Raw genomic sequence first — 224,201 nt, 5'->3', positions numbered from 1 at the left:
AACTCTACACTCAGCTACCAGAGGTACAACAATATTCCTGATCACTTAGATCATTAAGCATTTCAGGGTGTTTGTAAGGGGTATATACATAGATTCCACTAAACAATTTTATTCATTCTTCTATTCTCCTTATCAAAAAAGTCTGGTAATTACCAAGTCATTCTAGTACCAAGAGAGATGCTTATTAATAGCATCCTAAGGAATCTGGGTCCCTATCGTAACAGTATGATTGTTTACACGTTTCTAGTTGAGCAGTTACTCAAAAAGCTCTTCCTTGTGGGAAGCTGATACACCTTGCTGACTCATTTCATAGTCAAGTGACAAGAGGATGTAATAAAACACAAGATATTGCCTTGAACTGTAAAAGCTTTGTTAAGTGTAAGTGCTGCCCTAACAATTAATGGACCATGAAGAAAGATCCAAAGCTGAGCCCAGCTTTCTTCTCAGGTGGAAGACAGAGATCACTAAGTCTTTATCTGCTTTCACCTAAGAAACAGAATTAAAAATAAACTAGTTTAGTGGGATTTTGACATCTTCTCTGTGTTACTCTAGGTAGGGTTTTATGATCCTCTGGCAAGGAGGTATGCTCAATCTCATGGAGCTGCAGGATGATGGGATCAAACCAAATAACGGAATTAGTAAAACCTTGATGTGAAAGTTAGGTGGTCTCCTGGTTTCTTTATAGGAAAAAAAAAAGGAAAAAAAAAACCCAAACAAACACCAAACAAAGCACACCAACAAAACCAACCAAATTTAATAAAACATTTCTGAGAAATCTGAAGTTTTAGCTTTTCAATTACTTTCCCTCAAAAATGACACTTTAGCAGAAGTGCTTTTTGCTTTCCTAACACTCAACGACTCGGTATTTTAAACAAGCCTCATCTTTGGTGAAAACACCAAAACAAACCCCAAAACCTATGGATAAAGGAAATCAACAAATTTTATGCAGGTGAATAATGAAAGACCACCGAACACCACAAGTGCTTCAATGGGCGAATAAGGCACAAGGAAAACTACCTATCAATGGGAGCTAGTATCAGCTTATCTCAAAACTATATTACACATCTCCAGCCATCAGATTTCTAAGCATGGGAAAATATTTTTTTTTCTTTCCTATTCTTTCCCCCGCCCCCCCCCCAGCAATGTCTTAAGACACTTCCATAAAACATTTAAAGATCCCAGAGATACATTCCAATTACCAAGTTTTTAACACACAAGAACATTAGGACAGAATCAAAAGTATTGTCTAAACTCAATTATGAGGAAGGATTAGTTTACTGAACAAGAATCAGTAATATTGCTACTACTTGATATATATTCTGTTTCACTGTGACTCAAAGTGTTTTGCCCCTAGTTTGTGTAATTAAATGTATCATGGTAAACAATCACACATTCACAAAGAATCTCCTTTTTGTACTTGATCATAAAATCTTAGGGACTCTGTTAAGTACACCAGATCTTATCTCTAAGTCTCATTATATGGGTCATGAATAATATTAGAAAGGATTGCTGTGTCTCAAAATTGGACAACAACAAACAAGGGAGCAACAGATGAGGGATAACAAACACAATAGACCAAAAGAGAAAAACATACATCCAAGGCACTATGTCACTGCCCTACTTCATTTATAAAGGAGTTGGCAAGTAATGAGCATTAATTTAGTTTACATTTTTTAATGGTATGACATTATTCTAGACATACATCTTCAGTCAAAACAGAGTAGTGACACATTAGCTTACTTTTGTGAGCTTTACATGCACTGTAATTCCGAAATTAGCTAAAAAGCAAAAGCTGTTTAGGAAAGATAGGAAATTCAAATGGGAAAATCTGTTTTTATCACATGACTTACCCAAAGAGAAGTGTAAAATCACCATAAACAGGTCCATTCTCATCCTGACTCCCTGCAAGTGTTTAATGTGAAAAACTGTGATAATTAACGTTTCTATACTCTTATGGTTAAGAAGTCATTACAATCAGTCTTTGTTTGCTACAGAGTTGGCAGCACAGACCTGCTGCATTTGAGAAGGGAATGTTTTAGGGTCATTTAACATTATATCACTCTTGGTGATCCAAGAGCTGCTATAATTCTGCCAAAGAGTATAGAAGGTTTCCCAGTCAAGTTTCATCCTGATTTTGATTATTGTTTATCTCTAGTCCATGTCTGAATAGTTGTAGTAAAATAGAGGATGTTTTACTCCTGAATTTGAGGTCAGCTTGTAATGAACCATGGTTTCAATCGCATGAACAGCTGCTTCTTTTATAAGCAAAAAGGGTTCACTTACAGTTCAGGGTAGCACAGTAATAATTTAAGGAACAAGGAAGCTTCTATTCATTTCTTTATTTTTTTATATGGTTTTGAAACATTTTTGACATCTGAGTGCCTATAGTGGACTTATCTGAATAGAATGTAATATTGACACTATTCTACATTACAGAAAATTTGAACAAAGTCAATTTCAAACCCAGTAATTTTAAGACAGTAGACATATCAATCATCATATAAAAACCTGTTTCAAGGAGACCCTCATTTTTCATAGCAAGAAAAATTATTATTGAACTTCTAAAACTTTGAAACTCAAGTTAAAAGGGACATAGTAAATCAGGTATGCTCTCTGAAAATGGGACAAAAAAAAATACCTGGAGATGACAACAAACCAAAAGGGAAAAATATCCAACATCCCCTCCCCCCCAAACATTACTAACGTCAGTGGGATATAAAACTTCTTACAATTAACCAATACCTCTAGAGAAATAAAAAAGGGTGGGTGGCTTTTTTTCTCCCCCTCCCCCCATCTAATTTGCAGAAGATCTTCTGGATAAGCAGGAATCATTTCTGTGAATTACAAAATTAACTAAATAAAAGATTAATGAGGATTTTCACATTGTTCTCTTCTGCTCCCTTGTCCAACTAAGGTTTGTTAAAGTAACTGTAAGTTGAATGGTTTCAAGAGGTGAATTTAACAGCCTTTTGGCATTTGTCATCTCATACATACAGCCTCCTGTTTTTTTCAAAGATCCATATTGATGCTTTTTCATTAATCACTCCATTCGCGTTTGGCAGAGCAAAAGTCTGGAAGCCAAGAAACTTAGGCTGTATTCCTGGCACATAACTTGTCATATGGTCCTAAGTAAATTTTTGTGGACCAGATTTACTCATAGTAGAATAGAACAAACCAGGTTGGAAGAGATCCTCAAGACAATGATTCTTAATCATCCAAGTAATTCCCACAGTAGCTCACTGAGGCTCATTTTCAAATAATTTCACATTCTAGCATTGACTTTCCTGTATTAAGGGCTCTGCAGTCAGTCCAAGAACCTATTAAAACAAAACAAAACCCCACCAAAAATAACCCTTAGATCACGAGCATGATGTAATTCAGGAATAAACATGAATCCAGAAGTATCACAAGAGCAAAGAGAAGTTTGCTATGAGATTCCCCCATAAGTTTACGGAGATCAGTTCCACTCACTGGATCAAAGCAATCTGTGCTGGGACTGCTGCAGAGTCAGCACAGATTGGACATGGAAACGTATCCACTGGCATTGCTGTAAGAATATGAACACCTGCCTGTTTCTTTCACACTTTAAGGCAGGATTCTTCTGCTCCCTGGGTTCTGCCTACTCTGTGGCTAAGTCACCCCCCACTCTCATACTGTCAGCACTGTCTTCTTGACTTCAGCCTACTTTCTTCAAATGCATAGGGCTTCTGCATCCCAGTAGTGTTTGTGTTCTTATGATAAAGTCCCAAGGGCAGATGCAGCACTGATTATAGAAAACACTGATTATCAGATGGCAATTAACAAAGGACAAGTAATACAAGCATAATTAACAACAGGCATCTATCTGGCTTTCAGATCCACTCCAGGTCACTAATGATTAGGATAAGGCTGCTGGCCATCAGCCAGTACTACCTGATGCTTCAGAAGTGCAACACTGGGAACACAATTGAAATGAGAATTACTGTTTAATATTGAAGATCACCCAGAGCACACCAGAGACATTCTTACTAGCAACATAGAAAACACAGTATAGGGCAGACATACTCAACAGCTATCCTGAAGAGAACATTACCAGCTCTTCCTAACCTTTACAGAAGATTTTGTCCTCTCTTTTCCTACAACTGTGACTTCAAATCAGCTTGGACTTCATTAAGCTATTCCATAGCTATGCAACTCTGTTCAGGGGATCTGCTCCTTATTTACATTGCCCAGGGCTGTTTTACTGATACAGCAAATGTCTTGATTTTCACCAGTTCTTTTCACAAGATTTTATTTGCTAGCACCAGCACACCCACTGACACCAGGCTCAATGTCCAATGTTGTTATCACTTTTTACTAAAATTTAGTGGTATTGGAGTTGGCTTCCTGGTAATGTATTTCTGCATGGTGATAGCAAGGTAAATCCAAGTGTTTAAGACTTTTTTTTTTACCTAAGACACAAAGCTATGTCAACTTCCAACTTACCTTAAGACAGCCACAAGGAATTCTAAAACCTGAATCCAGTTCTAAATGGGTCAATGTCCTTAAATCATAGGTAAATGTTTGGTTGTTTGGTTTTTTTACCTCTCTGAAAGCACACAGTTGTTCACATAACTAGATGAGAGAGAGAGGATCCCAGGAGGAAAGGAATGAGAACGTTAATCATACTAAAGAGTATATAACTATCAGGTTGTGCCTTTAATCCTCTCCCATGTTGAGCTGTTACTTGTCTGATAACTCAAACAGGCTCTTGGCTCCTCTCTGAAGTGGCTGAGGTAGGGTTGAGATAATTCAGCATTTTATGTGACCTAATTCAGAAAATATGCAAGTATTTCACTACAGCATATGCTGTTCTGCAATGTTACTCTATTCATGTCTGTATATCTCTAAGGCTTTGGAATACAGTAAAACTTGCATTTCTGGAACCTGCTGTTCTCCACATGTCCTCCCTTCCTCCTTAACACTTACTGTAACTCCCATCTTTACCAGATGAACAAGTAACAGGGTCACAGTGCACTAACCTCACAATCCCTTGTTGGACTGGCCATTTTTAAAATGTCACAGAGCAGTGGGACACACTTCCTACAATACATTCAATGGCACAACACACTACAAAGAATAAAAAGCATGATAAAAGATATCTCTCCAAGTCTCCTATTCTTGCATGAATTCTTGCTGATTTTTGGAGCATACACTTATGGCCCCTGGATTAATTCAAGCTCAATATTTGAAACCTTTTTTACTCTCTCATTTTCAAAGGAGAAAAATCCTTATGGAATCTTGACATTTCTAATTTGTGACATTGCTTCTTTTAAAACCCAGTTTCCATTATTAATCCTCCTATCCTCTCAGTTTTCTACTTTTGATGCTTCCTAAAGTAAGGATGACTTCCCAAAGTGAAAGCATGACCAGCAAAGCAATGCTGCTCATAATGCCCCTTCATGTTTATACTATGCATTACAAATTTTCTTTCCATTCTTGCTATACCAAACTGTGATATCTTGGCAAGGCAGACTGTTCATCCCATAGGTCTGTATGTATTCTTTTATTTTAAACTCACCTTTGAGATTCTTGTTTTGAGCTTAAGCAATATTTGTTTGCATACACTTTCCCTCCTCACACTAATATAGTTCCTCTGACATAGAAAAACACCTCAGCAAGTAGTCACTAATCAAGGTTCACTACTTAGCAGAGCTAACTTTGGAGTTATAAAAAAAGAGTGAATCTACCACTTTACCAGGTGGCATCACTTTGTCTCGTTGAGATGTTTGTAATAGCAAGTGATTAGCTAAAACTATATACATTACATTAACCTGAAACAGTATTAAGACTCATTGCTCATTCTTCTTTCTTCTTTTAGCTACTAAACTTACTACTGTCTTTAGTTGTTCTATTTCCATTAACGTTTGCAGTACTGCATTAGTACTGCAGTTTAGCATTCCTCTGAAGGTCTGGTTTTGCTAAGTTAGTATTGAGGTAGATATTTTGAGGAAGCACTTCACAGTCAGGTATAAGGAATCATGCAAGGGGACAAAGCAAGCAAGCCTGGAGAAAATAGAATGGCAGCTGACCAATAAAAGGGAAATACTGTTGGTGGGTGAATAATATGAAGTGACAGAAGGCTATTACAACTACATTGAATAAAACACACAAGTTCCAAAACAGTGCAAAGGGACACTATACTGTGAACTCTAATGCTGGAATTCAGAGAGATTCACTGTATTCTGCTTGCAGAACACAAAGCACATGATGAGATATCAAGCAAGGGATGCATGTATCTGACAGAGCAGGGATAAACTAACCGTAGCACATCAAACAATATTTAGACACCAAATATAATCACAAAGGAAAAACAGCAACGCTAAAATGTTCTATGTACATAATATGAAAGTGTCAAGCATGACACATATCATGCCAAATGCAGATTAGTCATGGCTTTAAGGAAATGAACAGCAAACAAAACATAGGCCCATGTACAAATATGATAACATTTTAAACACTTATAAAAGTAAACACTTCAAGAATGTGCTGAAGTCTCAAACTAAATGCAGGGAGTGAAAAAAAAAACCACCTTTCAGACACAGGGCTTGCTTTCTTTGCTTTTGAACACTGAATATTTCCATCCTTGTTACAACAAGGAAATCCAACTACCATTTGTGTTAAACTAAGGAAATGGTAGCTTACTGAACTTCCAAGTGAAAAAACACAGGAGTGCCTGGATTCTTCAGTCACAGTGCCTAGTATTATTAAAAACTAATATTAAAATAAGGAAACAAACAAGACATAGGCAGAAAAACTTCCAAATATTATAGAGGTTATCTTTCTTACTGGATCAATGTGAACATGCAGCCCAGTCTTGGCCCACTATAAACATTTTGGCTGGATGAGGCTCTGGCCAGCCTGATCTAGTGTGGGGTGTCCCTGCCCATGGCAGGGGGGTTGGAACTAGATGATCATTGTGGTCCCTTCCAACCCTGACTAATACTATGATACTATGATTTTCAGTCACATGATGTTTCATATGCCTTGACTGAAGAAGAGTTTCCTTTACAAAGGTAAGGCTGTAGCATGCATATGGAGGTATGCATGTATATGCACAATGGAATTTGTCTCAACCATGGAAATCCCATCAAACTGTGAATGTTTATGAATGAAATCTAGAGGCCTCACAGAATATCACCAATGATGAGCAATTTTATAGACTGGGAAATAAAAACAAGACTTAAACCAAACAGACAAAAAAAAACAAACCCCACAAACCCAACCAACCAACCCCAAACCTGAAATCTCTAGCCAGAGACACACTAACGGAAAACAGACCACTTCTTGAATTCCACATTTGATAGAACTGTTCTGACACCCTCTCCTGATAGAACCATTCTCCACAAACTATGCTCAAGGATCCCTACCACTGTTTATAAAATCGAATAATCAAATCAGCTCTAGATACAGCAACATCTGCCAGTATGCCATTAAGTAGCTATTGCAGTTTAAAGAAAAAAGTCTATCAGAAGTACTAGTATTGCCATAGTGATGGTATTTGCCCTCCCAATCTGCCTGATCACATAAAACAGTAAACTATGAGCAAAAAGATGACAGTTTTACTTCTATGGATACACTCAGGTTATCCAGACACAACTTTCTGCCAACATATTTCAGTAACTATTGTGTAAATTCAAGTATTGTCCCATTGCTCTGATCTGTTTTAGAAATACAAAATTACTAAACCAGAACTCAGCTACAATTTTCTTTAGGGTTGTCAGGTTACATAAGGAGGAATAGAGACATTTGGTGTAACTAAATACTAGCTGAAATAAATGGCAAGCTTCTTTGTTTAAACAGGTCAAATCCCATGGTCAGCACTCAGAAAAAAAAAATCAGAGTGAGGTTAATGGGATTCCTCCCCAGACAATTACAGCAAATTGGCCCTTGTGAAAATGAAAATAAGTTAATTCTGTAATTTCAAAGTTTTGAAGCAGATAAGAACAACCAGGATACATTTTCATATTTCCATGTTAAATACATGTCTGACTGCATTACACTTCAGAGGATGGCTGCTTCCTCAAAGCGCTTTCTCAAAGTTACAGCAAAACATGGCAACGTTCACCCCTGTTTCAGTCACTAGTCATGCTGCTTTAGTCTACATTATTTACTGGATCACAATGATCATATCCTCCTTTTGACCCCAAACCCTGAAAAAATACCACAGACTGTTAAAATACTTACAGTAAAAGCATCCATCTAATCTTTCTACTCAAGTGAAATAGTACGCTCTATCAGGAATGAAAAACTGGTTTCACTGAGGCTCACTTGACATAGGAATGAACCCACTGAGTATGGAAGGTAAAGACAAAGGGTGTTAAAATGGGAGTGAAAAGTTGCAAGGAGCGTTTCCCCTTAATGAATTACTGGGAGATTTGTAGCAGGCCAGGCAGGGTAAGTCTTTCAGCATGTGTATCCAGAAGTGTCATGGACTTGCTGCACTATATCCTTGCTGCCCTTTCCATGAACTGGGCAGTTTCCTTTCACCAGTTTATTTTCACTTCTATTCTGGCAGCTGTCTACAGCAGTAGGCATTTATCTTAAATAATTTGCTACTTGTTGAAGAATTCATTGAGGGTAGAAGGAAGAGGGAAATAGCCATTCTTGGTGCACCATGTCATAACTGATTAAAAAGAAAATTCAAGAAAGACGAAACAAATTTTCTACAAGTTTTCCCTACTTCAGATGAGATACATATATGTATCTTTCCCCTCCCCCCAAGCAAAACACCACCAGAACATGCTAAACGAAGCCTTCCAATTATTGAAAGTAGCAAGATTTTTTTGAAGCTGTTTGCTTTTAGTTAAATCCTCCAAAGGATTTTTCCTTACAGAAAAAAGCTCAGTGATGACTACAGTAAAAAACAAAACCAACCAACCAAACCTAAACAAACCAACCAAACAAAAAAACCCCACCAAAACCAAACCAGCCTATTAATAAAAAAGTGAGGCTGTTTTCTTTCTTTTTCATACTGCTAATATCTTGCAATAGCAAGGCAGAGCTAAGCAAGGCAGAGCTAAGCTACCTATTCCTATGTTCAGCAACTAACCATAAGAGCAGAGCTGCAGGGAACATAAAGGTAGGGCAGCAGACATTCAAAAGATAAGAGAAGTATTTAATGAGGACTTTTTTTTCTGAAATGTACATTATCTTAATTTCTGTGTCATGAGCAAAGTTATAAATTGTTCAGTTTGTAGAGTACTGTGGAAGAAAGAATAAATGTCAATGTGTCAACTGCTATTGACAATATAAAGGATTGGTCCAAGGCGGCGGGGGGAGGTAGGAGGAGTGGTGATGGTAGTAAAAAACAAACATTTCCATTCTCCTTACTGGCTGCAGTTATAGGAGGCTGGCAAAGTACATTGCAAAGTAGGCCTTACAAGGTGTTTGGTAATTATTAAATAAGAGTGAAAGCAAAATGGAAAACAGAGAAAGTAAAATTACATTCTTGTGTTGCACATATGAAACCCAAGGGAACAAGTGGTATTCCTAGCACTGGTTGTTAGAAATGATTTGATGAAAGACGTGTAGCTGTTAAACTGTAATGCTTTTCTAGGCTTTATAGAAATTCTGTGAAGCCAGAAGTTCATTGCAGCAGGTGAAAAACCAGGCAAGCTTCTCTAGCCCTCATTTTCTCTCGTTTGAATGCAACACTTCACACAGCAAGTTTACAAAATGTAGCCCCCCAACAGAGTAAGCAGAACTGTAATTCGCTAGAGTAGCTTGTCTTTCCGGACTGAGCTTGCACTAAAACTAACCTGTCTGCATCTGCAGAGCTAAATAAATAAATAAAATTATTTGCTTACATAACACATTCACTATATTTAAAAAATACATAGTGTTCCTGTTCCACTGGCTCAGAAAAGTTTCAAAAGCAGAGAGCAACAGACAATGTTGCAAAACAAAGTATTTTCTTTTCACCATAAAGCCTGAGTAATAACTAACTGGCATTCTCCAAATGGAGATTAACAATGATAAACCAGATGTTCTCCATTTCACAAGAGTTTATGTCTCAAAAATACCCAAGATGGATATCCTTTGGAAAGTCCTACCTCCAAAGTTCAAATTCAAGCTGACATGAAACAAACCTGAGCTGAACCAACACCCTCTCTCCCCCACAACCTCCACAGCATGCAACACTTCTCACTGTCTCTCAGTATAGCAATACAAACTGATAAAGTAAGTTTTGAAAGTTATATGTGGAAAATTAGGTGAGGCTTATAATCAAAATCTCCAACATAACGCCCCAACTCATTTAACATTTCAGGAAAATAGTAACTTCTGCTATGCAAATCACTCTCCCTGAAATTGTCCAATACTGAATCAGCTCCAGCTAAAATCAAAACCAGACAGATCTGCTCCAGTTCTAGTCTATTAGGAATTGGTTGAAATTTCCATGAGAATATGAATTTCCATGAGGATTGAATTTCACAGACCAGACAACTTATAAGAATTGCTAACCCTGAAATATTTCCCTTGGAATCTCATGGCATGTGGATGTCATTTATCTGTGCCCATTTTTTCAATGCAATCTTAAATCGTACCGGACCTAAGCCTCTTTACTCAGTATTTTTGGGGAAGAGCCACAGACAGAGCCATTTGTATTTCACCCTGCTCACCCTGCAGAGATGCTTCCAAAACTATTCAAATTTTAAATTCAAATTTAAATTCAAACCTAGCAAGCCAGTTAATTTGCACAAGTGGCGGAATGGGCTCAGATTTCATAGGATCATAAAATCATTTTGGTTGGAAAAGACCTCTGAGATCAAGTCCAACTGTCAACCTAACTCCACCATGACTATTAAACCATGTCCCAAAGTGCCATGCCTACATGATTTTTGAATGCCTCCAGGTGTGGCGACTCCATTACCTCCCTGGGCAGCCTGTTCCAATGCCTAACCACTCTTTCAGTATATATACAATCTAAACAAACCCTGGAGCAACTTGAGGCTATTTCCTCTCATTCTATCACATGATACTAGGGAGAAGACACCAACATGCATGTCACAACAACTGCCTTTCAGGTAGCTGTAGAGATCAGTGAGGTCTCCCCTCAGCCTCCACTTCTCCAGACTAAACAATCCCAGTTCCCTCAGCCGCTCGTCATAAGACTTGTGCTCTAAGTACTCACCAGCTTTGTTGCTCTTCTCTGGACAAGCTCTAGCAAGTCAGTGTTGAGGGAGGGGCCCAAAACTGAACACAGTATTTGAAGTGCAGCCTCATGAGTGCCAAGTACAAAGGGACAACCTCTTCCCTAGTCCTGCTGGCCACACTATTCCTGATACAGGCCAGGATGCCATTGGCCTTGGCCACCTGAGCACACTGCTGGCTCATGTTCAGCCAGCTGTCAAACAGCACCCCCTGGTGCTTTTCTGCCAGGCAGCTTTCCCGCCGCTTCCCCCAAGCCTGTAGTGTTTCATGGGGTTGTTTTGACCCAAGTGCAGGACCTAGCACTTGGCCTTGTTAAACCTCATACAACCGACCTCAGCCCATTGACCCAGCCTGTCCAGATCCCTCTGCAGAGCCTTCCTACCTTTGAACAGTTCAACTCTCCCACCCAATTTGATGTCATCTGCATTTGCTACAGCTATGTTTACGTAGGAGAGAGAATTTAAATGCAAATGAACATCAGTACTGTGTTATAAATTCAAAATATCATAAAAAACATTTCACATAGGAACCAGTCATCTCTGGTAATCTACTTAGCTGCTCAAAAGCAGTGTAACATCATCACATTAAGGTACTTTCAAAACTACACAAACATATGTCTTTTAATTAGGACTACATAATGTATTGTCAGGAGTGCTATTATCATCGATTTATAGCAACACACTATTTTGCACTGGTATAAGATCAGGCTGGAAAGTAGGATGAGGAGCCAGTGTATTGTGAAAGAAAACAGGAAAAGGTTTGATCAGACCTCAGCTGCAAACTGATTCTTCACTGAGTAGACCACAAGTTACAGGTGCTGCCAATCCAAAATCTGTGACAGAAGTCTCCACGGAATCAACTAAGCAATTACATCTTGTGGAAGGCTGAGGGACTTGGGGCTTGTAGCCCAGAGAAGAGGAGACTGAGAGGGGGATTTATCAATGCTTATAAATACTTAAAGGAGTAGGTGATAGAAGGATGGGACCAGTCTTTTTTTCAGTAGTGTCCAGTGGCGGGACAAGAAATAACAAGCACAATCCTGAACACAGGAAGTTCCACCTACATGTGAGAAGGAACTTCTTTACTTTGAAGGTGGTAAAGCACTGGAACTGGCTGCCCAGAATGGTGGTGGAGTCTCCATCTCTGAAGTCATTTAAAACCCACCTGGATGCCACACTATGCAACCTGCTCTAGGTGAATGTGTTCTAACAGGGAAGTTGAACTAGGTGATCTCCAGAGGTCTCTTCCAACCCCTATCATTCTGTGAAATACACTGGTGTTTACAAACAAGCCATTTTTTGTATTCAGTTTTCTTTAACACAGAACCAGACAATAATATACAAAATCCTTTAAAAGCATAAGCGACTTTTTTGAGGTCTAAACACTGCAGGTTGGAGTTACCAAACTTAGCAGAAACTCTTCCACCACTTTCTGTACACTTTCATTATAAAATGAGGGACTGTCCCCATCACCTTGTGCAGCTGCTTTGAAGCCTAAGTGTTTCGGAGGGCATCCTTGAGAAAACTCAGTGTATATCACAGATAGAGAGGAGGGTTTGAACCTCAATTATAAACAGCAGTATGCACCCAATTGCAATTCCACGCAGCTACAAAGGGAGCCAGCCTGTCCAAAAAAAAAAAAGTGTTAAACACAGTCACAGGCTAAACATTTATAGATTTCTTCCCCTTCATATTTTCCTTCCAGTATTAGTTGCTGATAAAAACATGTTGCCACTTACTTAGCTGAGCAGTGCAAGACAAAAAGCCATTCCCCCCGCCCCCCCCCCCCCCAAAAAAAAAAAGCTGTTACATGGTTTATCTACTTAAAAAAAACATATTTTCATTGTAATCTGAACAAGGCTCAGTAACTACATTCTGGGAATTACAGATTCAAACTCAGTGCTCTTAATTTGTATTTTTTCACAGTGCCAAGCCTTTCAGAGGTGCTGCACGGTCTAGTGATGCTCAGAGGAGAAGATAGAGAGCCTTAGGATACTGGATCCTAGTCCAACACTGACTCATAGTCTGGGACAAGTCACTTGACAAGTCACAGTCCAGCTGGAAAATACAGAAAGAAAAGCAGCAATTCTGAATGAGAAACGGTTATTATGACTGAGATCAGCCCCTGGATAAATCAAACATCAAATAAAATGTGTTTTCCATATGGAAGCTGCTTTCCTAAAGTGGAATAAAATGTAAATGTCTGTCAATTATAATGACCTGAGAGAAAAGTGGTGAGAAAGGCAGCTCTGTGACAGACCAACAGGAAAGACAGCTAAGAATGAAGGACAGTTTTTGAGGTGCAGAGAAATGGGAGACGGAAGATAGTCTGGCATCTGGCCGCAACAAAGGTGAAACCATGATTTGAGGCGGTCAGAGACAACAATATGTCTGAGTCAGAAAAGGTCACTGATTCAATATTCCAGCTGTAAGGTGAAAGAATGCAAGAGGTGATTTTTCAGAGCAGAGATCACAGATGCAAGAACATCTCAAAGGTGGACTGTTATTTGAAAGTGCCACTGACAGGCATGATGAATCCATCCTCTCAGGCCAAACAATTTTTCATCAGCTCTTAGTTTTACCTTTTCCTTCTCCTCTCTTGCACTTTTTTAAGCAGTCATCCTTAATTCCCTGTGTTTCCATCCTGCCCAAGAATCTAATCTTTTACTAAATTTCATTAGGCCAATCCTGCTCTAAATATCAGACTGTCTGAAGAATCGCGGCCTTCTGCCTTTCTGCTAAATCCTCAAATCACTTAAGTACCAGTACGAGGAGATGAAATAGTGCAGTCAGATCTTAGATTTGCATGTTTTCCAGCAGATCTAAATGTTCTTCATCCAAAAACCAGATCATGGACATCCTTCTTCTACTCTGCTGCCATAAAGGCATCAATATGGAAGTCTCAGATAGAAAGCTCTATGCTTTCTTTCCATATAGAAGATGAGTCTTGAGCTCATGTACCTCATCTATCCTGGACCACACACTAGACCACCAGCATTCAAGCAAGATTAGCCCAAGCACATCTAAGAGAAGGTAACTAGCTTTCAAAGTGAAGGTAGAATAAAGATGACATTTCCTCTGTTCTGCCTCTGCTGCACTCTGCTTTCTACATGTTTTGTGGCAGAAAGCCATTCCATTAAAATACAGTGATTTGGAAACCAAACCAAACCATAGTCTCTATACTAAGAGAACAGCTGAAGTAGCAGTGTCATTCCTTATAGGTATTTACCTCTTATTTATGAGGCTCACTTGAAGGTGATTAGATGAAACTGATAGCAAAACAGAGGAGTTCTAAGGAATTAATACCTTCTAGAAGCACACAGAGTCCAAAATGCAAAAGTAGTACAGGATCATTCAAACTTGGAACATATATTGATTTCCAGCATGTCCACAAACTTTCAGATTCAACAACTGAAACCTTACGATTTTTAAAGAAAACAAAACCTAGAAAAAGGTCAAATGTCCTTGAAGTAAAACCTGGGCTGAACAGTCAGTGACAGTATGGAACTGTAACTAAAGTGAAAGAGCTACAGTTTGAGATTGCACAATGAACTGTTTTTAAAAAAGAATCTAACTCCTTGGACTGACTTTACAGAGACAGAACTAATTATGAAAGTGTTGTAAGAACAGTACTACTCGGTTCAAGTTGGAAACACGCGATGAGGAAGTCCATTAACATAACCATAGAAACAGATCCTGTAGACCTTAGTAAAGCTTGTTGAAAACATTTGAAAGCAAACTCATGCAGAACTTTGGTTTAGAGAACTGACCATATCAGAAGCCTGAAGCAGTGGATGCACCAGTATTGTCATTATAGTGAATTAGTTACTCATCTAGAGGTTTTATTGGGACAGGATAACCTCCAAGGGCACAGGACAAGAGAGCAGCAGTTATGGCATACCAAGATGGAGACATACAAATCACTGAGAACACTTCACCACTAGTCCTTGGGCAGATCCATGGGGTACAGATATACACCCTGGCAGCTTCCTACAGCAGTACAACTTACAAACTATGTGGTGAAAGCTATCAATAGCATCAAGTCTTTTATGGGCTGTGAAGCCAGTACTGTTTTTCACTCTCATCTAGACAAGTAAAAATTGAGGTAAAAAACTCTACCTTTAACAGTTACACTAAGAGCAATTTAAAGAATAATGAAAGACAAGGCAGCACCTGGCTGAGGGCTGAAGGAGACAGCACTGAAGGGTAGGCAACCCACAGTCTTGCAGTCAGCAAACGATACAAAGAATCAGACTAACCACAGCTTGGCCTGGTACCTGATCTTATGAGGAGGATATGAGACATGGAATGATGTTAACTTATGGTTAGCCTGTTGTCAGTGACTGTTTTGACAGGAATACAGAAAGTGTTCTGTAAGCACAAAGCAAAGCACTTTCTTGACAGTGTCTTTCACAGGATGTCAAAGAAAACACTTTAGAATCCCAAACCAGACAAAACCCAAGACAGACTTCTTGTTGGAAATATGACTAAACATTCTCATTTATTCTCTTCCTATTCTTTTTATCTCCTGTTTCTTTGCCATTTATAAGTAAGCCACTATGTATTTAAACATTCCTGTTAAGGCAGATGAAGGCATGAACACATAGGCAGGTCACTAGAATAAACATCTCACTGCTCCTGTGGGCCAAAGGCAAACCTGAAGCTATTGTAGCTACCATCTTTTCTGCCCAACTAGTGCAAGGCTTGACTGCATTAACTTAAGAGTTGGGATCACAATTTACTACTTCCCTATTCCCTTCTGGGGACACACAAATACTACTAAATTATTCTATTGTCAGACTTCTGAGCAGTCAGAGGTGCTTGCACCTTTTAGTGTGCTTTTTGTTAATACAGTAAAGACGTGCACTAGTGCACAAGCCCTTTCCCTGTGATCTCAGTGCCAGCCTCAGTTTTTCTGTTGTTCAGCCCTTACTGTAAGTGACTTCAGTTTAAACTCCAAGTGAGATCCAAGAAGACTGATGAATCAAGCAACTAACCAATGAATGACACATTTATGAAGTAAATATGTAACACTGTGGTATTTAATCTTAAAGGACATCATTTAAAAAACAAGTTCAAAGCCTCTACTACATTTTATGGATAAGCTAAGGAAACACTGAATTAGTAATGGCTCAACCACTTTGGAAAAAATGTGCAAATTTTCCACTACTGTCATCCAAAAATATTTTAAATGTTTTTAAGTCAAGTCTAAACAGAATATTTCTGAAATCACCTTAATGACTTTTCAATCTTACTTACCTTGCAAGCAGACCCAAAAGGCCAAAACAACACTAGTTATTTTCATTTACTAAATAATCTGACCACTCCAATTAACGACAGCCTGAATGAAAAAAAATTATTGTATTTAATGAAATAGCCAGAAGAATAGAATAGAATAGAATAGGCCAGGCCAGACCATGTTGGATGAGACCATTGAGATCCTCGAGTCCAACATATCATCCAACACTATCTAATCAACTAAACCATGGCACCAAGTGTCCCATCCAGCCTCTTCCTAAACAGCTAACGGCATGAGATTTAACACATCCAAATGCCGGGTTCTGCACATTGGCCACAACAACCCCATGCAGTGCTACAGGCTGGGGTCAGAGTGGCTAGAGAGCAGCCAGGCAGAGAGGGACCTGGGGCTGCTGGTTGATGGTAGGCTGAACATGAGCCTGCAGTGTGCCCAGGCAGCCAAGAGGGCCAATGGCATCCTGGCCTCCATCAAGAACAGTGTGGCCAGCAGGAGCAGGGAGGTCATTCTGCCCCTGTACACTGCACTGGTTAGGCCACACCTCGAGTACTCTGTCCAGTTCTGGGCCCCTCAGTTTAGGAAGGATGTTGACTTGCTGGAACGAGTCCAGAGAAGAGCAACAAAGTTGGTGAGGGGTTTGGAACACAAGCCCTATGAGGAGAGGCTGAGGGAGCTGGGGCTGCTTAGCCTGGAGAAGAGGAGACTCAGGGGTGACCTTATCACTCTCTACAACTACCTGAAGGGAGATTGTAGACAGGCTGATGATGGTCTCTTCTCCCAGGCACCCAGTACCAGAACAAGAGGACACAGTCTCAGGCTGCGCCAGGGGAGGTTCAGGTTGGATGTTAGGAAGAAGTTCTATACAGAAAGAGTGATTGCGCTATGGAATGGGTTGCCCGGGGAGGTGGTGGAGTCGCCGTCATTGAAGGTGTTCAGAAGGAGACTTGATGGGGTGCTTGGTGCCATGGGTTAGCTGTTTGGGTGGGTTGGATTGGTTGATGGGTTGGACACGATGATCTTGAAGGTCTCTTCCAACCTGGTTTGGTTTATTCTAATAAAGGTTTATTTATTCTAATAAAGCTCCAGTGATGGTGACTCCACCACCACCCTGGGCAGCCCATTCCAATGGCCAACCACTCTTTCTATGAAAAACTTGTTCGTAACATCCAGCCTAAACCTCCCCTGGTGCAGCTTGAGATTGTGTCCTCTTGTTCTGTTGCTGGTTACCTGGGAGAAGGGACCAGCCCCCACCTGGCTACCACCTCCCTTCAGGTAGTTGTAGACAGCAAAACCATTTATCAACCATATTACTCTATTTCAGTCAAAGCAGTGTGAGAGAAGAATACATTCTAATTCATGAATTTGTACTAGATAAGTTTGACCTTTTTTTACATAGCTTCAGTAATAAATCTCAGTGTCTATCATTTTTTGCTGTTAGTACCTACACAGAACTGAGATGACCTGTATGAAAAAACATCTAATTAAAAGAAGAGAGTTGTACTTGGGTTTTTTTATTAACATTTCAATTTTTCTCATTATAACTCTAAAATACATTAAATGCACTGTATAGGAACTATTATATGTTTAGAAGAACTGGTGATAAAACTAGGAGACCAGTTTAGAAGTTTTCATCTGTTAGGATCTGCCACAGTGAATTAGACCAGAAACATCTATTTATGCAAAGATATCCATACAAAGATAAATGCTACTCTTAGGTCACTAAAGTTAAGTAAAACAGACAAGAAAATGGAAAGTACTGTAACACATTAACATTATTAGTGCTGCAGCCTGATTTCAGTAAAATATTCTTCAGTAAAACTCTTATTCCCATATAGAAGACAACAATTATGTTTACAACCACTGGCCGTATTCAGAGCAGGACTAAAAATAACTGTCCTTCCTAGCTCTTAACCTGCTATAGCAGTCTCAACAACTGGAAGCAGCGAAGGGCCACCTCAACATTATTTAATTCTACCTTCAGTACACAGAACTCTGGTGTAAACCATACCTTGCAAACCCAAACTAACTGAAAAACAATGACCACCCCTGAAATTCTCTTCAACTTACACATGGTGCTGCACTCTAGGAAGATTCTACATATGTTCTACATCTACATGGATTTTCTGAGAGCTTTCAGAGAAGGGGCAGAATGTTCAGTTAGCTTAAAGATATCTCTGTGCCTTTACTGAGGCTAGGTTGCATCCCACTGTCCAAGGTGACTTGCTGACAACAATACAGAAGGCTGCCCAGAGTCCAAGTGATGATACAGACTATGGCTTTCATCTCCAGTGACTCTCCTACCACCAACACATCTCCAGAAGTGCTGAAACAGGGCTGGAATGGTATCAGAAGACAGCCTTTCTCACCTAGACCTAGCATTCTGAAAAGCTTGTTGTACTGCTCAGTGATTTTTACCCAGCATAAAGGGAGTAAGGAAGAGGGGCAGGCAACTCAAGAGGACTACAGGGATCTAGTTTGGTTATACAGAGAGAGCATCAATAAGGCAAAATCCCACCTAGAACTCCACCTGGCTGCTGCCATGAGCATTAACAAAAATGTTTTTTACAAATACATTAACATCAAAAAGAAAGCAAATAAAAATGTCCCGTCATGGTTAACAAGGGAGGTACCAGATGGTTGGAGGCTTTCCAACATGACACACACCTACAAAAGGGCTGAAAGGAGGATCTGGGGAACTACAGGACTGTCAGCCTGATCTCAATACCAGGGAAAATTATGGAGCAGTTCATCTTGGGTTTGCTCACATGGCAAGGGCAGGGTGACAGTGGGATTAGGTCCAGGCAGCGTGGGTTCGCGAAAGGCAGGTCCTGCTTGACCAACCTCATCTTCTTCTACAACTAGAAGAATCACCTAGTGGATGAGCAAAAGGCTGTGGATGTTGCCTACCTGGACTTTAGTAAAGCCTTTGACACTGTCTCCCACAGGATTCTCCTCAAGAAACTTGCAGCATATGGCATAGGCAGACATACTCTTTTCTGGATTAAAAACTGGCTGGATGGCCAGGCCCAAAGAGTTCTGATAAACGAAGATAAATCCAGGTGGTGGTCGATCACAAGTGGTGTCCCCAAGGGCCCTGCCAGCAAGTTTGCAGATGATACTACATTAAGCAGGAGTGTTGATCTGCCGGAGGGTAGGCAGGCTCTGCAGAGAGATCTGGGCAGGTTAAATCCATGGGCTGAGGTCAACTGAATAAAGTTTAACAAGACCAAATGCCAGGTCCTGCACTTTGGTCACAACAACCCCAAGCAATGCTACAGGCTTGGGGAAAAGTATCTGGAAAGCAGCCTGGTGGAAAATATCAGCTAAACATGAGTCAGCAGTGTGCCCAGCTGGCCAGGATGGCCAATGGCATGCTGGCCTGTATCAAAACCAGTGTGTTCAGCAGGAATAGGGAAGTGATTGTGCCCCTGCACTTGGCCCTGGTGAGGCCACAGCTTGAGTACTGGGTGCCACCATGTAACAAATACATGGAGGTCTTGGAGTGTGTCCAGAGAAGAGCAATGAGGCCCGTGAGGGGTTTGGAGGGCATGGCATATGAGGAGTGGATGAGGGAGCTGAGGCTGTTTAGTCTGGACAAGAGAAGGCTGAAAGAAGATCTTACTGCTCTCTATAACCCCCTGAAAGGAGGTTGTAGTGAAGCTGGTGGTGGTCTCTTCTCCCAAGTAACTAGCAACAGAATGAGAGAAAATGGGTTTAAGTTGTGCCAAGGAAGGTTTAGATTGGATATCAGGAAAAAATTCCTAGTGAGAGAGTGGTGAAGCGTTGGAACAGGCTGCCCGGAGAGGTGGTGGAGTCTCCATCCCTGGAGGTATTCAGGAAGCGTGCAGATGTAGCACATCAGGATACTAATAAGTGATTGTAGTAGTGGGGCTACGGTTGGACTTGGTCTTAAAGGTCTTTTCCGACCTAAACAATTCTATGATAATGAATATTTGCAACTATCAGACAAGACATGCAACATACTCTTAAAAAAAAAAGATAGAGCAGTGATCCTAATAACAATCACAACTCACACCACAGGCTCAGTCACAATCTCAACTACAACTATGAGCTTAGCAGCACACATTTTGAACTGCTGGAGATGGCCAAAAAAATTGTCATTTCCTCATTCACAAAGAACATGATTGCTAATTTCTTCCCTATGTACGTATCTGTTCTTGGCTAAGTAATGCAGGAATAGCAATTGATTATTTCAAACAACTAAATGGCTCCTGCAAAGAGCACATGATTCACACAGAGACCAAATACAGCAATTTTAACAAAAGACTAATATTATTTTGTATTTTCCTTAAAGTAGAAGTTCCAAAAGCATTGTAACTATATGATAAAACTCAAAAAACAAGGTCCAAAATCTTACATTATGTTAAAAAATCAAACTCATTCTAATGTAAACATCAGAAAATATATATGATACTAAAAAGTACATTTCAGGTAATTTCATGTTTGGGTTCGTTGGTACTTCAAACAGCTGTAGCAGTTCTGGGAAGCCCTGAATTACAATTTAGGGTCAGGAGCAACATCCTTAAATCAGTTGTTTCTGATTCTGAATTTAAGTCTGAAAAAGAAATGCTGCTTCCTCCTGATAGACAAAGTCTCCAGACCTACTAGGAGGAAGTAAAGAGTAGATAAAAGGAATTCCTTTTCACAGAAAAGGAGCTGAATTTCTTACAAGTTCTTCCATGTTTTAAAAATAGTTCTGCACAAACTAGTTTTGCCCACACAGTTTTAGTATCAAGTAAGTAGAGAAAATTGCACTGACTGATTTTTCATTCCTAACAGTCTTATACTTCACATATGCTTGTAAAACCTGCTCAACTCAAGACTGTATCATGAGATGACATAGATTCAAACATTAAACAAATACATGAAGCCATGACCCATTTGTTTTGATATTCTGCAATGTTCCAGACAGGGAGAAAAGCCATCACTGAAACCATGAGACATACAAGACTTCACAATTTATTAAGAAGATTAGCTGGATTTAGTTTGTGCAGTAATGATTAGTCACTGAATATGTGTTGGTTTGAAAGCCTGAAAGGTCAGGGATCAAGGAATTATTTGGCTTAATTGTGTTTAGCTTTTTTTTCCCCATCTTCTGAATAGTTTAAAGTTTCTTTAAGTCAAGCAGAACTTGGAAAATGCAGAACTACAACTATATTCCACACAGAACAACAAATGCACCTTAAATATCACATGTTTTTTCCCTTTTCAATTATATTTGTAGAACTGCCTGCTGTGAAATGACAAAGTTCATGGTTCATCTGAACTTTTGAACTCAAGTGAGTATTTGACACAGCAAAACAATCTAAATGAACCTAACACAAAGTTTTCATAGTTTAAACCTAGCTTTCAGGCCTTTGTCTGGGGCAATTGGGTAGGAAAGTTCTTTATTGATGTTGTAAAAACTACCAGTTTAATAACAGGCAGAGAGAGTGGAGAGATCAGTGGAAAGAGCACCTTAGCATTTCTGAAATAGTGCTGGTTTGGTGGTTCACTGAACTTTACCTGACCCCATTACGAAGGCTTCCCCAGGACAAGTTGTAGCTGCATTTGTGACAAGACTGAAGCTTCCTATCTTACTTCAAATAGGCTCCAGGGCTGGGAGTTCACAGATAAAGTTAGTTAAAAAAAAAAAAATACTCTGCACACATGAATTCACTTGGCTCCCTGCATCACTATTTAATTTTTATGTTCAGGCTGCATTCTTTTTATTATGGAGGCACTGAAATATATTTTTCCAAAAGGAAAAAGTTTGTCACCTGTATTCCTGATATATATCAGAAAAAGTTCTTAAAAAAAAAAAAAGGGGGGGTGGGGGGGTGGGGAGAATAGTGCATTTAAGATTCCTGTACTGATGCTCCTCACAGACTCTAAATGTCATCCTGCTTGCATATGACTGCTATGATCATTAATGTCACTGAAAATTCTACAGCAGTCTCAATTCATGCTTTATGAATTTTAGACCTGCCAACTAAAAAAAACAACAACAACCAAACAAAAACCCCCAGATTTTATTATTATTGCTTTTAAGACCCTGCAGGATGTCCTATATTTCAAGTTCACAATCAGTTTCATAACTGCCTAGCACATATGAATGACAAAGATTTCTGACGATATTAGAAGCTGACTGCATGCTACATGGGGTTCAAGGGAGCCTTGTGATATCAACAGATGAGTGATAAACCCCCTACAACCGTTCGCTCCCTATAAATTCCCCATGAGGACAATCATACTGCACAAGAACCTGTATTTCACAGCCTGTAAAACCGGAGTCACTAACTACTTTCTTCCATCCAAAAAGAGTCCAAAAATACTCAAACCAAACCCAACCCAGAGACATTACAGCTAATACCGCCTCTGTGATGCAGTTTACTAATAAAATTATGTTTCTATTCAGCTCAACTATGACAGGAAGAATAATTCAAGAATCAGACAATTCCTAAAACAATTTAAAGACGTTTGGTATTACTTTCTAGTCCAACTAAATCACCCAAATTTGCCATTTAACACCAAAGCCTGTGCACACAGCTCTCTTTATAGCCGCTCCACTTCGTTTGCCGGCAGGTTTTACATGGAAGATACCCGCTCCTTTTTTTCTGTTCACCCAAGAGGATAGCGTTCTACAAGAAAGAGAAAAGGAAATACCTTGCCGCATTAAATAAATAAATAAATAGCCAAAAAGCGGCACAATAGAGCAGAATGAATCCCAGCCCCCAGGGGCTGGCTCTGCAGGCGCGGCCCTGTGCTGCAAGCTGCCCAGCGGCAGAGGCAGGCGGGAGGGTGGCGCGAGCGGCTGCCAGGCTGAGCCAGGCGCTCCTGCACCGGTTGCCGTTTGAGCGGCGATTCTAAGGCGCTCCTTGCTGCTCACTCGGATGTGCGCAAACCCAGACATCAACATGTAACCTACCGGCGGCTGCTTCACATCAAATTAAGCGAGCTCTACCCTCTGGGGCCGCGCCCTGGGACTTTTACTCCCCTCTTAATCACGCAATTAGCAGGTCATACAGATGCAGGTAACGATAAGGAAGAAGTTTAACTGGCACACAAAGCCAACTGCAGACCCATCAGTCTTGCACTTGCAATTCTCCTTACCGGGATCTTCTTACTTCCCTTGCAAAAGGCACTGAACCAGGGAGGGTTTTTGCAAAGAAGGGAAGCCACCGCAAGGAAAAGCTGCTGCGCTCCGGGGAAGGCCGAGCAGAAATGGTGCGTCGGCGGGGAGAGACGCTAGGGCCCCGGGACCCGCCACGGAAGCCTCCCGGGCGAGGCTCCGGAGTTCCGCTGACACCACCGACTCTGCGCGCGCCCAACGGCCGCGCTCAGCCTGCCTCAGACAGGCTGCTCGAGAACATCCTTCCTTCCACACGGCAGCCGGCCGGCTCCTTCGGGGCGGGCGACGGGCTAGCAGCATTGACTGGAAGGGGATGTGGCACCCGCAATTTGAATCCAGGCCCCCCTGGTTAAAACCCGGGGAGTCCCGTCAGTGACCACTGCGGATTTTAAAAAATTTCCTTAGTTTCAGGACCCACCTGTACTCTACAGTGTCCTAACGTCGTGAAGTAGCTGGCAATGAGTCCCTGGTTTACCATCTGAAGGGCAACACCCTGCTGAAATTTCATGTAGGGACTTGATCTAAAGCAATCAAATAACGCATTTCATACCCTCCAACACTTGTATTGGTATCAAAGGTCTCAAAAAAAAAAAAAAAAAAAATCGTCTGACTAGTTGCTCGATTAGTTAAACAATTCTTCATGAAGTATCTAAATTCACACCCTAGATTCATGAATTAACCTTTTGCACTTTACAAAGGATAGAGTTTAATTTCTCCATCCCATCCCCCACAACGCTAAACACTCCAGCAAGCATTCCCTGTGAAGAATCACAGATCCAATTAAGGCTGGTCCCAAGGTGCAATTTGCACCCTGCAACTATGCCACCACATTTTTACCCTTCAGCTTATGAGCAGCCACTTACTTTCCAGTGAAGTCTTGTGCAACACAAGGAGAATTTCTTTTCCCAATAACGTGGGAGTGATTTTGCTGCTGTGAAAAGGCTGGAAGCTGCAATTCGTCGAAAATCAAAGAGTGGATGTTGGCACCCATTTTGTCATCCAGGGAAAAAGTTACCTCTGGCATCTGGATGATAACCTATAGGAAAGATTTTGTTGCCAGCCCCCCTGGGTCTGTTACCCCCACTATGTGGATCACCAATATGTGTTTTATTCTTCAGGTCTCACTTCTGGGAAGCTCAGAATAGTATGTCAAACCCATTCTCCAACTGAAACACTGAGTCCACTGTGAGACATAGGAAGTTGACCCTTGATCTGTAGACTATGTACATGCCCCTGATCTCCCATTTCTTTCTAATTTGTTGTAGGGCTTGTACTGGCAACCTATTAGAGAAGCATCAATCAAATCAGTTCTAAAAATGGCTTGTTGGACTGCAGCACCGATGCATGTATTTTTAAGAGATTTGGAGGAAGAGAGTTTACAAGCAAGCAGTGCTGCTGAAATTGTCTGGGGCTGTTTTGAGTAATTGTCAAGTAAGAAGCAACAAAGTAGCAAATGCAAACCAACATGCAGCTATTTCGTAAGATACAGGTGGAAGACATAATTTTATAGACAGTTTCAGTAAGTGTTCTTCTGTTGGCATCACTGCAGGTCCTAACAACGTTGCATAAATGCAAAGCAGAAAATGTCCCTAAGTCCTTGCCCAAAAGAGCACTTCTGTTCAATAAAAGAGAACAAATTACAACAGAGCTTTACAACAGAACACCAGAACAATACTTGTCAGCTTGAGGAGCAGGCGTCTCAGGACCCCAGCAGTCTGTTGTTGGCAATTTTTTTAGGCATTGTATCTAAAGGCATTGAAGATAAATAGGTTGCACTTCCTTAGAAATTCTTAATGGAGCTTCTGCCAAATATATGGATGAAAGCTCTCTGATGCTCTTTTGAAAATGTAACAAGTGGAAAATAGACACTGGCGTCATTAACAGATTAAAAATAGGAGTCGACCTTTAGGTGCCAAATAAGAAGCCCATATAAGCTACAAAGCTCTTTAAAGGAGAAGACAAATCACTTTTGCTAGCTTAGAGTATGGCGAGAACAATTGTTAGAGAGAGGCAAGTCAAATAACAGTTTAGGAGAAGACATTTTTAGCCATCTTTCTGAACAGAAATAAATGGAGAAGAACTGAATTTGTGAAAAACAGGCAAAAAGATGTGTCAGAAACACATCTTTTTGCAGATATGAGTGAGTGAGAGACTTGTAAAAAGGGGTTTAGCTGTTTATATTCCTGGAGGTTGTGAAGCAGGAGAATCTGTAAGATAACTGTAGTGCCATGGTCAACACTGGTACTAAGTATATGGTGTCATGCAGAAAAATGAGTGAGGCTTTATCACATGGGACTCAGCTGGCCCACATGATCTGTGGACTAGTTCTCTGAACCAAATTCCAGCTGTGATCATCTCCTCTTTGGGAGCTAATTGCAATGATTAGTTCTTCAGATTGGACATTGCCCTGGGCATTTGTTTTTCCTCTATCAGTTTTGGACAATTTCAGATAGTTTTAGAGGTTAAAGTGTTAACACAGGGAGAAATACAGAGATGGCATTCTAGGCTATAAACTCCAGGGCAAAGACCTGTTGTGTTTCATAGCCATAACAATGTTGTTTATGGCTAGGATTTGAAAGAATGTATGTTAAGTGTGTACTCAGATTAATTTGAAAAATAAAACTCTGAAAAACATCACATGGGAGCTAATTATCTGGTTTCTCTCATTGATCTCATGACACTTTTCTAATCACCAATTATACCTTTTATTTAGCTAGGTTTTGATGTATCATTTTAAGCCCATTACTCTAAAGCACCAGACAGTACATTAAGAGAGATGTAAAGACATGCACAAAGACCTTCCACATTTGTCACTATAACTGCAAAGAAACATTTTTCATACATTTAAACAAAAGAGCATTTTTTAAAATCTTTTCTTTCTGGTATTTCCTTTACTGCTTTTATGTAATCAGTACCAGGTGTATTATTAATACAGCTCCCAGCAATGTAGATTTCCAGCTTGAATAATTGACAGCTTTCTCCACTGACCTCACCCTCTATTGAGGCATCATCACTAAAAATCTTTCCTAAGACACACTATTACTGCTTGCATACTCTTCAGTTACTGCCTTCAGTTACTGTGCTGTCAGATTACAGCTGAGTCTCTGGCCATCTATTATTCTGAAATTTCTGGAAATAAAGGTGGCAACGTTGTTAGAGTATTATCAACTGTTTTCTTGGTCATTCTGTCATCTGTCTTAACACCGCAAATTTTGCAAAGCATCCTTTTCCTTTAATGTCCTTGCATATTTTATCACCAACTATCTTTCCTCTATCAGTACTTAGTTCTCTTAATACTGCTATTGCTATCTTTATAAAAACCCTACTATTAAAATCTTTTAAAAAAATAAGGATCTATACAGGCTACTACTTTTTTTTTTTTTTTTAATGAGATGTTCATTGAACTCAATCAATTTGTAGTCTTCTCAATTGATTATGTTCTATTTCTCACTCTCTTAATTCTCTTGGGAGTATGGCTACTCAAGGACATACCCTGCTGACCAAAGTCTGCCCTCCCAATGAGTTTTCAATGGAAAAAGAAACATTACTGTCCTTTCAAACTCCCTATTTGTGGGTGGTGTCAGCACTGTCCTTGCTGTGACCGTACTGCCCTGACATGCTCTCAGATAAAACTCTTAATAGATGAGGTAGCCCAAATCATTCCTCTCTCTGATCGTTCAGCAAAGATTTCCTACAAGATGGTCTTACACCTTTTATCTGTACTGATGCAACTGCCTTCACTAACTTCTTTATGAAGTACCTTTTCCTTTAAGGCCTCTGACTTACACATTTTATCTGTTTCACATCTCTCCATTTAGTCATATTTGTTTTCAAATCTGAGTGCAGTCTTTAGAAGTTGTGTGTCACTAAAGCCAGCTAGTACCAATCACTGTTAACTGCTGCCTCCTTTTGCAATGAGGCATGCTGTGCTGCTTCTGGATCTATTGCCCCAATAAATATCACATCTGTGACCTCAGTTTGTTCTCTGCTATGGATCTGTGTTTCTCCCTTTGGAAGCATGTTCTTTGCAGAGGGGTTTTCTTTACCTTTTGAACAGTTTACCATAGTTTACCATGCAATGGCAGTTTTGTTTTTAATGGGATGATTTGTGTTCCATTACTTGCACTCCTTTCCAGTTCTCTTCCCTCTTGGCTCACTGTGGTTTGTAGTCTACTAAACCTTGCACTTCCTTCTCTTTTCTAAAACAACATCTCCTCTGAACAAATTAATTTAGAGGCTACTGTTTAGCATAATAATACACCTGGCGTTTCCACCAGGTATCATCCAAACTCCACTTCAATTGATTAAAAGACCCTTCTGATGTAAGTGAACTCTGGACCTTTAAGTATTATACCTGATCAGGTTAGAGTGTACTTTGCAGAGCAGTTATGACAGAGGTTTTCTAAACATTTTTTCTATATAGAGGAAAAATTAAGTTCTGTTTCAAAAGAGATCTATTTCAAATAGTACAGTCACAAGACCAAACATTATACTACATCTCACAAAAAGGCGAAACAAACCAGAAAAACTTCAGATCCTTTTGTAACCTGACCTATGAGAGCTATAGCATGCATATGTATCATTGTTTTTCATGTAACAGAATGTGCTTTGATCCATGGGCTCTAAGCTGTCTTGGCAGGACCTTGCTGTAAAATTTATGTCTGTGATGACCTATACAGTGTTGCTTAAAGATAGCAGGAGTATATTGTCTGTATGTTATGGACTACTACTTTCACTCTTGAGAACTTCCAGTGAAGTAAGTGAGATTACTCACTTGAGTAACATTAGCAGAATTCATTGTCAAATTAATGTTTCCAACAGATCTGTATATGGACTTCATGAAAGATCAACTAGCATAACAATCTTTCAATAAACATCTAGCACTGACTTTACACATTTTGCTGCTGGATTTTCTGCTTAATTTTAAAATTTCCTCTGTAGTATTTTAACATTTTTAGTCTACTCAAAAAGTAAACAAAGGAAGAGGTGAAGGTGTTTCACAGACACAACTGCTTCAGGCAACTGTCAAAAGTAAAATTCAGTGGAAAGCTTCAGCATGTCTCTAGTTTAACTCAGCTGAGGAATGCTGCAAAAACAGGTGTTGTCTGACACAAGCAATAATTATCTTTCACCTTGATGGATGTTAGTTTAATCTGTTTTTTACATGGTAGCTAGGTCTCAGCTGGGTTAATGCCAGAAAGCAGATGAGATGTTTTGCGTACTTTGTGTATGACAATACCCCAGACGGTTTTTACTCCCCTTTTTATTTATTATAGGGAACAGTTAATAGTCTCAGTGGTTCAACCATTAAATTTTAACTTGATTCATATTATGTTAGAAAAGACACTAATGAACAAAATATCCGTCTAAGATATGCATGGTTACCCATGAAATATTCACAAGGCAAAATGACTTAAAGTACAAGCTTAGAAGAAGAAACTTTAACAAGCAAAGAAACACAAAAAACCCCACCAAAACAACAACCAATCAAAACCCCAAACCAACTTGTCATTCCTTTATCTATGTTCAAACTAGAGGAACAAACCCTGTAAATTCAGTCTTTAAGCCAAAATGCTTTATTACTTTCTATTTTCCAGTGATTATGTTACATCCTCCACCACATGAAGCCATTCCAAACAAGACTACACCTTTCCTATGCCCTTGGGCAGACTTTCTAGCACTGTGGGCATGGGAATGGTCTATAAACCATGTTAACATTGAACTTTGTGTCATTTCAAAGATTCTCTTTGTGTAAACAGTAGATTTAATTTCTACAAGGTATTAGGCAATAAATAGAACAAGTTAAAAGGCATGGAGGGCCTCATGCTTTGACAATGTTTTCTACAGATCTTAAATTAAGAGGTGTGTGGTACATCACCTCTAATGTAAGATTCTTGGTGGTATTTCTTGTTCATACCCATGATGTTATATGTTGGATTGATCTCACACTAGTACTCATACTAGTCACAACTGGCTGGTAACTGATACCAAAATGTATACAAGTATGTGCTAATTTTCAATAGATTGTGTTGCCAAATCAATTGTCCTCTGTTGCTTAGGAGCTCATGTGAATCAGCAACTTTCAGAAATAAGAAGAGATCAGCATCCAGTGGTGCTGAACTGCTTCTCTAATTTTCATTCCACATCTGAATAGTTCTCACATGTCACAGAATTCAGCATGTAAGTAGCCCTATGCACTGAAAATGTAGGGTAATGTTAGCACTGGTTGCCTCTGAACACACAGCCCCTTCCACTCTACAGAACATTCTGTTCCTTGTAATGTGGACTGATTTTATTGCATATGAAGGCTATGAAGCTTGTTTAGGTGGCATTAAAAGTTTACTTGCAGCTTTTGCTTCCTAATTCTTTCTCTTAAGGAGTCTTGAAAGTTTTAAAAGTTTTGGTGTACATACAGTTCTCTCCATAGTCTCCATACCCTAAGACTATTTCACTTATTTCACCTTTTCACCTTCTCAAGACAACTACCATTACTCTGTTGTAATGCTAAAACAATATGAAAACACTGTTCCAAAGGACAGCATATAGCAGGAACACAAGACATGACTACCTGAAAGCCTGTGTTGCCAGCAGACTGTGGTCTGCAGAGCTCACAGATACACAGGAGAAAATTGTCCCAAAATTGTGCTTCAGAAAGACTATTAAAAGGTTTTCCTAGCGCTGCTGAAAGCAAAATACTGAAGGAACTCTCTATTAAAGAGCTAGCAGTAAGTTGGAATGCACTAGGCTGGTGATGAATTTTGTAACTGCAGTTTGCCTCAGAGAAAACAAAATTCAGGTAATAAAGATGAAAAGATTACAAAATGCAAAAAGAAATTACAAGAAAGACCTACACAGTAAGGCAGAAGCCTATCCATTCATCATAGAACAGGAAAGCAGAAAAATTAGAGATCAACCTTCAAAGCTGAAGAACTTGATTTCAGCTGGGTACCTTTATGCAAAAGTTTGGAAGTATTATTGAGTTATTAAAACCTTATTCCTTGTATGTTTTCATGCCTTACTATTAAAACACGTGTAATACATTCTCTCTAATATATTCATGCTTCTCTAGCAGGAACTGATACCGGGATTATATTTTCATTTCTAGAAGACAGCTCAAAACAAAACAAAAGAGAAGTGCCTGCATTTGAGGGCAGCGTTTTATATGTTGGATATATACATATACATTTTTTTCATCTTTCAGGTTCCCCATTTCGACATGGCCCTCAAATCACAAACCTTGCACAGATTACAATGCTTGGCACATGATTTTACACTCTACAGAAAATAAATATAAGATTCAAAAAAAGAGATGGCCACATGTGCTTAGGCATTTAATAAAAATACTTATGGATGTCTTTTAATTAAGAATGAAGAGTAAGTCTTATAACAGGTGTCCAAGAATTTCTGTGAAAGACATTCCTATGAAAGATTGGCCAGCTTTCAATATGGAATCTGGTTCTATTTTGTCAATGTTTTTAAGATGGCATTATGATTTATTTAGCAGCAGCTGGAGAGATCATTACTAGCATGTGTGCCCCTCCCAGGGTAAGTGTTGGAAACACTCAGCAGGCACCTCAGTTACAATATTAATGGTTTTGGATGTTGCTACAATAGACAGAGAAAGTCCATACACATAAAGCAAGAAGAGGAAAAAACCCTACATCAGTGTAGATAGCAAAGAAGAAGAACTCAAATGTGTACTCAAATTTGTACAACAATTCATAAGCATTTTTCATCTAAGCCCTCAGGAATTTCAGACTATGTAAGATTCTATGTCTTTAACTTTCCTTCCAAAGGTTGGGATGGAAGCAATACTTAAAGTAATCATACTAAACTCAGGAAGAGCACCATGTGAGATGTATTTTAAAATTCCCCTGTCCTCTGTGTGGTCACTATGGATGCAGCACCTCAGTACTGCAGTCCCAAGGAGTTTTCTTTACATTTTTCTTACTCCTATTTCCTATGTGTTAGTGTGCTTTAAATTGTATCTGCCGGAGTCCCCTGGTGAATGACATATTCAACTCAGAATTTCAACTCCTCAATGCATGTCCTCACTATTTAGTGAAAACTGCAAAATAATTGTTTAGCTCTGCATAGTCATGGCACAGAAGCAGAGTCATGCTCACTGAATTAGTACATCCCTCCTAGGTACAGATGGCAAAAGTAAAGGAGTTGCAAAACATTTGAGTCTAATAAGGTTTAACGTGAGAAAGTTAACAAAAAGCTTATTCAATCCCTGGAAAAATACCATGCTTTGTGCCAGTGTTATAACATGAATAAAAGAGCTAACAATCACTGAACTCTGGGTAAAAATCTTCTAAAGAATAACGAGTACCTCAAATATTTTTTCAATAAAAGTTAAAGACCCAAGGAAGAGGGAAAGCCAAATAGCACTCAGATTTGCTTTAGGGAGCTCACTGAATATATGCTGGAAATACACAACCATCAAAGTTGATGAAGAGTCGAAGAAAAGACTAACATGAAATAGATCATCTTTCATATGTATAAAACCACAAAGAACTAGATCATATTGTCAAGTTAATGCTACTCTGCACATCATTTAAAGAACAACTCAATAAATCCTTTTTTCAAAATCAGCAAAGTTAAATCTGGGGGAAAGAAGGAAAGAGAAAGAAAGCATTCTTCTAGATAACACAAGGATGGTCAAAAATAGAGAAGAACTAACATTTGTCGAGAAAGTCAAATGTTGAATTGCAGAAGGAAATTCTTATTTTCCCTCTCCCATTCCCTCAATAAGGCGAACAGATGTTGGAGACCTGAAGACATCTATAGAGAAACAGGGATAAGAAACACACTCTCAGTGTAGACACAACACCAGGAGAAATGAATACAGCCAATCCTGACTGCTACTGTGTGTTGGGATGCATGTCCCAAGTCACACCTTAACAAAACTTGACTGTTGAATTGCAGCTGCTGAGTGAGTACACTCAAAACTGTAGAGGGAAGTACTGCTAAACTTTGAGAAATTCCAGATAAGGAGTAGATTTCCTCCTCCAGCACATCTAGACTGAGGTGAGTGCATCACTAGAGTACTTTTGGCATATATGGGATAATGAAGGTCTCCATAGATATTATATGAGATGGACCAGCTCAGATTTTTTTCTGGGTGGGAAGATGATGACCATGAATTGTTGGGGTTTTTTGTTTGTTTGTTCGTTTTCCCTTTCTCTTGGTTTTCTGATTAGCAGCAATCTTTCTCCTTTTGTCCTATGAATGAACTGTTCATTGTTGGAAATGGATGAGAAGCAAATTTTTCTGTCGTGCTGCTCAGAAGACCACATTAAACACACTACTGCCTTTCTGTAGTCTTTAATAAGCATTGTGTCACTACCATGGCTAAAATTGAGAGTGCAGAACAATAAAAGATGCTTAGATTTGGTAATCTCCAAAGTATATAACATAACTTTCCTACTTGTTCCCACCCCACCTTTTTTTCCCCCTTACCCTATCCTTCCAAAGCCATGTCCCAGAATACTAAAATAATAGCTGGGAAAAATTTTTCCACAAGCAGATGAAGCAGTTGCATCTATGACCTTGGAATAGTATCTATGCTTTAGGAAGACAGTCTTACCCTTCCTTTGTAGTCAGTCTACAATTCGGATTTGATTTACACATTTTTGATGCCATATAGCTGATGAGGCCTTATTTTGTTTCCCACCATTTAGAGAGATATATAGTAGTGAAGAAAACATTTTTAATGATGTAACTTTGTCTTACGGTTTCAAAGGAGCAACCTTTAAAATACAACAGGACTTAGAATTATTTCTAGCAATTGTTTCTTATTACAGATCTCATTCTAGATTATAGGTCACTCTGTAAGCTGAAGAATATGTCATGTAGGTATGAAATGGACATATAATATTCATTTTTAATAAATGCATTTTAATAGTTCATATTTCTTCTGCATAAAGAGTGCACTCTTGCCAGAAACAAATACTTTGCTCAGGTAGTAACAGTATTTATAGATCACCTAGTTAATGTCACTGGCAATGTGTGACTGAACAAAGCACAAAATACAAAAGGAGAAAGATTTTTTCACTTAAACACAAACCCACAAGTGGAAATATGCTTTCTGTCATTTTAAAGAAGGAGCTGCAGCATTACAAAAGGGACACAAATGTGTGAACTTTTTTCTTCCCTTGTCTTGCAGCTGATCTACTTAGATGGGCCATTTTGACATCCCTATGAAAGGTATGAAACTCCTGCATGGAGGAAATTGCCTATGATTAAGGGATAATGTGAAAGGACGTTTAATCTCTTTTAATAGCCTACCTAACACATGTTAATGACCATCAAGATTTTTTACCCTTTCTTGCTAACCAGACTTACTGTTGTCTTCCAAAAAATATAAATTGTTCCTTATGAATTTGACATGAAACACAAATGCATACACAAAAACTGGAAGAAAACATATAGTCAGTCTGTGCTACTAACCATTCAGAAATTGCAGAGCTAGCAGTGATCTGTATTTTATTGAAGGAACAATATATGTACAAAACCAAATTATACAACTACTAAACATATGAACTACATACACAGTAGAGACAAAAACTACTCCAGCTTTCTATCTGGTTTAAGAAATAATTGGGCATTTAATTATTTTTTCATTTCTGATTTTTACACAAAATACTAATACAAATTTAATGGAAGTGCTAGTTTACTAGGTGGGACTACCAAAAAAGGCATGCTCCATTTTTTTTTCCATGTTTTGCACACATCCTCACTGTTGCTGACAGCTCCACTACTTTTGAGTTCACTCTATTGAATTCACCCTATTATGCAACAAGTTTATATAGGTTCACTTATTGTGTGATTGCTGAACGTCATATGTATCTATAAAGAGTTTAAATTATCCTACGCCTATGCCTGTATTTTAATTTCAAGTACCTGCCACAAATCCAATTGTTTTACATTTTTAAATGATTTACAGGCAAAATAACCTTGTAAGATTTGCAGAGATGAGCTAAGAGGGCAATAACTGAGACTGAACTTCTAGGAATCACTGTAAAACTGTTTCCCTAACAAATTTTGATATTAAATGCTTCCCTTATAAAACATGGTAATGACTGGTTTTGGATGATGACTTATGAGGCACATTCAACAACAGGAAAAGATCTGCTTTCTTTTATCAAATGCCAAAGATGAAAGCTGAAGCTTTAGTCACTCTGGAAATGGATTGTGTAGTTAATGCATTAAAAGGTTATGGAAAAGGAGAACTATTCCTGCACCACAGGACTACAAATTAGTAGTAAACAATATACTGTTATACAAAATGTTACTTTCTCAACTCACTCAGCTGTTTAGCAATGTCATTACAGCACTGACATATTTCATGATTTCTTCTCCTTTCTTTTTCAAAAGAACATCCAGATTAAATAAAACATCCCCAAAAGTCTTCAGTTGCCTTTTTTTTTAATAGTTTACATTCAGATTGGCTCTGTTATTAATTGTACTGCCTTCTGGAGTAAGTGAAGCTGAGTAGGGCAGGTATAAAACCTAATGATTGCTGTTTCATATGCTTGGATTCAAATGCCCCTGAGTTTTAAAAGTAGGACGTTTTAAAGAGAATCACTTATTCAACTCCATACCGAAAGCGTAAGACTAATATTTTGAAAACCTCTAATTCAAAGACCTGTTATCTTTACTTGACCTTATTTCCTGTCATTGGCAAGAAGTGAGTTGCTTCTATTCACTCTAATAGCCATATAGTATAACCCTTGCTGTGAACAACTGCTATTTATGCATCCCTTTGTAGAATGCTCCAATCTTGGGAAGTCATATGTCTGCCTCAGAAGGGTCATTTACAAACAGCCTCTTGTTTGACCTAAGGGATACATCACGCTGCCTCACCCTGTACTTTTTACCTTGTATACTGTACTTCCTTCCTCTCATGTTTAACACAGCACAGGTGGTTCTGTGGTTCAAAACCAGGTGTCTAAAGTAATCTGTAGAAAACGTTACCTTTTTATAATTTTTAGCTGGAATTCAGAAGTTATTAAAAAAAGCAGTCATTTTTCTCTTCTCTGGGGAGGAAAAACCTATTTATCATAGCTTCTGTCCATTTTCTAAAGAAAAGGGTTTTCTGTCTAGCAAGTTGTAGTTGCCATCTGACCAAATGAGTCAAAACCACACACTCGCTCCTTTTCCCAGGAAATTATGAATGACAAGGTATTTACCAAAAAATATATAGGAAGAAACAAGTGCTGAGAGTCTGCAGCTGAAGAATTATAAACCTTTTCCACTATTACAATAGCTAATATGCAAATTACAGAAGGTGTTTTACAATGCTGTCCAAGTTTTAAAACTTTTCCAAGCTTCTCTACATTTCAATTCCATTTTTTCAATAGTATACAGACAGCTTTGCGTAGGTAATTATCTCTGCTTGAGGCTGTCCATAGCAAGAAAGGAAAAAATCAATTCTGTTGTGCTTCACTAATATCTAGACCTCAGAGGAGCATAAAATCATAAAACAGACAAGAAATGAAGGCATTAGAGTACACATGAAGGCACTGATTCTGAGGGAAGAAACCAATAGACAGAAAAAGCAGGTCAGACAAGCATTTATATAAAATTACTCTGCTACTGTATTCTGTCACCCACTGTTAAGAGGGGGAGTTAGCTATTGAATATTGTGTTGATGCATCACAAAGCCGCATCTGTTAATGATATCATCACCTATATTTTAAATGCATGCATTTTTAATTTCTCCTGACAGTTCTGGTTGTTTCATGGGAAACTGTACAGACCTACAAGTAAGAATTTACAGTAAATGTATCAGAGTGTGTGAGACATTTTATGATGGTTTGTTTTGAGAAAATAGAAGAGTTTCTGGGCACAGAAAAAGTCAGCATCAGAGTGCTCGATGTTATGCTTCATAAATAGATGTTTGTTAAGGTAGGAAAGGTACAAGCTGAGAGAATTGTGAGGTTGATGGAAATTTTGCTAGGAGGGAGATGCTGAAAAGAGATCAGAGGTAGTCAGAAAAGTTTCTCAATTTTCAGTTTTGTGGCCATTTTGTTTCATAAGATGACACAAAGCCATAGAGGATGGTGGTGTCCACAAGAGAATAACCGGAATAGCACACAAGAGAAACAGAGGCTCATGAAGGCCATAGTAGTAAAATGGGATGAAAAGTAATATAGAAAGTACAAGTATATATTTAGCAACTCATAATAAGAATTTAAATTAGACTAAGAGTCTCATCATCTCAAAACAACAGAAGGAACAAGATATTACTTGACCATGAAAAGACTGAGATGCTAACATGATACAGCTGTGAAATGCCAAAAGTGATACCAGAATATATGAGGTTAGACAATTCCAGTGGAAACAGTCAAATATTCATAATGCTGAAAAAGTGTTGCTTGAACCTCACCTGGAATACTGTTTCACAATAGTCCATATTTTAAATTCATCTTTGTTCAAAACTGAATGACTGAGAAAACTTGCTGTACTGACAGGATCCTGGAGATGAGAATGAAAAGTATCATGTGGTGCAACGGAGAGAAGTCTGCTAGGATGGCTCTTCACACATAAAGGAAAACACAAGTACTCAAAATAGGAAAAATAGCTTACTTAATTTTCAAACTAAACTAACACAAGAATAAATAAACATAATCTAGCTCTGAACAGTTGTGGGTATTTTTCTGGGTTTTGAGGAAGGTTTAACTATTAGAAAGGCTCAACAAGAGCTTTCCATTAAAAATAGTGGAAGGAAAAAATCATATCTGCTTTTAAGGTTGAATATGAGAGTGGGGTTTGTAATCAGATATTTGTTACCTGCAATAGCAACATCAAAGAATATCTCTTCTAATCCAGCACTATGAGGGATTATATTGCTACATTCTAGCTCTGATATAAAAGAATTACTGCATTTTTACTGGAATAAAGTTATCCGTAAAATACTACCTGCAAGGTGTTGACATATTGATATAATTTATCACAGAATTAAAATCTAGAAACAACAGTTCTTTCTCTCCCTAATTCCTCCTACCACTTGCATCAGCAGATGCTAAACTTGGCAAGAACTACTTCACCAAGCAATAATAATGGCAGGAATATGTTACCCTGGAATGGGTTGTCCAAGGAGGTGGTCGAGGCCCCGTCCCTGGGGGTGTTTAAGAGCAGGCTGGATGAGGCTCTGGGCAGCCTGATCTAGTGTAGGTTGTCCCTGCCCATGGCAGGGGGGTTGGAACTAGATGATCCTTGTGGTCCCTTCCAACCCTGAATGAAACTATGAAAATGTTGACTTGATTATATTGAAAGTTCAGTATATCATTATTCCCAAAAAGAAAACGTACCTTAGGATATGGTGAAGGGTAGAAAGATCTTTTTACAGTCAGTGTGAATATTTTTGTCTCTAGTTTTTGTGGTATACAATATTATGCTAAGGAGTAATTAGTGTGTAGTGTATGAGCTACTGCCCAGTCCTGCTGGTTTGACTCAGACCTATCACAACTCCTTTTCAGACAAGATGATTCTTTGACATTAACTGTGCATTTGAGTAAGGAATGCAAAACTGGATCTCCTTTTCCTATGTTGATATGACATGAACAAACTAAACAGGGTATGAGAGAATAAGGATTTTACATTGATTCAGTCCATAACACAGCTGTTTTCCAGATTTAACCCTCATATTCCAAATTCTCCAACTACTTGATAAATCACTCAGAAAGGTTCAGATTTATAACTATCTTTTATTCAATTCCTCTTTCCTGGTAGAGATAATAAAGTAGACAATGTTCACTTTCAGGCAGTGAAATATTGATAGCCCATTAGGAAATCTGAGGATTTCTGCAGTAAGACACTGTTACTGCTTCTTGCTTTGCTCTTGTCAGTTTTAACTACTACCCCCAGGACCACAAGGAGCAAATACACTTCTGAGTGCATTAGTCTATACTGTCACCGTAGGAAACAATTGAACTAAATTACAGAGGGTAAGATCTGAGCCTTTGGAATTAGGGTCCCTAGGAACTTAGCTTCTGTGCTTTGAAGTAGTCTCTCAAAAATCAAACTCATCATTAGAAAGGTTAGGTGTTTGTTATACAGTGCCAAGGTCATAGACAGAAATGTAAAAAGCTGACAGAACTGAACACACCAACTCCACAGTCTTCTAGCCATCTCACCAACTTGGGAGCCAAAATGATAACATCAACCTCATCCTAGCCTCATGAAGCTTCTTTCAAAAGATGTACAGCTTTGCAAAAGGGACTTCTCACTTTCAGACAAGCACCCCGATTTCCATGTTATAATCCTGCTCCCTGAGCAGACCAGTGAATACATATAATCTTTCTTTGGCATGATTGTTCCGGCCAAATTTCTCCTCAAGAGATGAGCACTCCACCAATGCTGCCAGAGGCTCTGTGGTTAGGAATGCTTTCCTAGCAAGGAAAGCATGTCACCCAGCCAAGGAATGACTTCCAAAGACTTGGATGGCAACTTTCATTAGAAGGCAATTAGATAAAAAGGAGACACCGTTGCTATTTTCCCTCTTTCAGGTGACACCCTGAGCATATCTAGTAGGACAAATAATCACAGTATCACCAAGGTTGGAAGAGACCTTAAAGATCATTGAGTCCAACCTGTCACCACAGACCTCATGACTAGACCATGGCACCAAGAGCCACATCCAATCCCCTCTTGAACACATCCAGGGATGGTGACTCTACCACCTCCCTGGGCAGCCCTTTCCAATGACAAATGACTCTCTTGGTGAAGAACTTTCTCCTCACCTCGAGCCTAAACTTCCCCTGGCACAGCTTGAGACTGTGTCCCCTTGTTCTGGTGCTGGTGGCTAGAGAAAAGAGACCAACCCCTTCCTGGCTACAACCACCTTTCAGGTAGTTGTAGAGAGCAATGAGGTCACCCCTGAGCCTCCTCTTCTCCAGGCTAAACAATCCCAGCTCCCTCAGCCTCTCCTCATAGAGAGGTTCTCAAAACCTGTAGATAATTTAACACAGATGGGGTAGAAAATACTCCTAGTCCATGCTTCAGATTAATAGACACTATAACAAAATAAACAAAGATAGTATCTCTATAGGACTCCTGGTCCTGCAGCCTGCCATTTCAGATTCAAGTGGAGTTCTGCTATCAGCTCAGGTGAGGTTTCTCCCATGTTATACCTTACTGTAATGTTACATAGTCCCTGTGTTAGACAATGCCATCTTGCCATCATATCAATTATGTATTAACTTGACTTGATTGTTTTAGCAATTTATGATAATATCATTGATTTAAAATAAAATACCTAACAGAGACTGTTTGGTTTTGTTATTCTGAAAGAGTTGGGCATGAATCAGCAAAAAGGTAAACATAATGCACTGCCCTACAAATACTGACAAGAGCCCAGTTAGGATTCACTGCTTAATGTCCACTTAAAATTGCAACCCATAAGAGATCGAAATTTTCTTCCATAGTCTTCTGTATATCAACATACATCTTTTATCTCTTTGGTAATTCAGTCTGTGAACACAGCAGTTGCTACTGCCTTCATATAATGTTATCTGCTCCTGATGGATTCAGAAATTAAACAACTGGATGCCAGTTTTTCTGAGTAGAACTAAACAAGTTTTTTTATCTCATCCTGATCTCCAGGAGCTGATCCTGAAAGTACACTGGATGTGAAAGTCCTCTAGAAGTTCTAGAAGTGACATAGTTGCCTTCTTAACTTCAACTTGTTTTGGAAAGGTCTTCTGCATGGTGGAGACACCAGGCAAGGACTGATGTGCAGAAGCCAATCAGAAGAAAGATGCAGTACCATCTGTGTTCCTCAGCTTGCAATTTTGACACGGCTAATGTGTTAGGATAAATGACCTTGGCTTCCTGTAGAGACTGTCATCTTGGAGAACAGAAGCCATCAGAAGTCTGATGATGAAAAATGCTCCCTATGAATGTAGCACTTATCAGGATGCTAAACAGGTATCATAGTCATATGAACTAGAGGAGGTGGTTTGTACCTAATATGCCCCAAAGAAAAAGCCTGTCCTAATGAAAAGTAATCCTTAACAATCTCTCACATACCTACAGGTGCAGGTAGAACACACCATTTGTTTAATATCAACATTAAATTCTTCTGTTGAGTGCTCAGTCACCCATAATTCTGAACAAATCAATCTATGTCATAACTGGTACATACCAATCAGAATGTTCATCTGGAAAAAACACATGTCAAAAATTACCCGTGACATATTCATGTTTTTCCCTACCTCATTTGCAATTTTAATTGAAAACAATTAGCCAGCTAAATTATCATTGATAATGTTGCCCATCTACTATATTACTGGTTACACAGAAGCTGTGTGAAAACCTGACACACTATTACTGTCTGCTATCATAAAATGCTTCTGTTCTAGAATTACCAGGCAAACTGGATCCTGTGCTTCCACAGAGTAGAGCAGGGCCTCCCTCCATGGAGTGGAGAGAAAGTACATGTAATACACCTTACACAGCTCCCCTTACAACAAGATGGTAGTTTGTGTAAGCCTAAGCACCTTCCCTTCAATTAATCCCATCTCTTACTCTTCTCACAATTTGATGTACAGTCAATACTGATAGCACAGTTTTACATTCCAATTAAAATAAACTGTGTGTAAACAGAGTTCTGTTTTGTTCTTTAATTTTTTGGTGAAGATGTATCTAAAAGACTAGCAAACAAAGTTTTACCTTTCCCTATATGAGTCAATGATTCCATTTCTCTGCTTGGTGAGATGAAAAGCTACATGAGTGCAAAATAGGTGCTAGTGTCATCGTTGAACAATGAAGATGCACTACTTGCTGTGCTCTCCACTTTGAGCATCTTCAAGAGAGCCTACATAGAATGTAACAGAATAAAATCTATCACAGAAAGTAATCAGAGCTCTGGACACACACAGTTAACATGAAAGAGGTATCAGTACTGGTTTGTCTACAGCAGCACTTTGGGCACTGGCCTGGTCTGTATGCACCAGCAACAGGACATTTTGATAACAACTTTGAACAGAGAAAGGTTAATGGTCAGAGACAACTGAACAATGTTTAAAGCATCATTTTAGACACATTACTGCCTTGTACACCTAATTATAATAATGTTCAGCATACGGTCTTCATTGCTCTTATGCTTTCAAATCAAAAAGAAACACACAAACTCACTCTGCAAGGGTGGGATGAGATGAGGACACATACTGAAAGTGACAAGTAAGGAATCAGCAATCCCAGGAAGAGCTTTCAAGCCCCAGCTGAGCAGTCTGGTACCTACTCAGAATGTGTGGAAAACTCTCTCCTCTGCAGTAAAGAATGGTGAAAAGGGCACACACATTTGTCAATAGTTTGTGCTGCACTCCATGTCAAAGTGACGCTATAATTGGCATCCAGCAGCCTCTGCATAAGGCCACATGGTTAGAAGAAATTGCTAAATTATTTGACTTGTAAACTCAGTTTGAAATGCTAACTGCAGAGTATTTGTCTGAGTGATAAACTCTTTAAGGAACAACCTTTGATCTCCAGGCAAGTAAAGACCCTTAAAAGTCCTGAAGTCTGGAGTTGCCAGCCCTAAAGACCTTTGTTTGCAGCCATCACTGGAAGAGGGGGAGGGAAAAAAAGCATTTTGCACAGTGATTGCCCAGAGGTTTGGCTTTGCTTGTAAAGCTGGAAGGTGAAAGGCCATGCAGCTCCCTCCCTCCAACAAAAGAAGGTTATCCAGCTTTATGGTATAAGGCAGTCCTTAAGTTTAAACTAATGACTTGAGCTTAGCAAAGGAGGCTGTAAGCTAAAAAAAAAATTAAAAATCTATATATATAAACCAACAATAACAACAAAAAATTAAGATCAAATTTGAAGTGGCCCATGGTATCCCTCAAATGCAGTATGTTGTAATATATTTTTGGTTTCTAGCACTGAGATGAGAAAGGTCATTTTGCTTGCTAGTTCCAGTAGAAACAGTTAGTCACTTTATCACCAGGTTCAGATCACAGGGCCAAAGCTCACATGTGTGCTGTCATTCTTCAGCATCACTCAAACTAAAAGCAGCAGCATTGGACTGTCACTACAGCCCTCTCAGCAGAGTAAGAGGACAGTTGAACCACATGTGAACTCTCTTCTGTCACTGCACAGGCTACCTCTAGGGGAGGCAGGCAGGCTTAGTAGCCTTTTCTGCCTTCTTAGTTTGTTCATGAATAGTATTCTTCATTTCCAAAGTTCCTTGTGAGAGAAGGAGTGAGAGTTTAAAAAAAAAAAAGTACCAGAACTTGTAAGGTGCAAGTGTCACTCTTCCTACTTCCTCCTGTGTCCTTTCACCACCGCCACTCCCTGGACAAAAGTTCACAGCTGACTAGCAGTGTCTGAGCTCCCAAATGGGATGGTGTTGCTTGATGGGGTCATCTGTTTACTGAAAACAGGATTGGGATCAAAAGCTCATTTTCATAGACCATTAAAGGACAGTGATATATTAACAGCCACTGTTGAGCTGGATGTGACTTGTAGGTGAATGACATCATATGCCAGCCACCCTGATTCTTACAAGATTCATCTCATGTACCTTCCCTGTACCTCTCAGGGAATATGGAAACAGCCATTTCCAATACCAGTCTAGAAGGTGTACCTGTAAGCAATCTCTGACACATTATCTTCCCCTTAGAGGTCACTCACAATTCATTACAGGATGTTTACAGACATCCCAACAGCTACTTGGATTTGTTTCAATGAATCTGTAACACTCAATTTCTGACCAGCAAATCTTACTCATCTTCCATTTTTTTGGCCACAAGAAAATTCTGACTTACTGCTTATTGAGCATTAAACACTGAAATCAGCACCTGTGATCCAGACAGAGTGAGGTAGAGAGGTAAAAAGATCATGTGAAAGGAGAAAAAAATTAAGTAATATCCCATGACTTAAGGGCAGCAGAACTGAAAAATGAGCAACAATTCACATTACTTCCAGCAGGCAGCCCTCCTGACAAATGGAAGAAATATGACAGTGAATCATTTTTGGTGCAAAAGCCTGCGTTATTTGGGCTTTTTAAATTATCTGACATTGGTTTTGCTGATTAACCATAAAAGCTCCAGTCCAACGGAGAGGTAAGGCAAATCTCTACAGAAACACCAAGGAAGATTCCCTTAATCAAACAAGGGCACTCAAAACACGCAGTGGACTGACACCTGCTGAAGGCCCAGCCTCTGCTGGAAAAGCATGATTTCTATGTTGCGGTTTATTTCTTGGTTTCGGGGGCTTCTGTTTGTTTGGTGTGGATTTTTGTTTGTTTCATTTGCTTTTATTTGGTTTTGTAGTTTTGTTAGTTTATTCTGGCTTTTGATCATGGCATGTTTATACGCCAAATTCCACCCTGCTCCACACAGCCACACAGTGCACAGATAAGTCCAAGACGACATGGATCCCTGTCTGCAGCTTCAGATGTCAGTCCTTCCCACCCAGCTCTCCAAATCCCTCTCCAAAGCCTTAGGTCTTTAATTACTTGTCACGAGTCCTTTTCCTTTTTTTCCAACTCGACAGTTTTTCTCTCTCTGTAGTATGGTGTGCTTCGACTACTCCATCAAATCCATCAGAAAATGTCAAGGAATGATGTAGGTCAGTGCCAGACCCTTCTTCAACTGGAGAAAAGCCGGGAAACTGGGAAGGGACAGGTGGGAAACCTTTGTGTGCCCTGGGCAGCACCAGCAGAGCTTAAGGGACTTCTGCTACAGTCTGGAGATCACGCAAGTGTCTGGTGGCACCCATTAACTGCTTTCAGCATAACAATGGCTCTTTCTCATCTCTGCCCATCCTCCCTGTCCCAGTTAAATGAACTGTTTCCCAGACAAATAAAGACTGGAGAGACTGCCTTCACTAGGGTAGGAGAATGAGGAAGGGAATTTAGATGGGAATGATGAGACCCTACTGAAAAAGGTGGAGCTATGGGGTCACCCTGAGTATTCCTATGGGAGATGAGGGGAAAGAGAAAGCCTGCTACTAGGAAAGTCTGGTACAAGGAGCATGGGAAGACAGGAATCTGCAGGAGGAAAGGGAAGCCACAGTGTATCAGGGATGTGCAAGAGTTCAAAGGAAGATGGAAAAGGAGGAAGCTGACAGGGAAGTAGCCCAGCAGGCAAGGGGCTAAGTCTCTGCTCTCCTCACTGTTTCCTTAGCATACCTTCGTCCTCGCTGTCCAAGGAAGTTAACAGGAAGGCAGGCAGCTGTACTGACCTTGACCCAAGCTGGTAGCTTGACCCTACTCCTGCCCCTTTTCTGCTTGGGCCGCAAGGACAGTGCATCTGATCCAGAAGCTTCTTCTGAAATCCTTGTACTTCCTCCAGCCTTTGGGGAAAACAAGCAAACAAGGAACAGTAGCCATGTGGGGCACACAGTGTGCTTTGGCAGTGACAGGACAAACCTCAATTCCTGCTTTCTGAGGGTAAGAATCAAACCCCTCTGTACAGTGTGAGATTGCATCTTTCTTGAAACAAGGCTGCTGGCCCTATGAAATTCTGAGTGGCAGGACACGAGGAGAGAAAACCCTCCAGTACCACACAGCTGCTTGCTTGGCTGGCTGAGCTGTGTTAAGCATGAGTCCTGCAAAGGAGATATCTTAGGACTTTCTTTTAATACACAGGGTTGGATGGAAAACATCTTTTGGTGACTAGACTACAGCAATGGCACTTCTTTTGCCACCCAGAGGGCAAAGCTAGGACACTTGGCAGTCTGGTATGTTCAGTGGTTTCTGGCTTAGTCAGGCCAATTGTGACACCTGCTGAGTTTTGTGGAAGATGAGATGAAATGTTGCATTCTGCCCAAAATACAGAGTAGGGTGTTTTGATGTGAAAGACAGCCTGGTGGTAAAAGTGTGGCATCATGGACCACTGTCTACATACATGGATTGGAAGGTCAATGCACTGCTCTATTATCATAACCCAGAGAGGGCAGAGAGCCTTGGGGGAGACAGTGAAAGCATATTTGAGAATATTTTGATTGCAGACCTCCTTAAACATAATTCTCTACTGAAAAGATTAAGCCGATCAGTGCTTCAATCAAACCATTAGTGGCTCAGCCTTTCTCAGACATCTCCTTCCTAATGCAGTCACTGCTTAGTTCCCTATTACACATGTTTTGATGTCTCTGTCTGCAGAACACGCATCTCTGCTCACTCTGGAGGCTGCAGTAGCAAGGACATTAGCTGAGGGTGTACTCAGAGAAGAATATTTGCAAGACAGAGTTTGCAGCAGTTTCCTCCTTTTCTCTTCCAAGCGCACTCTCTTCAATATGCCCTTTCTTAACATTGCTGTGACTGTCTTTTTTGCTCCATGCTGTAATACTGGTGCTGCATTCTGATGAGACAAAACCAGGTGCAGGCCATGGCATTTGTTTATTTAGAGGTAATGCAACATTTTGGTGAGTTTTTAGAGTTATGGAGAAGAAAGTTAGGTCAGCTGCTTCTCTTAATACAGAATGAGTTCTTATATTTTTATGTGGCCATTTAAAGGAAATACTTGCCTTGAATCCACAACTGTATTTTTTCTTTTAGGTATGCCAGACACTTTTGGTCTTACATTAAAGATAATGTTAGCTCTTTATATAATTCATACAGTAGCCATAGGCACCAAAAAAAGGTTAATTTCTTAACTATAGCTTTCCTCTTTTTATGTTAGCAATTTCAATTAACTGTTCTAAATAACTGACAACATGGAGTATAAAACATTCCTGCAACAATGTAGGTCTAGCAGCAATTACATTGATTTACTCTGGACCATGTTAAGTTCAGGGAGTAGGATAAAGAGACAAGAGTTTAAAATGTCTTTCACACTGATGTAATAAATTCAGTACATTGCTTTAAAGTTAGGGCAAAATAGCTGGTAACTGAAAGTCAAAAAAAACCTTGTTTTGTTTTCCACTGTGATAGAAAACAATAGATTATGGGAAAGTTCTTCAGAAGGTGATCAGAGGAAAAGTTCACCAGCATCTATCATGGCCTGTGTCTCTGTGGCCTGCTGGGATAGGAGGGAGGGACATAAAGGTGTCAGCAGTTGAACTAATACGGTAAATCACAGTAAGGCTAGTAAAGAGCAATGGCAGCCTAGTGTAAATGCCTTCAGACTTCTATTCCTTCTCCGAGGTTGTGGTCGGGACACGTCCCCTTTTTGTGACCTTATCTCTGGGGCAGTAGGTTGTGCACTGGTCTCTCCTCTTTAGTTTAAGAGGGCTAATCCCTTTGCAGGTTAATAAAAGGTGAAACGAACAATCACCAAGGAGCCACCAAAGTAAACAAGTAGTACCTTTGACTGCTAAAGATTCTTAGTTTTCCTCATCAGCATACTTGGCCCACCTCCTTTCTCTCCTTCTGCATACACTGATAAGAAGTACATCTGCAAATTGTTGATTAAAAAAAGTAGTAACTGTGTGCAAAACAGGCAAAGACAATTTCTTAAAAAGATGATGGTTCCACTTTGCAGGCATCTAACTTCTCTCTGTAAAATGCACTTTTCAGTGCATGTCCCTGTGGTTGAAATTTGCAATTTTTTCTAGAAATGCAGACTGACAATTAGTGTGTTTCAGCGACCAGCATGCTCTCAGTCCCACTTACAGGGAAGGCTCCCTCAGAACCTCACAAAAATCTGAGCCATTTAATTTCCTACAATGAGCAAAAAGGTCACAACATGCCATTACTTCAAGCAATCTGTTGCTAAGATTAATGAACTTTTCTCTTTAACTACTAGATATATAATGCATGTGCTAGCTTGCTGCAGTGCTGTAGGCAGCATCATTAACATTAATAATGTATATTTAATATAATGACACCAAAGAGCAAGAGAATTCAGGGCAAGAAGGATGACATGCAGGTGAAAATCACCTGTGTTACGCAGTCAGGGCTATGAGGTGGTGCTAGAGCAGCAGGGCTGTTTGCCTTGGTGGTGGTTCCCCTTTGATCTTACTCTATCTCCTTCCATTCTTGTCAAAGTTAAGGACAATTCACAAAAGAGGAGGCTATTGCCAGGTCAGAGAGCAGATTTAGATTCCTCCCTGGTCCCCAGGCTTCCAAGGGAAGCTTTGGAGAGAAGCAGGGTTGGTTTTTTGAGATGGTGTGTGATGTATCCTCTTAAGTAAGAGAAAAAAACTCCATGATTCTATTAACACAGACTAGCATCACTACAGCTAGCAGGGCTATATCCAGTCTCCTCCTTCCTTTCCCATAGGGTAGAGACACCTTGTTAATTCAGAAGGGTCTAGATATAAAATAAAGGCTATTAAGTAAAGTATACCACAGTCCCTTGCTTCTTTCAGTCAGTTAAGTTGGCAAGCCAGGATAACCAAGATCTACCATCAATTCACTGTAAATTCAGATCTAATCCTGATGTGTCCTCCACTGACATTTTACATAGAAAAGTAGTGTAGTTCTGAGATACAGGTGTATTAAATTAAGTTTAACCCTATATATCTAAAGCAGAAAAAAAAGTCCCCAAAACTAAGGTGGTGCTCAATCCTCAGTAATTGCTGAAGGAAGCTATTTCATTGAAAGCAGCATTAACAAAGATGACTTAGCACAGTCTTGGTAAATTTGTGACTGTGCACATCTCCTTAAACTCTGAACTGTACCTGACCACTGCTCAGGACCTAGGTCTCCATATTGGCACTGATCTTTTCAGCTTCCAACCACCTCAGGAAGTCATTGACCTACATTCTACACAAAAGAGTGCAAATGGGACAGCCTTTTGGTTACCTTTATCTCTGGGGAAATCTTGTGAGGGGCCCTCAGCTCTGGAATTTATTCCCCCTTTTCTTGAAAGTCTTTGACCTTCTGGGTAAGCTATGATGTCCAAACCCAAGGATTTGTTTTGGAAGAGATGTAAGAAAGGTTGGCATTTATCAATGTGATAGGAAAGAACGCTGTCAATAGGTGATTTATTCCTATTTTTCTAATTTTCTCTTATTGTGGCAGTTATCCTGTATAGCAGTATAACCTTAGCCTAAATCTCCCCAACATGTTTTCTTGAATGGTCATAATCTGGAGCTGGGGGAAGCATTAAAATCAGCAAGTGTATAAATGGTTGTGAACAAAATGACCTGGCAAACAAGTTCATCATAAGTCACTTTTGCTAAAATGATCCTTCTAGCCTTGCAAATCACACAAGCTCTGCATGTGTCTCTGGAACAGTGACACAAGTGAAACAGCACTGTTTGGTTTGCTGACAAACGAACAAACAACACTTTAAATAACCAAGAATACTTCATATGTTGTCCTGCCTATGTTGCAACTGAAAGGCAATGTTTGAACACCTATTAAAACAGCACTATTACGTCCTACTACCAATGTTCTCTTGTCTGTCACCTTTTAAATATTTTATTCTGAGATTCTTTAAAAGCTATCTCCACTGCTCTTACTCTTTGGATGTAAACAGATTTGTTAAACATTTTATTTCTAACCCACCCATGAAGTTATCTTCATTTACATAGCTTATTGAAAGCTGCATTATTCATTGAACTTCTCATATAACATTTATTGTAAGACATTATTAAACAAGTGAAGCAAGCCAGTTTATTAATGAGACTTCTCTAAACTTGCTGCCAGTTTTATTTCCTTTTTCCTAATTTATCATTTTAATGGTTGCAACTAATAAACTTTTCAAATCTTTGCTGCTACTCTGTGTATGTTTGGCGTTGCATGCTGGATGTATAACTTGACAGAGAATTTACAATAAAAACCACCTGGCAAACAAAAATATCTGGATTAACAAATAATGTCCAAACCTACCCACTCTTTTTCATTGCAATAGAGAAGACAACTAGATGTGATGTAGAATCTTTGAGCCATAAATAAATAAAGTAACTAATTTGGAGCTGGAGCATACCTTACTGAACAGTAGGTCTCAAACACAAGATTCCTGACTGCCTTTTAAAATGTCAAAACTATTACCACAAGTCACCAGATTGAAGTCTGGTTTACATGAATGCTCAGCAAAGACACAGCATTGTATAGAATCCCATAATCTTGCACAGGATCCTGTTAAGACTGTTCTAGGAAAGATGGTATGCAACAATTTGAAGGTAAAGAAATTCTGCAATGAGTTGCTTAGACTTGGGATGCTTAACCTGTATTTAGGTCTAAGTAAAAAAAAATAGTATTTGCAGGGAGCCTAAGTAATGCAGCACCCTCTGAGAATTTATACCTCATAAAAAGAAATCATAATGCTTAAAGAAAAAAAAAAAAGGAGAGAGAGGGAGAAATGGGTCTAGGTGTCTAATTGTACAAGTATTAGTTTTTAAATGTCTGGGCCATATTCTTTTGTCAGCATCCACACTGAACACCTCTGCTGATGTGTAGGTTTAACAAAACACAGCAGTGTTCTGTTCTCAAAGCTGACTAGACACACATTTTTAAAAAATAGTTTTTAAAACTTCCTGTAGCACTTATAGTACTTAGGAAAGTACCGCTTCAAAGTCAAGGATGGAATATTTTACATATTTTTAAGTATTTTTCTTGGTGCTTCTCCAAAGGTAAGTCAACTGGCCAGAATAAAATAAGAAAACATAGACTAGATTGAATGGGGTAGAAAGAGCATTATCTTGCAAAGTCTTCTAATAGACTCTTGTAGTAAAAGTTAAAAATAGAATAAAAAGTCAGAAATGTAAGTTCAAAACTTTAAGCTTCAAGTTATACAGTCCTTTCAGTAGGCGCTTTTATGAAGAAAAAGAAAAAAATCCATTCCCAGATCAACTGCTGATGACAGTAACATGCAAGTAACAGGTCCTCATTTGCCTAGGATAAAATTCAATAAACCATATGAAATGATTTTTAATCTTTCTTTTTTTCATTCCCAATTAATCTTCAGCAAAGCATTCCCCGCCCCCCCCCCCCCCCCCCCCCCCCTTTTTTTCTTACTTATATAACCATTACCAAAATTCAGTATTACCTGTTCTGATCTATCTGGAAATACTATTTACACCAATGTCATTTATATTCAAGAGTGGATATACCCATGTGCTGTTAAAACCCACATATTTAGCATGGCTTAGCTGCTTCAGAAATACTAAGCACCAGAGATGCTGCTGGCTGGCAGGAGCTATTATTCACATGGGTTTAGAGGCGTGGGTTGCAGTAACTCAGCTTACCTGCAGAGAAGAACCATCTTTTAACTCCAGGACCAAAGCATAGCACCTACTGAACTGTATGCAATTTTTGTAAAAAGAGAGACCTAGTCAAGGATTTTTCATTTAAATGACAGGTTAACTGAGAGGAGGAATATGAAATACCCCAGAAAGACCCAATTACAAGAAGGAAATGAGTGCTCCACATCAAATCTGACCCTTTAAAGTGTTTCACCATGTGAGCCCTGGAGTACCAGTCACTTTAAGTGATACGTGGCACCACTTGCAAAAGGAAAGAGAGCCAGGCTCTAGGAACTACCTGTCAGCAGCAGAGCACGTTGAAGTGCTGCTTCTTCTTCCTGCCTCCTTCATCTCTGCTGCAGCACCCCAGCACAAGCAACATTCACAGAGGGAGCTGGAGTGAAGACCTAATCTACCAGAAAAGCAATTAAGTTTTTGGTAGATCATTTTTCATCAAGATCCAGCATAACAAGAAGGGTAGGACCTGGGGGTGCAGGAGCTGGTAAGCAGCCGCAACCTCAACTTGTGCCCACACCGACTGCTGCTGAGCTGGCAAATCAACATAATCATAGTAGAGCTCACCTGAAACTGGTCTGCAGCCAGCATCTAAGCTGTCAAGATACAGCTGCATAGAGGAGATTAGCTGGGGTTGTAAAACCTGCTCAAGAAGTTGGGCAAATATTTTAGCAATTAACCCACACTGAGCTCCATATTACTGCAGCTATGTTGCTACCACTTCTTGGAATAGCTTGCTTAAAGCTAGCTCCAAGCTGCCTAAATTACACGGCAGTGACAGACCATTTAACTACAGAAATAAATTATACAGGGGCAGCGCTTAACATAGGCTATATTGTCATGATTTACAACAGCTGAGGATGTGCCCCCAGATGTCCAGACAAAATCAAATTAAGTATATGATTTATATTTTTTTTCTCCAAACATTAAAGCCTTGCAAACTTGACTCAAAAATTTAGAAAAAGAAACAGAAACACACATACTCCCTTAGTCTTAACACCATGAGTGTTCATATTCTCAACACAGTACTTAGATTCCTTTTCTTTATACAAAAACAAAGCAGAAATTGAAATAATATGAAGACCATGCAAAAAGTTCCAACGTACAAAAGACATCGATTGAAAGTAACAAAATACTTAAAGAATCTGCTTGGATTTACAGAATGTTATAATGCTAAAGGAGAAAATGTTAATGAGGGATACCAAAACAAGAGTCCTGTTGCTTCCCAGACTTCAGATTACCACCAAATCAGGGTAAAGGCTTGCAATTTTCTGCTACCATACTTATAATAAAGGGGTCTTAAATTGGGATTATTCATCAAATCTCTGAAAAAACATAACGATGCAAGATGTTTGCATGTCAAAAATTATTTAAGATTTTAAGCACTGACAAGAAGAGTCAGGCAAAGTCTAAAAAATACTATCTTTTGTATTTTAAGACTACAAAACTTTGAATGTCTTAATAGTTTTGCTTACATGTAGGTTGTATCCAAGATCTTACATTGGAAGTTTATGTATGTAAAGTACTAGCTGGAAACACATCAAATGTATTATAGAAAAAGATCCTTTAAAAAATAATTCTGAAACATCACAGATGCTATTAAACACCTGCAGCAATTTTGAGCAATGTAACTCCATCTTTAATTTCGACCTTGAGAGAGCATAATGAAAATGTGACTGCTTTCTGGAAGCAAGCAAAAAATTAAATTAGCCTGTATGGTGCTATAAGCATTCATGACACTGAATTACGTTGGTTTACTTTATAGATGTTTATAGAGCCAGTCTGTGTTGTTTGACTTTTGAGGGAAGACTAATAAGTGCAGTAATGGGGCAAGAGGAAGAGCACAAAAAAATGGTTAAGTCAAAACAGGGGTCATGCCTAGGGCATTTTATCTGCCCTGCTTACACACCCCCAGGGAACTGCATCTCAACAGTTGATTCCCTGTTAATCAATTCACATTAGTGCTTGCCTTTTAGTTTTCACTTTGCTGAATTCCAGGAAAGATGTTCTTAAACCAAATGCATACTCTATCTCTGACCTAGCCAGCGCTGTTGCATTTCAAGAAGGAATCAGCAGATTTTATTTGCTCTACCAGCTGATAAGAGACACCTTTGTAAGTAAAGATTCACAGCCAGCAGACTCAACACAGAGCAAGATGTGGTGGTCTGTTTACACAGGTCAGCAGTAATACGGGAGGGAAGGACATGTATGAATTTTTCTTAACCTATTCTCTGTGGCTACAGAGAAAGACTCATGTTACATGTCCCACTCCCCTTTACTTATTTACTACAGCTCCTGATTATGATCTTGATAAGGAGGCCTGTAGCACTTGCCAGCACTCCATATTGCTTTCAGTGAACATGTATATTTTTGCATTTTTCTTGCCACTGACAGACTAAAACTTAAATCAGTTTACTGTTCACCACCTTCAGAGGCAGGGGAGAGTTGTGAGCTTAGAAATAATAAGTAGCTCACCTACAAAAGCAGATCCGACTTTATAGCCAAACCCTTTGGACCATTTGGTTCGTTAAGCTACTCTCTAGCATACACACAGACCTTCAAACACAGAATCATCAAAAATAAACTTTTATTATCAAACTTAAAATTCACACATTAAACATAAGATCTAGACACAAATAATACTGAAAACACTCTCAAACAGTACCAATTTTAGGTAATATGAATGAGTAGCTAGTTACAGTTGTTTCAAATGCCTTTAAAAATGTTTCTTAATACACACACCAACATAAAATGTCTTCAAATACTTAGCTGGCCAGCTTTCAATAAGATTTTTAAATAGGGGGAAACTTATTTCTATAGAAATAACAATGTCTAATTATGAATCAGAGACCCATAATTGTAGTGCTTGGGGAAAAAATATCACAGCCTTTTGAAATATTTAGAAGACATAAATAACTATTGTACAACTTTAAATATTTAAAGGCGTTTGTTACTACAAAAAGTTACTATGTACATATCAGAAACTATAGAGAAATCCAACTGGAGGCAGGTGCTGAGCTCTCAGATTTGGCCACTGAAACCTATGAATTTGGTAGGCAGATTGTCCACAGGGTACACTATAGGGCCTGTTTTCATTGTAGGAGGTCCATTCAGCAGCTGCCAGTCACAGCTCCGAGCCAGCTCCACTGTAAATATTTTCAGAAGGACTTTTGCAAACTCTTTGCCCACGCAGCTCCTCAAGCCTCCACCAAAAGGAATGAAACTGAATCTGGAAGAATCCTCTGGAGATGGAGACATGAAGCGATCTGGGTTAAATTCATCCTTGTTTGTAAAGAGATCAGCCACATCATGGGTGTCACAGATACTGTAAATAACATTCCAGCCTTTGGGGATCTGGTAACCCTACCAAAGCAAAAGAAAGGAAATATGAAGCAAGCACCTTGATGTGTTAAAATGTCAGCACAGGACATATCAATGCACCCCACCTCCCCTCCTAGCTTCCTGCAGGTAGGCTGTATCAATGCACTAGTACTTTGCAGCTGCTCTGAGGAGTTGAGCCCAAGCACTGCTTACATTTAGCTCAAGGGTCTTGAGTGCAATTCGAAATCCTCCAGGAACAGGCGGGCTCAGCCTGAGGGTCTCTTTGATAACACAGCCTGTATACTTCAGCTGCTCCAAGACCTCCATGTCCAGTTGCTTCTCTTGGTTGGGACTGCATAGTAACCCCTAGAAAGGAAAATGCTGTCATGATAGTTACAGAGCAAGTGCTAGGGCTATTGACACTGCAAAGCAGCCTTTCGCCTAGGCAGTGGTGTTTTCCTGCCACCCCCTTAATGCAGGACACTACCTGGGTTGAGGGGAGCCCTGCCTGGGACACTGGAGATACTTTCTCATTGCCCCTCTTGTCAAATGGTTCTGGGGAAGATACACACCTTCACCTGCAGCTCTTTCCTCACTTTCTGCAGGACATCATGGTGGAGCCCTAGGAAAGCAATTAGCGATGTGGCAGCACTAGCAGTGGTTTCATGGCCCCCAAACAGCAGCTCTGTAGCAGACTCCTTCAGTTCCTTACACAGAGGACACAGGAAAGGTAAAACAGGACTTGAACATAATATCTTCACCAGGCTTATTCCACTACCACAATGCTGTGCATCACTCCTAGATTGGAGCAGATACCCAGGGGCCAGGATAGGGATGATGCTTATGCTCCCTGTGGACATGGCTCCCTTCCAACAGCCTGGACACAGCCTCTGTGCCCCAGTGCACTACACAAGCTGGTTTATTTCATGTGGAGAGGGAGTACTTCCCACTCTTCTCTTTTTGTCCCTGAAACATAAGTGTGTGGTTAACAAGAGGGGCTGGGGAAAGGGGACAAATCTGGCTCTGGGGAACCTCACCTGCATGTTGAGCTGTTCACCATTGCCCTGTGTGTATTCCATCAGCAGCTGCAGTGCATCCTTATAGCCACCCTCAGGCTCCTTGCGGGCCATCTTAGCACGGATGTTCTCCTCGATCTTGGCATGGATGATGTTGCGTGCCCGCAAGCCCTGGCCAAGCAGCAGGGAGAGAGCTGTGTGGGACTGAGGCCATACTGCCATCCCTCTCACCCATTCCCCACTGCCCTGGCTGCAGGGGCATCCCTCTTCTCCCAGCCTGCTGGCAGCCTTACCCGGTAGAGCCCACTGAAAGGCACATCAATAGGGAGGGAGAAGAGGTTGCGGATCATTTCCTCGAAGGCTTCCACCAGTTGCTGCTCACCGTCCGGGCTGGCCTGGCGGGGCTGAAATCCCAGCAGGATCCTCATGGCTATGCGAAACATGAGGCGCTTCACCTCGGGATACACCAGCAGGCAGGGCCCAGCGGTGCCCAGCCACTGCGCCAGGCAGGCGCTCACCTCCTCCTGGATGACGGGCACGTAGTGCTGTAGGGCATCCCGGGAGAAGGCCTGCATGATCACCTGCCCGGTAGGACGAGGACAAAAGGGAACACAGGCTCAGCCACGGCGCCCAGGGCAGCCGCACCCGCTCCCAGCCCGCCGTCGGGGCCGTACCTTTTTGCGGTGTTTGTGCTGCCCGTTGTGGAGGTTGGAGAGGCAGCCCGAGCCCAAGATGGTGCGCACCGAGGCGGGCCACTGCACGGAGACGAGCCGGTGTTCGCCCAGCAGGATATGCCGCACGTTCTCGGCGCCCATCACCCGCACCGTGGGCCGCCCGAAAAGGTGAGTCTTGTAGATAAAGCCGTATTTCCTGCGCTTCATCTCTAGAAATTTCCGTCTCTGGACAATGAAGTGAAATAATAAAACTTTAAGTATTTTGTAATTTTAAAATACTAAGATTTACATATTTTTAATTACTATCTTTTAAAGGGGTGGAGAGCAGTTCTTTCCCACCTGGGCGCGGAAGCCCGGCGAAGCTGTGGCTCACTGCCCTCCCCTGCAGCCAGAGGATTCGGGGCTCTTCCCCGCTCTCCGCGACATGGCCTCGCCTTACCTGCAGCACCATCTGTAGCGTTTCCCCGAAGAAGGGGAGCCCCATGGTGCCCGGAGGCAGCGGGAGTCGGCAATTGGGGTCCCGGCTGCTCACACAGTACAGGTCCCACAGCTTGACGGCGGCCAAAAAGAGCAGCAGGGGCAGCAGGAAGGTGCACAGGGCGCTGGCGACCAGGGCAGAGAAACCCATGGCTAGGAAGTGAGTCCAGCCCAGCCCCCCGGGAGCTCCGAGTGCAAGGGCCAGGCTCACTGCGGGCCGCCTTTTATACCCTTCCCAGGTTGCTGCCCACCCTACCTTGGTCCGATAAATTAGTTCACCCAAAGTTCATCTTTAATTGCGGATTGCGGCCTGGCTCCTCCCCCCAAAATCTTTAACTATTTGCTTTGCGCGGCGCATCCTATCCACCGCAGACAGCCGCCGGGTAAGGAAAGGTGCTGCCGGGTGCGGCGGCAACGGATCCAGGCTCGTTCCCCGCTGCATCGCGCCCGGCGAGCAGGCTGTGGGACGTCGCCGACAGCTGACAGCCGGGGACCGGCCGCCTCACTGGATTTATCATGAAAGCTCGTTAAAAGACCAGTGGGTTTCGCCGAGAAATGTCCCACTGCAGCACGCGGGGGCCCATCTGTTCGGAGACACCAACAGCCGCGGGCGTTCCCCGGCCGGTGCCGTTGCGCTTCGCAAGCGGCGGAGATCCGTCGCCCTCCCGCTGCTGTCGCTGGTCAGGAACGCCAAGCGAGCAACCGGAGCCGGCAGAAGCTAGGATGATGCTGGGATCTGGACGGGGCGGGTGGCCAGCCGGACAGAGCCGCAATTGTACCACTGCATCGGCAGAGGAGCCTCCGCTGTCCTTTGATTCACCTCGAAAGTCCCGGCTTGTATTTCTGCCCGCCGCGGACGAAGGAGCCACGGGCAGCAGGCCGCCTGAGCCTCTCGATGCAGGTTCAAGCGCGGGTCACCAAGGGAAAGGGAGGTGAGCGCAGAAAGGAAACATCCAGCCCGTGGCGCCCGGCTTCCCTCCCCGGGGTCCGCTGCCCGGCCTGCGATGGGCGGCATTCCGGGGCCGTCGGGTCTGCCGCGGCAAGGAAGAGGCGCTCGGCACTGGCCGGGCATCCCGCCTGCAACCGCGGCTCAGAAGGGCTCCCACCCAGGGAGAAGCAGGCGGAAAGGCTGCGCACGCTGCCGTTGCCTCTATGTCCTAGCACAGGAGGAGACGTCCGGGGGACGTGGCCGCTGGGGAAAGGGCGACCAGTACGGATCGCGGCTGCGGGGACGCGGACGGAGGGACGGGGCTGCAGAGAGCTCTGTTGGGCAGGACAGCTACCAATAAACCATCGTACTCGCTTTTCTTTCTTTCTTTCTTTTTTTCCTTTCCCTTTTAAAAATCTTTCTTCCCTGTTATGTTTGGTTTTTTGCTCCCGACAAGCTCAATAAAAGCTGAGAATTGTGTGTGTGTTTGTGTAGAGGAGGAGGACACGTCACTTTTAATTATTGTTTTTCAGACGGGACCCTCCCTTCTCCTACGATGCCCTGCGGCGCAGGGCTCTCAGCCTCCGCAGCCCCTTGCTCAAGAGGGACATCACCTCCACCACCCTACCTCGGAGGGTACTTCCTCGTCCCCGGGGAGTGCAGCCCCTCGGGGTACGGCGCGGCTCCGCGGGGCCCGGCCGGCGTTGGGCGGGAGCGGCGGCCGCGCCCTGACCCGGCGCTCTCCCCTTGCCGGGCTCTGACCTGCTTGTGACCTACAACACGGACCGTGACATCTGCGTGAACCCGGCCGGCAACCGCGCCAAGTTCACTGTCTATCAAAATAACGAGATACGGTGGCCTGAGCACCGATAATTGCCACAGGAAGGCTTTATTATCTCTCCAGCTTTGTATTCCCCAGCCATCAGCTCCAAAAGAATCAAATGGTAAAGAGTGAAAGGGATAATTAAAAACATCTTGGAAGGGAGTCAAGAAATTAACAGCCTAATATGAACAAACTTTGATTACAAGTAACAATTATTACACTTAATTTGTAAATGCTCTTGTTTATCTGCAAACAAAATCAGTTTCAACTCTTCCTGTTTTTTTTTTCCCCAATAATAGATTCATGTTACATTTTTCAGCGGGTGGCTTCTGGGGCTCGTCAGCGTGCAGGGTAATTTTTAAGTGCTACTGGAGGAGCTCTGGCTCTCCCATACCTGGTGCTGGGCTGCTCGCTGTGGGAGCCTGCATCACCCATGGGTCACAGCCACACCAGCAGCTTCTGCTAATTAAAGTTAGTCATTGCCACTTGCAGCCACCACCTACTGATTTCACTTCTGATAGCCACAAAGATTCACCTTTCTGGACAAGGTCAAGAGGGGCAGAGGCTCTGGTTCACTAAGGGGTCAACCTGCCACTAGCACTTAACTCATCCCTGTAGTTTAACTTCTTCCAGATTTGACCTGTCACATTTGGGAGCTGCATTTCTGCTCCAGGTAGTGTTGTGCTCGCTCACACATTTGGGAGCTGCATTTCTGCTCCAGGTAGTGTTGTGCTTGCTCTCACATTTGGGAGCTGCATTTCTGCTCCAGGTAGTGTTGTGCTCGCTGCACAGGCAGTGGCAGCACACACCCTGCTGTAGCACTCCTGTGCATATGTGCAAGGAGGACTGGCAAAGGCAAGATCATTTGAAGCAGAATATTGACAGAGATTCAGGGGAGAGGGGAGCTCCCCAGAACCTTTCCAAATGGACTGTGTTCTACTTGCCACATTTATGCCCTTGCAGGTCAATCTGCTGTTGGTTCTTCAGACAGAACACACTGTGCCACCAGGCCTTGGAGGGACAAGGCAGATTGTTTCCCCCACTCCCTACACACAGGATACAAGACAGTGAGGAATAGAGATGAAGGTGAAAGGAGCTTACTAACTCTGCAGTGGAGCAAGGACCTGGACCCAGCTCTGTCCTGCAGGCACAATCAAAAGGACTCACTTTATTTTACATGGGAGAGAAATACCCCAGTCTCAGTGAAGCAGGTGGTACTCAAAAGCAACTTAAAAGGTGCCCTCAGCACCTACACTTAGCCTCAGGACCACTTGCTGGATGGACCCACAGAGCTGCTATCCTGGTACTTTTCCTGTCAGATCTAGGCTGCAGGAGGTGATTCAGTCTGTCCAGCCACTAGCATGGGGTCTGTGTCACTTTTCAAGTGTCCACTCTGTAATGTGGGGCATGATCAGGAGCAGGGGACATTGTACTACAAATCAGACATACTCAGAAATGTCCATTTTCTGAATGTTTATTTCTCAAAGGCCCTTCCTCTGCTTCAGTCTGATCCCTCTGTCTGGCTGCAGCTAGGGAGCACATCCTGCAGGGATTTCAGCAGTGTGGTTCATGGCAGACCCTGAGCAGCAGCAGCACAGTGCTCAGGCATATAACCTACACAGCTACTACTGGGTGAATAAGACGTCCTCTTTGTGCCAACTCTAAAGGGAAGCACAGGAATGTTTACAATAAAAAACACTTTACACCCTATTATTCTAGCTACTGTTTATGCCATGGATTGGGGCAGCACTGTTTTCTGTTTTCCTGCAGAGCCTCCCCATCTTCCCTCTTTTTACATCTAAAAAGCTGCAGGGTACAGGATGTGCATCTTGCCTTTCCTGTAACACACTGATGGGAGATAAGGCTGGGACAGAAAAGCTCTGGTAGCCTTAGCTTTGGAGATGGGAGTTTTTCTCCCAGTCTCCAGTGGCTAGAGACCTGCACAGGGGTTGGGCTGTCTGAGCCCCTCGTGGAGGATGCTCCTTGACAGCAGCTTCAGCAGATTTTTCCCCCAGGCTAGGGCTGAGGCTCACCCTGGTGCTCAGGAGCCAGATTTTGCAGGACCTTCCCTACCAGCTTGTACACCAGGAAGGTAGAAGTAAAAAGACTTCTGGGGTTTTGCTCTACAGTGGACTCAGTGTCATATCCAACTCGGAGCAGCAGAGACCTGCCCCCAGCCACCATGGAGAGGCATCAATGCCAGGGCTGAGTGGGACAGTGTACCCCTGGCTCAGGCCTTGCTGCTGTGACCAGGCTGCAAGGGGTGGAAGTAGAGCTGCAGCCCATCATCAACAGGATGTACAATGGGGACGGTCTGCATAGCAGGGTAGCCAGGGGTGGCCAGCTCCCAGTGAGCTGTGCTGACCAGCTCAATGGCCAGCAGCTTGAGCATGGCCTGTGCCAATTCCTTCCCAATACAGCTCCGTGCCCCACCACCAAAAGGGATGTAGTGGAAGCGGCCCACAGACTCCATTTGGGTGGCTCCAAAACGGTCTGGGTCAAAGGCACTGATGGGGCTCTGGTAGATGGCAGCTGTCTCATGTGTGTCACGGATGCTGTACATGACGCTCCAGCCTTTGGGAATCTGGTAGCCCTACAGACAGGAGAGAACAGAGGAGTGTTACATATCTGTGCAGCCAGTTGGGCTAGTGGAAGGTGAATAGAGGGTATATAGAAACAGCCCCACCACATTACCCATCTGCTCCACAGCTCCTTTTCTCCCCAGCCCTGCTAGTACCCCACAGGCGTTGCTGGATGCCGTCTTCCCCTGAGCCACACTGCCAAGCACCACTGCTGTGTTGGACACAGGATGCTTGCAGGCAGTGACAGGCAGCAGCTCCCTAGCAGCCTTTTAGTGTGTGAGGCACTTACATCCAGCTCAAAAGTCTGCAGTGCTGTCCTGTAGCCTCCGGAGACAGGGGGCAGCACTCGCAGCACCTCCTTGATCACACAGTCCAGGTAGCGCAGGCGGCTCAACTTCTCCAGGCTGATGTCAGACGGGCAACAGCTCTGTCTCAATGGCACCTGGAGCTGGGGGCCAGTGTGCAGGGTAGGACCCGGTGGGGCATGAGGCTGGGAGGGACTTTGCTCCGTTGGACTCAAGAACTGGGTCTGGTCCTTGCTAACACCTTGGGCTACAGGGAGAAGTGGCTTCTTGCTGCTCTGGGTGGTCGGGGTGTCTGGGCAGGATCCTGCAGAGCACTGATCACACTGCTGGTACAGCTCTTGGGAAACCAGCTCCTGCCTTATTTTTTCAATGACTGAAGGATGCTTCAATAGCAGGAGGATCAGAGAGGTGCTAGCACTAGCCGTAGTGAAAAAGGCAGCAAATATGAGCTCAATTGCTGACTCCTGGGAGAGGAAGGAAGGTGACAAGTTTGTATGCCATTTTAAACTGGTAGTGATGGAGTTTTAATTGTTCTCGCCTTCTGCAGGTTTGTCCCTCTGCAGAGGACCCTGCCCACCCCGTGCTCTCCACAAACCTGTGTCTACCCTGATTTGGCAGGAACCAAAACAAGAGACCCTTGTCATTCTATTTCTGTATCAACTGGCTATCCACCCCCCATGCAGAAAAAGAACTGAGTACATATCACCTCCAATCCAGCTTTTCTGAGCTTCCTCCTACCAATGCTTTACAAATGTTAAAGAAGCATTTTAACATGCATTTTAGCATACTGAGTGAACTTAATTTCAAGCATTACACTTCTTACCTTCATCTGCCATTTCACTTTTGCACTCAGCTTTTACCTTTCTGCCCAGCCAGGGGTTCCAAAACTGTGCATGTTTATGTATAAATCCTAGATGCACTGGCAACTCAGATGGGTTGCATTTGATGAATCTCCAGCTGTAATCGACCATTTGTTTGTCTGGGAGAGGGTCTCAAACCAAAAACTGAAAGCAGAAAGACCTCCTTGCTACAGCAGGTCAGCCTGCTTGGTGTTGCAGCCAGCAGGGAGCTATCTGCCCTGCAGGGATGCACACACCAGGCAAAGGACTTGCTTACTTTCCAAGCTTTGCAGCCTGAAACATAGCAGTGTTCCTAATAGCTCTATAGCAGATGTATTTATAACAAGTTAGGAGGTTAACCAGCTCAGATGGACCTCGTCACAGTCAGATCTGTCATCCATGCCTTGTACTGCCTCAGGGAACTCTATTCAGCCTCATAGTCTTTTCCGGACTGTCCACTGTGTCTATGTAGCACAGCACATGCCAGGCTGCTGCAGGCTGTTGCCCAGAGCTGGATCATAGAATGTCACATCTCTGACAGCAAACATAATGCCCAAGCTTACAGCACCATCTGAAGGTGCCAGCAGCAGTGGACTGGGAGCACAGAGGCTGGAGCCCAACCTGAAAAGCCACACAAAAAAAACAAAGTGAGGAGAATACAGAGCTGACACCCTGGATGGGGCTGGGACCTGGCTGGCACCACCAAGGACTAATTGCTCCATGCCAGGGGCGAAGCAGAGCAAAACTCCCAGAGAAACACAACGGTGTGCTTTCACACAGCTATGTGTCTGAATTTTAAACTGCTCTTACACAACCTCTTTCTGGAGAGGTGAAGCCAGAAACACAGGGAAGGACATCTGAAGCCTGAAGGTACCTGGAGATAGGTCTGATAAGGTCAAGGGTAATGTGATAAGGATTACTCTTTGCTACCATTCCCAGTGACACATACTGGCTGGACCAGAGGCTTTTGCCAAAGTGCAGCTTTCAAGGAAATCTTTCAGCTGAAAGAAACCTGCTGAAAGAACAGACCCCTGTTGACCTCTAATCAAAGCTTCTGGAGGCATTAGTAGGAATTTTCATGTCCACAAGGTAGCAGACCCAGATGAAAAGAAATCTCTCAGTTCCACCACTTGCAATTAGAACCCAAGATATTTCACTAACGTGCAAGGAATTTAGGACAGGCTCTGTGACTTGAAAAAACATCCCTTACGTCTCCCTGCATCAACTTCTAACAGTGCTGATAGTATATAAGCACCTGATAGAACGTAAGACACCAAGCTGCTGACTCTCCCTCCCTGCTTTTACAGGGCCACCATAATGGTTGACTGGGAGGTAGCATTTTCCCACAGCAACATCAGTGTTGTCCATGTGCTACAGCCCAATGCCCTGTCCTGGAAGCCAGGACCAGTGGTGTTACTGCTCCAGCCAGTGACAGCACTATTATAGAGGATAAGGATTTTTTTTTCCCCCTTTCAAGGTTTTAAATGTTTTAGAAGAGTACTTTTGGTGAAATGGTATCTTTTTATGACCTTTGCACTTCAAAGGGCCTGCTGAGTTCAGGCCAAGAATGCAAATCACAGTGTATTTCAGACAGTTTCTGTGAAAACGGTACTTCAAAATCGCTTGAACAAAAGGCAAATTAGTAACTAGTGTGTGCAAGTGTTTGGAGTGTCTCTCAAAGTTGGATATAGCCACAGCTCTGAGACAGCTTTGGACTTTTTACCCAGTTACACCACTTCACTGAGTGAGAACTCTACTATTGTTTTATTAGAGCGGAGAATATTGCCTTAATTGCAAGTGTAGGCAGTTTGGTTTGTAAATAATTTTGTGAACTATAGAAAAGGTAGAAATAGTCTAGCTGTAAAGGTACAGGGCAGCATATGAACATCCTATTATTTCAATCAGCTAGCCCAAGGTCACTGCCATGTCACTCTACGTTACATTTAGTATCCTCTTACTCCTATTGTTATGGTCCATTTGTGGTCAGAGCCAGGGACATGGTGAGAGACCATGCAATTGTTCATGTGTAATATCCATATGAATACTAACAGAGATCAATCACTCTTAATCAATCACATTTTGAATGTCAATTATTAAAAAAATAAAATATTCTGTTAGATTAAGCAATAAATAATGCAAATAAAATTACTTTAAGGATATATGCTGGTTCTAATTGTATCCAGTAGTTGCTGTGGTCTTTCAAATATTTTAGATTTAGAGATTACACTTTTATAAAATATTTATAAACCCATTAATCTTTAGATAGTTTTCCTTAAATACCTACATAAATGGTAAAACTTTGTACGTTCAGTACTTTCAAAATACACTCAGCTGCTGCATCCATGCAGAACTGCTTTAAAACTTGTAATATAAATGAAGTGCCATCTGTCATCCACTGACACCAAGTGACCTGTAGCTATGAATGATGCTGTACTAATGGCAACTATCCCCCAAAAAATTTTGACAAAACACCCTTCGCATTCAGTTGGTAGCTTTGGCTCAGTAAGGACTACTGGGTTTACCTCTAAGTTACAGTAACACATCCTGTTGCATCACTGCAATTCATAAGCTTAGATGATCTAATTAATGATGAGGTGCTAGGGAATGACCTGAAGAACATTATTCCATCCCTGGACCCATTTTGGTACATTGTCTCAGAGACTTCTGGGCTCGCAGCCCTGAGGACATGATCCACACACCACCTTATGCTAGATGCCAGGAGAGGTTTGAGGAGCACACAACTAGCTCAAAATACTGCCTAGTAACCCTTGGAAGTTACTAAGTGCACACTGACATGCGGAGCCTTAGTACAGCCACATAACTCTAACAGCTTCCTAAGTCAGGCTGAAGTGCAGCGGTCACTAAGAGGAAAGGTGGAAGAGACATTTGCTCACATTTTAAATATCATCTCTCTTCTAATCCAGAGATACACAATCCTACTAGAGCATATGTGCACACTGAGTACAGGCTTTCTTGCTTCCGCTAGACCTGGTGTCCTCAAAGTTGGTAAGAGGAGAGCAGGAGCCAATGGCTGGTGGTGGGTGCCCATACAACCCTCCTTATGCCCCCAGACCAGGTCTCTCAAACAGCCATCGAGTTTGAAGGGACACTGCAAGGGGAGCTCTCCTTACCTTTAGCTCCTGCATGGTGAATTCTTTGCCGTGCTCCTTGGCACTATTTATTATGAAATCCAGAGCATCACTGTGATCTTCTGGGTTGTTTCTCTGTAGCTTTTCCTGTATAGCCTTCTCCATAAACTCATGTAGCATGTCCCGTGCTTTGATTCCCTGCAGGAGGCAGACACAGTTAAGGAGAGCCTTAAGACCACCGGAGGGCCCCACGTATGGCAATCCTTAATCCTAGGATCTGTAACAGTTTAATCTGTAACCCAGCCCCAGAGCTTTGCAAGAGGTAGCAGTTTAGGGAGAACTCCTGCAAATTCTGTTGCTTTGCTGTTGTAATTCAAATACAACAAGCCCCAAGGAACACTGTGAGGAAAAGACAGCACCAAATCCACAGCACTGAGTCCAGAGGAACCTGCATCAAGCAAACCCAGCTTCTTGTCAGGTCAAAAAGAAGTGTCTCTAAAGAAATGAGAAGAGGTAACTTAGTAAATTAGAGTCCAAGAAGCAAGGAACAAGTGAGTGGTTTTACCAGAGTGCATTAGATAAAGACATGTTAATCATACCAGATGTGCAGCAAAATATTTAGGATGATCTTAGGGAATTAAGTGATCAGCAATTTGATTGCAAAGTTAGGATGGAGTTACAGAATGTATGGCTCTGTGTCAAAAGCCAGAAGAGCCATACTGGTGACAGCCTTGAGCTGGTGGAGAAGAGCAATGGGGACTGGATAGGTAAGGTGATGGTTTGGGCAGAGCTAACAGTGGAAATAAAAGACTGAGTAAGACCTGACTAAAAGGGGTGGGAGGCTTGAGCTGTCGTAAGGGTGGAAAATCCAAAACCAGAGGAAGAAACACACAGATTGAAATGGGAGAGGAAGACAGAGACACAGAAGTGATACCTAGAGCTGGAGTGTGGGGAGGCAGGCAAGACAGAAGCAGGACAGCAGGGTTGAAAGAGGCAGACTGCCCCTCTGCCGTGTTTCTCTCCAGGACCCCTTGCTATCTCTCTGCCACTGACAGACAAGGGATCATGGACTGCAAGAAAGCATCAAGGACTGTAACAAGGTCTCAAGTCCTCAGCCTGTTCTCAGGTGCACAGGGAGTGCTGACTAGAGATGTGCTATGCCCACTTCTCCTTGTGTTCATGCCCACAGACCTGCTATGGATTCACATGAGTCCAGATGGCACGAGACAGGACCAGATGTGGTGGACTAACCAGAGCCAACACAGGCAACATACAGGGTGAGGGAGCAGTGTAGCCCTGTACTGTACAGTGAGCAGGAACCAGCACAGGGAGGTGATGAAAGCCAACCAGGAGAAGATGAAAAGTGCAGAGACAGCTGGGCTGGGTAAAATACCAGACCCTCAGATCTGGCAGGCCTGGAGACAGGGGACCCATGTCACCAGGGCCCAGATCCCTGCCCCCAGGCAGAGAGAGCAGGGCAGGCAGCAATACCTTGCGCAGCCCACTGAAGGGTATGTTGAGGGGCAGGGAGAAGAGGTTCTCCACCAGCTGTTCAAAAGTTTTGGCCAGATCCTTGAACTGCTTTTCCTCCAGGCGGAGCCCCAGCAGAATCTGAGCTACAATGCGGAAAGTCAAGGTTTTAGCTGAGGAATAAACTGCGATGGAGCCCGGCTCCATGCACCAGCCCCGCAGCTCCCAGCTCACAACCTTCTGGATCCGTGGAAGGTAGCTCTCCAGGGCAGCACGGCTGAACACTCTGGCCAGGATCTAGGAGGAGAAAAGGGGGAACAGAGGCAGGTGGTTAAAGCAGGAGTCCCACATGCCACCCTGGCCCGGGCCCAAACAGGAGGTGCTGTGGGGTCTGCGTTTCCTGCCAGGGCAGCCGCGAGGCTCACCTTGCGGCGCTGGCGGTGCAGGTCACCGATGGAGCCTAGAAGGGTGTGGGAGCCCAGGATGATCTGGGTGCTCTGGGGCCACTGCGTGCTGACTAGTGTGTGCTCACCCAGCAGGATCTTGCGGATGTTCTCAGCGCCCGTCACCCGCACCACCGGCCGGCCCAGGAGGTGGGTCTTGAAGACGTTTCCATACCTCTCCCGCCGGGAGCTGTGGAAGCGGGAGCCCTGGGGACGAGCTTGCAGGTCAGCCAGTGGCTTCGGTCAGCCCCTTCCCACCCCGTCTCTATCCCCCTGCGCCTTACCTGGACCAGCCAGTGCAGGGTCTCCCCGAAGAAGGGCCAGCCCATGGAGCCCTTGGGCAGGGGCAGGGCGCTGGCACGGTCCCGGCTGAGGCTCCAGCGCAGCGCCCACAGGTGCCGGCACAGGGTGACCAGCAGAGCCAAGGTCAGCAGCGCCAGTGCTGCCGCCTCGGGCCAGGAGAGCTTCGCCGGCATCGTCCTCCCGGGCGGCAGGAGACGGGGCGGACGCGGGGCGGAGGCAGGTCCCCGCCCCGGGGGCGCGGGTAGCTCCTGGGGGCGGCCCCGGCCGCTGTCAAATGCTGGGAGCCGAGCGCCCCGCGACTCCGCTGCCGGCTGCGGGCGGTCTACGGCCCGGCTGCTGCCTGCCCGGCCCCGCTCGCCTCCTGCTGCCAGTTCGCCCCTCAGCCACATTTATATAGATATTGGCCACTTACGCCCGGTCCACCTTCGGAGATGACGTATCCGCTGCATACTTAAGCAGCGCGGCCAAGTGCAGTGATTGGAGAGGGAAAATGGGGAATAGGGATTGAGTGGGGCCGGGATGCGGCTGGGGCAGTCCCCATCTCCTCGGGGCTGGGGACCCGGCGCCCCTCTCCCGGCCCCTGAGGGTGGCCCCTCCTCAACAGTACGGCACCGTCGGCAACGGTATCCCCCGCCCCATTCACGCCGGATCCACGGCTTCTCGGTGCGGGCTGCCCCCTCCGTCCCGCTTTGACCCCCCAGGCGCCCCTTTGGGCCGGCCCGGCCGTTCTTGCCGTCCGGTGAACGCAGTGGGTCCCGTCCCAGGCTCCCCTGAGCGGGGAGCGTCCCTGCCCCGCTCCCCAGGCTCCGCCGCTCCCAGCCATCCCGGACTGCAGCGACACTGGGGCGGGTCCCGCAGCACCTCGGGATGCACCCTGCCGTTAGGGCCTCCCGGGTACCCGCCCGCCCGGGGGGTAAATCACCAAAGTCGGGACCGGTACAGGTCCCTACAAAACCAGCTCTGAGGTGCAGTCCAGTGCGTGAAATTAAACGGGAAGACGGATGAGGTTTATATTACTGTATTTAGACCGTCAATAACTTAAAAATACAACAAATATGTACATTAATTTTACATGTTCCATTTGGTTTGTAGTTCTTAGACATTCTCTTTGTGTCTAATATAGCCAGGAGGGAACAGTGCAAAGAGATCGGCGTTGGGACGAATTGCTAACCACTGGGATGGGTCTGGCAGTAGAAAGCGCATATTGACAAACAGATGCAGCACAAAACCAACAGTGGCAAATCTACTCCTTACTGCAACCTGGGGAAAAGAACCCGCGATCTTACAAAAGTACAAGTAGAAACAATAACCCTGAGGAACAAAACCAAACCAAAAGAAAATGTCACATTATAAAGAACTGAAATAGTTATTTACATTCACAACCTCAAGATAAACCCTTTTGGAGAACAATGCTTATAAGCCCTACTGCTAAGTAAATATCAAGTCTAGATCTCAGGTAGTTTTCAAAGGTACTAAAATTCAAATTCAGAAGGTTGTTGGTTTTTTAATACCTCCAGATTATAAAATCTGGCATACAAAATTATGTCCAATCACTATAAGGCTAATATACATTTGATGCGGGAAAACAATAGGTGGCATCTGAAACGCAAATATCTCAATGATTTAAAAATATTAAGCTAGGATTCACCCAGAAAACAGCAACTAAGGGATCTTTTCTCAAATAATTCCTACCATGTCGGCCGATATTTAAATAACATATTTACAGTTCAGCTGTTCCATGTACAATATGACTGAGCTGTTTTTTATTGCACAGTCTCATTTTTCACCATTTGTTTACAATATACAAAATAGTATCCAATCCATTAAAAACACGTACAAAGAATTGCTTGCTGAAGACTCCCCCTGTACAAGCCATCTATTGCATTTTTCCTGTACTGAGGCAAACGAATGTTCTAGCTTAATATCACTGTTTGCTTCGTAGAAATAGCGGCTAAGAAATACCTCTTGGTGTGATGAGATACCATCAATATAATCGGCCTATGTGTGCTGAGACATACCATTCACTAAACTCCTAAGTTGCTTTACTACAGTCTCTATTAGCTTCTGTTTGTCACGATCATTCTTCCTGAAGGGAGCAAAAATATTGTTCTTTTTGCTAGAGTCTCTCATTCTGGAGAAATAAAAAAAGCAAATGACACAGACATGTTAGAAACACAGTTTGAAAAAGAAAAATCCAACTATTTTAAAGAGGTTTACTTTTTGTTTCTGTTATCTATGTGTTCTTCTATTAAATTTTTGTAATGTGGAACTCCTTTCAACTAAAATTACTTCACAAATTACTCGCAAGTATTAAGCAAATATCACTTCGTCAGGAAACTGTGTGAGGAGAGAAGCAAACCAGAAAACCCTCAGTGTCATCTGCTTCCATGGTAAATTCAGACTTGGAGAAAGGTATGTTTTGTTACACCATCAGATCACCCAATCGTTACTGCACATCTCCTGTATCAGTAGATTTAAAACGAAATTTGGGAAACGAAATAAATGGAAGCAACGACATTTTGTCGGCAATACGTACCCTCTGTGAACTCTGCAAAAATGGTATTCATCGCAGGCAGGAGAGGAGAGAAAACAATTTTAGAAAATATCTTTAAATCACAGTATATTTTGATGCAGTTTTTACAAGCAGGGTGATACTCAGCTGGGTGGCATCGCGCCCTCCCTTACTCCGTCCTCCCCAAACCCGCTCGTCGGCCCAGACAGAAGGCTCGCACTGGTTTTATCGCGGCCAAACCCCCGCATTTCCCTTCCCGAAAGCGGCAACTCGGGCAGCCGCCCGCTGCTACCGGTGCTCCGGCACCGCCCGCTGCTCTCGGCACCAGGACAGCGACGCGCTGCCGCGGGGCTCTAACCGCCACAGCGGCTCCCGTGGGGACGGCCCCGGCCCTGCAGCCGCCCCGGCGATGCCGAGCTGAGAGTGCCGGTCCCGCCGACGCCCGCACGCCCATGTAGGCAGCCCCGGCCCCCGCACTTACTTCTCCAGGAGCGTAAGGGCTGTGCTTGGGTTGACCCGCAGGTATTTGGAGGTGGCCTGCCCGTAGTCAGCCAGGTAGGTGGACCAGTCCCACACCATGAAGAGGTCCAGGAGCTGGAGGGGCAGAGACGGGTGTGAGGGAGCGCGGAGCGGCTCCGAGGGGAGGAGGCGCCCGCCCAGCTCGGGCCCTGCGCAGCTCCTAGCCGGGGTCCCCTTCACCTGCCCATTGCCTTCTTTAATGCTTTTCTGCCTCCCTCCAAGTGCTGGGAGGCAGCTATTCGGGCTCACCCAGGGGATGCTAAAGGCTTCACGCTTTGGTGTTTTGGGAGCTTGCTTTACCGTGAGGACAGAGAATGGGATAATCGTGTCTCCTCACAGTAATTTAAACCAGATGTTCAGGTAGCCTCAGTTGAGTGATTTTAACAACCCTCCCTGCACCCTCCACTGTGACTGATCCCTGTGACTGAGCCCTGAACCCTGAGCACACTTCTGGTCCAAACAAACGCCGAACACTTAACCAGGGGAACAAAGAGCCTTCAAGGACAGTCCTGCATCTAGCTACAGGTTCGAATGGGGCCTTTAACTCATTCTCAGAGCTGCTGTTCAATACAGCTGGCTTTTACAATCAGACATAATGCCTAACATCCAGCAGCCATCATCCTCGCATCCCTTAAGCCTAATTCCCCCTTCACTGTTGCAGGGTGCAGGCCAGACACCACTGGGCACCCTGCCCAGGCTGCCCGAGGCCAGGGCACAGGCGGCCCCACTCACTCAGTGAAGCCTTTGCCACCTGTGGGCCCCATTCCCATTGACGTCAATGGTGGGGCACCCTTAGCTTTCCCCTGCATCTGATGCCTGGCCTTGTGCTGCTGCTGAGGGCTAAATGCTGGCTTGTTCTCAGGCTGTCCAGTGTTAGCAAACCTACTGTTAAAGCAAGTGTGGGTATCCATTTGCAACACTTTGCCCCTGCTCACAGCGCCCATGGCTGTTCTGCTGAGATGGGTCCTCAGTGTGATCTAGAGGCCCTGCTACATCCATAATGCCAGTTAAGAAACATACCAGACTACCACAAAATATGATTTTGCTATTTAAATAAAGAACCCTGTTCACTAATACCCCATTCACATAACAGACTACTACAAATTGTACCATTTTCCCATTTAAAGAATCCTGTTCACTTTAAACATTTGCTTCTGCTAAGCCAGACCAGAGTTGTTATAGACAGTGCACAACAGCAGTGGCTCTGGCTCCCACAAGCAGAGCTACAGCAGGTGCCTGCTCTTTTGGCTTCTCAGACTACGCTAAGAGGACAGTCCCTCCAAAAGCCTTCCCGACTCAAACTTCTCAGTCTGACATAGCATCATGGGTTTCCAGTAATGCTCATCCCCAAAATTATAACACCAAATTGAATACAAAATAAAAGCATATACTTGTTTTTCACAGCTTCAAATTCATATGCCTCTTTTCTCCACATTTTTCCACTTTCTAATCCCTTTCTTATGTTTTATTGTTGTGTGTTTTTTTTTTTCAAACAAAGCACATAATTTAAATAAATTATTTTCTAACTAATTGCTCTTTCTATATTTGTAGCATAGTCTTTTATGATTACATAGTAACATTGCCTGGCGTCATAATACACTTCTGACACAGTTAGTGCCCTGTCATTCCAAAGTCCTCCAGGGACCATTACGAACCTCAGTGACACCTAGATTTCACATTTAACTATTTCTTATGGGTGAAAGGTGTATAAAAAGCAAGGAGGCTATCTCATTCTCTGCTGACTAAATATCCATGATAGCTGTCAAGGTCAAATGTAAATGGTTCTTTCTCACAGAGTACTTTCTCAGGTGAGTACCATCAATTTTCCTCCTACAGAGCTGAAGAGAACACGACTTTAGTCACTAAGCAAACAGACTTGGGAAAGCTCTGATAACTCAGGAATTAGTGGCTGCTGGATGTTATTCATCACTCATTATTACCTGTACCACCACAGTCGATAGTGCCGAGTCCTCATAGAGGCTGTATTATATATTCAAATGCACAATCAAAAAAGTGTAAAGATATGACAGGCAGATGCATAACGCAGGCTGTGAGGATAAAGCTAGCGACCACAAGAACCCAAACTATATAATCTGGAGACTTCATGGTCTCTCTCTCTTAAAGAGAAGGAAGCAGAATATATTAATAAATTACTAGTAATTACAATGTCACTTGACATGTGCTCCACATGGGAGATGGTCCTTAAGAAAGAACCACGCCAATGCTCCTGCAGCAGATGTGCTCAGTAAATCAAAGATAAAAGATTTAATTTCTTATCCCCATTGTAACATTGCAATCAAGAATTCTGGCTAAATCTTAAACAATCCTGAAGCTCTGTATCCTGTTAGTAACATGATGCCAAAAGCCACTGATGATTAATACAATTACAGTGCTGGCAAGTTCAAGGAAACTTTCCTGACAATATCAAAAGCCATTTTCATACGATACTGACATCATCTCAGTGATAATGAAGGGTGAAGTGGAAGATTACAACCTCATTTGTCACCTGACCAAACATCGGTAGGCATTTAGACCTCTAAACAGACCATGGAGTTTGTTGCTTTTCAACACATTAAGTAGAATAGTAGAACAATGTCCCAAGAGAATATGAAGCATATTCTGTGTACTCCAAGACAGCCCTGGCTCTGTAGAGGGAACACTTGATGAGATACTGTTGGCAAGAAGGATGTACCCAGAGCCTCTTCCCTGCTCCACACTTGATCAAAGAGCTGCACACAACCATCCTCAAGCTAATAAATCTCCTAAGCTAAAGTAGCTGTCATGACATGGGGCAAGTAACATGAAGGACCAGAGACATGCAATCAAATGACACATGCCATTCGGTCATAGGTCCTTTCCCTCCTTCTCTGTCTGCATTCAGAGGCTGCAGTGTGACAAACGTGCCCTGCTGATGAAGTAAACACACCAGGGAGCTGCAAACACTGGTGGAGACCAGACTGCTGCTGTGCACAATTATACATTGTACATTTTTGTCCCCCTCACAGCCGCAGTTCTGCACTGTGGCATATTGCTGTACATAATGGGTTTTGACAGCACGTACTGTACGCTGTGGGTGGGTGAGAGCTGCCTGGTGTGCAGCTCTTTGGATCTGTGTCCTGACCATTCATATCACCTGTATCTGACTTGGCACTTGGCGGATGTACAGTCAATGCAAGCACTTTGCGAGAGGAGTAGGTTGGCAAGCAGCCAATGGCAAGGACAGTCTAGCAGTAATGAACTGCTAGTCCCAGGATCATCACATATGTGCGCATCTTTGAGCACAACGCCAAATTCACCTCCACTCCTGCAGCTATGTTGCAGAGTTATCAACCCTACAGTCTGTGTTACATTTGGCTACTCTGCTCCTTTCTGCCTTTTGAGACAAAAATGTGTGCCTCATTTAAGTGAGGCATTTTAATTACTTTTCTTCATATAGAACAACCTCTGTGAAAGCAGGACTGTCTTTGCTACAGGTGTTTAATCTGGAAGATTGTCCATCCATTCAAAGATGCAAAACAAAAATACTTGGCTTGCCTCATCTGATTTGAGCATAATCTTGGGGAGGCAAAATTTATAATGAAGCACTGACCTACCTAGTAATTTTGTAGTTAATTTTTATTTTGAAAAGGAAAAATTGTATCAAGGGCAAATCTAATTGTGAAAGCTGAAAATAGCATCAGCTACAATTACAAACCATGCACATTTAGGTGATTTAAATTCACGTATGCTCACCCTACAGCTTCTCAATTGTGAAGCATGAAGTACCTAAGAATTTTCTGTGCCTGTGACAGTACTTCTTATTGTGGCAACTAAAATCAACTTATTAAAGGCCAAATTAAAACAACATTTTCCTACTGCTAATTTATCCATGAAACTTGCCACTATTACCAAGGTGTAACTGAAAATGAGTTGGGTTGATCAGCAAGGAATAGCTGACATGCACTATTGTAAGAGAAATATGTACATGCAGCAGGTCCTAGCAATAAATATTTTCCTGCCTCAAAAATCAATCAAAATCCACACAGTGTAGTACTTCACACTGATGTTGCTGGATGTGACTCCTTCAAGGTTAGGGTGCACATTCTTTGCCTTAAAATTTCAATAAGAAAGATGTTTATTTTGCACATGCATCTTTCTAAAATTAACTTGTGTGGGAAATATTTGAAAGTGAACAGAAAGAATCTCTCTTGCTACTTAGAGTGTGGAGACAGTGCAGACCATTAGCTGTTAGTCAGGTGCTCAGTCCCAGCTAAGAAGCCACCTAAGGGTGCTCTATCACAACCAGTTTATCACACAGCTGAAACACGCTGAAGCACCTAATAAAATAGATATAGGTACTCTACTACACAGGAACAATGGCACTGTTGTATACTCTGTTATCCCATGACAACCATGAAAAATAAGCTTACAGGCAATGCTATACCTGAGAACTTTATAATGAAGCAGAACATGCTTCCCTAGGAGCAAAGGAAATCCTTCTGACTAGAAATAGTTTGCAGAGAAGTGTGTGTACCTGTGCGTGTATTTGATTTTTTGCCAAAAGAAAACAAACAAACAAACCCCCCAAAACCAACAGAACAAGCTTTATCCTTCCTGGTATACAAGATAGATTGTACGATAGACTGTCCACTTATTTACACTTACAAGATGGATAGGGTATACACTTCTGCCTTATTTAAATGACTTGCCTCTTCTAAAGGTGTGATAGAAGGGGAACTTTTATCCAACAACTTGGAACTATGAGGGCTGATAAGCAGGGAGCAGCATGTTCATATTACTGTAGGAATTGCCTACTATAGGCAACTGCTTTCAGTGTTGCCTTCTCAAACCATCACTTTATTACTTACATACATACTTCTAAAATGATAGATAACTTAAGCCTCTGGTTCTGCAGTTGCATTTTGAATTATGCCCTATGTATTTTGTGTATGTCTTTTATGTACAACACTAGCTCTTCCAAAATAAATGCCAGTTGGGAAAAAAAGGGGTTTATGTATACTTAGATAAAAGGATATACTCATCTCATACTTTATATAGATAACATTGCTATTGGAAGACTTTTATTTTAAACACAACAATTTTATTGTAAAAGATACTAAGCTATTTTTGTTGTTGTTGTTGTTAAAAGATTCTACTTTAAGACCTTGATAGCTAATGGGTTTTGATGCTATGGGGGAAAAAGTTTTCAAGGTTTTAGGGATAGAATTCTTGCACCTATTCTTCAGTGTCAATACTGTCACCTTTTTTTCCAGTATCAAGATACTATAGCCAAGTTTGGACAGAAATTACTGTTAATCAGTAAAGCTTTGTCTTATATTACCTAAAGTCTTGAGCAGATCAGCTGTAGTTCCATATTTAGGCCACCTTGTAATTGCTTGAGAATTTTATGCACTGGGAACTGCTGGAGTCAGCCATCCAGCCCTTTCAATGCTGTTTGAGCCTCTTGTCACATCATCAAATATCATACAGATGCCCTTTCCTTTTTACTTTTGAGCAACTGTCAGGAATGATCTTGGAAGCGAAAGCAACTTTGGGAACTAGCTATGCAGAGTCAACACAGCCACAGAGACAAGGAGATCAGAGCTTTGCAGAAGGAAATGAGGACAGTGTCCACTAAACAATAGCAATTGTGTTGGTAACACTACAAAAATCCTAAGGTAGCTTAGTATAGGTTGGAATGATGCTGTTATCTCTTCTGAAGTAGCAAGGTTCCAGCAAATAGCTTTGGTTGTACAATAGGCACAAGTGATTCAGGAGCTGGAAATAAAAATGAGGAATTGTACACTTAATATCCTGCTTACCTTTCTGTAAAGTCAAATATTCCATCAAAAGAAAAGTAATTCTAACAAGGTAGCACTGTCAACTACGTTCTTCTGGTCCACTCTCCTTGCTCACAAGCTGAATATTTCTTATGCTAAACAGTTTATTAACCCCTAACCACCCAGTTACTTCTGGACCTGATTGCATGTGTAATTACCTTTTGTCAGGTACAATTTGCCTGATAAACATGTCAGAACACTTGCTGCTTAGTCTGTTGAAACAGATAAATGCTGTCTTTCCACAGCCTTGGGGCATAATTAACAGGGGAGGAAAAAAAAGGCAGTTATAAAAACACACAGAAGCTGATTCAGTGAGGCAGGAGTTCACAGCATGCAGCCCGCCAAGGCCCATTGCCTGGCCCGCTATGCTTGCCTGAGCACTTACTGAGTTCCAGGCCTGCTGTGACAGGGCAGCAGGGGCAGCCCTCAAAGACTGAGATTTAAAGTAAATTTCTACATGAACTTCAGAAAAGAGTAAGATGATGCCTACTTGAAAAAAAACCCACAAACAATAAAACAAAGTGAAGCAGCAGATAATGGTATTGGTAGAGTCCCTGTCACCTTTACATGTTATACACTCAAGTAGACTCTCTGGGATGGGATGAGGGAGCAAAAAAAATCAAAAGTAAAAGAAGGAAGTGGGGGGGAAAAAAAAAAAAAAACCAAAACAAAAGAGGGAAAGCAAAAAGATTAAACGAAACCAAAACAAAAGACAGAAAAAAGATAGCTTTGTAGCATTCTTGGGCTCAGTTGCTTCTGATTTCTGCCATGCAGCATTTGCAGGTTATGTACCCATGCACTATGGGGAGTGCAAGAAAAGAAATCCTTACCTGACCTCTGGATAACCCAAACAGGAGATTAGCCCATTTCCAAGCAAAGCAGGTTGTCACACTGTTAGGCCAATTGCTTCTATTGACACTTTGCATAAACATCTTACACAGAGTGATCAGAAAGGACTGTTATGCCATTAACGCTCTTTTTATTTTTTTATACATAAGCCTTACAGAATAAAGGCTTTCTGAGTAAGGGATAACAAAAGGGTCAAAAGGTCACAAACATTCTTTTTAAGTAGGCAAAAATCGGGAAGTTTAGATTCATTGAAAAGTGCAAATTAGAACTTTTCTTTTTTTTTTTTTTTTTTGCATCTTGCACGTTGCAGCTTTTTCCAATTTCACTTCTAGTAATTTCATTAATCTACTCAATCGTGCATTTCAACTTTTACTTTTAATTAAGAAGATGTTAAAATCTTCATTTTAGGAAATGGCAAGCTGTCTAATCTTCTTAGCTAATCAGTAATCTAAATAGATCTAGACATTACCTTTCAAATCCTCATGAGGAACACTGAAAATATATGGAATTTTTTTCTTGAAATGGTACGACTCAGGAGTCTCACATCTATAAATTACACAGCATGTGGTTTGCATTGTGTACAGCAATATATTCTATATTTGCTTTTGTTTTGTTTTTGCTTTGATCAGAGATGGAAACAATCTCCCTTTAATAGTATAAAAGCCACCTGCTGGGCATCAAGGACTACGGCTAATTGTTAAATTCTTTGAAATTTTGATATAATGGATTTTGACCTCTTTAATTAAAAAAATCCCAAAGCCTAGAATACGGGTGAACTCTTCTGGGAAATGAACGGTGCCAGGCATATACAGCTGCAAGCTACACTCAATCTTTTATTAGGAAAGAGTACAGAAATAACACTATGATTTTTTCTTGAGGATGTTGGCTTTTGACCAAGAAGTAAAACGCTCTGTGACTGCTATTTAGGTCATAAAGATGAGTGAATTGCAAATACACGAATATTTCAAATATTACTACTTTTATTGAGGTTTGGAGCTAAAAAGCTCCAAAGATGAAAGGGACCTTTTCATTTCAAACACAGTAAACTCACAGAAAAACACTCACAAGTGTCTCGCTTCCCAACATTTCCCACCCCAAGGACCTCACACTGTACCTGTACACACCTTGTATGCAGAAGAACAAATGAGTTTGATGACTGAGGAGAAAACCTGTCAACCAGAATCACTGTTGTTTCATAATTTCTGACATAACATTAACCTTTCAGTGGAGCTATAATCTCATCAGTTTGTGAACTCTGAGGCAGCACTGTCTTCCTTTTGTTAAAACCCTTATTTATACTCTGCCCAGCATAATGGGGCCACGGTCCATGACCGGGACTCATAAGAATTGCAGTAACACAGCTACACAACAATTTCTTTTTAGACTCTGCTTGTGCTTCATGAACAAGTACATATGAATATACATTACAGGTATACATTTATTTCCAACTGTCAGAAAAACCTCTGCATGAACATTAATATAAGACTCCCATTAGTTCACTAAATGTTATCTCCCTGTTTATTAAAGGAAGCACACTGTGAAAGCACTTACTAGATTGGAACTAAAACGTGAAGGACCAGAATCAGAACTGGACAAAGACAAGTCTTGTTCACTCTAAACATTTTCTGGTTGCAAAAGAGCAACAGAAATATTTAAACCACAGATATCTATGGCCGCCTTACAAGGAATGAAGACAGAGTTTGCTAACTGTAGGATAACATCATACCAAACAAATGCAATTACCGCTTAGTCAGTAGGTGTTCATTACTGCAGACAAATACCTTGTTAGCCTTTTCAGCAAGTCTGCCTGCCACTTGCCAAAATATTTTTTTTTATTTACTCCTGGTGACTTACTTTGTGAATGTGGTGAATTTTAAAATTCCTCCTACTGATCACATAACTGGAATAACACACTTTAGTCTTGTATTTCAAAGTGTAAATTCACCTCTTGATCCATAAATGTCTCCCTATAGTTTATGCTACCCTTTTTCGGCATTGGTATAACAAATGCATTTTCAAAGTCATGTTATGGGGTCTCAGCTATGCAATTCCCATTAGTGTCAATGGGGGTCGCAGGCTAAATTCCTAGGCAATGCTTTGAAAACTGAGCTCTGGCTTTTCAAAGGGAGGGTAGTTTGTGCTAGAAAAGGCAATGTCTTTCAGTTTTTAAACCACTGAATGAAAATATGTGTCCTTTTCTTTTTTTTTTTTTTTTTTTTTTTTTAAGAAATTGTGTCTAAATGTAGGACATTTAAATGTTTGCAAGAATGAAAAGATTTTATATTTCAATGCTTCTGTTTCAAATGGAAAATATATCTGTCAGTATCTTAAACATTGAGATACAATCTTTAACACATTTGTAAGTGTATGTATAAACTCAGAGGTTATGACAGCTGAACCTCTGGGAATTGTTGTTACACTAAGAAAAAAAGAAGTTATTTATATTCAAATAGATTCCTTATAACCTAAACTTTTCCAAAGGGCAGAATTCTTCCCTGAAATCTGGACCCTGAGGTATACTTTGAAAAGTGACTGGTCTTGTTATATTCAAAAGCAACCCAAATATATATTTCTATTCTTTGGCATCCTAAATTATCTTAGGCTTACCTACAAAATGAGATGCCTTCTCTTGAAGTCATGTGAACAGAACTGTTGCTGTTACTATAACCAGAAAACCACTCACAATGTGTAATTTTTACAAATCCCATTAAAACTTCAAGCAACCCAAGACGTAGCATGTGAAGAAAGTCACTGAAAAATAGACACTGAGGCAAATATAAATAGCTAGGCCTTATGTAATACACCATAGAGCAACAAGTAATACATCTTCAAAGAAGATTTGTTTAATTACAAATGTTTATTATGAAGTATGCTGCTGTTCATCCTTAAAGAATAAACTGGACTAGTAGGAAAAAAAGTCTTCTGAGTTTAGAAACAGGGAAGAGTTTGACAGGCGGGAGCCTGGCAGACAGTCAGGCTCCAGAGGGCACAGGCTTGGGCCAAATTGTTCCTGTCAAACCCGTTAGCCTGTACACAAAGTCCCTTTAGACAAAGCATAAAACTATGTCAATGGTAAAATCTGTGTGGATTAAAAATTGTGTATTATGCAATGGTCAGGTCATTCACCATTTTTGTTTGTTTGTTTCTGAGCTTCTGACACAGAGGCGTACGCACTCAAACAACATGCGGTGGTGACAAGTGCAGCCCCTGAACCAGGACATCGGCCTCTGACCTGGATGAGACTTTGAAAGTACAATTTCAGCTGCTAAAATTATGGAGTATTTCATATAACACAGTTAAATTTAAGGTGTCATTTTCATTTGGCTTCTGTTTTGTTTTGCTTTAAACACAGGTTTGCCAGTAGTACTTAAACATTGACATTTACCAAAACTATTAGTAACTGAAGAGGCAATTTTTACAGTTTATTTAAACTTAAATTCTCTATAAGCATTTTTTCAACTGCACAAAACTTAAAACACACTTCCTTTAAACTATTTGCTCCCTAAAAACATTTATTCAAAAATTTCAAAATCTGATGTTACCATTTTAACATTTAAAAGTATTTCAACAATTTCACATTTAAAATTCTCTGGTTTAGAGAAGGTGGGACTAATTAAAAATCATCTAACTTGCTGTAACTGGAATAAAATTTGAAACCTAAACATGTTCACTTCAACTTCCACACTGTGTTCATCCTGTCCCACCTGTCATACTTAATACTTAGCAACATCCATGTAGATGGATGCCTGCAGTCTCATCAGAGGTCAGTATATATGCTGTATCATGAAAACCTACTAACTGACAAATGCTGTTTTAAACTAATTAATCCAAACTGTGCTTGTACACATGCACATCTAATCTATAAAGCCAGGCTGCTGTACCCTAGAACTAAATATCCATAGTGGTCTGCCCGTGTATAATTACAACTCCAAGTTTAAATTTCAGTCCTGATCACTTCTAGGATCGAAGAAAGGAGGTTTAGATACATGGCCCTGAGTGAGAAAGTAAACTGATTCCTATGGAAAGACAAGAAAGCATGGCACAGATCCATGGCATTAGCCTCATGCTCACAAAGGAGGCAAAGACTTCTGCTCTTTGTGTGATGCTGCAACTCACAGAAGTGACCCACGAAGCCACCAACCTGGCCATAGGGAATTAGCAACTCATAGAACAGGATATTGCCACCTTCTAGCTTTCCAGTTATTTCTTGTCATATTCTGACTTGGACCAAAGCACTCCAGGAAATTAATCTAAGAAAAATACTGAAATTACATTGTTACAGAGATCAAGGCTTCCAGCTTAACAGGAGAATACACATCTGTCCTACAAAGTTTATGAGCATCTATTGAATCTGCAACATTTGGTCTCCACAGAGATCCATGATCTCCTCTATGTGCTATGGAACACATTATCTCCACTGAGGTAACCTGGGGTTCTACAGTAGGCAGGGGGGAATAGTTTGTTTCAACACAATGGTCTACATACTTTTCAATACGTAACTTTTCAGGTTGGTTTATTTTCAATATTTGTGTGGTTCTCAAGATGCTGAAGACATTAAAATAAAATAAAATTTAAAAAAATAAAACAGACCACAGTCAGTGCTCCAGATTCATCTTTTAGATGGCCATCAAAGCCCTCAGCAATTTATACAAAAGCCTCCGCAGGAAGCAGAAACAAATATAGTAACTGTGCAATAAAGTATTTCAGCTAATCTTGAGTGTTGATTTAGAACACATGGAAAGCCACTGACAGCCAGAAACCAACATAATTTTGTTTGCATATGGAAACAAAAATTCAATGCAATCCACAAGGCACATACACTTTCAGATGTGCTTATCATAAGATTACTGTAAACAGTTATTTCTTCCAAAGTAGTGCATTCGGGGTATGGCTGCATGACCATCCTTCATGGCAGATGAAGTTACATCCCTTAGGGAAAGCTACACTAGACCTGGGAACCACTGGACAAGGAATTCCACAATCAGTAGCTCAGGAATGTAAATATAGACAACTTAAAAGCAAAGCCAAAATCACTAGACAAAAGTTCTACACTATTTCCTGCACAACCTTCACTTTCCTCTTCATCTACTGCAAGATATTTACTCCTATATTTGTATCTATCAAACAACCTTCAAAATGTTTAGGAAATACTACAGGCTGTACCAAATCCTGATACTTGGTTTTTGTTTTCCTTGCCTAGATAATTTGGCTTAGCAAAGACTTTTGAGCCCTATAAGCTGCAGTAACAAGAAACCGGATAACTCTGAATTTGTTTTTTTGTTGGCTTTTTGCAAAATATCTTCCCCTGCTGTTATGTTTGCAAACATACTAGGAGAAGCTCTTTTTGCTTAATGTCAATAGTCCAATACTATTTTCTAAGAAACATATTCAATAAATTGTTCTCCTTATAAGTTGGTCCTTTCCCTTTAAAAATGCCTCTTCTCCTCACAGCTCAGGTGACAGCATTTTCTTAAAGTGTTTAATCTGAAAAATTGTTACAATTGCTTTGTTAGACAGAATTCCAAACTATGTAATATGTCATTTATAATAATCACTCCTTGTATTTTAGCTCCATCAGACCCCAGTATACATGAAGCTTCTGCTGAGTAATGATGGCACAATTCAGCCCCTAATGCCTCCTGCAATTTGAAAGCATCTTCCCTTGATTTTACTTGCCACTTTGAAATGTTATCCCTTTCTGGTGAGTAATCCCATGCTAGATTCTTTTGCTTCTTAAACGAACATTATTCTCACCCTTTATTGACTGACCACATCTATTATCACATGTAAGCAGTGTTAATCCTCTAGTAATTAACACTCTTATTAAAGTAATTTTAACTCAAAGAAGTTTAAATCGCATTAATGGTTTTATTTAATTAAGCTATGGGACTGTTTTACACTGTCATTTGAGTTTTCAGTTTATGCCTTTTCAATCTACCAGTTATACAAGTTCCTCCAACCCTCCCGGTTACCTGTGTATTTCTGTCTAGGGATTATTCAATATTATTCTCTTTCACTGTGGACTTTTAAAACTATAATCTGTGTCACTGGATGGAAGACAGACACTACACTGAACATATTAACAGTTCCAAATATATCATTTGGATGAGTATTTCAATGATATTACTAAATCCTTCCACAGGGCTCAACATCTTGTTAGTACTTAAAATGAAAAAGATGCTTCTAACATTCTCATACATCCTAAACAAGTACAAGGATCTGCATTTAAATTTTAGATTGGCAAAAAAGGAGAATCTGAATGCACTGGGTTGTGCTGCTTACAAAGGCTAGTTCAACATTTTTTCTTTTACTTTAAAAATAAGCCAGGTTTTAAACTGTGGGGTTTGTGTCTGTCTACTGCATGTTCCTTTCTATGGGAAAATATCTGATGGCCTGTGTTCTCTTACAGATCTCAGGTAAGCTACTCAACTGACACATTTGACACAGGGTCAAAAGACGAAAACTGTCTTCTGGTTTAACTGCATCATGTTACACCATGCACTCTGGAAGAGTGTGAGCTAATTGTGTGTCCTCCTGGAACAATTTCCTGGAGGCACACCGCTGAAACCAGGAAAGCTTGCATTCTCTTAGGAATAAAGTTGCTTGGGACTTTGCACACCATTAACTGTGTACTGAAATTTCTTTCTTTCCTTTGGGTAACCACATCTCTTCAAGGTTACACTGTGTAAAAAAGAAATGTTCTTAATGGGTCTTAGCATAAGCCATGGAAAATGATAAACAAAGAAAAGAATAAAAACAATTAAGTACATTTGTAGACAGAAATTGACCTTTTTAGTCTTTTCTCCCATATGCTGCTTCCATCTACTATTATTTTGATTTTTTCCCCTTTGTGTTTCTGTTCTTATTCTTTCTTTGTTTTGTTTTGGTTTTTTTTTCTCCTATCATCATTATTTCAATGATTGCAGGGTCTTCTAAGTTGTACTGCTCCTTCACTACTACGGGTCTAGGGAAAGTCCTCTGAAAGAGTTTTTCTTTAGATTCTAAAACATAACCTACATGTGAAGTGCAAACTTTCTTTGTTTTGTCAATATCCTTTAAAACAGTGCAACTTGTAAAATGACAAATAGCTCCAAACCTGACATACCTGTAAGAGTCATATATGCTAACATGGTATAAGCCTGTGTGATATAAACAATGCCTAAGAACATGCTAGTTCAGTCATCATATTACTTACAGTACAGTTAGTTCATTCAGAAACCAGACATTTACATAATGGTAGGAAACTAATTAATTTCTTTTGCCACCTGTTAGTATCATTGTGCTAACAGAAAAAAACAGCAAAGGTTTATCCTTCCAAATTTCACTAACTGATTGAAGGCAGAACAATATTCTCCAGTTCGTATTTCTAACACCCAGCTGATGATCAGTGTCACATTATGGTACATACAGTACAAGCACTTTTGAAGATATGATCCTTTTTTCTAATCTAAATGAATAAACATTCATTAACTACATTTCACTTATTTAAGTCCTTACTATGCTATGGAATTCCTTTCTTACATTGTTGTTCTGAAGCAGAGAACAATTCTTATTTTCTTCTTGTAAAATATTCCTTTGACTTTGTTAGATTTTACATTTACATTGGTGACTTTCAAAGAACAGATGGACTGACTTTCATTTTCCTAGAAGAAACTAGCAAGAGCGGGGGAGGGGTGGCAGGATATTCTGGCTCCTGCCTGCAATTGACATAATTTAGAGAAGGGCTGGAACCTTAATGTGTTGACTGATGCAACTGAAAAAAATACTGAAGGCAAATCTGTAGGCTTAAAGGGTTAGTAGTGTTGCCCAATACATAATACATACCTGTGACACTACCAAGTTTAGCTAAGGTTACAGGACATAAGGAATTTTGAGGCAGAAATTATTGAACATGCTAATGTAGCTACCCATCCCATAGTTCCCTGGTTGGAGACTACAACTCATAGATGTTAAGAGAGTACAAAGCATGAGTAATTTGAAGGTAAACAATAATTTTCTTCTTCTATTGTTCAATTAACAATGTTCATACATTACTTATAGGAACCACATACCACCTACAGGATTCACAGGAAGTTCTGTGGAGCTTAGGGCTCCAAAACTGAGCTCCATCCATCAGCTGAGACCTACAGAAGGCCCAGACACAGTGTTAGAGATCCTGCACAAACTGGGTGTCAGCAGGAAGACAACAACATGATATAATGAGTTCACAAACTTGAGGAAAGCCACACACCCCAGATCTTCCTTCCTTGCATTTACATAATTTCTTATATGACAATGGTAAAGGTGAGGATCAGATGAAGAACAAAAGCGTTAGAAGAAGAAAATCAGTGAGAAACTTTATTTTTCACTGAATGACTTCCACTGAATGGGATGTTTATCAGTGCCTCAAAGAAAGAGTAAGCAGAAATTTACAAATATAGGCTAAGTGTGAATTTACAAATCTAATAAACAAATGGATCGATTTCTTCTAGTTCAAGCAAGATTTCTTAATTGAGAAATTAACTGGAAGTGAACCTTCTGAAACTTTTCTACCAACAGGTCCTTCTGCAAAAGAATAAATCTTTCTCCAGATAAAAACTACTGCTTTCTCCCATAACATCCTTGGAAATGACTGCTCCATAAGTAGCCTCCCAGACATGTAAGTTATTGAAGAAATTCAGTATTTCACCAAAGAAAACTAGGCCTTTGGGTTCTGGCATTACAAGTAAGGTATAATTGGGATATGCACTTCAACTACCGAGAATGCAATTTTAGTGTCTTCTAGATCAATGTCATACAAGAATTTCCTCAGTAACTCTGGGATGAGCTTTCTTGAACAAAAAGGTCATATAGATATATGAAATTTTAATAGAATAGAATAAACCAGGTTGGAAGAGACCTTCAAGATCATCACATCCAAGATATCATCCAACACCACCTAATTCATAGTTTCATAGTTTCATAGTTTCATTCAGGGTTGGAAGGGACCACAAGGATCATCTAGTTCCAACCCCCCTGCCATGGGCAGGGACACCCCACACTAGATCAGGCTGGACAGAGCCTCATCCAGCCTGCTCTTAAACACCCCCAGGGACGGGGCCTCGACCACCTCCCTGGACAACCCATTCCAGGGTTTCACCACTCTCATGGTGAAGAACCTCCTCCTCACATCCAGCCTGAATCTCCCCACCTCCAGCTTCATTCCATTCCCCCTAGTCCTATCACTACCTGATATCCTGAGAAGTCCTTCCCCAGCCTTCCTGTAGGCCCCCTTCAGATACTGGAAGGCGACAATTAGGTCACCTCGGAGCCTTCTCTTCTGCAGACTGTACAGCCCCAACTCCTTCAGTCTGTCCTCATAGGAGAGGTGCTCCAGCCCTCTGATCATCCTCGTGGCCCTTCTCTGGACACGTTCCAGCACCTCCACATCCCTCTTGTAATAGGGGCTCCAGAACTGGACACAGTACTCCAGGTGGGGTCTCACCAGGGCTGAGTAGAGGGGGAGGATCACCTCCCTTGACCTGCTAGCCACACTTCTCCTGATGCAGCCCAGGATCTGATTGGCTTTGCGGGCTGCAAGTGCACACTGAGAGCTCATGTTGAGCTTTTTGTCCACCAGCACCCCCAAGTCTCTCTCCTCAGGGCTATCCTCCAGCCAGTCACTGCCCAGCCTGTATTTGTGCCTGGGATTGCCTCGACCCAGATGCAGGACCCTGCACTTGCTCTTATTGAACTTCATGAGGTTGGCCTGTGCCCACCTCTCCAGCCTGTCAAGGTCCCTCTGGATGGCCTCCCTTCCCTCCAGCGTGTCTGCTGCACCACACAGCTTGGTGTCATCAGCAAACTTGCTGAGGGTGCACTCAATGCCACTGTCCATGTCCCCCACAAAGATGTTGAATAAGACAGGTCCCAGGACTGATCCCTGAGGGACTCCACTTGTCACTGGCCTCCACTGGGACATGGAGCCATTGACAGCCACTCTTTGGGTGCGGCCATCAAGCCAGTTCCTTATCCATCTAGTGGTCCACCAATCAAACCCATGTGTCACCAGTTTGGAGACCAGGATGTGGTGTGGGACAGTGTCAAAGGCTTTGCTCAGGTCCAGGTAAACGACATCAGTTGCTTGCCCCTCATCTATTAATTAATCACCTAATCAACTAAACCATGGCACCAAGCACCCCATCAAGTCTCCTCCTAAACACCTCCAAAGATGGTGACTCCACCACCTCCCCGGGCAACCCATTCCAACAGGCAATCACTCTCTCTGTGAAGAACTTCTTCCTATCCTCCAGCCTAAACCTCCCCTGGTGCAGCTTGAGACTGTGCCCTCTTGTTCTGGTGCTGGTTGCCTGGGAGACGAGAGCAGCCCCCACCTGGCTACAACCTCCCTTCAGGTAGTTGTAGACAGCAATAAGGTCTCCCCTGAGCCTCCTCTTATCCAGGCTAAGCAACCCCAGCTCCCTCAGCCTCTCATCATAGGGCTTGTGTTCCAAACCCCTCACGAACTTTGTTGCCCTTCTCTGGACACATTCCAGCAAGTCAACATCCTTCCTAAACTGAGGGGCCCAGAACTGAACACAGTACTCAAGAATAACTCCATAGGTTTTGAGTGAATTAACTATTTCTAAACTTTGTCTTGTGAAAGTCCTGATGACTAAGAGCTGAAAGCTGATTAAATGTGACAGTTGCATTCAGACAGGGACTCACAATATGTCCATGTAAATAGTCCTGACGGCAGCTTTTGCCTACCTTTCTTGGTATTTTTGGTAATACCTGCTTTGATTGACCACTCTGGTGAAACTTTTTGTAATTTTTATGATGGTAGTATTTAGAAGCTGGGGCTCCCTTACACTGCTGTAGGAAATCAAGCGTTTCATCTGCATATGACAAATGAGATTAACACACAACATTTCTAGTCTCACTTCCAAAAATTATAAATTCCCCTAACAGTAACAAAGCCCCTCCTCTTCTTCAACTAAGGCTTATGTTTTTATGTGAAGACTGTTACCTGCAGGTCTCTGAGTCGGGCTGAACCAGTGCTTTATGAGTTCTGTCATTTTCTAAATACACAGTACAGACTTCTTGTCAGCTCATCTAATTCTTGCATATACCTGGTTTGGTAAGTGGAGATCTATGAGAATTGTATCTCTTAAATTAATTAACTTTAAAACACTCCAAATCAAAACCAGAAAATTATTTTTGACAATTTCCATGGTTTAAGTATCTACAGCATTCTTTACTGTCAAGTAGCAGATGACATTCAGTTTAGCCATTATACCTTTCATTCTGGAGAAACTGGTACAGATTTTGCCATAGATGGAGTAGTATATCTTGCTGCTAAATGGCCACATGTATATCATTTTAGTTAAGCAACTTATTGACAGGACTAGTGATGTGAACAACATTTGCACACTTGAGATTTTCAAACTTGTTTTAGGTGCGACCCCTCATTGTCAGTAGGTCAGGATCTAGAACAAAAACTTGGTACACTATCAACACATTACTTGCAGTTCTCTGCTGGAAAAGGGGAATTCAGATGTTGAACTGAATTCCATTTGTTTTGCAGTGAATTTGATGAATGATTCAATGTCCCAAAGACCACACATACACCTAGTATCTCACATGTATACTCTTGGCTCCTTGGAGTATCAGAGCAGGAATACCTACAGCCAGGAAGTGACTGACTTGTAATCCTGCTTTGATTCTGCAAATCCTTATCAAGATAAGTGTATCCAAAGCCATGTTTGGTTTTGACCCCCCACTGCTAATTTCTGTGCATTTGTTTCAAAAGCTTCCTAATTCTTACCAGCTGGCAAGTATAAATCCCATCTCAGTAATGAGCTGGCTTATTTCTGTGTACAGAGCACTGATTGAGATCTTCCTCATAAATAAAACACACAACTTGTGATCTCAGCCTACTGTGATTACCTACAGGCTTCACAGAATTTAGCTGAAAAGGATAAATCTAAGGTAAGAGATTCCACCAGGAAACATAAGTGCTTACAAACAAATTGTCATGTTTGTGTGAAGAATTCCCAATTGTAAGAATAAAGAACTTTGAGAAGACATTGTGCATCCCCTTGCAAGCCAGATAACATGCACTTAGCATACAGTCATACTCAAATAACGGAGCCGTTTTGAACACAGCTCTGCATACGCATGCTACCTCTGTATGATGCAAATACAGGAGACAGTGAGGTTTGAAGCATCCCTGTTTTGCTCACAGACTCAAGCTTCTCCTGCTTTCATGCAGAGTCAGTTTATGAAGAAGGGGAAAGCCAAGCCTTCCTCCCCCAGCCAAGTGAGGATCTGTGGTCTGAAATCCAGAGGTACAACTCCGGTTTCGTTGCTGTCTGAAACCTGATCTCCTTTCTTTAGCTGAATAAGCAGCATTGCACTCAAAGCTAGAGAAGCACAAATCCCATTACACAGCACCCTGAGGCTGGGCTTCATGTTACAGCTGTAGCATGCTCCTCGGCTTGTTCAGAGAAGCTGGGGAGTGCATGGCTATGGGAAAAGGAATCAGTAAGCATTGTGAAAGAATCTGTGAAGATGAAAGTCTCAACAATCATTTCTCTCAGGAAGTGAAAGATTAAATATTCTGTACTACTTGCTAATTAAAAATTCAAACTGTTGCCTTATGAAAGACAGGCTTACTTTCATCTTTAAACTCTGAAGTTTTTAAGGCTTACTCCTAAACATACTGCTAGGAATTTCTCCCTCTTGGAAAATCCTGATGCTTTTTCAGTTCAAGACTCTTCTCTGGAGTAGAGAACAAGGGTGAGTGTACCCTACTAATTTCAAAGCCCCAATACTGTGGTATTGCAGTACTGCTCCTGTTGCAGGACCAGCACTGACCGCAGCTGGAGGATATTAACATGTACTTAAGTGCCAAAAGAGCACAAAGGAGACACAGTTGTTCTCACTCACCCCTGTCAAAATAAGAAAATTCCACAATCATCAAGCTAGCTGACTACTAATCTGAGATCACACAGTAGAAGGAGAAGGCCTGAAGTAGTGTTTGTGGTAAAAATACTGGGAAGAACTTTGAAGTCAAAAGTGAAAAAAAGTCAAGCCACATGTGCAGCTTAGGTTATAACTCTGCAGGAACAATTTGATTTCAAGAATAGACATTTGTTACCACCCAGCTGGTCAAGAATCAGGAAATTTGCCTTAGGCAGCAACTGTTGACTTCTAAGACTACCACAAGGTTATCATTCCTGTGTGCTACACACCACACCAGGTCTCCAAAGAATAATGCACCGATTGTAAAATACAGGCCTTTTTCCTCACAGTATTTCAGTATCCAGGACATCCAAGAAACTGCTTCACATTCCAGAACAGTAATCTTAGTCTTTAGGACTAAAGAACAGATCATAACCAGGACAAAACTAATTCATGTCGGAGGCTGAGCTTCCTCAGAGACTAATTTAAGTAGGACAAACTAGACTTGTTTACCTTTGAAGGTTAATTCCAATTAACCTAGGATGTGAACTGTTAGCAAAATCCTCAAAGTTCATTATTCCACCACACTTTGGGCCACTGTGATATTTACCCAGGCAGTAAGAGATTATCTTCAGAGAGCAATTCAGGTTGCAGGAAAGCTGGGTCATCTTCATGAGATTCCCAAGACTAGTCTCTTTAAAGTAGCCCATGTCACTTTGACAATTGCCTTGTTGAGCTGCCTGCCCCTCAGTGGCTTTAAGTAAGGAGAAGTATGACCTCAGGTCATATTCTAAGAAAAATGGCATAAGGCATGACACAATTACTGCAGCTGTAGATAACCATGAATCTATACCCATTTTCTTAGCAGTTGTTTGCTGCTTTAGGAGCTGCTAAATTAGCTGGAACTGCAACTTTCTAGGTGATCATAGCCATGTAATTTCTTACTAGCATGAACCATGCGTGATTAGTCAACCACACTGTCACCTCTGTAAGATGTTAAGATATTATGGTTGTGGGAATAGCAAAAAAACCCCAAGCCTCACCAGGGTTTCTGCAGATTACAAAGATCTTTAAGGAGCATCTTAAGTATGACAGAAGCATGAGAAAGGATAGCATAAGGAGAAGGAGGTGACTCATCAAAGAGGACATTGGTAAGTACCTGCCCTTTGTGACTCCTTGCCTCTTAGAGCTTCCTGCTACTAACTACTGTTCTCATCTTAGAAGAAACTCTTTCTCGTGTCAGCTGTTTCTATTTGCCCTCCTACATCTGGGGAAGGAAGAAAGAAGGGGGAAAGAAGTTGGCTTGTGGGAGACAACACAACGTCCATACATTGTCTTCAGGGAAAGATGGAGGATCAAGATGAAAATATCTATGGGAATTCTTTTCAAAGCTGCTTCTCCCACCATGGTAATCATCCAAGTGTAGCCCTTTCTGTATTCCAAGCTGGCTCCTTGCAAGTGACTTTACTTCTTTAGTAAAATGTTCTACAATATTTTACTGCCCAATCCTCTTTAATCTTGCACATTGCCCTAGTATGACAGAGTAAGCTGTTGTTGAGATAACTGGCTTCCATTAGCAACCATGTGATTGGCAGGACGATAAAGTCTTTTCCCTCGCAGGTCAGCTGCTTTTTAAGAAGAGGGCAATCCTGCTGATCCATCTTTTAGCTACAGTCTCTCACTGAGTCCCAAATCTCCTGCCTTTTAGCTTTGATATGGTTCAAGCTTTCCCCCTTGTATCAGCCCCTACCTGTCATCAGCTCCTCTGTACCAAACAGCCAATATCAGGAGTTTGACCTCAGGGCACAGTCCGGGTGGGCAGGTAAAACCTGACCACTGGACCTACTTCCTTATCTTTCATATCCTGCAATTCATGAAGAAGTATCAAATTCAAACTAAAAAACAGAAGCATGACCTTTTATAAGAACTTTCTGAAAAAGGCTCTGTTGCCTTTCTAAGTGTTCTTGAAAAGAACTGTCATCCACCCTATTAAGACAGAAATGGATCACAAATAAGGAAGAGAAAAAACACTGCAAAACCTTACTAAATGGTGAGTGTTTTTAATCTGTGCTTGCAATATCTTTTGGTGAGATATGCAAAAATATAGTAAAAAGCAAACTAAAACAAATATACTAGAACTATCCTACACCTGCAAGCTCCAACTGCAAGCCAATGAAGAGAGTTGTCCAGAATTTTGTTGTTTATAAAGTATCTGAAGTGGATTAGATAAGATTCCCATGGCATACAGAGCTCTAAAGCATTACTTGCATCAAGAGAATTCTAAATATAAGCTGCTAACAAAAACTGAGAGCTATCCTAAGCAACATAATCCCCACTTATGTAACATGACAGTTGGTGCTTAGAACAAATAAAAATATTATTTATTTCCTGTAGCAAGTATGTACACACCCTGCCCTCCTGCACAGCTGGAAACCACGTTTTCCCTTGAAACAAATACAGGCTCTGCAAGGATTTATGCCACTTAGACAGATGACAGAAATGGTGCCAAAATCTCTCAACATGCTCTCTCTTCAGCTTAGTACAATTTGGAAGATGTTTAGTCACTTCTAACATTGACAATAAAAGGAGAATGAAAAAACCAATCCAAAAGAGGAGGGCTTCTAGTCAAGAGTTGTGGTAGTTGAAGTCTGGCAGAGTATATCTTTATGTATGAAATTCTAGAACTCCTAGCGCACAAGTATCACATGAACAAATCTTATTGCCATGATCTTACATCCTCCTCATGCCGTCCCCACTTATCCCATTGTAGATATTATTCTTCTTATATTACTGTGAGAATGTAGCAGACAACTCTGCCTTTTAACTTTTTAATTTAAGAGAAGGTTTAATGAAATCTTTTCCACTGTTAGGAGAAACTGGAATACATTTGCCTCAGGAATTTTGCCTTCCAAAATGCCTTTTCATATTCTTGCTGTGAAAAAACTACTAGCTATTAAAAGCAAAAAGTATTCTTACTATACAGATAATTTGGTATGGAATTTTTTCTACACTTGTCTTCTTTTCTGATGACTTGATGGGCTTATAATGGTGCAGAAAAATATTATCAGCACCCACAGAGAGCTAAGGGCTCTCCATGTACAGTTAATGATTATTTTCACTTTTTAAATGACACTTATACTCTCAATTTTGTGAAATAATAAATTGTTTCCAGAAGCTTACTTTAAGTATGGAAAGTTTTTGAAAATTAATTGCTGTGAGTGGATATATTGTCAGAATTTACAGAGAGCAGGGAATAAAAATTATCTTCATTTCAAGCAGTTTACCTCAGTCCGGAAAAATCTTCCTTTTGGCAAGAACTGTGCCAAAGTGCTTCTGATATTAAGGCATTTAAAATTAATTTTGATATGTGACACAGATCAGGTATTTGGAGATAAAGTTACTTTCTGAATGTTTAAAAGAATTCTATGTAACAAATTAAGGAAAGGACCATGCTTGATTCTGCTCTCCTGGGAGTTTGTTCTGTAGACATAAGCAATTGCTCAGAGTGCAATCAGGCCAGCACACACCAGGGTAACATGCATACTGTTGCAAAACCAAAAAAGGTGTCACAGGACCTTTACAAAATTGCCAGGACCAAAATTCAATCTTTTATCTAACAGTACCACCAGTAGTACAGTGCCCCCTAACAACACACTGGAGACAGTCTTATGGTAAATTATGGGGAATAGTGCCACTAATAATGCTTCAAAAAGTACTTTTCAAAATTAATTACATGGGGATGCAAAAACATGAAAGGTTCTTGAATTTAATAACTTCAGGATTGGTCAAAAGGAGAAATTAGTAGGATAAAAAACAATGAGTGCCTTACTTGTCTGAGGTCAATGAAAGCTAACTGCAGGGTGTCTCCCTGGAATCCTGGCACAGGCTCAGAACTAGCAAACACTGTAAAGAAAGGTTAAAAATATTACACATATAGAATTTTGTAAAATATGTAACAGAAAATCCTGCTCTATACAATATAACTGCTAGCTAAAATGCAACTAGTGTACTAGAAAAAAAGATTAAACTAATAACTTGCAGTGATTAAAAACAAACCAACAAACAACTTCCCCATTATTTTTTCAACAATCTTAAAAGACAATACTTTAAGGAGTACGAACAGGAATTTTGCTTAAAATTCTAACCCAGTAGTAATGCTACAATCACAGGAGCCAACATCTTTCTTTCACTTGAGGTGAATGATTACCGAAGAATTTTGGAATAATACCAGTTCCATGGCTTTTGTTAAGCATTCCACAATATAAACCCACCTCCCCCTAGCCAAATAGCAATAGAAGACAAATACCAAGGTGGGAATTCAGTGTGTAGACAACAGGTGGAAAACTATACATACAAAATAATGGTAAGTTCTACAGTAATGAGAAAACATCAGATAACTGTTTAAATTGGGAAACAATCAGTAATTATCAAACCTCAAAATATACATTTTTTTGTTCTTATCCTGATCCCATGCTAATAACAAAGACACTTGCAGAAACACTCATTGCCTCATAGCCCCACTCAAAAAAGACATCTTACTTCAAAAGAGCTTCAAAAGCTCTTACTCATCTTACTTCAAAAGATAATTTTGCTCATTTTCTTCAGTCAGAGCTCTTAAGAAAACAAAATATGTGTTACTGCAACAGTTTTAGAAAAGTATTATCTGAGGCAGTGTTTCCAGGCTTGAGAAAGAAGTCGTTCAATTGTAGAAGAAACAGAATATATGGGTCAAAACAATTTCCCGATCTAGTGCTCGACTCTACTGTGCCTCATGCACTCCTGCTAATATTTAAAAGTAATGTGAAATCTTTAATAGATTTTTTTTTTTTTTAAATGGCTAGACAGAAAATTTGGATCATCTAGCAGAAGTAACATCTGGGAAGACACTGGTGTCTGAACTAACATAATGGTGTAATAATAGGCTCAACCATTTATTTTTGAACATATGGTTTCAACTCAAAGCAGACTCACAGGTATATTCATAAGCATAAAAACTATTATGTGGAATGCAACAGAACAAGAGGACACAGTCTCAAGCTGCACCACGAGAAGTTTAGGCTGGAGGTGAGGAGAAAGTTCTTCACTGAGAGAGTCGTTTGTCATTGGAATGGACTGCCCAGGGAGGTGGTGGAGTCACCATCCCTGGAGGTGTTCAAGAGGGGATTGGACGTGGCACTTGGTGCCATGGTCTAGCCATGAGGTCTGTGGTGACAGGTTGGACTTGATGATCTTTGAGGTCTCTTCCAACCCTGGTGATACTGTGATACTGGTAAATGAAAATAAGAAAGATTCCTACTTACAGTAAGACCATCTTAAAATATCTTAGAAGAGCTTAGCAACAGATGAATATAGTATCAACTTTACCAATAGAGGTAGAATTTGTTATTTGTATTACAGTAGTGCAAAAAAAAAAAAAAAAATTAAAAAAATTGTGGATAGCTATGTAATAAGAGAGTGAATTAAACTGAATATGACTTGATTCTTTATCACCTGAAGTAATAAATGACAGCAATCAAGTGCCCTAGGAAGAACAATTCTGTGTCACAGATAAGTATTAGTAACAGCTGTCAAATGCTCACTGATTGCTGTATTCAAGTCCAGATGTTAAATTGTCTGGTTTTCCTACTTTATAAGCAATACCAACTTTCTAGGGTAGTTTTCAGGGAGTTTGCAACCCATCACAAAGATACTTTTGAAATTAATAACCACACACCCCCCCAAACAAACAAACAAACAAAACCTACCCACACCCAAAACCACAGATAAAAGACATCACCAAAAGCATATCCAAAACCAACATTTTATAAAGAGAGTCGGTATAATAATAAACTCTTCAAAAAGCAGCTAAGAGAAAACAAACACCAACCTGCAGAAAACCATGAGATCTCCAGGCCTCTGAAAGCACCCTTCTGAATGCCCTAGGCTAAAGGGTTAGGTGTCCCCATGGCTGTCTTTGCGTATATTTCATGGCCAGTGGGACAGACAGGCCTATAATGTTGGCCCAGGGGGTCAGCCAAACACTGCATTCGAAAATGGGACTACCACACTGCAGCAGGGAGCTCTTAGCAATGCTCCATGGCAGACAGCTAAAAAGAGGTATGTGGGTTATGGCAGTACACTAATGAGGAGGATAAGTGCAGTGGTCAGAAGGGGTCTTCTCTACACTCCCCCAACAAGGAAAGAGAACCTGTATTTTTTTTGAAAGATAAGGACCATCTGTACCTGAGCCTGTATAACTTTCTGTTCAGGCACAGTGGACTGAGTGCAGCTTCCCTTACTGGACTTTAAAATCTACCAGCCACTCCACAATGGGAGAAGAAGTTCTACAGCAAAGGAATGGCCACAAACCCAAAAGAGAATAAAACTGAAAAGCATGACCTGCAGCCAAACTTTTCAGTTAGCTATTTGTACTTCATGCTTTGGGAGGCACCTTTCTACAGTGAGATACTTTTACTTGCCACAGGGCAAGTATTTGCATCCTCTCTGCAGCTCACCAGGCTAACAGTTTAGATTTATCCTAACACATTAAATAACGCATCATTGTTTAATTTCTTTACATAGCACCTAGTACCACTGCAACTATAGAGGAAGAAGCACATAAGGTATCAAAACTTGATTACTGTGTAAGATTTATTCCTTTTTAAAACAGTTTTAAATTATTAATGTATTTGTAACACCAGAGCATAAGCATTTAGACTCACATTTGGGTCATTTTTGACAGGTGACTACAGTAGAATTTGTTTCATTATTACAATTTCATGAGTTCAAAGGGCAAAAAGATAATCTGCTTAGGATAATGGTCAGACAGTTCCCCCTGCCCTCAGCTCAGGGCTTTTTTTACTAACAATTTTACAAAGCTAATTAAATATTTTCTACTGCACATCATTTTAGAAAGGTATTGTAAGAACAGGATTAACATTCTTAATGTCTTTGTCCTAAGGGTCCTTTTCCAGATAGTGATGAAACACTTGTCATATATGCATCTATTAAATATTCACCCTGTACACTCATTCTGGGCTTAAAGAGGATTTGGAGGGGTCAGAGGCTGGTTGGTTGGTTTGTTGGTTGATTTAGTGTGCATAAATGCATTCAGGAATTTTATAATATATGAGAAGAAAATGCAAAGATCACCATTAAACTGTCATAAACAACTACCTGCTTGGCAGCTTGAATGAGAAACTTTAAAGTTTCTGGGGGAAATAGGCTGAAAGAATGCATTACATGAATCAGGTATTCACAAGGCTTTTGTTAACATCTTCATTCCCTGCACTTTGCTGATACTGTGTAGACCTTTTCTGTGTACACACAACAGGCTCTTTGGCACAATATGTGCCCACAATACACACAATGTCAATGTACTTCCTGCAACAGCCAGTTTGGGAACTGACCGTAGGCAGGATCTCATGAAGTATGTAATAATATAAAACCAGGCTGGAAGGCAGCACATATACAAGAAATGTAAATTTAAATATTGTAAATAAAACTTCAGTCCATTTTCTTTGCCTATTTTGATCCTTTAATTACATTCTGTATACAGGGTATATATGAATTGATATGTCTCAATGGATATCACAAGAAAAGAGCTGTGTCAGCTAAAATGGAATTTAAGATATCTTTAACTCTAAAATTTACTGAATTTCTACGCACCCCTAGATTTATTAACAGGTCTCTTCATTTTATTCTCTCAAAACTCTATCTTTTAGCTATCATTTGGTCTGTGAATTCAGTACCTAGTTCCTGAAAAACAGTTCTGCTGCTCAGTGGCAGAAATCAAAAATCAGGGTCCAGACTTCCGTTCCAAAGCTAAATCAGAATAGTTTTACGGCAGCTCCATAGCACTGATTCACAGGCAGGACAGCAAAGCTACAAACATATTTTTAAAGGAAGAATGGAGAATCAGGTGACTATCTCAGCCACTTTGCAGCCCTGTTGGATGCTCCAGCTGTTCAAACATGCCTAGAGGGGAGCCTTGCTGAGGGAGCTGCCAGCTGGCTGCCTAGTAGCCTCCAGCCCTGCCCCCAGCACTGCTGAGCTCTCCCTGCTTTTTCTCACTCCCATACTGCCATATGTGACCAGCAGATGAAGGATGGTCTCAAGTGAGTTAACTTGACTTCCCAGATGGGAGAGGAGGCAGGTAAAATGAAGGGCCTCCAGAGGAGAGTGTGGCGCTCTTTCAAGGAAAATCAGGAATTTGGGTTCCTCAGTTTCTGGCATGCCCACCTGCTGATTACCTTCAGGTATGCTCAACAGAAAGCACTTGGGTCAAGATCTCTGTTGTTCTCAGACACTGCAGCTCCCCACATAGTGAGTGAAAATGAAGGGCCTGGCAGGAAGTCCTACACAGAGATGGTTAGGAAGGTATATTGCATCCTATTCTGTGTTTATTCTCCAATAAATCATTCTCATTTTTGGGCACCACCCAAAACCTTTGCATCCTTGCACAGATTCATGTTTGGGTGAAGAAGGATGCCCACTCAACCACACCTCCTTCTGCTTAATAATCGTGTCTCACAATTCATCTGTGGTAAAACACATAAATTACAAAAATTACATTTAACTCTTTCAGCAAATAGAACTCTGACAAATTCTAATTCTTAACAAAAAGTTGATGTAAAGCATCTAGATCTGCATGGCATCTCTTAAAAATTCCTTTTCTATTAGGTACACCTTGCTTTTCATGAAATTCAAATGTGGGTTCCTCTATCTCACTTCATCTTCAAGAAATAGCAAACACCTTCCCTCCTCATTTCTCTTCTCAGGGAACTGAAATGTAATATCCAAGCAAAAGACTACACTTTGAATTTTATTCAGTGGGATCTAGCACATTTAATTTTTCTGAATACAGCTGTAACAATCCAAATCATTGTAGTGGAAGATCACCATTGAGAAAGAATGGTGTAAAATGCAGAGATAAAACACTGCTTTGAAATTGTGTAATATGGAGAGAAAGTGGAGAAATACTTCAATTAAAACAGGACAAACAACTAAAACTGAAAGCTTTTGGAATGTTTGAAAGGGAAACAAATGCTGTTTAGAGTTAGATACTTTGCATAGAAATGCAGTGCAGGTTAGTGAAATCATACCTTTCTATATCTCATGTAACTTCTTAGCTCAAAATGCATCTGAGCATACTGCATTGTGTCTGTAGGTAAACTGTCAAACCCGTGAATACAATACAGTAGGAAACTACCCAACAGTTGTGAATTATTTGCACACTCTAAGCACTAATTGAAATGTCACTGTCGTATCCATTAATCCCAAAATGTCAAAGAATAAAGCTGGGGGAGGGTGATGAGCAAGAACATAAATCACAGGCATCACAGTGAGGCCTGGAATGTGCCTGTGATGGACCTTATGAATGAAACCACAACAGAAAAGCAGTCTGAGCAAAATCTTGTGTTGCCTAATTATTCCACAGATTGTAAGATGTCATTTGTTGCAACATACTATTCTGACAAGCTCCCATTATTATATTTAAGCTACTCAAAGGGGTTTTGTGCAAAATCAATTTTTTTGTAGTGTGCCTGGAAAGCCTTGCAAAAAGGAATAATTAAAGTTTATTCTATTTGCATCTGTACAGCCCATGCTAGAAGTTATGCAGTGGTGGAGTGTGCATTTTTCACTCTTAAAGTTACTAGTTTCCTGAAACTTTCTCACTTTGGTCCAAGGTTTTGCATGTCCTGTCCATGTCATAAGCTCAGTGTAACAGCTACATATAACAAAACATGTTGTCTTAAGATTATATTTATATTAATAACCTTAAAATACTAAAATGTTAACACAGAAGATGAAATAAAACTCTACTAAGGTCAAAGTTTCCAGAGTGCAGCAAACAAGATGGCAGAAAGTAGTAAAATAAATAAAGTAAAATAAAGGGCAAAGGCGAAAAAGATCTGAAAACAGCCTGGAGACCAGACAACAGTCAGACTCATTGGAACTTCTCATTACTTTGCTGTGACCATACTGTTGATGCTGTGAAAGCCACCTGCAAGGCATGCATTTCATTCCTGTACGGTTAGAAATCACCAAGTGAAGCAGTAGTGAATTGATCACTCTATACAGAGTAGCAAAGTACTGCACTGTTCACAGATTATGCTTTTAAAATTAGAACTAGAATAACAGGGTAATGAGCAAGCCTTCTTCACTGTTACTCTCTTGTTCAGAAGGCAGATGACTGTTTAGTGGGTGCACCAATCCAGCCTGTCTAGATGAATGATTATGGTACCAGTGTTAAAAATATTGTGGAATTTCTATTTTTACAACTAGGATCCTTTTTACATCTAGAAAACTACACCAATGCGCACACACACATCCCTACCCACCCATCTGAAAAGAGCACTATTAAATATGCATCCTCAAGCACACTAAAAATGAAAAAAAACAAACCATCAAACCATCATCTGGCCAACTTGTGCAATCATGAGATAAACTTAATGTCATGATGACAAATATTCTTTCAATCAGACCCTGATAATCCTGTCAGTTCATTCCATGCACTGAAAGGCCTTTAGGCTGTATGGTGAAGGACTGCCAGAAAGATGCCTGCACTACCTGTTACAGAGTTTTGCTGGAACGTAAGAAGGCAGGACGAGGAAAGGCAAGCTTGTGACTCAAGACCCCAAAATGTCCCTTAACTCTGTCCCTGGACACCCACAAGAACCTTTTGTGATCTATACCAAATTGGTTGAAATCAAATTTCCAGTTTCCCATAGGTGGCTGCTAATTGAGTAGTTATCAGGTTTTCTCATATGTCCCAAAAAACCCTCATGGTACAACTTGTAGAATTGCCCTTTTTTACAGTTGTCACCAAAATCACTGAGATTCATGCTTCAAACACATAAGAGTAATGACACTCTGAAAAAAAACAGAGCCCAACAATCTAAAAATATTTATTGGAAAAACCCACTGGGGAGCCTATTCACTGTATCCCAGTCATCAACTACAAAATAAAAAGACCTAATAACTACTTGTAATGCAACAATGTTATGGAAGCAGCTTCCTTGATAAACTTCTTTCCTTTCTCTGTGTAAAACATGAGGAAATTAATCCTGCCTTCAGTGCTGGATTGAAGTTATTTTCATGAAATAATTTAATGCCATGTTTTGAACAACGAGAAGAAAACAAAATCTGATGTAATAATATTCAGCAGAGGCAGCAGTGGTTCCATGAGGGAACTATAGAAATCTGCATCATCATAAATTCAAGAGGAAAAATGAAAATTTCACACACAGTTAACTTTTTTCTCTCATCTTTCAAAGCTAAAAATTACAAAACTCAGAAGTAAAAAACAAATAATTAAAATTTATGTAGTAACTTTGGACAATTTTGTACTAGGCTGTAGTCTTTCTACTGTATATAGCAATTATGATTCCATTAGGGGTAACAAGAGATAGATATTTCAATCAGATACTTGAATCATCAAAAAAAAAATCATAAAATTTCCCCCAGAATCCTTAACATACATAATCATAAATACTTTATAAAAAGATGTACTGTACATTTATTTTTTTTTCTTAAAGACAGAGCTTTAGTAGCTCCTGGAAAAAGATCACTATGTAGATTACATTGAAGAACTTATTTTAAGTGTTAAGACAGATATAGATAGGAATTCTGGAACATCTACTTACATTCACACTGTATCACATCTAAATTAAACTGTTGAATTGCTCCCATGCTTATTTGTTTTAATTCACTGTCCAGTAGCATCTGCATTAAAGATGTTGAAAGATGCTGGCAGGCTGACATACAAGCAGTCTGGGCCACTTTTCCCTAGTAGAAAGAGTAACAGGTTATAAGATAAAAACAAATTATATGTCACTAAAGAACTGCTTATCTAAGTTGATTTTAATATACACTCAAAATTTTTATGCACAAGACTTAGATTAGAAGGAGATACATCACACTTGCTGCTTTTTCTTTGGGCTGTTAGGTTTTTTTTCTATTAAATAAATTGGGGAACTAAATTAAGTTTATGTGAAAACAATTATTGGTATTTCTTCTGAAAATCCAACAGTCTTCATGAATACAAGGACATTTCCAAAATAGTAACAATACAATTGCTGAAGTATATGAACAGTTTTGTAGATTTTTTAAAAGCAAGAAGTGCAATAAAAATCAGCATGCTGCTTATTTTAAACAATAGTCAGTGAAAACATTTATAGAAACCAACATTTATATAAACCAAAACCAGTGCATTCAGCTCGGGATTTTCTCACAACAGGCTGTCCTAATCATTGGCACTGTAACTGATTGAATTCCATCTCACAGCTTGTTGCTAAATTATTTGAAACATTCATGTTTATCCATCAGCTTTTTAGGTGCTAAATAAATCACTGCTGTCAGTAATCAACTACTTACAAAATGAAATGTAGCCCTCTGCTGTACAAAACAGAAATTAATTTTCCAATCATGGTCTAGTCAGTAACATTTCTGATGTGTATATAACTGAGACAAGTAATTTTCCAAACATGAGACCAAAACCCAAAGCACAAAAATCAGACATTAATCTGGTAAATTATAAAAATTTAGCACAGAAAATTTGAAAGATATGGAAATTCTGCCTTAGATTTATGAAAACCAGATACCAAATCAGATGGCACCATTTATTCATAGGACTGCAATCTTTTAGAACAGAGTGATTTTTGTTTTCAAATGCAATTAAATTAATCTATTTTAATGTATTTAAACCAGGCTTTTCAACTGGCATCTGTGTTACAATACATATTGAAACAAAGGAAACTATTAACACATTTCCACAAAAGAAATCATAATTGCATACTACTGGAGCGCCACTGATACCATTTTACTTGTATTCTTCAGTAGCAATGGCACGTATTTCTCTAAACCAATGGTTCCCCAGCTGCTTTCTGCAAAGTCAGGTTGATCAATTCTCTGTTGACTCCCAGAGACACATACAAGCAATGGAAAAATGTAAGGATAGACAGCAGTTGGCTGTCCCCAAAAGTTTAGAAAGTTCTGCTCCAACACCTGAAGAGCTCTATCTTGTCCTTAATAAGGCAATTTGCTCGTAGCTTTGAATTTTCATGCATACATGTAACAGAAAGCAAATTTTGCCCTAAAATTTTGTAGTTTAAGTCTGTTCTTTGTTAAAATGTAATTAAGATGTGGACAACACAATGGAAAGCATTCATTCTCCTCACTTGTCACACTGAAACATTAAATCGCTTTGGCTAATACCTCTTTAGCATTAGGACACCTTGAATGGTTAGGAGCTTGTTATCTAAAATGAGATGTCAGTTTCTTAATTAAAAATCTCAGAACAGCAAATTACATTTTTGACTAAAATAGATGAACTGACAACAAGGAATGTAAGAAACAATGCAAGAACAGCATGCTTAAAAGTCTCCCAAACCCAATGGAAATTACACTGGGAGATATGCAGCTCTATTCCCCGAGTGGAATATCAATATGAATGGGGGGTGAGGGGGGAGAAGGAATAAAAGGGGAGAAAAAGAGGGATAAAAGAAAAAAAAAAGGAGGTGAGAAGGGGAATCAATAGGCCACCGTTCATTTAATTACAGTGTAGTTGGTTTGAAATACTTAATGGAAATGTCATTTTGATTTAATGGAACAACTAGTGCATCTCTGTTTAATGTACTGCTCCATCAAATCAGCTCCATGTCCTATTTATGCTGCCACTATAATGCAATAGAAGTTCAACTAGATTAATAGGTTGTCAAGAAAAATGTTAACATTCAATTTCTTTTATATGCAAACAATGTGTATTCCTCTCGTTTAAAATAAAAGACAGAATTTTGTATTTCTAAAAAGCAACTGAAGGAAATTGTCACAATCTGGCAAATGTCAATAGTACTGGAGCACAAGATAATGGTTACAACACAGAAATGACATGGTAAAAGCCACTTGGACTATACATAAGTATTGGTACATGTATGTTTAATGTTTATTTTAAATTTTCATAAAATGGAAACATCCTGATATTTAAACTATTTGCAACTATGTAACTTGGACTACAGGCTTATTGTTCACATGACATATCCACAAATAATAGAAGTTTACAATACAGTTTAGTCTTACCCAATACAATCACTCAATTTTCTTAAATATAAAGCCAAAAAATGAAGCTATCCATATCAACTGAAATTCTGAATTTTATCCAAATGAAATGTGAGCCTTACTGTTACTCTCTTCAAAACTCAGCGATTCCCAATTCAAAATACACTGGATGTACAACGTTCAGAAAAGAATGAAATTCAAATTTGTGTCTGACAAATGAGATCCAGTTAATAAATAAATAAGTAAAACTCTATCTCCAAATTTTCACCATCCACCAATTAATCAATTGCCATTTTCTTCATAATGCATTTTGAAGAGGAAATTTAAGGATTCCTAAACTTAGCACTAACCTATTTCTTTTCCAGAATTAAACAAACATCAGATTGTGTGAAAATAATGTCGACTATTTGTCAGTTTGGTATTTTGTTTTTTTTCTAAATTACTATTATTATTTTTTAAGAGTGTGTAATTACTGTATCTAGCAATTAAATATCTATATTCAATAGCATGCAGAGATTTAGCAGGCTTCGTGCACTCGCTCCAGTTGCCTCCCATTTGGAGACATCACCATTATCTCAGCTGTGCCTATGCTAATTGCTGCTATCTACAAAACCAATTCTTCCACTCAACTAATGTAAAGTTCAGGAAACAAGGACCCTATTCTATAAGCAAAAACACCTGCTAACAGTGTTAAAGGCAACTGTTTTTTCACCCAGCCTTCACATTTTGCTGAAATACAAGTTTGTAAAAAGAGAAAACTCTTAGACAAACTTCTTATATTTCAAAGGAGCTTGTAAAGAGAATCTGCTGACTTATTAAATCCTTTTTTATAGGACCCAAAAGCTTTTCTCCTAAGAACAATTGCAGCAAAGAGACATTTGGCTCCTAGGAAATTCCCAAAGGGTCAGCTGTATGCATCCTTCCATGGCACCGCTGCAGTACTGCTTTCTAAGACCCATGCTAGCTGTCTCAAAAGCAGCTTTCATCATTCACTATGGTGTCAGTCAATATGATTTATGGACTGCATTCAACAAAGTCAAAGCATATAGAATGAGAAATATGACTACAATCTGCTAATTTGTTTTGTATTGAGCCATTTAAGAGTCAAAGACCTGATGTCAGGCTGAGACCAGCAACACAATTAACTGGCCAGTGACAGATTCATCCATCCTCCCTGCCAGGCTGTGCCAATCAAAGGCAGCATGAAGCGGCATTTGGAGAAAACAGTAAGAAACCCCATTCTCTAAGTAGCCTGTGGAGGCTGTTGATTGACAGTTTTTGAATATAGCTGCAGAAAACCACCACCCCTTCACCCTCATTGCAAGCTGTGAAATTAGGCTTTTGCTGCCAATCACAGAAACAAAATAACACAAACTGCCATCCTCAGCATAAAAGGAAATAACAAAACTTGTCTGTTAAATCTAAGAAGTTAAGCCAAAGAATTAATTTAACATGAAGTGACATAATGAAAAGCTTTCTGAAAATGCAAAGAAACAAAAGATACAGATTTTACCAGTCACAGTAACTAAAGCATTACATTACTTAACATCAGGACCAAAATCCATTTTTTTAACCATTGATAAAATACAAGTATATTAAAAAACAGTAATGAGATTTTTAAGAATCAATTTTACTTCCAGTCTCTGTCCCAAATTCTACTGAATTAATAAAAAAAACAAACACCCAAAGTCTACTTGAATTCAAGTAATTTGTAACTGTTACTTTTCAATAGTCATTCTTTTCCAAAGAGCTGTCCAATACTAACTCTGTACTGACAAAGCACATATCTAGAACAAAACTTCACCTAGTACCAAACATTGATTAAAAATACATACACACCCTCTATAATTTCAAATTAACAGATCTGAAAATAAAAGGTAATTTTTTTCTTTAAGCATTCAAAATAAAAAGTGAAAAATGCAGGTCCTTAGTAACAACTCAGAGTGACCTCCTCCAGCACTGCACTACTCTCTTCACACAAACTTTTTCACTTATGTCAAAGCTTCACCTCCCAAGCTTCTACCTGGGCCCATAGCCACATATCAGTTTGTCAGTGGTGGCAAGAAAAGTTTGGCTTCATGACTTTTGTCTCTGTTCTTCAAAAGGTTGTAAGCTGCCACTAGATCTGTCCTCGCCCTTCTATTTAACAGACTAAATAAACCACCTCCCTAAACCTCCATTTATAACTGCTGTGCTCTAGGCTCCTTACAACTTGGAACAACTGTAAGATCCAGTCTCCAGATCCACTGGAGCTACTCAGCCAATTACCTTCTAAAATGTAGCAATAAAGGAGGTTATGTACTCTAAATGCCTTACATATTTGTTCACCTCAACAGTGAGCAGCACAGTATACATTACTTGCTATACACCGCTAAAGTGAACAAGATCCAACAACATAATTAGAAAAAAAAATAAGAAAAGTACATTCAGAAATTCAGTATTTGGAAGCCACTCTTAACAGAATAATACTAATTTCAACATCTTCATTATCATGGAAATGCTTATGCCAAATCAAAATAAACTCCTTATACAAAAATTGATGACCTTAAGATAATCAGGGCTTGGAAGAATTCTTAAAGGCAACCCATTACCTTTTTATTTCTTTTTTCTTTTTTTAAATTGAGCACACATATTCCTTTGACCCCAGGCAGATGAAGCAGAGAGACGATGGAACTTGCACTGCTTCTTTATTCTGTTACATCACTCTACCCTTATTCTGTATGCATGTCTCATAGCTGCATTTTGATACCTGACCTCTCTTCTGAAAGGTCCCATAGTCTCCTCTAAATGATCTCATCTGGGATGCAAGACATACCCCAGAAAAACCTCTGCAAGGCTTTTAGGGCTCCTACTGTCCCAGTGTACAAAAGCCCAATGTTAGTCATTAGGCTGATTCCCGCATGCAACCACGCAAGGTACACAGCAAGTCATCAGCAGAACAGAGGGATTCTTTTTATTAAATTATTTTCAATCGAATCAATAAGCCTGCAGGCAGTTCATAGTTTTTCAGTTCACATGCTATTTCTTCATCTTGCATCTACTTACCGACATAGCTGCATGGTCATTGTTGTTATTCTGAGAAGGAAACCAGTAAGGCAATCAAAACAAAAAAATTAAGATGTACTGTCAACATCAAAAAAAAAAAAAAAAAAAGAATAAAAAATTGGCAGCAATAAAAGGTAAGGAAAAGCTTCCAAAAAGAATAATTACAGCTACATAATTCCTTTATTTTTATATATATATATTTAATATATATTTTTTAATCTCTGAAGCTATATAGTATTTTTCGATGCATAACAAAGAGATTATAATTAATGTTAATTGGGAAACACAATATTTTTCTGTAATAAGGAACTGTATGCCAAAATATTGAAGTAGGATATTTGAAATGACAAAGGCATCTGTTAATATGCCTTTGCAGAAAGAAACAACATATCCCAAAATATTTAGGTTAAAAAATAAATACCATGTTTACCATCTTGTCTTACAGAGGCTCATTAACATACTTTGCTCAATAAAGACTTAAAATGGCTCAGGACACTAAGAATCCAAATGTAACATGGCCCATTAATATGTTTAAACATAAATCTAATGGTAATATAACTGTAGGGTGGAATAAATCTGTTTTCTTTACCAAAACTGCTTAAGTACAGTAAACAAACACAGAGGAGAAAACTTAAGAGAAAAAACCCGCAAAGCTTGAGACACAGAAGACATTTCCAGCAGTCCAGCAGAGATTTCAGACCCCACCTAAGCTGCACCATGAAGTGTGCAGGTCCAGTAAAACTGACATCATGTTCTACCTGACTTAGATTTCTACTGTTCCAATACAAATAATACAAATTGCATTAAACAGATATTTAATATATGATGTATTTTTTAAAGTTCCGCCTATGTCGTTACAGAAATACTTCAGTATAGCCCCACATGGAAGCACAAAAGGAGACACATCCCTCTGCATTCACACAGCTTACACATACAATAAAGCAAGACTACAACAGGAACCCAACAACTGCAACAAAAATTTGTTAAAGAACATATTATAACCCTTCTACAAGAAGGCTTGAGTTTGAAATAATATCAAGGATGAAATCACCAACCCTTCAATAGAATAGAATAGAATTAACCAGGTTGGAAAAGACCTTCAAGATCATCAAAGTCCAACCCATCATCCAACACTAGCTAATCAACTAAACCATGGCACCAAGCACCCCATCCAGTCTCTTTTTAAACACCTCCAGTGATGGTGACTCCACCACCATCCTGGGCAGCCCATTCCAATGGCCAATCACTCTTTCTGTGAAGAACTTCTTAACATCCAGCCTAAACCTCCCCTGGCTCAGCTTGAGACTGTGTCCTCTTGTTCTGGTGCTGGTTGCCTGGGAGAAGAGACCAATCCCCACCTGGCTACAACCTCCCTTCAGGTAGTTGTAGACAGCATTAAGGTCTACTGTGGCCAACTAGTGACCCGAGCCCTAGAAAAATACATTTTAAAATTATTGGACACACTAAAGTTGGAAGATAAGAGATTCCTGTACCTGTCCTGCCCTTTTCCTTACTAGAATCATGGCCAGTGGATAGTATTTTTATTCTTCAATTGTTAAACACAGAAAAGGTTCTGAGAAAGTATTTTGAGCAGTAGGATATTTCTGCCAGCCATACAAAAATTATTATGGAAATGACACTGTGACATATTCAAATAATCCATTAATGAGAATAAACACTAAAACTGTTCCAGATCTAAACTATAGCGTATGAAAATCTAGCTTAATTTAGCACTCAAAAAGTACTTAATATTTTTCCAAGTTATGGATGAGTCCTGGACTTGTCTTTGAAAGTATTTTTACGAAAAATATTCTCTTAATGACAGTAACCTACAAATCTAAGTAGAATCACCATAATGAAACTGTGTACACATTTTCATATAACTTCCACAGCTCATACACAGCAACAGTCATAGGATTGGATGCTTCTACAATTGGCCAAGCCAGAACAGGGAGTGAAATACAATGTAAGTAAAAATATTACAAGAAACCTCTTGCCAGACCAGACTAATTGTCTGTACAATTCTGTATCCTGCTTGTTACCTGACCAGAGTTTGAAATAACAGAATAACTTTGTTGTAGGAACTACCTTTCTTCAAAGATGGACTTGTGCCTCCAGGCACATTTCTATTCCTTTCACACTTTTCAAGTCCTATTGCCACAGCTGCTTCTTTCCGTCCCATTTAACATATTACTTTGTTCTGTCTGTGGCTCACTTCTGAAAAGCTACACCATAACATACATACATGACAGACTCCTGTGCATCCTCCTCTAGAAGTTTTACGTCCCTTAACTGCTATATGCATGTAGCCATGGAGAAGCAGTGCCATTTGCTCATATTGTTTTACATGTTAAATTATAATGAATATAACTATCTAAAAACTTTGCTATTCTTCATCAAAAAAATGCTCAACTGATTTGGCACAGAAATATATCTCATGTCATATTCACATCAGTTTTACACGATACATTTTGAGTGGCTTATGTCTTTGAGTCAGTTAAAACCAGGAGACTGAAAAATCATAGCCACTTCACATGTGATTTGGAAGACCAGATAAGCCCACTATGTCTGCAAGTTCAACACCTTGCTGTGCACATCAAAAAATTATCTTCTACTTCCAGGCTGGATCCTCAAAACATTCTATGCACCAGGGACTTCATAGGCATGGCACATGTGGACACGTGGACAACAGTGTGACAGTAGCAACTGAGGACAAGCTGATAAAAAGTGGATGTAGCTTGAAAGACTTACTGAAATTACTCCAGCTCTACAAACGACTATGATAACAAATCAAACCAGAAATAGTCTATCTTAAAGCAAGGGGAAATCAGACAACAGAATGTAACAAACAGTACACAAAACAGATTAATGTCTCCCTTTTCCCTGGGAAAAAATAACACAGGATATATTTGAATATGAATAAGGATTCACTTCACTGAAGCTCAGTTAACTAGAGTCAAATCACTTCTTATGATTAAAAAAAAAATGTACTTAAAAATAACCTTGAAAAATCAAGACCTCCAAAAGCTTATGCACAAATGCAGGATTTGCACCAATTCTGCACTGTTTGAATCAATGCATGTGTACACAGAACCAACATGGTTAATTAAAAAGGGCATCTGATGCTCTAGAAAAATGCATGAATTCTTACACTATTTGTAAATTAGCTGTTCTTAACAATATTACTGAAATATTTTCTAATTATTACCACAGGTAAGCATCATCAACATTCTGAAACACATCTGAAAATAAATCTGTAGCACATGCACAATTCAAAAATCACACTTGTCTTCAAAATGTTGGTATCTTAAAATAAAATAATGCTCCAATAGTTTGACATTAAACTTCATTTTGAACACTTACAGGTAAATGAGTAAAAACTTGAAACGTGCTTCTTAAAAAGTTAATAAGGTCCATTAAATATCCGCTGGCTCTTCCGTCTGACTCAGACATTGTCCAATCATAATCAGCAATCTGAATAAATTCATCTATTTTTTGGTTAAGTTTTGTGTATATTTCTCCCTCTGCAGCATGCCTGGCATCCTGAAAAAATAAAATAGTTGTGTGCAGTTGTCAGAATTTTAGAATGTTATCCGAATACAGACGAAATAATATTCATCAACAAAAAGGAAGTGTTGTGGTTTCCCCTAGATTCAAAAACTATTTTATTTAAATCGGTATTTTAACTTCTGTCTTACAATAAGTCTGAGGCTGTTGTTTTGAAAATACTCCCACAGTGTATGATGTAAGAGTGTTTATAATATTATATGCTTACAGAATCAGCTCAAATGACATTAATTTGAATTTGGAAACAAAGTAATGGCTTTTCATTCTTCAGAACAATCACCTTTAATTCAGCCTTACACATTTATCAACAAATTCATCAAATGTGTAAATAAGTAAGGCACAAAGAAAAAAAAATTTTAATTATCTTAGGCTAAAGGTGGCATCACACTGTGTGTATCAAATTCAAACTTCAGTTAGGCCTGTGCCATGAGGCACTTCAGGAGGAAGCAAGAAAGCATGTGACCCTGCCATGTATAAATATCAAAGTATGATTCCCTAAAACCAGCATTTTTACTACCAAACCAGCTTGTGAAAGCCTTCACAGAACAGCTCTCCGAGTCCAACACAAAAGAATCTGGCAATCTGTTATCATGTCAAATAAACGAATATGCTGACAGCTACCATTTTGTAGATGAGTACGACTTCAAAAGCTTCAGTTTAAGTCAAGTCTATATTTAAAGTGTCTAATTAACAATGGGACCCCAGTTTCAACAATCTATAATGATAGGACTTGCAAATATGCACTTCGTTTTAATGCAATTGCTTGGATTTTTTGTTTGTTTGGGTTTGTTGGGGGAATTTTGTTTAAAAACTAAATCATTTATAGAGCAGTTGTACCATCTTTACCAGTTAAAATTGTTTACTGGCAAGGGCAAGAGTAGTCCTTCACTTCTTGTTTGGAAGCCTGGTTTTGGCTACCTTTTAATTTGCTTTGGTTATCAGTTTACAATTGGAGCAGCATGCTGCCAGTACTTTAAACAAGGCATGTGTCTTTGTTCCCTGAGAAAACAATGAAGAGCTAAGCAACTGGATTTCAAACCTAAAAATTACTTCTGAGAAGCAGCACTGTGAATCCCATAACAAGTCTAGAAAGTGTGAGCAGTATTCAGATTTGGGATGACTCCCAGAGGCAGACGAATTAATTCCATCTCTTCTTTAACCTAATAACAGGAGTGTATCAAAAGTTCATCAGATTTTCCCCTATTATAAAGTGAAAGGGGTAAATTCATTTCCCTCAGAAGATGTTCTGAAGCCCTGCACAGAATTTAATGCTGTGCATCTCACTCTTCAACAGACATTACGCAGCTTAACGCTGAGACCCTGGGCCCAAAAACGTTTGTCAGCTTAGATGTGCAAGTACATCTGTTTATGCTTAGGGCAGCTGCTGATTTTTAAACAAAGGAAAACAATAGTTACCCAAAGATGGGAAACATGACTATAAATATCAAAAGCAGCATAATTATTTAATATGTTAAAATGAATCAAGTTCTGATGTTTTGCTCTTTTCTAATTTCCACCCATGGAAAGTTTGAAGGATATCTTACAACGAAATCTTGTGTAGAGAAATAAAATGAGAAAAACCAGCCCTCTAAAACAGTAGCCATGAGATAGGATTGAAGCCTTCTATTAAAAAAAAAAAACCCACAGTGTAGATGTACTTAGAAGATCATCTCATGGAATGTAAATGGGATCAATGTTGCAAATAAAAGGGAATTTTTGACTACTCAGAAAGAATGGAGGTGACATGATTTGCCACCAGGAGATGGATTTAATAACAGCAGAACATACCAAACTCGGTGAGGGCCTGGTTTGGGAACTGCAAGCAGTTTTTCATTACAATAAGGGGGGGGGGGGGGGGGAAGAAGGATTAACAAGAGAAGAATTTTCTACTATAAGTGGAGGATGTTGTGCTAACAAGTTCTCCAGGGAAAGAAACAGTAGAGAACTAATTTTACAATAAAAAATAATTTTAAAAATTTCATGTTTGTCAGTATTTTTCAAACTACATGGATAATAAGCTCACTACACACAGAAAAAAATATTCTGTGATTCCCTCCAACAGAACTTAGATAGTTTATAGGATAGGTAACCATAACTTACAGCATAAGCAATCAGCACAAAATATAACTCAAGGTTTCAACTGCATTTACTAAATGAAACTGAAGGATAAAGAACATCTGACTGTTAATGCAATCAAAAACTATGGCTGCATTAAGTGTTTTATTTGAATGATGAAAAGATCATGGACTGACCTTATGCAAAAATATTGATATATATGCAAATTCAAAGACACACATGCACAACAAATAAACTAGGGAGCCTAGATCTTAAGGAACAGGGCAAAATACTAAAACTACTGGTAGAGCAATGTAACTACAGTTCCTATGACAGAAGCTTTCTGCCTCACCTTTATTCATTAGATCCTTATGGGAAAAAAATGACATTTAATGGGAAAACTGTTGGCAGCCAATGCAAAATATGAAGTGTTTCACAATGATGATGTCTTATTCCACCTCACCCGCCTTTTAACTTCTGTGCCAGAGGGGATATGATTGTAGTACGAGGTACACATTGTATCAAAAGAAAAAATGGAGCACAGAAAGCTTGCAACAGGATTAACTGTCTACATCCTATAAACACAAGAAATCACTCTCTCTTGTTACAACTGTTGCCATGCTGTTGAAATTACGACTGTCTACGCTGAGTACACATCACCTATAATTTCCTTTATTTTTTTGAAAAATGTCAGAGAAAACACACATTGTGCAGATAAGCAGTTGCCACATATCAGAAGCAGTGAAGTTCACAGTAATCATTTTAACAAGCATTATTTTGTATATAAAGGACATGCAAATAAAATAGGAATTCTAAAAAGATAATTAAATAATTTATGCTTTGTGGCATATTCTTAATACAGCTTTTGTACTATTAAATTACACAATTTGAAAATACACCACACAATACTTCTATTATAGAATAAAACCAGATAAAATATAATATAAACATTTAAAATTAAACTAGCTGGTTTGCTTGATTCCATTCAGAAAGGGGAGATGATACGTAAATCTATTGAAAGCTTCTGGTGCAGTTGAGCTTAGTTTCTCATTTTGTAACTTAATAAAAGATGCATCTGAAAGGAAACGTTGATGATTCTCAGGAACTGACACATTTCAGATCATATTAATAACATAAAACCCAGTGTTTATCTGCTCAGTGTTACACTGAATTCTTAACCATTCAGAACTAGTTTAGAGTCAATAATTAAAAAAGTGTGCAGTTTCACCCTCTAATCCTTTTGTTTTAAAATGCTTCATTTATAGAAATTTCTGTGTAACTTTTCAGGCATAGTCATATAACAGATGATATACCCCATACCTTAAATGTAGAAAGTCCATAAAGTCTTGCAGTGTGAACAGTCACTTGTGAAATATTTGTAATGTTAGATATAAAATCTTCAAGGTATTTGCAGGCTTGTTCCAGATGTGTTGTGTTTATGATGATTTGAACAAGCTACAAGACATGAAATATTCTTGTAAAAATCCTTTTTGATTCACCCACTGTAATTTGATTTTGTAAACAATTACTTCTTTTGGAAACAATGCTACTAGAATTTGTTACAGTATTTCAGGTTGCCACCCGGTTAGTTTTCAACTTTGCTTTCAAATACCACTGGGAAATAATACTACAGCTTACACACAACTTATGCCAACTTAAAAATTAAGACTGAAGACAACTACTCAGTGAAATAAATCCAATTGTGATTTTAGAATTTAAAAATGGAAAATAAAGGAAAATGCAGTGCCAAAACCAAATCACTAGTCTGTACCATAACAATATGTCTTTAGAAAGAACGTGCTATTTAAAAATTCCCTATTTAAAAATCAGGAATTTAAAGACCAAAGCTGCTAACTCCTTTCCCTCCCAACACTAGTAACAGTCTGTTTGTACATGATATAAATGTTTTTTATAAGCAGGACCTGCAGTCACATTTGGTTCACAAATTAGACAATTAGTAACTGAAATACCAGTATATTACATCTTCCCATTGCATACTGTTTTAGTGAACACTAGTGTAATGCTTAGTAAAGAAAGTTTTCTCTTTTTAACATTTTTCTTATAAAACATATTGACTTGATAATGAAACACCTCAAAAAAATACAGTGAATTTATTTTTATATCCTTGAAAACATTCCATGTATCAATTTCAAAAGCAAAGAAAACACCTTAGAAAAATTGCATGGCTTGTCTTACTAACTTGGCAATATATGATTCCTAGGACTCCTGCCTCATCTTCCCCTGGATTTCAGTTATACAAAAGATTCTTGCAGCTTGAAAATAGCATTCAACATAATGTAACACTGCTTCAATGCCAACAGTAGGTACCTGCTGTCTACTAACATTGCATGTACCTGCACTGAATATTCAGAGTGATTCATTGTCTCACCTTCTCTTATTCTGTCCAATAAACAAATTAAACCAAGAGTCCTGGTAAAGAAATTACATGCACAAACCTACTAAAATATTTTAAACCATGCTCTGTATGTAACCAAAGATGTAAAAGGTTGGGGATAATTTCTTGCAAATATCTGTTTATCATACAGGACACAGAACTCTTTCATTACCATGTCTCTCTCAAAAGGCATCCCTGTGTAACTATACTCTAGCTAGACCCAACCCTGTGCTGTTATTATTTGTGTAACAGATATTGATGCTTTTTTAAACGTAACCTTTCACACACTTCAACTTCCAATTATAAAGCAAATACTACTTATTTTTCTGACATAAATCTCAATACCACAGTGTACCTACATTTACAAGAATAGTTTTACCACTGTTTTTAAAACCACAGTTTTGAGTATGTTTTAAAACTTACCTCTGTTAAACCTATATGAGGTTTTTTAATTAGGTTCTGTAAACAACTACTTAGAGTTCTTGTAAGCAGCAAATTTGTAGATTTTCTGAGCATATCATCTATTTCTGTTGAGCTGAAAAAAAGGAGTTTATTTTTTATAACTATGCTGTACATGTACTTTGATTGTAATATTTAATATTGTTCTTTTTTTCCCCTTCAAAGGGAACTTTACATGTTAAGAATTCCCTCTGTGCATTTAATTTCTGATTGCTCCAAGTCTTCTGTGATCCAAGACAGAGAACATCTCTTCCAATTACTAAATTATCCATTAACTGAATTTCAAACCCCATGCAAAACCTGTTATTTTTAGATTCTGGACATGTTTATTGACACAGCAGTTTGGAAAGAGTAATTTGTGGGGTTTAATGAGTTACTAAGGAGGTCAACATGCACTCATTAGTACGTGTAAATTATAAACAGTATCAATTAAGAATGTGTGAAAGCGAGCCATTTACATCTTTAACAGTGCAGAAATGGGTGACCTGCTACAAATACCTTCCAGATTCAGATCTGTTATTTTATGTAATTAAAACTAAGCTTTTGAAGGCCACAAGAGGAAATCAAATGGGAGAATCATGATTTCCATCAGAAAGAGGTGGAATGGAAATGGGAATAAGCATGCAGACAGCAAGATTTGTTGCAGGAGAAAACACTGCTAAGGAAACTCAAAACACAGAGAAGGGAAAGACTGAGGTAATCAGGAATGCTACACCATTACTTCTCAAATGATCAGTATGAAAGTATATTTTTTGAATCCTACATGCTCTGTTAAATAAATAAAAGATAACTCAAACCAGTCAATATTGTTTTTAACAAACTCAGAAGTGTTTTAGACTGCTTACCATGCCAAGCTGCCCATACACATACACATTGTATACAGTACACACATGAAATATATGCTGTAGCATTGGGCGCCATAGCTTGAATGCAATGAATTGTATATGTAAATTGTATGTACATTATTAAACAAGCACAGCTAGAAGGTGTACAAGAAAATGCATTTCATTATTTAGGTCACATGGAAGTTACAGGTTACCTTATAGTCACATTCCTGTCACTTACCTGCGGTGAAGTGACTCTGAAAACTTAAGGCTTGCATAAATAAATTCCTTAACCTGGATATAAATCTGAGGCACTGACTGAGACATTGGAAGCTTCTTTGGAAATGATTGCTGTGAAAATAAAAGATGATACTATCTTACACTTGAAACTGATTCTATGGAGAGCTTGGTATTAAATGCAAGAATTAGAAAACCACTGAACACTATTAGTATTTTAACCTGTCCTAAGCTTTGCTGTCTTTCATAAAATACAGAGTGGTAAGCGTTGAGCTGACTTCTACATCTGTTTAAATAGCTTATAAACTATTTAGCTTGATATATAGCTTTATAGCACCTCACTACAAGAAGGACATTGAGGTGCTGTAGAGAAGGGCAGTAGAGCTGATGAGGGCTCTAGAGCACAGGTCTTTTGAGGAGCAGCTGGGGAAACTGGGGTTGTTTAGCCTGCAGAAATGGAGGCTGAGGGGAGACCTCATTGCGCTCTACAGCTACCACTAATTTGAATTACAATAAAGTTTGCACCCCTCTGTAGGAAGCAACTTATAAACACATTTAATAACAGGCTTCAAGCTATTTTTAATCAGAGTGAAAAAAATAACAGTAAGTGGGATACAAACATTTTTTGCCAAGCAAAGTGTTGGAAAAATTAATACTAATTTGAAAAATAACATTTGAGAAGTTCAACACATCTGGGTTCTTCAAAGCATCTTGAGAACGTTCAGGCATGTATATTTACTATCACATCACTTTCTCTTGCTGGTTCACTACACCAAAACAGTTTGAATTCTTTGCAGCAACTTGGTTTAACATGTGAGAAATACCAGTATTCTGCAAGAACATAATCATGTTTCTTACTTCAGTTGTTAAAGCTGCTATTGTATTTAGAAAGACAAAAAGAAATAAATTCAATTAAATCTACACATGCCAAATAGGTATTTCTGCACTGAATACACTGAAATCTGTAAAACAATTAATTTTCTGTTTCCTCTATCACTAATGCATGAGGAAAAAAAAATTGACAATTTGTATAAAACTTGGAGACTTTAATTTCTTTAAAAAAAAAAAAGAAAGTATTAATCAACAGCAGCTAAACATTTGTATATTAACAAACCAAGACAAAAGAGATTACCTTAGCATTCTCCTAACGGTACCTCTTTCTTTAAAATTAGGTGGTGTGACAAACATATGGAATAAGTGCCAGACTTTCATGTCACTCAACAAGAACAAACATTTTGTTTTAGCAAATAGAATTTACTTAAAGTCTGCTCATTTGATTTAAGCAATTAATTTTTATAGATAAGACAAGTGTTATTACATACAACTATTTGGGATTATTACAATATTCTCTCAGCAAGGCTTGAGTTTTATAATTTCAATGATCTAAGGAGAAGCAATTCTTTATCCCCCACAGTGTCTGGCCACTACAGGAAGGCACAACACTTTCTGTTTGATTATTACAGCAGGCAGCTAAAAAAACATGCAACAGAGCTAATGCCAATGGTCTCACTTCTGAATACAGAAAGGGAGTAAAATAATCAAACCATCATAGTTTGGGACATTCAATCTAAACAGCAGAGTGCAGGCATGACTGTTTTGTCCAGTCAGATTAGACTCGTTGTGTCAAATACCTATCAGGTTCTGATCATAATTTTGCCTAAGGCATTGCAAACAATTCCTGTGATAAAGTTTACCTGTAAAATGTGAGGTAATTTATCCTAAGACACAGTTAAAAATGAAGCACTCGTTCACATTCATCTCTTATTTTATATCAAATGCAGAGAAACAGACATTTTCAAAAGTGAGATTCTCCTTGATCTGTACAAAGCATCAAAGATGCCTCAAATGGAATTAGTCCTCTGGGGTGCCTGCTCATCTCTATCAACTACACAGGCTGCCTCAGCAGCTAGCCTGAACTTAGAAAGCTATTTTTAAATTTAATTTTATTTTAAACATTAAGAATGTAGACTAAATTAACCCACTCAATAGGACCTCCCGGTGCCTCTTAGCCTGAGGCAACAACAAAGAGGTGAAGTGGATGAGATTATAAAGAGTGACCAATGGAAGTGAGGTGGGAGCATTTACAAAATTTCCACTCCACGTGGGCTCCCTGCTATCTAGTAGCACTAGAGTCTTTCTTTCAACGAGGATACTGAGTGATTCTTTCTTCCCTACTCCACTGCCTAGTTGACAAAACTTTCAGCGATCTTTGAGACTTCTGCCCTTTGCTAAATTTGGTTGAAGTCAACTGAACTGTTTCAAAAATTGCTAGGACGCAAGAGAAAAGTCTCAGACTGTCATATTTCTAATTATGTCCTCCAGCTCTTTTCAGACATTTGTAAGAAAATGTTTTCCCCACTTTACAGATGAATTAACAGGGACAGAGAGATGTGAAGTGACTTACTAGCACCACACAGCTAGTTGACGATAGAGGTGGGAACAGAATCTAACCTAATTCCCACTCTTATTGTCAAGAAAGCACCCTGGAGTCTTATTAAAAAATTATGATAAAACCCACCTTAAATTTTTCATCTTCACTGCAATGCTGTGACATGCAGCTGTTATATTTGCCTGATAAATCCCCGGTGAATCATAGAATTAGAGTATCTTTTTACTTTTGCAGATATCTATAGCAATGGGTCATGTACAAACCAGCTTCCCTCTACAACAGTTGCTTTCACTATCATGTGGTTCTTAGATTTAGTTCTCTTTTACAGACTCCATCATGTTATTTCTTCATCAATATTCATCAGTATTACCATGTCTGAATGGCAGAGCATTAATCAGATTTCTAGGAAAGGAGTTTGCAATGAAAGAATGTGTGAAGCTATGAAAGAATACCCTACTGGAATGCTAGTACAGCATACAAGTTACTTAACCCAATGAGTTGCAACAAAATTTAACTAAAGACAGGCTGTTTTATAATTACATAAAGATTATATCAATTAAATTTTATTACTAATTTGTTTACAAAACAATGGGGTTTCATTATTCATTCAAACAGAGCAAATGACTAAAGCTTTAATTTTCATATTTACATATGACTAGATAATTACACACAAAGAAGGTAATTTAGTCCATTAATCTGTATAGCTTTACAAATTTTAATTGCTTTTTAATTATAAAAATCATTAAGGTACCAAGTGCCCATAATTAGATTTTCACAGATTTCAATGACAAAAATTTTCCTTACCTTATCAAGTTCTGGATCTTGAAAAGGAAATTTGCTTATAATTATTTTATACTCCTCTTCATTTGCCACAGGAATAGGGCTGTAGTTGTCTGCTTCAAAAATATCCCTGGTGAATTAGTGAAGTGAAAAAAATACAGTATGGTATTCTCCAGTATTAAAACACAAATTAATAGAATTTTTACTATCACACTTAGATATGCAGCTTCAAAAAGTTATGAACTGCAATCATCATAATTTCAGACAATTTTTAGATTAAATTGAAAGTATTTGTATATGCTAACTTACTGTATCTAATAAGAGAAAAAAAAACGCTGAGAGCATTTTAATATGTATGACGCAAAGAAAAATACAGCAGTGTAAACCACAGGGTACTTACTAATTGTTAGCTTACACTTTGCTAACCCTAAAGCAGATAGACTGTCTCACTTAGCTACCACAGCTACATATAGTCAATAGAGATGATTCATAGAATTTCAACTAGGTCACAGTGTTATCTAGGTACCCTCTCGACCTTTCTACTAGTCAAATGCCCACACTAAAGTCTAGAGAGCTTGAGAACCTTCAGTTCTCTGCAGTACACAAATTCTCTGCAAGGCAATATAATGTATTTTATAGTACAAAAATCTCTGCACATTTAGACATCACACTCTGCAGACAGGCTTAGGAGTACAGTCTGAGGCTGCTGTATTCCTGGGTTTACAATTTACTCAACCAAATGATTCCACGGAATAGGTGGAAACCAACCTACTTTAAAAAATCATGAAGATGTACTGGCAATATTAGTGGTCTGTCAGGGAAATACACATATTGGCTAAATTTAAACATTAAGATCATCTTAATTAGAAACCTAAAGACCTGTTGCAATAGCCTAGAATTATTAGGATCCTAATGAAGGAAAACATGCCTCTTTCCTGGGTGTTTCTCCAGTAATGTCCCTTTGGAGAATTTCCTTCTCCCCATTAAATACAGAAGCAGTACATGATGGCTCTTTTCCTAGTTATATGTGATTAGTAGCTTAGTCCTATCAGAAATTCATACACAATACTGAGTTAATAAATTTCTCCAGAATTACAGCTCCAGCAAAAACCTCTGAAGTTAGAAAAAAAAACTATAGATGCAATACAACAGGCACAATTATTTTTAAATACTAACCTGAACAATCCAGACCACTTTTTAAGAAGTGTTTCATTGTACTGGTCTCTTATCTCAAATAAAAGATCAAATAGTCGGTTCACAGGAAAACCATAGCCCTTAGGTATAAAAATGAAAAGAGTAGTTAATTAAAAAACTAACACACATCACTTTAGAACTCAACTTAGAGTCTTATTATTCAATCTTGTAATTTCTATGAAAAAATTATACTGCTTTAAACACATCACCAGAATTAGAAAATGGTATATTAAATTATTTCTTACCAACTGTTTTATCTTATGCTTTCAAGTTTTCAAGAAGAAATTCATCCCACCTCTCTATAACACTTTAACTTGTGGTTTATTCATATAACCAATCTTTTTTATCAGGTTGTTAAACATTGTAAGAATATATGCCATCAATGTTCATTTGATCTTTTCAGCTACAGAGTTAATGACAACTGGCATTATATTCTTGCTTCAGAAGTAAGGCATTTATAGGAGACAAAAACAAAGACAAATTACAAAGCTAATATGAATTTGGGACAGATATGAATAACTGTATGCTATATGGATAGCCCAGAATGCATACATTAAGGTCATAATATTGAATAGGAGGGACCAGCACAAGAAATACATACATATTATTTTTGTGTGTGTATGTGTAATTTTGTTCTTGACTCATATATATGATTCAAGAAAACCCAAAGCATTGCATTTCTGCACCTAAAGGAAAAATTGTACTCTAGGAATTCCAATTAAGTTACTAATAAAGAATATACCTGCAGAGTATCAGCAAATACTACAATGAGATTCTTCAGTTCCAGAACAAGGTCAGGATCACTGCAATATGACTGAAAGTGAGAAATTCTGGTTTTGTTAAATGGATTTAAAATATGGGATATACATTTTCAAAGAATATTAACACAAAAGATTAAACTCGCCAGCCTTACCCCTTTACCTGGCTACTAAAAAACAACTTAGCCTCACTTATCTTCACTTAGTCCAGCTACATAAAAGCATTTCTTAAATTTTTAAATGAGCTATGAGTAATATAAAAGCTCTGAAAAAGTAAACTAAAATATGAGATTCAATAAATATTGCACTGAGTTTCAACGTCAGAAAATTACATTTATTTCAGTGGAACATAAGCACAAAAAACAAAACAAAATGCTTTGTGAAATCAATACTGGACATTTTCATAGGATGCTCTTCTGGACGGTAAGCATGGGTCTAACAAGTGCTAACTGTGTCATCTCAGACAGTTTCCCAGTTGTATGGAGAAAATACTATTAATTATTAATTTCTAAGTAAGTTCAAAACAAAAATCTAACGGTAATAGGTCAATACTAAGTTATTTCCCAAATGTCAGATTTTGAGAGGCATGGACTTGTACAACTGTCACCTCTGATTCACTATTTGCAATGTTGGATAAATAAAAAAATATTTAGATTAATTTAAAGCATAATAAGAGTATAGTATTGGTTAGAGACTATATACACCTGTTTCACTTTAATATTTGCACTCGGCATGCTTTAATAAAGTAAGGGTCTGGGTCACAATACCTCATAGGACTACATACACTTACTAAATATTAGTCTGTACTAGGATGGTGTTCGAAATAGGTTTTGATAGAATTGGTTTTCATGGGAGTTATGTATTTTAAGAAGAAATAGTGATCAACTCCATGACAAAATACTGCAGAATTCTTTAAATACTACATTATTTTTACTCCGTAAGTTACCATATTCTTATGTAGGTATATACATCCATATGCAGACAATTAACATACAAAGTATTTAGTTTAAAAAAAAATACTTTATGTACTACTGATCAGTCAAGGTCAAATGATAAAACTATGGTTGAAATCTGAACTTTTCTTCCTCATAATTTCCTCAGTATACATGAAATACAAATTCTGTTTGAATTAAAGATCAGTTGCAACAAAAATGACATTCACAAAGGAACTACTTCTAGTAAACATTAAAAAGGGAAAAATAAAAATCTATTTCTTTCCCCACAGCAAAAGCTATACTAATAGTAAACTCTGAAGCAATTTAATATCAGTCAGACTGAGTGAACAACAGTATTCTGTTGGCTTTCACTGAGGAGTAAGAAATAGAATGCAGCTACTCAGCATCATTGTAGCTAAGTTAGAAATGCAGCCTTAAGGGATACACTTTGAATATACTGCAATACTCAGCTGATACAGTTTTTCCTATACATTTACTTCAACATTAACATATTACTACCATAGTTTTGAAGAGATAGCTCCAAGGGTTTTGCTGGTGGAGTTTATTTTGGAAACACTGCATTTGGAATGATAATTAGGAACTATTTCCTGGTGGTACTTTCAGTGCTGAACTATTCAATCTGATCTAATGAAGAGGTCAGTTGAGACTAATGAGGAAGGATTGCAATAATAACAGCAGATTAACTCTGCATATCCTAAACTGCTGGACTAAGAGAAGGTTTGGAAGACCCAGTGAGTTGTAAATCAGTGGAGGATTATGCAAATAACCCATGGCTGGGGATCACAGCCTGATACTATTGGGAAAAACAAAAGCTTGGCAGGCTCCCTCCCAAATCTGAGTAATTTTTAATCACAAGGAAAAGAAAACATGAGAGAGGTTAATTTTTTACTTTGTTAATATCCCAGATCTAAATACACAGAGTTCTGAAGTAAGAGGACTTAAACTTCTCACTTACTGAATGTGTTCTAAGAACAGCAATGATCTTGGAAAGGGCCATGTTCCACAGTTCATCGGTATATGTTCTAGTTACCAGTCCTTGGGTTACATGTAAAATGTGGTCTTCTACTACAAAGAAACTAGAGGGATTAAAAAGAAGCAATGTTTTAATTATTAAGTTACTTTCTAATATTAAAGTAAATTCTACCCTTTCACACACAAGGATAGTTGAAGTCCTTCCCACTCAAGTGGTGACATTTTAGTCGGTTTGGTGTTTATGCTCTTACGCAGCATGAAGTCAAAATGTAAAAGGTTTGTTGCACGCCAGCTGGAGCCCAGGCTGCTTGAGGGTCTTTGCAGGGCACTGTACTGCTAGGATCTGAATGTTCCCACTCAGATCCAGCAACAACCATTCACATGATTTGTGCAGAAACGGAATCTCGCAGAAGAAAGATTTTTGGCAATCGAAGAACAGAGTGTGAAATAAGAATCAATACAGTGAAACTGAAATAAATCTTTGTTTAGAAAACTTACCCTACAATTTGACTGAAGTATCTTCTATAGCCTTCTACTGTTTCATGCTTGCAGTGAAAAAGAGAACAAGTTTACGAATTAAAATACCAATACCAGCCACAACCCAAATAACACAAAACCAACACTACTGGTTACCATGCTTGATTGCGGCTGCAGAACTAATCTTGCTTGTTTCCTTCTTTGTTTTCTGTAGTAATTTTCAAATATTTCTCCATCACCCTGAAACAAGACAGAAGTAGTTAAAACAAGAAAGTTGTTCCAGCATGAAAAAGACATTTCTGAAACCAATGGTAGATTCTCTCAAACTCAGCCATGTATTTTGCATTTATTCTACATGTAGTCTTCTAGCTGACATCAGCAAAGTTTTTCATGCAAGAAATATGCAGAAATTACGTTTGGTTTTTTTTTTTAAGTAACCTACAAAATGTATGGTAAATAATTTTTTTTTCATGGGCCTACATTTTGTCAAAAAATAGTATTAATTTTAACTAATATTTGTGTTTTTAATCTCTGGTTTTCAGAGTACATTAATATTTATAGACAGGACATATTACCTATTACTCTATAACTGAAACCAATTTTGTCCTAAAGTGTTTCTCCAGGTTATTCATAAACTAACTGCATTATAGAGTTAAGTTACAAAAATGTTTGTGTGAATATGTGATACATTTGAACACTGACTACACTAGCTTTGCCTGAGTTAAAAAAATACATGAGATTTATTTAATATTTGCTTATTCTCCTAGGAATTGGGAAATATACTGACTGTGGATTTGGAGTTTTCTTTCATCATGGTGCTCAAAAATACAATATTCTCTGTGCCTAATAACTATATTGCAAGGAATTCAAGTGACATCCTACCCATCTCATTAAGATAACCATTCAGTAGAAACCATCTGTCCATTTGAAATGAGTGCTACATTGACTCATTTACCTACTGAACACAATGCAATTTGCATGCAAGCAGAAAAAAGCAGCTTAGCATTTTTAAGGTTTGTTTTAACTTCATGAGCGTGTTATTAGGCCAGTGCTATTAAGAATTCCATTACTTGGGCTTCCAAAAAATCCTCAAATTATTACAGAGATTGTATATTACAAAGCCAGTATTACTTAACTAATTCCTTTATAAGATACAAAGAAAGTTTAAATTTGTAAAGTTCATAATGAATATTTCATCATAATTGGAAATACTGCTAACCTAACGAAATCTAAAAGTGAAAAGGAGACTTGATTTTAAAAAATCTCCTTGAAATTGAGATATGAATTTACTAGAACACTTTCTCTTTCAGCAGAACTTTAGACAGTGTGCTCTGTTTCATATTAGCACATACTGACCAGACATACTAACCATTCACCTCCATCTCAAATGTTCGATGCAGTTTTCAGATGCGCAAAAGCAATATTGAATTCTGCTTCCAATGCCAAACCTCTACTCAGTCCTGACACAAGCTTCTCAAGTAAAACTGTGTAGCTCTTCCTCCCAAATCCACATTAAAAATGGATATGCAAAATAGCTTATGATTATTTAAAGACCATACTATCCTATGCACTCAAGATAAACAACTCAGGTATAGCAACTATTTTAGAGAAATGTTCTAAAGCAATTAGCACAATAAAGGAACAACCTTCACTTACTGAGCAAGCAAAGGAGAGACAAGATAAAATACACCTTTGCTCTACTATTCTGATTTCCACAAGATTCAGACTGAATATTCCTATGTTTTGCAATGCTGGTGATATCCCCTCAAATATCTGGGTATCATGGAACACCTGGGGGAACAGCAAAAGTGCTGACACCACTGTTGAGGCAGATATGCATATTTTACGTATATATTCTTAAGAACACTAATGAATGTTTTGCTGTATGTCCGTTATCTGCATACAGAATAAAACATGCAGTCATGCTCTTAGCATCCAGTCTCAACTGGTTCATTCAGAACTTTTACTATTAGAAGGAATATGTTTGATTACTTGGCAACTATTAAGAGTATGAAAAATAGGAAGTGAACATTCAAATTCAAAAAGTAAAATATCTTTTTGAGGTCAATTTAATACATACCAAAACTGAGTAGATGTGCAAACACCTATAGACCGGAGAAAAGTCTACAAGATCTTGGGCAGTTAAAACCTGGAAAAGGAAAGGAAAATTACATAAAACATAAAAAGTATCTAATCTGAAAAATATGATGCATCATCAACAGAAATTGTGCACATAATAAGGCCACAAAAATGAATGGTTTCTATCACAGAAGAGTAAAATAATTGTTCAGCTCTCCTCTCCCTTAGTACTAGGTTTTATTTGTGTTACAAGAAGAGACTCCTTTCACTGTATTTTCAGAGCATCAGATAGAAAGGTCTAAATATTCACTGTTCTATTCAGTTTGTGAATACTGAGTACCGGAGACCTAAAAGAGGTCTAACACAAGCTGAAATCCTCAACACAGAAATGCCGGCTTTAGCGCTAGCAGAATATTCCACCCGGTCACGTATCATTTAGAGTGGGCAGATAATGTATTATATAAGCTGCAAATGAATTCCAGAATAATTACAAATCCTACCCAACTGAATGTCCCCAAACATGATGCTAAAGGTAGCATTAATACAACTAATATTTTGGCAGTATTTCCCCCCCCCCTAAAATGCTGAGCTGGGCTTCAGCATTGAAGGCGTTCTCTGGTTCTTCCTAACTAATGTTGATCATCTACAGACAGTCTACTGCAAGTTTTGTTCAAAAAAATCTACAAAATTCCCTATAAATAAGATGTACTGATTTAGGATAAAGTTACCTCTTCTTCATATTCATCATCTTCTTCAAGTGTTCGCTTTAATGTCATTTCATTTTTGGATTCCAAAATTCTGCTTCTACCTAGATGCACATTCCGACTATAGTTTACGTTGTTCTGCTTCTGAAGAGCAGTACTAAAGGTTTTCTGCTGCTGTGCCTGTTTTAAGAGTAGCACCAGTAAAGGGGATGCAAGACAAATTTCATCACTGATGAGTATGTGCTATGACATGAAAAACAGATGGTGCAACTGAACACACATTGGTATAACTACAAAGTGTGAGTGCCCAGTCTAAAGCACTGATTTTGTCTTTAATCGATTTAGGATGATAAATGAGTTTGACAGTTAATTTCAGCATGATTTTCCCCTAATCCACAGAATACATTTTTAATGGTACAAAAACAAACAAAAAAACAACCAACATGTAACTTTACTGATTATAAACTGCAAACAGAGAATCAACATTTGAATGAAGTATAGTTATCACAGAGCTTCCAGCTATTTGTTTGCTGTCTTCAGTAAAGCCTCAGTGACTAGTCAGCTGCAGAAGCTAAATGCACTCTATTGTCTTTACTGTTAGAAGCAATTCAAGAAGGTAGGACAGTATAATCTTGCAATCAGGTGTATTTATAATAATCAACACTGCCTTTTACAAGAATTTTAGATGACAAAATGGCATCCCAGCATGAACTCTGCTCAACAAAATGTCAAATGAAAACTTCACTTGCTCTCTAAATAAACTTTTAAACCATTAACTGTTTCAGAACCTGCCAAGAACCAGTGCTTTGAAGTGGCAGAGCCAAGGGCTCCACCTGTCCCAGTTTCCTTCTGACTCTTACCTAAGTGGCCTGTATTTGTAGTAGTTTGGAAAGAACTGTATTAGTAGAACTTTAGAAAGAACTAGGCAGTTCTTTCTTTAGAAAGTTCTTTAGAAAGGACTGGCCAGATAGACTTCTCTTTGGTTTGGTGTTGTAGCTGCTGAGTTACAGACTGTCTAGTTGACTACTCAAGGTATTTCACAATTTTTTGCAAATTGATATGTATAATATTTCTCCTTCCTTTTCCATGGAAGAAACTATTTCTTGTCTAAGAGACAGACACAGATTTGGAAAGAAAGCTTAATGCTACTGAGGTATCATAATGCTGCTTCCTGCGTTAGCCAGGGACTACTACAACTGACAACTTTATTTCCAGGAGAAGAAACTACCCAAGATGTTAGCAAGCATTTTACAGCTCTCCATCTTTACTCAAAGGTCTATAATCCTTACACAAATATTTTTGGCTAACCTGAGAATATTGACACTGATATTTTCAATAGGTAAGAGGACTGAAATTATCCTGTTAGGTCGGCTTACCTGCTTCATAGCAGTTTCCCCAATTCTGTCAGAGTGCTTTCGAATACTCTCTAAGAAATCCTTGAGATCTGACATGGATATTTCTTTTATTTCTTCACGCAGTTTTGGAAGATTCTCTATCATTATCTGGCAAAAGCGATACTGGCTAACTCTAGGAAGATACAGATTTTCTAGCTGTTCCATTGTTTTTAAAGCAGAATAGTATCTACAAAGAGATGAAAATCAAATGATAACATTTTAATTCAATACTTTATAAAACATAGGCTATCCATATCATGCATGCAATCAATATCTAATGAAATTACTCTGTTCTTAGAAAAATTAAGAAACAAAAGTCATCCACAAATTACTTAGTTTGAAAAAGAAACCAAAAAAAACCCTCACAAACCAAAACACAGTGCATTTTCAGTCAAGTCCAAATTTTAAGTAGGCTGCTATGGTACTAGCTGTTCTCATCAATAGAGTTCTAACACTACGTGGAGCATCCTGCAGAATGGAGGCACAAAGGTCGTAAAAATTATCTCCCCTTCTACACTGAATTCATTTGGGTTTTTAACAAGTTCTTTTTTTCCTGAAACACAAATTGCCACTCATCCAATATTGAAGCATATGCACTAAACAACAAAAAAATATCTTGGAAAAGCATGCCTGCACGTATCTGCTTTCTTTAGGTATATGTGAACGTATACACATATCCACACCCATCTTCTTTTCACCATCTTTAGATTGAAAAGACATTTATCTTGAGCAAGAATTTTTCCATCAGTTTACTTTACTTAGCTGTAAACCACGAATCCATTTGCTCTTCTGACAAAATACAGGCTATCCCATAAAGAAAATTAGTACTTTGTACAAGCATTAATGTCAGAGGGTTTTCAGAAAGCCCAAAACAACAAAGATTCTGTAATTTCCTTTATTCTTCTATGTTCTGTTAGCCTACAGACTGTATCTAGCAGAAATATGTAAGATTTGGCCTGAGAGGGGAAAAAAATACCAAGAAATAGTTCCTCTCACATCCATACACTAGGCAGATGTTGTACAGTTCATTCATAACTATGTTGTGGATTCACACAGGGGACAATGAGTTTAAAGAAATACTAGAGTTAAAAGTAATCATCAAAAGTTATTTAACTGCAAAATAAATTAAAAAAAAAAAAAAAGCCATAAAGAAAACCAAAACATTTTACCACAGAAAGTTACCAAGTACTGAGACATCTAATCTAGTTGTTACTACAGTTATGTGCCTGTCCTCACTCACAGGGTTTGTGGGGCTAAGATTTACTTGCTAAAATCATTTATCAACTTCAGGTCTGTAGTGTGTAAGTAAAATCTTGACGCTTTCAACTGTTTTTTAAAGACAAAAATTCTGAATTAAGGAGATTGATTTTCCATGCTTCCCCCTACAACCTGTAGAGACGTGAACGCCACATGGAGGTGATTCAGACCTGAGTCAGGCTCCTATATACCTGTTCTTGATGTCAATATCCTTCTCTATTTAATTTTCAAATGTCACATAGGCTACTAAGGCACAAGGTTTGCAAAAAACCTTTACTTTGTTGAAAAAAATGAAGCAAAATAAGTGGGCCAATTCTGAGATAGAGACAGCTAAACTAAAAAGGCAAAACCCCACCATGACCAACAAATTTGCAAGGACAACAACATTTTAAAAAGAGGTGACAGAAACAGGATAGACATGAATAGGGCAGTAATTAGTTGTAGATGTGACAATAACTTTCCTTTATGTGGTATTCTTACCAGACACTCAGACCACGAGGCTTTTGGAAAAAACATTTAGTTTGGCCAATTAGAACAGAACAAGGTGAACTGATGCCTTCTAGCTTGGTCTTGAACAGGCAAAGCAGAAAAACTGAGATCAGAATCATAGAATCAATAAGGTTGGAAAAGACCTCAGAGATCATCAAGTCCAACCTAACACCTCATGACTAACTAAACCATAGCTTCAAGTGCCACATCCAATCCTATTTTGAACACCTCTAGGGATAGTGATTCCACCACCTCCTGGGCAGCCCATTCCAATGGCAAATAACTCTTTCTGTGAAGAACTTTCTCCTCACCTCAAGCCTAAAGTTTCCCTGGCACAGCTTGAGACTGTGTCCTCTTGTTCTGGTGCTGGTTGCCTATGAGAAGAGACCAACCCCCACCTGGCTACAACCTTCCTTCAGGTAGTTGTAGACAGCAATAAGGTCTCCCCTGAGCCTCCTCTTCTCAAGGCTAAACAGCCTCTCCTCATAGGGCTTGTGGTCAAAACCTCTCACCAGCTTCATTGCCCTTCTCTGGACACGTTGCAGTATCTCAATGTCCTTAAACTGTGGGCCCCAGAACTGGACATAGTACTCAAGGTGATCAAGTTAATTTGGTGTTAGTGCCAACCCTTTCTTTCCACAAATACAGAGTAATATCCTTAGCCCATTTTTAGCTTTTCATATTATAACCTCAATTAGTTTTTCTTCCTGAAAGTCCTACACAGTACTGGATATTTACCAAATCATTTTGAAAAGAAAAAGCTAAGTACTAGTCAAGTCCTTTCAAATGTTCAAGAAAATGTGGAAAAGTATCCTTTCCACTTGTTTTATTTCTGGGCATTACTTTGTATATAGACAGAGTATGTAAATACTTTCAAAAGGAAATACAATTCAAGCAGCTGTCTTCCCTTCTGTACACAAGAAATATACATTATTAATACTACAGCCATAAATTCTTGTTGATTCTGAAATAAATAATTTAAAATTCTCTCAATCAAGGCATTTCTAAGCTAACAAATTCAGCATAGCTGGAGGACTGGAAAAGTCTTCTTTTTTATTCCAGAACACAACTGCCTTCAGGAGCCTGCAAATAAAGAGGTCTCAAGTGTAAATTAGGAGCTTTTGTTTATTATATACTTGGTTTATATAAAATATACATAAGGCGGCAGGAATGTTGCAGATAAGAAAGGGTCTGGCGGTTTTCTGTGCAGGGGTTTTGTTTTTTTAAATAATAAATGACCAAGAGTGCCACATGGTGAGACTTCTGGGGAATAAAACCACAATAGCATCAAAACCCTATAAAAGGTTTTTATTTAAATTATCTGGATCAGCTTATCAGAACACTGTTAGTTCATCTGGAAGGTTTTTGACTGCTGTCTCTAAGATCAGAATTAACATAATCCATTTTAAATCCATTCTATAGTTTCTTACTAATTACATATATAGATATACATGGAGCTCAGGATCTTGCCCTTTTAACATCTGTTCTGATAAAGCACTGAAGTCTTATTAATTTGGAGGTCATCTGCAGGTCAGGACTTAAACTAAAAAGTTTTACATATCATTTAATGGCTTGATGTATTTGTACATTTTGACATAAAAACTTTCCATTTATTAAGATCAATGACAAAGATTTTGACAACAGTATTATTAGTTCCCATTGTTTATTACCTACCATACAAGGTAATGATTGCCCATTTGACTGTAATTTAGTTAAAGAAGTATGGTTAGTGTTATTCTTTTCATATAAATGCATAAATCCCCTGGCTATTCTTTTAACCTAATCTTGTAGGAATATGTCCCAAATGCAAAAGTTACAATACTAATTTTGAAATTGAAGACACAAGTTGGAAACACCAATAGAGGTCGTATGATAAGACTGTCCAGAACTGATCCATCTTGTCATCAGAACCAGAAAATTATGAGGTGGGTTTTACTAACATCTCCAAACTATAATAATGGAAACTTCTAAAATCATCACGATGCAGGACTGGGAAAGCAAAACAAAACAACTCCCTAGAAGATTAATATTGGTGGTTTGCATAATCTTATTCTAAAATTGAGCTGGTATTTTACAAAATGTTCAAGTCCCTTGCACAGAGTAGGCAGGTCACAGCAGAATTCAAAAGATCAACACAAAAAAAAATTACAAAAGAGTAAAAAAGGGACCATTGCTTAAGAGTACCAAAAGTATTAAGTTATGTTTTAAATGACAGAGAAAACTTTAAAGATCATTATCAGCAGCATGTCATTTGGAGGCAGTTCACAGAAACACCATAATTTACTAAAAAAGCCCCATCAAGTTAAACTAGAGCAGTCAAGAAGCTGCAGAGAACAGGAGCAAGCTAACTTACAGGCTGTGAATTTTACTGACCAATAAAGTATTTGCACACAAGCCTTTTAAGTATACAAACATCTAGTCACATCCCAAACTTTCCTGCTGAAAAAAAAAACCAAAAACAAGAAGGAAGAGAATAACCCCAAAATTCTCAATTTAATTAAGGAATCAAACTTCATTTATGATAATGATAATGTTCTGCAACTTCTGTGCTTCCCTCAAAGGCAAATACTGTTCTGCTTACTGCATCTCCATTAAGTAAGTATGAACATCTTCTTGTATTACACCAGATAAATTTAAAGGAATTCATTGGAATTTTTCAATAATATAATAGAGGAGTCACATACACAGAGATCTTAAAGATGATATACTGAAATTGCAATTGAAATCCATTCACCATGGGAACAACTATTTATTTATTTTGCTTTTAAATCTAGTTGCCTTAACATTTCTAAGCCTAAATTTTAAACTTCCACAGCATATCAATTTTATTAGTTGCCTCAAAGGACCACAAACTGAGATCAAGGCAATACTGACTCTGAAATTTGTGTAAAATGAGTCAAAAGTTTAATATTTCTGAAAATCAGATTGAACAGCCATAATGATGTAGTAGGAGATTTTTTCCAAACAGAAATCATTGCACAAATTGGGTTGTGAGAATGGTGAGAAAGCAAGTAGCTGACGGTTCAGTATCAAATATATATTGTGAAGATTTTATTTTCCAGATCCACAGTACATCTGGGAAGCATTGATTTGCAGTTGGTAAAATCTAGTGCTTCATTTTGACATGGTTCCAAAACAATGTAGAAAACTAAAATCAAATCTCCAATGGGTTTTATCTCTTCCAATACCTTTCCATACAGACATGGTATGTAAAGTACAAACTGCATCTTTTATGCCTTAAGGTTTATTTGCATGCCTGGAAGGCTGCATGACTGTTTCAGTAAGACTTAGTAACGTAAATAACTAATCAACTTTGTCTTTTCCACAGTTATTGTAAGGTCAGGAAACAAATCCAAGTCTTTCAGGGCAAGAAGCTCACTCAGATCATACTATGCCTTTAGTCCTTCTCACAGTAGAGTCCAGAAGATTCAGCAACAGCCCTGATTTATTTAGTTTCACTGTATAGCAGGCTCCAGGGGTTTTGGTAATACTTATTGTAGAGCAAGACTTGCAAAACCACCAACTTTAACGACGCACAGTTAGACCACAATCACTTGAAGCAGCTGGGAACTTTCTCCAGAGACATGTGTCAAAATTCAAATTCACAGGCCATGGTAACAGAGCTGTATAAAAATGTGTGATGATTTTAAAATTAATTCAGTCTAAATGCATAGCCCTCACTAGGTGTTTTGGTGAGCAGTGGAGAAACCACGCCCCTCCCCTGCGCTTCCTCAGCTAAGACTTTAAACCCTCCATAACTCTTTCCAGCTAATTGTGTCTGCTTAAACCAGATTCCACAGTTACTTCCTCTCACAACTACAGTTCTTGTCAGCTTGTGTTATCCATGGCTCAAAAGACAGATAAATAGGATACAGAGCCTTTCATCTCCAGGTCATCAGTTCAAATGTAGCCCATATTCGTATGGACCAAAAATTGCTGCCAATAGATGGCTTTTTGAGTTCCTCAGTAAACATCCATTCCATCTGTACAAACCAGTGTGTATTCCAGACCTAAAATGCTGCATTACCTTGAAAGGCATCTGCCACAGAGAAAAGGGAACAGAATTCCAACCTTTATCCTAAACAAACTGTCCCCTAAAAATATGGGATATTGGTACTGTCATCTCCTGTTCCTTTAAACATCAGAAATTGTCCTAATTTTTATCATAGTGCAAGACTGTAAGACAATGGAATCATGAAAATGTATTCTAACAGACTGCAAAAACAGAGAACGTCAATTGAAAACTTTGCTACGTTAACAAACCTCAGTGAACGTTTATGAGAAAAAAGAAGTTTCACCTAAAATAAATATTCCTCACTGTTTTGTTAAGACAGGGATTGTGAATTCTCCTATCTGGCTTTTCCAGGAAACCTTCACAAAACAAAAAGGAAGGTCAGTTGGGAAATTCCTTTATCTGCACATATCAGTTGTCAAGTCTTTGAATATCGTCTGGATATCCTTGCTATTGCTCAGTCACACAGTGATAAAGGCAAAGATACACTCACTCTTTGGATCTGTTGTCTGGTAAACCACAAGGAAATTATCATTTTAATTACCAGCAAGTTCAAAAGCATAGCCACATCTAGTCTGCATTATAGGAAATTGTAAGTTACAGACAACACAGGAACTGTAGCATAACTAATGAAAGAGATATCTGAGCTGCAGCAGTAGCCTACAGCAGTCTAAACCTTCTGCACTCCATGTAATTTCAAGGTATGATACATCAAAGCTATGGAATCTCCCCTCCCCCCTTAGATCTTTTTATAACATGACAATGATGAGTCCAAACTCCTCAATTCAGTATACCATCCTCTGATTATTGAGACTTCCTGTCTGGCAGCTCCTTCCACTGGAAAATTATTGGGTCTGAATCTCTTAAATAACAGAAATTTAGTTTTAGATTTATAGAGTACTGATGATTTCTCAGAATGCATATCAACCATCAAAACTTTCCAAAACTACTACAGAACATGGAGTCAATATGCTAAAAAGCCATCTGCAATTTTATCTTGACTGAATGATTTCTCCATGACAACTTTATGGAGACTTTCCTTGCAGTTCTAAAACTGGGGTACTGCTTATCTTACCTGACAGAGCAAGTAAATCTCAGAATGCAGACCTTTATCCCAGGGTTTCCATATTTTCAATATGCCAAATATAGCACACTCTACAGACCACCTTGCAGAAGGAATCAGTACAATTCAGACAGCACACCCTGCAGTCTGTTTTCTGATCAAAGTACCAAGGGCACTGAACTGTTCTTGTCTTTCTGCTGAGCTGCTCCAAGACCACTGCAACAATATGCTGGCAGCTACTCTAAGCAGGCGACAAACCAGCACCCTGTTCAGAGGAAACAGCGTATAGTAGTCATGTTGTTAAGATCTACCACACTGGTTCACATCTAGTAAGTTATGATTGTAATATGAGACTGCACAGCACTATACCTGTAAGGTTATTCTCAGAGCTCTCCTGTTTCTGCAGAGGACCTCCCAGACAGGATGTGTGCCCAGGTATGACATAGCACATATGACATACCACTGCTGCTGCTGAGTCTGATTTGCTTAACACTGATTGACCTGACGTGTACAGTAGATCTGACACATTTTGGACATGTCTGCACACAGGCTTTAGAGCTGATTTATTCATACACAGTGGCAGGTGAGGATTTTCATATGTCCCAGCAGTATGTTGGCTACCCAGGCAACAGAAGTCCAGAGAAACAATCCAAAAGTAAATTTAGATTAAACAGTAACCCTGTAGACACCTGACTATGCGTAGCTAGTTGCAAACAGAAACAGTCAGGTCCAGACAGACTTGTTAGCAGGAGCTGGCTACAGTGATGCCAGGTGCACAAAGAGGGAAGACACAGAGCAATTGATGTGACTAAGGCAGTATGAAAAGCAGGCAGAGGGAAATGTGACAATGGGAAATGTGACAGAAAGAAGAAAATACCAGCAATGGTATTGTTGGGGTGGGTGTCCATGAGACACCAGGCAGCACTAGCCCCAGTGGGAAAGGATAACAGCTACAGGAGGGGGCAGGGGCTGTCAAACTATAATGAAGATGGAACTGGGATACTGGGGTTACAGCTGCAGTGAGTTGCTCTCTGAAAGTCTGGAAAGCAAAGACAAAACAGAGGAAGGAGCAACTGGTAATGTACCAGTTATAAACCATTATTCTAGAAATTTCTTTTTCATTATGGTTTTGATTATTTTTTGTAACAAGTTAATTTGTCACAAAAGGAAAAGAAAACAAACCACAACACACTCCCTGCACTTCATTCTCACAGCCCCATGTATGCACACAAAAAAATAATCACAAAAATACCAGATAGGTCTAAAGAAAGATATATGGAGTGAAATGTGTTTTTTTCCTTGGCTTATGAATTGGATTTAAAGATACCATGATATATTAATTGAGGATGCAAGTACTCTGAAAGATCTTTACTGTGGTTCTCATGTTTGCTTCTTAAATTGGCCTATGTATTAAAAGATAGTACACTTCACATTTTATAATCATAATTTCACTGCATGTCATCCTTATTTGGGTAAATATTGTTTTTCATGATAATCACTAGGCTCCTTGAAGTCCTTATATTTAGTATAAAGTTCACTTGCAGTGACATTCTTGAAAGACAGACAAGGTTTTATGAAAATATGAGTACATGTAGGGGACTTACAATACATACTTGTTTTCATTACTGTTTGCTATTCTATTGGTTTACTTACAAGTATTACATTTTACTCATAGCAATAAGTTTACTCACCTTTTTACTTTCATCTGTTCTTTTAGTTTGCTGTACATTTCCAGCACTGCATAAAAACAAGCAGATTAACCCATGGATCTTATTGTGGCTTTAGTTAATAAAAGAGGAAAATACATACTGTAAAGGACAAAATCAACCGCAGGAAAAGATATGCTAAATTTACCTTCTTTAATTCTTACTGTAACATATATGTGGCAAAACTAGAAAAAAAAAATAGTCTAGAATGCAGCTAAGAAAGAAATGGCAACTGAACTCCTAACAGCTTTTAAATGAAAAAGAATTAATATTAAATGAAACACTAGGTACTATATAGAACAATCACATCCATTCACTCACTACGTACCATAACTTTATCTGTCTTACCAGTCTATGACTTGTCTCCATTAAATAGCAACAGTACCACCTACTGTACTCATAACAAGTCAACAACAAGACTTTACAAAGAAAAATTCTCAAATCTGTTTTATGCCAATAGCATGAACAGGACAAAACCCTTACAGAGCTCTGAGCAATCCTACAATATCACCTTTCTGAAAAAAAAACATCTTAGAGCTCTTACGTTCTAACAAGGAAAACCAAAAAAGCAGCCTGTAATGACATAGAGCTACAAATACAATGTTGAAACAGAATCATTAGTGCTTTCCCTAGAATTCAAACAGTAAAAAAAAAAAAAGCCCTCTTAAGAAACAAATTGTTTAGCATATTAAAAATATTACTTCATTTAAAGCTGCATGAAGCTACATTGTCTGCATGATTTACATCTGTTTCATTACCTTCTCACAAACTGACGTCATTGCCCCACATCAAATATTGTAAAAGATATGGACATCTTTTTTAAAGCCATCAATTTTTTTGTTGAACAGGATGATACAGGACCACAACTTAAAAAAAAAATCAAATTTGTTTTGCATTTTGGCTATTGTGACTTACTTTATTTAGTTTCCCATCATATTTAGCTATATGTCACTCACCTGGAAGACACAACTGTAGTTTTTCCACAACTGTTGTAATATTCCGTTGCTGAATCCTACATCGGATGATTTCCTCTGTTTGTGATATCACCTTAGAGATTAAATTAAAAATAAAAAGAAAGAAAAATCACAATTACATTCTGCAAATAAGTTTAATTTGTAACAAATATTCATAATGCCCATATAGGAAGCATCATTTTCTCACCTCTTTCCCAGCATCCTGAAGCCTTCGGTTGGTATCAGTAACTTGGACCTTAAAAATAATTTCACCTTTGTTAGACAAATATGCATATATTGCCCTGATGTGACTGCTCACCCTTGTAATCAGATCATGCTTCATGAGAAACTTAGAACAAAGAAATGCAAATTCAAATTAACTCTACAGCTTGAACTTGAACTTTTGATCGCAAAGGGTTTTTGTTAACTTCAATTACTTATGACAGTTCTTTCTAACAGATTCTGTGGCAAACTTATCAAATTTACTTGGGATTTTTGAACTTTCCTTGTTTCTGTAGGTCTGTCAAACAATTCAAATCATTGACCCAATTGACCACTGGTCCCTTTTTGATAACCTCAATGAGCTCTATGGGCCATTCATTGTCTGTAAGAAATGGTGATTGCATTTTATGGTAATTAAACATTCATACTTTGCTGAATGCAAACACTGGGTGGTTGATTAACATCAAACGTGGAAATCTCCAAACCACAGCAACATTTTAATGCTGCAGGTGCAGGCAAAGCTCGACCTCAGATTTTCCCACATAGTAAGTGACTCATTAGGTCATCATAATAAGGAAGCACATTCTAGTTTATTAAAAATCTCATTAATTTCTGAACAAAGATGCTCAATGACCTCATTGATGCTGTATTTGGTCTCTTGTTATCTGAATATCCTTTATATAATGCTCTTCTAATCATAACCTCTGGTGAACTATGCTCATTCTGTCTGGTGTGCATATTTTGCTCTCAAAAGTGTAAAGAGAGCTAAAAGGGATGGATCTCATAATTCACCGTTCTGCATTCCGATTTGAGAGTAAATCTTAGTTCTCATTTCTAATGAAAACTACTAACTCCACCTACTCTCCTACTCATTACAAAGTAAAAAAAAATTATGTATATTATTCATGCATAACTGCAGTATTTTATTTTTCTAATCAAGATTTTTAAATGTTCTAAGGTCTGGCATATAAACACATGATTAGAAAAAGACCTGAGTAAACAACTACTGTTTGTTGCTCTCTACCTCCCACGAAAGCCTTTGCAAAGGGCAGAATAATTTTGGTAATGTTTTCAGAAAACATGCACTTAAAAATAAAAAATAAATCAGAGTTGGACCCACAAAATGGTCAGTTTTGTAAATGTAAATTACTGGATCAGGCATCATAAATCCCAAATAACCCACTTCTTAAAAAGTGTTGCAAACATCAGAGTGTATGTGATAATCACTGAATTCTTCAGTAGAAGAATCAAGTTCTTTCTTCTAAATCCAAAGATGATGACACACGAAACTCTAAAAAACTAGTTTCTTACCTTTAATTTTTCTGCACCAGCCCTAACTTTAAGAAGTTCTGTAATAGCATCCACAAAGCCCTGATGGTGAAAATTGCACATCTTTTCTATCTCCCTGTCATGGTTACGTATGCAGGCATCTAGTTTTTCCATAAACCTCTGATGTGCATTGGGTTGGTCATCATATACAGACCTGTTGAAAACAAATAAGAAAATATAAATTTACTTTTTCGCCAGTTAAAAATAGCATGCAAGGATCTTTACTGAAATCTCTGTCTTGAAAAGAAAATAATGAAACCTGCAAATTTGACATTACAATGGCATCATTTGTAATCCACTCCACTGAAATCAGGATTAAAAGAAAGAGATGGCACAAAACTGAGAACTGAACCCAGCCCTTATGGCATTAATCCAGGTGCTTAACCAGTTACATCATGGTTGACCTGAGCCTCACTGGTCTGTTATTTATGCCCTAATGCTCAAACATGGCTACGAAAGAATCGGTTTCTCCAAGCACCTCAAATAGCATGGATCACTTTTCCATCAAATTCCACTCTTCGCTAAACGTAAGAAGTGCAAACATACAGATTTGCTTTTCTGGTGTTCTTATCACTAGACTTAACCAACTTAACCAGGGCTGGATGCTGCCAGCCAGAAGGATAGGGACATTGCAAAGCAGCAGCAAACTGCTGCTCTCTGCCTCCTCCTGCCTGTGTTCAGCGCCTCCCAAAGAAAACCGTAACATTCACACGCCTAAGGCTGCTATCTATCTTTCAGGAAATGCTACAATCAAGTATTGTGGTTAATTTTACTAATTGTTTGAACAGCACACCTACAAACCTCAAGCAGGAAACACAGCTCTGGAGAAAGTGCCAGTTTATTTTGTCAAGCTACAGCACAAATAGAAAGTTGCATGGAAAAATGCTCAAGCATAAGTGAGCAAAGGAGATGGGGGAACTTAAAGCTTTGGATTTTAGCAGAGGAAGCAAGAAATGAGGTAAACCAGAAAACTGTATTGGAAATCAGAGTATGAAACCTCACTAAAAAAAAAAAGACAGTTCCAAAATGTTATTAATAACCTGATAAATTAACAAGTGCAAATTTTGAAGCAGCTTTTCTGATACCACAACAGCAGCAATACAAGGCTGATACAGTCATACACATACAAACTACAAGTGTTCAAGAAAATCAGGATATCAAAAAAACCCAAAACTTTAAATTGCCTTTCGTATCCTCTAATTTCTCTTCATAATTACAAAATTTTCTCCAGAAATCCATAAGGAGAAGCTGCTTTAAAAAAATTTAAAACACTTAAGAGTAGGAAAAAAAGGAAAAAACAAAGCTGACATTCCAATGGTCTTGATGCTGCTAGTAGAAGTTCAGTTTTCAATTCAAGACCCAGGCAATGGTGAGTCAAAGCCCCTAAAACACATGAGTAGAGAGAAAGCTCTTCCCCCTCAGCCTTCTCACAGCAGTATGATTTCCCATATTCTTCAATCTTCTTTTCTAACTAGACAGCTGAGCTCTACCAAGATCTAAGGTCATCATCACCTGTTCAACAAGCCTACAGCTGAATTGTCTGACAAGAATCTGACCTTTCAAGGAAGAGAAAGGTACAGTAGAGATTGAAAAGACACTTGCAAGTAGATTCTTCATCCTTTTTTTGGTTTACTTTGACCTTGAAAAATATACACAGAGAAGCAACTGAAGTTAGTGAAATGAGAACGGTAATAAGCTGTCCTACATGTCAAAGAAATCAAGCCAATCCCTGACAGCCTGCTTGCTACAGGTATTTCCTCAGGGGAAAATCTTTTAATAAAAGATAAAATTTCATAAACTAATCCTAGAATATCCTCCTTTGGATTATGATAGGAAAATAAGGCTATGGTACTGGATGATAAGCTCATTCTTCCAAAGTGCACCAGAGGGGAAAAAAAAGTTAAGATTGTTCATCCAGGAAGTGGTACACCAAAGGAAAAATACCCTCAAACCTTTCCACCATGGTTTGACTTGATAGTTGGAAGGAGCAAACATGTGACAGTCTGTCTCCCTGAGGTTCTTGTCAGACTGCCTTGAGACTGTCCAGGATGACTGAGATTTAAAGGACTGTGGTAGAAGATCATGAGTGACCCACACCTGTAGTGGGAAGCACCTGCATCCAGAATTTGATGCTGGCTGGAGGGAGCAGCAGTAACCTGGTCTGAGAGAAAAGAAAGGTGCAAGAGACACAGCATTGAGTGAGCTCTCATTAGGCAGTCTAATGTTCTGCAGCTGAAGACATATGGGGAAGACCATATCACTGTTACCTGTAAAGGTATGAGACAAAGGTCCAAAATACACACTATGAGCTGGTTACATGAGTAACTGAGTGCTGTTTTGTCTCTACAATAAAAGTGTTAAAAACATTGGAACCCAGAGAGTGGACACAGAGGTACAGCCACTTGTCTCCAGAGTACCATTCCTGGAGAAGAAACAAAAAGACCTGCCTTCAGAAATATCAGACATCTATGAGCTTCCTCTGAATGAGCTGGAATCGCCACCTATACTGCACTGGATGCTAAAGCAAAAACACAAAACCCAGTTCAATTTATTACTGCTTCCTAGAGACTTTTATTTAAGGGTGGAAAAAGTCTCTGGGTCTTCTTCCAATGTTCTCAAAGGGAAGTGAGAAAGGAATATCATTATCACAAAGATAGAAAACTTCCATCTATCCCTGTATACTTGTACATTCTATAACAACTTACAGTATTCACAGTTATAAAGTATACAGTATACTGTTACAAAAATCAGGGTTTTTTTTCCCCTCAATAGTAAAGCTACTTATACTTCAGTTTAATTATAGTAAAGTATCCTGATTTACAATTTTCAGGGGTTTTTAAACAATATTCAGTTCAAAATCATACAGAGGATATATGTTTAAAATTGGGGGGGGGTAAGAAATTAATATTGTATTACCATCCCAACACACTACATTAACCACAAGCTTACCTTATTATATTAACTATTTTATGTTCTATGTTGTAGCATTTTCCAAAGAAATACTAATAAAATGGTGATCTGTGACCTAAAACACTATTTTGACCAAGCTCCTTAGGATTCACTAGTCGTATAAATTCCATATTAATTACATATGCAGACAGCTCCATCTTGTGGGAACAATAACAAATCAACCCTCATTAGCACTCCAACGAGAAAAAAAACTCCTGACACAGAACTGCTTAGCCTGTAAAGAAATAAATCATTGCAGCATTTAAAAGAAATTCACACTTTGTATCACAACTCTCTGATCTAGGTGAGAAGTAAGAAAATTAATTTAACAAGTTTCCTTACGATGCTGTACTCTGATGACACTATACACAAGCTATTTCAGAGGCTTCAGAAGGAAGAACTGGCCTTTTTTGAAAGTCTTTCTTTGTCAGGAGAGAGAAGCCATCTCAGGCCATGGACAGAAATCAGGCTTTTTCTCAAAATTGCAAACACAACTGAGGCAATGCAAGCCTGATTTACCTATTATGGAGCATTACACATAGCACAGTATGGTTTATTTCTGACAGCAAATCTTACTTTCCATATACAGGTTTCAAAAATAACCTACACTTACCTAAATAAAATAATTGTTACCTTCTAATAGTTATCTGAAGGTGTACATTCCAAAAGATTATGGCACTGCAAGCAAACCTGATGGCAATTCTGCCCTTTTCAGAGTTAAACTATCAGGCAAACAAATGACCATATTGCAACATCTTGAGAGAGACATGGAATCCTGAAAGCATCCCATAACTAATTCTTCTAAATCACAAGCCATGCTTGACAGAATTTGCAACACACAAGTAGAAACACCACACCAACACACACATCTACAACCAAGAGAGTGAGGAAGTGGTAACCCTTCCAGATACATTTCTGCAGGACTCCACCCTCCCTCTCACTTCAAGCTGCTTCATAAACAAGTGGGAAGTGTCATTAAAAGGGCAAACATGCCTAGGCCATCAAGAGAAATTTTATGTGTAATATATTTTTTTTTCCAATTTCTGTTTACATTTATACACCTTTGAATTAAGAGTCCCAAGGATCCTCTTCAGCTTTATGGGCCCCTGAAGTAGACACTGCTGGTCTGAAATACAGTGCAAAGCTGAACTGAGCCAAACTTAAAGGCATAATCAGTTTGTATTGCAATTGCTTTCATCCTATGATCTACACAGCTATAGGAACCTATAGAGTACTAGTGGTTGATTCACACCATGAAAATCTGAAGAACAAACTTTTTCAAATTGGGGAAAGAATAAAAAAAGGGGGGGGGGGGGGGGGGCAGGGGAGAGAAAACCACTGATGTTAGAGACAGACATTTGTACTTGATTTTGGCACAACAGGAGGGAAAAAACAAACCCACACAACCCAAACTGCAACAAAACAAACCAACCCACAATATACCATCCTAATTTTCAATCTGGAATGAGAGAACCTCAACTTGAGTGATGAGGCAGACATTAGTACTGCAAATCAGTGAGATATCAGTTACAGTAATGCCAGTCTAGGCAAATACAAGACAATGCAGAAGTACTTGAAAGAAGAAAAAAAATTAACTAGGAATAGTTAGAAACAACTTAACCTAAAGTAGAAAGATGTCTCAGTCGCTAGCTCCATTTGCAACAGGGGTATTTTTACCTTGATGTTTTCTTACCAGCTTGCCAGAAGGGAGAGAAACAAGCATAAAACAGTTTTGAATTCAGATCTTAATAAAAATGAAGGAGAAGTTTTCAGATAAGCAATAATTTTCCAGTTGAAGAAAATCAAAAAAGGTTATTTTATACCATTAAAAAAATCCCTAAGATTTTTATTTTCGAAACTGAACTATAGTATGAAAAATGTGTATTTAACAGGTCTTTAGGACAGTTTTTTGGTGCAAAAATCCATCGAGGCACTAGAGGGCACCATTCTATACACAAAAATACCAGCCAATGAGTAAGCAAAAAGGCTCATCTCCAGCGAGCTAAAATTCAGTCAGGAACCAAAAAAAAATCCAACCTGCCACGAATTCCACCTGATCCTTCACAAAATAATAATAATGGGGGGAAAATATTATCCTCATGTCATCTGAACCATTCTATAATGACAACTCCATAGGTATGCCTTATCACTCTAAACCACTCGACACAAATGCTTATACAGCTTCAGAAATATATTTCTGCTATCATTTAATATAAATATTTTCTGTGCAGGATACACGACATGAAATGCCTGAGTGCAAATAGCCTAAGAGAGGATCAGCACTTCACTAAGGAGGAAGGAAATAAAAAGTTGTGGGCCTAAAGAAAACGTAAGACCAGAAATTAATGCAGTACGTTGACTGGACTACAGGAAATGTAGACAAAGCAAGTGCACATAGATTAATAACTATAAAAGGAGAGGAGACTAAAAATATATTTTGAGAGCAAATAGCCCAGATTTGCTTCTTCCCTCCTCATCTTCAGTCTTCACATGTGTATCACCTTCTCACTAGAAAAGGAGAATTATCAGAAACCTGAATAGAACTTCCACTACAATCCACTTGGTGGGACTTCAGCACAGAAAAGAGAATTGCAAAAGTAACCAGAATGAGAACTAAAGTAATTTTGTTCCTTATAGCTGTGGCAATAATTGTAACTTTCCCATGGTAGACAGAACTGCCCTGGTAGTATGGCCTCAGACAAAAAATTAACTAAAAATAAAAGCCCCATATTTTCATAAGAAAATAACGATCCAGAAGATAGTATGAATTCCAGGTTAGTGATTAAAAGAAGCATAGCCAGCAGGTTGAGGCAGGTGATTCTCCCCATCTACTCCACTCTGGTGAGACCCCACCTGGAGTACTGCATCTAGTTCTGGAGCCCCTATTACAGGAAGGATCTGGACATGCTGGAATGTGTCCAGAAAAGGGCCATGAAGGTGATTAGAGGACTGGAGCACCTCTCTATGGAGACAGACTGAGAGAGTTGGAGCTGTCCAGTCTGGAGCAGGCTCCAAGGAGACCTTACTGTGGCCTTCCAGTGTCTTAAGGCAGCCTACAAGAAAGCTGGTGAGGGACTTTTCAGGGTGTCAGGTAGTGATAGGACTAGGGGGAATGGAACAAAAATAGATATGGGTAGATTCAGATGAAGAAGCTCTTCACCATGAGGGTGGTAAGACAGTGGAACAATTTGCCCAGGCAGGTGGTAGAAGCCCCATCCCTGGAGGTTCAAAAGGCCAGGTTGAATGTAGCTCTGAGCAACCTATCTAGTGTGAGGTGCCCCTGCCCATGGCCAGGGGTTTGGAATTAGACGATCCTGGAACTAGATGATCCTGGAGGTCCCTTCCAACCCTAACAATTCCATGATTCTGTGATTCTATAAACAGCTCTGTCAATTAAAGATCATTACTACAACAGTGTACCAGATAACAAACAAAAATTTAACAAATCCCTTTGGGGTTTGAAAAAAAATATTATTTCTTGAAGGTTTTGAGGGCTGTGTTGTGTGCGTGTGTTTGCGTCTTCAAATGGGCAACTGTTTGATTCTTAATTAGAAACTCATTAAATTTTTTAAGTGAAAAGTTATTTTCCCAGGTTTACAATAACAGGTTGTAACAGCAGCAAAGACTCTTAGATCATCTATTTTAATAATAGCAAAAAATAATCTCAGAAATATAGAGAAATAAATATTGGTATTTATACATGACAAAGTAGCCCCTCACTAATGACTTGTCACCTTCCACCATTTTCACACACCCCCAACCCTTCCTGTTCTGTTCCATTTCTAGGAGTAATTGCAAGTTTTCCACCTCTGCCTACATTGCCACAAAGTCTTTCATGTCCTGATTATGTAAGACATGAAGCAATGAAAAACTGTACACACACATTCCTTTCAGGGTACTGATAACCACTTACTAAGTGCCAATCAGTTGCACTACCATGAACGCTGTGACAATGGTGAGAATTACACCTGTCTGCACAACAACTGGACAAGTCCGACACGAAACATAAGCCTGACCACACAATTTCTGTACACACAATTCATCTGTAGAGTTTCAGACATAGGATTGTGAGAAAAAATTAATTCTGAACTTTGATCAGTTAAATCAAGAGACACAAAAAAGAAACACAGACATCCAAATCTTCTTCAAATTTTCAAAATAATGCTGAAAACAAAACACACAAATAAACCAGCTCTCAAACAAAGAAACTGCGCTTGTGGAAAATCTTTGGTTTAGAATTTGTACTTCGCATGTTCATTACAAGAAGTGAAGCAGTAGATGTATGCCCTCTCCCTCATTTCTCATTTGATTTTTTTTTTTTTAAGATATTTATAAAACAGTATTTGCCATTTACATAATGAGTTCAGTGGAGCTGATGCAAACACAAAACACTGACCATGCAAACTAAGATTCTGCCTTTAAAACAGATCTGTTACTGTGACTACAATAGTGGCATTCCTAACCATGATCCTGTATCACACCCTCTATTTAAGATGCAATTTCACAGGAAACACTGCAGAAACTACCTTTGTCCTACAATATACAAAGCTATTTTGTGTTTACACAGACTACAAAATTCGTTGGGATTTTTCCGTGGAGTAATTTCATGTAGATTGCTGCATACACCCTAAAAAGCTTTATAAAATAATGTCCAGGTGCTTCCTGTGATTCAACTTGAGTTATGGTAATAAGCACATTTCTTAAAACCAAAGCAGTCTTTCTATGCCAAGCCCTACCGAGAGTCCAGTTCTGCCATCCTTACTGATAATTACATCTCACTACTCCATTTAAAAGATCACATTACACGCCAGAACAACACAAAACTCAAGCTAATCAGGAAGAAAAAAAAGGGAAAAAAGAAGAAGAGAAAAAACATATTTTATTAATCTTAGTTTAGCTGTTCTGCTTTGCTTGCCTGGTTTTGCTGGATGTGCAATTTCTGTAAATTGTTCTCACTAATAGTATCCTGTTTCTATGAGCAGGAAAGGGCTGAGAACAGTTTGTTAGTTAACATTACTTCCTATAAGCAGGCTCCATATTCTGTAGTAGCAGCACTACAACAGTCATTGTTCCTGCTGGATAAGCAATGGATCACGCTGATGGCTGTTAATGGACATCCTCTGCAGCAAAACATGAACTGATAATCAGCAAACCCAGATTTGCAATAGACTTCCTCCTTCCTGTTTTTACATGCTGACCAAGGAGATGTCTCTTCCTACTAAGTCTTTGTGTGACTTACTGATGTATGAAGCAAGAAACTGAAAAACAAGTGCTGTGCTACTATTCTTTTTTTTCTAGTTTTGTGTTGTAATAGTAGATAAAAAAAGACAGCAAAGAAAATGCCAGCTCCACGCACTTGGGTACTATCTACCACCACATAACAAAATGCCAAGTCTGGCCATCTGTTTCAGATACCTAAACAGATACGGTGGAGATAGTTGGAACCTATGTTATTTCACAGAAAATAAAATAAGAAGCTGAAGTCCATGTAGCAATATTTCCACAAGTTGTAACATAAATTGTTCCAATTTAGGAGCAACGGATTACTCAGTTAATGAAATTCTGAGCTTCTAAATTGTCTTTAAATGTTAATGATCAGATTTCTATTCCATGTTCCAGAAATAATTAGCCATCTATTACAACCTAGAACTAATCTGTCTCTTACCTGCAGTACTTTAGACATCTTCAGGAAAAATACATACCAATTGTTTCAGCAGAACTTTCATGAGACATGAAATCATAGAACCATTGAATAGTTTGGGTTGGAAAGGACATCTAGCCCAAAGCGCCTGCAATGAGCAGGAACATTTTTAACTATGCCAGGTTGCATAGTTAAACCTCTAACCTCACCTCGAATGTTTGCAGGGATGGGCCTTCTACCACCTCTCTGGTCAACCTGTGCCAGCATTTCACTACCCTCACTGTAAAAAATTTCTTCCTTATATCTAGTCTAAATCCACCCTCTTTTAGATTGAAACCATTATGTTTTGTATTGTCACAACAGGCCCTGCTAAAGAGAGTGTCCCCATCTTTCTTATAAGCCCCCTTCAAGTACTGAAAGGCTGCAATAAGGTCTCTCCAAAGCCTTTCCTTGTCCAGGCTGAACAACCCCAACTCTCTCAGCCTGTCTTTACAGGAGAGGTGTTACAGCTCTCTGATGATTTTTGTGTCTCTCTTCTGAACCCACACCAACAGGTCCATGTCATTCTTGTGCTGAGGATTCCTGAGCTGGACACAGCAATGCAGGTGATGTCTCATCAGAGCAGGGTGGAGGGACAGAAACACCTCCTTTAGCCTCCTTTTAATATAGCCCAGGACACAGTTGTCACAAATGTCTAAGTTACTTATTTCAATAGGCTTTGAATGCCAGCAGCACACCGATGTAAAGGCATTATTTGAGAAATCAAGAAGTTCCAGATTAAATAAAATCTACAATAACTAAAATCTTTCAAACTCAGTTGGATTAAGTACGTATTCTATTCAATACACATCAAACCAGATAATCCTTTGATATACCACATTTCTCTGCAAACACATATCCAAAGCATACATTTCCCAATGATTTTATAGTATTAATTTTTGTTTATGAGCTCACATAGCCTATATATAGAAAGTATAAATAGAAAATCATCATGTATTTCTTTTATGCAAATCAACATCCTGTACTATAGATCCTTTCCACACTCCTATCTCACAGGATCACTGAATAAAATGAAAGGTGACTTTACATGGAATGTCTGGTTTTAGTTTAAAAGCCCAACTAAAACTAACTCACAGCATTAGGAAACAGTGTGGGGAAACCACTAACAGTGCAGAAGTAACTGACTTCTACTACCCTCTGTGAGCTTAATTCAGGCCTGTACCTGCTTGATAAAAAGACTAAGTGGTAGAAAATTTGTTCATGCCTGAGGGAAAGGTGACACTCCAGTACACTACAGAAACTGAACCTTTCAAGAGGAGATAGTATGCATTGCCTACCTGATTACAGTTTCCTAAGTTTACTAAGCAAACAAAAAGTGTCCAACACAAAAAAAAATGGCAATTATGTTACTTTCATGTTGAAATTAACTAAAAACAAAACACAGAAGGAAACGTTGCCTTGCTGAATTCAATGGGGTAGAGATCTTTCAAAGTCACTCTAAGCATAAGGAAATGTGCGAACTCTGAAAGTCCCAGTGAGAGTTGCTACCAACAGAAACACCTGAATGCATGTAACAGAGAAGGGAGTGTATTCAAATTGAAAGTTTAAACACTTCTTTTTGAAGTTGAAATGGTTCAAGAATATTCCCCTAGATACACATACTACAGTATACGCATTATTAGGTTTTTATTACTGTTTCACGGGAGAATTGCAAGTTAACTCACTGAAATTTTGCAAGCAAATTATTTTCTCTGAGAGTGGAAAATCTCATTCATGGTACTACAGCTGAACACCTTTCTCACACTGGGGAGGGAGGAAGGGAGGAAGAAAAATCCTATCCCTCTCTGTAGGTCCCTAGTGTACAACCATTCTAAGGCATCTTCTAGGTCCTCTTTGTCTAACTTCACATCTTTCCATCGAGGCTGATGCAGTCTGAAACCTGCTTCTTTTTTTTTTTTTCTTTAATACCTCTGTCAGTGATTAAGTTCGCTAGTAGTTTGACATTACTGCCAAAGGTTGAGGCACAGGGCGGGCTTCATCCAGGCTCCAGGAGAGAATGTTAACTCCTTCCTACCTATGACAAAGTTTTTCAGGTATACAAATATCTCCTCAGAAGACACGGACAAGATGAGGAAGTGTTGCTAAGTATACTTTAAGGTGAATAAATTTAACATGATGTCATTGTTATACCACGGTCTGTGGTAACAGTGATGAGGTTTGGGCATTTCAACCATCACCCCATAATAGCCAGAAATACTAACAGCGGGATTTTTGTAACTAGCTATTGCAAGCCCTTGAGCAAGATAAAATCTAATGTGATTACTTGATGCCAATACAAAGCTAGGTTGAATGTTTTTTAATTAGGTAGTAATTAATATTTTACTACAACTCATAGAAATAGTTTCCTATTTACGAACCCCTCGCTGGCATTATCTTAGAAACATTATTTAAGAAAGATCAATCCTTGTGGATTTTTATGAGCTCATTTCAGTAGTGTAATCCATAAAATGCAACATGACAAGACTTGCTTAACTGTATTTGGGTTAACTTCAGCCTTGTACATGCAAATGCTCTAACACAGGTCAAAACCAGGCTTATATTTAATTGAATTATGCTAAGGTTTCTTAGGAAGACATTTGTATCAAGGAAGTTACAAAGTCTCAGAGCAAAGGTTAAACAATGCACACAGAAAGCTATAGTGTATGCTGCTGGCTTCCAAAAAAATTCTGCAAGCAAGTAAGTACCCATGTGACTGGCATTTGTGAAGGATGTAAAATTATGCATTTCCTACACTTATGGCAGGCACAAAATCTGGGTCAACAGACACTAAATAAAATCAACTTGAGCAGTAAGTCGATGAAGAAACAACATGAGTAACAACTGGCTCTCCTGAATTTAACTGATCTGATGGTGAATAGCCATTCATATGAAGAGATAGCTAAATTTAGGTGTGACACAATGATACAAATTTCATAAATGACCTATCAAGTACACTGTTCTGAATCTCTCAGCAGATGTTCAACTCCATTTTTAAAGCTTTAATGTATTTTGAAACATGTTTCCTAAACACAGGAGTAATTTCAAGTTCTTTAGTAATACTTATGAAATTGGGCAGAGTCATTTCAGAGGTATTATTCATATAGGGTGCTAGTTAGGTTAAAGCATCACCTGGCAGTTGCCCATTTGGAAAACACTGCAAAAACTGAGTCAGAAGCTGATGCATGAACATTTAAAAAGATCAAGATAACCTGATTTGCAGACACATGCTTCATGACAAATTTAATCAGCATTGAACCTCAGGAATTTTTGCACAACAGAAAAATGCACTGCAGATATGATTACCCGCCGTTACAGGCTATATAAAAAAGTAGGTAAGTATTATATTGAAACGTAGTGATTGAAACAAATCCTCACCTTCTACAATATTGTTGGTCACCAATGGCAAATCTGACTGAAATATTAAGCTAGCCTACAGAAAAATGAGAACTGAAGCTCTGCCTCTGAATATTTAAATGCCAGATTAATCATTCTACAGGATGCACTCTTCTTGTGCTGTTTTTACTGCCATGTAATGGACTAGCTATTAAAAAAAGATACTGCTCCTTCATAGCTATATACATGGTGATAAACCTGGTCACAGAGATAGCTGTTGCCTTTTAATGTAAACAAAATACCATCAAATCCTGCAGCAAGTAACAAAACCTGCAGCTGACACTACAAGCCAGTCACCAGTTCATCAGGATACACTGTTTCAGTCAGTAGGCCATTCTCCTTCCTCCATAGCAACTCAGTTGCAAGATAGGAGTTAGTCTAGTCAAATAAACTGATACACAAATATACATCAAAGTACATTCTGTGACCTGATACAAAAACAATCACAAGGAATTTCTAATTCCTTTGGGCTGCTTTGTAACTCCAGTTTGAACTGGAACCAGGGATGAAACATACTAGCTTGAAAACTGAGCAGAGCTTGAAGACAGACCATTAATGAAGACACACACTGCTGATTTTCAAATCATAAAAATACAATACTGTAAAACATTATCATACTTCTTAAGACTGAAATACATGTTCCATCCATTTCAATTCCGATTCAAAGTACTGGTTAATGATCTCAGAGTCCTTTTACATTTGCTTTACATTTAAAACAAGAGTAAGCTATAGACAAAGATGTGAATTGCTGGCTCATAATCCAAAACCGAAAACACTGAAAGCAAATAAAAATGCTTTTAGACAATTGTACATGACAAGTAAGACCACAGGACAAAAAATGAGGGTAACCACATTTTGTCATTGGAGAACCACATCACAAATCCCAAGAGCCCATGGGCAAGTGCTCAGAAAAAAATATTTCCCAGCCTGTGAAAATGCTGCACTATCTTCCCACGTCTAGAGAAGTCATTCACACTACCTATGCTACTACTTACTAACTATTTTGCTAAAGACACAGAATCATGTAGCCAGACCATGCCTGATAGTAATATTAGTGTATACTTGTGGTATTCAGTCTTAGGCTGTGCCAGGGGAGGTTTAGGCTGGATGTCAGGAAGAAGTTCTATACAGAGCGAGTGATTGCCCATTGGAATGGGCTGCCCGGGGAGGTGGTGGAGTCACCACCATTGGAGGTGTTCAGGAGGAGACTTGATGGGGTACTTGGTGCCATGGTTTAGTTGTTTAGGTGGGTTGGATTGGTTGATGGGTTGGACGTGATGATCTTGAAGGTCTCTTCCAACCTGGTTTATTCTATTATTCTAAAACGAGTAACACTGAGGCTTCAGAACACCCTGTCATACTCCAAAGGGAATTCTAGGAACTTTGTTCACTTGGATTTGGACAGGCCCCCTCAATAGATACAGGACTATCTCCAAAATACAAATTATGGTTCCCAGTCTGGGCAAAGTACTTAGAGTTGCAAAGTATATCACAACTCAGTAAAAGCAGAAGAATTAGACACTCACTCCACATTTCTACCTCTTAATTTTCTTACAAACCTTGATCAGGAAAGGACAAAACAGTCTTTTACCAGCACAAAATAATCTTAGGGCACCCTGCCATATTGCAGTATCAAACAGAAACACATCAGCTTAGCACCTCTTGTTGGTCACTGCAGCCAGAGACTACATTCTAGTGAGATGATAGGAGGCCCTCTAATAAGTTTCATGGCCAGCACAACTTAGAAGAGGCTCTAACATCTACCAGACAATAGCCTGGTTATGATGGATTTCAAGAGCATAAGAACACAGAAGTTGCTTTTAAAACATTTTTATACTGACTTTCAGGGAGCACTTCATGAACCACAATTGTGGGTCCAAATCACAGAGTATATCCCACTTACAGCTACATCAAATTCCCCTTAGCCACAAAGTTCCCATCATTGATTCCCTCATAATTTTTAAATTGTATTTTACTTTTAAATTAGTTGTTCAGTCAAGCAACTATGGGCATGGAGGTACTTCTCTAAGAGGTAATGCATGCAGACTCAGTGACGTGAAGGTCAGAAGATGAAGTGTTCAGAAAAGGTCTACCATACGCTTATGCAATACATTGCCAAGTTAAAGAGTTAATTCAATAACTTTTTTTAAAGGGCTTTGAAATACTACACATAACCACAAGCTCATTGATTCATAAGTACAGTATATCAGGACACTGGCAGAGCATCTTCTATTCTTTCAAGCTCTACTTTGACCTATTTCAGCACACATACAACTAACTAATCAGCAGGCAAGGCAATTTTCATTTTAATAGACCTGATCTTATTAATCACTCTGGCATATCCAACAGAGTATTCAAGAAGTGTGAAGACACTCTTAGAAATCAACTCCTGAAGTTTTGTTAATTTATATTTATATGGAGTTCAGTGAGAATGTGAAAAAAACTTTTGTTAAAGTATTGTGGGGTTTTTGTGGAGGGAGTTGTGGTTTTTTGTTTGGTTTGGTTTTTGAGAGAGAGAGAAATAGGAATTGCCTTTCTTTCTCTTTTCTTTCCCTTTACTAAGATTAGAAATATGCTGACAATTCTCCCTGGTTTTGCAAAGCCCAACAGTATATGACATGAATTACAACATACTAGCACATTAAATAAAAAGGTGAGAGTGACGAGCTTTTAATGGGTGTTGTCATTAATCTCATTTAGTTAGCCATTAAAGCCAGAGAGACATTGAAAAAAAGTTTCACAGACTGCTGGAAAAAATACATTAATTAATCCTGGCCTGCTGTACACACAGTCTGCCTATTTAATGAAAGGTATGCTATATAGCTGATTTAAGTCTCATTTATAATTCAGTGTGTCACTAAATGTAGAGATGCAAGTTAGATAACAGCAATTTTAAATCCTCCACTTGAAATTTTAAAAGAAAATCAATTTCATCAAATACAGTAACAATTAATTTAGTCAAATACAATCTCTTCACTTTATATTTCTTGAGATCTAGAGCAATCCTTAGGAGCTCATTTATTTTCTTATGCACTAAACAATCAAAATTGTACTAGCTGTGCCTTGATTCCTCCTATAAAGGACCTGCATTTCACATTCCTGTTCCCAGCACTAGAAATCACTTGCAGGTTCAGTCTGTATGTTGTTTCTGATCTCTAAATTACATCAAATAAAATTAAATGTCAATATATATTATTATTATTCTTTATATCAAAAACACAAGTGCTGCCACTCTTCTAGCAGTATAGGAAACACCACCCTGGCAGAGACAACTATACCAAACTAGCAAACGAAATGCTGAAGAAAAACAAGAGCAGAAATGTGTTTCCATGGAATCTGTGTATGGCCCATGAAGAAGTAAAATAAAAAATTACACTTCCTCTGTGAAGCATGGATGCACTAGGAAGGTACTAAGGTCTGGACATGAGCAATTAAGGATAAGTCAGATCTTGCATATCCTGCGATCTTCAGCATTTAGTGTTACCTCATGCTACTTATTTAAACCGCTCACCACAAGCCCATTCTTTAGTTCTGATATTTAAGTAGGTATGTTGGTACTTCATTTCATGTCATGATGCTGTAAGTATTCTCCCAGCACTACAGACCATAGATTAAAAACATATTCCTCTTCACATAATGAAATTAATGGAATTTCAGTCACTACATGAGACAGCTGGCATCAATGGCTTCCACCCCTGGAAATCAATGGATAATTTTATGTGCTATCCTTATGCAACTGCATATGGCACTACTCAGCTCATTTCTTTGATTTGTATTGTTTAGCAAGCAAAACCTAAATCTTGTGCAGAAAACAATGCTCCATTTTACCTTCACACTTTTGTTCAGTGAAGCAGATCTTGTTTAGACTTCAGCTTCACACAGCAGTTCACAGGCATAGCTGATCAGATAGCTACAGTTTTGATTTTAAACAGTGCTGTTCTTATAAAGTAGTAGCATATTTCTGTGATGTTGGTTGGACTTTTTTTCCAAAACATTCAGCCAGGTGTAACTATTCTTTAGCCTTTTTTTTTATTATTATTATTATTTGTAAATAAACACTAGAGGTTAAATGAGACCAGTGCACACTTCTCTTCTAAAAAACTCCCTAAGTCAGAAATGCAAAACTCCCCTTCAGAAAAGTCAGTAAGATAACAAAACAGATAAGATAAATGAGCTACAGATAGAAAAAGAAAGGACAGGAATAGACAAAGAAATATAATTTTATATGTTTAATATGTATAAGAGATTCATATTGTCCCTTCCACCTTTTGCATCCCGCGCCCATCAACATTTGCAGTTCCCAGACATGCCTTCTTCTACTTTGCTGCCTGGCTCTCTGCATGTCCTTTACAAAGGTTCCTCTGATATAAGTTCTGTACACTATGAGACTGTAATTATATTTAACATTTTGTTTCTAAGTTGTTCGTTTTAGTGTGGCTTTTGCAGACATCAACTCCAATCTGTCTAGGCTTGCTAGATCAAATAGCCTCCAGTGACAACTCAAGTCTGAAAGCATCTCAGCTACTTTCTCTCAGCCTGAGCTACAAACACTCACAGGTAAAGCTCCTTGAGACCTCCACACTTTATTCCCAGTACTGTCTTGTGTTTTAGGAACAGCAAGGGAAGATTAGAGCACAGTTTGCTCCAAGCTGGCCTCCAGTACCGGGCTGAATACACAAGCAGTTCTTTGCCATCCTGTCACACTCTCTGGGCACTTCTGGTACTGATTTACCCCAGCCTTGCACAAATGGCCAGACTGCCACCTACCCTCAGCATTGGAGGACCCACAGCAGGCATACACAGCCAACTAGAAAGTCACTGCGTGGGAAATGACCCACTTCCTATGCAACATATATTTCTCTTCCATCAGTTCTCAGCACCAGATTCCCCATCCATGTACCTCGTGTTTGCCCCTTTCCAGCCCTACCCATGCTCTTCAGCAACCACCTTCTCTCCAGGCAAAGCCACCAGCACCCCACAGTCTGCTGCCACACAAACCCCCTATTACAGTCCCCTGCAAACGAACTCTCTGTATCTTCCCAAACAGATAACACACAAATTCATAGGTCTCTCTTGCCAGTTTGCCTAGTGTTCATGCTTTTTCACTTCTTTCAGATGTCTCTGATCAGTAAAGCATCAGCTCAGGTCCAGGATGAATATCCCCTTTTCCCATGCACCTCATCCATACCCTGATTCACTCCATGCAGGCCCTGCTCTTCTCGCCCCAGCTCAAACTGAAGGGCACCAACACATTCCTCTCTAAAAGGAAAGCTTAAGAAAATCCTCTCTGCAACATGCAGGAAACGTCATTTGGCAATATGCAGAACTGAATGGAAAACAAACAAAAAAAACCCACAACCGAAAACCCACATCAATTAAAAAAAAAATCACCAAAGTCATGGCATTTCAGAAATGCTTTGGACACTGTCACATTTCCAGAAGGAACCTCACCGGGCCACATTTCAGACTGCATTAGGAAAGGCTGCATATAGAGAAGCCCTGCAATTACTGGTGCAAACACCCAAAACACCCACCCACCCAGCAGAGTTTCGGTCCTGTTCTTAGCGCAGACCCGGGGGCACCAGTACACCTCGGGGAGATGCTTTATGTCCAGGAGCCCTCCCAGCGCGGGACGAGGGAGATACCGGCACTCGGCGAGGGCGCCCACCCTCTCCGGAAGCCGGGCAGCGCCCCGCTTCCCTGGCAGACAATGACAGAGGGAAGGCAGCTCGGGGGCTGGGGCACGGCCGCAGCCTCCGCTCAGCCTTTCCTTCCCTATAAACGCCGCCGGCCCGAGAGTGACAGCCACGCCGGCTCCACTCCCTGTCTGCGGCGGCCCCTTCTCCCTCCGCCATCCCAAGGGGGGTCGGGGTGCGCCGTCCCCGTAAAGCTCGAGTCAGGAGGCCGGAGGTCGGGCCTCCGACAGTCTCCCACGGGGAATGCGTGTCCTCTGTGGGCCTGGAGCGGCCGCTCCCACCGGAGGCGCTGCGGGCAGCCTCGCGGTGTCTCTAGGGAGGAGCTGTCAGAAAGCGCGGCCGGGCCGCGCCGAGCCGGGCCACTGTCCACCGGGCCGGTGGACGGGCTGGCAGGGCCGAGCAGGGAACCCTTGCCCGCCGCCCGCGCCGCGGCCCCCGCCGCCCCTCACCTCAAGGTGGGTCCCACGCAGGCCGTGTCGGTGCTTTCGATCTCCTGCAGTATCCGATCATGCTCGGGGAGACTCTCCGCCATCTTGGATGGGAGGGACCCGGCAGCCGTGCCGCTGCGGGAGGTGCCGGGGAGGGACCGAGGGCGGAGGCGGCCGTGGAGCGGGGCTGGGGGCAGCGGGCGCCGCCGGGGCGGGCTTCCCGGCGCGAAGAGAGGCAAGCGGGCCAGGCGAGGGTGAGGACAGAGAAGAAGGGGCGGGCGAGGAGGAGCAGGTCTCACCGGTCCCCACCCGCCTGTTTCGCAGCGGGTCGCCGGTGCCTTGGATTAGTGCTACTCCGGGGGCGACCAGCAAAGGCCCTCCATCCCTTGGGCGCTAGCTCCCGGTATGGACCGAACGCAGCTGCAGCTGCCCCTGCCTGCCGCCACCCGCTCGGCCCCGCTCAGCGCCCTGCTACAGAAGAGACACGCATAATCCGACCCCTTTCCCGGCTATGCTACGGACGGACAGGTGGATGGACAGACCAGCTGCTTTTACCGCTCCCGGTTGCATCGCGATGCAAGGATGCCTTGAAGGCTTACAGAGTCCAACCCTGCCTTTTCCTCGGGGCTAGTTCTGTTTTGCTTCCAAGCATGTTTTTTGGGTTTGGTTTTTTTGTTGGATTTTTTTGTTGGTTTGGGGGTTTGGGGTTGTTTTTTAATATTTTATAGGGTTTTTTTTTTATTTTAACTGGGCCGCTCACGGACATGCGAGTGGTTATAGTCCCAGCAGGGAGGTGACAGCGGTGCGTCGACGGCCGCGGAGCCGGCGGCACCGACCCCTAACGCGGAAGCTCCGCAGGGTTTTCTGCGTTCAAATTTAGTCACCAATTTGTTTCCTTCCTTCCTTTACGTGGTAGAAATTTGGGGGTCGGGGAAAAAAATAGAACAAGAATTGAGCTTCATTTTGTGCATTGACCTGCTAGAAACTGGTCTCACTAGAAATTGGCCTGTTGTTTCCTACCGCCCTCAAGAATGGCTACAGCAAAGCTTCATTTTCCAGTGAAGGAGAACTGTTTTCTATTTAAATAATGCACTTTGTAGTTTGTGGCCAAAGATCAACTAGTCCTTGGGTTTTGCATGCTCAGGAGACAGAGTACACCTACTTTCTGGGCAAAACTATCTGTGCAGAAGTGGGAAGCCAAAGTAAAGAAACAGGCCTGAAGTATAAAACTTGACTTTTCCAGGGAGAGACTAACAAGAGTTTCCAACTATGAATGCATCAATGTCTAGACACTAGCCAGTTACAATCATTTGGCACCCTTCCAATCATTGTAATTAATCTTTTTCTCTGCCCAGGTGCAACTACACCTGGATACTAGTTAGTTAATGGCACCAAAAACTCTGGACATCTTGTCTGTGCTTGTGGATTTGTCGTATTCAGTGTTGATTCAAAAGAATGTATTGATGACACTTACTAAATCAAGTACTATTCCAAATGTAGACAAGTACTTACAAAGTGCATGCTGCAGAAAGAAAACAGGAAAAATCTTACAGACTACCACTGCAGTAGTATTTCCTTCAAGAAATCACTTAAATGCAGGAACAGTCTTCCCACATCCCTTTTTGTTGTTTGTTTTCCCTCTTTTTTCCCCCCATGATCAGGTTATTGAAGTAATAAATGGACATACATTTTTCAGGGTAAATTATATTTTCTTTCTTTAGCTTGGTAGTCACTGCAACCTGACGCCTACAGTACCAGCAGGCTATTTTTAAAACTCTTCTGCAGATACTGACAGTATGCTTAACCATGGAACATCATAATCTTTTATGTGTTACTTTTTTGTAGAGATGAATAAGCAAGGGAATTATTTTTGTTTTTGCACTCTCACCATTAAGCAGTTTCCATAAGCAGTACATTTTAAAAAATATTAGATTCTTCAGATAATCTATTAACAGTAAAATCTCATGTAGCTGTGTCTTTAGTGATTAAAAAAAAAAAAAAAAGAAAAATTAAAAAGTGGCATTTATTTAAATAAAATAATTACTTCTTGGAAAATGTAGCTGTTAAGATCAAACTAAAACAACTTCTACACAAAAGACCACACTTCCCCTTGTTTTCGTGTTTAAGAGTAATTTCTTCACAGAGAATCTGTAGCCAGCTTTCAGTAATAGACAGCTTTGTCCTGCTGGAAAGAGCTAAGTGACCTTGGTTTGTATTTTTTCATTTAGGGCCAACCACATAGAAATTAAATTCAAGAAAGGTTTCTAATATATTTGGCTGACTGAAAGAACAGCTATAGAATGGAACAAATTCATCACGAACAATGAATTATTATCTAAAAGATGCATACCTTAGGGTGGTTCCAAGAGGCAGCTGAAAGGACTGGATCTCAGCAAGGGCATTTTCATATATCTGATCTTTGTTTTCTTCTATATACAGTTCTGACAGGTTTGACTTGCTTTTCCTTGCCATAGATTAGCGTAAAACTAGTCTAACTTTAGGAGAGGACTTTTATTGTGATTACTATCGTTGACTAAGTGACTATGTAGTCAGCGAAACCAGGCATGAAAAAAGAGATCCTGAGCGAACCTCGTGACTCCTGAGGACTTTGTGTCCAAGAATGGTGCACAGCTGCTGTTATCCTGTCTCTGCTGGTAACATTTGCCTCGTATGCAGTATCCAGGCCTGCACAGTCTTTTTTGTGAGTGCGTCCAATTTATTTGTCCTAACAGGAAATTTACTGTAAAAATTGATACTTTTACACTCTTGTAACAGTCTACCGGTAATAAATATTAAGCTTGAAATTTAGTCAATTTGAAAGCACCATTTTAAAGCACTAGGTGTCAATGCTCTATTTCTCTATTAAGTCTTATGAGATTGAAAGTACTAATAATTTTTTTTTAATATTCCTAATTTTGCTGTATGAAAAGCCTGCATGCACAGTAAATTAGCTGCTTTCTGAGCCTTGCAAAGGAGACTGGAAAAGCACAGAAACTTTTATGCTCTTGTCTTTTCAGCATTAGTAGAGGTTACTTACAATAACAGAGTGTAAAAAATGCTCTGAGATAACTGTGGCTTTGATATGAGCGTTCAATAAACAAAACTGTTTCTAATTCCTTACCTGTGAGGAATTAAAAGAAAATGGAAAAACTACAATTGTTGAGAGAGGTGCTGCTGTCAAAGGTCATTATGGTGACAGCAAAGATAATACTTCGCACAACTGCCACCAATTACTTTAATTCCAGGCAGTTACTTCAAACATGAGCCTGGAGTTCTAGATCTTTCCATTTAAACAGCTTTTTTATAAACCAAATTCAATAATACGTGGCAGTCAATTTGTATTTGGATAGTTCAAAAGTTTTAATGAAAATTTGTCTCTTATTTCAATACTGCTCCTGGCAAAATGGATGAGAGTCTTGATACTCATGGTACAGTCAACAGTTAAATACAGGAAACCAAAAATGACTCATTTCTGTCCAGGGTGATACGTTGTTTATTCACTTCTCCATGCCTAGCAGGAACACTGAGGAGTTTGTATCAATAGTGGTGGGAAAGAGCTCTGAAGGCGACTATAAGTTGCATACAAATCTGTAATGTGTTCCCATAAACAAGCTGCTTTAGTCATCTGTTTATTTTTAAACCAAAATCAAGCAATTTCTCTGTTGGCATTAATTTTCAATACATTTCCTGCTTTCCTGTTCTAAATGAGGCGTGAGCCATTTTTACAACTTTTCACAAGAAATGGGAGCCTGTGCTTGACCCATCCAGCCACTGGATGTCACACAAAGGCAGGCAAAAGGGTATTATAACTACGCCTAACCTTAACAAACACCAGATTCAGTGGTAATTTATCAGTTATGAGGTGACCCTAAGTAAACTGCAAAAATCGTTATACTGTATTATCTGAAGCTTATTCACATGATAGAAGAAAGTTCATCTGCTGCCACTGTTGCAGAGCACAGGCAGGCCAGGTAAATCAGAGATGCCTTGGACAGCCGTCACACGCTGTCTTGCAAGTAAAAGGATGCAGTGATGGGAGCATGTATACAGAGTGCTTTTGTGAATGTTTTTATACAATTCTAAGTGAGCTCAATATTAGCAGAGGTTTTGGGTACAATTTCTTCTTTCCCAAGAACTCATGCAGAAGCTTGCTTTAGGAATAAATCAAACAAAATAAACCATACTCTGGATTTGTGGTGTGAATGTTATAGGTAGCACTGCTGTCTGGAAAGAAATGTGTTTAATAACAAGCAAAGCAACATAAAAAGAAGCAAACAAAAAAAAGTTAATGACCAAATAAATAGGTAGGTATCACAGTATAACTTAGGTTGGAAAGGACCTCGAGGATCATCTAATCCAACCTATCAACACAGACCCCATGACTAGACCATGGCACCAAGTGCCACATCCAATCTCCTCTTGAACGCATTGAAAGGTGTTACAGTCTGGTTGTGGAAGTGGGTCTTGTGGTACCTTGGTTCTTTGTAGAGGTAACCCTAGGGTTACCCGACCAGGGCCAAATTGCACAAGGCCCTGTTTGTCTCCCCAAAGTGGTTTGCACTCACACTGAGTCTGTGTAAGACCATGACATGTGGAGAAGGCTTTAACATATAGCAGCGTATCTAGCTGATCCCAGAAGCCATTTCTCCTGCAGGTGATCCTGCTTCTTCCCCGTGTTATCTGTCCACCATACCCTCTCTGTTCCTGTCTTCTACTTCTCTATACCTTTTCCATAATCCCAGTGTTGATTAGACATGCCCAAAGTGCACATCTTTCAGTCATATGTGAGCCTTTCCTTTGTACAGATGATTTCAGGGCCACTCTCAAAAGGCTTTGTGGAACTGCCTTATCCACAGAAAGAAAGACTTTTTGCAAAAAGACAAAAGGACAGATTCCATACTGTGACACAGAATCACAGAATAGTATGAGTTGGAAGGGACCTCTAGAGATCATCTAGTCCAAACCCCCCTGCTAACAAAGGTACATCTAGATCAGGTTGCAAAGGAATACATCCAGGCAGGTTTTGAAAGTGTCAGAGAAGGAAACTCCGGAACTCCTCTAGGCACCCTGTTCCAGTGCTCTGTCAACAAGATTGTGAAGCAGGATGCACAGGCTTATCTTAAGCAAAATCACTTTCACCATGTCCTTTCTCCCTTTCCTCCCCTAATTCCCACTCTTCCCCAACCTCAATCAGATACCAGAGGGCCAAGAACTGCTAGTTTAAATCTAGCCTGCCTCTGTTAATGCTTGAAAAATGCATTTTACCCACATGACAATTACAAAAAGAGTAGCATGTGCTGTAGTATAGTCATCCCCTACTGGATATGTAATCCCACCATAGATTACTTTTTCTTTCAAATTACCAATGAGAGATTAGCAGCAGCAAATCATCAAAAGTCTGTTTAATTTTCTTTTCCAGTTGGACTGGAATCCTTTTTGCATGATTCATGGAAAAAAGGGAAGGGGGGAAATGTCCACTCTCAAATGGGATTACTAAAGATAATTTTCACATGCAATGCCATCCATAACAAATTACTTCATTGGTCATTGCTCAGATACATCCTCTTTACATCCCTCCACAAGGACAACAATGGCATTAGTCATTTCTCTGGCATCTCCTGCTCTGGTGTTGCCTCCATTCCTGGGTTCATCCCCAAACTGGACACTTGCAAACTAGTTCATTCTCCCTAGAACCTGTTCCACTTATGCCATCTTCTTTTCTGATAGCCAGACCCAGTTCTGCCAGCCTCTCAGATGAAGCAACAGCACAGTCAAATGGTTCTTGGGAGGGACAGGCAAATAAGGAGCTGCTGTAACTACCACTGATATCTTTTGCCTTGACACACTTAGCTTTTAGAAATTTTATGTAAACCTGAATAGCCACCTGTGCTTGTTGAGTACTGCCATCAGAGACTTACCAGGAGGAAGAAGGGAAGTTTAATAACTTGTTTCTTGATTTCTCCACACCCTCAAACACTTCTAATCACCAGCATGCACTTACCTATATCTTACTATCAACAATACAGCTGTGTCTAGCTCAGCCTGGCCCATCTGACCAGGACAAAATTATTTGTCTCAAATGTACTATTGACAGTTTGGAATAGGAAGCCCAGACAAATACAATGCTCAAGACTATGCCACCAGGAATCAGGCACCTTTGCCCAAGCAAATATAGCAAGAGTAGCTATGCAGGAACAGGTAATTCACTGTAACTGATGTTTTAGTAACCCATGTACAATATAGGCTGGGCTGAATGGAATGCTTGGAGAGTGTAAGACTGATCTGGCTACAAAACATTGAAGACAGCAATCTCTTCTTTATAAATAGGGACTGCTGGTATCTTTCTAGGCCTCTTCATTCATTACACTGAATTGAATTGACATTTTCCCCTTTTTTTAAATAAAACCATGTGACTGTGTATGAAATAGGAGTTTTATAATAATTTTAATAGAAAGCATAGTGGTTAGCTACTTCTTATGCTTTGATCTTTATAATCTACTGCTTTTTCAGATTAAATACTTGGACATATTGAGAAATATGATATTAACCTTTAGGAACTATAAGATGGCCTCTCCATATCAGGTAGAAGGCCTCTGTGTAGGATTCGCAGATATTTGCTGCAAATTAATATGTTTTTAAGTTGTCACAGATGCACTTGATTACAATAGTTTTCAGGACAAAGTGTGCTTTAGTTTATTGGATATAAAATTGTTATTTCTACTTAAAAAAATAGCATTTATTGTCAAGTATTGCATAAACACCATAGGACAAAGGAAATGTGTTAAGAATTTAGTACTCAAAGTACTACCAGGACTAATAATCTGACTTTTCTAGAACTGAATGGCTGCCGTCTCTCTGCAGTGCATTACTACTAAAACATGTTTAGCAAGCATCTGATAAAATGTATTCTTTTAAGGTGGCTGACTTTCCTGATCACTCCATACTGCCAGTATATTACTTACCAGCATGGAAATTACTTTGTTTTTTTTCAAAGCATTTAAGTGAATTATGCTTTGTGAATTCTGGTAAAAAATGTGTGCATGCATTTTGGTTTGTTCTAATTACACTGGATTTAAGAATTGGGCAGTATATCTAACAATCGTCAGCAAAAGGTTAAGGAAATAACATTTTATTGCACATTTACACCTGTTACTTTTGAATTACACTAAACAACACACACCTATCCCATTAGGAAGGCAGTACATCACTAAATACTTTTGACATTTCATTGACATCTTTATTGTGCCTAAAAATATCAGGAGAGATCCTCAGCCAGTGCTGATATTATCTTTGTAACAGTCAATAAAGCCATCGAGACTGCTGTCTGAATAGAGGTATTTCTGTCTGACAGCAGCAGGAACTAAAGAAGAATCACTCTCATCATACATGTTTTTATAAGTCTCGATGTCATAGAGGGACGAGTACTATTTCATTTTCATTGCCACATACAGACCATCAAATAATTCTCAGCCCAGCTCTGGGCAGACACAAAAAGTAACTAACAATTCACACCAAAGAACTTAGCACAGCATATGAATTTCATATTTGAAGGAGACACTGCTGTATAATGTTAGATAACATCTTACAAAGACAGACACCTGAGTGGTGATGGCCAAGTGACCCTGGCTGGGCGAGTTGCTCTGTCAACTGGACCACAGTGACTGATGGACACCACATCTACTCTGAGCCTATCTTCACTGCAAACTAAAACTCTTTGACTGAAACCACCACGAATAAATTACTCAAAAGCTTGATCATTTTTACCATGGCCTATATTCTTTAAATGCTTTTGGGGAAAGAAAAAAGAAACAATAATCACTTGTCTGAAAATAAGCTTGGAGCACTTGAGCTGACAATTAATTAAACTAGATGTCTCCATAGGTATTTTCAGTCTCTCAGGTTCTTATTTCAGTTTAGTTAGAACTCCCTCTAACTGACCTAAGTACAATAACTCTGCCTCAAAAAAAAAAAAAAAAAAGAAGAAAGGAATATTATCAAATAGCTTTTTTGCACCAGTTCTCTGCAGGTTAGGCTTACACTTCAGCCGCTTACCTCACTCATACTTTATTGAAGTTTGCAAGAGGGTATAATTAACATGAGCTTACCACTGTGTGATGATTGGTATTTTAATTACCCTGCTAGTCAGATCTGGCCAGAGGAAATCTTCAGAACTATTTTTTTGCTAAACAGCCCGTGCCCAACTGTTCACTACCGTTAACAACACAGAGAGGATTTAGAGGAAATATCTTGGCAATATAGCCTGCTTAGATAACCTGGGGTTTACTACTGTGAAAGATCAAAAAAAGCCCCCATTGCCAAACAGAACCATACTTCAAGAGAAAATCTTTTTTTTTTTTTTTTCATTTTCCCCAGAAAATTAATGCAGGAATCATTACTTACAGTATCATACTCTACTATTTCGTAGCTACATTCAATGAACATAGTTGGTTAGACCTTGTAAATCAACACTAATAGATCTGAAAGGAACTGCTTGTTTTTTGAGAACATTCCAGGCCACAAACAGCTTTTCCAGTGAAAACTGAACAATTACAATACAACTCTGTTTTGCTAAGAAAATAGGAAATTATGCTAAACAAAAGGGAGTGTTTATTTAGAAATTCCAAGGCCATTAATTCATATTAAGAGACTGTGCTCAGAGACTACAATCAAAAGGTAATGTGAATCATTGATCACAAAAGGACTTCACAGATAAGGAGCAAGTGCTGTGCTAGGTGATTGTATTATATATTAACAACTTTCATGAGTAGTTTTTGCTGATTCATTTGGCAGGAAGTGAGCTGCCAAGAGAGATTTCTAGGGGAGGAACAATCAACAATATTTTCATATAAAATAACCTCCAGTCACTGTATTGTTCTCACAACATTTGATAATGAATGCTTTCCCGTTTAAGGAAAAAAAAACATAAATCACAAAAACAAAGGCAGATCTGGTATAGTGTTACACGGCTATAAATATGCATACAGTTGGCAAAGTAAGGGAGGGGTCTGATCAATTAGAAAAGTAGAAAGCTGGTAAGTACTTTTTTTTTTTTTTTTTAATTGCTGCACAGCTGGGAATTAAAGATACAGTAACTGCTGCTCTTCTTGGAAGAAAAAAAAAGCCTGTACACACCTGGGATTTCTTCTAGAAAGCTCTACTTGGTTTCCATTCTGGAGACCAAGACTTTCGGAGACACCAAAGCTGAACCAACCATACTGGGGGCTAGCACCATGATGAGAGGCTGTTAGAAATGATAGGGAAGCTCAATGCTTCAGACATTGAGACTGAATCACCAAGCCAGCCCCAAGCCCACCAGCTGGTCCCCAGCACACACATCACTGCATGGTGGCAGCTTGGCCCAACGATTGATACAGCTATAACAGCAGCACAGCAAGCCAAACCAGCTGGTCCCTGACACTCTGCTAGGGTGAGGAAAGGTTGATGGGGCTGCATTACATATGTTTCATTACATATGTTTCATTATAGCTAGTCCACAGCAGGTTAACATAGTGAGCCCATAACTCCTGTGCCGTCTGGCCCCTGCCAAGGACGCTTTGCCCAAAATGCCAGCTAGGGTCATTCAACTTTCTTAAACTCTTTCATTGGTACCACTGATACAAACATGCCAAAAAAATTACAAATGCCTATAACTAATCCAGTTATAATTTGATCTGTGGTGGGACTGCACATACACAACACATATTGGGACAACATGGTAAAGAAAATAGGGTGGGAGAAAGAGCCACAGAGAGTAAAAGATGCAGTATGTCCTATAGACACTCATTGTAGGTTCTGCAATACCTGAATAAACTGAATACCAATTAGATGTTCAAGACCAGAAGAATAGCTCTTTAACACAGACTTTCCTATTACAAGGTTTTCTGCAGTACTTGCCCATAAATGTACAGTAACTAAAGAGGGACACATTTAGGAAATAATCTATTAGAATGACAGATAAAAGTTTTAAAGAAATTAAAGGGGGGTGGGGGGTGGGAAATAGCATCCCTATAAAACAGGAGTTGTGGATTTTCACCCAGCACAGCACCTGGCAGGGTTCTGGTTCAAGCATCTTCCTTTTTTTTTTTTTTTTTTTTTTTTTTTCTCATTATAAAACATGTAGCTCTTCTCTGGCTCAGGAAATACTAATTAGGCAACTATAGAAACACACTGTTGCAAAGGAAAAGTGCCATGAAGTCAAGTGCTATGAAATGTCATTGAATCATTCAGGTTGGAAAAAATCCTTGAGATCATCATGCCCAAGCTATTCTACCATGTTCACCACTAAACCATATCACTGAGGGCCACATCTAAAAGACCTTTAATTTTATTAATTTAACCACACATTACCACAAGAGAAAGCACAAATTAACAACATCACACCAGCCACACTTATACAAAATTATTCTAAAGAAAATAGTTTGAGATATTTTTGTTAGAACATCTTGGAATCTTGTGGTAGGTCAGCAAAATTAATTAGAATAGCTGGAGCCTGAAGTCAAGACACAGCTTGGATAAAGTTAGCACAAAGACAGACTTCAGAAAATGTTTTAAAATATCAGATATTGATACCAAAGAAATACTCACACACGCACCTTTGCTGATTGATCTCATCCTGAGAACACAGACCTCACATCTCTCAATAACAATCCATTATGTGATTTAGGCTGTTCTGATAACATAGCTCATCCATGTGACAACTCAACCAACAAGTAACTACAGTCTGACCCACAAGCACTGCAGGAGAGACAAGCTTAAATAATTAATCATGGCAAAACACAGATAGGGGGAGCTTCGGAAATCTGTGGCTTGAGAATCAGTTGTTACTAATGTAAAATACCTGAAACCATTCATATGCAAATACTGTAACTTAACAAGATAATGAGAACAACAAAATTACCAAACTGCAGAACAACAAAAGACATTCAGCAGTGTAAACAGATTTTAGTAATTAGAAATTGATTATTTAAAGTCCAAATGATTATTTAAATTGTATTTCCACTTTGCGTACAGCAATAATCCTGAGATATAGAGAGGTATTGGAAAAGATCTCAGGAAATATTATCTATTTTGTGGTATTAATAATAAATGCAGAGATTTAATGCCATTTATCTCAAATTACCCAGGAAAGACAGCAGAGATATCTGGGTCACGTTAAGAATAAAAACAAAGCTCTTTGTTTTTACACTGGGCAGCAAGGGGGATGCATTGAAAAGGATTCATTCTTTCTTTCATTAGTGAGAGAGGTAGATACATTCATAAGACAAATCAATAAAAGAGATACATAAGATACAGTCTATGGAAAGTAGGGTGATACCAAGTCTTCCCCAATACTGGGAGGATTCAGAGTTGTACTGCATATAGCAGTTCTAAGAAGTTGAAAAGGAACCAGTTACCTGCCTTAAAAGATTTGATAATAAAAACTTGAGGATATATTTATTTTCTCTCCTCTTACTTCATTGATAGTAGAAGAAACAGTCCTGCTGTCAGACAATCCTATTATTTATTTTAAAACAAATAGGTAGTTATCAAATAAATATGCATGTCTTTTCTCTCTATTAACAGGCATTAGAGAAATGCTCTGAGATGGGGGTTGGACTAGATGATCCTCTGAGGGCCCTTCCAGCCCCTAACATTCTGTGAAATGTTTAACCATAGTGGGTGTCATTTTATAAAAAAATTTTCACCTTCTTCATAGATTCCAAGCAAAGAGCTAATTTTCTTAGTGACTAATTATGCCTGGAGCTACTGTCCCACAAGAAACTTGTATGTTAGCTATTGCCTGCCACCCTTCTCACCTATCTCTCAGTCTAATGTAAGCTTTACATTTACAGTTCCCTATTCTCCTTAAAACCCATGTGTCACTTTTAGAAGTTATGAGCCCAGCAGCACAAATTCTGTCACCTGAGAAGTAGAATTATGCATTATCCCCATGACTTCTGCAATATCATAGGGGAACATTTACTCAATAGAGACACACAGTAAATTTACTGAGTTTGGTTTTTCTTTTTTCACACACGCAGGTGTTTTCCTTGTCCAAGACAAGCTATGACAGACTTGGAGCCCACCACAGACCACTGCCCAGGCACAATAGAAAGGAAATCTAGCCTTAGCTCTGAGTTTTCCTGTGTGTTTAAATCAGACACTTAGTGATTTTTTTTTTCTTTTTTAATTTAGGGTTTGAGTTTGAATAGTACTTTAAGCACTATACTGTCTCCTTAATGTTTGGAGGGGATTAAGTTCAGAGTTCATTGTGTTGTCTGTCATTTTAAAAAGATTAGATAATTTAGTTTGGCTCCTACTGGCAATGTAAAAGTCTCTGTATTTATTGACTGTCTGGAGTCATTATCAAAGCCTCTAAAACCAATCGACACCTTGTAAACAAAAGTCCCATTATTTTAGTGATCCTGATAAGACTTACATTTTATCCACATTTTTGTTATAATTGATTAAACTCTTTAAGTTATTCCTACTGTAACAAGTTATGTAATAAATGACTACAGTTAGCAAATTAAGCTTTACATTGGTTTGAAAAATATGTAACCCATCCTATACTATGCCAGCTCTCACTTGTAGTTTTGGGTTTGTATCAGAAAAATTCTGAATGTTTTCTAATGTTCTTCCAGGTAAAAAGATCCTTTCAAAGATAGGAAATGATATTTTAAACTTGGGGATTTTTCTAGTCATTACTAGTAAACCCAGAAACAATATCATGTGAAAAAGTGTAAGGTACTAACATAATAGATTATGTAGCAGGAAAGTTCTGCACCACTAGACTGCTACTATATAATTATTGACTTGTATGAACTATTTATTTTTCAAACAGCCATACATAAGTCAAGTTGAATTACAGGTCCAGACTTTGAGGAATCCTTCCAAAGAGAGGACTGAAGGTTTTTATCTGGTTTATAAGGTGTCAAAGCTAAATGTCAGGGCTTTCAACGGAACAATCAGAAGGCAAATACTGCCAACACCAGCAGTCCTGTTGATGGTGTCCCAGGACTTGCATTTTTAAGTCAGATGCTATAAACACAGCAATGCACTTCTGAAATAGAATGGTGCATTTCAATGTCATTAGTTAGAAAAAGATGGACTGTTAAATCACAAAGCATAACTGGCAAAGTAAGTTCAACTTCATTTGAGAATTTGGGTGTAATTTTTATAACCATACTATCACAGCAATGTTCACCAAAATCACATAAGAAGGTAAGTTACGGTACTTAGGAGAGGAAAGAGCTTTTCTTAGACCTGACGATATAGCTGATTTAAAAACACCAAGTTTCTGAATACTCACCTTACACCGAGCACATCATGTAGGACTCTGACATAAACTGGTTTTAAGGAAAGCCTGTTCCTACTGAACTTCAGCTCACATTGTGCTATGTCATTTTTGTGGTAATCCTTCTGCTGAATTTTTGTTTGCTGACAGTTGATAAATACTTGCTACTGCAGATGTTAATCAAACGGCGTTAATAAATCAAATTACTTTGTTGAATCCTCATCTGTTGACAGTGCCAACGTATCCTCTAATCTATGACAAAGGAATCAATAGAAGCACATAAAAACATTACCACTGTGGGACAATATTGATTTTTTTTTTCTTAGAAATACTTAACTTAGCTCCTGAACCAAATCATTAAAATCAATTGAAAGTCTCCCATTGACTTCACTGGGCTTTAGTTCAGGTATTTAGACTGACAACTCTTGATTCAGGTGTAGTTTTTTAATATTTGCAGGTAAAGCAGAACTGGGGGCCTCATCCTTAATGGCAAGTTTCAGACATGCCTGTGATACAAATAACAAGGAGGACCCCCAGGAATGGTTCCATTGTGTGGTTTGTTCCAAAATACAAATTTAGAAGGTCTGCAAGATAGGCAAAAGTGCAATTTCCTATAATTATTACTACTCCAGTTTGTGTTTCTTGGTTTTTCAAACTTAAATCATCTTTCATCTTTTTATTTGGTCATAGTTAAACACAATGCTTTAAGTAATGCCCCTTCCGATTAAACTAATTTCTCAATGAATTTTTGGCCTTCAAGGTAAAGGTCCGTGTAATGGGATTATAACCATAACAGCTACACAATACCATCATTAAGGGTACTTCAGTTGCATTTACTTTCCCAGTGACTGAATTTATTGCTACACTCCAAAGTCTCTATTCAGGAAAAAAAAAAATACATTTAGCTCAATTTATGGAGCTGGCTTTGCCTGAGAGAGATTAGAACTGAAATGATTAGAGACAGAATCAAAGAATTCCATCTTTTTAATTGGTCTGTTAAAGGCAAGAGCCCCTAATACAAATATTTAACTCTGTTGTTGAACACTGCTGCTGAAGTCACAAAGAGGAAATTTATAGGGAGCTCCAAAGTCACTTGTCAATTATTTTCTTGGGTTATGACTTCTCAAATTGCTGTTTATTGCCAATAGCACTACTTTTCAACATACACAGGATTCATGGGATTAGTGTACTGTCCTGGTAAAGATGGTTAATCTTCACTTTAAATGAGATATTGTAATTGAACCCTTTTTCTTTTTGCATAAGAAGTGCCTTTAAACAAGGTTAGCTATTTTTGTACACAATAATGAATCTCTAGCTAAAAAACCTTTTTGGTCAGGTGCCAGGCTTGCTTTGTTACCTGCTGTTCTCAGTAAATTTGCAGCACGAGGTGAAGGGCGAAGATAAGGGGAAATATTCTAATAAGAAAGAAGATACTAACAAAGTCTGCTTAAAATTCATCAGCATCAATAGGATTAAAAATGGGAAAGATATTTTTTAAAAAATAAAAATCTCTTGGCCACTACATAGATAGTTCAAATCCAGCAAGTTTAGTGTCTTAAAATGTCATTTGAACTTTTGGAGGCGGGTTAATACATTTGATAAAGTCCCTTTCTCTGTGTGTGTGTGAGTGACTAAACTGAAGGACAGAAAACTTTAGCAGAGAGCTAGAGACAGGAGTACATCTCAGTTTCAGGAGGAGCTCTGTCAAGCAAAATTAAAGAATGCTCATGATTCACAATGGGATTTGCTTTGTCAGAGCCCAAACAATTCCAAAACTTTCAGAAAAATAAGGGATCCAGGTTCCCTGCCTATTACTTTCTTATTGCTACTGATTGCCAGATAGCAAAAATTTTAAGATCACTTTAAAGAGCTGAGTACAACACAGAGCTGCTTATTGTTGCAGTCTTTTAAAGTCCCTTGCCTTAGGCAAGGGACTTTGTACAGAGTCTTTCAGTTCTCCTTCCTTAGCTACAGGGGTCATTGCAGCACTGTTTGCAGGATGAACATACCATACTTGGGCATTCCCAGAACAGACTTTCCATTTATGTAGGTACACATTTGGGAAGAAGATACACATGATGCTCTTTTAACGTTTTCTTGTTTAGGTTAGTGAAATATGGAACCCTTGTTTGGTATCCTTGGCTGCTCTCACTGTCAGGATACAGCTAAGTTCTACTTCTGTAAGTCAGCAGAGGCTGCACTTATGCTAGGAAACTAATTGAGGCTGGGATCTTTCTGTAGCTCTGTGGGCAACTGGCACAGCTCGGCCCCCATCCATGCATCTAGACAACCTCTCACCCACTGTACATCACAGTATCACAGTATCTCTAAGGTTGGAAGAGACCTTGAGGATCATCGAGTCCAGCCTGTCACCACAGACCTCATGACTAGACCATGGCACCAAGTGCCATGTCCAATCTCCTCTTGAACACATCCAGAGATGGTGACTCCACCACCTCCCGGGGCAGCCCATTCCAATGATGAATGACTCTCTCGGTGAAGAGCTTTTGCCTCACCTCGAGCCTAAACCTCCCCTGGCGCAGCTTGAGACTGTGTCCCCTTGTTCTGGTGCTGGTTGCTTGCGAGAAGAGACCAACCCCTTCCTGGCTACAATCACCTTTCAGGTAGCTGTAGAGGGCAATGAGGTCACCCCTGAGCCTCCTCTTCTCCAGGCTAAACAATCCCAGCTCCCTCAGCCTCTCCTCATAGGGCTTGTGCTCAAGGCCTCTCACCAGCCTTGTTGCCCTTCTCTGGACACATTCAAGTGTTTCAATGTCCTTCTTAAACTGAGGGGCCCAGAACTGGACACAGTACTCAAGGTGCGGCCTAACCAAAGCAGAGTACAGGGGCACAATGACTTCCCTGCTCCTGCTGGCATATACAGGCCAGGATGCCATTGGCCCTCTTGGCCACCTGGGCACACTGCTGGCTCATGTTCAGGCAGCTGTTGATCAGCACCCCCAGGTCCTTCTCTGTTTGGGAGCTCTCCAGCCACTCTGACCCCAGCCTGTAGCTCTGCATGGGATTGCCGTAGCCAAAGTGCAGCACTTGGCACTTGGACTTGTTGAATGACATCCCATTGGACTCTGCCCATCTGTCCAGTCGGTCGAGGTCCCTCTGCAGAGCCCTTCTACCCTCTAACTGACTAACATCTGCTCCTAACTTGGTGTCATCTGCAAATTTGCTGATGACTGACTCAATCCCCTCATCCAGATCACCAATGAAAATGAAAATGTTAAAGAGGACAGGGCCCAGCACTGATCCCTGGGGGACGCCACTGGTGACTGGCCTCCAGCTGGATGTGGCACCATTCACCACCACTAGTGGCCATATCAGTATAGCCTCATTCTTTCTGACCTTTGGGAACCAAGTGTTTTCTGTGGCCATGATGAGACAAGACCAGGCATTGCAATGAGGAATGATGATTTTTACAGTTGACAACTGCCAATAAAATAAAACAGACTTAGCAGGCTTGTGCCCTGTCCCATTGTTCACCCTTATGGATGCACCCAGGCCGATGACCATGGGCTCTGTGACTCTCCCTGAGATCCAGATGCACCTAGGAGAGTGATGTGACCACTGTTCCCCACAAATACAAATTTTCAAAGGATCAGAAACTCAGCAATCTACCAACAGGCACCATTTCTCAAAAGATGAAGAGGGAACAATTTGCTGAGGATGCACCTTCACATGCCCTGGCCCTAAATATCCCACTAGGTCAAGAACTTTCTTAGTAGCCCAGCACAAAGCAAGAGGGCTCTCCTCCCTCAAACCCACTGCAGAATTCAGCCATGCAAAAAGAATAAAAGATTTTCCCAGATGTATTTAAAATCCCCCCACCCAACAGTGGTAGACACCTGTGAAGCAGGGGCAGGAAAGGGAAGCGGTAGCAGAAGCACAGCCCCCTCCACACTTGGTAGGGAAGCCAAACTTGCAGGACGGCCACCCACAACACACCACTGCTGCCTGGCCAGGGCATGCCTCAGAGCTGAATTTGGCAGTAGTGTGGTTTTCCCAGGCTGAAGGATTCAACAACAGAGAAAGCACTCTCTCTGACAGGTCTCTTTCTAGAAGTTCTCATTTTCTCCATTAGAACAAGTTATTTGGTTTCATATTGAAAAAAATAATGTTTGGTTTCTTCTGATTTCTATCATAAGAATCTATCATTAGGAATGATTACAGAATGCTTTTTGATTTTATGTGACTGCCAGGAAGCTGCAAAATGACTTCTCAGTGTCTTTGAAGTGTGCCTGATGTGCCCAAAAGTTAATGAGCAAATTCATAAACGTCATTAGGTCACCAAATGCAAAGAAACTGTCCCTTTTTCCAGAAAATTGTGTGATCTGCTTTTCCCTTATTTTAACTTACTGATTTTGAGACAGTGGGATTCACATTTGTAGGCCATTTATCTGTTCTCATTGATACTTGTTAATTTTAATCCTTAAATTTCTTAGGAGGACAACACCAAAGCACGTTATCAAATTCAGAAATGCCTGGTTAAGAAAGTAGAAACGTCATATTTCTTCTCTCCACTCTTTCTGTATTAGGCAGCAGCTGAGATCTCTTCTACCAAAACAATGTAGTGACACTTCTGAAGAGCTGTGAATGATTGTTAGCATTCATCCAGGGCATTTTGCAAATATTTCTGACAAATAATTTCAAGATAAAACATTCAGACTGCATCAGTAATATAACTAGTATTAAATACCATCCTTCACCTACCTTTTTCACATAAAAATTAGAAGTTGTTCTACCTAATTTTATGATGCCTGAATCACTGATGTCCTAGCAACTATTCATGCAACAATGAAGTCATGCCAGCAGATCCCATATTTGTAAGAATTCACCATTGTCTGCACATAGAGTTTTCATAATTCTTCCTCTCCTATAAATTAGAAAGTACAGAATAATGAATCACAAACTCCAAAAAAGAAAATTTGTATGCATTTTCAAATGTATTAAAGCACCTCTCATTGAAAGAACAAGTTCAGCCTTCTATAGATTAGAAGGCAGATTAGAGGAGTTTAGCAAACAGGCTATGGTAGGTACATAGAGCTGACATCTTTTAGGTGAGACCAGAACGATTCCATTCTGCTAAAGTCACTTACAGGTAACATGTGCATATTTTAATTAGATTATTTTCATAACATACCTGAACACAATTGTGCAAGTGGGCACAGCTGGCATTTCATAGCTGGAAGGAAAAAAAGGAAGTCCTACACTGAATATAATGAAACATAGCAAAAGAATTACATCATTCTGGGTGGTGCATTTGTGTTTACCTTCTGCTAATGGCACAGTACAGCAGACCTGGTGAAGTATTCCTCATTGTATTTGCTGATTAATTTAAGAATCAGTCACTCACTGACTAGTGCCAAGAATTCAGAGTTGAGGAATCCTGAGTTGTCTCTCCTTATGGCATTTATACGGTTAACAATGGCCTATACACATACACTCAGCCAGAAGTTGTTAAAGTGCTAAGAGATCACTAGACACTCCCAATTTCTCTAAGTCTAGACAGGCTGTAAAGAAGAGAGTGTTTAGCAGAATCCAGGCTTTCACAGACTCAGGAACATCCTTTCTGACTTGTGGCTGAAAGCAGAGATATTTACTCCAACAGGAGAACCCCCAAAAAAACCCAAAAAACCAAAACCACCCACCCACCAAACCTCCACCCCTATTCCTCAAAACAGCTTTACAAGAAGATTTTGAAAGATTTGGTGTGAAGAACAGAAACTTTTCTTTAGTATAAAACCTCACATTTTCATAAATCAGATTCTACACAACCATACAGATATAAGTCTCCTTCTTCCTATCAGTACTTTAAAACAGAACAGGCCTATCTAAATCAAATACAATTCATCAGACAAGGACAGTAACCAATAACTGTATCTGCACTTTGGCAAACATTTAACTAAGAACAAGCTACATCACTGCTTCCTAATATCTTTTGTCTGAAGATGGACCATGGGATTTGATGTAGCCTTAACGTAATAGCTGAAGATTCTTGTAGCTGAAGAATCCTTGCCAACACCTTACTCTGTTACACTTATTCTATTCATTTGTAAACAAAAATCTACAGAGAGAAAAAATGGCAAATTAATTGATTCACTATTCCCTAGCCTAACAGCATTCTCTTCAAATTGTTCAATGAAGCCAAGGTTCATTGGACCCATGTCTACCCTTTGAATAAGTCCCATCTTTCCAATGCGCTGTCCTCTTTTGTATCTGGAATAGGATTCTGCATGTGCAGGAATGTCAGAGTAAATCAGCAGAAACTGAGTTTCTAATATGGTAGCTGATCTACAGAGCCAGGATCTCTAAGCTTAGAGTCAAACTTGGAGCTAGAGAAATCATATATACATGCACTGCCCAGTAAGCCATACTGTTAGATAAAAGCATGATTATGCTTATTGCTCAAGATTTGCTAACCTTTATGTCTTAAAACAATTTTTAAAAAAATTAAAAAAAAAATAATTAATGCCTTGCTGAAACTAGTCCATTTTCAGTAACTCCCTGTAAGAATCCCACTCAGGATGGGCTGTCTAGCACACCCCATTCCAGGACAGCTGGCTGGGAGTAACACCACCACAACAGACACACGCATTGACGCTTAGGACAATATACGTCTCCAAAACCAAACACAACAGCTTGATCTCCAGCAGGCTAAAACAAGATAAAAATAATGATTTGAGAAACAAACCCAAATCCTAGGCTTATTTAAACATGACAGCATCTTGTTGTTGTTTTAAAAGAATCTCTGTGCTTACAAATGGCTCCGACCACCACAACATCCCAGCATTGCAGAACCTTAAATAAACATACTGTGCTCCTCTGAGGTAAGGAGACATCAGCTGCTTTACAGATGATAGTGTAGACTGAATTTACTAAATAACACACCCAATGTTAAATTGCAAATGAGTGGTGAAACAGAAAATTGAATCCAGATTTCCACTATTACTCTACATCATTGGGTAAGTTCAGACTTGATCAGGAAGACTGTGATCACATATATCTTGGTTAACCAGCTGTGTTTAAGATTTTTTAAAAAACAAAATACATAAAGACTGTGTCCTGTGCTCTATGTCATGGAGCATACACTTCTAATCAGGTACAAGATTCCCTAGAACCAGATTTATCCTCTGTTGAAAGCACAGCCAACAATTTACACATTGTATAGAAGTTCCTCTGCATACTACATTGTAATTGCTTCAGCTTTCAAAAAGCAACAAATTGCTACTTTAGGTGTTGTTTTTCTGTTTAACACCATGCTCCCAACAAGATGAAAACAGTTTGTGGTAAATATAATAGCAAGCATCCTGAACAATAGCAATTAGGACAACAGCCTAAATCCCGTGGTGTCTCTGGAAAATGTGTGAATGGTCTTGCTAGTGTAGTGATAAGAAGTTTAAATTACCATGCATTAGCATGTGGGACCTCTACAGCAGCTCAAGACAAGAAATCATCAAGTTGGTGCTTCTTCATCCTGGTTGACCTTGGCTGAATTTAAGCAGGACTTTAAAGTTTACACCATCTTACATGCTTTTCCAAGCAGAGACATAAGAATCAGAAACAAATATAATATAAATAACTAATAAACCAAAGCACAAACACACACACCCCAAACCGAAGGAATTGCATTTTAAATTATTATCTTAATTAGGAAAGTGGATCTAGTGATTCATATAATCATAGGATTGTTAGGGTTGGAAGGGACCTCAAGGATCACCTAGTTCCAAGCCCCCTGCCGTAGGAAGGAACACCTCATGCTAGATCAGGTTACTCAGAGCCACATTCAGCCTGACCTTAAAAACATCCAGCAATGGGGCAACCTGTTCCAGCATCTCACCACCCTCATGGTGAAGCATTTCTTCCTAACATCCAATCTGAATCTACCCATATCTATTTTTATTGCATTCCCCCTAGTCCTATCATTACCTGACCCTCTTTGTGGATGTACTTCGCTCCTGGGCACGGAGAAGGTGATTCAGTTAATTTTATCTTTCATGCCCACTAGATTTCACAAGCCACAGACTGTCAAGAGAGGCATGTTCAGTGACACTTAGAATGTCATCACTTACTTGCACATTTAAGACTTTATAAATGAAAAAAAAAAAAAAAAAAACAACTACAAAATAAACTCAACCCAAACAAGCCTATTGCATTAATCAATATATGCAACACAAGCGCCTATAATTATAAACATTAAGATGAGATCAACATTACCAAGATAGCAACTGCCAACGTCTCTTTGTCATCCCTCCACCCCGCCCCCCAAAAAAGGCAGTTGAGTTATAGAGTGCAGTTTTAGGGTGTGGTGTGAGGTTCCAAAGACCAGAACTACACAAAACTTTTATATATCACCAAATGTGTGCATGTGAAAGCTATATAGCTGATTAGTACCTGTAAACTTGATTCACAGCACTGATTATCCATATTGACTAACAAAAGCAGGGCTTTCTCCCCTGCAGTGAAAATGGAAGCATTCTTCACTGTGTAACAGCATGCATTTTCTTCCTGCACAGTACTGTTACTTTCAAAGCAAAAGCATTTTGGAACAGCAGGACAGTTTCTAGGTGAAATCCTGACTTTCACTTTTGCTGTACAATCAAACCAAAAGAGAGGGGGAGAAAAGTTCAGCTTCCTTTTTTAAAAAACAACAACAAAATCCTTGCTTTTAAGTGCTTTCCTGTTTTCTGGCCAACAGTGAGAGTTTTTTTTTCTCTCCAAAGGACTGACAAGGCTCAAAATTACAGCACAGAGCAGCACGTCCTACCCATTTCAAAATTTTCCTTAGCTCCCCTGAGTGATTGCTAGAACTCACACCACACCGCCTATGGAAAAAATAGTGGGAAGCAGCAACTGAAGGCAGGAAGGCACAATAAGGTGCCGCTTTGGGTTGTCTTGACATAACAAGATAGTCTGGAAAACAACAGAATTAGAAGGGGTCTTTTTTGTTTTCCAGCTCACTCTCAAGGATTGACAGGAAGGAGTCTACAGGGTCCACCACAAGCTCAAGTCATCCCTACAAATACAGTCTCTGGGGTCCCTTCCTTTAGGTCAGATGGCTTCTGCTCAGATCACATGACTGACTGGCTCCCCAGCAGTTGTTTGATGGGATTTGGAGTAGTCTCCTAATCATGTTCATCAACCCATACAGCAGCTAAAATACAGAGAAGAAAAAAAAAAAAAAAAAAAAAAAAAAAAAAAAGGGGGGGAGGAAGGGGGGGGGGGAAAGGAGAGAGAGAAAACACCCTCAATCAGTTTCTGCCCCTGTTCTATTAATAGCACTTTTTCCACCAAGAGAGAATAGACTTTTACTTGTCTTTTACTGCTGAGTAATTTAAAGTTCGGGTCGGGGTTTTTTTTCCTCCCCTTTTTTTTTGTATTAGCAGATTTATTAAATAGCACGTTACATCAGGTATCTGAGAGTGGATACCAGCTGAACCCCATACTCTCAGTTTTTCATCTATCATGTGATTAAAGCATGCACCAGAAGTATGTGGAAAGGAGCAGAAAGCTGCAACTTCTCTGACTGGCAGGCAACTATCAAGCTCTGCAATAGCCAGACACTTATCAGCTAACATGAAACCGACTTGTGTTGAGTAAAAGGGCCAATACAGTTAAGTAAGATACTGCAAGGGGCGTGGGAGAGGGTGGTAATAAAACCCAGAGTTGGTGTAGAGGAGCTGTTGCTTAGAGCAGAAGTTTGAATAGGCTTCCTGTGGCTGCCCAGAAAGACTAACATCTGGCAATGCAGCCTGCTATACAGAAGAGGGAACTCCTTTATCAGAAAATAGAAACATAACCACAAAGGTGGGAGAGCAGGTCCAGAAGCTGAAGCCAACCTCCCACAGTAGCTGTTGTTGTTATTTATTACAGCCTTGTTAAAGATATTTGACACGTAGCTGTCTAGATAACCATCTACCGTTTCAGATTTGCTGGAACCATAGCCAGCTGCCACCATATGGATTCAGAACTTCAGAGCATTTTTTTTGTAACACAAGCAGGCACCACAGCAGCACACACCAAGAGAACCTCAGCTGGGTTTGGGTGGTTTTTTTTCTCGATTGTGCAGACAATATTTTTTGTTTGCCTTTTTTTTTTTTTCCATACACTGCATAGTAAAAGCTGGCAAACCATGCCACTTTTTTTTTTTTTTCTTTTTTAAGTGATAAATTTAAAAACAAGAAGTGAAACTGTGCAGATACCTGAAACTACACCAATTCTGCTAGCTTTGCTACGCTACCAACAGAAATAGTCCTGTCCTGTTTAGATAGACTTTGTTTTGCTACATGACCGCATATGCAGCAAAGTGATATCAAGTCCTGAGGGTCCACTCCTTTGATGAGTTAAGCACACAAAGGCCCACATTTTGATGCAATCTGATATCATATATTTAAGTCCTAGACAAACTGCAACTGTGAGGAAGTGATAAACAGAACTTCCTGCACAAAGCTGCCTGAGATAACACTTTCCATGGACTGGAAAGAAAAAAAAAAAAAAAAAAAAAAGAAAAAAGAGAGAGACATGATTGCTACAGAACTAAAAGGGAACTGTTCTGCCCTTAATAAATAACCCTTTCTTTTTCACGTGGCTATTGCAAAAGCCAAAGAACAAGTGACTAAGATTCAGTACCCTACAGAGCAGTTCTACTCACGAATTTCTGAAATGATTCTTTGAGGAACTGCACTTAATTCCTAGCTCCAGATTGTGTTCTCTCAAAGGCTCCAGTGCTGCACCTGGAGCCCTGCAAATCAGAAACATCCCAGTTAAAATTTTTATTCGCGTTTTAAAGAAAGTTCTAAAGAAAGCTAAACTAAAATGTTTAGTCAAATGGAGGAACAAGGAGGGATTAAAGAATAGGGCTTGGACTGTCTTCAACAAGGGAAAAATGGTATAGGAAACATGATTAATTCCTTCTTATGGAATTTCTTCTCAATTTTGCATCAATATCACCTCAAACTCCAAGAAATTTAATGTATTTACTTTGAGTTCACTTCATGAACTTTGGACAGCCAAGTTTTCCTCACATTGGATGTCATGGGGGAAATGAGCTTCAAATATGAGGATTTAATATGCATCAAAAGGGTCTTTGGAATTACAATTTAGAGAATGTTTGAAATATAGAGGTATTTCTTCATATACAATCTGACTAGAAGACAAAATAAAAGTCCATGGAAGTTAAAGATCCAAAGCACAGGCAAATCAACTGAAGCCTGGAAGAAATTCCACGTGTATTTCTACAGAAGTTCACCTACTATGAAAATATCTGCTCTGACCTCCAGCAATGATGTCCTAGAACCATCTCCAACATTGAGTCCTCCTTCTGGGATGCCAGAAGTCCTTCAGACTCAGGATGTTATAACCTGTTGTAACATAAGGAAAGGGCCATTGTTAACTTTTGCCTGTTCTGTGCATTTCTTTTTGCACATTCTGTTTGTTTTGTTTCGATTTTTTTGAGAAACTGAGCCTGTGGAAAAAGTCAGGAGAGACAGAACAGCTGTGTATTAAAAAGCAATCAAATGCTACCCACTGTTGAAGAGTATTAAAACTTCTGCTCCTGTTGCAAGTTTGTGAAGGAACAGAGAAAACATGATTGATTAAATGAATGTGACAATGTTTATTCACACATAAAAACTGCTAATATCTGATATTCTGATTATATATTATATGTTCTGATCCCTTTTGGACACCACACATTGCTAGCCAGATCTGAACTTTACCATGAGCCACATAGCAAGCTATGATCTGTGTTGAAGATGCCGTTTGCTCACCTGTGCTGAGCCCAGGCAAACCAAACCAGAGCTACACAGTGCTCTTGGCCTGTGAAACATAAATCTATTAAAAGCAAAACCAAAACAACACCTTTTCAGCAATTTTTGTTTTCATGGGATAATTTCAGAAGGCTGGGTTAGAGCACAGCCACACCAGTGGTGGAGCAGCCACAGCTGTAAAGAGTGTCAGGCAGGAAGGAGAAAAGGAGAATCAGACTTTACTCTGAATACACTGTAAATGTATCCCAGTGGCTGCTGATTACTATGCAGTCAGAATAACAGGCTGCAGAAAATAGCAGGCCTAAACCCAAGATCTTTCATGCACTCAGTAGATGCACCATAGTAGGAGCTAATAATGATTATTTTTCTGATAGCCTCAACCACACAGATGGGCAAGGAACCAAACAGTATAGATAACTATAGTCTTCTTATGATTTAAGAGACAGTAACTACCATAGTGTCAGCAACTGGTAAAAAGTTTTAAAATTAATTATGAAATGCACAAATGCTTCTCAATTGTTACCCATTTGCATTGTTTCTAGAACAGATTGCAAATATGGAAACTTGCTTCTTTTCAATCCAATGCAAAACTGACCGCTTTTCCTTTAATATTATATATTTTCTAATTTTATTCTGAGCTTTTCTGCATTCCTTTCCCTAGAAGGATTCCTCTTGCAGGTAAATTACTGTAATCAGTTAGATATTAATTTGTATTTTTCAGGAGAAAGATGTTATTGAATAACAATTGATGATGCTACTTCAGGAGCTCAAGAGCTGCCTCTTCACCTGGGAATTATGGTAGAAATTATTGAACAAATTTTTATCATCAACAAAACAAGCTTCATTTTCATTGTGCTATGCTATCTTGAGAGCAATATGTAGTGTAACACTTGAGTGAGTAGTTTATTGTGGCTTAGATAGCCTAGTGATAAGCACCTTAGAAAAAACAAAAATAGGTAGTAGAACAAACTAAGTAGCAAACACTGTCAGTCTCCTCCTGTTTTAGCGTGAATACAACTTGAAGTTTTGACAGTGGTGGTAATTTCATAATGGGCTTGAGCTCTTTATCTTGGCAATGAATGAATAATTGATTTTTGAATTTTAAAACCAGGTCTGCTGAGCAGACACTTGTGAGTGCAGTAAGAGTGCTCATCTGATGCGAACCAATGGACAGAGAAGTCCTGTGCGTCAGCAACCCATTTTTTAAAACAAAATGTCACTTAAAAATGACAAACAGAAAAAAACCCAACATCTGATTTTGTGCTGCAAATGGGACACTGTGCCAACTTTGCTCTGCATAACAAGTCTCAAGGAGCTCTCCTGGGAATGTTTATATTGTGTTTCTTTCCAGGCTTCATATTTGCTTTGAATTGTGACAACAGTTTGACCGTTTTCACGTTAAAAGCTTCCTGCCTTTGTCATGAAAGGAGCTTTTCATCAATATCTATAGACAACAGTCAAAACAGGAATTAAGGAATTCTGCTGCAAACTTTATGAGCACCTGTGTGGAAGTGATTGTGCCCTTTTACCATCCCTATGTCCCCCTTCAGTCCATTACCGTAAATCCTACTGAGAGTGAAGTACAGGGGAGTCAGGCTCAAATTCCACTACTGCTGCCCACCTGGGAGGAGGCAAGGGACAAGCAGAAGGCAGTGAATGGGTCTGGAAGGACAAAGAGAAGTGAGGAAGAGAGAAGGGCAAGGAAAGGGACTCTGGGTGCAAGGATGGCAGAAGGGCTCTGTTAGAATGTCTCTTGGAAATGCCTGTTTCATACCCCAGCTTGTTTTGCTGAGCACTTATAGTTATGAAGGTTCTTCTTTCAAATATAATCTAACAGAGGTTTTCACAATGAGCTGCAAGATCTGTTGTGCTAATCTTAATTGCACATCTCAGAGCCCCTAGAAATGCAGAAGAAATACTCACAATATAAAGCTAGCTATACCGTCAGTCACAAAAGATAAATATGTATCTCAAACTTGTTGGGAAAATATTATTAATTTTCTGCTCTAGAACAAGAACTTTAACAAGCATGTTCAGATCCTACTACAGTGTGAAAAGTAGCCAGTCTAAAACATTTTAAAGATGTTTTAATGTACATAAATACACACACTTGTGTGTGTTTATGAGATAATACTGGACATGAAGAACCTGCTATGTGTAATCATGTATCAGTTCTGCCTTTTTTGTATATTTAGCACTATAGAGTGGATTACTGGTTTTACCACTCTCAAATCAAATTATTCACATCCCAGTATCTTGGAATATATTGACTCCTACCTACGGAAAATTCTGCTGGAAAGACAAGACTGCACAAGAGTGAAATAATAGCAACTGACTAGGCAGAAATTACGGTGTCTTTCCCTGCAAAAATTAGTTACTTCAAAATTTCAGCACAATTAAGAGAAATTGGAAAATATGATTCACCTTTTAGATTGCTTTAGTAGAGTAGCAAGTAGACAGAACTTCCCTTTTTTTTCAGAGGGCAGTCAAAGAGTAATTATGCAAAGTGTACAATTCTAAACAGCTAATTAAACAGCAACCCACAATCTTTACAGCTGAATAAGCTGCTAAAAAAAAAAAAAAAAAAAAAAAAAAGCCAGAAAATCTGTGCCTTGTATCTTGTATACAAGTTCTTAAAGTTAAAAATCTTCAGTTATTCTACTGATTCACCTGTCCACATACTCCTGTGGCTCTAGATGCTCTATTTCCTAATCAAGACAGTAAAACATGAAGGAAGCAAAAGGGTAATGTGAACAACTGAACTGTGATACAACTTGGCTCCCTGATAATCTTCATTCAGGACTGAAGCCTAACCTAAATTATATCATACCCAAGAAACAGGAGCATCTTACACCTTTCTTTTATAAACATAAGTTTGAGTAGGGTTCACATGCTTGAAGAGACAAGGCAGGATTTCCTGATGAAAGATGGTTTATGACCGTTTTCTTTGAAGTAAACATCTGGGACCATGCAATTCCAGTGGTTGTAGAGAACTACTCAGCACAGTGTGAAAGTGTATTCCAAACCCAAATATGCTCAGCAGACTGTATGAGCACTTCCTAAACAGTGTCTTTGTTAATGTTGCTACAGACTGACTCTGGCAAAGGCAAAAGTAGTGGCAGGGTTTTGTTTTGATGCCTACTTGAAAAGTTCCAGGATTCTCTGGATTGATCTGTCAAGCGCAATTTCTTTAAACTTTAGTGAAAATCTACCAACTGTTGCTATAAGAGCCATCTTTCTGTCGTTTTTACTACTTTTTTTTTTAAAACCTGAAGAGAACTTGAAGCAAATTAAGTCTTGGTCAAGCACCACATTAGTCCCATCACAGAAGGTTAGCCCCTCAACTGTGTAATTGAATGCCTTTAGCTGTTCCTTCTGCACACTAATGGACACACTTAACTATGAAAAAACAACCATCACTACTCAAGAACTGCTTTAAGCAGGAACAGCATCTGCAGCAATTTGTTTTAAATCAAACATGGAAGTGTTTCTTTCTAGTTCCCATTAGCGTAGGTAGTTGTGTACATTGAACAAAAGCTATGAGTATCACGCAAACAGGCAACTAAAGGACACAGAACATTCAGGGAGGGGACAGGAAACAAACAACAATCAACAACAACAACAAAATCTTAGCATTCTCTCTTACTTTACTAAGGAATGCTAATATCTTATTTGGATTAGGGCAACTACTGATTAAACCCATCATACCAATTTCCTTTCCAAATATATTATTTACATTTTTCTCTACCTTTGCATGTTTAATGACTTTATGATGCAAAACTTCCCATCCCATTGCTGTTGGGATATATACTTTCAAATAGCAACAAAATATCTGCAAATATACAATATTTCAGCAACAAAAAAAAGGTAATTTAATGGTTTTCACATCTTTTGTGACAGAAATGCCATTCTGGATAGTGGTCACTATTATTGGATTTTCACTTGAACAGCCAGGAATGCTGACTCCAGTACTTAGCTTACATTATCCTGTTATCCAGGAGCAGGGTCCCCAACAGTAGAGAAAACTATGTGAGACATTCTTGATACTCTGTTTAACTTGCTTTACTCTGTCTCTGAGGTGTTAAGTGAAGTCTGTCACTATCCCAAAAAAGTTCCTTAACTGTGGCTTTCACAAACTTATATATCCCATTTATCTTCCAGTTCACCTGGGGATCACAGAAGACCTCAGCTGAGTCCTAGCTTTGAATTAGCTTAATCAGAACACAGGGCTGAAGTGCCAAGTTTGTTCCAACTCTGGAAGGGCACAGCTCAGGCAGGAATGCAAAAAATTACTGTGTCAGAGCATGGGTTAGACATGCTTCCCTTCTACCACCTCCAGCCAGATAGATAGCCAGGAAAAGGCTGACCATATGATTCCTGTCAATTATTGGTTTAGTGTGTCACTGAATTTTGGCTAACCTGTAAAATCAGATTTTTTTTCTGTGCTAAGGCTAAGATGCACGCTTAACTAAAACATTGTGAAGTTATGTGCCTCAAAGGACTCACTGAGGTTACCTAACATTACCTGGAGAAACTTTGCTGAAACAGGTTTTCCAATAAATTTCAGCTAATCTTCATGCACGCTATGACTGAAAGAGTCCTGCCTCTACTCAGAGGTGTGTTCTTACCGTGTCTCTTCTTCAAGCATGAGAAGCCATTAAACTACAAGGCCAGTTAGCTAAGGAAACTTCTGCTGAAAATTAACCTGAAATAATACAAAGTGGTTAGTTTTCAAAAGCATGAATTTTGACCAGGTGTATGGGAAGGCACTGACCAGGGAAACATAGGCTAGAAAATCCCTTTTGGATGGAACTTCTTAAAGCAACACTGAAACAATCAGAAGGGGACTGCGAGCTGTCACAGGACTAGCAGGAGGATTTTGCAATGATTTAAAACTGGGTTGTTCTGAAATAGTACATGGGTCATATGCTTCTATATTGCCTCCTGCTGAGGATGCTAAAGAGATCAGCAAAGCTCACAAACAGCTCCTTGGTGGGCATTATCACTCCTGTTTTACAGGAATGAGGATGTGGACAGAGCTTGGATCATTTACCTGAAGAAAAAGGCAAGTCAGTTGAAGACAGACAGAAAAACAAAACCACTGATCCTTGATTCCCACCGTGTTAATTAATAAATCAATTGTGACCAACATGCAGAACATTAAGAAATGTCCCCAAGTATTTGCTAGTGAGTTAGGCAAATGAGCAGCTGTGTAGCCACACCAGTGCTTGCTTGGCTGCACAGGCAGAGAACAGCAGAGCACATAGGGTCAGCACCCATGTGGCTGTGCGCTCTGGTAAAGAAGGTAACCTCCAAGTCTGATAAGAGCAAACAAGTGTAGGCATCTCAGGAAAGAAACAAGACAGGATTTAGACATGCAGATTATAACAGCATGTTCCTGAGGGTGCATATTGTTGGCTGCTCTCAATCCCATTCTGTCTGTGGTGGAGCTCTGCACAGGACATTGCTAGTCATGAGATACAGGAGGGAGCCATTATTTTGTCACCTCTATCAAACCAAGAAGAGTGTACATAGCTCCACAATGCCTGTTGTTAAGTTATACCATTCCCAGCTCAGGAAAAAGCCCAACTACAATACTATTGAAGGAGGTATTTTATTCCACTTCAAAAACACATTATTTAAGGGTAGAACAACCTTTGCCATTGTTTCAGAACCTGTATGAAGACATGCAAAAGTATAATTGCAGCCCCTAGTGTTCCTTTGAGCCTTATGGAGAAAGCAATGCTCTACGTCACTGTATAGACTAGTAAAAAATCATATTAGCACCCAATTGAGTATAGTTTCTGGCCCTGCACTTGTGACTTTCTTTTACACCGCTTTGTATTGACATGAATGATGGTGCACACAGCAGAGTAACAGATACTCAGATCTCACATCATAAAAACACAGTTACTAGTTGTCTGTTACATATTATTTTTCTTGTGGGTTTGTAACCTATGTTACAACAGGTGAAGACAATGCCTCTGCCCTTGAAACCATGAAGGCTGCAAAGTCAACATGGGTCTTTGAGGTGACATCAGAGCGGTAGCAAGAACTGATAAGCACAAAGCAACTGGGTCCACCGAGTAAGATTTGGTATGTACTGACTTGCTTCACCTGTCCTAAATACTGATAAAGGTGCTTCCTTTTGGAGAGTTTCTCTCAATCTAGAATGTACTAAATTCTGGTTTCCTTCTCAAAATTTTCCATCTAACAATACCCTCATTTCTAATATAGTCTTACTTTTAAAAAAGGTCCAAACTCTTCCTTCAGCAAGCTCCAAATAAGCCTGGTTTCCTTCCTCTAGAATTTGTCAATGTCTACTGCTCATTTTGGTAAAATATAATGTACAAGAACAATTTGGCCAGAACTGAGGCATCTAAATTTAAAATGCACAATCCATCCCTTTCTCCTAACATTAGGGGCAGATTTAATTTCCCTGGCATTTACCCTGTTTAGTTAGATCTTTCCCCGTGCAACCCCTAGTGCCTGCCTCAACATATCTTAGATTTCTGGTCTCACCAGTTGTCTAGCTGATGCTATGAAAAGGCTTGCTTATGTTTAGATTTTTTTCCTCCCTATAACCATTTCTAACCACTAATAGAGAGGCCATTTTATTGAGCCAAGAAGTCAAGAGACTTGTCAGAATCTGGTGTTTCGTCTGAAAGGAGAACACAGCAGAACAACGCAATGGCAGCCAAGGAGGACAGGGACACTGCCGTGCAACAGACCCGTGGGCCCTGGCAAAGCACTGCTTCAGGGGATCTCTGTTCAGCTCATTCATAAGGGCTCATGCTGGGCATAAATCTCTGTAGTCGTTCTTTTTGCACCTCAGCAGAATCCATGGGGTGGGAGTAGTGACAAGGATGGGACAGAAGTTATGTGGAGAAGAACAGTAACCTGTGGCCTTGGTAAACACCAGTTCAGTTCTTCACCACTTCCGAAACTCCAGGGGAACACCAGTCTGGAGATCCTAATCAAGGAAGCATCTGGATGTCTGATTTTAAAGCTAGACAGCCTTTTCCAAACAGCTGCCATGCTAAATGCTTCCTCTCAGTTCCTATACCAGGACATGCATGATACTGACCTGCGACATTTAGACAAAATAAAGCCATAAAAGAGAGCTGAGTGATGTTTAAACCACTCACCAGGCCTAGATTTCCTTTGGTAGTGACAAATGTCAGGAGGGCTTTTCCCAGACAAGAACAGGAGCTGGAAATGAAGGCTTCAACTTCTCCTCAGTGCCACAGGGTTTAGCAGCTGCTTTCTTTCTTTAAGCTTCCCACTGCAGGTGCAGGCACTAACAAACAACATGGAAGAAGAAACAATAACAAAACCACAATTTGTATTAATCATGGAACCTTAAAAAATAAAATATAAAATGAACACTTAACAGTAACAATTTCCTGCAAGGATTTCATCTGAATTTTCTGGAATTGCCTGTACCAAATTTTTCACCAATATTTGCTACAGCTAGATTTCAGATACAATATCACAAATTCAGAATAGACCTAGAAACAATGGAGGCATTTTGTGCTTCCATGACCATCACCAAGAGCAGAACATAACCCACTGAAAATACAGGGAATGCTTAGAAGATCAAATGCAATCAAACTCTTTTAGACAGGAGTGTCTCCTCAACACCATAAACAATGTACTAAAGGCAACTTCCTTAAATCATTTCTGGAAAGCAGTCTATGACATAGTTACAGGCATTTCCCCTCATATTTTCATCTTTGTCCTTTCAATCTTTGATAGAGCGGGAAGGAAATAGGACAACTTGTGGATATTGCTGCTACCCTTCAGTTCTACTGATAATAGTTGTGGAAACATACACAGAAAATAACTTCCTGAATGAAACGATATTTAGCACATATAGAGGCTTTTGTTCTTATTGCCTAGAGGATATATAGCTTTACACAACTACAGTGACTTTCAAATGACCTTAAAGAATACCACTAGCACTAGAATACCACTGTGTGAATGCTCCTGTTGAATAAAAGGAAAAGAAGTAAAATCAGGTGAATTTTTTTACAGATAGAAGGGTCCAGTTGATACATGCTGGTTCCAATGTCCTTAAGCCAGTTGTAGCATGACAGGAAGTGTTACACATTCTAAATTTGATGCTGAATTAGCTTACCAAAAAAAAAAAAAAAATCATTCTGATGAGCAGTGGGCAGGACTTTCCCCTTTTTATGTTGTAACTTTGAACAGACTTTTCAGGGGGAGAAAAATTCAATGCATCATCAGCTGAAACGCATTCAGTCACAGGACTGAAGATGGGGGGATCTGAATTTTCCACTCCCAAAATTATACAGTGAATTTATTTTTCTGAGTCAGTATAAAAAGAAGAAAAATTCCTGAGAAGTATATCTGGCGCAGCAAGATGATAAAATATACAAAACAGTTAAGTTTCACTGAATGATTAGACTTCATACTCTCATAAGATGGTAATAACTGGGGAACACAAAAATGGCCATATTGGGCCAGACCAAAAATTTACACAAGCAGGTATTCTCCAGTAGTTACCTACTGTAGTAGATAATTAAGGAAAAGGGTAACAACAAAACAATGAAAAAAAACCAGCAATCTGAAACAACGTCCTACAACAGTATACACTTACCTGTCAGTTCACCAGAAATCATAAAGGACAAGAAAGACCTAACAGAGAGACTTCCCAGATCTCCAGAAGGAAGGCAACAGAGCAAACTGGGCCAAAGGAAGTAACTTAAAATCAAAGAGACAACAGGTGCTTCTTATTTTTGTTCATGGTAGATGAGTAGTAGGCTTGTCATTTCCTGAGGCAGAATTCAGACTATGATTTCTAAGAAATCATGGGGTTTGTGGATTTTCCTTTCTCAGAGCTGGGACATAAAGAGATTATTAGATGCTCATACTTCACATGCACTGTATATTTAGGAATTTTATTTTTTAGGGTCCATAGTTGTGACCTTGTACATATTACTACAAAGTAGTATTGTTACACCTCTCTGATTTTAAATCAATACAAAACTAATGTTACATAGTAAGGTTAGATAATATAGCATTTTCTCCTTCCAAGCCAGTGTTTAACATAGTTATCCAACACTCTGAGCAGGATTGAGTCTGATATTGAATGGAAACAAAGCATGCTCATTGCTTTCCCTGAATTTTCGTAGATATATGTAGTATTTAAAATTAAGCTTATTTATTCTCTTCAGTAGGATGGTTATTTCTGCTCCAATTTACAAGACTAAGAGAAGTCTTTAGCATCTACGCTATGTGATCCTGCTTTGGCAGGGGGGTTGGACTAGATGATCTTTCGAAGTCACTTCCAACCCCTAATAATCTGTGATTCTGTGATTCTGTAGATAGAGGTTTGTGGTTTTGTGCTGCACTTGTCCTATCTATAAGGCAGTTACACAAATAATACATTGGCCAGCCAACATGCTCACCCATCAACCAATAGGTATGCCACCAGCAGCAGAGGTTGTGTGGCCAATGAAAAGAGACAAGGAGTAGAAAAAGAAGCTGCATGACTTTAGTGCCGTTTATTTTATCCTCTCCAATAATCTATAGAAGGAGACCATGATGTCTGTGAGAACAGGAGACTAACTCTGATGAGTTAGGAGAGTTCTTCCAGCCCTTGATTTATGGGGTTTTTGGGTGCCTCCACCCACACCATTGGCCCCTTAAAGCTGTGGCCAGGGCAACCCTGAGAACCATGCTTGTGAACAGCAGCACCTTCAGCAAGTTAGAGGACTTCAGAGCACATCTTTCATTATCTCCACTGACAACATTAGAACTATGAGTTCCCCTGCTCCAGAAAAGTCAGAAAACTGTGAAAATCATGTTTGTTCTACACATCACATAGGATCTGATTTGCATTCTGATTCTTTCAGTCTTTTAGCTGCACATTTTCTAATTTGTCTTTGACAATGTCACAATTGCAGTGTCTATGGACTGTGTTGGTTTGGGGTATTTTTTATGAAGATCAGACTGTCTATCATGCAACAGCAAGAATCAAGGCTGAAAATGAACTCTAAAACCTGTTGCAATAAACAGTGCAGTATGAAGAGCTGGTGACACCTCTGTTGTGCGACCCTGGGCAAATCTGTCCCTCTTTACTCCCTTTCCACTGAGTAAATAGATGCCAAAGGGGTGACTCTCTGTGTACCAACCTCATATGTGAAAGCTGCTGAGACAGTGAGATCACAGAGACCTTTGCTTTGGTGTCATCATCCTGGAAAGACAGAAGTACTGAATCAAAGGCATCAGGTCTTTCATGTGAATAAAGTGCTGATCCCACAATCTCAGAGGCCTCTGCTGACTGGCGTTGCTGAGCACAGAGGAGCTGCCTTCATGCCAGGTCAGCAAGCAAAAGGCACTGTTGCAGTGGTTTCAGAGGCTGATGCCACCTCTGTAGGTTCCCATGAGAATGTTAATCTCTATGCTAGCAGAAGTATTAACCTCCACTGACTCTGCAGACAATTTTGCCTTGATAATGACCTGACCTAGCAACATGAGTTATATTCGAGAATTGTTAGCTCTGACTGGTAGACCTCAGGCACAGGAACAAGGAGGTTACATTGACTTGTCAAACACATGCCATGCAAGTAGGTAGGAGGGAAACACTTTGTGTCACTTTTCTATTCACAGCGGACTTCTTTTCCTACATGGAGGAAGACTGTGGAACTGCTCCCCACACCCTGAACATCTTTTCCCCTCTTAACAGCCCTTTCAGGAAAGAAGGGCTCTCTGCCACCCCTCAACACTGCTGCCACCCCAGCCAGCTAGGGCAGAGCCTCTGTGCCCCTGGGGACAGTGCAGAGGACGGAAGGGTGGGCCCAGGGAAGGAAGGAGTGGGTGGACTGCAAGTAGGCACAAATATGTATGACTCTCCTCTTGCCTTCTAGTGGGTCTTACTGGGGAAATTGTTTCATTTCTCTGTCTTCTACTCTTCCGAAAGCAGTGGGAGAAATTAAAGCCTTGTCACTGAAGTTGCCACTGATCACAGCAAACAATTACCATACCATTGGGCTGGACTCTGTCAACAAGGACAGAACTGGCCAGGAATAGAGATAAGTGGCAACTGAAGTTCTTCAAACAGATTGCATCCTCAGATTTTGGACATCTTCATGGAATATAAGCAGTCAGTGCTGGGACTATTTTTTTCTTGTGTTTTGGTGGGAGGAAAATTAGTTTCTGCCTGTAAAATCAAAAGCATTGCTTTCAATCTCCCAAGTAGCTGATTTTCCATATACTTTCCCTACCAAGAGACAGTCACTCATTTTACTCATGCAGGTGTTGATGTCGGCTTCAATGAGATCAATAAAAAAAAAAAAAAAAAGAGAGAAAGAAAAAAAAAAAAAAGAAAGAAAATGGTCAAGATGAGTTGTGGTCTTTGCAAGTTAGTGGCTTGACTGTTCTTGCACTCTGGAGACAAGGCAAAGCTCAGCTTTGACTTGAAACTCCACAATTAATTTCACAGTATCACACTATCACAGTATCTCTAAGGTTGGAAGAGACCTTGCGTATCATTGAGTCCAACCTGTCACCACAGACCTCATGACTTCATGTATATAATTGTAAAGATGTGCCAGAGTTCCTAAATACACACAGATTTCTATTTCTAATAGAGTTACTACACTCAAGAGGGAGTCTGTTTTGCAGCTAGCTCACTAGTTATGCAGCAGAGCTACAGCAAGACCTGCAGAAAGCCATTTACGTGCTAGTGCAGGTGAGGGTCCAAGAGTATGTTAGAGTAACCCTGCCTGTTGGTATTGCAGTTGTTTTGTTACAAATATTTTGATGAAACTAGCAAAGCTCTCATTCTGTAAGCAGAGCCTGATGAAGTGAAAGACATCACAGGAGAAACAAAAATCCCCAGCTCTTTTTTAACTCCTCAGGCTGTCACAGCTATCCCAGAGCAGCCCTGTCAGCGGGTACAGTATCCACTTTTAAAACTAAGAATGTAGGAGGTGAATTGGGAATTGATGATAAGTACTTTTGCCATAATTGTAACAAGACAATGTAATTTGGGCTTTACAAGAGGAGTGTAGAGTAGCATTTCTATGACTTGGGAATCTGCCATGTTCCAGAGGACTTATTTGAGCTATTTTTATGCCTGGGCTTCCATCATATCAGATAATGTAGGTGGCTTTCATAATCTCAAACACATCTATAGCTGAGCCTGGAGTATATCACCTCTTCCCAATTACTATGGCAAGGAATACAACAGAAGTCAGTAGGACTAATAACATTCCTAATACAGATCTTCAGAGCCCAGGGTACTTGACACTGTTGTCTATAAGATCTGGGGTACAAGGTAACGTCACCCATTCCCACAATCCGACCTGGGTGATAACACACATCTGGAGAAAGGTTTAGAACTACAGGATCCTTTGGAATCATTTTATCTGGTCAACAGAAGCCATATAATTTGGTCCACTTCAGTTTCACCATTTAGTGTGGGGAAAAAATTCAAACAAACAAACAAACAAAACCCCACAAACAATCATAAGAAAAAACACCAAACAAAAAAATCCCCACCACCTAAGCAAAGATTGTAACATCCCTACAGAGAACAAACTGAAAAAAAGGGAAGAAATGGAAGTTCAGTAGTAGTTTTAATTCTAGCTTGAGCTACCTTGACAGAAGAGCACAGTGCACTTTTGTGCACTTGGACAATTTAAGCTATTTTTGTCCCATCAAAACCTGATTTATAGTCTGGAAATTATCTACTGTAATTCAGCCAAATGAGCTTTAAAGATCAACCTGTTAGAAAATTACCAAAACCAAAGGCTTTAAGGAAATGACAACTGACCCTTCTCCATAGCAGCACAGTGCTACAAGAGGCAGCTGTAATGGCATAAATGGACGGTTTATCAGCTTTCTGCCAGGGACTGACAAAATCATGTCAAATGAGGCATTAAAGCCCTAGTTTTTAAAACTGTGATAAATAACAGTTAACCTGCTGACATAATATATAGTGAGTCAAATATTTAGTTTTGCATTAAATCTAAATCCAACATTAGAGCATTTCCTCTTGATTAAAAAGGATAAAATGTAGATGTTATTTTATGCTCCAGTTCCCATGTCTAATTAATGCTCAACATTCAGAGCCGTTTCTGACATTACAAATGTATTAGCAAACATAGCAAGGAAAGGGGGGAAACAAGTGCAAAATCTATATGCTTAATTCATATTCCTCCATTTGCAATGCCTAATATGTTATTGCAGAGACTATTTGCAGACACTTGCCCTGGCAGCGAACAGCTAACTTCCCTGATTGCTTGTATAAACAGCCTTCTAGATCTGGAGACAGACGTTGTAAGAGAGCACAGAGATAATTTCATTTTAGTATCATTAGGAATTAAAAGCAGGAGATTAATAGATTCCCAATAAATGTTGTCTAGGCAATATAAGCATTGAAAGATATGACTATTAAAAGCCTTAATATTTGTGAGTGACCATACAAAAAAAGGTTTGTCAGAAAGTTCATTGTCTTGGGAATAAAATGTACTTAATTAGAGAAAATGTTATTGCTGAGATAAAATAAAACACTTCAGTGGTTTGTATCATATATTTTTGATCTTAATGGGCACAAGGAAATTCTGCTTTTAAATGTATATATATTTATAGGCTAGTTAATTACCTACTCATGTCAAGAAATAGATGAGACAAATCTTCAGGAATCACAAGAAATATCTTCATTCATTATGCATTATATTCCCAGCACCGTGCTTCAGCTGATTCTTGGAAGGCAGAAGTCTGAGCAAACGTAAATGCAACCCAGTGCTGTGCACCCACAAAATTATTAATAATTAATTAATCACCTACTACCCTCATTTTAGGAAATGTGTTGATTTATTCATTAGGGGAAAAAAATCTTTCTAGGTTGGCATACTTAGCTAAGTCTGCCACAAAAACCAGGATGAAATGCAATCTGTGGGATTTTGTACATCTCATGCTACCAAAGAAATAGTTCTTCACACTCTGAAAATACCACTGAAAACAAGCACAGAAGGAAAAAATAAAACAAAACCACAACAACAAACTATAAAACTAAGGAGAGATTAAAAATATGGACTTCAGAACTAAATTCTTACTATATTCAAGAAAATTACACCTTGCTTCTTCCCCGCCATTCTGTTATGCAAAGGATTCTTGTAAATGTATAAACGTGTGTGTGTGTGTGTGTGCCCTTCAGGGTGCAAGTTAGAAGATATTTGGCATGAACTGCATGAACTTCAATGCCAGTCAAGCACTTCAGAATTTGTCTACCAACAGCAGTGAGGCAGCCTTCTCCAATGCACAGGTCTGTAAGACGGGAGAGGTTGCACACCAGTGATATTCTTACACTACTCACTCCTTTGGTGTATACTTGCTTTTATTCAGTTTCCACAGTTTCTTATCTCAAAACCACAAAAACCTTAAGCAGAATAACAGTTCAGAACAGTTCTGCAAATACTCATCCATGGACACTTTCCTAAGCTGGCTACTCCCAGAGCTTCTCTCTGCAGGACTTCCTAACCTGCAGTGCTCCACTCAGGGTAGAGTTCCCAAGATTTAATTTCCATCAGGATGGTTCTCCTGGCCTGCTTACCAAGGAGGAAGTCAATCCACTGTTGATAGCAGCTGTCACCAAGAAATGCCTTTGAATGAGTGTATGCAATGATTTAATTGTTCCTGTAAACAAATCACAGGCAAATTTGCTATAATTCCAGAAACTGCAATGATAAACCAAGTTTTAATAGCTGTAACTCTTCCAAAAAAGAGTTTGTGTTATTTGAACATAAGAAAAGTTTCATTATCATTATGATCAGACAGGTTGTTCACAATGATGCTGGCATAAGAGATTTGTCTGGCTCGACAGTACAAGTGAGTTACAGAGCAAGTTCTACCTACACAGCTCCTACTCTTTCCGCCCAGTTCCACAACCAATACAGAATTGAGATATCCCACTCCCCACACTCTATAAAGGCAAAAGTCAGTCTAAAAGAAACTAAAAACAAAACACCAGAGGAGAAGGGTGTTGAGGGCTGAAGGGGGGAGGGTCACAAAGGGGGGGGGGGGGGGAGGGGGAGATAGAAAGAAATAAAAATAAAAGACCCCATGAGTAATTTCACAGTCCAAAAGACAAAAATTGATGTTATCGTTCAAGCTGGTAAAGTATGGGTTCGATGGATGGACAGATCAATGGCTAAAAATCTGGCTTGACAGCCACACCCAAAGAGTGTCTGTCAATGGGTCTATGTCCAAGTGGAGCCCAGTGACAGGTGGAGTCTCTCAAGGATCAGTACTGGGTATAGTCTTGTTTAATATCTTTGTTGGTGACATGGACAGTGGTATTGAGTACACCCTCAGCAGGTTTGCTGATGACACCAAGCTGTGTGGTGCAGCAGACACACTGGAGGGACGGGAGGCCATCCAGAGGGACCTTGACAGGCTGGAGAGGTGGGCCCATGCCGGCCTCATGAGATTCAACAAGACCAAGTGCAGGGTCCTGCAACTGGGTGGAGGCAATCCCAAGCACCAATATAGGCTGGGCAGCAACTGGCTTGAGAGCAGCCCTGAAGAAAAGGACTAGAGAGTGCTGGTGGATGAAAAGTTCAATATGAGCCATCACCTGCAGCCCAGAAAGCCAACTGTATATTGGGCTACATCAAGAGAAATGTGGCCAGCAGGTCAAGGAAGGTGATTCTTCCCTTCTACTCCACTCTGCTAAGACTCCACATTGAGTACTCCATCCAGTTCTGGAGCCCCTATTACGAGAAATATGCAGACATGATGGAATGTGTCCAGAGAAGGGCCATGAGGATGATCAGAGGGTAGGAGCACCTCTCCTATGGAGACAGACTGAGGGAGTTGGGGCTGTTCAGTCTGGAGAAGAGAAGGCTCCGAGGTGACCTAATTGTGGCCTTACAGTATCTGAAGGGGGCCTACAGGAAGGCTGGGGAAGGACTTCTCAGGATCTCAGGTAGTGATAGGACTAGGGGGAATGGAATGAAGCTGGAGGTGGGGAGATTCAGGCTGGATGTGAGGAGGAAGTTCTTCACCGGGAGAGTGGTGAAGCACTGGAATGGGTTGTCCAGGGAGGTGGTTGAGTCCATGTCCCTGGAGGTGTTTAAGCCCAGGCTGGACAAGGCTCTGGCCAGCCTGATCTAGTGTGGGGTGTCCCTGCCCATGGTAGGGGGGTTGGAACTAGATGATCCTTGTGGTCCCTTCCAACCCTGACTGATACTATGATACTATGATACCTTATTGTGGCCTTCCAGTATGTTAAGGGGGGCAGAACCAGAAACAGCCATCAGTGGGAATAACCCTAAAACCTGGAAAGCCCTGGTGTTACTGAATTTGTTTTAAACTATTTTTCAATTACTAATATCGACAATCATCCCTTTGTGAAGGAATAAAATAAACTGAAACAAACAAACAAAAAATCTTACTTTATTTTACTTTATCTTTCGTTCTTGTTACATCTTTGCAAGAATTAATAAGTTCATCTCAGGCTTTTCCAAGGAAAAGATGTTTTTCTATGAACTGCTCTGAAAACAAAACAAGCAAATAAGAGTACACAAGGAAGCACAACCCTTGCCATGTAGTCTTTGGAAAGGGCTTTTCATTTTACTGTCACTTATGTTTTCTGAGAAAATCATCCTGCAAAATGAAAATCTGTCAGCCTGGAAGAATGTGTTCCTGTGATGTTTGGAAGTGTATAGCAATCCTTATGTCAGCACTGCATGTGTTGTGGCATATAGAATCTGGGAGGTGCTATGCAAAGTCCTGCACTAGCAAGTTCCAAGTAATCAGTTCAGGTACAGGACAAGACACCCTTCTTGCTCTGGAGTCTTCAGAACACCATTACCTCGTGCTGCCATGTTGGTGTCTATAGCATCTTCACAGCACAGGGCTTTTTCCTTTGCAGAGATGTCAAAAGCTGTCTTAGTTCACATTTATCCTCTAAAACCTCTGTTTTGTTCCAGGCAGTGAACAACTTCTTATATTCATATTTGAAACAGCTTTAATGTTAAGAATGGTCATTTTCTTCTTTCATCCTCTACTCCCTTGATAAGGCTTGAATATTTAGAGTTCATTTAAGCAAACACAAAAATACATTTCATATCCTTCCTTGACCTTACACACCTGGTGCATGGTAGTCATTCAAGATCTCTCACATGGAGAAAGCTTATTTGGATGCTAAAAATAACACGTTTACACTTGTAAATCACCATTAGCAAATTGTTTTTCTAATGCTTTAGACAATATAGTAGCAACGTGCAGCTGCTTCAGACAGAATGGTATTTTAGTGAATTTTAAGAACCTAATGAGATCAGGTAATTTAGCCTTCAATTATATAATCAACAGCTCCCTACATCAACATAATCATCTTCGGCCCTCCACTTCTCTGTTATCAAATCAATATGTGGGTAGCAGTTGTCTAAGAAACCACTTCCTCTGTGCTTCTAAGCCAGTATTCAGGACCCATTTTAAAACATTTATTCAATCAGTCTGGTGTAATTTGCAAATAATGGTAGGTATGTAGTAATGCAGATTCCATAAGCAACTAAGGAAAAATAAGGCCTTAATTAATCTGTTATTCAATGGTATTATTTATCCTACATTTGTCCCAGTGCAGCCAAAAACTAACTTAATTCTCTGCATTTAACAATATCATCATGTGTGCTTCAGTTGGCAGTGCTAGATATATTGACTACACATATAGGAAATAAGATTGTACAGGTCATGTTAATGAATTATGCAACTGATAGTTTAGGAGACAGTCATGAGGAGAAAAGTCACAACTTTGAAAAAAAACAAAAACCCACAAGAACATAAAATAATGTTGTTAGCAAGCCTTTTCCAAGGGCTGTACTACAACATAACAATCTCATTATGGAGTAGTTGATAATGAACCAATATAAATTGTCCTTCCCAACCACAGTTGCATGCAGTTGTTCATGAATGCAGTTCTGACTGAGATTTTCAAAAGCAACTAGTGATCTGATTGGGTTCAGTCCCCAGCTTCCCAAAAAGAGTTACCATAAAGGGACATCATTTCGGAGAAGTGCTCTGCATCTTCTGCCTGATCACAGAGGCAAGATCCATGTGTCTGGACCTGCCAAGAGCAGCTGTCTTTGCTGCTGCCATTATTGCTGCTGCTCCACTGAATAAAATAATATTACTTCACTTGGGAGTAAGACACTCATCAAGTTGAGGGAGAGGGCATTATTACATCAAGGAGACGATATTGTACTGGCCACAATACTGTACCAAGATTGGTTGTGTCAGTTTCCAGGATCAAAATGAAAAAAATGGGCTAGCTCAGAAGGGCAGACCCCAACAGAGTAATTCATTCACAGTTCCTGCACATATCCAACTGTGACTGACATGCTCAGAGCCAAAATTAATCCAGTTTCTTCCTAGACAAGGAGCCCATAGCCAATGAATTAAATTCCCCCAAAGAGGAAAACTTTCTCCACTGTGACAACAGAGCTCCAACCAAAGTGAATTAAGTTAGTACAGACCTTTTCTTCACACTGTTACCATTCTTTAAACTTCTTGCCATAACTTGGGCTATTTTCATTCAGTGTAGCTTTGGAAAGGGCTCTCCTCGCAGAACCAAAGGAGTCTGTTCATGATTGAGAAGACAAGATCCTTGAGAGTAGCCTCAGCAACTGGCCCAGCCTTTTGCAGAACTGGGTCTTTTTATACCTTAGGTCTGCGACAGGTCTGTGCTGCTCTCTGTCTGACTGTGTGCTAGATTAAGGTTTTGACTGGGTAAGAGAGTTCCTTCTTACATGGAGAAGGAAGTGGAAGAACTGATGTGTATAAAGAAAAATTACTTCTTCCTCTTTTCTTTATCCTGATAATCTGCAGTAAGTCATTGAGATGCAACTGCATGGTCATAGACAGTCCTGACTCATTTTAAAATGGCTGTACCCTCATGTGTCTGTATCCTAGGACGAGTGCTCTCAATACATCTAGATTAGGATAGAAGTTGTGCTTTTAAAGATTGACTAACTCAGCTTGACTAAGACTTTTTGAAACCCTGTATAGATAGGATAAGTCAAATGCTAAAGATGTTAAGAATCATTTGCTAAGTCATTCTAAAGACAGAATGCTTTTTAAAACTACATGCCATGCTCATGGAAACTCCCACTGCAAGAGCCAAGAAGAATTACAGCATAGAAAATGATCAATAAGAAGTTTCTCCATACAGGTCTTCAAAGCAATGCCACGGATTGACTTATGGGGAAAGTGCATGAAGGCCTTGCCTAGACAACAAGAGAAAAAGATCAATAGATTCAGTTCAGTCAGGCCTTAGAGCAAAATCTACTAAAAGTCTACTAAGATAATCTGCTCAGTTTTAGCAGGTCATAGTCTCGGCTCCTGGCTGACTGTAACTCAGCCTGCTAAAACTGTGCTAAAGCTGTTGAGGGCTACATGTTTGTCAGATGTGATTTTTAGTCCTTAAATAAGACTGATTGAATCAGATCTCCTGGAAATAGCCCCTTCCCTAAGGCTGATGAGACAGCAGCTCATTATCCATGACCATTCAACATTTTAGCTCAAATAATTTGCCTAAGTTTTACCAACAAACACAAAGTTCAGTCTGTCTTCAGCATTAGTATTCCTAGCTGAGAGCAAGCACCCACTCATTTCCTACAGGCCAACAGACAGCAATTGGTTTTGACTACATTTTTACTGAAATGTACTCAAACAAAACCATCAGTCTATCTACTCCTTTAAACAGGTACTTGAAAATGTCTAGCCCACATGCATGCACACATAACCATTGCAATAATTGTCGTCATCTACACAATCAGCAGATAAATTCTCAGTCATCATTAAAGCATATCCTTACACTATTTTGCTTCTGTCTAGCTGACAGGAGAGTGAGCAAGTTAAAGTAAGTGTTTCTCACAGTTGCACTAGCATCTTTGACATCTTAAACAATGCTCTCAGGAAAGAAAATATACTTTATTTTTAAAAAGGGGGGAAAGTCACTACCACAACTGAAGAACACGCATGAACCTAGTCTCTCTGACCACAGTCCTTCTTCATACAGGTAAAAACCAAACCAAACCAACAAATAACAACAAACCCTCTGTTAGTTCTATTTATTATTAAGGCTCAATTACAAGGGTGGGTATCAGTCTGGAACAAAAAAAAAAGAGATCTATATCTCAATTAGTCTCATTAGAAATTATGTCTTTATGACATGGAAGATTATTTGGTGTTCAGGGGAAAATTCACAAGTCACCAAGTCAATTGAAGTAGTCCACCAAATAATAATTTGCTGATATAATTCCACATGACCAAAATAACAGTCTGGACTTGCTTGAAATTCCCTGGTTTTAGCAGCTGTTTGCCAATAGCTCTCAAACAATGGAGTTGTGAAATGGAGCCACTTAAGTTATCATGATGAGGCTTTTTCACAATTGTGTCAAGTTTTTTTGGCCTTGGCATGCACCTCCTGAAATGTTTTAGAAATACACATTGATTTCCTGTTTTGAATAAATAGAAAGACAGCAAATCTCCTATGCTCATGAGGTCTGCAGCCAACAAAGTCCACAATTCAGAAGAAGACAGACACTCCACAGTAGGTGAAGACTCCTTGGTAAGCAGTTCTTGACACCTACAGACCTAGACAAAAAATCTTTCTGTCCTTGCAAAGCCCAAACTATGATTAAGCATTAATGCAAAGTTGATCTGAATGAGATCAGCATGCTCTGACCCACTGTTGATGCTTATTTCAGGTTTTAAGCACTGTCTACCTTGAAAATTTCTCATATGCTAAAATAATATCTTTAAAATCTCACCTTTCTTTTATGTGTATACATAGCTAAAAGATAGTAACATTCATGCACAGGTTTTTGTTGTTGTTGTTTGTTTGCTTGTGCTCTGAGAAGACATCTCATAGTAGATTTCTTCGGGACCTAATACAATTTGTTATTGTCCACGAAACGTTCCATTTATCCGTGGTGACCAGAGAAAGGTCCTTTCCAGTGAAAGCAAACAATTAGGAGCCCTAAGTTATTATTTCCTATTATTGTGCAATGAAAGACGTTCTGGCCATTTCAATATGAAGGACTAAACTGTCCGGGATTGCAAACGTCGCGCAACCGCTATTCTCCCACCGCCCCACACACCATGAGAGCACTCCGGGCTCCCCTGACACTGCCGTGGAGGTGGGCTCACCCTTCCAAATGGGGTCCCTCCCGCTCCCATGGGTGACCCCGGCCGCCACCTTTGGAGAGGTCCCAGTCACCCCCGCAGCTCTCCCCGGCATCCTGAGGGGCAGGGGACCGTGCCCGGTGCGGGCCTCGGCGGCCCCCGGAACCGCGCTGTGTACGAAGTCAAAGTACATAAGCGGCTGGGTCGATACCCTATTAGGCTAGAAACAGTTCTGCATATCAAAGGCCGACGAACCTAATGACTAAAAATATAAGTACCTGACCCAGAGGATTAATCACACACTGTCAAACTGAAATTGGTGCAATTCTTCCAATCATTAACGTTTTGCTTACAAAAATGTGCTTTTCTGTTTGTCTTTCTGCTAAATGATAACCATTTTCAAGTTGAATCGGCTGATAGAAAAGTCGAAAACAAGACGGGAGCTGTGCTGGAAAGGTCATACGTGCTAGTTCGGCATGAAATAGCCAACAGGCAAACAAATAGGGAAAAGCAGGGTGGCACGGAAGGGACTCGAAGGTTTTATGAAACGGCGTCAAGTGCTTTGGCTATTTTTCTCCTGCCGAGGAGAGGAGGTGGCCCGGTGAGAGCCCCGCTGGAAGTTCCCCACGCGGGTCTCCCTAGCTGTGGAAACGAGATTTGAGTGTTCGGGAAGGCTGCCGCGGGGGTACCTCTGACGGGCAACTCAGCCTGCTCCCGCCGGTGGGTTTTGCCAAGGTGCAGTGAAACGGTGAGCCACGTCCTCCTCGGGCGGGTGGGTGAGCGAGCAAGGGCGTTTCCCCAGCCGAGACTGGGTGACAGCGCTGATGTCACTCGTCTCGACTCTCTGAAAATCCACATCCCCGGCCCGGCGACTGCAAACTGCACGGGCGCTTCCCAGCTGCAGGGAATCGCCAAATCTCCTGCCACCGCTGGGAAGCGCTGGGGTTTAACTAGCTCGGCTTTCCGGGACCACGTTACACTGGTCGGGACACAAACATAGCTCCCCGAACCCATCGTGCATGGGGCCGTGCCACCCTTTAGTGCGGAGGTGTCCGTGCTCGCCCCTCGTGGAAATGAGTGTTACTGGAGTTCACCCAAGGCCCCGCATCACTGGGCCACCTCCTGCGCCCGCCAGCCGCGGAGGGTCTCGTGTGTTCCACGAGTGTTCTCTTCCCCACATGAAAGCACAGTCCTACGACGAAGCCACTCTGAAGGAATAAAGCCAGTTTCGTGCTCCCTGATCTTGTTCGGGACAGACAGACAAGACAAAAATGAAAGAGAAAGGACAGGAACGCTTTTGCTCGAGTGCCCCCAGCTCTGCTCCTGCCACCTACCCGCAGCCCCCGCGGTTCAGCCCCACAGACTAACGGCGGGCTGTTCGCGCCCCCGCCGGGACCTGGTCTGAGACCTGCGACAGAAACTCTTGAGGGAGGGAAAATGCCATTTTCCTCCTCAGCGGAGTCCGCCGCACGCTTTCTGCTCTCGACGGAGGCCTCATCATCTTGCACGCACTGAGTCTGGCGGAGCCGGGGAAGCAGACGGAGGCTTCGCCTTTATCCCAGCGTGCACAGGCACAGGTGGCAACGGAACCATACCTCTTGCTTTATGTTTTCTGCCGCTGTTGCGTTTTAAAAGAGTAAACCAAAGCTAAATCTACTCAAATACTCAGAAAATTCAGCTGCTGTTTCTCGAAGCATTAACCAACTCAAACGAGACAGACTGGCTGCCCTAAGTGCTGCCCCTCCTCCCGCCCCCCCTCAACAGGTAAAATAGGCATTGTTTGCTCCCTAACATCTTTTCGTGACACTAAAAGCCTCTGTAGCACCCGCCCCTTCCCACTTCCCTGTGTGATTGCTGCGGCGCCTGGGGGTGACTGAAGACGCCGGATGGCGCCCACCCCCGGGGAGCCTGGGCCCGAGGGCATTTCTCCACATCCCCACGGCCATGCTTCTTCATCGCACCTTCGGGCCGGTATAATTTCGGAGAAAGGACGATGAATAACCATTGTTGACTTAGGCGGGTCAGCGGCTGCCCCAGCTGGGGTTGATGTCCGGCCCCAAGCAGGAGCTGCGGGGCCCGCTCCTCCTCCAGCCCGCACCCCCTCTGCTCTCTCCGGGTCCAGGCGACTTGGGGATAAACACCTACGCATTTAGCTGGTACCCGCAGACCAGACTTTCCTCCCTTCCCGAGCAGGCAACGATGCACGCAAAACCAAAACTTGAGGTGGAGGGCTGAAAAATAGAAAACTTAATTAAAAAAACATAAGCCCACACAAGATCCCTACAACATGAAGGTGGACAGAGGACAGCAGGTTGGCCAGCAACCGGGACGGCATTGGAGAGAAAAGCCCTAATTCAACACACGTGGAGTATTGCTGGCAGCAGGGATGTTTGAGATTTATGCTGGCAGTAACTGGACAGAGAGCATGGCAGGTGGTGTAGAGTTTAGTTTTATTTCACAGACAAGTCCATCAAAAATTAAATACCAGGGTTTGCCTTCTTTTTTTTCTTCTTAACATTGAACAAGTATGTACAAAATATGAACATGAGGTATAAAACCACAACTTTTAAAGAAAACTATTATGTACAGAAGCAGATACGTGTACAATAGGCATTATCTTCCCATGGCTGTGTGCCTCCCTTATCCCACACAACTGATGCCAGTTTCTCTCTTGCAATAGAGCTCTATCATTGCCCACATTTCCTTCCCAAATATAAAATCTGTAAAAAATAGATTTTCAAGGAGAAAAATACACTTCCCCCCTGCCCTGCAAATGGAACAATCCAGATTATGGGGCAAAGTGCTAAAAAAATCTAAGAAGGCACATTTCATTTAGCACAAAAGTGAAAATAAATCTGTCCAAAGACTCTACCTGATGATTGGAGGGATGTCTTGGTAAAAAGCACCACAGCAGGTAAAAGGGTGTGAGCATAAGGCACACGTCAGAATGGTCAAATCCATCCTCATTTCACAGAACATGCTTTTCTGCTTGCAAAGGACATTTAAATTAACTACCTTTGTTTACACATACAAAGGGTTTAGTCCTGCAATCCATATTGACTTCCACACTAGCTAGAGGAGTTTTGCCTGATCGTCAACAGCAGCTGATTCAGACCCCCTGTGAGCAAGGACAGGGTGTAGTATATTTCAGTCAGAACATCAGTTAATGTACAAATATATCTTACAAGTAATTAAATACAAACAATATTTCTTTAATCAAATTAGAGATCTGCCAAAAATGGACTCTTTGGAAAATACATCTTTCTTTCTCTGTTTATTATAAAACAAGTCTGTTTGGTGTTGTTATTTTTTTTCTTTCAGTGAAACAGTGAAAGTTTTTTCCTGTAGCATTAATGTTCTTCCAAATCAGCCCCTGGTGAAGTGCAAGATAAGTCAGTGTCCACTTTCTGCATGGGGTCATTAGTGGGTAGGGTTGTAATAGCCTTTATCGCCTTCAATGTCCACTTCTTGATCAGAGTCCTCGGACACATCTGACTCCGGGTCCTCCTGTGAGGTTGGTGAGGGGGTGTACTGTGAGCCATCCAGGGAGACCTCCTTACCCTTCTGCTCAGGGGTTAGGCAGCTCTCTGGTCTTTGGTCACCATGACTGTCAGAACCTTCCACTTCTTCTTTTTTGGTGGCCTGGGGGTTCTCCTGCAATGAAAGAAGCTGACTTTACACAGAAATAAGGGACCATGGAGTCAGAAGGCCTCAGAACCTTTGTGTTTCTTGCAGAGAAAGGCAGGTGTCCTGCTACCTCTCTGGCCTCCTATCCTGAGTGGGACAAGGCCAAGGAAGAGCTCAGCTGCGCACAGGGGCTCAGCTCGGATCCCACTCCCCGGCAGCCACAGGGGCTGCAGCGGTGAATAAGACTCTTTGGTGATGGTTATCGCAGCCACTTCAAAAGAGTCAGGAGCTGCCGGAGCCCAGGAACCTCTGAACTTTTGTCTTTACCAAAGCAAATGTTTATTATGAGTCTACAAACACCGACACACCGCTTCCTCCTGCCCTGATCTTTCCTTAATTCCACTCAACAGCAAAAGAAGGGAAGCGGAATCCATGGGGGGGGAAAAAATAAATATTTTTTTAAAAAATTACTAATTAAGCCAAGCCTCTACATTAAAACGTTCACAATTAAAAACAAAACAAACTAAACCAAAACAAAACTCCATTTCTGAAGGCAGGAGTAGCCCTGCATCAGCAGCCATCTGGGGAGCCCAGTCCCCTAAGGGGGCATGAAATGATACTCTCATGAGAAAGCAGGCAGAGACATGTACATACCCATGATATAACCATGTGGGCTCAGAAAAATGGATGCAACTACATGAAAAGGAGGAAATGACTTAAAATGGCTGAGATCCCAAGCGAAGTCTCTGGACACTGCAGCACAGGGTCAAGCCCTGCCAAGGAGGCACTGCTGGGGACCCAGCCTGCCTCCTGCCAGCATGAAGGGATTTTATTAAAAAATCAACTGAATTACACATTAAACCTGGGGGAAAGGACACAGGCTAAATATGTCTAGTGTGTGCACTGTGATTATTTTTCATATTATTTTTATATTAAAGGTTGGTTTATGAGTAAAACTCATCCCTCCATGTCACTCTTAGTAAAGCTGGAGTCGGGCTTTTTCACATATCTTTGCGCCAAGAGGCCTCCATCTGGCTGAGCAGGCAGGATCGGGCCCATCTGGGCAGTGGAAAAAGATTTACCTGCTTAAGCACAATTTCTAAGAGAAGTAAAACTGCTCTCAGATTCATACACTGTAACAATCTGTAAACACAAAGTAAAAGCTACTCAATTTTCTGTGCAGCTCCTCAAAACAAGGTGTTTGTACCTGCCTTTCCCAAAGTCTGCAGAACAAATCAATTTGTGTTTATTAAGACAGGGTGATTTAGAAGACCAGTAAATGCTCTTCTCCAACACGACTGCCTAAGTAATTTACTGACAATTACTTATCTTTTCCACGTTAATTGGCTAAACAACATATGGGTTTACAAAACAATTAGTGTGGAGTTTTAATAGGCAGTGTGTGAAAGCCAGGCATAATTGATATAGGAACTACATTAGGAGCTTTTAACGTTAGTGCTGCCTGAGTGAACCCTCATGGGTTTCAGCATGACTATTTGTCTTTTTAATCAAGGTGAAGAGGTTAAACAGCCTTTCAGATGACTTCTGCATACAACCTGGAATAGGCGAGCACAGTATAAGATAAGACAATTAAAATACTTATTTCTATAGAAACAGAAACATCCCCGTACCTGTTTTAGACGCCTCCATTTAGCTCTGCGATTCTGAAACCACGTTTTGACCTGAGCAACGACAACAGAAGGCACGGGGTAGTCTCAGAGCCGGTAAGCACCAGGAGCCTTACCCGAGCCACACACAGAAACAAGTGTCAGCCCCACCTAGGCCCCCCGCCCCAATCCGGCCGGGTTCCCGGGAGTGGTGCACCGACGGCAACCACACGGAGTAGGGCCTGTACCGTCAGCCTCGGGTGCTGCCCGGGGACGGGATGCGGTTCCCTGGAACGCGGGCTCGGCCTCACCTGCCTCTCGCTGAGCTGCAGCATTTTGGCCAGGCGCTTCCTCTCCGGCGGAGAGAGGTATTTCTGTGTCTCGAACTTCTTCTCTAGTTCGATGGTCTGGTCGTTGGAGAAGCGGACCTGTCCCCCTTTCCTCTTGTGCAGTGGCCGCTGGATGAAGGGACTCCACAACAGCGGCTTCCCTTCAAAGAAAGGCACAGCGCCGAGGGTCACCGGCCGGCCGCGGACACGGGTGCCCGGGAAGCCCCGTCCCCCACCCGACTCCAGGCCTAGAGGCGCGCCGGGTCCAGGGCCCGCTAATTTCCTTTGCCTGATTTTATTTCCCCCAGTTCCTAGTATGATCTCTCGCCTCCTCTGATTTTTTCATCTCCGCTAGAGAGACCAGTTAAAGCCACTCCACAGGCTTTAGCAACATTTCCGTCAATGTGTTTCCTGTTGGTCTATCTCGCAAAGAAAGAAAAAAAAAGAAAAAAAGAAAAAAAAAAAAAAAGAAAAAAAAAAAAAAAAAAAAAAAGCAAGACCTTTGCTTCCTTCTGCTCTTTCAGTGAGATGCCCCAAGAACCTGTCTCCTTTTCTCTGCACCACTGCTCGGGACCCCGCGGAGAGTGGGGATATTAAGAGGCTGGGCAAGGGGGACGCACCAACCCGAGGGCTCGGGGTCCCCACCCGCTTAGGGCAAGAAGAGCCCCGAGCCCCTCATCCCCGGTGGGACTTGCCCGCCCCTGTCCACGGGCGTGCGCCCGACTCGGGCCCGGGGCAGCGGTGCGGGGCGAGGCGGTGCAGGCAGCAGCACGTCGGGGCGACAGTCCCTCTGCAGAGCAGCAGCTGCGTCCTGGGGCCAGAGGCTCTGGCCAGTGCCACTGAGTCACGCTGTTTGTCTTTCTGTCTTGCTGCCTGCACCCTTTGAAATTTGCTACATTGTTTTTCAAGATTTTGCTTGCGTCAGGCTTTAGTAATTCTGGTGCAAAACAGACTCAAAAAATAGGAAGCAACTGGTTATTTTAGCTGTCATAAAGTCACATCCCACACAGAGGAAATGAACAATATCAGAAAAACGGATCCCGGCTATCAGAAGTCGAGTGTTTCCTGAATTTGTCTGTATTGAGGATGTCGATAAAGTAATCAGCAATGTGCACGACTCCCGGGGAAGAGCCTGCTTCAGGCGGCCAGGAAAACACTTAACAGCTTCTGAAACCAGATTTACTCCTATCGAGAGCTCAAGGTTTCCTGTATGAACGGAAAGGGTCAGCCTCTTTCACTGCATGAATGTGGTGAGTCAGGGTCCAGTTTTGCAATCGCTAAGAACAAGTGCTGCAGCCCGGGCGCGGGGCTCAGCCCCCACAGCGAGGACGCTTCTCCGGCCGCGGGCGCGAAGGGGCCGCCGGGGCCTCGGCCCAACCCACCCGCTTCGGCCCGACCTGACCTACCGGGGAGCCGCGGGGGCCCCGAGAGCGGAGACTGCCTCCCGTCTGTTTTTCAAGTCATCCGCAGGAAAAGGCTGAGATCTGCCATGCGATCTCCCAGCACAATTAAAACTCCCCACCAAAACCACACGCGACACTACTAAGGATACTCTCAGAGTCATTTGGTTTAAGGAAAACAAATCTGAGTCACCGCGGCCGCGCACTGCAGTCTCACTGCCAGCTCCGGAGCGCGACGCGACTTTAATTTACTGTAAATCAGACGGGGACTGGAGCGAGACAGGGGGAGAGAAGAAAGGCGGCGGGGCAGGCGGCAAAAGAGGGCAGATTTCAGACACTTCCCACTCCCCTCTCTATCTAGCCTCCGACGGAGGGACGGCACGGAGATGGGAGCGGCGCGGAGGCAGCCGGGGAGGGCAGAGAGGGACGTGACTTACCCAGAGGGTCTTGTCGGATCAGAGCGTGTGCGTAGTCACCGACAGCGCGGGGGAAGGAGTAGAGTGGCCCAGCGTAGGCGCCAGTGCCGTAGGTGGCAGCGAGGTGGTGGGAGAAGGCTGGGTGGATGGGGGTCGGCTCGTAGATCGGGGTCCGGTATGGGGACACCAGGCTGGTGAAGGAAGAGTTGGGAGACGGCAGCGTCGGCGGCGGCGGGGCTGATAGGGAATGAGGGGCCGGGGCGGCGGCGGGACCGCGGCCCAGGATGTCCTCGATGTAGAAGGGCGTGGGGTGCGCGGGCTGAAGCAGCGGTGTGGGCGCGTACAGCGGGACGCCGACGCCCAGTGCCGCCGGCGCCGCGCCCGGCGGCTGGTACTGCATGGCACGGCCGCCGCCCGCGCACCCCCCGCGCCCCCGGCCGCCCCTGCGGAAAGCCGGCCCCGACCGCGGCTGCTGGGTACTGGCACCGCCGCCGTGGGTTTCTCTGGGCTCGGGTTACCCTTCGATAGGTTTCTATTGGCGCGGGGCGGAGCCCGCGTGGTCTCTGTCCCCTTCCTGCCACGGCTCCGTCTAGCCAATGAGCCCGGCCAGGGAAGGGGGAAACCACCCCCCGCCGGCGATCACTCCCCCCGCCTCCCCGAGCAAACTCCCCGTGGCGCCAATCAACCACCGCCGCGGCCTCGGGGAGTCCGGGCAGCGGTGCGCGATCCGCGGGCCCCGACGGTACCGTCCGGGGCTGAGCACAGCGATAGCGCGCGGGAGGTCCGAGGGCACGGGAAAGTGGTATGACGGCATCGGGCAGGAGGCCCGCTACTGCCCTCACCGTCTCCAGCACATCTACTCGCGCACGGCACAGCGTCTCCTGGATTTCTGGCTTCCCCACGAGGGAGAACGCTCACCAGCCGCTGGCTGAGGGAGGAGGCGGAGAAGGGGGTGTGCGGCCTCCTCCCTCGTAGCTCGCCATGCTCTGCGGGTCCTTTAAAAATCCCCCGTGGCCGCTCCGCCTGGCTGCGCGGACCGAGAAAGGGGTGGGGAAGCGTGGCCACGGAGAAGGCGTGGGAGGATGGCGGCCGGGTCGCGTGGGCTCCTGCTTCGTCTCCCAGGGTCAGGGTCGAGAGACCAGTGGGCGCGAAGCATAGGAGAGGGACGCGGGGAAGCGTGGCGCCATTTCCTGCTCCGCGCCTCGCTGGTCACCCACGGCCAGCATGCTGGCCGGTAAGCGGAGGCGGCTGGGTCGGCTTTCTCCGACAGCCCCGCGGGAGAAGGCAGTCCACGCAGCGCCACCTGCCACCATCGGCTTTATTTTTTAAAACCCGCCCAGTGTTTCCTTCTGCCCCGTTGCCCCCGGGGAGGAAAGCGCGCTCCATCCGGGGCTGCCCGTCACCGAGGGCCACTGTAAGCGGACTTGCTAGGGGGAAGGGAGCATCAACCATACGCTCTCTTTGCCCCCTGTCACCCACCCAGGTACTTGTCCCGAGAGCAGCGAGTGACGCCACCATCTCCCCCTCCGTGGGAGCGGAGGTTTGCAGGTGCCCTCTGCGTGTTGGCGGACCCTGCTGGGTCGTCCACCCCTCATGTTCCTCCCACGCCCCCGAGCTGACAGCGAGCACGGAAAACTGTTAAGGAATAGCAGGTGCTGAATTAATATCTCTCTCTCTTTTTTTTTTTTTTTTTTTAAGTCTCCAGTTCAAACTTACGAAGATCTTAATAACCAAAAGGCTCAGAATAAGACGAAAGGGTGTTGGTGAAATGTAAATATATATCTTTTAATAATATAGGGAGGTTGGGTTTTTTCTTTTCTTTACATTGTTAACAAATGCCAAAACTCACCTTTAAAGCATGATCTTGTGTCTTGTAAATATCAGGTACACGTAAAGCGATCTGACAGTTTTGATTATTTTTTCTCTCTGTGCTCAGTCTCCCAGGCATTTCTCTTTCCAAGGGGTTTAGCTAATGTTTTCATCTGGAAGTGTTGGATTTGCAGCTTGATTTACTTAATAACTGTACAGTAAAGCGATGACCCATTGCCCTCTGCAATAACGACGTGCATGATACAAGGCAGCAATATGGAGGCCCCCACAATACTTTACAAGCTGTCGATTCAAAATCCTGAGAACAAGTTTAAGCAAGAAGGAAAAAAAATATATAAAGAAAAATTTTGCTGTATTATTGGAAAACAAATAAATAGAGGAAGAGATTATTCTTTTCTGACTTTTATACAAGCAATAGGCCTTGTTAAAAGGAAGTTTTAATGGCACAGTTATTACATTCCACTACCACTGCATAATCCCTAACAAGAAAAATGAAGCACTTAATTTTGCAGTTCTACAGCACCGCCCCTTTCAAATTCAATTGTTAGACCTTAGCCTTCCTTCTTCCACGGGTTGGAGACTATTAAATCTGCATTCATGAAATGTCACATTTATTGAACTACATAATTTTTTAATATCACTAGTGCAGGTTTTATAGTTGATTTTATTGTTTTTATGGCCATTCAGGGCTCTAAACCCCGGATTTTTTCAATGTTGTCCTTATAATTTTTTTCACACAGTCAGAACTAATAAAATAGAACAGTTGTGACTTTTTAATGTAAGGGGTCTCGGAGTTTCAATATTTTCACTCTGCTGGATACTAAAACCAATAAAAATACATGAGATTTTAATTATTTTCTGGATTAAATAAAACACTTTCCTTTTTCTTTCTTTCTTTTTTTCTTTTTTTTTTTTTTTCCTTTAACGTACATTGTGTAGTTTCTGTTCTGAGGGAGACAATGAAGCTTCGAATAATATACCTTATTATCAATATTGTGATGATGAATACAGCTTTGACTGGATTTTTCAGTCTAACAGGCATTTAAAATAAGGTGCTGTAGACATCACAAGATCAGTGTAACCAAGACACTTCTTTAATATTGCCATTATTTCTTCAGATGCCTCTGGAAAGCCCTCAGATTTATTTACGAAACCTTTTTTCGCACACTTCTTCCTCGATTAAAAGAAAAAAACAACCCCCTTTCACATTCATTTTCTTGCAATGCAACCCCAAACTTTCTTGCTAATGTGGGGATTTCTGTGGGGTGGTGGGCGGAATGTGTGCACCTCCTCACTGGCACAAGCTCAGTCCAAAGGGATCGGCCGGAGAACTCATTATTTTGTGTAATAACTTCGGGGCCCTGTCCTCCCCTTCCCGTTCTGTGAAACCCCTTCTCCCCCTTCGAGAAATTCTGAGCTCAAGGAAGAAAAGAAAGTTAGAGACCCACTTGTTCCAGGCAGCCCTGTTGCCAGCCCCGACGGCAGGGCCTGTGGGACGACGGTCCCTTTCCCCGGGACGCACTTCCAAGGGGCCGACAGAAAAAGCAGCTCAAGCTGGGGAAGGCCGGCGCAAATACGCTGCCTCGCACATCCCCTAAATTGCAGGGCTAAAGGGAACGGGGTCAGACAGATTCCTTGGGGGAATCAGCAGGGGCCTGGCTGTCACTGGCCGCTGTCGGCAGTCTCCTAAATGTCCCCCAGAGTGACGGTGCCACGGCAGCCTCGCATGACGGTGCCTCGGGCTGTGCACAAAATCTGACCCAGACAAGCTCATCGTCTGCTTCGCGTTTGTTTCCTTGCCCTTAAGCCCCCATCCTGCGTGGAGCCCGGAGCGGCTTAACCCACGGACGGCCCCCCGCGGGTACCTCGGGTGGCCCTCACCGGAGGAAGCGGGCGGCCCACGAGCTCCGGCGAGGCTCTGGAGACTCACGCCGCCTCCCTCCCAGTGCTACGGGGAGCAGGCAGCTCGACGGAGCCCCGCGGAGACGGCATCGGGATGCGGCTCCGCATCCTGGCTGCGGGTGGCCGGGCTTCTCTCGCCCTCAGCCCCGGGGCGGGGGAGCAGCGCCGCTTTAATTTAGCGTTTATGTGTCACCGTGTTCCTGAGAGGGTTTTACAGCGCGGCGCGAACGTGAAACACCTGGACGGCGTCACGTTGCGGGGGTGGGGGGGGCGAGAGGCAGAGTGGGGGGGGGGGGGGCTGCTGCGTCCGTCTGTCGTCAAGCAAACGTGTTAAAATAAAACAAAATTTTAAATATCAACCAAAACCTCGCAACCGTTGGAAAATCAGGAAACGAATGCTTCCAAAACCAGCAAGAAATGCTAGGCAGTATTTCCATTGCATCCCCGATTACCCGTGGTAAACACTCTGGCATGGTTATTCTGAGCCATACATAAACTAGTTCGTGATTTATAAGTGAAATTAATCTCAAGGCACAGAACTCCGTCTTTGCCTTGCAGGTCCTGTTACCAGTAACACGGTTGTTTTTCTGGCATGATACCTTCCTGGTTTTCTGCTCTCTGAAGTGGGAGTTTCACTCATGCTAACACTTTCTGTGACACTGTAGATAGTAGGAGAGTTACACTAGAGATAAATACTTCCTTGCTGCAATAACTCTGGCTGTGCGATTTAGCAAAGTCCATCTTTTCACAGCCAGAGAAGCCTACCAGCAGTGTTATCCCTTAATGCTACAGGGTGCTTTCCAAGAGGATCCAGCCCGTGGCCATTTCACTCCCTCCCATTACTGAAAATATTTCAAGACTCTTCCAAGAGAGGTGAGGCCACAGCCTTGAACACCTTCCAAGGAGGAAATAGGAGGGAGTTCACCTCTCTGATTTTCCTAGTGCTGTGGAAGCCAGACTGCACCAGACAGAGGCACCATGCATTGCAGGGTGATGTCAGTCAGTGCTGCTGTCTTCCAGATAACTAATCTATTAGATATTCACTTCTCACATCTCCCCCCTCCTTACCTTTGTGAATTGATTTACTAAATGAGTTACAATCATAATAAACATTAAGGCAGGTCAGTCTTAAAGGCATTAATTAGATGTAGCAGTACAAGACAAATCTTGGTCGAAAAAAGGGTGGACAACATATGAACTATTATTCTAAGCAGAGCTGGCAGGAGCTTATCTGTTTCCATCCAACATCCCTATATTCATCTGATTACGATTTTGCCAAATTTAAATAATCCAGGTGGAAAAAAATCTGTTCTGAGAGAGTCTGCCTCATGCTGAGCATGTTTAAGGTTTCAGGAAAACTGGTTCAGCTGTTTCTGAGCACTGAGTTAGAGGAAAGCAGATTTTTCCACTGGCATTGAGACATCCTTGCCTTGTACTGAATACCTGTGGTGCCCCACACAAGGGAAACTTCAGGAGACGAACGTGTCTAGCAACAAGTCAGCCAGAGGTTGCCTCTTGTTTCTCCCTTTGTTCTCCCACTTAGGGCTGTGGTTTACGCCCCAAACCTTTGCAGAGAGACACAGAGACCTTGGGAATGTTTAGGCCACCTATGGACGTCACTCAGCTCTCTGACGATTTGAAGAGTTCTTTATTCTTGGCATTAAGTATTTGTGTGTATGGGACACATGTTGCCACCAGCAAGTGCCCTTTTCTTACATGCTGTCACTAGCTCTGAGAAAGAACAGCAAAAAATAATTAAAAAGCAGCTACAGAGAAGCTTTAATGGTGCTTTTGAGTCTTGTCAAGGATTTCCAAGCCAACACATGCCAGACCCGCAGGGGAGCACATTGGTAAGGTGCCTCCATTTCCTCTAGCTCCCAATATTGTTAACATCTCTTCTGGGACACCCTGACTTGCAGAGTGGAATATTCAACATTTATGGTTCTGTGGTAAAGGAAGGAACACATGGCCCTCTATTACAAACATAGTTTAATACCTCTTTCTTTCTGAACTGGGCTGTCCTAGCGATTACCATGACACCAGCTTTTCAAAACCAGAGTTTAATTCAGTTGAAGTGTGACAAAATTCACCAGAGTTTTCTTCTGAACTGCAAACAGGAAACCTATGAAACTACCTAGACTTCAGTGTTTTTTAGAATGCACTTTCCTAACCCTTCCTTGGCCTGAAGAGTTTCTTATCCAACCATTGTGAGAATAGGGTGAACAATTCTATGAAAAACAAAGAAATATACTGTTCCTCATAGGCTCATATTTCCTATATATCTGCCACCACAAACCATGAACTATTTTGGATCCTGTCTTTATTTGCAACTGAAAGCTCATTGGTTAATTATATTTATTTGGGGTGATGGCAACTGTAACATGTTAAAACTTCTCTGTATTCTTATGTGTTGGCTACACACATAAAAGTTAGACCCAAAACCACATATAATTCCCAGGGGCTAGACTGTCTCTCACATCTTGCACAATCATTTACGTAAGTGCAAACTGAATATAAAATGCTGCTAACACAGACTGCTGGCTACCATACTCCCACTCTGTGTTGATATAAATGACTATAGCAAGATACCAGACAATGGAGAATCTGCCTAAACTACAGTGATGACAAAACAACTTTTGTTTTTTTACAGAGTAATCAGAATACAAAATATTGTATGTTTCAAAGAGAACTTATGCAGCAAGATCTTTCACTGTAACAGTTCCAATGGGTCCAAAGTACACACAGCTAAATTTGATGTCAGTAGGAATTAGGTATGAATAGGGAGTGTTACTTAGTTATTTTTGTTAATGTTTTCCAGAGCTTACACATTCACTCTACATTTTTTAGCAAACTTTATCATTTTGGCATCATAAAATCAATCCCTAGGTAGGTTTTATCTGGAGCTGATACGCACATGCAGTTGCTGTTAATCGTCAAATATAGAAGCTTACAATAACAATCTAGCTAACTATTAATGCCTGTTTAACAGTGGAGTTAGAAGGATGGATCTGAGTTGTTCTCATCTGAAAAATAGATTTCTAGACTCTCAGAAGAAGAAACTCTTTGAAGGCTTAGTTTTCATGGGTAGGAGCCAAATTACATGGGTCAAATTGGCACTAAAATGCTAGAGGAGGAATTGCCTGAGAGACAAATTCAGAACTTGTATAATGGCTTTGGAGTCCATTACTCTGATGAATTGCATAGGTAAATAATGTATTTTTTTGTGTAACAGAATGACAGAATATGCCTTGACAGTTGTACATGGAAATATAAAGTACACTATTAAATGTCAGAAATGAAAGGAAGAATCATTTTCCCCTAAAGCAGATATCACAGTATCACAGTATCACAGTATTGCTAAGGTTGGAAGAGACCTCGAGGATCGAGTCCAGCATGTCACCACAGACCTCATGACTAGACCATGGCACCAAGTGCCACGTCCAATCTCCTCTTGAACACCTTGAGGGATGGTGACTCCACCACCTCCCTGGGCAGCCCATTCCAATGACTAACGACTCTCTCGGTGAAGAGCTTTTGCCTCACCTCGAGCCTAAACTTCCCCTGGTGCAGCTTGAGACTGTGTCCCCTTGTTCTGGTGCTGGTTGCCTGGTAGAAGAGACCAACCCCTTCCTGGCTACAACCACCTTTCAGGTAGTTGTAGAGGGCAATGGAGTCACCCCTGAGCCTACTCTTCTCTGAGCCTCCTGAGGCTCCATATCTCCACCTCTCACTCCTACCTCTGTGCTGCAGTCTCCTGTGATGGAAACTGTGTAGCCCAGAATCAGCTGATGAAAAGGCAGCATTAGTCACAGACAGTACCCAGCCTCATGTCTCTGGGTTCAGGATACCTTATTGTGCCAGTCATACTCTATTGGTTCACACCAGAGGTGGAAGGAGAGTACTGACAACACTACAAAGTTTCCTGATACTGGCAAAATCTCAGTGTTCCAGGGTACTGACAACACTTTCAGCTACACAGAGAGTATGTGGCACCTGCTGATGAAGACTTCTGCCTTGTGACTGAGACTTAGGAGGGCACCACATCCTCTGGAAGTGCAGCTAAACTGGCCTTTACCCAGTTTGCCCCAGGTGCACAACCAGGAAGGACCAACTTCTGAATTCTCCAGCTCTGCCAACAGGTCTCCTGATAATGCTATCATGGAATGGAGTGGAAACTTACATGTTTTGGAAGATAAAGCAAAACCAGGATACCTTCCTCTGCGCTGAAGTGGAGGGTAAGGTCTTCCATTCGATGTGTGGGATACAGGAGCAATTGGTTCTGAAAGCATGTATCATTTAATAAATAATCTTGCTTCAGCTCTCTTGGTTGTCCCAGATTATGTGAGCTGAAGCTGTCTCAGAGGAAAGTGTAGGTATGCATTGTGAGTGGGTCTTTGCCGTGTCTGTTTTCATTCATTCTCTCCACCTGTCAAGCAAGTCTCTGTTCAAATCCCTTCAGAGGCTGGAAAACAAGGTTATGCTTTTGCAAAGCTGCAGGCCTTCCCATGCTCTGTGAGTTTATTTCATATCCTCTTGGGTTTCCTTGGTTTTCTTCCCTGGAGTCAGGTTGGGAAGTTTGTCGTGGTTGAGCTATTGTGTTTCTGTGCTTTGCTTCTCTGTGTCAGCAGTGCTGGTCATGGAAACCTGCTGAAATGTTTGTGCAGTGGAGAGTACAGGTTCCCTGGTAGGCTGATATCAAGGTGCTTTGTAGCAAATATAATTACTCCTGAATGGAAACTGGGACAACAATATATGCTGGGATGGCAACATCCACACCACAACTTGTACTCATTACAATAGTTTTGGTAAAAGCAAAACAAATCATGCTTGACATGAAAATAAACATGCCAATATAAAATCTGTATAAATGTGTAAAATCTGTACTCAAAACATTACAATTTTTTCCTAATACTTTAAAGATTTGGTTTGCCATATTTTTCAGTACAGTTGCTCTTTCTTAATCGTTCCTTGGTTTCATCATCTCATAACCTTACCTCATCTCAGTACTGGGGCCTGAAAGGTGTGGACATAGAAGTTTTAGCATTGCAGATTCTAAACTATAGCCCAGATGTTTCCTTGAAGTCAAACCATGACATCAGAGTCAAACCCAAAGCAGATGCTAATTCGAATCTTGATCTCTAACCATCTTTTGCTGATTTTAAAGTGCTTGCTGTAAAACATTGCAGAAAAATTACTATTAAGAGGTGTAAATAGGTGTCTGAATACTATCCTCAATAGCTGGGCAGGTGATACCTAGCTGCTGAGAAGAGGCAGCTGGACTTCAACCCAGAGGTGAGTGCTGCATCGTGGTAGATGATTTTACAATATTGAGCTCAGCTGCTGAATTAACAGCACAATTCAGAGGCAGACCTACAGTCCATGCTTCTGTACCTACATTTGCTGGAGCAGGCACACGCAGAAAATTCCTGGAGTAGGAGCACTGCTTTGGGTCTCCCCTTCCCCAGCAGAGTCAGCAAATCCCCACTCGTCAAAAGGGACTCCTAGGCAGCAACAGGCAGTGCAATTATCAGGGTTCATTCATATGATGAGAGACATTGTAGATTGTGGGAGAGACTCAGTAGGTACAGAATCATAACAGAACAAAATGATTCCTCATACAATATTGCCAGCATGTACTAGAAAATGACTGAAGAAATACCTTCTCTTTGGAAGAATAGATTATACAATGCCCTCTGCATAGTTTTGTGGTTTGGATTTGTGTAATCTGACATTAGGAAATATATAAAATGTCAGGAATTTCTTTTAAAAGATAATGCAACTTAAAGTTTCAGTATTAATTAATGTGATGTAACCAAATTAAATTGAATGTAGAAGTAGCTCAAATTTATTCTTTGAAGGACACCCAACAGCCTGGAAAAAACTGGGTAAACGCTGACTGACTTTTGCCATCACATTACTTTCTAGGAGATTTGTTCTTAAAGAACAGAAGTCTTCTATGGTCTCTGATCATAAAGGCAGCTTTAGTTGGACTATTATTACAGAATCAAGTCAGAACAGTCTACCTTTAAAGATAAATAAGCAATTTAATTTTAGGATGGGCCTAAACCAAATTTCCACCACATCACTTCTGTTTCTTCCCAAGCTGCTCCTCTGTTGCTTTTGTCTCTTTCAAGTTATGGTACATTTCACCTCAGGACTATTGGGAGACGTGAAGTTGGTCTTTATGTAATCTTCATAGCACCCATCTGACACCTGTAAAATATTAAACTGTAAGAATGTATGTTAAAGTCAGTTAGGCAGGATGAGTGTGTCCCATAGATAAATGGGTTTGTTTGGGAAAGAGCACCACAGCCTGTGAAAGCCTCTGTCTGTATCACTGAAGAGTAAATTCCTAAAGAGTCAGGATGCTCTAGATAACCCATAAAATCACAGAAGGTAGCAGAACAAAGCCAAGCTGACCAGATCTGAAATGCTGTGTGCATGTTTCAAAACCTTGGTGCAGTTACATCTGTGGCAACCCAACACTCTTTCATTTTTCACCTGTTGCATTTTCATTCAATGTTCAACTCCATTTTCTACAAATTTCTTCATATTTAGTTTACATCTGGGCTTTGGACACATCAGTCTCCCTGTCTATGTGTTTCACATGAATAGCTTCTTAGGAATACACAGAAACTTATGGCATAAAGCCATCAAAGTCAAGGTCCTGCCAGCATTGTTACAGACAGGAATGTGAATGGGACATAAGCAGTGATTCTGCCTGCTTTTGGGACATGCAAAGCAACAACTCCAATGGCACCAGCTCGGCCTTTCAGCTGATCCATGAGTAGGTGGCTCAAGTTCCTCCTCATACTGCAGGCAATGCTTTTTGCTCACACTTCTCTCTGCTGGGTGAGATCATCATGACCTTGTGGCAAACATTATGTGCTGAGATCAGAACAGCCATGAGGCAAGATTTGGGATGATTTGGTATTGTCATTACATTTTCTTTCTGCTAAGCCCATCATTACTTATGCTAATCTCTTGTCCCACACTAATCTAGTTCCTCTCATTCCTGCAGGTTTGCCCTGAAAACACTAGTTAACAGTTATGTCATCTTAATCTCCAAGTACTGGTTAGCAAACCCTATGCTGGCTGCTCTTTGCATTTTTTCTCATCAGTCTGCTCTTCCAAGCATATATAGCTACAGTTGGCTCTTCTTCTCTGAACTTCCTCCAGCTCATCTTCCTGGTAATGAGGTGCAGAGAACTGTGCTCACCTTTTCCAGATGCTATCACACCTCAGTTCCAAGAAGAGAGGCTCACTTGCTCTTTCCCTGTGGTGTGTCTCCACCAGAGCCTCAAATTGTCTTGGCACTTTTAACCGTTGCATCACGTAGCAAATTCAAATACAAATTCTGAGACCCTCCTTGCCTGCTGCAGCAGCCACACATCTTTGCCACCATAAAAAAGTAAATAAAGGAAGACAAGGGACCTTGCCTTTCTGACAAACATTTCTATTTTTGTAGGGAGCTCAGATTGTTTTCTAACTCCTCTCACTAATCAGGTAAATTGGCTTATTTATGACAGGGAGAAGAACGATAGGAAGCACTAACTAACCCCATACTGGTGGTCAGAGTAAAGCAAAAACAAAGCAGGTTTCCAGTCTCTGCGTTGAGACTGATTTTCCATTGTCGTTCCACATTATCTTCCCATTTAAGTCTGCCCATGGAGATCTGTCATGCATCCTGTAATTCTGTTTTAGTAGGTTTAAAACAAACAAAAGGAAGTACTTATTCACACAGAGCATAATCAAATTGTGGAACTTGCTGTCATGGGAAGCACTGGATGCCAAAAGTACAAATGGGTTCAGAAAATAAGATAAATGGAGGATAGGTACATTGATGAGTATTAAACGTAGTAGCTTGCTCACAGCATTTGGCTCAGGAAGCCCTTACACTACTGTTTGATGAAATGAGGAAAGGATTTTTCTACCTGTGCCTTTTTCTCACACAGCTCCCCACAGCAGCCTCTTATGGTCACTGGCAGGAAGACAATACTGGAGTTCATGGTCTGTCTTAGTAGAGCAGCCCTAATGTTTCTCTCCTGTTGAAAGCCACAGATGTCAATAGATGCCTATAAGTTAAATAAATTATTATTTAAGCTGAAAATTGACACCTCTGAATTCCTCTTTGAAATTTTTATCAGATCTGATCCAGTTGATACTAATAAAAGATTACAGCAAAGTGGACATCTGAAATGGGATATTTTAAGGCTGTAAGATGGCTAGATTTGTTGGCCCAGCCAGAAGTTTGATTTTGCAGATATTACAGGTTGTAGCATCTTCACTGGGGACTGATGTCAAGAGGAAACCAGTTATCGGTACTGTGAAAGTTGTATCTGCTCTTGGAGCTCTCTCCTCTCCCTGAACAAACGCTCCCACAGGCCAGTGTGGTGCCATATCTTCTTGTTGACTTTTCTCTGTAATTGCTAGTTTATCAGTCTCTCCTCAGACTCCTCAGTTTGTCTTAACTGATGAACAAAATGATCAGAACTGTACACGGACAAGAGTCAGTAAGGAGAGGATGGCAGGCTGACAAAGAAGGAGAGGGCATCAGATTGGTGAGGTGGGCAGGCAGGGAGTGAGTCTTGGCCCCATGGCTGCCACTCTTGACTGAGCAAGAAGCCTCACCTCACAGGCTGCACCAGTTGCTCCAGTCTGAGAGGGAGGGAAAAACTGGCCCATAGCAGGTCTGATAGCATCATTAACTGTTTTCTTTTCTGGTTCTATGTGTATGGCTGCAAAACATGTAGTTTGATTTAATCTGTATTTCTTTGTCATTGAGGCTTTTTTCTGCATCATTCAGAATGACAGCCTTATTTTGGTCACAGTTGTTTCCCTACTTCTGCATTATCTCAGATTGTGTGCTAACTGCCTTAGTTATTGCAGATAAATTCACTCAGGCAATGTAATGAATAGAATCAAGTGATTTATTTCTATGGTGGAGAAAATGAGTTGTGTATGTTTATCTACATTATGCTGTTGAAATGCACGTGGTTAAAAGCCAGAAAACAATCCCTTGTTGGCTATGGGCCTGTTTCAAAGAGAAGGTAATGGAAACACGAGATTAAATTTAGAGGCTTCATTTTCTTTGTCAGTAGAAGTCCCAAAGTACTGCATATTTCCTTGTATTTTGAAGAATTTTTGAGATGCTTCAGTTGCAGGAGGGAGAAGGTCAGACTGCACAATCTGACCAAACTGGCCATTTGCTAGTGTAGCTTCATCATGCAGTACTCTAGCACCTCCATGTTATTAACTCCTATTTCCTATATGTTGCTATAGTTCCTTGTCATGTCTGATGGCAGACTCTGTGGAAGGATAGCTACATTCAAATCAAGTGCTAGAAACCGCACTAACTCTATTTTCCCCACCTGAGTGCTACTGGGGTGGAGAACATGAGCTCCCAGCAACAGACACAGCAGTAACTACAGCAGTACTGTGCTGTCAAATAGGGAAGGGAGAAAACTGTAGTCCAGTGACTCTGAACTGGAAACTGGGGACCTGAACACCTATTTTTGACACAGCATGCTACTGCTAGAGCTCAGGTTACCTCATCCCTGCCTGTCTCTGCCTGTTCACCTACTTCCTGACCAGTCTTCTATACTAAATTCTTCTACAGGTATGATCCACATAATGCCCTGTTCTTGGCAGTGAGCTCTTGGAATGCCCATAATTTAAATATTAATCATGACTCAAAAGCAGTGATCCAAATGTTCAAGCCATAGTCTTGAAAGGAGCTATCAGAGGGCACTTTATTAGCCTTGTTTAACTAAGAAGTTAAGATGCTCCCACAAAAAACTATGATCAATTTTTTTCTGTCA

At 40.3% G+C, this 224,201-nt stretch overlaps 4 protein-coding genes across 10 annotated transcripts; all 4 read right to left on the bottom strand.

The window, feature by feature from the left end:
- Nucleotides 1-53,281: 53,281 nt before the first annotated feature.
- CYP26A1 (cytochrome P450 family 26 subfamily A member 1) lies at nt 53,282-56,301 on the bottom strand. The gene is made up of 7 exons (XM_068139241.1): nt 56,113-56,301; nt 55,674-55,898; nt 55,293-55,580; nt 55,021-55,170; nt 54,556-54,690; nt 54,197-54,349; nt 53,282-54,025 (listed from the first exon to the last, which is right to left on the bottom strand). Exons 1-7 carry the CDS (start codon nt 56,299-56,301, stop codon nt 53,684-53,686), a joined length of 1,482 nt encoding a protein of 493 aa, XP_067995342.1. The 3' UTR covers nt 53,282-53,683.
- A 3,093-nt stretch (nt 56,302-59,394) lies between these two features.
- On the bottom strand, nt 59,395-67,105 carry CYP26C1 (cytochrome P450 family 26 subfamily C member 1). Its single transcript, XM_068139240.1, has 6 exons — nt 66,914-67,105; nt 66,612-66,836; nt 66,208-66,483; nt 64,759-64,914; nt 60,773-61,252; nt 59,395-60,494 (listed from the first exon to the last, which is right to left on the bottom strand). Exons 1-6 carry the CDS (start codon nt 67,103-67,105, stop codon nt 60,132-60,134), a joined length of 1,692 nt encoding a protein of 563 aa, XP_067995341.1. The 3' UTR covers nt 59,395-60,131.
- Nucleotides 67,106-67,934: 829 nt separating this feature from the next.
- Nucleotides 67,935-189,327, bottom strand: EXOC6 (exocyst complex component 6). 7 transcript variants are annotated; one of them, XM_068139651.1, is made up of 24 exons: nt 157,076-157,200; nt 138,891-139,062; nt 137,566-137,613; nt 137,361-137,451; nt 136,390-136,435; nt 127,860-128,064; nt 126,508-126,663; nt 125,781-125,849; nt 123,857-123,940; nt 123,722-123,768; nt 123,207-123,327; nt 121,280-121,351; nt 120,520-120,617; nt 119,368-119,473; nt 116,179-116,288; nt 115,078-115,189; nt 113,580-113,714; nt 110,001-110,180; nt 106,638-106,667; nt 101,183-101,324; nt 93,385-93,458; nt 69,926-70,038; nt 69,469-69,480; nt 67,935-69,063 (listed from the first exon to the last, which is right to left on the bottom strand). In XM_068139651.1, the coding sequence occupies exons 1-24, from the start codon at nt 157,156-157,158 to the stop codon at nt 68,931-68,933; spliced, it is 2,439 nt and encodes an 812-aa protein (XP_067995752.1). In that variant the 5' UTR covers nt 157,159-157,200; the 3' UTR covers nt 67,935-68,930. The 7 variants fall into 7 exon arrangements, with proteins under 7 accessions (XP_067995752.1, XP_067995756.1, XP_067995753.1 ...); XM_068139655.1 differs by lacking the exons at nt 69,469-69,480; nt 157,076-157,200 and adding an exon at nt 189,256-189,327; XM_068139652.1 differs by lacking the exon at nt 69,469-69,480.
- A 16,370-nt stretch (nt 189,328-205,697) lies between these two features.
- Nucleotides 205,698-211,204, bottom strand: HHEX (hematopoietically expressed homeobox). Its single transcript, XM_068139650.1, has 4 exons — nt 210,670-211,204; nt 208,815-208,993; nt 208,528-208,578; nt 205,698-206,923 (listed from the first exon to the last, which is right to left on the bottom strand). Exons 1-4 carry the CDS (start codon nt 211,046-211,048, stop codon nt 206,690-206,692), a joined length of 843 nt encoding a protein of 280 aa, XP_067995751.1. The 5' UTR covers nt 211,049-211,204; the 3' UTR covers nt 205,698-206,689.
- Nucleotides 211,205-224,201: the final 12,997 nt, after the last annotated feature.

This window comes from Melanerpes formicivorus, unplaced genomic scaffold (genome assembly GCF_026170545.1).
Source record: "Melanerpes formicivorus ecotype bairdi unplaced genomic scaffold, bMelFor1.0.p_v2 SCAF_6, whole genome shotgun sequence".
NCBI classification, from domain to species: Eukaryota; Metazoa; Chordata; class Aves; order Piciformes; family Picidae; genus Melanerpes; species Melanerpes formicivorus.
The sequence above is the reverse complement of the archived record's forward strand: the minus strand, read 5'-3'. Positions and strand labels throughout refer to the sequence as shown.

Bases quoted from the DNA above. Each gene is read 5' to 3' on its own strand.
- EXOC6 (XM_068139651.1), bottom strand. From the start codon at position 157,158: ATGGCGGAGAGTCTCCCCGAGCATGATCGGATACTGCAGGAGATCGAA. The intron at 136,436-137,360 runs GTGAGTGACATA...GTTTTTATGCAG, and splicing joins ACTACAGTTGTGTCTTCCAG to TGCTGGAAATGTACAGCAAA. The intron at 113,715-115,077 runs GTAAGTTTTAAA...CATGTCTTGTAG, and splicing joins CTCATATAGGTTTAACAGAG to CTTGTTCAAATCATCATAAA.
- CYP26C1 (XM_068139240.1), bottom strand. From the start codon at position 67,105: ATGCCGGCGAAGCTCTCCTGGCCCGAGGCGGCAGCACTGGCGCTGCTG. The intron at 66,837-66,913 runs GTAAGGCGCAGG...GCTCGTCCCCAG, and splicing joins CCCTGCACTGGCTGGTCCAG to GGCTCCCGCTTCCACAGCTC. The intron at 61,253-64,758 runs GTAAGGAGAGCT...TTCCTCTCCCAG, and splicing joins TCACCATGCAGGAGCTAAAG to GAGTCAGCAATTGAGCTCAT.
- HHEX (XM_068139650.1), bottom strand. From the start codon at position 211,048: ATGCAGTACCAGCCGCCGGGCGCGGCGCCGGCGGCACTGGGCGTCGGC. The intron at 208,994-210,669 runs GTAAGTCACGTC...CTTTCTTTGAAG, and splicing joins GATCCGACAAGACCCTCTGG to GGAAGCCGCTGTTGTGGAGT. The intron at 208,579-208,814 runs GTGAGGCCGAGC...GTCGTTGCTCAG, and splicing joins TGCAGCTCAGCGAGAGGCAG to GTCAAAACGTGGTTTCAGAA.
- CYP26A1 (XM_068139241.1), bottom strand. From the start codon at position 56,301: ATGGGTTTCTCTGCCCTGGTCGCCAGCGCCCTGTGCACCTTCCTGCTG. The intron at 55,899-56,112 runs GTAAGGCGAGGC...TTCATTGTCCAG, and splicing joins CGCTACAGATGGTGCTGCAG to AGACGGAAATTTCTAGAGAT. The intron at 54,350-54,555 runs GTGTGTATCTTC...TTTCCTTTCTAG, and splicing joins GGAAAGAGCTGCAGGTGAAG to GGGTTACTATGCAGTCCCAA.